At 48.1% G+C, this 233021-nt stretch overlaps 8 protein-coding genes and 1 long non-coding RNA gene across 23 annotated transcripts; 2 read left to right on the top strand and 7 right to left on the bottom strand.

Moving 5' to 3' along the window:
• The first annotated feature begins 2132 nt into the window (after positions 1-2132).
• LOC127032232 (uncharacterized) lies at positions 2133-43418 on the top strand. Of its 5 annotated transcripts, none has more exons than XM_050919358.1 (17): positions 2166-2249; positions 12593-12647; positions 15260-15367; positions 15656-15731; positions 16704-16860; positions 17287-17332; positions 17652-17710; positions 17823-17858; positions 19388-19440; positions 20335-20467; positions 20826-21022; positions 22831-22876; positions 22996-23061; positions 26703-26762; positions 28186-28268; positions 28713-28807; positions 43016-43418. In XM_050919358.1, the coding sequence occupies exons 2-17, from the start codon at positions 12593-12595 to the stop codon at positions 43135-43137; spliced, it is 1392 nt and encodes a 463-aa protein (XP_050775315.1). In that variant the 5' UTR covers positions 2166-2249; the 3' UTR covers positions 43138-43418. The 5 variants fall into 5 exon arrangements, with proteins under 5 accessions (XP_050775316.1, XP_050775319.1, XP_050775315.1 ...); XM_050919360.1 differs by lacking the exon at positions 43016-43418 and adding an exon at positions 32942-33305; XM_050919361.1 differs by lacking the exon at positions 43016-43418 and adding an exon at positions 32851-32948.
• Positions 34402-36320, bottom strand: LOC127032283 (histone H3.3A). Its single transcript, XM_050919473.1, has 4 exons — positions 36207-36320; positions 35498-35639; positions 35222-35375; positions 34402-35101 (listed from the first exon to the last, which is right to left on the bottom strand). The coding sequence occupies exons 2-4, from the start codon at positions 35623-35625 to the stop codon at positions 34973-34975; spliced, it is 411 nt and encodes a 136-aa protein (XP_050775430.1). The 5' UTR covers positions 35626-35639; positions 36207-36320; the 3' UTR covers positions 34402-34972.
• Positions 37583-46156, bottom strand: LOC127032292 (uncharacterized). Of its 2 annotated transcripts, none has more exons than XR_007768752.1 (3): positions 45710-46156; positions 42112-42177; positions 37583-40065 (listed from the first exon to the last, which is right to left on the bottom strand). It is a non-coding gene; the product is annotated as an uncharacterized LOC127032292 (long non-coding RNA). The 2 variants fall into 2 exon arrangements; XR_007768753.1 differs by having other exon boundaries at positions 37583-39273.
• On the top strand, positions 46075-106149 carry UNK (unk zinc finger). Of its 5 annotated transcripts, none has more exons than XM_050919251.1 (17): positions 46075-46226; positions 69341-69550; positions 71912-72088; positions 72539-72669; positions 72799-72934; positions 74641-74758; positions 75683-75767; positions 77849-77991; positions 79174-79221; positions 80006-80206; positions 90016-90084; positions 90687-90861; positions 92157-92258; positions 93750-93938; positions 98560-98657; positions 99425-99682; positions 100050-106149. In XM_050919251.1, the coding sequence occupies exons 1-17, from the start codon at positions 46129-46131 to the stop codon at positions 100203-100205; spliced, it is 2394 nt and encodes a 797-aa protein (XP_050775208.1). In that variant the 5' UTR covers positions 46075-46128; the 3' UTR covers positions 100206-106149. The 5 variants fall into 5 exon arrangements, with proteins under 5 accessions (XP_050775208.1, XP_050775207.1, XP_050775211.1 ...); XM_050919250.1 differs by having other exon boundaries at positions 46076-46226; positions 98476-98657; XM_050919253.1 differs by lacking the exon at positions 46075-46226 and adding an exon at positions 51584-51661 and having other exon boundaries at positions 98476-98657.
• Positions 106150-111903: 5754 nt separating this feature from the next.
• UNC13D (unc-13 homolog D) lies at positions 111904-163066 on the bottom strand. 5 transcript variants are annotated; one of them, XM_050919239.1, is made up of 34 exons: positions 162834-163066; positions 159290-159427; positions 159013-159077; positions 145028-145060; positions 144279-144386; positions 142947-143006; positions 140404-140470; positions 139872-140064; positions 138665-138709; positions 137803-137871; positions 135244-135313; positions 134512-134616; positions 133916-134008; positions 133167-133270; positions 132226-132343; positions 130645-130769; positions 129606-129696; positions 128929-128985; positions 128202-128299; positions 127722-127773; positions 126955-127085; positions 126302-126422; positions 125199-125342; positions 124763-124861; positions 123258-123464; positions 122770-122838; positions 121645-121724; positions 119925-120030; positions 119759-119830; positions 117409-117492; positions 116356-116476; positions 115355-115478; positions 114144-114349; positions 111904-113546 (listed from the first exon to the last, which is right to left on the bottom strand). In XM_050919239.1, exons 4-34 carry the CDS (start codon positions 145058-145060, stop codon positions 113440-113442), a joined length of 3159 nt encoding a protein of 1052 aa, XP_050775196.1. In that variant the 5' UTR covers positions 159013-159077; positions 159290-159427; positions 162834-163066; the 3' UTR covers positions 111904-113439. The 5 variants fall into 5 exon arrangements, with proteins under 5 accessions (XP_050775196.1, XP_050775197.1, XP_050775195.1 ...); XM_050919240.1 differs by lacking the exon at positions 162834-163066 and adding an exon at positions 161986-162035; XM_050919238.1 differs by lacking the exons at positions 159290-159427; positions 162834-163066 and having other exon boundaries at positions 159013-159175.
• Positions 163067-165912: 2846 nt separating this feature from the next.
• WBP2 (WW domain binding protein 2) lies at positions 165913-175077 on the bottom strand. Its single transcript, XM_050919436.1, has 8 exons — positions 174896-175077; positions 173550-173658; positions 172886-173021; positions 171085-171177; positions 170596-170733; positions 170220-170342; positions 168447-168523; positions 165913-168178 (listed from the first exon to the last, which is right to left on the bottom strand). The coding sequence occupies exons 1-8, from the start codon at positions 174952-174954 to the stop codon at positions 168125-168127; spliced, it is 789 nt and encodes a 262-aa protein (XP_050775393.1). The 5' UTR covers positions 174955-175077; the 3' UTR covers positions 165913-168124.
• Positions 175078-177588: 2511 nt separating this feature from the next.
• On the bottom strand, positions 177589-196434 carry TRIM47 (tripartite motif containing 47). The gene is made up of 6 exons (XM_050919290.1): positions 195336-196434; positions 191920-192015; positions 190444-190674; positions 188648-188843; positions 187203-187277; positions 177589-184436 (listed from the first exon to the last, which is right to left on the bottom strand). The coding sequence occupies exons 1-6, from the start codon at positions 196275-196277 to the stop codon at positions 183811-183813; spliced, it is 2166 nt and encodes a 721-aa protein (XP_050775247.1). The 5' UTR covers positions 196278-196434; the 3' UTR covers positions 177589-183810.
• A 5013-nt stretch (positions 196435-201447) lies between these two features.
• Positions 201448-218770, bottom strand: TRIM65 (tripartite motif containing 65). Its single transcript, XM_050919344.1, has 7 exons — positions 218550-218770; positions 213119-214311; positions 210167-210262; positions 209773-210006; positions 207331-207502; positions 207014-207097; positions 201448-203251 (listed from the first exon to the last, which is right to left on the bottom strand). The coding sequence occupies exons 2-7, from the start codon at positions 213563-213565 to the stop codon at positions 202719-202721; spliced, it is 1566 nt and encodes a 521-aa protein (XP_050775301.1). The 5' UTR covers positions 213566-214311; positions 218550-218770; the 3' UTR covers positions 201448-202718.
• Positions 218771-218876: 106 nt separating this feature from the next.
• On the bottom strand, positions 218877-226689 carry MRPL38 (mitochondrial ribosomal protein L38). 2 transcript variants are annotated; one of them, XM_050919392.1, is made up of 9 exons: positions 226597-226689; positions 224950-225129; positions 223567-223701; positions 223261-223469; positions 222749-222821; positions 221771-221816; positions 221115-221273; positions 220330-220466; positions 218877-219636 (listed from the first exon to the last, which is right to left on the bottom strand). In XM_050919392.1, the coding sequence occupies exons 1-9, from the start codon at positions 226661-226663 to the stop codon at positions 219500-219502; spliced, it is 1143 nt and encodes a 380-aa protein (XP_050775349.1). In that variant the 5' UTR covers positions 226664-226689; the 3' UTR covers positions 218877-219499. The 2 variants fall into 2 exon arrangements, with proteins under 2 accessions (XP_050775349.1, XP_050775350.1); XM_050919393.1 differs by lacking the exon at positions 223567-223701.
• Between the last annotated feature and the right edge of the window lie 6332 nt (positions 226690-233021).

Genomic DNA, 233021 nt, shown 5'->3' with positions numbered 1-233021 from the left:
ATAGTGAAGGGACAGTTTGCACTTTTTTCTAACACTAGCTTAGCTCTACTGGTGTTAGCTACCTTGGAAATCCTAGTGTAGAGGGGCCACTGGCTGCTGCTGTTTTTACAGTACTCATTAGACCTGCCCTGATCATGGGTACTTGGCACAGTGTTAAAAACCCTGGTGGTAGCTGGTGACCTGTCTACAGCGTTCCCAGTGTTGCTAACAGAGGTGAGCAATGTATGGAAAATGACCTTAGTGCAGCCAGAGCTTCAGATATGAGGGTAGAGTGCGGCTGTCTCGGGCAAAGGGGCAGGAAAGGAGAGGCAGAGGAGATGGCCTTTTTCTGGGGTGGTTCTCCAGATTCACATAGTTCCAAATGAATGTCCCAGGAGCTCCATTGGATCCAAAAATGCCCATTTGCATCACAGGCATGTTGAATTTATTTGAAAAACAAACCCCATTTTTTAGTTTTCAGCAACCTGCCCCCCCAAAAAAGTGTTTGTCAGTTGCAATAAATAAATACACAAAATATTTAAAAACCAGTTTTGTTAGTTTGATTTTTCAATGGAAACGAAAAAATAGAAGAAAAATTCTTTTTTCCCATTTTTGTTAAACATTTTTTTGCAAGTGACAAAATCATTTATTGAGGGGGGGGGGGTTTAGCCGTATGGCCTTCCCTCTCCCTGCTGGCTCAAGCTCTTCCATCCATCTTTACTGCATTTATCACAGTGGTGTCAGCCTCTCCACCTACTAGAAAGATCTGCCTTTTATATGTGCAAGTTCTAAATCATGGGGTTTGGGATTCATGTGTTACCATCCCACCTTTATTCCGCTGGAAGGAAGCATGGCATATTAACTAACAGCCTCTCAGTAACTCTTTTAAGAAGCCAGGTCATTTTATGGATGAGGGGACTGAGGTCTGGAGAAGTTTAAAAAAAATGGTATAAGGTTTTGGGATGCATTGCATGAAGGATGCTATATGAAATAAAATGTATTAATTATTGATGATGATTAATTATATGTGGCATTATGAGATTGCAGGGCTACCAGCAACATTTCCTATCTGTAACCTGTTTCAGGGTGGTACCCAGGTTAGTCTGTATCAGCAAAAACCATGAGGAGTCCTTGTGGCACCTTATAGACTAACAAATTTATTTGGGCATCAGCTTTTGTGAGCTAAAACCCACTTCTACATCTGATGAAGTGGGTTTTAACCCAGGAAAATTTATGCCCAAATACATTTGTTAGTCTCTAAGTTGCCACAAGGACTCCTCGTTGTTTTTAATCTGTAAGAGCAATGTGTCATTCAGGTGAGCTTTTTCAGTTTGCAAATGTCCAGAGAATCCTTAAGTGAGTTGCGGATCTATCTAATGTAGCAGTTGTTTTGATAGGACTCATCTTTGTAGTTTCTAAGCAATATTATAGCAGTAAAATTGAAGGCACAAATATTAATTAAAAAACCCTTTCATTTTCATGGGGAAAGGCTTTACAATGTGTGTTTCAATGAGATACTAAAATTTCATCAGGTTAGTTTTAAATCTTACTGTCATGCCTGGGACTAACGTAAGATGCAGAGTCCTATTTGTCATTGCAAATACCCCTAGTTTGGCCTTGTTAATTATTGTAGTCTGATGGAATTGTTTGTTTGTAGTGCAGACAGTAATGTGAAGAAATGTAGTTGATTGGCCGTTGTTGCATTTGGAGATCATGATGTTTGTTTAATAGGAACTAAAAGACACATTCGGGAATAATAAGTAATGATAATGAGGTCTGGATTTTCCTTGGCCCTCCACAGAGGTGTCAAGATGCAACCCAGCCACCTCAGGTCTGTTTCTCTGATAAGCGTCATCACGCCGCTGACTTGTTGCAGGATAATAAGTATCAACATTCCAAAGCCGCTGGACCAGCCTAAAATCTTTTCCGGGGGGAGGTGTCTCTATCACTTACTAATCATTCACCCCAGACCACCATCCCGAGAGCATGATTCGTCTTCCTCCAGGACAGCTGATGAGATTATTCCAGCTTTCCTAATGCACAGCCTTGTATTGGGCTCCCAGCAAAGCTCCTGAACTGGGCCCTGCCCCCTCTGCTCCCCCCTGTCTGCTGCAGAGAGAGTGGCATCTCCCAGTATGTTGCCCTGTGTTTGCGGAAGGGACTCAGAGTCGCCGCTGGGTGGAGCCCTGCAAGTGTCTGTAGGGCTGCTGCTGCGGCTGGGGAGGGTGGCAGCATGACTGGGAAAGAGCCGCTGCTGGGGACCCTGAAAGGTGAGTGGCTGGAGGAGGGGGGAGATGCAGGCACCTGGGCGTGGCTGCATGGTTGGAGGAGGGATTTACAGGGACTGGGTGAGAGGAGGAGTGTGGCTGATGGTGCTCTGAGTTGGGCAGGTGCCTGGGAGCCAGAGAGCTTGGGGGAGACTTGAGAGTCAGGCTGCTCTCGTGTTTCACAAAGTGAGGACTCCCCTGGGGAACGGATGTCTTGCAGAGGGTCTGAGTGTAAGTGCTGAGCTCAGTTCCCTGGTAAGGTTGCCATCCCCTGCCCTGGCTTTCCTGGGTCGGGCTAGCCTTTTTGTGGGGACAGTGGCCCTATGAACAATGAGCATGGGACATTGACGAGGTCCTGAAATTGATCTTGGGGCCCACCCTGATGCAGATGCAGTGAGCTAACACCATTGCTTTGTGATGTAAGCATTGCCATGTTGCACCGAGATATCATGGTGAGGGGTTTTATAGAAAACCAGCGGGGGTTGGGGTGAGAGAGACTGTTCTGCATGTGGCAGCCCTAGTTGGGAACAGTAGAGAAACAGCATGGTCAGCTTTGAGTGGGAGTTTACGTCTCCAAGAGCTCTTGAGCGTCTCCCATGTGGCTGAATGAAGAGGTGGCATTAACATGCTCTGGTGGGAGCTGTTCACAGCCTGGAGGTTGGTTTGACCAGTACAGGATATTGGAGGGAAGTAATAAAATGGGAGCAAGGGAAGATCCTTGTACACACCTCATTGTGCACACCTCACTGCCTATCTCCTCTACATGCACACTGCTGTCAGAACACCAGCTTTGTGCCTTAACACACTGGGAGTATGGAAAACCTACTGTAATTACTCACTGTGCAGTGCTGTGACCTGTGTGTGCATTCCTTGGGAGACTCTGTCTATCTTCAAGGGCCTTAGACTCTCTTATGTTTTGAGCTGCTACCTGCAAAGCTGTCCCCAGATGAGCAAATGCCACTGAAACACCTGTACAGAATCTGCCATGGAATCAACAGCCCTGCTAAAGGAGAGTCCGTTCTCCAGGCAGGCTGTAATAATCCTCAATCACTTTTATTCTGGGTTGTCATCCTTTCCAAGTAGAGACCAGTTTCTCCTCCAAAGAATGGTGACTCCACCATGCATTCTTCCTTTACATCCAGCCGTTCCCATCCCTAGAAACCAGCCAACCCTTCACTTGCATATTTTGGTACTATCTTTGCTATCTCCGATAAGCTGTCACTCCTTAATCCCTTTTGGAGACACACATTCTTCTGGTGACTGGTCCCCCCACTCTTTCCTTTATTTTGGGGATGGGTTGGAAGAGGAAACCCTGGATTCACTACTTTAATGTACATCCTGGACACCTAGAGCTCAGACCCGTGAGACTGAAGGGCAGAGCATACAGCCCAGAAAAGATGAATCAATATTTACAGAAGCCAGCCTATTGTATGCTGATACTGGCAGGTGACTCGGTTTCAGAGAGTTTAACTCTGAGATGGTTTCTCACTGTGAGTCACTTCCCTTTCTTGGGCAATTGGGAGTGACTCCAGATGCCTGTTCAGAAGGAGTCAAAGAGGGTGGGAGGAGGATTCTTAGAATCATAGAAGAATAGGACTGGAAAGGACGTCAAAAGGTCATCTAGTCTAGTCCCCCGCATTCAAGGCAGGACTACGTGATAACTAGACCATCCCTAACAGATGTTTGTCTAACCTGTTCTTAAAAACGTCCAGTGATGGGGGTTCCACATTTTGTTCCAGCTCTTAACTACCCTGACAGTTAGGAAGTTTTCCCTAATGTCCAGCCGAAACCTCCCTGGCTGCAATTTAAGCCCATTGCTTCTTGTCCTATCCTCAGAGGTTAACGAGAAAAGACGGTTACTTACCTTTGTAACTGTTGTTCTTCGAGATGTGTTGCTCATATCCATTCCAGTTAGGTGTGCGCGCGCCGCGTGCACGTTCGTCGGAGAAACTTTTACCCTAGCAACCCAGTCGGGTCGGCTGGGCGCCCCCTGGAGTGGCGCCGCCATGGCGCCCAATATATATCCCAGCCGACCCGGCCACCCTTCAGTTCCTTCTTGCCGGCTACTCCGACAGTGGGGAAGGAGGGTGGGTTTGGAATGGATATGAGCAACACATCTCGAAGAACAACAGTTACAAAGGTAAGTAACCGTCTTTTCTTCTTCGAGTGATTGCTCATATGCATTCCAGTTAGGTGATTCCCAAGCCTTACCTAGGCGGTGGGGTCGGAGCGAGATGTGGCGGTATTTAAAACTGCTACGCCAAAGGCCGCATCATCTCTAGATTGTCTGACTAATGCATAGTGATCGGTGAAAGTGTGTACCGATGACCAGGTCGCCGCACGACATATCTCCTGTATAGGCACGTGCGCCAGGAAGGCCGCCGATGTCGCCTGGGCTCTTGTGGAGTGTGCTGTGAGGTGGCCAGAGGGGACACGAGCTAAGTCGTAGCATGCGCGGATGCAAGCAGTTACCCAGGAGGAGATCCTCTGAGAGGATATAGGTTGCCCTCTCATGCGTTCTGCGATCGCCACGAACAGCTGAGGGGACTTCCGAAACCCCTTGGTCCTCTCGATGTAGAAAGCAAGCGCTCTACGTACGTCCAAGGAGTGTAGCTGTTGCTCCCGCCGAGAAGAGTGTGGTTTCGGAAAGAAGACGGGGAGGAAGATGTCCTGGTTTGTATGGAAGGCGGACACCACCTTAGGGAGGAACGTCGGGTGGGGTCGTAGATGTACTTTGTCTTTATGGAAGACGGTGTAGGGTGGGTCCACTGTGAGAGCTTTCAGCTCTGAGACCCGTCTGGCCGATGTTATGGCTACCAGGAAAACCGTCTTCCATGATAGGTGTGTGAGCGAGCACGTCGCCAGTGGCTCGAGTGGTGGGAGCATGAGCCTGTTCAGGACTACGTTGAGGTCCCAAGTAGGGGCAGGGCGGCGTACAGGGGGGTATAGTCGCTCCAGTCCTTTAAGAAATCTGGTGACTAAGGGATGAGAGAATATAGAGCGGCCATCTTCGCCTGGTCGGAAGGCTGAAATGGCCGCCAAGTGCACCTTTAAGGAGGAAGTTGCTAGGTCTTGCTGCTTAAGGTACCAGAGGTAGTCGAGGATTATGGAAACTGGGGATTGTGTAGGGTTCACCCCTTGAGAAGCGCACCAGCAAGAGAAACGCTTCCACTTGGCCCTGTACGTAGAGCGAGTGGAGGGCTTCCTGCTGTTAAGAAGTATATGTTGGACCGGTGCAGAGCAGCTGAGCTCCGCCGAGCTCAGCCATGCAGGAGCCACGCCGTGAGATGCAGGGCTCGCAGGTCCGGGTGGTGAAGCGTGCCATGATTCTGGGTAATCAGGTCTGGATGGAGAGGAAGGTGAATTGGGGGGGCCACAGATAGGTCCAGCAAGGCGGTGAACCAGTGCTGTCTGGGCCACGCAGGTGCGATCAGGATCAGGTGCGCCTTGTCTCTGCGCAGCTTCAACAGGACCTTGTGTACCAGGGGGAACGGAGGGAAGGCATACAGGAGATGGCGGGTCCACGGCAGGAGAAAAGCGTCCGTGATCGACCCCGGGGAGAGACCTTGAAAGGAGCAAAACTCCTGGCACTTCCTGTTGGACCTGGTTGCGAAGAGGTCTATGCGGGGAAATCCCCACCTCTGGAAGATGGAATGGATGACGTCCGGTCTGATCGACCATTCGTGGCAGAGGAAGGATCGGCTGAGGTTGTCCGCCAGCGTGTTCTCGACCCCTGGGAGAAAGGATGCCACTAAGTCTATCGAGTGGGCTATACAGAAGTCCCAGAGTCGAATGGCCTCTTGGCAAAGGGGAGACGACCGGGTTCCCCCCTGTTTGTTGATATAATACATGGCCGTTGTGTTGTCCGTGAGTACGGAAACACAACGGCCTTGCAGGTGACTGAGAAATGCCCGGCAGGCAAGGCGGACTGCTCTTAGCTCCCGGACATTTATGTGGAGTGTTAGCTCGTGGGACGACCATAGGCCCTGGGTGCGAAGGTTTTCTAAGTGAGCTCCCCACCCCAGGGATGACGCATCGGTTGTTAGAGTTATCGATGGCTGTTGCGGATGGAATGGCATCCCCGCGCATACCAACGATGGGGTCAGCCACCAGTCGAGGGAGCGAAGAGGGTCGGGGGGCACCGTCACTAACACATCCGGGTGGTCTCTGCTCGGTCGGTATACTGAATGAAGCCACGTTTGGAGGGGCCTCATTCTGAGTCTGGCATGCTTTGTCACGTAAGTGCAAGCGGCCATATGACCGAGGAGTGTGAGGCATACTCGAGCAGAGGTGAGAGGGGATGCTTGCAAGCTCCGGATGATCGCACCGATCGCCTGGAAGCGGGGTTGAGGTAAGAAGGCCCTGGCCTGAATCGAGTCCAGGGTCGCACCTATGAAGTCCAACCTCTGTGTTGGAACCAGGCTGGACTTCTCGGTATTGACAAGCAGTCCCAGTCGGGAAAAGAGGTCCGTGGCGGCCTCTACATGTCGTCGTACCTGCGACTGGGAGGAACCTTTCAGGAGCCAGTCGTCTAGGTACGGAAAGACATGGATTTTCCGCCGACGGAGGTAGGCAGCTACGACGGCCATGCACTTGGTGAACACCCTCGGGGCCGTCGAGAGACCGAAGGGTAGAACTGTGAATTGAAAGTGCTGATGTGCGACCGTGAAGCGGAGGTACTTCCTGTGCGGTGGGAAGATGGCAATATGGAAGTACGCGTCTTTCATGTCGAGGGCGGCGTACCAGTCTCCAGGATCCAGGGATGGGATAATGGTTCCCAGGGAGATCATACGGAACTTCAACTTGAGCATCCACTTGTTGAGGCCCCGAAGGTCTAGGATGGGTCTGAGACCTCCCTTGGATTTGGGAATCAGGAAATATCGGGAGTAGAATCCCTTGCCTCTCTCGGCTAGAGGTACTTCCTCTATGGCCCCCGCCGCCAGGAGGGAACGAACCTCCTGTAGGAGGGTTTGCTCGTGAGAGGGGTCCCTGAAGAGGGACTGGGAAGGGGGGCGGGAAGGGGGTGAAGAAGCAAATTGTAGATGGTATCCATGCTTTACTGTGCGTAGTACCCAACGGTCTGACGTTAATTGAGACCACGCCGGGAGGAAGCGGGAGAGGCGGTTGTAGAAGGTAGGGAAAGGATCCTGAATTGAGACTGATAAGCCGTCCCCGGGCGCACCTTCAAAACCCGGACTTGGGGCCCGGTTGTGACTTGGAGGGCCCTTGGTTCTGGCCTCCCTGGGAGCTGGGTTGGCGTCTGCGTCCCCCGCGTCCACGCCGTCTATTGAGGTCTTGCCTCTGACGGGGTGGGAAGTATGGGCGCCGTGTTTGGGGCCTGAAGGGTCTACGCTGGGTGGACGGGGTATGCATCCCCAGAGAGCGAATAATGACCCGATTGTCTTTTAGATTTTGCAATTTTGAGTCCGTCTTCTCCGAGAACAACCCTTTCCCGTCAAAGGGTAGGTCTTGGATAGTGTATTGTAGTTCTGGAGGTAGTGTGGAGGCTTGCAGCCATGAGATGCGCCGCATGGTTATTCCTGACGCAATGGTTCTGGCTGCCGAATCAGCTGCATCGAGGGAGGCCTGGAGGGCAGTCCTGGCCACCTTCTTACCTTCCTCCAGGAATGCGTTGAATTCTGGGCGTGAGTCCTGGGGTAGCAGTTCTGCGAACTTACCCACCTCCACCCATATGTTGTGGTTATAACGTCCTAGAAGGGCCTGCTGGTTGGCCACACGGAGTTGCAAGGCCCCCGCTGAGTAGACCTTGCGACCCATGAGGTCCATGCGCTTAGCCTCCTTGGACTTGGGGGCCGGTGCCTGTTGTCCATGTCGTTCCCTGTCGTTGACCGACTGGGCCACGAGGGAGGAGGGGGGAGGGTGTACATACAGGTACTCGTACCCTCGAGAGGGTACCATGTACTTCCTCTCCACCCCTTTAGCTGTCGGCGGGATGGAGGCTGGTGACTGCCACAGGTTTTCGGTGGTAGACTGAATAGTCCGTATAAACGGTAGAGCTACTCGGGTAGGGGCATCTGCCGATAGGATGCTCACCACCGGGTCCTGAACCTCTGAGACTTCCTCCACGGGAAGGTTGATATTAAGGGCCACCCTACGGAGGAGGTCCTGGTGGGCCCTGAGATCTATTGGTGGAGGACCCGATGTTGAAGTCCCGGCCACTGCCTCGTCCGGCGAGGAGGAGGAGGAGACTCCGGGGATGAGGTCATCCTGTGCGGCGTCTCGTTGTTCCTCTGGTTCCTGTTCGTGACAGCCTGGTGAGTCTGGACGCGGCTGTTTGTCCGACTCAATCACGGGAGGTCGGGAAACAGTGGCCTCTGGCACCCGATGCTCTGCAGTAGTGGGACGTGGCTGAGGTAGGGGGGCACCCTGGGTCTGTTGGTAAGCCCATGGTGTCCAGAAACCCCACTGTTGGGCACTCGTGTCCTGTGTGTGTGGGTCTTGAAACTCTCCCAGCGGTACTTCGGGTTCGTAATAGCTACCAGCATGGGAGGATGCCGACGTGCCTCTTGATGGCCACGGTGGTGCTGCAAAGGTCGGTGCCGAGGTGCCGACCGACCTCACACCTCTGGATACTGGCGACCGGTGCTGGTATCGGTGGGGAGAACGAGACCGGGACCTGCGACCGGCTTGGTGCCGGGAGGTCGACCGGGATCGCGAGTGCCGTTGTCTGGATCTGCTTCTATAGGCACGGTGCTCCCTGCGGTGCCGTGAGCTGGAGCGGTGCCGGGAGTACAAAGTTGACGCACGTGACGTCGACCGGTGCCGGGAGCCTGACCGGTGCCAGGAGCCTGAGCGGTACCGGGGTGATCGGTGCCGAGAGCTCGACCGGTGCCTAGGCGATCGCCGTCGAGGTGATCGGTGCCGGGAGCCCGATCGGTACCGGGATCGGGATCGGGACCGACGCCGTGAGCCTGAACGGCGTCTTGAAGCTGAGCGTCTGCCGGACCGCGACCTGGAGCGGTGCCGGTCTGTTACACTGACTGAAGTTGGTCTGGTCAGGGTCGGCTTGCCCATAGAACACAGGACCCGCACCGGCGGTGCCGGGGGTAAGGGCATGGGTGCCTCCGTAATGGCGATCAGCTCTCTCGCCGCGGCAAATGTCTCCGGGGTAGTAGGTGTGGAGAGCTCTACCACTGTGTGCACCGGGGAGCTACCAGGTGCCGGACTCGACGGACCTCGCGGGGCCGGAGTCGACGGTACCGGTTTGGGCGGTGCCGCGGTCGGTATCGGTGCCGGGCAATCCGCCTTCTGCGCAGGGTCTGGCTGCGGGGCGGCTGATGGTGAGACGATTTGTGCCTTCGCCGCCTTCGGTCTCGGGGAGGTGGAGCGGCTCTGGCCCGGTTTCGGTGCCGCCTTCTTGGAGGAGGTACTCGGTGCCGCGGTGCCCTTGCTCACCGGCTTGCTTGCGCTCTGAGCCGAGGGCGAAGGTGTCAAGGCCGCTTCCATTAGGAGCTGTCTTAATCTGATGTCCCGCTCCTTTTTGGTCCTTGGTTTAAAGGACTTGCAGATTGAGCACTTAGCAGTTAAGTGCGACTCCCCTAGGCATTTTAAGCAGGAGTCATGAGGGTCTCCCACAGGCATAGGTTTGTGACAAGCCGAACAGGGCTTGAAACCGGAGGAGCCGGGCATGGGCTCCGGCTCCCCGTGTGGGGGAGGGGGGGGGTACCCCGATCCCCTCGCTACCACTAAAAACTAAACTAACAACACTAAATTACTGACTATTGATAACTATAAACTATCTATATACAATAATTAACTATGTACAACGAAAGCTAAATGAGCTGCTAGGGAGTGTGGAGATCAGCGAAGCCGCGCTCCACAGTTCCAACGACCGACACGGGCGGTAAGAAGGAACTGAAGGGTGGCCGGGTCGGCTGGGATATATATTGGGCGCCATGGCGGCGCCACTCCAGGGGGCGCCCAGCCGACCCGACTGGGTTGCTAGGGTAAAAGTTTCTCCGACGAACGTGCACGCGGCGCGCGCACACCTAACTGGAATGCATATGAGCAATCACTCGAAGAAGAACAGTTTTTCTCCCTCCTCCTTGTAACAACCCTTTATCTACTTGAAAACTGTTATCATGTCCCCTCAGTCTTCTCTTATCCAGACTAAGCAAACCCAATTTTTTCAATCTTCCCTCATAGGCCATGTTTTCTAGACCTTTAATCATTTTTGATGCTCTTCTCTGGACTTTTCTACAATTTATCGACGTCTTTCCTGAAATGTGGTGCCCGGAACTAGACACGATACTCCAGTTGAGGCCTTATCAGCATGGAATAGAGCAGAATAATTAATTCTTGTGTCTTGCTTACAGCAGCCCTGCTAATACATCCCAGAATGATGTTTGCTTTTTTTGCAACAATGTTATACCATTGACTCATATTTAGCTTGTGATCCACTATAACCCCCAGATCCCTTTCTGCAGTTCTCCTTCCTAGGCAGTCATTTCCCATTTTGTATGTATGCAACTGAGTGTTCCTTCCTAAGTGGAGTACTTTGCAATTGTCCGTATTGAATGTCATCCTTTTTACTTCAGACTCTTTGTCCAGATAGTTCTGAATTTTAATTCAATCCTCCAAAGCACTTGCAACCCCTCCCAGCTTGGTATTGTCCACAAACTTTATAAGTCTACTCTCCATGCCATTATCTAGATCATTAATGAAGATATTGAACAGAACCGGGCCCAGGACCAATCCCTGTGGGACCTCACTTAATATGCCCTTACAGCTTGACTGTGAACCACTGATAACTAAGACTGCGAGTCTGTCATGGAGGTCACGGATTCCGAGACACCCCAGGACCTCTGTGACTTCTGCAGCTGGCAGGTGCGACTGACCCCAGGGCTGCCTGAGGTGTGGCCCCGGGGCCAGCCACACTACCCTTCCCTGCCAGCACCAGCAGCAGTCCCTGGCTGCCCTCCCTTCAGCACCAGCGGCGGCACTCCTGTGCTGCCGCCCACCCCAGCAGTGGTTTCGGCGGTCCTGGGCTGTCCCCTGCCAGCAACAGCAGCAGTCCCAGGCCACCCTCCCACCCCCAGCACCAGCAGGCACCCAGAGTCCCTCCAAGCACCAGTGGGTGCACCAGCAGGCACTCCGGAGGCCCCCCCAGCATGCACCCCAGAGCCTCCCTCCCACAGTATGAGTTGGTGCCCTGGAACCTCCAGACCCAGCGGGCACCCCAGAGCCCCCTCTCCAGAGCAGGAACTGTGCCCCCGGACCTCCTCCCGAACCCCACAGATTTAGCCAAGGGTATATAGTACAAGTCATGGACAGGTCACTGGGCCATGAATTTTTGTTTATTGCCTGTGACCTGTCCATGACTTTTATTAAAAATACCCATCTCTGCCATCTTCCATGAGTTTTCGAAAATAATCGCTAATGGCTCAAATATCTCTCTTCAGTCAGCTCCTTGAGTATTCTAGGATGTATTTCATCAGGCCCTGGTGACTTGAAGACATCTAATTTGTCTAAGTAATTCCTTACTTGTTCTTTCCCTATTTTAGTCTCAGATCCTGCCTTATTTTCATCAGAGTTCACTATGTTAGATGTCCATTACTACTAAAGTTTTTGGTGAAAACTGAAACAAAAAAGTCACTTAGCACTTCTGCCATTTCCATGTTTTCTGTTATTGTCTTTCCTCTCTCATTGAGTAACTGGCCTATCACGTCCTTGGTCTTCCTCTTGTTTCTAATGTATCTGTAGAATGTGTTCTTGTTACCCTTTATGTCTTTAGGTAGTTTAATCTCATTTTGTGCCTTGGCCTTTCTAATTTTGTCCTTACATGCTTGTGTTACCAGTTGTTTATGTTCATCCTTCGTAATTTGATCTAGTTTCCACTTTTTGTAAGACTCTTTTTTGAGTTTAGATCATTGAAGATCTCCTGGTTAAGCCAGGGTGGTCTTCTGCCATACTTCCTACCTTTCCTACACAGGGGGATCATTTGCTGTTTTGCCCTTAACATCTCTCTGAAAAACTGCCAACTTTCTTGAATTGTTTTTCCCCTTAGACTTGCTTTCCATGAGATCTTACCTACCAACTCCCTGACCTTGCTAAAGTCTGCCTTCTTGAAATCCATTATCTTTATTGTGCTCTTTTCCTTCCTACTGTTCCTTAAAATCATGATCTCTGTCATTTCATGATCACATTCACCCAAGCTGCCTTCCACTTTCAAATTCTTACCAGTTCCTCCCTATTTATCAAAATAAAATCTAGAACAGCCTCTCCCCCATTGCTTTCTCCATCTTCTGAAGTAAAAAAAATTGTCTCCAATGCTTTCCAAGAATTTGTTGGATAATTTGGGCCATTCTATATTATTTTTCCAACAGATGTCTGGGTATTTGAAGTTCCCCATCACCACCCAGTCCTGCTTTGGATGGTTTTGTCAGTTGTTTAAGAACAGCCACCTCCACCTCTTCTTCCTAGTTAGGTGGTCCGTAGTAGACCCCTACCACGACATCACCCTTGTTTTTTACCCCTTTTATCCTTACCTAGAGACTTTCAACAAGCCTGTCTCCTATTTCCATCTCAACCTCAGTCCAAGTGTATACATTTTTTATATATAGACATCTAAAATACTGATTTGATTTCTGCCCTATGTTCCCTCTCGTCTCTCCCTTGTCCCTGATATAATGGCTCATGCTCCCCCCAGATTTTGACCAGTCTTCATTTTTTTTAACTTACTTATGGGATTTTGTTTCCTGCCCCCATTGAACTGAGTTTAAAGCCCTCCTGTCTAGGTTAGCCAATCTGTATCCAAAGATACATGTCCCCTTCTTTGATAGGGAGATGCCATCTCGACTCAGTCCTTCTTCCGAGAACAGAATTCTGTGGTGAAGGAAATTGACGCCCTCCTGTCAACATCATCTGCACAGCCAGGCATTCACCTCCAGAAAGCATCTGTTTCACCTGGGCCCTTACTCTTGACTGGAAGGATCGAAGAGACCACCACCTGCACCCCCAACTCCTTGACCCTCACTTCCAGAGCCCTGCAGTCACTTCTGATCTGCTCACAGATGGGGTAGTTGTTAGAGGGCCAGCTGATCCTCAGCAGTCCCTCTGTAATGTCTCAGATATGGGCCCCTGGCAGGCAACATACCTTCTGGGATGCCATGTCAGGCCGAAAGATGGGTGCCTCTGTCACCCTAAGAAGGGAGCCACCAACCACCACTATCCTGCATTTCCTTCTGGGAGAAGTAACTGTGATCCTCCCAGGCTTGGGGGTACAGAACTTCTCCTCATCCACCTTTGGGGCAATTCCTCATTGCTTGTTGCCAGGGCAGCATAATGGTTCTTCATCACTGTGGTGGGTAGGTTGGAAGCAGGGGTGAAGCACTGCCTGCCATCAGAAATAACCAGCTGCCAGTGTCTTCCCTGTGATGGAGCCATATCTTCTTCACCTAGGGGCATGACTGCAGTCCTCTCTAGCTGGACAGCTTCCTTAGCCTTGGAGGTCTCCATATGAATACACTCAATGAATTCCTCATGGGAACGGATGTGCCTCAGCCTAGCCACCTCCTCCTATAGCTCTCCTACCTACTTCCTGAGAGATTTCACCAGCAGGCACCTCATATACTGGACAGTCTCCCCAGCCTGCTTTTCTGTGAGTGGGAAATGCAGGCCACAGTCCCTACAAATCCATCTAGACGCGATATATCGATCCCCGAGCACGCTTATATCGATTCCGGAACTCCACCAACCCCAACGGAGTTGCGGAATCGACAGGGGGAGCCGCGGACATTGATCCTGCGGGGTGAGGACGGGTGAGTAATCCGATCTTAGATATTCGACTTCAGCTACGTTATTCATGTAGCTGAAGTTGCGTATCTAAGATCGATTTCCCCCCGTAGTGTAGACCAGCCCACAGTGAAGAATGACTCAGGCGTTACAGCAGCAGGAAGGAGATCCTTCTGCCTCAGCCTGGGAGATCGCTGCTGCTGCTGAGCAGTGTTTGTAAGGAGACGAGGTTGTTAGTCCTCCTTACTTGCTCTTTATGGCAGAAGTGTAGGTTGTGGTCGAAAAGTGAGACTATCTGTCAGGCTCTAGCTGGTTTCTAGCGATGTACTAGGAAGTAGGAGAGTGCTGCTGGCTTTAGAGAAACAGGGGAGTAACGTGGCAGGAACCCAATAGAGAAAAGAAAGTAAAGCTGATCTTCAGCAGGGCAGCCTTGTCCTGTCTTAGGCAGTGATCAGAGCTTCCCCTATTCCCTGAGACAAGTTCTAAGCCTTTTCTTCTGTATGTTGTGCTCCACCTCTCCAGATGGTAACAGGGCTGATCATCAGCTGTGACTGAGCTGATAGAAAGGCAACAATTGCATTTTCCAACCAAGCTGCTGAAATGCCCACCTTCCTTGTAGGTAGAAGGGAAGGGGATGCTGGCTTTTGTACCCAGTTCTGCCAGGTGTCAAGCGCTCTCAAACACCATTGTCCGTCAAGGAGAGTTGAGAGTGCTTGACACATTTCAGTCTTGGGCCTTTTGTGCCTACTACAAAGGAAAAACTATGTGTGAATGATAGATATTGTCTAACCCTCTCTATCTCTCTCCAGAGCGGTGAAGTGGTGCTATCCCCCCTTGTATCGGTAGGGAACTCAGCCCCAGGGGTTCTGACTTGCTTAAAGTCTCAGAGTGGTCTGCTAGCAGAGCTGGCATTAGAACTCGGGCAGTCCTGATGCCCAGCCCTGTTCTCTTTCTCTAGACCAAGTTACCTCTCGTGAGCCAGGCCTGAAGCAAGGAGTGAATTTGCTTTCCTCCTGGTATTTAACATTGATTTTATATCTCTGGGAGCTGAGCAAATGGTTTGACCATGTGACTGGAACTTGCCATGGACCTTCCTGCCAAATAAATTAACCTGATGGTAACAGACTGACTGCAGAGTTATTCCTCAGGCTGTTGCTCTAGCTCTGGTTTAAAAATACCAGCTCATCGAGACCAGTCCCACGAGAAGGTGATGTGAACGGGTGCCCTCAGCATTCTGCTTGCCTCCCACTGTCTCCCAGCGTGCATCCTCGCCATCAAGGAGGGGAGCAGCCCGTGCACTGATGCCTCCCCGCACCTAGCCCCCTTCTGCGAGATCCTGGAAACGATCCTTCGAAAAGGAATTAAACGTGAGTGGCCACTACTACTCCATGCATGCTACAAGGGGTGGTGCGGGCCCGAGAGAGGGGAAGCAGCACAGACTGGTGCATGTGGTGCTTGTTAGTAAAGGACAAGCAGAGCTCAGGAACCACAGAGGCCTAGAACTCCCTGGAGAGTCGAGTGTGTTGGTTAGGAGTGACTCCATGTGGAAAGAATAGGGGGCAGCTGGCTGCCTTTGCAGAATCTCCAAGGGAAGCGCTCTCCTGGTTACCTGTCAGAGGGCCTTCCTAAAGGAGCTCCTCTTCTCTCTCCTTCAGAGCTGGTGCTGGGCTTCAAGAGACTGGATTATTGGCACTGGTTAGAGCAGCTTCCTCAGCAGGATACCTGCAGTGGGTGAGTGGCCTTTGGATGACGTTATCCCGGACAATCTTTTGGGTCCGTTGCATGAAAAAATGGGGCGGAGTATGTGTTATGAGGGAGGGGAGTGACGTTAATGCAAGTCCTCCGTTTACCGCCTCCCCCCCTCCCCCGAACAGGTGCACGTACACTAGGATTATCTGGAGCTCAATGCACGAAGGAAGGATTTTTGGACAAATAGCCTGGTTTTAAACTGGCTCAGGGCCTTCTTCCTGATACGGCCAATGGACAGGATCCCTGGTCCCTGGAGAGCCCCAATCCTTGGGGAGCGGATGGAAGGACTGGGCCTACTGAGGCCCCATAAGACTGATTGCTTGTTCCGAGCTAAAACTGTGATGAACTTGAAACCTCTTGGGTGGGGTTTTAAAGGACTGTTCCTGCTAGAGGCCCTGTTAGGGTTGAGGTGATCTCTGATAAGCTTATTAGCATGCGTGGAAGTTCTTTTATTGTTTTTTGAGATGTGTTCTCTGTAGCGCTTGTACCTTAAGAACCCAGGAGGCTTGCATAGAGAGAAATGCCTGGTAATTTAGAACTGCAGCAATTACACTCAATGCCGTCTCTGGAGGGAAAGGAAGCGAAGGCCTGTTCAGGCAGACTGACTTTGCAGGTCAATTCACAGTATGATCAGGAAGCAGTACAACTTGGAAATACACGGGAGGGAAGGGAGTGAGACACGTGTCTCCACCCAGAAGAGGTGATGACCAGGGGAGCTGGAAACTGAGATGGGGTCCCCTTGCTGGACCCTACAGGGGGAATATAGGTGTAGTTGTCCTGAACTGTGACAGGTGCCATTACAGAAACTGGCACAATTACTTACTCCTGGAAGAGAACCCCATTACAAGTGAGTGACCAAGACCCCTTTGGCAGACGACCAGAGCCTGGGAATGGGTCGTTGCCTGCCGATGCTGTAAATATTTCCTGGCACCCCTTCATATTTCTTCTTTATAGGGTGACCCCTTTGTCAATCATGGTAGAGAAAGCCAGTTCTTGTGAGAAGGTGCTGACAGCGCAGGGACGAGGGCGGTACTTCCTGCGCCTAGCTTTAAATCAGAAGTCACTAGCTACTGCCATTCAACAGCTGACTCGGAGTCCAAAACTGCTGGAGGTAGGAAGAGTTTTCAGCATGAAATATCTTTATGATGAGGGGCAGCAGGGAACTGGGTTTGGATAAACTAAGAACTGAGCCAAATCTTGGACCTAAGGAGAGAGACTTTTTTTTTTCCCCCCTCGAACCTCTGTATTTTATAATTCCAGCCTAAACAAAAATAGGAAGAATTTGAAATCTCCCCTGAGTTCTCTAGGCCAGATGAACAGGCTCCAGAGGATTCAAATAAAAATCCAGGCTTCTGGATGCCAAGCTAAAACCACCTTCCAGAACAAATTTGAGGTCATTCATTTCTGTTTGTACCATGGATGCAATTTAAAGTGTAGAATTTTAGATGGTTTTGTGGCCATGTTTTTCAGTTCATGGTGTACAACTAAATCATATGTGTATCTGTGTGTGTGTTTGTTTTAAATTTTTTAATTTCAGTGTTACGATCCTCTGGTCTCAGTGCTGGGAAATGAAGATTTCATGGGTAAGGTTGAGACTTCCTCCAGAATTCAGCAATGTCACTTAAAAAAAACCAACAACACAAATTGGTTGAGATATAAGGCACTGGAGAAGTGCAAAATATTGTTAGTATGTACAGTTGGGCAAGTATTGTTATTCTTAATACAGTATGACCCTGACGATCTAAAACTCCTTCTTGTCCAAATTGGGGGTCATGTCCTCTATTGCCTGCTACTTACATGGAAAATCTCTTCTGATCTGGACCGCTGCAGTATCCCTGGGACATGGGGATAAGCTGGTGAGGAGTCTGGCAGTAATGTTGGCTCTTGGTCCCCCCCTTACAGAGCCGTTCCTCTCACTGATGCTAGTGGTGTCAGAGATGAATTTCTCCCTGGATCTGCAGGTAAGGTAATAAGTTGGGCTGGCAGCAGCTTTGTGTGTCTAACATAACTCTGTGTGCAGAGGTCTTCTTCTCCTTACTTGACACCAGTTGCTCTGCTGTGCTTTATCTGCAGAATTCCAGTTTCTTGGATGAAAGTTGGCTGCTGCCGGTAAGACTCTGCTTCTCCCTCTGATGTGGGATCCAAGACTTTATTCTTCCTCCTTCCATCTGCTGGGTGGCCCCTTGCTGAATACCTGGATCATAAACACAGAACATTGTTAGACTTCAAGAGACGCTGCCAGGTTGAAAATCATTGGGCTAGATGGTGCAAATCGGCTTAGCTCCATTGAAGTCAATGAAGTGCCATCTGTTTATATTGGCTGAAGATCTAGCCCATTATGTGATTCCTTAACATAGGTCCTGAACCAGCAAACATTTACTCCCCTGATTCACTTTACTCCCTTGGGTCCCAGGGACCACTCCTGCTAGTAAAGTGAAGCAGGTAAATCAGTGTTTACAGGACTGAGGCTAAGTTACTAACACCGCAGGTATCTAAAATTGGAGGAATGTTTAAAATCTAGGTCCCTATTATTACTGCTGCTCTTGTACATCTTGCATTTCTGAAAATAGGCCAGTCAGTTTCACTCAGTTCCATTTTTCTGGTTTTCTTGTGCTAGGAGGTTGCAAACCTGCAGGGAAGTGTTAATTTCTTTTAAAATTATCCCCTCCCCCTTTCCACTGGATTTTCAAAATCTTAGAAATAGTTCTGTTTGTCTTCATTCATTTATTTTTATATATATATATATATATATATATATATATATATATATATATATAAACAAAGACCTGGGATGGAATTCAGATGGCACCGAAGCCAAATGCAAAACTCCCATTGACTTTCATGGGCCCAGGATTTCAACCATGGTGCCTGCCCCTTGAAGATTTACAACTGAATGGACTGCATTTCAGGTTGCCTCTGTCCCTTTAATTAACGTGGCATGATGGGAAGTGTTTCTCTGGGGGGAATACGGGGTTTGTGTGTGTGTCCGTCCTGCAGACTAATCCCTTGAGTCTTTCTTGGCCCTGCCTAAATCCCAGGTTAGAGACCTACAGTGAATGACCGTGTGTCAGTGAGGTCAGAAAGCTGCCTTCCCAGAAGGAGTTGGCTCCAAGGGTTAGTAATAGGACATGGAACCTATGACTCCACTGTCCAAAGATCATTACAACATGGCGACCTAAGACGTGTGGGGATGGGTGGCCGGCCCTGGCCTCTGTCCAGTGTCTAGCAGGCTGGAGTCTGTCTCAAAAAGCACCACCACAGTCACCCCTCTGATTGGCAGTTTCAGCAGAGAGGCTGAAGACTGAATAAACTTTGGCTGAGCACCTTAGGTCGGCATTTAGTAGTCTCTCTGGAAAGACATGGCGGTGGGGCGCAAGGTTGGTTTGGAGGCCCATGGGTGGGGCTCTAAGGGGGAACGCTCACTGCTGCTGCACGTCCTCTGTGGATAAATGGATGACCTCAGACTCCAGAGGTCTTAGGCGGGCATCTCTCAGAGCAATTCCCCCAAATGTAAATGGAGCAAACACTAATGGAGACAAAATGCCCCCCTCCTTGCCAAGGCTGAAAGGGACTGGGAGGGAATTCTTGTGCTACTGGAGCCATTGCTGGAGGCTGTACTGACAAATGCTGTGTTCTAGGTGTGCGTGACCTATGAGACTGTACCCTGCAGAGAACTGGGGATGGTGCTCAGGTAAGAGACCAGCTTTCCTCCTCCCTTCCCCTGCTGCTCAGCAGCCTCACGTCCGCATTGCAGTGGGTGCTGCTGGGATCTATGGACTTATCATAGAATCGTAGGACTGGAAGGGACCTTGAGAGGTCATCTAGTGCAGTCCCCTGCACTCATGGCAGGACTAAGTATTATCTATACCATCCCTGACAGGTGTTTGTCTAACCTGCTCTTAAAAATCTCCAATGATGGAGATTCCACAACTCCGTAGGCGATTTATTCCAGTGCTTAACCAGCCCAACAGGAAGTTTTTCCTAATGCCCAACCTAAACCTCCCTTGCTGCAATTTAGGCCCATTGCTTCTTGTCCTATCCTCAGGAGTTAATGAGAACAATTTTTTCTCCCGCCTTGTAACAACCTTTTATGTATTTGAAAACTGTTATCATTTCCCCTCTCAGTCTTCTCTTTTCCACAAACCCAATGTTTTCAATCTTCCCTCGTAGGTCATATTTTCTAGACCTTTAATCATTTTTGTTGCTCTTTTCTGGACTCTCTCCAATGGCCACGGCCTGGGCCATGTCCCTGATTAGATGCCAACCAGACCCGGGCTGAAAGTGCTCCCAAGGCAGGGTGCATGCCCCTATGTGAAAACCAGAGCAAGGGGAAGGCTGATTTGAACCGCAAGCTTGCACCCATTACACCCCAAAACCCCAAATGCCAATGGACTCTGCGAGCAGCTGCTTTGTCCTCCAGTGAGCAAAAGGGCTGTAAGTGGCTGGACCCGCCTCCTGTTTGGGCCAAGGGATGTAGAGCCACATTAGTTCTTCCTCTGGCCTGAGGAATCCTGCCTCCCCAGCTGCTTGGGGTGTTTTCATCCAGTCCGTCTGGCTGAACTCTGTGTCTCGGCTCTGCCCTCAGGTACTTGGACGGTCGGATCTTTGTCATCGAGGTGCTTCCCGAGAGCCAGGCAGAGGTGGACGAGGTGGTGCTGGTTGGAGATGTCATTGATGAGATCAGTGGCTTTTCCCTGAGAAATGCACGCAATGGACAGGTATGGGGAATTGCGCGGGGTCAAACAAATTCCTGCCTTCAGGAGCTGATGTGCTGCCCCCCTCTCCTGGGATCCTGTCTGAAGCAAAAGCCTCACTGGTGTCTGGGGAGGGAGATGCAGAGGGATGAGGTATCTGGCCGTGGGATGGATACAGAACAATTTCCCTGTGAACAGGAAGGGGGGGAACGATGTGTTGGCAGCTTGTGGCCGGATCGCAAGGGTGAGGCCGGGTTGTTCCATTGTTAACAGCTGTTGAGAGTACACACAGCTACACCACAGAAAGCAGGGAGGGGATTGGCATGGGGTGATCCAAGCCCCCTGCCCTCAATGGATGCTCTGGCTCTCTCCTCTTCTTCAGGCAGGGACTGTGCTGCAGAAGCTGAAGGGCAAGCCCCTGAGCTTCCGCATCATCCGATGGAAATGGCATGACGGAGGGATGTACAGGCCACTGCTGCCCTACCTGAAAGTGCTGAGGGAGAAGGTCCCCAGCTTCCAGCTCCAACAGGAACACAGACACAAAGAGGAGAAGGAGGAGCGGTGCCTGCAGGGGGGCAGGTAGGGCCAGCTGGAACTGAGGAACCCCCATCAGTAGGGGCGACATGATCCCACGTGCCCAGCATTGGGTTAGCCCTGAGCTTGAGAAATGAAGCCAAGCTGGGGTGGGAAAGGGGGTAGAGGTCTCTGTTACGTATGTAACCCTTCTGCCCCTCTGAGTTGGCAGCAACAAGGCCTGGGTTCAGTATCCAAGGGGTTCCATTTCAATAACCCAATGACAAGCCAGCTCGAGCCCCCACCCAGTGACCTGGGAAAATCTTACATACACCCCTAGGTGCCTCAAAGAGGCAATGCTTCCCCTCTCGCAAGCACAGAGTCTCGGTGTAGCAGAAAAGGTTTAATACATGAGATAAACAACAAACACTAAATTGGGAAAACACCTCAACTAGAGTTCATAGACCAAACCGTGAGCGAAGACCCACCCCAGGAAACTGGGCTGTGTCCTCTTTCCTGGGCTCTTGAGTCCAGCAACCCCCAAATCACCCACAGTCCCAAAAGTCCCACAATCCAAAAGTCTCTGTCCTGGGTCAGTGCAGCCCCAAAGTTTGAGAGTCTATCTGCAGAGGTCCCTCCCCCCAGCCTGGGTAGAAAGGGGCACCTTACGTGGTCTGGGGCCAACTGCCCTGCCTCTCCGTGGGTTCTGCTCCCGCCTTCTCCACGAACTGCTCCGCTTTACCAGCCGCTCCACTCTGCTCCTCCAGCCGTCCTCACAAACTGCTCCACTCCACCAGCTGCTCCGCTCCACCAGCTGTCCCATGAGCTGCTCCAGTTGTCCCTGCAAACTGCTCGGCTCCGTGGGCCGCTCCACCAGCTGCTCTGCTCCACCAGCTGTCCTGTGATCCGCTCCAGCTGTCCCCACAAACTGCTCCACTCTGCCAGCTGCTCTGTTCCACAGTATAGCTTCAGGCTCCCCCACTAGTTAGCACAGTACTCAGTGCTCTCAGCTCAGTAATTTCAGCTCTTTAGTGATTTCAGCTCATAGTAGGGGAGCCCCAGTGCTAGTGCACCATTAGCCAAAAGTGAGTTCAGCTCAGTAACCTGTATCTGGATTCTTAAGGGAATAAAAAATCAACTCTGACATTCCACAGTGGAGAGAGGAGGATGTGCAATTGGCGTTCCAGACCCTCACAAGGGGCCCATACCATCAGGTACACACCCCAGTCCCCAACCTCTCTCCCTTCATGGGGTTTTGGAACCCATGTCCCATGTTTAGCAAGTACCACCCAACTGAGGTTGAGTCATCTCTGTCACAAAGCAGTCCCACAGCTCCCCATTCACACAATCAGGGTGACAAACTTTTTTTTTTCCTGCCCCAATAACAAAGAAATTGAGGATCCCAGAGCTGTTAAAATAACCATCCCAGTCTGCTGTGGGCTTATGCTAAGTGGAGGGTGGATGCCAATGCAAATCTTTCCCCATTCTTTGAAATTCTTGGAATTCTTTCCACATTCCCTACAATTCACCACCAGATGTCAGGGTAGCGCTCATCCTGACTCTGCTTACACGTATGTGGGGCTGGGCAGCATTTCCACTGCAGCGTGTGCTCCGGAGCAGTCCTCAGCATCCAACGCACGCTAGGCAGCTGCTCTTTTGCGCTGAAATGCAAGCTCCACGCCCAGGGGTTGTAGAGATCCTTAAGGTTGGTACCAGTATTGTGATTCATCTAGAATCTCAAACGTAAAGCAGCCAGCATCATTCTGTTCTGGGGGTGAGTGAGTTTGGTGCATGCTTTAAGTTGTGCCAGAGCAAGACACCTTGGAGGAGTTATGCATGGACTCCCTGTCCTAATTCTGTTTCTTCCTCCCCAGGCTACTGTACAACTTGCGGTACCTGGGCCAGGCCAATGTAGGAAAGGTACAGTTGTGATTCTGATGGACTGTAATATGTGTGTGTGTGTGTGGGGGGGTGTCTTGTTTCCACTGACTTTCATTTAACATACTCATTTTATTTCCCCCATCCCGATCTGTTTTCAGTACGGTGGCAAGGAGGTGCTGGACGAAGGCATACCCACGGTGTTAGAGCAACACCTGTGCCCAAGGGTGAGTTCCTAGCTGTGACCTTGCAGGAAGGATGGACTGGTGGCTGGCATTGCTCCAGGGCAGAGATGAGGTTGTTGGTGGTGCCAGCGCCATTCTGGACCTCTCAGCTCTTTTGGTTTCTTTTTGGTTTAATCTTGACGCCAAATTTCTTCGCCTTCTAAGGGCTTGGGAGTGTGTTTGTTTAATAAGCTCAACTTCCCCAGCACTCTCATCCCTTCCTCCAGTCTGATTTCTTTGTTTGGGAATGTCCTTACTTTTTAATTTCCAAAAAATCCTCCCTGGGTCCTTAGTAGTGAGGGGGTGTGTGGCAGGGCAAAAACAGCTAACAGAGCTACCACTCTGAAGCCTGTGGCAGGGCAGGGCAGGCATTCTCTGCTCCCTAAGACCTCCTGCCTGGGGCCTTCAGAGTAGAAGAATGGGGCATGGGAGAACAGGGCAGGGGTTCTTTGCTGCCTGGGAACAACAACTCTTCCCTGCTGACCCCCAGCTCTTCATCTATCTGACAAACCCAGAGTCTCCTCTTCAAACTCTCTTCACCCCTGTTCAGCTGGGTTCCCCCGCTCTCGTTCCTCTATGGTAGCAAACCAGACCTGTCTAGTCTCTGGTGTTCGTATGCAAATTTTAAAGGCCCAGCGTGGTGATTCCATTGTACAGGATAATGCAACTCACTTGTCTAGCCTGTCTGTGGCTGTGGTCCATAAGGGTTAACCTCTGTTCAGGAAATCACTTATCCATGGGCTTTAAATCCCATTAAAGTTGCTAGAATTTAATCACATGCTGTTTCAGGACTTTCCTGAATTGGGGCCTGAGATTGTGATGTAATTTTCCTCCAGAAGATGCCCTCTCAATTTAAAACTTCTCGTAGATGTGCAGACTCACCGCTGTGGCGCCTCCTGCTGGTTGTCCTTGGGAATTAGCTCACTTCCAGCCAGGAGCGCCCTCTGCAGGCCGGTGATCCGCCTGTCCTCTTGGCCCCCATGTCCCTCCCTGGACCCCAATGTCCTTTTAACTGGGGTGCTGTCCCCTGGCAGTACCCCACCAATCTGGGTCTCCCCTCCCTGGGGAACACCCAACCCACTACCCCCACTTTGCCTCAGTTTTGGCTACTGCCTAGTCTCCATCTAGCCCCCATTCACTGGGGCAGACTGCAGTATCAGCCACTCATCATAGGCAAAGGGCTTTAGACGTGCTGCCTTTGCCTACCCGTTGGGCTGCCCCCTGTAACCCCCAATACCTCTTAGCCTTGTGCTAGGCTGCAGCCTGGGGCTTTCCAGGCAGGAGCTCCCTAGCTCCTCTGCCTTTCCCCAGCCCTGCTCCACTCAGGTACCCTGCGTCTAGCTCCCTGCAACCAGGCCCTTCTCCCTCTACAGGCAGAAGGAGACTGTTTGTTTGCTCCTGGCTTCCCTGGCCTTTTTATACAGGCCAGCTGTGGCCTGATTAGGGTGTTGCCCAGCTGCGGCTGCTTCCCCAATCAGCCCAGCTTTTAGAGCTGCAGCTTTCAAGCCCTCCCAGGCCGCTTTTTAAACCTCTCGGGGCAGGAGCGGGTAACCACTCTGCTACACTTGATGCCTTTGAGGAGCAGTGGGCGCTGTCCGGGGTTCTCTGCTCGGTGTCCCCGTCAGGTTCCCTTCTTATGACCCTTTGACCTCACTCCTGTCCCTGTTCTTTTATTAGTTGTCCCCCGCACTTAGTGGGTTCTGTGGTCCTGTGGGTCCTCCCTTTAGGCTGAGGGGGGATCCTTTAGCAGTGGGCGGGCTTCACCCGCCCACTTCCCAGACACCCAATAGATACACTTGATGCCTTTGAGGAGCAGTGGGCGCTGTCTGGGGTTCTCTGCTCGGTGTCCCCGTCAGGCTCCCTTCTTATGACCCTCTGACCGCACTCCTGTCCCTGTTCTTTTATTAGTTGTCCCCCGAAATCAGTTGGGTTTTTGAAGTCCTGTAGATCCTCCCCTTAGGCCAAGTGGGGGATCCGTTAGCAGTGGGCCGGCTTCCGCCTGCCCAGTTCCCAGAAACCCAATAGGTACACTTCCCCATTCACAGGAACTACAGAGCTGCAGACTTCTGTGAAGTTCAGTGTGTTTGACTTTGTTGGCCCTGCTAAGAACAGATGGACTAAAAAAAGCATTAGGCAGTGGAGAAAACTCTAAGCCACAATGAATTTTTTATTTGGTAGCATAAACACTTCCTGCACTCTCCAGATTCTAAGGAAAAATCCTTCTCCTACCTTGCTTTAAGCATTTCAGTTTGCAAACAAATGGATCACTCTGATCAAAAGTTAGAGTGAAAACAGGGCTTGGAATGGAAGTCTAGACTCAGACGTAAGTATGGAATTGCTCCCAACCCCCTCACTAATATAGCAAGGAATGTCTTTCCTCCTGGCACATTTCTTCTACCAGTGACGTGAGTCCTGCCATACCGTATGAGAAAGTCTTCCACCTTCATGCATGAATGGTGATGCTGGCATTAGCTAAGAAGCGAGTGTATGCGCGCACGTGCACAGGAGAGCTTGGGGAAGAGCTAGTGTTGAGTGGGAGGGAGGGGAATACTACCTGCCTTGCTTAAATTGTCAAACCTAGTGAGAGAGAACCACGTGGCTTGAGCATTCATAAGAGTCTGAAACATAGGGTTTGGAGTTCGGCAAATCTGTGTCTATTGCATGAGTCAAAACAAAATGGGTCGGGGAGAATGTAATTCTATGGTTACGTCAGCTGAGCAGGCACAGAACAGACGGGTTTAGGTTTGGAGCGTGTGTGGGGGAAGATGTGGCTGGCAAGAGAGAGACATAGTCTAAATGAGAATCAGCCCCAGCTGGGTTTACAATTATGCTTCAGTCATTCAAGCCTGGTGTTTGTCTACTATGAATACTGGTAGATGAATGTTGGCATTGAAGTTGGCTGAGCTAGGATTTTGATGTTGTCACCACACCTCAGTAAGATAAATGTAGGAAGGCCCATCTCTGCCAGTGCTGTTTGCCCACTCTGGTTCCAGATTCAGCTAGTTGGGCTGTATATTCAACAAGCCACTAGTGGGGATTTAATGTATAGAAGGATCTTTGCAACCAAAAGAATAGAAAACATTTAAAATACGGAATCTGAGGATTTAAATCCTCAGTTATGTACATTTCTGGGCCTGATTTACCATTGCCTGAACCTTGCGTAGATGTTTGTGAAGTAGGTTTAAAACGCTACCGTTCTACAATAGCTGTGATTGATCCCTGCTGTGCACTGGTATAAAGGACTTTACAAGATCGAGGGCAACAGTGAATCAGGTCCTGTGAGCTCCGAAGAGGAGAACACAAGTTGATTATTGCATAACTCCTCCTCCGCACACAGGTCTGCCTGTCCTTTATTCCTCCTGAGCAGAGATCTGACAAACTAAATTATGTGGCAATTTTGCGATCCTGTCAAATCACCACCAGAGGTTAGATGGAGATTATCACTGGGGTTGTTTTCACTCACGACCACACCTCACTTGCTGCACCAACCAGCCGTTGTGATCTGTGGAATTTGCCACCAGCGGAAGAAGGCTTCCTGAAAAACTGGGCTTCCGTATGATTTACATCACTCCTGGTTAAGTGCTCTCTTGCTGTTATCTTTCTCTAAAATAAATCTTAAAAGTTGGTTTTGTTTATTTATTCAGGAAGTTTTATTTGACGTGAAAGAAACTGAAGTCTTCATACAAGAGAAAACCTCTTCCAAGGTGAGAAAGGGATGTCGTCTTCAAGTTGAGTTGAAACATTCTGGCATGTTAGAATATAGATATTCAGACCTTCCTGTAAAGCCTGTACTTTAAGAACTTAGGTGTATTTTTATCACTTAGCTAGTTACAGGGGTATAAAAACAAAGAATCAAAACCACAGTCTGCCTGCGTACAGGCCTTCTCTCACTAGGATAGTCTTAGGCCTTGTTTGTAGGCTAAGGCCTTTGGCTAAGCAGCAGGGGCAGCCATAAGCTGGGAAGCGAACGGTCACATCCTCACATTCCAAACCAGTCACGCTGAAATGAGATGGTATTGGGCTGTTAGGAAGATGATCCTGTCCTGGTCGTGCCCATCACCACCAGATAAAGGAACAGATCTCAAGATGGTTAAAGAAAACTTAGTTTGACAGCATCCTGTCTGGCAAGAAATCACTTATCAATGGTTGTGAAACCCTCATTTCTGTATTGTTTTATCTTTATGGCCCCCACTTTTCTGTTGTTAACCTGTCTGGTTCTCTAATTGTTTTCTGTCTGCTGTATAATTAATTTTGCTAGGTGTAAGTTAATTAGGGTAGTGGGATATAATTGGTTAGAGAGTTATGTTACAATATGTTAGGATTGGTTAGTTAAATTTCCGGGAAATTATTGGTTAAGGTATAGCTGAGAATATTGCTATATAAACTGGGGTCAAACAGGAAGTGCGTGGAAGGGAAATTGGAATCATGCCTGCTAAGTGGGGGAACGGGAACAGGGCACTGCAGCATCAGAGCTGGGAAGGGGACAGGAGGTAAACGCTCTGCGGCATCAGAGCTGGGAACGAAACACTGGGAAACAGACACTATCAGCGTATAGAGCAGGGCGGCTCCAGTGGACCTGGCGAAAGCCACCTGACTGCCCTGCTTGGGGTGGCAAAATACATAGAGCCGCCCCTGGTATAGCGATAAGCCTGACTGGTGTGAAGGGCTTTGGAATATGCTTGTTTGGAAACTAACCCCAATAAACATCACATTGTCTGCACTTTGGACTTCTGGTCTTTTGGTGCTTGCTGTCTGTGTGGCAAGAACCAGGGAGGTGGGAGGGTGAAGTGAAAGCCCTCTAACACGGCACATTAGTAATGTTTAAATACCCTGATGTGTGGCCTCTCACTTTCCTTAGCATGATTTTGCTTTTGCATGTTTTTAGCTTGTAGAAAGTGCACTGACCTTTGTGTGTACACAGCAGTGTCAGAACGTGAAACTATTTTGTGTCTCTTATACATGGCGGCAGCAGCTCTGACTTCATTCTACATGGAAAAGAATTTCCCTTTGCAGCAATTTATTTAACGCTGGACTAATTCAGTGAACAAACGGCAGGCTCCAGCGGTTGAACCCTGAACTGTCAGCTTTGTTGCTAATCAAATCTCTCTCTTGACTGTTACACTGTAGGTTCTGTTCCATTACCCCTATCCAGAGATCTCCTGTGTGGGTCGCCGTCTGGATAGCAACAATCTTTTTGCCTTTTGTGCTGCGTAAGTGTTGATTGTGGGATAAACCTAGTCTGGTTTTGGGATCATGACTTTATCAATTACATTTTCATGCAGAGTCTTAAACCATTATCAAGTTAGAATTAGAAAACACGTGTACTCTTTTGGAGAAACTTTGAAAGATCTGGAGATTGGATTGGGCATGCTTGCCCCTCATGTGCCACTGTCAGTAAATGAAAAAGGGGGCTAACCGCACAGGGTCCCTTGTGCCACTGTCAGTAAATGAAAAAGGGGGCTAACCGCACAGGGTCCAATAGATGTTTGCCATTGCTGCACGTGTACATGGACCACCAGCCTTGCTGTTACAGATGCACCAGATGTTGAGATGAGGTCCCTCTATGGTACTTCCTGTAGCTCGACACCATTTAAAACCCCTTTATGAATTACTGGACTTATTTCTGTCTATTGATGAGGAATTTTCTTATTCAGAGTTTCACCAGGGACCCCTGAACACAGTACCTTTGACTGTCTGGTGTTTGAATCAAATTCTGAGAATGAATGTGAAGAAATTATCAAGAGAATTGGTAAGCAAACATTTTACTGTTTATTAGAGTGTAAAAGATGGAAATTCTTTGTGTTCTACCACATCCTGCCACATGGAAGTACTGACTTCCACTTTGTGTGAGGTATTAGCACATGTAGGTAAAAAGAAATGTTTTAATGTGATCTTCTAAAGGTTGTGCTTAAATCCCACTGAAGTTGATAGAACATATCTGTAAATTAAAGCTATGCGTGTACTTCAGTGCGTTCCTGAATTGAGCCCTGAGATTGTGAAGTAATTCTTCTCTGGAAAATGCCCTTTCAGTTTAACTGCCCCAATCACAAGATCTAATGAGCTGCACCCAAGTGTGAAGTTAGGTGTTCTGGAAACTGTCCCTGCTGAGAACAGGCAGGCTAAAAAAAAAAGACAGTTACTCACCTTTGTAACTGTTGTTCTTCGAGATGTTGCTCATATCCATTCCAATTAGGTGTGCGCGCTCTGCGTGCCCAGTCGTCGGAAGATTTTTACCCTAGCAACACTTGATGGGTCAGCTGAGGCACCCCCTGAAGTGGTGCCCTTATGGCCCTGGATATATGCCCCTGCCAACCTAGCGCCCCCTCAGTTCCTTCTTACCAGCTACTCCGACAGAGGGGAAGAAGGGCGGGTTTGGAATGGATATGAGCAACACATCTCGAAGAACAACAGTTACAAAGGCGAGTAACCATCTTTTCTTCTTCGAGTGCTTGCTCATATAGATTCCAATTAGGTGACTCCCAAGCCTTACCTAGGTGGGGTCAGAGTGAATTGTCACGGAGTGAAGGACCGCTGAACCAAATGCAGCATCACCCCTGGATTACTGCACTGTCACACAGTGGGAAGCGAAGGTATGAACTGATGACCAAGTTGCTGCCCTACAGATCTCCTGTATTGGCACATGAGCCAGGAAGGTGGAGGACGAACCTTGAGCCTGGGTTGAGTGGGCAGTAAGGTGTGTAGTTGGGGTGCCAGCCAAGTCCACAGCATGCCCGTATGCATGATGTAATCCAGGACAATATATGCTGCATGGAGACTGGGAGGCCCTTCATCCGGTCTGCCACCGCCACAAACAGCTGGGTCGTCTTTCTGAAAGGTTTCCTTCACTCAGTGTAAAAGGCAAGGGTCCTGCAAACGTCTAGGGAGTGCCGCTGTTGTTCCCATCGAGAAGCGTGAGGCTTTGGATAGAAGACTGGAAGGAAGATGTCTTGGTTGACATAGAAGGCAGACACCACCTTAGAAAGGATGGTTCCTGGTGCAAGTATTGCTGGAGAAGGTCCGGCTGTCCCAGGTTCTCCATACTAGGAGCACGTGCCTGAGTTGGTTGCAGGGTCATCATCTCCGCGTCCCCTGAGGGGGGGCAGCTGACTGTGGCCTCCGGGACCCGGGGTTCCGAATGAGAAGCCCTGGAGGGGATGCCTTGGGCCTGGTGGTATGCCCAAGGGGTCCAGATGGACCATTGCGGTGGTCCCTGAGCAGGATCTTGTCCCTCGTTCTGCCATTGACCCTCAGCATCCACATCCTGGTCATGGGCGGGGTAGCCACTCTCTGCCTGGGATGACCTTGAGGTAGGGCGGGAAGACCAAGGTGGGACCAACTGCTTGTGCTGTGTTGCACTATCCCACGTCGATGGACTGCGTCGTAGGGATGGAGATCAGCGCCGAGACCTGGATCAGTACCGACGATCATACCGGTACTGGGAGATCTGGACACCGATGAAGATATCTGGGCAGAACGGCTCTGGGACCTACTCTGTGGAGATCGGTGCCGAGATCTGTGCCAGGATCTTGACCGGTACTGACTGTACCAGGAAGGAGACATTCTCGAGGTGGAGCGGTGCCGCGAGTATGACCGGCACTGAGATGATGGTCGGTGCCGGGACTGCGGGTGGTGCTGTGCTCGGGTCCAGTGCCTAGATTGGGACTACGAACTGGAGCGGTGCCAAGACATCTCAGTCTGCGATGGAGGGCGCATGATAGCAGGCTTCCCTACTGATAGGACAGACTGCACCGGCCGTGCCAGAGGCTGCAACGGTCCCGACTCAGTGAGTGCGGTTAAGTTGTGGGCTATAGAGAAGGTCTCCGGGGCAGACAGCAGACCGAGCTCAACGGTGGTGCGCACCGGGGAACTTATATGCACAAGACTCAACGGCGCTTGTAGTGCCAGAATCAACGGTGCCGGAGTTGGAGCCTTCACGGGGCGGTCCAGTACGGGACGTTGCTCCCAGGGGGGCACAGGCAGTGCCTGCGACTGGGCAGGAGCAGCAGGTTGCTTGTGCTGCTTCTTAGACCCTGAAGATAGCGAGTGGTGCCGCGCAGGCTGCGATGCCAGAGACGTCCAGTGTCGGGAGCCTTTGCCAGTGCTGGGGGTGCGCTTCAGGCCGATGGCGCCGGGTCTCTGCTCAGGCCTGAGGGCACTGGGCTAAGTGCTGCTTCCATGAGGAGCTGCCTCAAACGAAAGTCCCGCTCCTTCTTTGTACGTGGCTTGAATGACTTACAGATGTGGCACTTATCTGTTTGATGGGCTTCCCCCAGGCACTTCAGGCAGGAGTCGTGGGGGTCTCCCGTAGGCATCGTCTTAAGACAGGCTGAGCAGGGCTTGAAACCCGAAGACCCAGGCATGAGCCCGGGTACCGGGAAGGAGGGAGGGGAGAAAACCCCCTTTACTCCAACTACTATATACACTAACTACAAAATTTACTATTAACTACAACTAGAAACTACTATACTACAAAACTAACTAGAGAGATAACGAGTAAAGAGGGGAGTGGAGATCAGCTATGCCGTGCTCCACAGTTCCAATGACCATCATGGGCGGTAAGAAGGAACTGAAGGGGCGCTAGGTCGGTAGGGGCATATATCCGGTGCCATAAGGGCACCACTCCAGGGGAAGCCTCAGCCAACCCTCCGAGTGGTGCTAGGGTAAAAATCTTCTGACGATCGTGCACATGGCACGCACGCACCTAATTGGAATCTAAATGAGCAAGCACTTGAAGAAGCTGCATTGGAAAAGATGTAAATAACAAGTAACTTTTTACTTCCACTCTTTTTTTGTGATGTCTAATTAGCATAGGAGTAGGTAAAATGAAATCATAGGTATTTTAATGTGATTCTTTTTTAAAAGGAAAATTCTAGTAATGCCTATAATACCGTAGCTAATTCATTTACCACGTATCCAACCAGTTTTAGGTAACTGCTGGTAGAAATACCCAAGTTTCAGTATCTCCACTCAGTGAATGGAGTTAGTTTTGTTTTAGGGGACTAATATTTAAATATACTTTTTCAAGTAGGACTGAATCAAGCTGTGGGATGGCCCATTGCTTGCAAGACTTGGGTTTTATTTACCCAGGTATCTTAAGGGTGAGTCTACACAGCAAAAAACACAACAAAAAAATGCAGCAGAGTCTCCAAGCCCAGGTCAACTGATTTGGGCTTGCAGCCTGTGGGTAAAAATAGCAGTGTAAACATTTGGGCTGGGGCTGGACCCGAACCCCTCTCTGACACCCAGCAAGAATCTCAGAGCCTGGGCTCCAGCCTGAACCTGGAGGTTTACACTATTTTTAGCTCTGTGGTGTGAGCCAAAGTCAGTTGACCAGGGCTCCAAGACTCACTACTGCAGGTCTTTTTTTTTTTTTTCCTTCCCCTGTATAAACACCCCCAAAGGTACTTATTGGGTGACAGCCCTCTGAGGTAGGGCAATGCATTTGTTGCCATTTTACAGTAGGGGAACTGAAGCAGAGGCTAAGCAACTTGCCCAAAGCCACACAGGAAGTCTGTGCTAGAGTAGGGATTGAACCTGTACCTCCCAAGTCCTAGTGCCCTAACCACTGGACCATCCTTCTTAATGAATGTGTCAAGATGGTGATATCCTGTTTGCTTAACTTTCTGCATTTAAGAGGTTTTCAAGTGATTTACATCACAAGTCAATGCTCGTTAGAATCTTGTATTATACTGTAGTATTTGGACACATCTAGGTGCTGTTGAGTATCTGAGATTTGGGGGAAAATGTTCTACGTAACTATAGAGGTATTAATGTGTTAACATTTTGTCCCAGATTAATCATTCTGTAAAGGGGAAGAGGGTGCTGGAGCCACCCTTAAAGAGTTTGCAGAAGAGTAACTGGTAATAAGTGCTTGTTCCCTCAGCTGCTGGATTTAAACACACCGAATGGTTTGTCTGATGAGAAGGGGGAGTGACGGCTCTAGCTCTGAGCATTCTCCAGGCACTCCAGTGACCCACATTTGGAGCCCTGGGGACAATTCCATCCTATTTTCAGAGGCTAAGACCTTGACAATGGATTAAGAGGCTGTCTTCACCTGTAACATGAACTGAATTTAGGATTTTATTTTTAAACTGTCCAAATTTTGGAAGGAAGTGTTTCAAATGCATCTCTGAAAGCCAAGCCTAACTTACTGCCCAGTCTCAACATCATAAACTGTTTCTTAATTCCCTATGGAGAGTTTCACTAAAAGCTTTCAAAGTTCTGTGGAATAAAACATGGGAATAACATAGCTGTTCACAGTGTCAATTTTTCCATGCTTGACTTACTCATAGTGTGGATGCAAATGTTTATATAACAACTCAGGAAAAGACAAAACCTCCATCCCCACAGCAAGTTAGACCGGACAGCAATTTCCATGTTAAGAGCAGCACTGTAACTTGTAGTTAACCTTTTCTGTATCTTTAATTAGAAGTCAAATTAAGTTAGGGCTGCTACCAGTAGCAAGTGCTCAAAGATGTATTACTTTTAAGCAGTAAAATGTTTTAGAATGTCAACTAAGTCCACCCCCTCCCCCAGTTTTATTAGCAAGGCTTTTCTTTCTTCTGCTTTCTGATGGAAAGTTGAAAGCAGGGAAGAAGTTGTTTAAGAGCAATTGTTCCAGGGAGAAGAAAAGCATTAAAAGTGAAACCAAGTTGAGATGGGGGAATTTTATTCTATCTAGAACTTGCTCACAACCTGTAACTTAAATAGGAAGAGTCAAATTTTCAAAAGCACCTAAACTTTCACTGACTGTCAAGTCAGGAGACTTGTCCAACTGAGATATCACCCATGCTTGTTCCTAAACTTAACTCTGAGGAAGATACATAAAGAAAATTCAAGTGACTTCAAAATGAAGTTAAAAACCATTCTCTTCTGAACCCCTAATATCTATAGTTTAATGGCCTTAGCTTAGTCTCAACTTATTAAAGCCTTAACTTTTTCTGGAGCTTGTTTGGTGTGCTTTGGTTTTGGGGGAGATTAATGTCTACCAATGCACCTTGAAGAGGGGGTAGCTTAACTCCCCCTCAAAAAACAAACCACACACATTTTGCTACTGTGATTTAAGGACTAGGACGAAGCTCTGCCTTCCAGCCTAGACAAGACTAATTACTAATTTAAAACATGACCTTCACAAGAGCAGCCAGAGAACAAGAGCTCAAGTTTTCCCTAGTTCAGGTCACTTGTAAAGTAAAGTAGTCATTCAAAAAATGAGTTAGGGCAAGAACATTCTCAAGTATTATACTACCTCTCCCTTGGGCAAAGACTATTAACTCACTCCCTTCAAAAATTTTATCCAGCTTGCTATTTAACTCCATGGACACACCAATGACAGGACACCTCACATGTGAATGTAAAACATTTAATTTAAAAATGTTGACACTACAATATATAAAATAGCTATTATAAATGCACATAGTGTATTCTATAGCTGCCAGGTTTACGTTTTTAGGAAACTGTAAGTTACACTGTGGTTAAGACTTGTAGTTTCACCCTCTGAAAGTCCACATTCTATCACAGTGATGTATGGTCAGACTTAACAGCCCCAATTGTTAAACACTTGGATCAAGTCATAACCAGTTTTATTGCAAAAGGACCCTGTACACATTTATATCAATTCTAGTACCTTACAATTTTAGCTACCCAACAAGTCATTAACATACAGAAACATGCATGAGAAGCAAGAAAGATCACCCATCCCTTCTGCATATTAGCAACTTGTCACTCTTGAGCAACAAGGCTCACATCACTGAGGTTTATGTGAACAGTCACTTTTAGCATTCATCCTGAGTGAAAGATGGAATGACTTAAGTACAAATGCAACATATTATAAACAATTTCTTACAAAAAAAGTCACAAATTAAAACCAAAGTATTTTACAGAATTTACTACAAAACACCATAAAAACTGCTTCCACTTAAGCTCTCTCCCCCCGTATCCTGCGAGCCAGCTGGATGTCTTTGGGCATGATAGTGACTCTCTTGGCATGGATGGCACACAGGTTTGTGTCTTCAAACAAACCCACCAGATATGCTTCACTAGCCTCCTGTTTAAAAAAAACAAAGGCAAGAGAAGAGTGTTAGAAGCCTTCAGAAAGCAACACATGCTGCCTCAGATTCCTAAGTTATCATAAGCAGCAGCAGCGAGGACACTAATAGTACAATACCTGCAGTGCACCAATGGCTGCACTCTGGAACCTCAAGTCTGTTTTGAAGTCTTGGGCAATTTCCCTTACCAACCTCTGGAAGGGAAGCTTACGGATCAACAGCTCTGTAGACTTCTGATAACGACGAATCTCACGAAGGGCCACAGTACCAGGCCTAGAAGGAACAAGAAGAGACTTCAGTCCACAAGAATAACGTGTTGTCCCAGCTCCAAGTCTAGAGCTGCAGGATATTCTCAGACAGACCTGTCACTGCCTCAGCAAGGTTCCTTTCCTTACCTGTAGCGATGAGGCTTCTTGACTCCACCAGTAGAGGGAGCGCTTTTCCTAGCCGCTTTAGTGGCCAGCTGTTTACGTGGAGCTTTGCCACCAGTGGATTTACGGGCAGTCTGCTTTGTACGGGCCATTTTTCCTCACTTACCTAGAAGAGAAATAGGCAGGTGTGACACAGGAAAGCCCCTGCCCCACGATTAAGCCTTCTCCCTTCAATACAACCCACCCCCACACGGTCCGTGCGCCTCAGCATGGAGACAACAGGAAACCATCCCCCCTCTTCCTCCCCACGCAGAGACGTGGGCAAATCGCTGCCAGCCCCAGGCAGCACATGTCCGTGGGCTGCCTCCCCTCCCCCGCGCGGCAGGCAGGCAGCCAGCGGCCTCCCCTGGGAGAAGGAGGAGTCACGGCTCCCCCGCCCCGTGGCCTTTCTTCTCGGAGGGAAGAGTGAGTCACGGCCGCCTCCCTCTGCCTGCGGCCGGCCGGCCGGCGAGTCCCAGGCGGCTGGGGCCGCGGAGCAGGGGAAGCCGGGGTGGCCGCAGGCAGGCCCGTTCCGAGCGGACAAAGGATCGCGCTTCTTCCGGGGCGAAGCCGGCCAGGCACGGTCCCGCGCGGGTCTCGTCTGACACCACCAGGGGCGGTGCTCAGAGGTGCCGGTCGGTCCATCTTGTCACCACAAGAGCCGCTCGCTGCCCGGCGCGGAACAGCCACTCACCGCCTGTCCGAGGAGCCACCGGCTGCTGCTATAATCCACTCCACGTACGAATCACCACCTAACCAACAACCCCTCTCACTGTGCCCTCCCGCTCCGAGGACCCGCTTTTTATAGCGGGGGCGGCAGGTTGCGTGATGACCTCATAATGCCTGGAAACGGCGCACCTCCCCATTGGTCGGGGCTTCCGCCGGCGCTGTGCCGTCACAGGACACAAAGGCGGTGCTCCGTTTACTCAGCGCTGATTGGATGCTAGCCTGGCTGCTGATTGGTTGTTAAAGTAGCACGCCGATTGGCTACTGGGAGGCAGGAATGAGCCAATCAGAACAACAAACCCAGAGATAGTTCTGATTGGACGAAATGGAACATGCTTTGGATCCTACACTTTGTTGCAAAGCTCCACAATGGAAAGGCAATAGGAAGGCAGCGTGTGTGAATGTCCTAAACGCAGAGGGGAGGACAGCTGTGGGACAGGGGACTCGATAGAAGCATGCTGGTAGGGGCAGAGAGCAGGTTTTATTAATGTCCCTCATAAAAATGTATGTTAACAAAAATGCAATTACTCTTACCTTTTAAATAATAACCATTATTAGTAGTGAATTAACTTCATTTTCTAAAGCATTGTTCAGGCACAAAACATTAGTTAGTAAACGTTATTTTCTATAATGTCTTTCGTATTCTATGTACCGAGATTTGCAATCTGTGACAAATTCAGGGATGTTTGTGGATTAAACTATTTTAATTTCACTGAAATACACTGAATTTGTTTTTTAAAGACAAAGCAGGGAATATTATAAATGCTTAGCTAAAAATAAGGATGGTCCTCTCTAAATGGGGACAGTCTGGGTACGTAAATTCATTAAAAATAAAGCAAAACAATTAGTAATGTAATAAATGTGATCATTACAACACATTTCATATACTAAGGCCTTGATCTTGCATACATCATGCGTAAAGTTAAAGCATTGGGCTTCATGGAGTTCACTGCAGGATCAGGGCCTTGTGTGCTAGTGATTTTCATACACAACACGCTAATGTCATTAAGATTATTTTCTGTCTTTCATCCACAAACCTATTCATAACATTTATTTTATACAATAGATACATAGCTATACATACTGAAAAATAAAGGTAAATAAGAAATATAATATCTGTATTTTTATATCTCCACAACATGGATACCCTTCATATCTAAAACCATACAAATAAAATAAACCTGCTTTATAGTTATATAATAATAATTCAGCTATATAAAGGAAGAATTTTAGGCCCCAAATCTATAAATACATGTGGACTTAACTTTAAGGACATGAGCTGTCCCACTCAAGTCAATAGGTGCAATCTAAAGCCCTGCAGATCCTGCTGAGATCCTGCTGTTCCCACAGGTAAAACGTGTAAAATGCACTTTGTTGAGGGAGGATTGAGTGGGCAAAAAAACCCCAGACTGTGGTAACTTGAAGGAAAAAACTTTAAAACTTTTTATACTTAAATTTAAGTGAGGGACAGAGCTTTGGTGTCTATTATAAAGACGTTAAAGTACTTTTTACATTGTTTAAACAAGATTTGTTTTATCCTTTTAGTGGTAAAAATTGTATGAATTCCATTTATGTACAGAATATACTAACTGACTTTTATTTTAGTAACTTGGGGGAATCTGTCTTTCTTGCGGGATTTGAAGGATCTAAAGTTTTCGTGGGAGGGCGCGAGATAAAAACACAAGAAAAAATGTGGGAGCGGTTGGAAGTGGGTATTGCGGGGTGGGAGCAGAATTTAAAAAACAGTCCCACACAGGATTCTAGTGCAATCTTGACCCTGCTGGAGCCAATAGGAGTTTAATCATTGACTTCAGTTGGACCAGGAGTTTACCAGTGAAACTGTTCATATGCTTAAAATTAAGCTTATTTATAAGTATTTGCAAGATTGATGCCCAAGCACTTACAACTCACTCATCCTCCACTTCTTACTGATGCAAAACTCCTATCGCCTTCTTATAGCACTGTCTTCGACTTCAGCATATATACAAACATTAACAAAGATATCAATATAACATCTTTGCAAAATTGGAGAGGAAAAAAAACAAAATATGAATATATCATAATTGGGAAAACTTCTGAAAAGTTCATAGAAAATAAATCAGTAATATGTAAGTCTTCACCAGCACCATATTTCAAAAATTTCAGTTTTCTTCTTGTGAGCAGCATTAACATCCCACGATCCACATCCATATAGCCTATGAAAAAAGTTACATTTTTCACCAGTTGCACCTTTGTATATTTCAAGATGCCATGTATTTTCCACATTCTCTTAAGGGAAACCATAGCTGAGTGAACCATCTTTAGTCTTCTTCAGATTTCTTTGGAACAGCCTCCTTGGTTGGATATATATGATACCAAATAATTCAATAAGCTACTGTCTCTACAGCTGGTCTATTAATTGTGATGTCTGCTTACATCCTGTTGTTTGTTGTGTCAACATATGTGCAATTTGTTTTTGTTACATTCAGGAATAGTCCATATTCCTCACAAAACTGTTTTTCCAGACTCCAGCATTTGTTGCATTGCATTGATGGTTATAGCAAAGAGAATTGTGTCATCAGCATATTTGAGTTTGGCTAAGAGATGACCTCCAATGGAAATCCCAGCTTCTTCCACTTTGTAAAAATCTTCAAGACTTGTCTCATAAAAAATTCTGCATATACGTTAAAGAGGACTGGGGACAAAATACACCCTTGTCTCTCCCCTGCTCAGGGGAAAACTGCTTACTGCTTTTCACACCATGGTCTGTTATTGGTGGTAGAGACTTGCACTGAGTTTAGTCAGATTAGAATCTGCAGGCTTGCTAATATCCTCCGAAGGCGGTCACGTCAGATAGTATCAAACACTTCGGAGAGTCAGTGAATCATATGATCAGTGGGTGCCTGTACTCTGCCTTTTTCAGTGATTTGATGGATATTTGCAATTTGGTCAGGTGTGTCTCAGCACTTTCTGAAACCAGCTTGTGGTGGTAGTTCTGCTGCTATACTTCTTTTCAGGAATCCTGGATTATGTAGAACAGAACTTTGCTGTGTACACTATCAGGGAGATGAGATGAGATCTGTTATTTTTCCCTTCTCCGTCAAGGTCAGAAAAATTCTCTTCATCCAGTTGTCCAGCCAATTTCTAGTCATCCATACATCATCACAAATTTACCACATAAAATCAGTATTGCTTTCACCAATTGCTTTTAAAAGTTCTTTGGGCACGTTATCTACCATTTCCCTGGTCCTTTTCCGGGCTTTAATTTCATAATAGCATGGACCATGTCCTCTCACAGGATTAGTGGCTCAACAGACACCAGCATGACACAAACTTATATACTTTGGTCACGTTAGGCATAGAGATGGAAGTAAACTTGAGAAAGTTATTATGGGAGGGATAGGAGAGGGTCATCGTAGTCAGGGACAACCAGTGAGGAGATGGATGGATGGTTTGTGGCAGATCACTGAAAGGTCAGTGGTTGAGTACTCAGAGTTAACAATGGACCATGAAGGTTTCTGAAAATTCTGCTATGATGTCACCAATATTCAGTCATGAATACATTTATTTATGTACTGACTTTGTATGTAAGTAAGATTGTGTCTGTTTTGAAATGTAACCGTCTCAAGGATTATGGAACCATTTCATTGCATTTTTAACAACTGATAGGCTAAGTCATGCAATCCTTACTTCAATGGGAATTTGAATAGGATAAACAGGATCAGGCCCAAAATGCCTCATGTGGACTATGGCATTGTTTTCAAATGTACTGTACATAGGGCATAAACTGAACACCTAAAACTTCCTGCTCTATATTGATTCTTGATCACATATGTATGTCCTGCAAACTGAAATAAAGAATTACATATTAAAATAGATATTGCACCAGGTTTAGCAGCCTCCCAAAAGCATGTCTCGGGATTCACAGATTAAAAACAGAAGTGAGGGTGAAAGGCAGAACCAGTACTGCACAGAAGGTTCAGAAAGAGCTCTTTCTAAACATCTAACAAAGCCCCACCACTATAGTGGTTTGAGCATTGGCCTGCTAAACCCAGGGTTGTGAGTTCAATCCTTGAAGGTGCCATTTGGGGATTGGTCCTGCTTTGAGCAGGGGGTTGGACTAGATGATCTCTTGAGGTCCCTTTCAACCCTAATAATCTATGATTCTATCCCCATACACTACAGAAGAAATAAATAAACCCCTTATGGTCACACAAAGTGGAAAAGTTGCTTGCAAGGATGGCATTTATCCCAAATTCCTCAAGGGACGAGCATGGTTGGCAGACCAATTCAAGCTCATAAATTAATGGAGAGGTGTGACAGAGTGCTGAGGCCTGACAGATGAGTCAGTACTCTGATCTCTGTAGCCTCAATTAATTTCCCCAGTGACAGCTGATTGAGAAAATAGGAATGAGTTAATCAGTTGGGAAGGAAGGGTGAGTTAAAGAATTAATTGGTCCATCAGCTGACAATACTGATAAAAGGCAGGAAAGACTTGTAAGTGGGGAGGACAGGGCTAACTGTGACCAGACTGAAGATGATCCAAAGGAAAAGAAATCTCCTGTCTTTCCAGGGCCCTTATGAAGGTCCCATAGGGATCAGGACTGTCGTGTTGCGCTATACAGGTGTTGGTGGAGGGACTTGAATAAATTATACAGAGTGAGAACTAAAAGATGAGTCTCTGAGCAGTTCTTAGGTCAGCCAAGGATGGGAAGAAGGCACACAGGCACTCCATCACAAGAGGGTATTGCTGATCTATCTTTGAGGCCATCCTGCAAAAGGAACAGGCCAGCTTCAGACTGGGACAAAGTTGCTGCGACCAGGTTCTCACCATTACTAGTTACATTGAGGCTGGTTTTCAGTGGAATCTAAAAAATGGAACTACACTGACAGGCTTATCTGCTGCATGCAACGCAATATGGAGATGTGGGCTGTTGCTCAAGGCATGAAGGATCATCAAATGCTGTAGCATTATGTGACTCCTGGCCACAACGTTGAGCAACTGTAGATAATATGTTCTCTTGAATGGGCAGATCAGCAAAGCACACACCCTCAATGATCCATGTTGACTCCTTCACTATTCAACATCTACATTAGTGACTTATGCTGAGAAGAACGCTCTTACGGTACAATACAAAGACCACATCACCATCAGTGACATCCTCAATGCCAACCTCAGGATAATGGCAGAATACTTTCAGTACTGAAAGCTCTCTCCTAATTCTTCCAAAACCTTGGTAATAGTCTTTCACCTAAACAATAAAGCTGCCAAGGAAAGACTTAATGTCATCTTTCACAGTGAATAAGTCCAAAACTAGCCCTATCCAATGTACTTTGGTGTAAATTTGGACAGAAGCTTGACTTTTCAATTTCATCTGGTAAAGACATGCAAAAAGGTAAAAAAGGAAGAACTAGCTATGTCCAAAAACCAACATGGGGTGCTGATGCACACACTTTTCAAACAGCAATGGTAGCACTGGTGTACTTGAATGCTGAATATTGTGCACCAGGCAGGGTGGGCAGCTTATGTACCAAATCTCTGGATGTGCAAGCTTAATATCACAGTAAGAATTATAACTGGAACAATTAAAATCAACACCCATTCAATGGTTTTCTACTCTGGCACATGTACCCCCACCCAAGATCCTGGAGAGACACACATACAGCTTGTGAGTACAATTGAACTATGGCCATCCTGAATTTACCAATTCATGAAGACCTCCAGAACCTCTTGTAGAAATGCCTGAAATCTCACAAGCCTTTTTATAATTTGCCTAAAGCTCTTAAAGTATCCTCATTCAATCCTGTGGCACACTGGAAAGAATTCTGGGATAATGGTAGTATCGCAAACCCGATTGACAATCAGACAAAAGAACTTCCAGGCTTCAACCTACCTCAGAAACAATCCACATTGCATCATTTCAGAACATCACATGGCAGATGCTATCATCTCTTACACTCTGGAAGATGAGAGATAACACAGTGTGACCGTGGACATCAGTTGCAAACTATTGATCACATTGTAAATCAGTATCTGCTTCAATCATTTGTTGGTGGCAACTCATAATTACAGCAAGCCACTTCCAAAGCTACCCCACCAGCCCACTAATTTAGATTTGGTTAGCTGAACATTGCTAATCATCTCTCTTGCCATATGCAATAAGAAGTTCTGCATAGATGCGGGTTATATACTACCGCAGACTTGAACTAATATGATGTGACAAGATCCATTATGTGCTGCAGAATAGGGACTGCTGTGGTTTACATATATATATATATATATATATCCTCTACACCTAATGTCTTCATTCTCTGTTAAATTTTCCTATTCTTTGGGGTTTCAACATAAAAAAGTAACTTTTTATGAAAGCAAAATAATTAGGTATAAATAAAACTGTTTTGCATTCATTTATATAATGGTGTTTTTTTATCCTTTCAACAAAGAAGGGAGCTTAGTAGCTGAAACTTTGAAACAGGGACCTACTAACACTCCATTCCTTCCAAAGCCAAGACTCAATGGCTGCAAGGAGGAGCCCATTTTAATTTGACTCATTGGGTGCTTAGAGACAATGAAGATGCTAGCCTTCCAGAAACTCTACAAGTTGGAACACTCTGTAATGGCAACTGCATGTTTTTTTACTGGATGGTACATTATTAACATTGCAGAGAAATCTGTGGTTAGTGTTTATTAACAAGAGTTATGTTCTGATTCTAGACTTTTTTTCTGTAATTCTATAATGATGATTGCCCAAGCCTCTAACTATAGAAATACTTTTATAGCTTTTTGTTCTGGTATAGGACTGAAGAGGAGCTATCCAGCGGTTACAGGAAATGAAACTAAAACTAAAACAAGCTATGATGGGAAGGCTCATATGCAAAATTCCAAAGATACACGTATCTATTCAGACACATACAGATAATAAAATACAAAGTGCATACAAAACAAACTTGCCAGGTAAAACCTAACATTTGTGCGTTGCCTTTCATTCAGAGTGTGTGTTGGGTTTTCCTGACTGGAGCATGGAAGAGAACAAGCAGCGGAAACCAGGATAGTGCCAGGACTAACTGGTCTAGAAAAAGTCAGTCTGTTTGGCTTAAACCAGTGATTTTCAAATAAGGGTGTGTGGAACCACTCCTGGTAGTCCACAGAGCTGACTGTTCACATGGTGCTGATAATTCCTTGTGTGCAGCTGCTAAATTCCTTTAAAAGACAGGTACAAAAAGATTAAATATTGACATAATATGACTTTATAAACAAATGTTGTAGCTATTACAGGGATTCTGTGCAATCACAAATGGGCGGGTAGATCGGCTATCCAATAGCACTATGAAAAGTTTGAGCTCCCCTAGGTTAAACAGTGTCACAACATGTTAGTCTTAAGTGGAGGTGAGTGTGTGTGTTTATATATATATATAAATAAAACTTTATAATCATTTGAGTATTATTTGATAATTCAACATTTCTCTTTCTACAGGCTCATCACTTACTGTGATTTATTTGTTTATATATTTGGCCTTTTCTATGTACAAAATTTGTAACTTTACTGATATAGTTAAAGTAGTACAACTTCTACAAGCGTGGATACAGTTATGCTGTATAAGATACTTATACATTTCTTATTCCTGTAAATGTAGGATAATGAGCTCTTAAACTGTGTCAACATAACTGTGTCCACTGTAGCTATTTAGGTAAAAAAAAAAAATCACACCCCAAGGCCAAATTTACATTCAAAAGTTAAGTCAACCCAACTGCATTACTCGGGTGTGTGAAAAATCTGCAACTCAGCGACCTTGTTGAACCATGCTAATCACCGGTGTAGATAGTGCTATGTCGACAGGAGAATTATTGACTGTTAGGCCACGTCCACACTACAGAGTAAAATCGAAATTAATAAAATTGATTTTATAAAACAGATTTTATAAAATCGATTTTACGCGTCCACACTAGGGCACATTACTTCGGTGCTGTGCGTCCATGGTCCCAGGCTACCATCGATTTCTGGAGCGGTGCACTCTGGGTAGCTCAGTAAAAGAATGGGACCAATAACTTCGATTTCCGTCCACACTAACCCTAAATCGATTTAGTAATATCGATTTTAGGGTTACTCCTTTCGTTTAGCTGGAGTACAGAAATCGATTTTAAGACCCCTTAAAATCGATTTTAAGTGCCTTATAGTGTGGACGGGTACAGCGTTAAATCGATTTAACGCTGTTTAAATCGATTTAACGCTGTAGTGTGGACCTGGCCTTAGGGAGGTAGATTAACTACTGCAAGGGGAATACCCCTCCCCTCTCTGTAGTGAGTGACTAGGCTGAAGTGCAGCTGTGCTGCTATAGCATTTTAAGTGTAGACATTACCTAACCAAAATAGTTATACTGATACAAAAACTGTGTAGACCATGCCTTAGAGTTTAACATTAACATTGTTCAATCTGTGCCTAGTGGCCAAGTTAAAATGAAAGGTCTTCCTCTCATCAATCCTTGTGCTCTTTCCCTCCCTTCCCCAACTCTAAAATAGCCCAGTGAGTTTAATAATTATGTGTTGAGCCTGAGATACCAAAATTCTGTATACAAAGGCTTACATCATCTCCCCATGGAGGAAGATAATTTAACGCAAAACTCCGCAAAGTTCCTGAGGTAATGTTACTTTCAGTTTTTCCTCGCTTGGAAGGCGTGAAAGGTGTCCACAATCCTGATAACCCAACATTGATACAGAATCGGGGGTTAGCTATAAAGAGGCAGCTTCTCCATACAACTCTCTCCATCCTTCTCAAATCAAGTGTGCTGTTATTTATTCATTGACTATTTTTGGACCTTTTCTGCCTTGTGGGGTAATGTGGAAATTAATACTACAGAATCAGCTTCTGCATGACATTCTGCTGGAATGTCTGCCTTTTGTTTTTAAGTAGAGGAGAGAGAGAAAATGAAGTTATACAGAAAATACCTCTCTAATCCTCTGCAAACCAACTCATCCATTATCTTCACAAAAGCCACGTGTCCCAAAACATACACTAGTCACAAAGGTCTTTTTCTCAATTTACTGTACAGAAAAAAATCAACTGTTGTCAGGAGAATACTTAAGGACCATGTTTGTTACAAAGTCTACTGTTAAAAAAAAAACAGTAGATTACAATGTATTACAGCAATGGCATGTCTCCCCACATCCTATTTAACCATAACTTGGCATAATTCTATTTTTTTTAATAATGTAGATGGATAATGTCTATTTGTAAGCATTTTTTTCAATTTGTATCTATTTAAATTTTCACAGTTGTGGGAAATCAGGGGATAAATTAAAACGAGTTGTCAACATCACATGTGAAAATATACACTGTAAATAGCCTTGAATCAATCTCTTGAGCAGCATTTTCTTACTTTGCATATCTGTAATTTTTTATTATTGATGAAAATATTTTCCCCTGGTTTGTGTGTGCACGGTGAAGTCAACATTTAACAATGATCTTTCCAAGTCTAACCATAACCCTCTGTTACCTGTGGTTACAGGTCTGAATAACTCGTGTATGCACACTGCTTAATCCGCAGTACTTCCATGTCCTCACTGAACTACTAGCTCTTTCCCCTGCCTCCAGGAGATGCATAGCTTAGCTAGGCTTCCGAAGGGCAGCTGAACTACAACTTCCAGCAGACCCCAGTCTGAAGAAAGTCCGGGGCGATGTCCGAACAGTGCCCCCGGGAGTTGTAGTTTTACAGGCCGGAAGCCCCGCCAAGCTGTGTCCCGGTTGGTGGCGTTTGCGCGAGTGCCTGGACTACAAGTCCCATCATGCTTTGCGAACCGGGGCGGTAATGGCGGCGGCGGCGCCTGCGCACTGCGGTCTCCGTGCGGACCGCGCAGAGTGAATAATAAAGTCTCCTCGGCGGTAGCGGCGGCGGAGGGACCGGAAGGCAGGAACATGTCGAAGGGCCCAGTGGCGAGCGGCCCCCCTGCGGCCGGGCCGACGGCCCCCGCCAGCGCGCTGCAGGCGCAGCCCGAGAAACCGCAGCACTACACGTACGTAGCGAGAACACCCGCTGCCGCCGCCCTCCGCCCGGCGCCCGCCCGCGCGCCACACACGCCTGACGTCAGCGGGCAGCGTGCGGCACGCGCGCACGGAGACCAACCGCCCGCCCGGCACCGGCAGAAACCGGCCGTGGCCGGCGCGGGCCGGTGGGATCCCGCCTTAGGGGAGGGGGCGGGGCAGGTACTGAAGTGACTCACCTTACCCCCACGCGCATACACCCACACGTACTGACCATGATGCACTGGGGCCTCAGCTCCCCCACCCCAGCTTTGCCTCCTGGATGCCTTTGGGGTGTCTCCTTTGTACCCCCTTATCAGGGTGTTCCCCCCCCCAGTGAGGCTGCCTGGTTCTTTTCCACATGGTGGGGATGTTGTTGCAGAGTGTGTCACCCTTAGCAGAAGGGTGGGTCACCCCCATTTTCAGTGCTTCCCTCCCCCACCCCATAGCTTCTCTTGGTTGGGTGCATCTGCCCTAACTGGAATACATTGCCCTCCCCCCCCCCCCCGTCTCAGGAGGGTGTGTGGGCCCTAGGGCCAAAGCACATCAGCCCTTCACCCCCATCCTTGTTGTGGGTGGCTGCTGTGTTGAGCATGTCCATCCATGTGTTGTGCCTCTGCTGCCTCACAAACACGTTCATGACAAATAACGCTTTGACAGGTCACATGCCCACCAACTAGGGACAAGCCCCCAGGGCAGGTCATACATGGACCTGTGAAGGAGACATCATCGCTAGGGGTTTTTTCACACACCCATGAGGAAAACATTAGGAGGTTCTAGGCTCCCACCCCCATCAGAGAACTGTCATCTCTCTATGGAAATACCGGAAGGCCATGTTGCACACACATACCCCTGAGGGAAATCTTACTAGAATGCGTCATATGGGGAATTTCTCACTAGAAGATATCTCACTAGCATGCCCCGAAGGAACTATGACTTGAATATTTTGCACGTGCACATATGGGAAATATCACTAGTGTGTCACAGCCTCAGCCATATGTGGCAAATGTTACACAAGTGTCTCCTCAAGGAGCGATTGCAGCGCATGTTACTCTTCCTCCTCTCCCCCACACTCCCATTACACTGAAGGATGACTCCTCCATAAAAGAAATATTGTTAGTGTGTGTAGCATCCCTCACTATAGCTTGCTTCTTCATGAGGGAATTATTGCTGGAGCATGTCTTCCCCAAGATGGTAAAAATATCATTAGAGTATGTTGCTCTGTGCTCCAGGCCAGTGGTGTCCCCTTGGCGGTTGAAGTATTCAGGTTGGAAGTGGTGGCAATAAAGTTCATTTTTCTTTTTTATATAGGAAGAAGATGAAAGGGTTGAGTGGTGGGAGCATCAGGGTGAGGGAAGGGTTGGTGATGGGGGCTATGATGGTAGAAATAACTGGCAGTTCTTGGACCTTCTCTAAAAATATTAGACTGGAACTGTGCCCTGAGAAGAAAATATCCCTGGATTGTGTCACCCTTTTCTTTAGGGTACATCGGACCCCGGAAGGAAAAACCAGCAGAACAAATTACCCATATCACTAGTGTGTATATTGGTGGACTTTTTCTTGCTAGAAAATAATAGTTTGCATTTCCATAGTTCCTTTCATCCAGTGAACCTAATGTGTTTTACAAGCACTGAATCACAACACTCATGCCTGTTACAGGGGAGTAAATTTAGGCATACCAGGATTAAGTAATCTGCCTGCAAGAAATCACAAAGTCAGTCTGTAGCAGATCTGGGAATACAATTTAGGAGTCCTAACTCACAGTCACCTCCAATAACCACTAATTTCAAATTTCCAACTGTAGTCTGAAGGGCACTTGCTGGTGTTTTGCAGAGAGCTGCTTATGCTGGCTCTCCATATTGCCAGCCACTTCAACAGATGTAGATCTTAGAATCCTTTGACTCTACTGCAAATGAGGAGAATCTAGCTTAGCCCTCTCTATTAGGACCACTGCTACAAAGGTGGAGGAAAGGAAACGAGCTGTCCTTGGGGACTGGAGGTCACCAGTGGGAGTGAAGCTATCAGTCGTGACTGGGTGGGGAATGTCCACATGAAAAAGAAATTAGGTAGATAGATGGTTATGTCCAATATCGCATGGGGAGAAGCAGACCACATGGTTCTTAAGCAAACCCACAAAAGTAGGGGAAAAGGGAATCAAGCAGCAAGAAATCACATGCAGTGGAAGAGAAACCCTGGCAACAGGAAAATTGTAGGGGAGAGGAGAAGGGGACCAAGAAGAATGGAGAAGGGGAATGGAAACAACAAAATAGAGCAACATTTGTATGATTTACTTTTTTCAAAGAGGACAAAAACAGTTGCATAAAAGGCAGCTAAAAATACTTCTGTCTATCCATGCTGTAGTTGACACAGGAATGTTGAGGTGACCTGCAGGATGAGAAGGGAAGTGTGTGTGAAACTACCTCTTAAAATGTGATTCTTACTATAAGAATGAAAATGTATGAACTAGAGTACATCGCATCGTAAACTCTTTTTATAATAGATGGGAAACTATTTTGGTTGCTCTTTGTTATGTGATCATGCTATAACATTTAAATCTCTTGTTTTACTTTTTTTGTTCCTTTTTGGTTTTGTTTCAGTAAAAGGATGTTATGGTCACAAAATTGTAAATTAAAATAGAATTAATTATCCACATCCTGTGCTGTCCTCTGGGAACAGGGGCGATACAGGAAATCTCTGTCTTAAAGAATTTTGGTTGCGTTTATTAGGAAATGTTCCGATTTTCTTATTGGTATTTTCTCAATTGTTGGCAATATTGATATGTCATCTAATTTACTTTGAACTGTGGTTTTATATCTGGACTGAAGGTCCTTTTTATTTGCTCTAGAACAACAGCAAAAGGAAACATGAAACAACAATTGTTGCTAATACGCACCGTTTGTTCTACTCTTTTCTTAGTTGACCAGGAGACTTATAAAATCTTAGCTTTGACATTAGTGGCAATTGTAACACATAGCTGGAATTGTTATGTGTGCCCATGTTCTTTATTTGAGTGAGAGATCTCATGTTTTTCCCCCGATTATTTTTTTATTCAAATCTCTTAATTTTGGAAATTGCAGAATTCCGATGAATAGCAATTTTATAAGTACCTCACTGGTTTTAAGTTCTCTCTGGGTTTATTTCCTTAGCTGTCACCATGTATGATGGTTCTTTGTGATGCTGCTTTAATTGCAAGAGTACAGTGATGTCATTAAGATACCTAAACCAGTCTTCAGGTTTCTGCTGGCTGGCTGGATTTGTTGTTTCAATGAAGTGTTTCATGTAACATCTTCGTTGGTCTGGCTTTAGATTCCCATTAGCAGAAGGGAAAAATACTTTTCATGTGTTCTGCCAAACCTCCTGTTTTGCATTATTTCACATTGTTTCTTGTGTTTAACTGGTATAGTTATCATCTTAGGTACCCACAATCTGCAAATCAGAATAGAGGTTGGGTTTGAAGAAACTAAAGCAAGTGATCAATTGCCTTAGAAAACCAATTGTCATGTAGTGAAGATTTTGTTTTGACTTAGTCAGCCTAGTTCATTTGGATGTTATTGAGCTCCTTTTAACTGTGTGATAAGTGTTGTGGACTTCTTTATCCCTCTTGTGAAGTCCAGAAAAGTGAAAATGGAGTGATACTTTCTTTGGCATGTGTTCTCACCCAAGTGTTAGATCTTTTGAGAACTTTGCAGAAAGCCAAACATTCAGATGATGAGACTCATGAATGTATCCGTTCTAGTGTGCTCACATTTATTTTGAACAGTAACCCCTTTTCCAAGCCTACTCCCCCAAGAGAACACCTTGGTTCAGGTCCAGATAATCTGAATATTTTCTAGCCGAGTTATGAACTCTTTGGGGCATAGATTGTGGGTATATTTTCACTGCAGAGTTAGCACACATTATCTACACTTGAGTTACTCCTTTCAAGTTAGCCTTAGGAATAATTAAAAAGGGGATAGAAAATAAGATGGAGAGTATCTTATTGCCCTTATATAAATCCATGGGACGCCCACATCTTGAATACTGTGTACAGATGTGGTCTCCTCATCTCAAAAAAGATATAATGGCAATAGAAAAGGTTCAGAGAAGGGCAACTAAAATGATTAGGGGTTTGGAACGGGTCCCATATGAGGAGAGATTAAAGAGGCTAGGACTTTTAAGCTTGAAAAAGAGGAGACTAAAGGGGGGTATGATAGAGGTATATAAAATCATGAGTGGTATAGAGAAGTAAATAAGGAAAAGTTATTTACTTGTTCCTATAATACAAGAACTAGGGGCCACCAAATGAAATTAATGGGCAGCAGATTTAAAACAAATAAAAGGAAGTTCTTCTTCACACAGTGCACAGTCAACTTGTGGAACTCCTTGCCTGAGGATGTTGTGAAGGCTAGGACTATAACAGCCTTTAAAAGAGAACTGATAAGTTCAAGGAAGTTAAGTCCATTAATGGATATTAGCCAGGATGGGTAAGGAAGAGTGTCCCTAGCCTCTATTTGTCAGAGGGTGGAGATGGATGGCAGGAGAGAGATCACTTGATCATTGCCTGTTGGGTTCACTCCCTCTGGGGTACCTGGCATTGGCTACTGTCGGTAGACAGGATACTGGGCTAGATGGACCTTTGGTCTGACCAGTACGGCCGTTCTTATGTTCTTAAGTTCTTGATCAAGTGCGACATTGTAAAGTAACACTGCTGTGTTATTTTGTGCAATGGACAAGTTGCTCTGTCTATACTGAGTCTGCTCTCATCTGACACTAAGATTTCTGGGAGCCTATCCCATGTTTCTTAGCACTAAGTAAGCTGAGTGCACTGTGAATTGTTTTGCAGTGTATTGTGGGAGAACTAGTCTGCCCTTCTTGGGCTCACAAGAGAATTGGGGGAAGGCACTGGATAACTAGCACCACTCGAGTAGTGCTAGCCTGCATCCACTGTGCATAGTGGTTGTGTGAGAAGGTGATGCCTTGTACACACACAAGCTTTATCTTATACCCGTCTCCTGGCCCAGTTCATAGTAAACTTACATTAAAAGCATCACTGCACTCGAGTTAAGGGTTTTTGTATGTGGATGGGAGTTGAGTTAGGTGCAACATTGAGTTATAACTCTAGTTAACTTTGCAGTCAAGACAGGCTATGTGCTTTCCATGTATTTGCACAGTGTCTAGCACAATGGGTTCCCAATGGGTGCTACTGCTATATAAATATTATATCATAATGAGAAATCTGATCCCACTATTTTTATGTGGGTTTGGAATTCCTTTGAACAGTTTGGCAGATAATCTTATGTTTAAATTCTTACTCATAAATAATCACATTTTCATTTTTTTACAAGCTTACCATTGAAATAAGTTTTTGAAAAAAAGTCTGAAGTGTTTGCGGTTCCTGAGTGCTTAAGATTTAAGACCACGACTCTTATCATTGGGCAGAGATGACAAGGTGAACATGCTGTGTAAATAGTTCTGACTTTATAGGCACAAACTGTCTGTTTCTGGAAATATGATTAAAAATCAGCAGTGCATTAGATTTATACTTTCAATGAAGTTATTATCTACAGTAGACTTCACACCCTTTAGTCTTATCCTATAAGTGGGTCTAGTTTTTTAAGTCATCCTTTCAGTATGACCAGAAATGTTCTTTACTTACAAGCAGTTTGTTTAAAATTGTTTAATTTTATTTTTTTCAAAAGTTACCTTTTATACTCTTAAAACAAACAGGTCTCTAAAAATAATAAAGCATTGGCCTAATTCAGATCTGTTACACTGGTTACTCCCTTTAAATCAATACAATTACTCTGGATTTACGCTTGTGTCACAGCAGAATTTGTCCATATTTAAAAAGAGACAGGTACATTTTAAAGACAGCTTCCAGCTCACTAATAACTCTTGAGATACCTGGAAGAAACCAAAATGCCTATTGTTATAAAATTTAAAACAAGGAACCATCACACTCTGCTGTATTGTGTTGTCTGTAAATGTCTATTTACATTATTGGGCAAGTACAGGCTGGTTTATTGGCTGACTGAACCTCCTTGAAAGCAATTCCGTCATGTATTGTTATTAGGATGTGTGAACAGTGACAGAGAGGTGAAAATGTGAAGTACTGGAGCTGGTGCAAGAAATGCAGCATTCACAATGTATGTTTTCTATAGAAAATGGTTACAGAGACAAGCTGGAAACCAGTAGTCTCTTCTTGACCATATACTCACAGACTTTAAATATAATTAGATGGTTTGGGTTTGTTTGTTTTTGGGGTGGGCGGATGTCTAATGTTTTAGGCCTTCTTGATCCTACGTTGGGATTGAAGTCAGTAGGGCTCCATGTAGGACAGGGGTTCCCAAACTTGGTTCGTGGCTTGATCAGGGTAAGCCCCTGGCTGTCCGTGAGATGCTTTGTTTACCTGAGCATCTGCAGGTACAGCCGCTTGCAACTCCCAATGTGTGCGGTTCGCCGTTCCCAGCCAATGGGAGCTGCGGGAAGTGGCGCCACCATTTTGGCCGAGAACGGCGAACCGCGGCCACTGGGAGCTTCAAGTGGCTGTACCTGCAGACGCTCAGGTAAACAAAGCGTCTAACGGCCCGCCAGGGGCTTGCCCTGAACAAGCTGTGACCCAAGTTTGGGAACACCTGATGCAGAGGAACTTCTGTGTCTTGCTGAGCTCCATTGATTTAAGTTGTACTTGTATGCAGCTCCATTGTCTTTAATCACAATATGTGATTGAGGCCTTTGTTTGGAAGACTGTAGTTTTCAGAAGATTGACTGTTCAGTGTTGTCCTTTTGGAAGTCATGTCAACATCTCAAAGTTGTCAGAGAGTTCACATCATGGTGACTGTTGTGTCTGATATGTACTAGTGCTGTGCAGATAATGGAAGTTCCATTTCAGGAAGGATTTCAAGATTTTTACATTTGGCTTCATCCCAAAGGAAAATTCTGGGGGAAACATTTTTTGTTTTGACAAAATTAAAATATTGTGTTTCATTTCTATTTCATTTTTTTATACTTTTCTATTACATGATGCAATAGTAAAAATTAGAAACAAAAAGTTGTTTTGAAACTCCAGAAAAAAAGTTTAATTTAAAAAATGTCAAAACAGTACGTTTTGACATTGCCAGGACTTTTGGTTTCGGTTGTCTTCCAAAATTAAATTCCAGCAAAATTAGCTTGATTTCAAGAAGCTTTTCAGTTTCAACAGAACTGTGTATTGAGATGAAAATGGTTCTATCAATGTTTTCTGACCAGCTCTAGTATTTACTCTTTTTATATACCCCTTGTGGAGTGAAGGCCAACTTTTATTATAAAGTTTTGCTCATTCTGAATTGTGTGTGTATCTCTCCAGCAAACGTTTTCCCCCCAGCATTTTAGAAAACTTGATAAATCTTCAATCTGCTTTTCGTTCTAAGTATGGCATCAACTTACTTCTCAGTGAGAATGTTTCTCTGTATAGAACTATGACTTAACCTGACCAGTTTTGAATCCTAGGCAATACAAAATCTTTTCAAGAATAGCTTCCCAAAAGCAATTTTATGTGGGCATGTAATAGTAGGTTCATAAATTACGATTTTCAAAGAAATTAGCTGGAATATGTATGCAAAAGTCATAGAAAGCCACAGGACAGATTTTTAAAGGAGTTCTTGCCAATTAGAGTAATAATGTTCAAATAATTTCTTTAATTTTCTAATGCACAGTTGTATATAAAAAGGACATATGGTCATCCAAGTCACATTGAAACCATTGGCACCCCAATCTGTAGTTCTTTAGGTGCATGTATTTACAAAATGCTCCTTGCAGTCCAGCTCCTGCTTCACATGCACAGATCCCATCAACTTGAACTCCATCCTCTAGTCCCAATCTGAATTAATGTCTGATTCCTATCCTGTGGTAGCAGGTTATGGAAGATATGGAATTTCCTAACTGCCTTGTCCTGTTCCCTTCTTAGGAACTTGTTTTTGTTTTCAGGTATCAGGAGAGGTGGGGAGCTTGCTACAGGCTGGTAGTTTCCCAAACTTTCTGTGTGTACTTTGAACAGTACTAAAATAGTTAACACTGTTGATATTTAAAGTATCACAGTCAGAGTTAACATCCCCTTGAAATGAAAAGGAGCAATTTACGCTTTTCGTAGAGCTGTGGTTTCAAGCTGTCTTCTGGCTTTTGCAGACATCACTGCCTCACTTGTACTTGGTTCACATTTCTAATTTTTGCAACAATAAGAGCTCTAGTCTTAATTTGTTTTTTTTAAAAGAAGAAATCTTAAAATCTGGACCACAATGGTGTAGGTAAAAGTATTGGTTTGCTGAGCAATAGCAAAGTGGCCTAGTTTTAATGTTTTTTTAAAAAGTCACAGACCACCAAAAAACATTGAATAGAATGTGCTTTTTACCAGTACCTGTAGGATGGGAACCTACACAAGTGTCAGGAAGGAGCTTCCTAGATTCCTGCAAAAATCTAGGGCCAGCCCTTAGAATCATGATGAACGAAACTACTAACAACATTTTGTACAGCTCACTGGTTTATTAAGATTATATTTAATGAGTTTATTTTTCAGTCCTTTTGTGCCCATAACTCCTATTAAGGTTAATAGGTTTTACACACATACAGAGGGGAGAATAGATTCCCACAGTAGCACCTGATGATTAATTACAAGACAATCTGAATTAATTATGAAGTCAAGATTATTTTAATGGTTAGGTCTTTTTCTTTTTGATCCAGTTATATTAAAGAAGGCTGTCCGTCAGTCCATAGTCATGCACTAAGAGAGCTGGCTTTTCTTGCAACATTCAAAGGACTGTGAGATATCGGTAAGAACACTTGGATTAACATCACAACAGTGAAATAAACCATGAGTGAACACTCTAGAGCAGTGGTACACAATCTTTGCAGCATAAGATACCACCCTGGCAACTTTCAGTGATCACGAGGGCCACGCCTAATTTGCATATACATTTATATACAATTTTAATCTGAAATAAAGGCACACTTTTGTTATGGAGTGCTGAAAGTGTCCACTGTGCTTTATAAAAACACAAAATATGATTTGTGGGTTGCAGGGAAAGGAATATCAATTGAAAGACTGGCACTGCTTCTCTAAAACCAGCTTATTGATGTCTGGCTTTACCTTTGTGTTGGCTGTGTGTGATACAAAATGCAGGTTCGTATCTGATAGGTAATCACAGTGTTTTGATTGAAATTCACAGTACAAAAGATCTGTTCACAACTGTATACCCGTCCAAAGAAGCTACCACAAAACTGACATTCAGCAGGCAAAGAAACAAATTAATACATTTCATTCACAAACTTTGATGTACAATCCTCCAATTCTGTCTAATCCATCACTTCTTGTGGAGTTTGTCCTCCTTTCTGGTTCAGTTGAGTATAGGTCTGCAAACAATTTACAAATCTATCTATCTATCTATCTATCTATGTATCTATCTATCTATCTATCTATCTCGGGAGAAAATCTCTGAATCACTGGCCCAAATAATCTTGAAGATTCTTTGTCTGTTCATCATTGGGATGATTATTGGTCTTGTATTTCTTAAGAATTTGTTGGTAAATTAGAGCATGAGAAAGGTTGGTCTGCTTACTGTAAATGCCTGTAAAATAGTTTGTAGCTGAATACCAGTCTGTGCTTTGCCACAACTCAGTTATAAGTATCTGAAAACAATATTTATTTGAGGTGGCCTCTGCAAATTCCCACATATAGGATCCTGAGCTTTGGAGCTTCTGGAAAACAGAAGAAGTGACGTAGTGGTTAACACACTTGTGCCTAGCCTATACCAACTATGTTGGTGCAAGATCAACAGTGGGAGAATAGCTATGTAGAAAGATATATTGGAACCAGAGATCATGATTTGCACAACAGAGACCTATATGGTCTTTTTCATCTGGTCTTTAGTAGACCTTTTTGCCTTGGGCAAATTAATTAAGCACCTGAAGTTAACTGGTAATATGTTTATAAAAGCCTGTAGGCACTCCCCACATGTTTGTTCCAGGCTACAAATATTTAGGGAAAGAACAAACATCTGTAGTCTGCATCCAATTAACTCAAGGTAAAAAATAGTCCAGCGTAAACATACCTTTAATAACCACACTAGAGAAGCATGTTAGCTGGATATTTCTGCTAAACAATCAGTAGTAAAATAGTTAATGATGTTGACATATAAACTGGTGTTCAGATATCATGATGATAAGCAAGGGATAATCTCTAGATAGATAAAATGTTCATGATTAGGTTTCAGAGTTCACCCATCAATGAAAAGAACAGGTTCCATTCAGACCTCAACTAGAGGCGATGTCTTCAGTGTTGGCCTGGTTTTCACCAAGAGCTGGTCTACACTGAAAATTTACATTGGCATAGCTACATCTCATACACCTCTGAGAGATATAGTTAAACCAATTTAAGTTCCCATATAGACAGTGCTAGGTTGACAGAAGAATTCTTCCATCAACCTAACTACCCCCCTCAGCAAGGTGGATTACCTTTGCAGGCCGGAGAACCTTTCCTGTTCCTATAGCAAGGGGTTGTCAACACTTAAAATGCTACAACAACACAGCTGTGCCGCTGCAGTTGGACTGCTGTAGCACTTCAGTGTAGCCATTACCTACACACTGGGAGGCATTCTCCCGTCTGCGTAGGTAATCCACTTCACCAAGAGGCAGTAGCTAGGTCAGTGTAAGAATTTTTCCATCCACCTGGTGCTGTGTATGTGGGGACTTAGGTTGGTTTAACTGTGCTGGACAGGAGCATGGATTTTTCAGATCCCAACAGACATAACTAAGCTGACCTAATTTTCTAGTGTAGACCAGGGCTTACTGTCCAGTTCATAGGCTCAAAAGAGACCCAAAGTATCAGGTGACATTTGGAAAGCTTTTTCAACTAAACATTCTGCAATCGAAAATGAGGGCCAACCAGCAAGCCAACAACAGGTTCCTCTAGATTGGGAAAATAAGTCATATTTGAAAACATGGTAACCAATGTTATTTTAAGCATAACTTTGCTTTTGTTGTAGATAGGTCAAGTCATGTTTAAAAACATGTTAGCTCGGGTTGGCCACAACCAACTAACTCATTTTAAAACATTTATGTGCCTTGCCTAAAGTAGGTGCCAAGTTGTACTTAAAATCATGTTAATTAATATGTATTCAGACATGTCTAGATTGTGCAAAATAAGTCAAACCCAAAGAAACCTAAAGGCAGACTACATGTGGGGTTTTGGGTTGTGCACAACTGCTTTTAAAGACTCTTCTGTTCCGAAATATAACATTGCAGCTATGGTCTAATCTATGCACAGACTTGCACTGGTTTGGTTAAATTGGTATAGTTAAAACAGGGCAAACCCTTGCAAAAACACTCTTATATCTGTATAAAAATGATTGGCTCTGTAACTTTCAAGCTTAACCAATATGTCAGATTTAAATAAATTTTAGAATGCCCACACACAAAGTTGTACCAATTTTAACTGAGTTGGTTTAAAATTGTGCAGTTAAACCAGTGCAACTTTGTAGGAAGGCCAGGCCTATAGAAAGCGTACACCGTGAACACAAATCTTCTTCCATTGGTACCCTATAGGCCCTGGCTTCAGTGCAACTTTAACCCAAGTTTAGCTAGCCACGCCTGTGTTTATGGGAAAAATGTGCGGTTTTCAACTGAGTTAGCATAGCATGATTGAAAACCACATCTTTTTGGCCAATCGATATAAAGCTTGGTAGAATGCTTGGCTGTGAACATGATTTGTGCCCCCACAAAATATGGTCAGAACTTGGCTAGTAACAATGGAAGCTAACAGTGTTTTGTCCTTGCCAATGGCTTTTGTTGACACGTGGCTGTCTTCCTGTGAGGGTTTTGGCACTTTTTTTAGGGTTTGGGTTTTTTTTTCTTTTTCAGTATAGACCAATGGTTCTCAAACTTTCCTATCCCATGCCTCCAGCAACGAACTATGATTGGATTCAGTGGGGAGACTGTTGAGCGTTTTCTGCACTGACATACAATACGCTACATTAAAAAAAAAAAGATTTATGAAGGTTATTTTTTAAATCTTTAAGATATACAGCATATTCTCAATATACTGTGGCAGCTGGCATAGGAAGTGTATGGAAATATGTGAACACTTTACAAAAAATCCACGAGCCTCTAATAAATCCCCTCAACTTTCACCCTTTTTTGTTTGCCCTTAGACTGGCAGTATTGTCAAGAGCTCGTGGAGGAGGGGAAATATAACAGCTCTGAAATCACATAGCAGCACTGTTTGCAGTGTGACCTCTTTTCAGCTGGTGGCTCAATTTATTTAGGTGATAAAGAAGATACTGAGGCATGTGAAGGCTGTCATCTTGACAGATGCAAGCTCAATAGACTCTCTTTTCTCATATTTCTTCCCCCTCCCTTCCTGCATTCACAGTTTGCCTCTTGTTTTCCTAACATGATCCATTTCATTTTCTTTTAGTTTAAATGCTGTATAATCTTTTCAAGGGTTTCAGAACTGCCTCTTTCTTTCCCTATGGGGAAGAAAATTGGATAATGCTTATATACTTCAGTGAGAAAGGAGACATTTGTATTTTGTGTAAGGCAGATGCGTGGAAGAGGGAGAATTCAAAGGCAGTTCCTGATCTCGTGCAAAATGGAAAGGTCTGGCTGGCTAACTCTGGTTGGTTGTATGGGAAAGTACCACTATATTCAGATTTAGGGGGAGTCCAAATATAGATTTTCTTGCAAGACTGTAACTGTTTTAGGAAGATTGTTGTGTGTAATGTCTCCCTGCCAACACTTTTGCACCAGTTAGAACTAACGTGCCTGTTGCACTGAGACCACAGAGGAATATGAGAAAGAAAACAGTGATGCTGTGTCTGTGAGCAGTAGAAATTGAGGGAGAATACTGGCAAAATCTGCACAGGACTTTCCTTCAAATCATGATGAAAGCTAGCAAGATTTTTCCAAAAACTTATTGTCACTTGGCTTTCAGCTCTGTTGGCCCTGTAGCCTCTATTTTAATACCAGTTTGCACTAGAAAGACACTTGGTTTCAAACTAAGGTAAATTGCATCAATGCAAGTCACTTTTTATGCTGCACTTCTCATGCTAGTCTACACTAGAGGTTTCCCCCAGTATAACCACACTGGTGCTCTGTAAATGACAACACTGTATATTTCATTCTTGTCCTAATTTTTGTAGACAGTGTCTTAGCAAGGATTAGTCAAATAATTATCTAATGGCCAGGCTTTCTCTCTGGTATCACAATATTGCAGATGACCCAGCCTCTGTTCTCTAGTGTTCTGTTCCCTAGTGTCTGCAAGTGCTGAAAGAATTTTGATTAGGAGGCGTATATGAGGACTGAGACTAGAGAAGAGCTTTTGAGGGCGGGGAGGGGCTTACTGAAAGAATTTGGAAGGTTAGGGTTGGGGTGCATGAAAGGAAGGTAGGGCTTGGGTTTTTTATGGTGTGGGAAGGAGAAGAGTTTGGAAAGGTTGTTTGCTTGTCTCCTTTGACTTCCAGATTCCTCCACCTCTTCTCACATCAGTCTTCCTGATTTCCTTGTCCCAACACAGAGGCATTTGGCACACCCTTCCTTCTTCAGGGCCTGCTCCAAAGCCCACTGAAGTTAGTGGGAGTCTTTCTGTTGATGTCAAAGGGCTTTGGATCAGGCCTTTAATGAGGAATTTAGGGATCCCCTGCCTTGATGCGCTACCAGCCCACTTCCCTGCTTTGAGATCACTCCACCAGGCTTTGGCATGCCTCATTTGTTACACTCAGTGCATACATGATATATTGAGCATTTGGCAGGCAGTGAATGGCTCGAAGACAGCTGGATCCTGTAATACTGTAAGGTAGAGAGAGGAGTATTGTATAGTGCGGAGGCACACAGCCAAAGGGCAGAAAGAGCTTGTCCAGTCAGCAGATTATAATGAAAGTGGGACAAAGCCCAGGTTTCAGTGTAATCAATCGGGGCACCGTAAACATAATCAAGTCTTTTCCTGTAAACTGAGACACAAAGTTACCCTGCAGTGTCAGGTGAAAGTCCCACATTAGGAAGGAGCAAAGGCCAGGTGTAAGCTAAAAAGGTAGGTTAACCCAGCTGTGTCACTCAGAGGAGTGTAAAATCCACACCCCTGAGCAATGTAGTTAAGCCAACCTATCCCTTGGTGTAGACAGCTCTAGGTCAATGAAAGAATTCTTCCAGCTACCCTCTTTTGGGAGGTGGATTAACTAAAGCGACGGGAGAACCCCCTCCCATTGCTGTAATATGTGTCTACACTGAAGCACTACAGTGGTGCAGCTGCAATAACAGTTTAAGTGTAGACATAGCCAAAGTCAGTTTGTCTTTTAGCCTTCTTCCTGTGGAAAGTATTTTCAAATGAATGGAGCACCCAGCCCCACTGGATGTTTCTGATAAGAACATCAGGAATGAAATAGTTAACATTGATATTTAAATTTGTCATAATTGGACTTTAGACTTAATACTATGTTGAGAGAAATGGGAGAACATCTCACTCTTCTCTGACACAATAACACTTTCTGGTTACATTTTGAAGCCAACATTACAACCAGAAAGACTAGAAATGTAATCTTGTTTCAAATGAAAGCTTATATTGTGCAGAAAACACTGGGGATATAAAAACAAAAAAAAGGTAAGAAACCCTTAACTCTTGTAAATATTCAGAAATTCAGCACATGTGGTTTTCTAGTGACCAGGGGGACCATACCAAAGGGAAATAGGATCTAGTAAAGTACAATAAAATAAAAGATTCAACCCATTCCTGTCGGATTGCCTTTACCATAATGCCACCTACCACACCACTTGGAGTATTGGAACATCATCACTTTTCTGACACTAATGTTAAATTTCTATTTAAACTTCCTTCAAAGGGCAATGGAGGAGCAGTGATGGACACCTTTCTAAAAGCAAAGGCTTTGAGTGGATGTAAGTCTTGTTATCCCCTCCCCTGGAAGATCGCTTTGCTGTTGGATGATCTAGGTACTTTTTATCTCCACCATCAGACCTATTTCATGATGTCACCATGTAGCTTTGGCCGATCAGTAAGGTCTGTCTGTTCACCCTGAGAATACGTCACATTTCTATAGTGGCTTTCATCTGAGGAACTCAGCTTGCTTTACAAACATCAAGCCTCACAACAATCTTATGAGCTAGGAAAGCAACTCCATTCACAGATGAGGAAACTGAGAAACAAAGGCTAAGGCCTAAATTAAAAAAAATGTCCATTAATCTTTGATGCCTGAATTTGTTGGTGTCCATATTAAGGCTGGTTGGGCCTGGTGTTTCACATGTGGAATTCTAGCCTTTTAAGGGCCTTTTCCTGTCTCCACAACTCAAGATTCTTCTGGGTCCCCTCTTTCCACGCTCTGCCCACTCAAATGCTTTTGGCCCAGTCCTGCAAATGCTTAAGCACATGCATAACTTTTGTTACATGTGTAGTCCCATAAACTTAATTATGTCCTTGAAATACACATGTCAAAATTCTCTCAAAAAATATATTGTTTAAGTGGAGAGGAAAAACTTACATGTATGGGGAAAAGCCATGAAGCCTGCAATTTTTTCTGTTTAAGGTTAGCATTCATTTTTGTAAATGCAGAAAATTTATATCTTTTTGAGTTGTGCAGGTGCAGGGTAAACAGATATGCTGCTGCCCGATTGATTCAGTCCTTCCAGGCCATATTGTTGACTGAGATTGAAGGTGTAATGTTATGTTAGTTAGTAGCATTCTGAATGGATATGAGCAGGGCTAGATTGTCTTTGCCATGGCCAGAGAAAAAGGTGGTGTAGTAATCGAGACATGATATGATGAGAGTCTAGATGAGGGTTTTAGCAGTGTGGACGTGTAGGAAAGACTATTTCTTTGAGCTGGCAAGATTTAGGCCTATCCTAGATGTAAGGAACTCAAGCAGCAGATGAGGCACAGTTAAAGGCCTGAGTGATGAGCAGGATGGTGGTGGTGTCCGTGGGCACCAGGTTTGTATGATTTTTGGTGGTGCCCAGAATGGGTCCAAGCAGAGCTGTCCCATCCATAGGACAGACCAGAGTAACCACCCTAGGCCCTCTGTTTTGGAGAGCCCCACTTTTCAGGGTGATGTGGGGTCCAGGGCAGCCTGGGAGGTTAGCAGGGGTCCTGGCACCAGCAGCAGCGAGCGACCCGGCCCCAGCCCACTCCACTCCACTCCATACTGCTGACTCTTGGTGTTTGTTGCTCAGGGGAGGAGGCAGAAGCCAGAAAGAGGCATGGTTTGAGGGAAGGAGTGGAGTGGGGGCGGGAGCAGAGCAGGGGCAGAAAAAGGTGGGGCAGGCTGGGGTTGGGTCACTCGCTGCTGCCAGTGCCAGGCTGCCTGCTAACCTCCCAGGCCGCCCTGGACCCCACGTCCCACTCAAGCGTGGGGCCCCCGAAAGCACGGGGCAGTTGCCCTGGTCCATCCTATGAATGGGATGGCTCGAAAATATAAGCCCAAACATTGGTGGAGCGGGCCCACAGTCCTGAATATTGGTGGCACACAAGCACCATAGGCCCATATAACTCGCCGCCTACGGTGTTGTCCACAGTGGTAGAAGAAAAGAGGCAGGGGAAAGAGCTTGAGGGGAAGATTAAGAGTTCTGTTTTAGTCATGTTAAGTTTGAGCTAATGACTAGACATCCACTAGGGGATGCTAGAGAGAGAGAGGCTGAGATTTTAGTTGGGACAGAAGGAGACAGGCCTGGAGTAAAGTGATAGATCGGAGTGCTTCTACTGAATCTGTTAACCCAAACAGTCTGTGAGATTGGACTACAAAGCTGGAGAAGTATCTAAGCCCTCCTCTATATTAGACCATGAACCATGATTGCTCAATTGTTCTTAAAGTTCTACAAAACAATTTGTGTTAAGAGATCAGTAGCCCCGACATGGTTAAAACACATCAGCCTGGCATTGTGGGTACCACTGATTTATGTCTGAAATGTGCCTCGAAGCAGGGTTAGCACAATTCAAAAATACATTTAAACATACCTAAATTTTCTTTCTATACAAATACTTTATCCCCTTAAATTCTGGGTGACTAAAAAAATCTTGCTTTTTGTTTATTTTATAATGAAGTGTGCAGTATATGCATCCCCTGATGTGATTGATCTTATAGACAAAACTGGTCAGTGCTAGTGTAACCACACATCTCCTGGGGTGTGGTGTTGTGACCCATCTAGTGGCACTGAGACTACTGAGAGAGAGAGATAAAATAAGTCTGCTATACAACCTTAGCTAACAGGCAGTTGGTTTTTAGCTCATGTGGTAGAGGCTCGTGCACTAAGTTCCAGAGGCCCCAGGTTCGATCCTGTCCCCTGATAACCGGGGTCTGTCGGTGTTACACTAGCTCAGTATAAACGTGATTTGATTTGTCTCTGGAAACTGAATGAAACAGTATTTAAACTGAGTTTAGAAAGCATGTTCTAGCCTACACAGAAAACTAAGATAGAACATGGTATCCAAGTTTATTTTAAACATAATCTGGCTTAATTTACTTTGGCCAAATTCATAGAATCGTAGGACTGGAAGGGACCTTGAGAGATCAGCTAATCCAGTCCCCTGCGCTCATGGCAGGATTTAGTATTATCTAGACCAGTGGTTCCCAAATGGGGGTTTGTTACAGGGGGTTCTCGGGAAAAAATGCTCTAATGGCAGACAGAGCTGTCCCTAGGGAGCCCAGGCACCACAGGGCCAGCAGCCCGGAGCCCTGGGGACTTCCAGGAGCTAAGCAGATCAAAGCAAGCATATCTATCACACTGAGGAGATTTAAACTTCAAGACGCCTTATAAGAAATTGAAAGGGAGGTGGATTTTTTTTGCAGTTTTTAAAATTAAATTAATAAGCTTTGTGTAATGTGCGTTGTTTGCCTGGACTGCTCAAGACCTGAGTGTTGTGTAGGAGAAACTCTTTTGAGTTGGCTTCTTAAATACCTTCCTGCTGTTTCACATCTGATACTCCTTGATGAAACCTAGGAGCCTTGTCTTATAACAGGCTTAATCAAAGTGATACAATCTGCAAAAGTGAGATCTTGAAAGAGTGTTGCCGTTTTCATAATGTAATAAAATACTGTAATGGTAAATAATAGTGTGTAATAAGCATGTCATAAAAACAAATCTTATACCTCCAAGATCACTGCTTTTATACTTTATCCTCAGGTAGAGAAGAAAATCCCTGGAAATATTCATTTTTAGGAGGGGGTTCACGAGACATGACATTTTAGTGAGAGGGGTTTGTGGGTTGTTAAAGTTTGGGAACCACTGATCTGGACCATCCCTAATTATATTAGCCTGAAATATTGCTTTCAGCTGGTTCAGCAACAGGTTCAGTTTGACCCCATGTCTTGATTTACATTTGTTCTGATGGTCTCTTCCTTGTCCTTCTGCTTGTTTAAAATGAAGGGTGGCTTTATGTGTTTGGCAGGAATGGTAAACAGTAACACCTCAATCAGCAGTCCTTTTGACTCAGTTAGCATTGTTTCTGTTTTATTTATTTTGATTGTGTAAACCCCAAAAAGCATACCGCATGCTTTCCAAACACAGAGAATAACACAGTCTGTTTCCTGAAGAGCTTACAATCTAAAAAGACATACAAAAGATGTCAGAACGGGACACCACAGATAATGCAAGCAAAGTGGATAGACACATGTCTTATTTGTTCCATGATTGTTTGTTTCATAAATGTAGGGATAGTTTATATGTAAAATGGGGCTAATAATGCTTCCCTACAACAAAGTGGTTTTGTAAAGTTTCTTGAGATCATTGGATCGGAGATGAGAAATGTGAAGTATCAGGGATTTGGGGCAAAAATCTGTCGGGGGATTGTCCTGCTTTGAGCAGGGGGTTGCACTGGATCTCTGATATTCTATGATTACTATATTTCCTCTTCCTGCCTGGGAGCATCATTTGGCTGACCCTGTACTAAATAACCATTAGTTTGACCATCTGTTCTTAAATGTAGGGGTCATTCCAGAGATTCCTTAGCTCTGCCGAGAAATTGTCTAGAGACCATTCTGATAACATGAGGGCTTGGTTTGACACTGTATTCTCTCTGCAAAGATTCTCAACAGAGACAAAGAGTGCTGTAATGACTGCTTTGTGAGCTATTCCATCCTGGCTAGTGTGGTCATGTGCATCTCTTCTGCAGCCCATGAACACATTAGAATACCTGCAATTCAGAATGTCTTTCCAAGCACCTCAAAACAAAGTGGATGTTTTCATCCAGTCTGGTTGAATGGCCTGTTTTTCATATATTACCAGTGGAACCAGATCTTGCTTCCTGGATTAAGGCTGTGCATGGCTGTAGGAAGAATTTACCTTTCATTGTGGAGAAAGTGATTTTTAATGTTCCACTGGTCTGAAAAAAACCCCCTAGCCTTTGAATTCCAAAACCAATGATTGAAAGTTTTGGAATTTCCGAGTTATTCTGACAGCCCTTATTAAGCTCTGTTGAGCTGTATTGTGGAAGTGTTTATATGCATTTGATGCATTTGGTATGGAGCTCTGTGGTACATGTTTTCAAGGCTTGCTTTGAAAGTGAGAGATCATTTATTTAATAGATAGCATTAAAGAATGAGTTTCCGATGAAGTCAGTTAGGTGTTAAACACTTTTCTTGTGAACCATTTACTTATGTAATTATCTCTCATTTACATTGTAATAAATGCATCTCCAGGGAACTTAGCCAATCATAAAATGCAATTAATTTTGAACTGTGGTTCAGAAACAACCTACACTCCGGAGACTGAACTCCCTAGTCAGCATATGCATTTTAAAACTTCCCTGCTAAGCTAAAGCTGTTTAAATTCCTCTCCTCTCCATCTGTTCCATTCTTTATTTTAAAATAATATCAGTGCTCACACACAAGCAAGCTTACATCTAGAAGGCAGGGGTCCTGGGGCCCAGTACTGCAAGGTGCTCAGCTCCCTCAACTCTCATTACTTTCAGTGGAAGTTGAGAGGGTTCAGTGCTTTTCAGAAAGGTCACCTCAGGAACACCTGATCAAAAAGGGACCCTGGTGACTCCGGTCAGCACTGCTGACCAGGCCGTTAAAAGACCAGTTGCCGCAGGGCTGGCAGGCTCCTTACCTGACTCTACGATCTCCCGGAAGCGGCCCACATGTCCCTCCAACTCCTAGGTACAGGGATAGCCACAGGGGGTCAGCACACTGCCCCTGTCCCGAGTGCTGGCTCTGCAGCTCCCATTGGCAAGGAGCCAGAGGGATGTGACACTGCTTCCCAGGAGCTCCCTGGAACCTGTACCCTGAACTCCCTCCTCGATCCTGCACCCCAACCCCTTGCCCCAGCCTTGAACCACCTCCCACACACAAACTCCCTCCCGAGCCATAACTCCCTGCTCCAGCCCTGAGCCCCCTCCTGCACTCCAAACCCCTCATCCTTGTCCCCATCCCAGAACCTGCACCCTGAGCCGGAGCCCTCACCCCCTCCTGTACCCCAGCCCTCTGCCCCAAACCAGTGAAAATGAGCAAGTGGGGGAGAGTGGGGGAGAGAAAGTGACGGAGGGGGAATGGAGTGACCGGGGGCAGGGCCTTGGGGACAGGGCAAGGGTGTTCAATTTTCTGCTATTAGAAAGTTGGCAACCCTATCGCTGACTGTCACAGGCCTGCAGTTTGATATTGGACATATTACCTAGCCTCTCTGCTGCAGTTTCCTAATCTTTAAATTGAGGATAATATTATTTCACCATTGTGAAGCACTTGGAGATCTGTGGATGAAAAGGGTTATATGCTGCTATGTATTACTATGAAAAGCATTCTAGGTATTGGCATTTAAGTGATCATGTTACGTCTCAAATTCTCATAACTAGCATAATTGATTTTCCCAACCCAGATGAGCAGGCGTCAGTGGACAGTCATTTTTCCCTAAGGCTCATTAGCATGGAACAGCAGCTGGTCCTGATAAACTAAAACTTACATGTTTGATAAGGGTCTGCCCTTAACAAAGAGTGCTTGTTCCTATGATGGCGTGAAATTGTGCTGGGAATAGCTGTGTTAGAAAACCTTTCAGGCATGGTGCAGCCTTTCTAGGCAATTGTTTTTCAACACAGTTGTCATGAACCTGGTTGAGGCAGGGATCTCCTCTCAGAGGAGCAGGCCTTTTTAAAAACAAAACAGTCGTAGTCCATAGCACAGTTTCTGAAAATGCTTTTGACTTGCTTTATAACTATATGAGGTCTATACTTATAACTCTGTTCGGTGTTACAGCCATACTAGCTTGCAAGGGTGTATAAAAATGGTTTTGGACATGATAGAAAGCCCTAGAGCCCAATTTTCAGGCGTATTGAGCACCCACAACTCTAATAAAAGGCAATGGAATATGTGGGTGCTCGGCACCTCTGAAAATCAGGTCTTAAATGTGCATAGGGCCAAAAGATTTGGAAGTGAATGGTTGGGAAAGTCTTTCACCTTTCTCAGTTGCAAAATCATTCTGTAGAAAACTTCTTGCCAGCAAGATTCTGGCCTCTGAAAATGAAAAGGCTTGGAATATGTTATACATTTCTGAGGCCTCGTCGTTGTTGCGGAAAAGGCTATTTTTGAAATGTGTCAGCCACCATATTTTAAAAACACACGTTTCTTCTTGTACAGATACAGCCTGAGATGATTTTCTTCATCTTCAAGCATGTGGTGCATTTCTGTTTATTTAAAATCAACATTAAAAAGTCAATAATAATTTAAGAGGGGAGTGAGCCCTTGACAACATTCAATACTTTTTTATTCTCCTGCCTTATAGTGTATATGTGAATAAACTTCACAATCAATAATTGTTAGATACCTGAATGAGACCTAATGTAGACACTTTCCTATGAAGCATGTGGTGCTGGCCACTGCCAGAGACAGGATACTGGGATAGACGTCCCTTGAGCCTGACCCAATAGGGTAATTCTTATGTTCCTAATAAATTTAGCACAGCTACTGAGTTTCGACTAATGTGCTATTTTGAAATAACCTGTATCCAGATCCCCGTCAGATCACTGTGTCAAAGTAAACCATTTTTTAATCCTCTGCTGGCTGTTTTTGAGATTCATTTGTTGCTACGTCACTAACAGAGGCTCAGGATCTCGTTAGTTCTGAAGATAGAGAAGACATTCAGATTTTAAAGGGACACTGTTAGGTTGTTTTGGCCTTAAAAATATGTAGGTCTTAAAAGGAAGAAAAATCCAACAAAATAGCCCTTAAAACTCCTGTAAAAATAATGTTTATACTGTTTTTAAAAAAATAATTTAAATATCATCTGGGTTTTTTATAGTCCAAATACTGCAACATTTTTCTAGCTAGGGTTTGATCCTGCTAAGTGCGGAGCAGTCATGTGTGATGCTGAGTGCCTTCAACTCCATTACACTTCAAAGTGAGGCTGCTCAGTAGAGTTACCAATTTTGGTTGGACGTATTCCTGGAGGTTTCATCACATGACATAATCTTTAATTAACGATTAATCTTTAATTCCTGGAGATTGCAGGACAATCCTGGAGGGTTGGCAACCCTAGTGCTCAGTAGCTGCCAGGATTGAGTCCTTAATGCAAAAGACCCAGATAGTGAAACTGACTAGTTTTATTTTCACTGTCCAATCTTTAGGAAAAGCAAGAAGTAACCAGTCAGGACAAATGGAGAAAAATATATCTGTTTTTAAAAACTCTTTCAGCTGTAATAATCTGAGGCATTAAACCTGTCTTTACGGTGTTTTTATTTAATGTGATTTTTAACCTGACTGTATCTCTTTAAGGGAAGAAAAATCTCTTTCCACTCATACCTTTCAGAGTTGGGGATGGAATTAGGTAGATCTGTATCTAAAAATACTGCTGCTTACTAAATATTTAACTAGTTCACTAAGCATTGAGACAGCCCTCTTTTAAATGGTACTTAAAAATATGATAGGAAATTCTTTGTTGATTGCGGCTGCTTTTAGCGCTGATGTTTGAATTCCAAGTTTGAGTTGAGCAGCCTGGAAACTAATGTCTCCCTGCTCCAGAAAACCAGCAGCTTCCAATCTATTATTGAGAATTAAAACGGGGGGAGGATGTGGGAAACACAGCATGCATCCCTGTGATGGATGCTGTGTGGTTTGGCATGGGCTCTGACCCGTCTCCTTGTTCTAACCTCCTTCTCCTTGATTTCTCCCTGCAGCTACCTGAAGGAGTTCCGCACTGAGCAGTGCCCCCTTTTTGTGCAGCACAAATGCACTCAGCACCGGCCCTATACTTGCTTCCATTGGCACTTTGTCAACCAGCGTCGTCGCAGATCTATCCGCCGTCGGGATGGCACCTTTAACTACAGCCCTGACATTTACTGTACCAAATATGATGAGACCACAGGAATCTGCCCAGAAGGAGATGAGTAAGTAAAGTCTGCTCATTCCTGCTTTCTGCCAGTCAGCTCTTGGGATCAGTCCAGGTGTTGATTCCAACCAGTGTTTATAGAGACAAGACGCTTCAGCAAAGCAGCTTTTTAAACTTAAGATCATACAGAGTAACCTAAGAACAGATGTAAAAGCTGCAGTAACAATCTCTGTATCTCAACCCTAAAGCAGAGGTACTACTACTGGGACTGAGAGAGAAATTCAGTCTCCATTACCTCTTCAATCCTTGCATCTTCAGCAGAGTTTTAAGGACAACTGGACTGAGAATGGCCACCATGCAAACATCAAACTAGCTTATGTCACTATCAACTTGAGCTGGAATTGAACTGACGGCTGACTGGTGAAAAGCTCTGTGTCCTCTTACCTGTGCCCTGAACCATCCAGCCTCTACTTTTAAAATTATATAACTTAATTACCCTTTACTGATGCCTAGTGACCATTTATATGTCACTAGAGCCATGGGAGGTACACAAGGTGGAGAAACACTCTAGAATGCCATGTTTCTCCTCATCAATTGTTTGGTAGGTTCTGTTGGAATAGAGAGATATTTTAGAAGATTATTACTGCAGTGTGCTACGGCAGGCATCAGCCATGCAGGAGTGAACATGGAGAATATAGAATCAGAGACAAGATAAACTATAGAGTAATAATAGCATATCCTGACGGCGGTCAAAATATAGACTGATGCAATTTCAGTTACGTTTCATGGTGCCAATATAAACAAAAAAGGTTAGGCATATCTGGAAAGTGGCAGATTCTGCTTAATGAATAAAGGATAAGGTAAGTGGAAGAGAGTGAAACAATCAACCAGACCTGTGGTGTCAGTTTCTATTCAGATTCTCTCTCATTAGTGGAGTGCTGGATCGGTAGGTAATAGGATATGGAGCCTTTCACCTCCAGATTACTGGTTCATATTTGGCCCAGGTTAGTAGTGGATGAAACCATCTTACTGCTGTTGGTTGGTCCGTATCTTTGGATAGGTCCCACAAGTACATCAGCTTCACCTATTTTTCTGGTTCTTTTACATTTCTTAGTGACAGATTTGTGGATTTTTTTTCCCGCTCAGGGTATGACTAAGATGTAGTAGAAAGAAAAAAATAAAGTGTCAGCTAAAATGACAGTGTTCTGTATTTCCTCCCTTGCCCCATGCTCTCCTGTGAGTGGTCTGTCTAGCTATAGATGGACTGGCACAGCCCCTGGGCCTAAAGCAGTACATTGGCAGGAAACAGTGACAGCTAGGAACCTAAATGAAAGAAGAGCTGCAAAGGAAATTTGTGTGCCATGGGATGTCCCTCATTCATCGCTGATACACCAGTAAAGCCTTGAGAGTATTCTTGCTCTTTTCCGGATCCCTGACACTCATTGGTCTATAGCAGTGGTTCCCAAACTGGGGTTTGTGAACCCTGGGGGTTTGCAAAATATTACAGGGGTTCTTGGGAAAAAATTCCCTAATGGCAGACAGAGCTGTCCTTAGGGACCCCGGGCAGCCCAGGGCCAGCAGCCCAAAGCCTCTGGACTTCCAAGAGCTAAGCAGATCAAAGCAAGCATTATCAGTCACACTGAGGAGATTTAAACTTCAGGAGTCCTTATAAGAAATAGAAAGGGAGGTGGATATTTTTTGCTGTTTTTTAAATTAAATAGGCAGCTAGTATTGTTTTAAAATTATTATGAAGAACAAGTTTAAGCTTCGTTGTAATGTGTGTTGTTTGCCTGGACTGCTCAATACCTGAATGCTTGTGTAGGAGGAACTCTTTGAGTTGGCTTCTTAAATACCTTCATTCTTTCACATCTGATACTCCTTGATGAAACACAGGAGGCTTGTCTTATAACAGATTTATTCAAAGTGATACAAGCTACGAAAGTGAGATCTTGCCTTTTTCATAATGTAATAAAAATACTGTAATGCTAAATAATAATTAATAATAAATAGTGTATAATAAACATGTCATTAAAACAAATTTTATATTTCCAAGATCACTACTTTTATAGTTTATACTGAGGTAAAGGAGAAATCCCTGGAAATATTCATTTTTAGGAGGGGGTTCGTGAGACTTGACATTTTAGTGAAAGGGGTTCACAGGTTATTAAAGTTTGGGAACCACTGGTCTATAGAATAGTGAGCCTCTGAAGGCTTAAGGATCCAGTGGTTTGTCTGTGAGAGAAGCTGTTATCTAGCATGCATTTAAGAAATGCTGTAAGGCATGATAAAAGAGAGGGGCAGGGTTAGTAAAATTGACACCACCAGCAGTCTTCATCATCAGCATGTGCTTTCATACCGGTCAGTCCACCCTGGCAACAAGAGCGTGACCAGAATTTGGCTCTTTTCCCCTATGCCTCAGGTGTCCATTCTTGCATAGAACTACTGGTGACACAGAGAGGAGATATCATCTGCGCTACTACAAAACTGGAATCTGCATCCATGAGACTGACTCCAAAGGAAATTGCACAAAGAACGGCCTCCACTGCGCATTTGCTCATGGGCCTCATGACCTACGTTCTCCTGTTTACGACATCAGGTAGCGGAGGATGGAGTTTCACATTGGGGCTGTGCATGAAGGGGTGATCACTGGACCTGAATGAAAGGTCAGCTGATCAAAGAATATACACAAATGTAACAAAATACTGCTAAATATCAGAGTGATGGAAACATTTCCCCCCATAGCAAGGCAAAACACAAAAACCTCTTCAGAGGGGTTCCCCAAAAAAGGGGTATGCACGAGGCTAGTGGCACCCTGCCTGAGAACCCTGCAGGGGGTTCAAACTTCTGAGGCTGAAATTCCCAGGGAATGAACTGCTGGCGTTTGATCACTTGTTTCTTTGTATGTTATGGCAAAAGCCAGTGGACATCATGAACATACAACTACTTCAAAGTGCTGTAGCAATTGTCTGACAAAATTGTTAGACATACGTATCTGTCTCTTCATCTGCTCTGTCTGCCTATTGTTCATTTAACTCTATTCCCGAAGGGAGCTTCAGGCTATGGAGGCTTTGCAGAATGGTCAGACCACATCAGAGGGTGGCATAGAGGGTCAATCTGCAGTCGCTGCTAGCCATGCTATGATAGAGAAAATACTCAGTGAGGAGCCAAGGTGGCAAGGTGAGTTCCTTAGGGTCTTGCATGGGGGGCAATCCAGTGTGCTTGGAGTGCCCGCTCCCATCAAGGGCTTTTGCATAGTAAGCAAAACACTTGTCATCTCCAAGTAACCAGTGGGACCTTCCTTCACAGACACAACGTACGTGCTGGGAAACTACAAGACAGAGCAATGCAAGAAACCCCCCCGTCTCTGTCGCCAGGGTTACGCCTGTCCCTACTATCACAACAGCAAAGATAGAAGAAGAAGCCCAAGAAAACACAAATACAGGTACCTTCATCCTGGGCCTTTCATTTTCCAGCTTAGGAGTTCAGGGCTGGCAGAGGTCCCCAACCAAGGACCTTAGATTTGCTTCATTTAATATTGTTAGCCCTTCCTTAAGGCCTGTTCTTACAGTTCTGCTGTGCTGAAGGACTGGGTTAACATGCTAGTCCCAGGCCTGGGAATTTGCCATATAACTAGGGTCAATAATGAATGCCTATAATAAACAAATAACTGTATTACCAAATCATGTTACAGCTCTGGTCTACTCATTGTAGACAGAACTTGCATGCGGCTTCTCCATAACAAGCATAATGAGTTAAACAAAAAACTCATTTAAAAAATGATACAGGGTGAAAAAAACCTAAAAGAGGAATTTAGTTCCATTTGTAAACTAAACCACACGCTGCGTGTAGGTCACGTTTTTACGGGCTTAACTGAGAGCAGGTAAACCTTTTCAGAATTATCAGGCCATCTCATATGTCTGATGATTGAAATTGAAAGGGTTTTGGGGAGATCACCCGTGCTGCCTGCTTTGCACTCCTCATTTGACTGTTAAAGGGTCCTGCGACTTAGTTTAGAGGTGTTCGCATCTTTTTCCTGTCTCCTGACTCGTTACCATTGAGGTGTCTTCGTCAACACAGTTTGTCCAGCTTAGTGGCTCTGATTTCCAAGAGCACAAAAGAACTTTTATTATGGCCTCAGGGAGGCTTTTCTTCAGTCCCTCTTAAAAACATCAAAACTGGCTGAAAAACATGGTGGGCAAATCATGAACAGTCTCATTTTCCTCTCAACATTTTGGTCACAAACTTTTTCCAATCAGTTCTAAAACCCCGTAAAATCAAAGGAGCATTAACCCATCACCTCCAGGACAAGCATACACACCATGAGAATCCTTGGGTGACATCCGGAGACTCTTCCTCCTGTCTCCAACAGGAGGCCCCTCCCATCTTTCTGTCCCATCTTTGTGTCTTATTAACGAGTATTGGAAGAGTTGAGGGCCCCCTACCAGTTCATGGAGAGCATCAGTATCTCTCCTACTTCTGTGCTGCCAGCCATCCTCCCCCAACAACTGATGCGGCTGTCTGCTCAATCCCCTGCTGCTGCTGCTATGTGCCTCCCCTGCAGTTTATTGAGGGAATGGATAAGACCATATAGAACAGGGAGCGGGGCACATCAAGAGTGCAGACCGGGGAAACAGAAAAGGTTCCCAGCAGAGAGAAAGGGAACAGGCCTGCATTTTCACTGGTGACCTCACACAGCCAGTCTTCTACAGGGCCACAATGTAATCCTGGAAACTGACTAGCCCACAGTGCTATGTGTTTGGGATTAGTCAATTAACTTATTAACATTATATGAAGACCCAGTTCTGAAACAGAAAACAGATCCAGTATCTTTGACACTATCATATCACCTACTAATACAGTTAAACTATTTTGGTTCAAGTCAGCATTAAGTCTCAGATGGGGAAAAAAAATCACTTTAATTGGGCAGTCTTTGCAAGCGATAGAAGCTGCAGAGGTAGCAGGGAGGAAGCTGCATAGGCACCAAGAAGTGAGTGTAGGAGAAGAAGCTGGAAGAGCAGAGTGTGTACAATGGAGGGGAGCAGTAGAGCCTGGCTCCCGGTTTGGGATGTTGGGGTGCCAGGAGGTAGGGCTGAGAGTGGCCAATACATGTTTGTGTTTGATGCATTCCACTACCCCTTCTTTATACAGATCTTCACCATGCCCCAGTGTGAAACATGGAGACGAGTGGGGTGACCCCAGTAAGTGTGAGAATGGGGACACGTGCCAGTACTGCCACACTCGCACAGAGCAGCAGTTTCACCCAGAGGTATGGTAACCCGACCTTCCCATTTGACATCTTGCTATTTGAGAGGGAGAATTCCAGGATTACAGGTGTTGAGGCAGCAGGGGCCCAGCAAACAGGCAGGGAATGACGAGCTGCTTGCAACATGGTACTTGAGTGCAGAAGCAGCACATTTGGAGTGAGCTTGGACCACAGCTACTTGACAAGGGTCCCTTTGGGTGGAAAGTAAAGAAGGAGGGGAAAAGAGTATGTGTGAGGGAGAAAGAGGTGGTAAACGCGTAGTGTGTATGTGTGTATTGTAGATGTGTTGAATGAGTACGCAGGTGAACTAATAGGGTTTATGTACTATGAAAGTGATTTGTAATTGACAATTGTCAATAACAGGTCCCCATGAACCAGTTCTGAAAATGGCTTAACTGCTAGTGGAGACTGGCCCGAAGCTTTTCCAGAATTACAGAAAGCATGTCACAGTCACACTTCACGTTATGGTGTTGAAAGTGGTTTTGTCTGGCCAACAATAGCAATGTCATTTTCCCCATCAGAGGAAGGAAGGACCCATCTGTCAGTTACTGATCATTTTCTTACTAAACAGGGGATCAGTTTTCTAGCCTGTCATTTATCAGTTGTCCCCCTAACACTATAATTTACTGTTCTTCCACACCCAGAGCTCCAACTTAAGTCATTGGAGACTGATGGCAACTGCCAACCCTTAGGTGACCTTAGCTGTGATGAGACAATTGTTGACATTACCAGAACTCCAGTGGCTTTTCTTTCTTTAAAGCAAAGCATTTAAGTGGATACTCTGACATCTTTGTTTGTGTCTGTGACTCTAGTCTGTGTTTCTGTCTCACTGTTGAATCTATTTTAGGTATTTCTCTGCCTGAGTCATGACGCTCAGTCTTTTCTTACTATGTCTCTGTGTGTTTGGTTTTTTTTTTTTCGTCTCAGATCTACAAATCCACCAAGTGCAACGACATGCAGCAATCTGGCAGCTGTCCTCGGGGACCCTTCTGTGCCTTTGCACATGTAGAACGTACGTTGGCTTCTTCTCTCATCTTTCAGTGATGCTTTAGCCGTAAATGTCTTTAGTTTGGTGCTGCAGGCCAGAATAGATAGGACCACAAAGGGGAGAGCTTACTTTGGTAGTTCATTTAAAGTCATGATGCCAATAGGAGGTGTGAGCACAGCTGAAGGCAATAGATGTTTTGTAGGGCTACAACCATGGTTACTCATTGCCTTCACTTTTGAAACATCTTTCCCTCTCTTATATCTCACTAGCTCAGCTCTCCGTATCCTCAGAATTATAAGGACTATACTATAGAGAGAGCACTGCCTTTCTTCTTCATATGTTTAAACTGGGACACAGTCAAGTTCAAAGCATATGAGTTCTTAAAAATCTTAGAATGTAGTTTCTACCATGAGATTATTAACATTTAAAAATCAAGTTTATTTTTACCATTTGTGTTTTTAATTTACATCTTGTATTTTAACTGAGATTAGACAACAAAAATAGATTTGTTTCTAATCTAATTTTGCCTCCTATAATTGGCAGCCAGGATCACCTGAGTTCTAATCCCAACTCCAACACTGACTCCCTCTGCACTTTTGGACAAGTCATAGACTTTAAAGCCCAAAGGGACCATCATGATAATTTAGAGTGACCTTCTGCACACTTCAACTTTCTGTGCATGTTTCTCCCTGTATTAAGTAATTATAGTATTTTAGTGTGAGGATTAATTAATGGTTGGTAATATGCTTTGAAGATGAAAAGTGCTATAGAAATACTAAGGAATGTTATTAGGCAGGTTCTCTTGCTAATTCTCTTATACAGTATTAAATGATGCTCCAACATTTGAGTCGCAAATACTGCACAAGATTATTTAAATCTAGATAAGAGCTGTTTTTATTAATATGTTTTTAAATGGCACTAGTAAAGTTTTTTTAACTGTTTTCTAGAAAACCTCTATACCTCCTGACAATGCCCCTTTAAACAAGAGCAGAGAGTCTGTTGTTGGCTTGTTCTTCATATTTCTCTGGATGTAACAGAGCTAGTTACAAAAGTCTGTTTGAATTTGGGACTTCCATACTGGAAGTCACTTTCATGCATAACAGATAGAAAACTTGAATTCCGGTCCCTTTTAGTTTCTTTGTCATAATTCTGGTTGATAAATTTGGTTATTACTGTCGACACTTGCATTTATAAATGAGAGTTGGCTCTTTCATATCCCATTGTTCCTATTGGATTCTACACTCAAGTTGTAATGCTGAATTTAGGTAATGGGAGCAGAGTAGTTGTGAGCCAGTAGAAATGGGCTCTAATCCTTGCTCTGAGACTGATTCACTGCATGACCTTGAGCAAATCTCTTTGTGTCTTGATTTGCCTATCTAAAAAGTGAAAATAATAATTTATGTCTTTACAGAAGTGTAATGAGGTTTAATTCATTAACATATGTGAAGTGCTTTGAGATCCACAGATGGAAGCCCCTATAAAAAGGAAAATAAGATCATATCCAAGAACATCTAAATCTCTTGGAAATCATCCTGATGAATTTCACGAGTGATAGCCATTTGTTGCTGAGGGCTGTATAATGTTTTAAATCAGTGCAGTGAAAGCCTACACTATTTTCCTGGGTATTTATGATGTTTAAAGGAAAGGGTGCAATTCCATAGCCTTGTACACACATTACTATTTTCTGTAATGATTGGTGCTGAGAACTTAGGGAAATGTATCTATCTCCCTTAGCTAATCATAACAAATCAGTCACCTATGTGCATAGCATGGATAAAACCCCTAGTTAGTTCAGGATATCCTGAATGTGTAGCATGTAATTCACTTAGTAAAAATACTATTGGAGGAAGAGGTATTACTGAGCTAGAGACCAGCAGATTGCAGAACTGGAGAAAGAGTAATAATATAAGATGAGAAATGCCCATTTTGCCTGATGGGATTTCTTGTTGCTTCTATACTGATTAAAAATAAGCATCCCTGAAACATTCTCTGTGGAGAGCTAGCAGCAGGAGATGTGCGTAGCTGCTGTTCTTCCCAAGCATTTTGTGATCCCTGGCCATTCATGTAGCTTTGAGTGATATTGCATGCCCTTCTGTTTCTCGCAGAGCCTCCACTCAATGAAGATTTACAGCCATCCTCAGCTGTATCCAGCCCAACGCAAACAGGCCCTGTGATGTATATGCCATCAGCTGCTGGTGATTCTGTTCCAGTGAGCCCTTCCAGTCCACATGCCCCGGACCTTAGCAATGTATGTGACCCTGCTGGGAAGCATTTGTCCACATATTGTGAACCTGCATTTCCCTGACCTGTTGTACCACTGTCTTCCAGAGGAGGAACATTTCCCAAAGGATTTGAATTTTGTTGGCTCTCAGCTCAGTACTTCCCTCAGAGAGCTTATTTGGGGAGGCACATAGGTTTCAATCTTACTCATAAAAACCCACTCCATGCCTATAGCACTTCTTGGCTTTTCTTCTCTCGAAAGTTTCCTTTTTAGCTCTGGGTTAAGGTATTTTTCAGGAAAGTGAAGAGTGGATTGCAGCAGTGCATCCAGCCTAACTCCTTTCTGCTTGGAGAAGAATGTAGGGCTTCTGTTTCCATGTACAAGGCATGAACCAGTATAATCCAGAGTACGAAACTGTAGTTTAGTTTGCTTATGCATTAAATCTCAAAGCGGTTTAGCCTATGCACAGTGTGTCTGGCATTATAGAATATTTGTGATTTATTGAGGAGTGGCCAAGCCCTGCGACATTTACTAGTTTATACAGTGCCCCAAGATGTGCTATGTACATTAGCTGTACATACAAGACAAGAGGTCCCTGACAAGAAAAGCTTACAATCAAAGTAGACGAACATACAGACACAGGAGTTAGTGGGGTACAAGGCATCTTCTTTTCTTTCTGATTTTTTTCCCCGTTTTTTTATCTTTGCTGATTTGCATTAAGCCACTTTGGAGCTTGCAGCATTCCCAAACTGTTGATGAAGATTTTGAAGAGCTACAATGGCATGGTCTTAAATCATGATTGCAAATTCTAAACTGGTTTAGATGAGTTGAACTCATTTATTTTCTCTTAGTAAATAAGACTGTGGAATAAAGTACAAACATTCTTTTATTTTCTGTGAAAGTGCCATCTGAATGCTGGGCAAGCCACAGGGAAACTGAACATGTGTTCCATCTGATGATCGCTGAAGTCTGTTCTCTTTCTGGAGCTCTTCAGTCTTTAAAATTGAACGCTACCTCATCCATGAACGTATACCAAAAAAGGAAACATGCCTTTTTGTCATTTCCTCAGTCATCAGGGCAGCTGCATGTAGTCTGCAAACAAATATAGCTTTGCTGATGATAATTTTACATAAGTAATTAATCAAAGGAAAATACTCAGTGAAGTAACCAACCTCACGTGGCCTGTTCTGTTTTGTATTTGTACTTTAGGTGTGGAGTAAACCAGGAACTCTGCCAACTAGCCCCACCTCCGCCACAGTAAGTAGTGACTGCAGGGGAGGGAAAACAGCAGACGGTGTAAAAATCAAAATATTATAGGATGCTCACAGCACTCCCTCTTTTGATCTCCAGCCCTCTCTATGCAGCATTTCAAACTTTGGGATCAACAGGCATGTGCAAACATAGTTCTAAGTTGCAGAAATAATCCCATTTAAATGCATGATGCATGGTTGTGTCCCAAAGGAGAGAACCTTTTGGGAAGCCTTGTTTTAACACTGGTTGTCGATACTTTGGTCTTGTCTACGCTAGGATTTTCAGACTAGCGGGGTGCAGTTCCACTGGTAGATGCTGTAGCATATACGCTGCTCCTGCAGGCTTAGGTGTTTTTACTACTGTCTAACAGGGTTAAAACACTGTTCCTCCTCAAAGTGCAGACAGGATCCTAACCTGAATCACCCTGTAGCTTAAGGAAAATGAGAAGAGCTTTGATCAGGCCTGTGAACTCCATGAGTTGCATGTGAGGCTGCAGAGGGGTTGAAGTGTCTCTAGAGCTTCAGGTTACAAATCACTGTGCTAAATCCACCACTGCGTTGCTGAGAAATTACAACAAAGTGCCATTATGTTTGTGAGATTTGCACACAAACGGTATTTTGTGCTCCCCCTACTGGCTATCTAGATTTGTCTCTTTGTGCTGACCATCAATAAAGCTAATGCACAAACAAGGAAGTAAGAGTATCAGTGTCCTTAGGAATCATTTGATTCAGTGCTACTGACTGTTTGAACTCTCCATTTTTATGACCCTTGTGTTTTCTTCTTCCATTAGATTCTTTGTAGGAACAGCAGTCTCGGAAGTCCATCTAATATATGTGGGTCCCCTCCTGGTGCCATTGGGAAACAACACAGCTTGGAGAGCATTGGTTTTCCCACAGACTCAGTAACGGCAGCGAGCAGCTACAAGAAGGCACCAGGGTTTGAGCGGGAGGATCAGGTGGGAGCTGAGTATCTGAAGAGCTTCAAATGCCAGGTAAGAAGGAAGTGTTGGGTGGTGGAGAGGAATTGCCTGACTTAGTTTTATTGATTCCTCCGTCTGTGGAACAAAAGTAACACACTATTGCCACAATGTTTGATTCCCAAATCTACTCTTTCACTCCCAACCTCCATCAATCCATTCAATCTCACATCAACTCGTGGGTGTCCTACTGCCATTGCAAACTTAGTCTGTCAAAAATTTAGCTTCTCCTCTTTACTTCAAGTCTCTGTCCACCTCTTTCCTTCTCTATTACCATTGGATAACAACTTGATGTCATTTATATATCCTCCTTCCATATCCAGGTTCTCTTCAGATGTAGAATATTCCAGAATTAATCTTTTCCTCTCTCTCTTCACTGCTAAAATCCTTGTTCACATTTTGGTCACCTTGATCACTGCACTTTGATCTCTGCTGTTGTCACCTTTCATTTCTCTAATCTGTCTAAAACACCACTGCTAGTCCTCTTCCTCTCCCACTGCTCCAACCATATCATCCTTCTGGAATCTTTTCCCTGGCTTCCACATTGAATTGAGACTCCTTGTTCTTCAAGTAGTGTCCCTAGGAGTGCTACACATCAGGATGTGCATGAGCCTGTACACTCTTGATTGGAGAATTTTGTGAGCAGTGTTCATGGGTCTGCACCTGCTCTCTAGATAGCCATGTGCTCTGACTCAAGAATATAAGGCAGAGTTGACCCACCACCATTCCACTTCTTACTGAACTGTGACTTGAGATGGAACGTCGTTTTCTCTGTTAGCTAGACACACAGCTTGCTGCCTCTCTGCACGTAATTTTTTGATATTTTATTTTTATAATTACTCATGTAAAATTATCGTCAGGATGATGAAGGTCCACCAGGAAATGGTGGCGGTAGCAGCACCAGCCCTAGTGGTGAAGTTCCTACCAGTAGCCTTTGTCTGTTTTTTTCCATCTGTTCCTTTTGTTCTTTGATACTTTCCCCACAAACTCTTTCTTTTAAGGACCCAAAAAGGAAGTGATGGGTGGAATAGCCCACTCCTCATTATTTTGTCCACCAGTTAGATTTAATTTCAGACGTACCAGTTTTGGCTTGTTAACTTCCGGCTCCATATTTCCTGTTTTTTACAAGCATAATTTCAACACAGTCATTGAATCATCTCAACTGAGCCTTTTTGTTTAGATTAATTCAATTATTCTGTCTCCCTTTCATACCTTTTCCCATCAACATTTGTTATTAAAGGTTATTTTAACATCTTACGAATTTGTACCTACTTTTTAGAGTTGAGCTCCCAATTTGGGTAAATTTGTAGGCCGATTTGTCATCACACTACTTACCCTCTGACCCTACCATCTTCAACAGTGACTTGTCCTCTAGTACTGACGTAGTCACCAGTTTCCCACAAACTTTTTGAGTGTACTGAGAGTAATTTCCTGCTGGTGCTGACACATCCTCTGGTACCATCTCATCAGCCAATCAAGTATCAGCCTCTGTTACCAGTGCAGTTACAGGACTCTTTCCAGATCCCAGTACCAACTTAGTCACTGGTAGCAGCACCACTTGCTCCTCTGATGGTCACTGAGCATGACACCTCATCAGAGGTGAAAGTAAGCCAGCAGGGCTCTGGACGTGCTTTAAAGGGCCCGGGGCTCCCCGCAGCAGCCACAGCACCAGGCCCTTTAAATCCCCACCCAAGCCCGGCTATTGGAGCCTCAGGCCCTTTAAAGAGCCTGGGTCTCCGGCCGCTGCGGGGAGCCCCGGGCCCTTTAAAGCGCTGCCTGAGCCCTGCTGCCAGAGCTCCGGCGGCGCTTTAAAGGGCCTTGGGCTCCACTCAGTGGCCAGAGCCCTGGGCCCTTTAAATCACCACCGGAGCCCTGCTGGCCCGGGGTAGCGGCGGCAGGGCTCCCATGGTGATTTAAAGGGCCCAGAGCTCTGCAGCGGCCAAAGCCTCGGGCCCTTTAATTCGCTCCTGAGCCCTGGGGCTCCCAGCTACCTCTGCAGCTGGTAGCTCTGGGGTGATTTAAAGGCCCTGGGGTTCCCAGACTCAGCCAGAGCCCCAGGGCCTTTAAATATTGAAAGGCCCCACCTCTCCCGTTTGAGGATCCGCCTCTTCCAGTTGAGGCCACGCCCCTGCTCAGGACTCTGGGGTACCGGTAAGTCCTTTAAGTTACTTTCACCCCTGCACCTCATCCTATTCTGACGTGTCTATACAAGGTTCCTCCACCTTCTCATGCCAACCTCTCTCCCTTGGGGTACACTCTAAGGAAGAAACTCCTGGCAGGATATACACCCAGCAGCCCTGGCAAAGAAAGCCACGGGGCCTTGCCCCTTTCCCTTACGTCCCACCACAGTGGGCTTATTGGAACCCAGAGGCCCCTTTTGGCAAGCAATTCTACATGGTCATATCTCATAAAAGGACACACCAGGAGCAATAACTGTCTCCCTTGGATCCTGCTCTACAGGAGACTCTTACAGAGGAGCAAGAACCAGCTGAGGAAGAGGAAACACCACCTTCCCACAAAGCCTCCTCCTCACCGCATGAGGCTGTCATGCCTCCCCCACCATCTTATACCAATGATTTATAGGCATTTCAAGACTTTATGGAATGAATATCAGGAGGAGATACAGGAACACCAACATTTCCTGTTGGACATCCTTCATACGTCTCCTCAGGACAGAATTACCTTTCCCGTCAACAATGCTTTGCTGGCCCCAGGCTGTACGGTGCGGCTACCATATTGCCTATATGTGAATGGGCTGACAAAAAATAAGATATCCCACCCAAAGGCTCAGGGTATTTTTTTTCTCCCAACCTACAACCAATTCTCTGGTTATCATGGCTGTTAACAAATGAAACAGGCAACATCAATCCCACTCAATGCCATCTGACAAGGAGCTGAAATGGCTGAACCTTCTGAACCATAAATGCTGCTACTCAGCCTCTTTGCAGCTCAGAGTAGCCAGTAACCAAGCCCTGATGGCAAATTATGATTGCACAGACTACTCAGTTTTTATCTTTTATTGAACACCTGCTTCGGGATCAGAGGGAACAATTTCAATCCTTCATAACAGGCCAGACAGTTGCTAAGGTGTCTCTCTAGGCCTTGCTCGATGCCACCAATAAAGCTGCATGTTCCATGGCTATGGTAGTAGTCTTGTACTGAGCTTCTTGGCTTAATTCCTACAGCTTTCCCCACGAGGAACAAAATACTGTCAAGAACCTTCCCATTGAGGGACCCAAGTTGTTCAGCAATGCCATGGACACGTCGCGCCATTCTTTTAAAGACCCCCTGGTGACACTGATCTCTGAGCATCTAAATGCCTGCAGCAAAAAGAAAATACAATAGATCATAAATGGGTCAACACTATCATTCCATCCACTACCTGCCCCCCAAGATTGGCTGAACCCCCACAGGAAGAAGCCCAGGTTCACTAGGAAAGGACTGTCCCCTACAGAGATGTCCCAGTCGGCAACATGCTCAAAACGACAGTTTTGACCCTTTCCCTCTCTCCACTCTTTATGGGGATTGTCTCTCCCATGTTCTACCTTTCTGGAAGCTCATCATCTCACACTGCTGGATCCTGCCTGTTCCACCCATGTCAGTTCCTTCCAGACACCCAACTTCCCGGTCCCATCCATCTTCAGGAACCCTTCTCATGAGGGTTTCATGAGGCCTCCTAATATAAGATCAAACCTGTTCTACCACACTTTATCTGGAAAGGGTTTTATTCCTGGAACTTCCTGGTCTTGAGAAAAAACAGGGGATGGAGACTAACTCTTGGCCTCAGGACTTTGAACATCTTCGTTCACTCTCAGTGTTTCAGAATGGTAACCCAAGCGGTGATAATTCCCTCTTCCTTCAGAACACTTATGTTCATATAGCCATGCACCTCTCACACAGATTTTTTTCTACATTTTCTGGTGGGCAGGGACCACTACCAGTATTGCATTCTACCCTTTGGCCTCTCCACTGCCCCAGGAGTCTTTACTAAAGTCCTCTCAGCCATCACAGCCCATCTTCGCCAGATGGGAATAATCATATTTCCCTACAGGGATGATGGTTCCTGAAAGGTTTCTCATTTCTTGAGATACAGACAGCAATCTCTGTTCCATTCACTGGACCTCCGCCTCAATTTGGAAAAGTCTATCCTCGCACCCACTCAATGGACTTCATTGGAGACACTTTGGATTTGTCCACTGCCACAGCATACTTGCCCAAGGACAGATTTGCCACAATGTCCAGCCTCGTTTCAACAATACAACAGAGCCTATAAACCACAACAAGGGATTTCCTGCAACTTCTGGGCTATATGAAAGTCTATACATTTTAGCAAGACCACGCTTTTAGTGTCTTCAAGCCTGGATGAGAACCATCTACCACACCAACAAGCACAATCTATCCAAGCATGGGTCTGTACCTTGGTGAGTCCTCACTTCTCTAAATTGGTGGACAGAGCCACAAAAGGTATATATGGGGTCAATCTACCTCTGTAGCCCTACTGAAAAAGGTCATACCTATCTCAGACATCTGCAGGGCAGCCACCTGGTCTTCAGTGCACATGTTTTCCCAGCATTACACGCTTGTGCCTGCTTCCAGAGCTGATGTGACTTTCAGTAATGCTTCCTACAAACTGAATCCACTTCCTCGGCACCCTCCTCTGTGACTGAAGTACTGCTCGGGAATTTCCTACCATGAAGTCCCAATAGGGACACTACTCAAAGAAGAAGAAGAGATTATTTGCCTTGTACAGTAACTGGAGTTCTTCAAGAAGTGTATCCCTATGGATGCCCCAGTATCCACCATCCTTCCCCTCTGCCTCAGAGTCCTTTTGCTGAGCATTCATGGCTGAGAAGGAACTGGAGTGATGGCGGGTCCATCCACTTTATGTCCTCATACTGGAGCACAAGGATATCTAGGGTGCAGGCATGGACCCACAGATACTGCTGACAAAAATTTCCCATCAAGAGTTTGGAGGCGTGCACACATCCTGATATGGAACATCCATAGGGGCACATATCTTGAAGAACACCAGTTACTGCATGAGGTAAGTAACTTCTCCTTCTCACTTGCCCCACATAATCTCATCCTGACCTATAACTCAACTGTCATTTCTCTTATTCTTGATGTGCCTCCCAATCCTCTTGCATAATTGCTCCCTTTGTCTCTTTCCATTCTCCGTTTAAAGCCTTAATAATACTGTTTCCTAAGTTTAGAACAATCTCCTGTTTCTTGTCTGCTGTGTGCCACCTTTTCCACCTTCAGGTCCAGTTCTTCCATTGATTTCCCTCCTTGGTGTTACCAGTAATTTCTCTGCATTTTCCCTTCTGAAATTGATGACTCATCTGTGTCCTGGACAGGGATGGTGGCTTCATCTTTATTCTGTAAAGTGATGTTCTGTAAATTGCTGTTGCTGATGATATTGCTAGTGTGATAAGTAGATTTTTGTTAGGGATTGAAAAAGACATTTTCACAGACATCTTTTCATTAGGGCTGATCTCTACCAAACTGAGATATGGTTGTATATTATTGAAAGCAGAGGTGCCCAGAAAATCTGCCTTTATTCTGGCCACATTTAGGCCCTGTCTACATTATGTTGAGAAAATTAGCATTAAGCCTAAAAGGCACCATCCACATTGCACTTCTGTTACAATACAAACTATTGAAATCCCCAGCTTAGACAAGGTCTTGAAAAAATGACATGATTTAGAAGTCATTAATATCATGTGTGCCCACATGATTTTTTTACAGCTGAGTGAAAGAGTCACATTTCAAGCCTGCCAGGAAGCTAGTCTTTACCACTGTTTGGTTTAGTTAAAATGATTTAGTTGTGGAATGAACAGCGTTTACGCCCTATTAATTTAAACCATTTTCAAAACCAGTTCTGGTATTTGCTTAACATGTGCATGGCTTAAGAAACCGGAATTGCAAATCTATGTCTTTGGGATCAAAGTGCAGGGCTGGCTCTGACTCCACCACATCTCCCTGCTAAGTACAGCAGCTTGTAGCCATTGTTTAAAAACAAAAGAAAAGCCACATGCTTGTTTTCCATTGCAAGTGCTGTAGGAAAGGAGTTACTGGGCAGCTCCAAGGCTGAAGGGCCAAGAGAACCCCAGTCTCCTGCTAACAGAGACCAGGCCCGAGGGAGACCTTGCTCTGGAGAAAACACGGGCAAAGAGCCCAGCCTGAGGAGGAAGGGGGAGGGAATATAAATATGACACTTAGAAGGGCCCTGTCTCCAGATGAGTGTGTGTGAGTGAGGCCCAGTCTGCACCACAAACACATTGTGTTCTGGCACTGTGCGCTGACGTAGTGGGGTGTTGCGTGTGTGCATGCAGCCAAGTTGTATCGTAACTATGCTACTGAACTGTGCTAAAGCTCTGTAATGAAAAATCTACAATATTCAAATAGAGGTGCCCAAAATTAGGCATCTAATAAATAAAAGTGGTCTGATTTTTAAGAGGTGCTGAGAGGCCACAGTTTGCATTGACTTCAATGGGTCCTGCAGGTTCTCAGCACTTTTGAAAATCAGGCCAGGAATTAGACACCCAACTTTAGGCGCTCATATTTGAACATTTTGGTCAGAAGCTTTTGCCTAGTTCTGTAACCTGGGTATGATGTAGATTTCATAGTGATAGTATTTAAATGAGCCTTCTCCTTCCTCTCTTCTTGAGATGAGTGGAGGGGAAGTTGCACCTTTGCTGTTATTGTTGTTTGGTTGAAGATTGTTTTTAGCAAGGCTGAGCTAACAGAGCAGTAATAATATAATATTAACACTTAGCACCTACATAACTCTTCATCTTTAAAGTGATTTTCAAACATCAGCTAATGTTTAGCTAACAGCAAAAGATTGAGAATGCTCTTCTCAAAGAAATGAAAGATGGATTCTTACATTTCCCCCAAAAATGAAAATTTACAGTTGGCAGAAAACTAGGCAAAGACCCAAATTTGGAGGATCTATCTTCTGCCATTTTCTGCTCTCATTGTGCTACTCTGAAGGGATCTGGGCCGTCTATATTAAAGTTCATGTTAGTGAACCAGGCTTTCTGTGTTGCTCCATAATGGTTCAGTTGAATGCATAAGTAATATATCATCCAAAACACATGCCCAGTGAAACAGGGTGGTTGCTTAGCATGCGTGCTAAAGCGACCACAGTACAAGTATAAGAATCTGAATGTAACTGGATAAATGATACTTGGTTTTAAAAAAAGAAAGACAGCAGATTTAGCCAAGAGACCTGAATATCTGGCCTGGCTTTCTAAGCAAGTAACACAAATAACTTTTCATTAAGGAGTTTTCATGCTGTGCACAAAAGAATTAGCTTTAGATCCTATCAGGTTGTGACACAAGACTGGAAAAGCTGCACCAATAAAACCCCTTTTAGTATTGATCCTCTTCCACCCCTTCATGTGCAGTGGGGACGGAGTGTGATGTACAGCACGGTCTCAGAGTCACGACTCCTGGGTTCTGTGCATGACTCTGCTGCTGAGTTTCTCTGGGACCTTTTGGCAAGTTGTTTAACTTCTTCATGCTCTAGTTTACCTAGGTGTAAGATGGGCATGATAACACTTATTGCACAGTGGGGTTGTACAGATTATTTTATTAGTGTTCGTAAAGGCTTTTAAGCACTTTGGATGAAAGGTGCCAGTAACCTGCAAACATGCTGCATTGCAGATTTCTTCTGTGCTGGATGTGGCATGTTCTGTGTTTCATCCATAATTTACATCACTCTTTCCTCCTCCACGACTCAACAGAGCAAATTATAGATTGTCATTCCATCTCCGCTTTTAATTTTTCTGCCTGTTTTGGTTAGTTATGTACTCTCTAATGTTATTCAGAAATACAAGCGTTTCTTTACTACTGTACCTGGGCATGAAGGAGAAAAATGTGGAGTTTTTAACTGGTGTTGCACCAAATTCAGGGTTGCAAACATTGGGGCTGGCCCTGAAATGTATTAAAAACCTTCAGTGAGGCTTAGTTGCAACATTGCCAAGTGTGTTGGCAAGAATCCTCTCAGCAGGAGTGGGAAAAACAATGGGCAGTGATTCTGTTTGTATGCGTGCGTCTCTCTCTCCACTCTAACTGCTGACTCCTGCTTATGTCATATTTTGCATTCAGATGAGTGTCAGCAAGGAAGAGATGCACTGGGTGATCTAGCAGGCGTGTCATCAAACATACGCAGATGTGCTGACATAACACAGCATCAATTGCACACAAAGAAAGACAAGTCTGAGATCAGTTCAGTTGTGACTGCCACATACACACAGTGTACTATTTAGGGAAAGCAGTACAGAAAGATCTTTGTGTCCATATCTCACCTGCCTGTTCACCAGACCGTGGCCCCATGGGCATAAGATGAAAGCGATAAAATGAATCAGTTAAGTAAAACAAAAGAGGAATTCTCTGCTCTTCTGCTGCCCTTTCTCCTCTTAATTCATTCAGGTGACAGGGTCCATGCTCAGCAGTCAATCATTCATCATTTTCATAGCAACTTTTTTTTGTCTAACTCTCCATCCCATCTGTCCCTCACCCCAAAAGAGTGAACCAAAAAGCTGAGGCAGATCATGGCAGGCAAGTGCTTCATTTTCTGTGATACTGTTGTGCCTCATGCCTGAACTTCCCCTTCTCCCTACTCTCTTAGATCTGTTTACTCTCTGTACTCTCAATAAAATGATGAACGGCCCTTTTTATGTCTGGAATGTGTTTCTCTGAATCACAAGGATCCTGCCCAGTAAATGAAACAAGCAGAGCAGATCCTGGGCACCTTTTCACAGCCTCAGGGAGTGTAATTGATCCCATGTTGTCTTCTGTCACAGATACAGCAGGATAACAGCAGCCATACCTCCATAATAAACCGTTATGCAATGACATGCTCATGAGGGAAGTTTCTTCCTGACCCTCTTTATTGTAGTTGGTGGTTGGCTAATAAAGTCCTGAAGCAAGAGGCTTGAAATCACTTGTAATTTTTTTATCTGAGGTAGTGGAACTGTGGATATATTTTTTTCCATATAGATATCCACTCTGTTTTGGACTCTCACTAAGCTCTTGGCTCAGTGGCATCTATAATGGCATTGAGTTCCACAGGTTAAAAAAATGATTTCCTTGAGTCTGGTTTTTTGGTTGCTTTCTAATTTCATTACATGTGTCTTTATTTGTTTTGTTAATGGGAAATGCAAGCAGGAGAGTCTGGCTCATCTCTTCCCTATCTTTCTTAATCCCTTTGTAGTAGTAATAATAATCCCTAGCTCTTTTCATCAGTAGATCTCAAAGCGTTTCACAAAGCAACTCAGTATCATTATCCCCATTTTGCAGATGGGGAAATTGATATCACTTCTTTTCCTTCTCCTTTTTACACTAGGTAATCCTGGTTGGGACCTTGTCTGGAGAAGTAGCAAAATAAACAGTAAAGCATCTTGTCAAAAATAAATAAATCTGAAAGTAAATAATGTAATGTGCTTCCTACCAGTTTATTGGAGAATGGCAGAGACTGCGGGCAATGGAAAGGAATCCATACTTGGTCTTGTATTCTTAAGAAGTTGTGAATGTTAATGAAGGGGTAATTCAGTTAAATGCAAACATAATTGCAATAGATCCATAAATAACTGAGCAGAATGTCCGTGTATCGAGAGGGCAAGTGATTCAGGGGGATTCTCCATTTGTTAAACATCCAGCTCCGCTTTTTGGATTCTAAAGCATCCAGGACAACCTAATAGAAGGGGTGGGAGCTGTGCATGTTCCTCATGGCCTCTCCAAAAGCCATCAGTCAGCCATTTCCAATTTCACTGTTAATCCCCCTGCTTATCTTTTGTTCTGTTTATTTACTGTAGCAGGCGAAAATAAAATCCCATTCACTGGAATACAGGAGCCAGGAGCAGCCTCTGTTACAGCCCAAACAGGTACGGTAATACCAACAGAGTTCTGAGACCTTGCTTGGAGCTCACCCCACCTCAAATGAGAATGCTAGCCAGATCTGCGGAGCCAAACAAATCGGAGGAAGCCAATGACAGGCCAGACAGAGTCTGGACACTAGGTCAGAAATGATCTTTTGAGAAGGGAGAGCCCTCCAGGGGTTCCTGGAGACTTGTGTGTGAAGGCCAAGGCCTGCGTGAGTTCAAGGTAGATTCACAGTTCTGGACTGTGGCAGAGAAAGGGTCCCTATAAAGAGGGTTTCCTGTCAGTTTCCAGGAAATGTGTTTGCTGAGTGAGTGTCCCAGACCCCTGATTGTATAGTACCTGTGGGTCATGTGAGTTTGTTTCAGTGAGGCCTGAAGGATCTTTGTAAGGCTGAAAGGAAACAAACCTGTAGACATGAAACACAAACAGTTAATATCCCCCTCTTTCTCCACCCCCACGCTGGTGGCAGTAACCATCTGTCTGAATGGGAGCAGCAAAGAACACATTCACTAATGTGCCTTGGCTGATGCTGTATCTCTGCACGTTATTGAAGTGATTCTTTTGTGGATATATTTAATTTCTTACCTCCCTCTTCTTGTTTCAGGACATACTGGGGATTCTTCCAGTGGGCAGCCCTTTGACTTCCAGCATCTCTTCCAGTATCACCTCCAGTCTGGCAGCAACACCACCAAGCCCTGCTGGCACCAGCAGCATCCCAGGCATGAACGCCAATGCCCTTCCCTTCTACCCTACCAGTGACACAGTGGAGTCTGTTATAGGTAACACTGCTTGTTTATTTACACAGAGCGGAGCTCTCAGGAGGGGCTCTTCAGGCATGAGAATTGGAATAACATCTTGCAGCCATGAGGCTGAGGGATGTTACAGTGTGCTCTAGTTTCTTATCCCATACGTCCCTGGTAGTGTTGGTACCTCCCTGCGATTCTAGGGTTTCTATAACTATGGCTCAGCAGATCTTTTCTGCAGATCATTATGGATGACATTCACCCCTGCACAGAGGATCAGCACCAGGGCTATGCACTCCTTAAGTGCAACTTGGGCCTTCAGAATAGTGCTTAAGTGAGGTTTGATGGTGCATAGATCATAAGCTTGCCCTCTGCACCGGGGTGTTTTTCTCTCTATATGAATAACATCTGTTCCTGAGAGAGTGCGTGGGTTTGTCAGACTTGGAGTATACACTATGTAGAGCAGAAAATCAGTGACAGTCTCCACAGCTACAACTTCTTTATTTTCCCTTTGCGGATTTTAACAGGAGGGGCTGGTCAGCTGTATGCTGATCTCACCCTATCCAGAGGTCCAAGTGTAGGACAAAGTCTTAGAAGAGTAGAGCAAGGGGCTTCCATAGTGGAGTCACTGCTGTTCTGTCAGTCAGATTCTTTGAATCCTCTTTCATGAGCCAGCATTTCTGGTGTAAATTAATTACAACAATAAAAGTAGTCAATACAAATGAACAGGCCCGGGGCTGAGGGGGATGACACATATATATATGTATGTATATAAGTATGTGTATATCTGTAGGTCTGTGATGAGGTATATTTTAATGAAATGGTTAGCTATAGCATTGGGCGGGCACTGTGTAAGCTTTCTTCGCCTTATACTGTCTTTGAACCTCAGACCTGATTTGCAATCTGCCTGCTGCTGTTGGTCCATTTCTAGGCCTCTCCTCAGTACATTGGTGACATAGGACTAGCCATAACTAGACAGAACATGGGTAGGTGTTGTCACATAGCATGGACAGAACCAGAACATCCCTGTGGGGGAGATCTGTGAGGATGGCTATTATGCCAGATTTGTCTATCTGTTTTCATGGAACTGTTGGGAACGAGCTGATATAAAATCTTGGGGAATTGGGTCAGGCAACGGAAACCAATATGAAAAACTGCCTGTTACACTCACAACGAATCATTTAATAGCAACTGCATAGGATCAAGAGAAGGGCTGAGTACACTGTCCAGTAGACAGCAATGGCTGATGCAGTATGTAGGCTCTTTGGGCCACACTATCTCTTGAAGTTGTTGGTCCTTTGTAACATAATTGGTACCTCTGTGTCCGGCAGAATCTGCCTTGGATGACCTGGACCTGAACGAATTCGGAGTGGCTGCCCTGGAGAAGACATTTGACAGCAGCACGGTGCCCCACACGAGTGGCATCATGATAGGTACATGAAAGCAACAGAGCTTTCTGTGATCGTCTGCCAAGCAGTGTTGCCAGATCAGCTAGGCTAAACCAGCCCACAAAGTTCTAAAACCAGCCTCAAAAAAGATTTATTGGTTGGAAGCAACAGTTGTAACTAACTCAGGCAACCAGTGAGAGTCCTGAGAGCAAAAGATCATTCTCCATGGCTAGCAGAGATGAGTTCTTGCCAGTGTCCCAGGAATGTTTCTGAGATGAGCATGTTTTGTTTGTCTTGGTCTGTAAACACTGACCATCTAAAATATGTCTGGTAGCTATAAAAACAACTGAAAATATAGCAACCCACATCTCCTGAGGAAAATTCCAGGAAAAGTCACAGGGAACCCAGTGACCTGGCAATACTGTTCTACTGTCACAGGATCATCTGATAGTGTATGGCCTTATATCAAAGCATACAATGTATGTCTCATCTTCTGTATGTGACATTTGAACCGAGGTCCATTTTGCCTGTCTCTAGTGGCTTGAAAGTTATAGATCTCAGGACTCTTTGCAGAGAGCGTTGGTGACTAGCTGCCACCATTCCCATACTCAGTGAAACAGGTTCTTCTGAATGACCTAATGCTCGCTCCATAATGGCTATTATTTGCCTGTGCAGCTACTGCTCAGAACCTTACCTGAGAAACCAAACTCCATTCTGTGGACGATTTTAGATCCGATCCCTCTCAAAGGATCAACATACTGATTCAACATCCAGATTCTGTGTGCTCTGAGGGCCCCATTCCTGCCACAGCTCAGCCTTGTTGGCCTAGACAGACAAGAAGCATAGAATAGAGGAAGTGTGATCTTTCTGTCACTTCCTTTGGGTCTGGGTGTTAACCATTGCCTTTTAAGCTGGGATATATCAGTACAAAATGGAAGGGAATGGGGAGAAAACTGTTTGGAGCTATCTGTGCAGTAGGAGACTGCTCTCTGATGTAGTGGAGCTCGACTCTGTTACCACTAGATGCAAACTTTCAAGTACAGCTGAAGCCAGTTGCTCATTTTAGATTGACCAAGTGGTGATGTGATACTCTTCCTGGTGACTGCCGGAAGTTTTATTGGTATTAAAAAAAGGAAGAGCAAATTTTGCAAGTGAATCTTCATTCCAAAGCTGCTCACTTGATATCTAAAACAAATGGTCTTCCGTAGGCTGGCAGGGACTGTGCACTCTGCAGGGGAAGTGCATTTAGGGTCTGGAGGGAGTGCCTCTCTCTGCTTTGGCCAGTTGACCAGCAGTCTTGATGTACTCTGAAGGGGGTCACATCTGGTCCTACTTGGCCAGAAGGATGCTGGCCGCAGTGCCCCTCTGAAGGTTGAGAGCTGTGTAATGTAGAAGGGAAATAATGGGAATTCCTAGGGCTCCCTTTTTTGATAAGGAGAGGGAAGCTAACATCTGCTGTTCTAAACTCCTGTGCTGTGCTCTGGCCCATACTTCATGATCATACATTCCCATCCTCTTTGTGTGTTCTTTGTCCAGGTGGGAGTTTGCTGCAAAGTTCTGCTCCTGTAAATATCCCTGGGTCCCTTGGAAGTTCTGCCTCTTTTCACTCTGCCTCTCCTTCTCCACCGGTCAGCCTATCATCGCATTTCCTCCATCAGCCCCAGGGACACTTAAGCCAATCAGAAAACACATTCTTGGGGACATCAGCTTCTCATGGATCATTAGGTAAATGCACAGTGTGTGTGTTACATGTACATACGTGTCTATACCATGTAAGTATTTTCTTTTAAGTTAACTTTAATTTGAATGTCTTATTTCAGTGTTGCCATTTATACCTCTCCTTCCCATAATAACAACAATACTGCAAGCTGCTTTACCAACATGTAATTAATGAATCTTCACAGCACTTCTGTGTTAGAGGGAGCAAATATCCCCATTCTACAGATAGAGAAATTGAAGAAGAAAGGTTAAATGACTTGCCCAAGTTCACATAGCGCTAATGATGACTTGCTGAGGTGAGAACTTGGGAGTTCCTGGCTCCCCACCTTGTGCTCAAACAAATAGACTGCATCTCTTTCTGCTCAGAGCTTAGGGCGAGTGATTATAGCTTAAATCCTCAGTGCAACAGAGCTGAGGTGGAGAAGGGAAGATGGTTTTAGGCCATCTTCAGTTCTTGGGAACAAACGGGGGCAGGACTGGCCCTTGGAGTAATTAAGAGCATCCTCAAGCATACTGTAGAATGTAAGAACATAAGAAGGGCCGTACTGGGTCGGACCAAAGATCCATCTAGCCCAGTATCCTGTCTACAGACAGTGGCCAATGCCAGGTGCCCCAGAGGGAGTGAACCTAACAGATAATGATCAAGTGATCTCTCTCCTGCCATCCATCACCAGCCTCTGACAAACAGAGACTAGGGACACCATTCCTTACCCATCCTGGCTAATAGCCATTGATGGACTTAACCTCCATGAATTTATCCAGTTCTCTTTTAAAACCCTGTTATAGTTCTAGCCTTTACAACCTCCTCAGGCAAGGAGTTCCACAAGTTGACTATGCGCTGTGTGAAAAACAACTTCCTTTTATTTGTTTTAAACCTGCTGCCCATTAATATGCCCAGCTGCAGTTCCCTTCATATTGCCATTCTATAACCTGGGCTCAGCAGAGTGCAGCAGTGCTCCAGCCACATTCCCTTCCATCCCCACCTCCACTCCCCAAGGGGGGCCCAGGGCCGCCCAGAGGATTCCAGGGGCCTGGGGTCTTTGGCGGCAGGGGGCCCCTGCTTCGGCGGTAATTCGGTGGCGGAGGGGCATTACATTCCGGGACCCACCGCCGAAGTGCCCCAAAGACCTGCAGCGGGGGCCCCTCGCTGCTGAATTGTCACCGAAGCGGGACCCGCCGCCAAAGTGCAGCCAGGTCTTCGGCGGTAATTCGGCGGTGGGGGGTCCCCGCCGCGGGTCTTTGGGGCACTTTGGCGGCGGGTCCTGGAACGGAAGGGCCCCCCGCTGCCAAATTACCGCTGAAGACCCGGCTGCACTTCAGCTGTGGGTCCCGCTTCCACAGTAATTCGCTGGCAGGGGGTCCTTCCGCCCTGGAGCAGAAGGATCCCCTGCCGGCGAAGATCAGGAGCGGAAGAAGCTCCAGGGGCCTGGGCCACGCAAGAGTTTTCCGGGGCCTCCGGAGCGAGTGAAGGACCCTGCCCCAGGGGCCCCGAAAAACTCTCATGGGGGCCCCTGCGGGACCCGGGGCCTGCGGCAAATTGCCCCTCTTGCCCCCCCCCGGGCAGCCCTGGGTGGGCCCCCTACACTGAGGACTGTGAGCAGCACAACACAGGCAGAATGGGGGAGCAGGATCTCTTAAGAACCCACAGATATTTCAAGAAATCAAATCATTTGATTGGCTGAATGTTACAGTGACTCTTTTGTTATCAATGTGTCAGACAGCAACAACAGACAACAGGGCTTCCTTTAGACGATAGTGAGATGCACTTATCAAACTTGGGAGATTTTTTAATTTTCAGTGCTAAATCTCAGTAAAGTAGCTAAATGCTTTGCTAATCTGTTGCTTCATGCATCTAACAACGCTGTGTCTCATGTCTTGCAATCACATTCTTTGCTTGTTCAGAACAAGCCTTTTTGGTCTTGCTTGAATGGCTTATACAATGACATTAATGAGAAAAGACCTATCAGAAGACAATGGTGTTTAATTACAGCTGGTTTTTATCATGGGAAAAGGCACAATTTCAGTAAGAAAAGGGAAACGTAACAGGAAACATTATTTTAATAAAGCTATACTTCTTATTTCAGCAGAAATGTGTTAAATAGCTTGTATGCATATAACCACACAGAGTGCACCACACAGAGTGCAGAATCCAATAAATGGAATGAAATTGCAAAATGCATTTAGTGATCTGAATGTTTTTTTAAAGCAAAATACACAATAGAGGAGTGGGGATAATTTGAATCTTTTCAGCTTTTGATAAGGTTTTCTGACGTAGTAACTTACCGGTTTAGAATGTAGGACATGTCTATACAGCTCACTGAATGCAGCAGAGCTAGAATGCCTAGTGTGAATAGTTATTGTTTGTATGTTTTTATTATTTGTATTGCTGTAGTGCCTAGGAGCCCTAGTCATGGACCCAGAGCGCTAGCTGCTGTACAAACACAGGGAGCTCACAGTCCAAGACAAGAGACAACAGATGGAGCCAGACAGGCAGGGGAGTACAAGGGAAGAATGAGACTTCATGGTCAGCATGATAGGCTGTGGTATCAGCACACCAGCAACCTAATCATTGCCAAACTCCCTTTCAAGAAATCTAGAACAGCAATAAAAATAAAACATTAAACTTCTGTAGGGCTCCCTTTCTCCCACTGTCAATCCTTTTGTTTTACCAGCAGGAGGGCAAAATGGATGGACATTCCCTCCTTAGAGGCAGGAGATGGGAGCTGTGGGAAGCCAGGGACAGTTTTTGAACCAGCATAACTATGTCGGTTGTGGGATTTTATTTATTTATTTATTTGTTTGTTTTTACAAAATAATTATACCACCTCTAGTGTGGATGCAGTTATACTGCTGTAAAAGTGCCTGACACCGGTATAGTTTATTCTCCTTCCCATACAGGAATAAGCTATACCAGTTTAAGGCACCTTTCCACTAGGGTGTTGTGTTACTTTTATAATTTAGTTAACGTGGCACGACATTCTAGTGTAGACAAGCCCTGAAAGAAGCAGTAGAGACCCCAAACTAACCAGTTTCTGCCACTGGGTTTGAGATGCCCAGCAAGGGTAACCAGCATCTTGGTTCTTGAGTGCTGCTTCTGACTGAGATGCTCTCTGCATCTGGTCTGTATGCACTGGTTTTAACTTAAATTGGGTCTTCAAATTAGTTGGAGTTAAACTGGTGCAAACCCCTGTGCGGACACTTACATTGATTTAAACCTGACATATCAATTCTGCTCAATGTAGTGAGAAACTGAATTAAGCTAAATCTATATAAGCCAGGTTTAAATTGATTTAAGAGTGTCCACACAGGGACTTGCAACTATATCACTTTTAAACAACCCTTTCATTAAATGGGTGCAAGCTGGTGAGCAGACAAGGCCTGAGTACCCAGCACTCTCTACTGTGTGTACACCAGTCATCCCTCAGCTTCTTGTTGATTCTGCCCTGGATGAGGGCTACAGAGGTTAATTCTGAGTAAAAACAGAATTTTTTATTGGCAAGACACAACTCCTGGATTCCATGACCAATGTGTGGCCTTGTTGATCATATATTTCCTTCCACTGTGTCACCCAAGGCCCTGAGTCCTACTGTGAGAGGGGAAATGGGTTTGAATATGCTAGGCTAGGAATGTGGCTATAGCTAGATCACTACCCTCTTAGTGCTTGAAGATGGCATGTGTGGCACTGATTTGCTTACTGTGGAAACCGAAGTCACACCTGGCTTTGTCTGCACAGGCAAACAAAGTGGGTGTTTGCAGTCAAGATAGCGCAGCGGTTCTCAAACTGTGGGTCGAGATGCCCAATGACCCCATTTTAATGGGGTCACCAGGGTTGGCATTAGACTTACTGGAGCCCGGGGCTCAAGTCCGAGCCCCACCATCAGGGCCCAAGCCCCACCACCCGGGGCCCAAGCCCAAACCTGATAGCTTCAGCCATGGGTGGCGGAGCTCAGGCTTCAGCTTCAGCCCTGGGTGGCGGGGCTGAGGTTACAGGCCCCCCAGCCAGGGCTGAAGGCCCAGGGCAGTGGGGCTCGAGCAGGCTCAGGCTTCAGTTCCCCCTTCTGAGGGTCATGTAGTAGTTTTTCTTGTCAGAAGGGGGTCGTGGTGCAATGAAGTTTGAGAACTGCTGAGCTAGCATAAGGCTAACTAGGCTACTGCATGACAAGCTGAAATGATCTTGGGGAAGTTAAACTGTCTGTCACAGGTGCAAACGGGGGGATTTCAGTTGGGGTAAGCTAACTTGATTGAAAACTGCCCTTTAGAGCCTGTGTAGACAGAGCCACATTCAAGGGGAGCTTCTTTCTGGCGGCAGGAGACGTCAGTTCCCAAACTACACACTCAGCTACCTAAAAGTGTGAGACCTTCAGTATGTGAGCATTGCTGTCTCCAAATGGATGACTATGTCCTGAAGGAGTGAACTGGTTCCTAAAACAATCCTCTGCCTCCGAAACCTTCACTGTGAGCCCTGAATTTCACAGGGGCAGGGAACAAGTGGGGAAACCTCCGACACCTGTGACATAACCCTCTCTGTCTCCTCGTGAAACAGGTTTAAATGGGATGAACAGCAGCATATGGGAGCACTTTGCTTCTGGGAGTTTTTCGCCCAGTACCTCACCTGCGTTTCTGTCAGGTCCAGGTGCTGCTGAGCTAACGAGACTGCGACAAGAACTGGATGAAGCCAACAGCACAATTAAGCAGTGGGAGGAGTCCTGGAAACAAGCCAAACAGGTACGGTGCAATTTGCTGGGGATGTGGCAATGGGATGTCAAGGCATAGCCAAAGAGGGTTTTCAAAAATAGAGATGATGTAAGGTGGTGTAATTCAGACCCTCTTAAGCCAGAATCCCTTAGACCTCTTTACATCCACTTACCAATGAGTAAGGGAATGAGAGCTGGTGTACTTCATGTGCTTAGGAGCTGGAATGGTTTAAGGCCTTGTCTACACACTAAAGTCGCACCAGTTTAACGAAAGGTGCCATCTTAAACCGATTTAAAGTGGCACAAAAGACTGTGTGGACACTTTTGTATTTCAATTTAAAGCAAGTTTATTTCATTTTAGTATAGTCAAATAGGAATCCGCTTAAGCTAAACTGAAAGCAATCACGTTTTAACTGAAATAAGAATCTCCATACAGAGGCTCACAGCAGTTTAATGAAATTGGTGTAAAATCACATCTTAATTAAACCAGTGTAACTCTCCCATGTAGCCAAGGCCTTAGTTACTGCAGAGAGTAGCAGTGATTTAACTTGCACTTTCTTACATCCTTCAGTTAGCCACTTTTTTTTTGTTACACCTCTCCTTTGGTCTCTTGGCATTCAAGTTATGCCAGTGCACACACCGCCTCGGAATCTGGCCCACTGACTTTAGGGGGTGTAAATTTTATGTTGGTAAATTGGTGTGAATCTAAATAGGTAGATAAGTAAAAGGGAGTCTCAGCTGGTCTCGGATGCTGGCAGAGGGTTTATACTGACTCTCTCTTTTTGCTTGGACTTGCAGGCATGTGATGCTTGGAAGAAGGAAGCAGAGGAAGCGAATGATCGTGCCAGCACAGCCAACATGGAATGCGAGCTGGCCCGGGAGCAGAGGGAAGCCCTGGAGCTGCAAGTGAAGAAACTCCAGGAGGAGCTGGAGAGGATCCATGCTGGCCAGGACCCCCAGCTCCTGCGCTCATTCTCTGATTTAGAGACCCTCTCACTCTCTACACTGTACACCCTACAAAAACAGCTGCGCGCCAACCTGGAGAGAGTCGACAAGGTGAGCATGAGGGATCTTGGGGTGGGAGCATTTCGCTTACCTCTTACTTTCCAACTGGTCTGTAGAGATCTAAGGCCTCGTCTATCCAGCCAAAACAGATGCCTGAGTGAATATAGTCAAACTGAGTTATAACCAGATTAAACAAATGCTGTAGCTGTGGTCTCTACAGCTACAGAGACCAGGGCTATAGCTAGAGTACAATTTTAAATCTAAGTAGGTCAGGGAATAGAACCTAAAAGTATCCAGGAACCCAGCTCTCAATACTCCAGCCTGTGCTGCCTCACTTTCACTGCACAAAACTGATGTGAATATACTCCACTGTGTGCAGGTTTGTGATGATTATGTTTTGGTTTGTCCTCTCTTGCAGGCAGTATTTCAGATGCAATCAGTGAAATGTCTTAAGTGTCAGGAGGAGAACCGGGTGGTGTTACAGTGCCAACATGCCGTGCTGTGTGAAATGTGTGCCGAGGAGGGCGAATGCCCCATCTGCCATCCCAACAGGCCACACACTCTCCAATCGTGACCCTTCACGGACACTTGGTTTCTCATATCACATAGAACTTTTTAACTTTATATATATATATATATATATACATATATATATATAAAAACAAAAATTAGTTGCAGAGCACTTTTTAATATTTTACATCCCCCATCTAAACTGCCCCTCTCCTACTCCCCACTAATTCTAACCGTTTAGGAACTTTGAGAGCTGTTTTTAATACAGCGCAAAGGGCCATTTGCGAAGAGTCTGTGTTTTTCCTCTTTTCTATTTAGAATATAACAAATTTTTGACTATTTTGGGGGTTTTGGAGCTGGGGAGAGGGGCCTCCAGGTGCTTTCCAGAGTGAGGGTTGGACTCATGGCAGAGGAAGGAGATGAATTCCCATTGCTCAATCATGCCTTCAAACCTTCACTCTTTTACTGGCCCAGCTTGTTAAAGCCATCCCCACTGACAGAAGCCCTGTTGGGTGTCTGCTGGGTTAGAGCTTTGCTCACTCAGATGCTTGCTGATCTCTGAATACACAAGAACTTTGCCTGTCCATTTAAACAACAAAGTTCACTTTTTAGAAGGTTTTTTTACACAATTTGTATATTTGTAAGAAAACAAGAAAAGGGAAAAAATACTGAATTTAAAGCAACTCAGGCCAGGCCAGGCCAGTGGCTAGTGTACGTTATAGGTATGTTTGGGGGTCCTGGGTTTGAGAGTCCCTAGAAATACTGCCCAGACCGCAAGGTAAGGCTAATCCATAGAAGGGAGGTGGAACCACAGGTTCTGTCTGTCCCCCTGGTGGCGTCTTGTCGAGATGTATTTCAGCTTCAGGTTGGATGGTAGTCTGGGGACTTGCTTCATAATTGCTGATGCATGTGGAAGAGATTCCAGTTGGTGAGTGAGAATGTCAGGTTGGGAGATGAGCTGTGAGGTGATGACCCTACTTGAACTGGCCAGATATTTCCTGTGTCACTGCCTCAAGGATAACAGGGTTCGCACAACTCTGTGCGTTCCATGATTTTCTGGTGGGTGAAGGTGAAGCCTGAGCTTCTCCTGGGTTCTGAGGCAGGGATCAGAACCCAGAAAGTTTGTAATTTTTCTCTGCCAGTGCATCTGGTTAATATTTAGCACTTTTCAGTAATGAATTCTCAGAAGATCTCTGTGAGGGGCTCTCCTTCCATGGGTAGAGCCGTTGCTGTGCCATGGTAAACACAGGTATCCACACCAACCCACTTATTTCTGTGTCACTCTTGGGTTGTTCAGCCCAAACAGGCAGGCAGTTCGCATGACAATGATAAATGCTCCGTCTGCTGTTCCCCAGCTGCACTCTTGCTACAGGTGCCACTAGTACTGTTGCTGTTGACGCAGCATTATGCCAGTGGCAACAAAATAATTTCCATCATGGAGCAAATCACTGCTCCATCTATTCCAGCCTTGAACAGTGGCCAATGCCAGAGGCTGCAGAGACAGGTGTAGGTTATTTCTTCCTGATCACAGCTGACCGCTTTATGCCCTGAAGCATGATATTTGATAACACTTGTGACTTTTAAACTTAGCTAGTGTAACTGCAGATACTGTTCTTATTCACATACATAACACTGATTTGAAACTTTACTAAAGCTAGTTTGCTCAGTAATGTCCAGTGGCAAAGGATTCCACGGGGTAATTATACAGTTACTGGGACAAGATACCATGTCAATTGAGAAAGGAAAAGAACTTTAATTTCAACTGGACATTGAAAATCCTCAAACCACCAACCATTGTGTACAAACATTCCTGGTGACTTGGTGGAATTAGCAATAGTGTCTAACCTGCAGGTGTCTAGCAGCCAGCAGCCGGACCTGGGGAGTGTAACAAGAAAGATGTGGTGCCACCAAACTTGATCTCCTTCTGATAATGGGGACAGAAGGGAAAGGAGGTACCCGGGTCCCATGAACACACTTCCTTTTCCAAGACATTCCTTTTCCTTGTTGCAAGGAAAATCTTCCGGTGTCCTTGGGCTCTCTCTCAGTCTCGCACTTCCTGCTGTGCAGGTTCATCTCTTGGACACACAGCTTCCTGCAAAGTCTGGCTGGATCCTTCTAGGGGATCTGACCTGCTGTGAGCACCATGGATCTTTACCTCCCAGCACCATCAGCAGGGGAGCTCATGCTACTTTCTACTTGTTCACTTGGGCTGGCATTGCAATTTACTCCTAGGTTAGTATGGTGGGGAAGGAGAGAGGGGGGAACCTCCAGATTAGCCCTACACCAGCAACAAATGTTCAAGTTCATTGTTTCCCTCCAGGAAAAACAAAATGCCACTGGTCAGGACCCTGTCTAGTAGCTGAGCTTTTCTACAACCATTTCCTAAGGGTAAATTGACTTCTAATTTCAGGGGAGGCAATAACCTGCTGGGTTCCCAACCAACTGGCCAACCAGGTCATTAATTTGTTTGTATTCTCTTTCGCCGTACGGGGCAGGCAGGTTGTGGGGCACTGGGTCTCACAGCTCTAAACCGGCACTGCAAACAGGCTGATGTTAATGGGGCAAACTCCGCTCTCAGGTACAAATGCATGGCTCACAGTATGTGCATATCTGAGGCCTGAGTTTGACACTGTTTTATTATTACCCATTTGTGGCTCAACCCTGCAGTATCTGCAGCGGCAAAACTCCCATCAGAGTCTCTCTTTCTCTCTTAAGCATTTTTTAATGCACCTACTGTAGGCAGCCTCTAGACACTATAACCCACATTGAACAGTATCTGTTCTGTCTGAAAGAACAGTAACCTCCATGTCTGGGAGTTTTACCTGCATTAAAAGCTGCAGGATTGGGCCTCCAATCCTATCAGTGACTCCTGGTTCTGGGTGTTTTGGGCTAGTTTACCCACCTTCCCCAGCCTGGAAGTGCACTGGAAACCCCAGCAGCCCATGGTTGTTAATAGGAACAATTAAACTGTTACCAGAGACTTTCAAAGTATTTCGTATTTAATGCAAGGAAATAATTAGATTTGCTTCCATGATTCCATCCTTCCTCTGCAGGGAAAGGGTTAATATGCATTCCCAGATGATCTCTAAGTGCAGCTCTGTGTAGTTGTTTCTCCTCCCCCTCCCCCCATTAACTTGTTTTTGGTAAAAATGCTTTTTTCATGTGTATTTTATTGCAACTAGCATCAATTTTTTAATTCTTTTCTGTATGGAGCGATACTGCTGGGTGACTATTGTGGCTATGTTGTTTGGTTATAGCCTTTGAATGTCTGTGCCATGAGGTGGGGCTGGTCTCAAAGGCCTGCAAACCTGCCTCAGTTTGATCTTAAGGAAAGATCATTTGTTAAAATGTATGAAAATTCTTTTTTAAAAACAAATGAAAAACCACAAAAAAAAGGGGGAAGGAAAAACCCAGTGAAAATGAAATTTACTAAACTGTTTTGGTAACTAATGGAAAAATAATAGGAAATAAACTCTTGAATCGGGTCTGTAATATTTATAAGCTCTGAAGCTGATCAGCCCACGTGGCTGCTGGATGGAAATTAGTTTGTAATGTTTGTTTTTGTTAACATTATGGTTTATTACTCTCCTTCCTTCCTTTCTGTAGGATTGTCCATTGTGACCCCATGCTCTTTGGACAAATCGGTTTGTCCAGAGAACTGGCTGCATTAATTGCAACTGATTCCCACAGGGGAAGTTCTGTGGATGTGTTCCCCTCTCCTCCCAAAGTGACATTGACCCATGATCAGCATACTCATGTCTGTCCCATTAGGATTTGGTAATTCCTCAGTAACGCAGAACTAGCTGGTCATGCTGCGGGGATCAGACTTTTCCCCATTGGCAGATTGCTTAGCCAAGTGGGGTCCAAGAGAAATTCCAACCTGGAGAACTACATCGTTTGCCTTCTGAGCAAAACACAGTTTCTCTGTATCCTGAAGGACCAAAGAATCCAAATTGGAAAGAATCTAAATCGTCCCCCTCCCTGCCCTCAAATCCTGATTCTTCTGTGCCCCACACCAATCATAGCAGAACAGGTTGATTAGCACCAGGTGTGAATTGTGATGCTCCTCCCCAACACAGTGTATTTTGACTCTCTCTTTGTACAAATACAGTGTCTTTTTCTCTCCTTCCTCTGGTCCTTCAACAAAGGCTTTTAAAATCTAGGTTTCTATGAATTTTTAATTGCTGCTCTTTCAAAACATGAACTATCTGAAATGTGAATGATTTCTTTTGCTCCAGATGGAACAGAGAAAGTGATCTTTGTGCATTTGACAAATAATGTCGGGGCCCTTTTCTTGCTAGAAATTAAAAATAAAATAAGAGTGAGTGGGGGGTGGGGGCAAAAAAAAGGGCAAAGACTCTGACTCTCTCTAGCAGCTGTTGACTTGACATTACCTGAGCCAGGTGGTACTTGCATGGAGCCACTATGCTGCTCTTAAAGCAACAGAACTCTGTGGTCAGCTTTTGTGTGTTATAAAAGGGGGCCTGCTGAAATATCGGTGCTAATGCATCCAGCCCCTCTAAGGTATTGTCACATGCTGTGTGTTTTGGAGCAGAAAAGTCCATAGTGTAATGAATGGAATAATTAAATCAGACCAAGGGGGCCCTTCTAAGGACTGAGTCACAGTAAAAGAAAAAAAGTCTTAGTCAAAGTGGACAATTTCCAGCCCTTCTGAATTAGCAGCACAGTTGGCTGATGCTAAATAGCTAGGGCATGTCTGGGAACACCCCCCATAGCTTCCACCCCTCCACACAGAATCCTTATTGGATAAGTAGCATTGGAAGCGTTCATTAGAAACGCTGCCCTCAGTGACTAATTCTGCCTGCTTGGCAGTTTCCTAGCCATGATTTGAGGGAAGGGAGTATTAATTGTATTGTGAAACCACAGTATTCTTAAAGGTCAATAAACTTGTACTTTATTATGAAAAATATACAAGTCTGTCCACTTGAAACAGATGAATTAGAGCAACAATATTCTACATACATACTTACCTATATATATATATATATATAAATGCTAGAAAATCTTCGTAGAGAATAGCTATGAGCCTGAGCATTTCTCCATGTTTGGGAGGCTACAGTGCATTTACATACCATGCTTAGCTCATCTCCTGACCATATGGATACCCAGCCAAACCCAAACTGTGGCAGAGAGGGGTATGTGACATAGTAGTCAGGTGATATGGGGAAATGGCCCAACCAGGGAGCACATTTTATCTCCCCCCAAAGGGATTTCTGCAGCTGTTCTCATACAGAAGGGGTTTATACTTTTCATACATCTCCAAAGCTTAATCTGAGCCACTAGCAAGGGCTTGCACAGTTCAGACAATGAAGAGAATTTCTCACCATGTGAGGAAGAGTTTAACGCTGAATGGATTCAGTAATTCATTGGTGTTCCACTAGACACAGTTCATCCTCTTGTTCTCTCTTCCTCCTCCCAGAAGGCAGAATATTCTTACCAGTGTTTTCCTCCAAGATTATAATAATCCCTGGAACACTGCAAACCGAAAATAGATGTTACTGGTGTCAAGAAAAGTATTGCAAAAGTGAAGTATTCCTGCGAATTAGTGACTGTGGATCAAAGATATCTATGGGGCTTCCCCACTCTGTAGCTTCCGATGTTAAAATAAATGCGTTAAACAATACACACTACAGTAGATCTGGTGGCAGTTCTTGACCAATCTCTCTCTTGGCCTTCCCGGAGAAGGAGCATTGGGAAGGAGCATCCCTCAGTCTGTGTAGGCGGTGGCAGAATGGTCATCTGTGCTGTGTACAATGTGTTGTTGAGTCCATGTATAGACTGTGATTTCAGCTGTCGTTCTTTCTCGTATTCTGTAAATACGTGTTTTGGATGTCGGAAACCTGGTTTAGACTCTTTTTCTCGGCAGAGTGAATTTGCATGTGGGGCTGGAAGGAATGCAATCTGTGTCAGAGTTTCCAAGGGCAGGATGGATTTTCTAGAGGACAATAAATTTTTATTTTTTTGCTAATAAAAAAAAAAAAACCCAAGCAGCTTGTGTGTGTATGTGCGCACAGTGCACCCGGGCAGTGGGGTGAACTTTCCGTGCACCTTGGCCCCGCTCTTGGGAGCGAAAAAGTTCCTGAAATGAAGCCAATTACAGACCCAGCTCATTAGGATACAGCGATGAGAGAGGCTGGGCACCTCCCAGACAGCTCTGTAGCTCACATTCCTCCCCCAAAGAGTTTACAATCAAGATGTATCTATACGATAATATGTAACAGGGCTGAGACAGTCCCATCAATGGAATGACTGAGCCACATGAGACTCTTGGCAGGTGCCTCCAAACTAGCCAGGTTTGTGGGCTTGGCTGAGAGATCAGGTCTCAAACTCTTTCTTCAAGAGGAATGAGACGTAGGGTCCTGTCCTGATTTTATAAAGACAGTCCCGATATCTGGAGCTTTGTCTTATATAGGCTCCTATTACCCCCCACTCCCTGTCCCGATTTTTCACACTTGCTGTCTGGTCACCCTAATGAAACGTAGCACGGATGAAGAAGTGGTCCCGTGATATAATCAGTAACAGTATCAAATGCAGTGTTAGAGCAGAATCCTGGGAGTGGGACCTTGGGTCTGTTCCCAAATTTGCCACTGACTTTCTGTGTAAAATAGCATTAAAAGCACGCTGAGATCCTTGAATGACAGGCACTATATGGGTACATTGGTGGTGTGGAAGATAGCAGCTGTCACAGAGAATGAAGATCTTTGGAAAATGCATTTTTAATACAGATGTCACTGGCCTTTGGATCAGGCCTTATGTGTGTTAGGAACTAGCTGGGGGCACTGCAGCATCTATCCTGGCTTTGTGTGGGGCTGGAGGGGCTCATGCAGAGTTCCCATCTCCACCATGGTGTGTCAGGGGTTGGAGTGGGCCCATGCAGCATTTCCATTCCCCTGCCCCCTGGTGCATTAGGGGCTGGAGTGTCTTGGGTAGCTTTCCCATACCCTCACCCAGACTCCACCTTTTTTATTATTCAAATGCCTCTTGTGCATTGAACTTTATCTTGCTGGAGCCATGCAAGAAAGCATCCCAGGACAAACAGCCTGAGCCTAGAGCCTGAGTTCCCTTCAGGTCCCAGAGTTCAAGCTAAAGCAAGTCAAAGACGTAACATTAGCTCACAAGCAGGCCACTTGGATTGGGTGTGACTCTTGGAGCTGGCTCAGCACACCCTGAGCACTGGTGCTGCCCTGGATCTGGATTTCACTGCTGCTGTAATGGGAGGGGCTGATCAAGATTTGCCAGAGTCACTCACGGTTTTTGGTCCTCAACTTGAGACACCCTAAGAAGGCTGAAATTTTCAGGAAGCCCCAGGTTGTTTAAGATGCCTCTAATTTGCATCCAAAATTGTCTGTCATCTTGGGAAGGTCTGGCCTCTATTTCAATAGCCCACATTGCCCATGAAAGATCCCAGAGAGCTTCACTCACAAGACCCGTACGGCACCCTGAAAAGGCAGCCAGGTTGTCTCTGTTCTCTCTGCTGCTCTGCTGACTAGTATCAGTCACCGGTGGTCAGTTCAGTAGCTACTCTCTCTAAGAGGCAGCCAGTCACCATGTGACCAACTGCTCCCTCATCCACCACAGCTGTGCCACAGCAATCATTAATAATATTGTTTAATTACACCTTGTGTTCATCACCTATGGCATGGGAGCTGTTACTAGATGAACCGTTTGCAGGGGTTGGTAACAAGCCTGTCTGAGTAACAGGAAGGCCAAGAGACATCCATCACCATTTCCAGAGACCAATCTCTGGTGTCATCCCAGCTCCCAACATTTTCCCTCTAGCCTTCTGAGTCACCATGGCAAAGTCCTTGCCAAAGCCATGCTCCTAGCGAGAGCTAGAGGAGGACTAAAAGTAACACTGCATGGCCTCAGCTGTAGCTCCGGGGTGGTTCACCTCTCTCCTGACCTGGAACAGCTCCAAGGGCAACGTTATTTTAAAATGGTAATAAGTAGCTAAGGTTTTCCACCTCTCAGCCACCAAATGTTGTTTGGTTCTGCACCTTGGGTGCCTCTCAGCAGCCCTGGCTCACTGTCAGGTTTCCAACAGGAAACTTGGCATGGGCTGGAGTAAGTTATTAAGCGGCCATAGCCGCCCGCTGAAATCTGGCCCCAGCCCTGAGTGATGCTGTGACTAGGGCGCTGTCAGGCACGGTCGCGCCTTGGCTGGCCCATGAACCCCTTACAGCAAGTGTCAGTGCAAAAGAGTCAGCGAGTGGCCTTTGCTTGTGCCTAGGGCTGGTAACAAACGGTGTGGTGACCTGTGGGGCTCATCGCTGCATGGAGCCCAATGTCTTTACGGTCTGCTGACCGTGGCTGGAGCAAAGGCTACTGCACAGCTGTGTCATCAGCGGCCCTTGGGTCCTGGACAATAGAAAAGGCACCGCATTTGACTTGGGCTATGGCCTGCTGAGCGGACACCTCAGGGCGCTTTGCCTACAGGCAGCCACGGGCGTGGCCTCCCCTCCTCCACAACACAAGCCCCAGTGTCCAAGCAGCGAGGGAGGCAATCCCCGAGAGGCAAGGGCTGCTTGGAGCCAGGGCCGGCTCCAGGCCCCAGCGCGTGCTTGGGGCGGCACGGCGCGGGGGGCGCTCTGTCAGTTGCCGGGAGAGCGGCAGGCGGCGCTGGTGGCCCTCCCGCAGAGGGTCCGCTGGTCCCGCGGCCCCGATGGAGCATCCCCAGGCACGCCTGCGGGAGGTCCACCGGAGCCACGGGACCGGCGAGCAGCAGAGCCCCCCCCCCCCCGCGGTGTGCCGCCGTGCTAGAGCCGGCCCTGCTTGGAGGGCAGGTCACGCCATCACTAGGGTTGCCAATTTTAAACCCTGACAACCAAACACCCCCAGCCCTGCCCCTCCCGCAGCTCGTCATTTGAGGCCCAGCCCCTGCCCCACTGATCCCGTCTTGTTTCCCCCCCTCCGCCCGCTGGCTCTGCACCCCTGTTCCTCCATCCCACCCCCCACGGGACTCACCTGCAGAGCCAGGCTGGGAGGAGCTGATGCGGCGTGTGCCCAACTGGGACCGGGGGGGGGGTGTCAGTCCCCGGAGTGAGGGGCGGGGCGGGTGGGAAAGAAGCCGGGGGGGGGGAGAGAATTGGGGCATAGCGGGGGGGGGGTAGGGTCGGGTCCGGTGGGGGGGGAATTGAGGCACAGCAGGGTGCGGGGGGGGGCGGAAGAGCTCGGGGCCAGGAACTCGGGGCACAGCGGAGTGGGGAGGGTTGGGCCCAGCCCTGGAGCCGGGGGAGGGGGGTGCGGCTAATTAGGGCACAGCAGACCATGGTGGGTGTCCGTCCCCGGCGCGAGGGACTGGGGGAGGGGGATGTCCCCAGAGTGACGGGCCGGGGAAATGAGGGCACACTTGGGGGAAGGGAAAAATCACACCGGTTACAGTGCCCTCCCCGCGCCCCAGTAAGTGGGGGGGGAGGGGGGCGGGGACAACCGCTGCGGCTACCGCCGCGTGGCAGAGGCCCGTTATTGCAGGGACCCGGACGGCCGCCTTGGACCAGACGGTCTGCGGCCAAACCGCACACCTGGGAGCCCTACCCGGGAGCGCTGGCACGGGCGGCTAAATTACAGGGCTGGGCGTGTGCCGGGGCAGGCCGAGCACCGCTAAGTGCCTTGTGCTGCACCAGCTGCCAGGCGCAGGCCGGCCTCTGCCGGGCCTCAAGCAGTGGCCCTGTGTTGGGTCAGCCCCACGTGCGCTGCATTGGCAGCTGGGGCTGATACCGCCCCGCTTTACTGACCAGGCGCAGATTCCTGGCAGGCGCGAGGAAAGTGGTTTGAACCCAGCGCTGCTGCGCTGTGAGTGTTTTCAGCTGCTTTGGCACAGGGCCGGCTCCAGGCCCGGCACGCCGCGGGGGGCGCTCTGCCGGGTGCTGGGAGGGCGGCAGGCAGCTCCGGTGGAGCATCCGCAGACTCGCCTGCGGCAGGTCCCCCAGAGGCGCGGGACCAGCTGACCCCCATCCGCAGAAACGCCTGCGGGAGGCCCATCGGAGCCGCAGGGCCGGTGAGCGGCAGAGCGCCACCCCCCCCCCTCGAAATTGCCAGAGCCGGCCCTGCTTTGGCAGCAGTGGCTGGTTAAACCCCAGGGTTCATGGGGAGCGTTCGGGGGCGGGGGGGCAGCAGAGCCAAACTGCGGGTGTCTGTTACCGTAGAAACAACAAAAGCAAAGAGTCCTGTAGCACCTCCTAGACTAACAGACATTTTGGCGCATGAGCTTTTATGGGTGAAGACCCACTTCGTCGGCTAAAACAAAGTGGGTGTTCACCCAAGAAAGCTCATGCTCCAACACACCTGTTAGGTGCCAAAAGACTCTTTTACAAATCCAGACTACCCCTCTGATACAACAAGTGTGCACCAGAGCCGAGGCCTAAGTAAGCTGCTCCCGCTGTTGACCTGTGCCTGTGTTTCAGGGCATCTACATAGGTCCGGATGCAGTAGGCTCATAGGGGGAGAGGTGGATGCTGAGGGGAGTGTGCAGGGAATGTTCTGTCCCCGCCCCACCCCACATCCCAAGCTGTGTATTTTAGCATCCCCCCACCCCCACCCCTCTGCTGTATGGGTTCCAGCCTTTCCATGCAGCACTTCAGCATCCCAGGAAGCCTGATTCTGCCCATGCCCACACTGGTGCAGAGCAGCTGTGGCCCCTGCTGGAACAATCATTGCACTGCTGCAGGTGGGCAGCCCCTCAAGCCCTGTGTTTGTGACAGGCTGACCCTGATCGAGGCATGGGGCGCTGTGCCGTGGTGGTGTAGGGGCAAGGAGCTGGCTGCCGCTGCATTTCATCTGACCTACAGGAGTGGGTTAAGGACTCAGCTCTGCTGCCCAGAGTGCAAGTAGGGTGTGGGCTCCCCCACCCCATGCAGAGCTGCCTGCAGGAGGCAGAGCAGGACTGGCACTAGTGGGGCACACCTAGTGCTTGGTGAACCAGGCAATAGCCTACCCTGCATAGGGTCAGGCTCAAGGAGCTGCTATTACAGTGCCACCTCCTCACCACAGCCATGCGCCCCACCCCAGGCCACGAGCTGCTAGGCCTCACGCCGTGCAGGGTGTGCTCATGGCTGCCTGGAGCAGGGACGGCTGGTCACTGGCTCTGTGCTGCAGCTCTTGTCGCCCAGCCTCTGGAAGCAAGTGCAGGGCAGCGGCCAGCTCCATCGCCCAAGCCAGTGGGGTGTTGGATGAGGTTGGGCTTAGGTGTCAAAGGCCTGTAACCAAACATGCTTTGCTGCAGTGGGGCAGCCCTGTGGGAAACAACCGCCTGGGCTCTGCCCCCACACACTGGTGCCTGCTGCCAAACATGTCCATACTACACAATGGAACCGTTTGGCAGGAACCCAGCAGGCCAGTCAATGTTTGAGGAAAAGTTAACAAAAGCCTGTGGCAGCATTTTGACTCTTCTGTTCTGAACTAGGTTAGAGTTTGTTTTAAATAAATGTAAATGGCAAAATACCACAACCCCAGTGAAGTGTTTGTACCATCTAGAAATGAAACATGTCCATAGGGGTGAGGTGCTGAGGTAGGTTTCTAGCTGGTTGGGGTGCTAGTTCCTAAACAGAATTTGTCAGAACTGTTGTGAGCACTTTGATTTGGGACAAAAGAAACATCAAAATGTCAGCCGAGCCCAGGGACTGAAAATTTTCCCACCCTTGACCTGGTTAGTCACTGTAGCACCCATCCCTGCTCTGCTGATGCATCATGTACTTGTGTATATAATTTTGTCCCCCCAGCAGCAGAGAGTCCCACAGGTTACCTGGAGGCAATTTCCTCTTTATTGCTTTTACTTTTGTTGAACCATTGACCCGCAATCACAAACTTACTCCTTTTCAGTACAGCAGGGGATTAGCTTTTAAAGGGCTGGAGCTTTGTTTTAAATAAGAATAGCTTATTTGTGAGAACCTTAAAGTAGGGGTAGGTGGAGCACCCCCCTTGCCTTGTGAGTACAGAATGGAGCTGCCCAAAGCCACAGTGATGCAGGGACTTACGAGTGGGCCATGTCTGGAGGGACAACAGTGAGTACGTGCAGCACCACACCCTGCCAGGTAGTGCAAGCCTCACGGTACAAAAGCGGAGCAGAAGCCCAGTGAATCTGGGCCCTTACAACAACTCCTCCACCTCCGGCACTCTGGCTTTGACCCAGTCGCATGCCGTCACAGAGCGAAGGTAGGGGTGAAAGTGCACTGGAATGGGCCGGTACGGTGTACCGGTAAAAAGTGGCCACCAGTACTGGCCCGTACGCAGCCGCCGTTAAAGAGCTGATGCAGCAAAGGACCCTGTTTAAAGCGCTGCAAAAGGAGCAGCTGCCCCAGGCCCAGCGATTTAAAAGCTCAGTGTGGTACTACCTTTCCTGGTAGCAGAGAGGGGAAGCTATCTAACGAGATGAACACTTTCCCTCTCCCCTGGTATTTCCACTATGAGAAGTTTAGTTACTTGTAGCAGTAACTAAAACATGGGAGAGAAGTAGGCATGGGCATGATCCCTTTAAGGCAAAGGGCACGCACTCTACACCTGCCTGCAGCAGCTGAGCAGACCACAGACCTCCCAGGCCCTGGCCCCAAGCCAAGAGCCCAGCCCTTGTCCAGAGCCAAATTCACGGGGCCTGGCTTTGATGAATTCAGGGTGGTGCTGCTCTGCAGCAGGAGTGCTAGTGATTTCCCCACTGTGGCTGCTGCAGTAGCTGCCCGGGGACAGAGTCCTGCGCTTACCCTTGACAGCAGCTCTCCCCTTCCCACCCTTTCAGCTCTGTTCCCTCCAGCACTAGCGAAGTCTCACATGCTCCCTGCTGCTTAGACAGCAGCTCCTGGAGCAGGAACGAACAGCTGCTGCTGCTCCAGCAGGGCCAGCTGGATAGATTTCAACCCTTACCCTACCCTCCGCCATGGCTTTGATTGCAGCTTTTTTTGGCCTCCCTCCCCATTTTCCCCTCCTGCACCACCTGGAGAGTGGAGTACAGCATGGCCTGCGGGGAACGCAGCCGGGGCACATCGCAGACCCTGCTGGCACCTGACAAGCTGCTGCCGAGTAGCCAAGGTTGCTGATGCTGGGTTGTGATGGGAAGCAGCACAGGGCTCCCCCCATCCTCAGACTGAAGCCAGGTTGATGCAACAAACAGCTGGGATGGAGACAGCTGCAGCCTAGATTCACCCCCTAGGGTCCTCCTTGGCAAGAGCCCCTTTGCTGCCAAGGGGGCTGGGATTGGATGGAGTTCTTTACAACTGGCATGGTGGTTTGGACCCTGCTTCCGTGGCTGAGGCCTGCTCCCCTCTGGCCCGGTTCCTGCCCGGCTGTCATCATACACTCTCCTTGGACTGCTTCGCCCGCTGCTTGCGCAGCTTCACAAAGGCCTGTGCCTCCTTGTCCCCTTTTCTGGACTCCAGCAGCTTCAGGAGCGGGTCCCCTGGGGTGAGGTGAGAGAGGCAGGGGTTAGAAAGAAGGGGAGCAGAGAGACTGGTGCATTAAAGCCCTTCTTCTTCCCCTTTCCAGGGAAGCCTTCCTAGGAAACCCACATTCAGCCCCCATGGCTGATTCCAAGCGACAGCAAAGCACATGGCTGAGGGGGCTACAGCTTCAGCCATAGCAGAGTTCAGGGCCAGGCCGAGAACTACAGCTGCCCCGAAGTGACCCTAGAGCACAGACTCTATGGTGTGCTCAGGGGTGGGTCCCTGCACGTGCCCCATCTGCAATGGGCCCCCACTATCAGAAAGCAGAGACGTCTAAGTCCCCCCCACCCAGGCCAGCACAGAGCTGGGTCCATCCCCCGAGGCTCAGTATAACAGGGCACTGGCAAAGAGCCAAACCAGACACCCACTGGCAAGCACTCAGAGATCACTGTGCACCCTGCCGCAGGAGAAGGGCTTGCGACTGGACTGTCTAATGGCACAGCTGGGGACGCCAGGCTAAGTCACTGGCCCAAGGCAGCACAGTGAGGAAAGCAGCTCCAGGGAGGGGAGGAAGGTGGGGGCAGGGGAGCAGCTGGAGACAAAGCCATGGCTACCGGTGGGTTTGGGGTGCATCAGTGGTAACCGGGTCTGGGACACCCGGGCTGGGTCAGCCGCTTCCTCGTCTCCGTTCAGCCCTGGCACATCGCAGAGGGGGAAAAAGGCTTCTCCTTCCAGGTCATTGGCTCCCACCTTGTCGTAGTCGAACACTGTGAGCAGCAGGCAGGCGCCATCCTGCTGGCATTTCTCGGGAGGGACCAGACTGCAGAGAAGAGACAGGCACAGGCCTTCTCAGGCACGGGGCAGCCCACCCACCAGGAGCAACAGGCGGAGACTCAGATGGGTCCAAGCGAGGGGCTCAGACCCTGTGGGGCCCAGATACTATGGTGATGGGCAGCCTGTGACTACTGAAGCAAAACCCAGCTGACAGTGAAGGGGCCAAACTTGATTGCCCTTAGCATCAGGGCAGAGGAAGCTAAACAGGAATTATTTATAGTGCCAGAGTCCAAGAGACATCCCTGCCCCAAGGGCTTCCAATTGGAGCAGTTATAGCGAGCAGGGAGGGCCCTGCTGCCCGGTCACAGCCTCAGACTTGCCTATGGCTGGAGAACCCGGAGTCCTGTGCTTTATAAACCCACCTGTGAATAAGCAGGGGCTGGCCGGTAATCAGGAGAGAACAAATGAACCCCATGCTCGGTATCGGCTCTGCTCCAGTACTCACAGCACTGGGTATTTCCCATTTGGTTCAATGTCCCCCACCCCCAACCTCACCCCTCTAATTTTTGTGCTGCTTTGGTGTAGTGCCCCCCGTCCCCTTGACCCCTCTCAGCAGGCAGCCAAGGGCTTGGAGCCGCTCAGGCAGGCAGCCCCAGCATTCCACACTGGCAGATGTTGGTCTGGCCCCACCAAGAGATGGAAAAGCACCGTGTGTACGGTTCATTTCAGCTGCCAGGGAAGGCCCAGTGCTCTGCCGCAGGTCAGGCTGGGCTCACCCTATCAGTGGGGCTTTGCACACACAAGCCTGAGTTTTAGGCCTTCTGAACCGTGACTGCATTAATCACATCTGCAGCGTATGCGGATCTCTCTTCCCAGAAGGCCCCAGTGCAGGATCTGCCCCCCGGCGAGCAGAGGAGCAAGCAGATCCTGTTGGGAAGGGACGTTCTGGCCACTGGGTGGGGACAGCATGTCTAGGGGGGGCTGTGTGCTGGGCTGGTGCTCTCTGGGGAGCAGGCAATGGGAAGCAGCCAGGATGGCTGCTCATACGTACAATTCAAAGGCCTCGTCAAACAGTGGGTGGAGCTCGTTTTTCCAGCACTGGGTCGTGCGCGCCACCACCTCGGGGAACTCGTGTCGCGGCTCCAGGGTCAGCTGGACAAAGGGATCGCTGGAGCCTAGGGGGGCGGAGGAAAGACAGAGAGAGCACAAGGCTGCTGGGGGATCCCCTCACTTCCAAGGATCAGTGCTGTGTGCGCTGCTGGGATCGTTCATTCCACACTGGCGTGGCAAAGCCATGCAATAGCTGCTTTCCGCTCTCCCTCCCCACCACACTATGGATCTAACCTCCAAGGGTGCACGGGGGCTACAAGGGGGCAGAGTGCGAGATTGGTTCTCTGGGGCTTCTGCAGCACAAGAGTTTCCGGTTTGAGGTCAGTTTCCCCTCCATGAACCCCGCTGGGGGCACATGTCCTCTTGGCGTCTGGACTCTTCCAATCAATGGACTAAACCTGGCGCTGGCTGTGTGGGATTATCAGCTAAAGGGGCTGCCACTGCGTTCAGGTGAAGTAGCAGTGACCTCTCCTGGATGGCTGCATGAATTACAGTCTGTTCCCTAGAGATCACCCCAGACTATCCAGGCCAGGGAAGAGGAGATGTGTGCATGTGGCTCTGAAGGATGCTAGTCTGATGCCACCCCCTTGCTGTGTGTGCACACCACACATTACCTGGAGTAGAGACAAACTGGGATCAGTTCTATGAAGTGAGCTAGACCCCCTGCTTAATCTGCGAGGCTCTGCGTTGAGCTCTGGGCATATGTTGCAGATAACAGAATTTCACAGGTCATGACCAAACTAACTTCCCTGGGGTATCGGGCTCATAGCTCAGTGCTGTGCATAACTGACTGCAAAGGGGCCCCTCTAGGCCATGTGCCAATGCTTTCATCATTGCTCTCCCATACCCTGGAGCCACCAGCTGCATGCATCAGCTCTGATGCTGTTCAGGACCCAAGCAGCACCTTGGCGCTGACTGTTTCTGTAGCCTGTGGGCTCTCACCGTTCGAGTCCAGCGGGATGAGGTTGACAGCGTTGAGCACTTCAACACGGAGCTTTTGTTCCGAGGGGCGGTAAAGAGCTTTAATGGTCACTGCACCGTACTTCTCAGAGCTGATCTCCAGCTGGGATGCAAGGAACAGAACAAAACAAGAGTTCGCCAGTTACGTGAACCACTGGAGCTGCCAAGGGGTGAGCACAGGGGTGCATTATCGGGGTACAGCACCCAGCACCAGCATCATCACAAGAAAGAGATCCTGACACTTCTGTACTGGGGTTAGGCATGTGAAAGGTAGACATGGGAGCGACTCTCCTCTCAATCTCATCCGCTAAACTCCAAATCACCTGTCCTTCCCTGTCACTCCACCTCATCCCTCAAGATGGCTAAGTAGCACTTTCTCCATCCCCAGTGGACCCTGCCATCCTGCACTGTGGGAGCAGAGGACAGGAAGTGGAGGATGGGAAGATCTTGTGATTTGATTAGGAAGGTTTACAATCAGGTCCTGGATTGTTGACTGTTAGCATATGTCTACATTGCAATAAAACACATGTGCTGACCCACAAATGAGGGTCCCAGAGACTGGGCTCCCCCTGCTTGGCTATACTGCAGTTTTATAGCCCCACAGCCTGGGCCCATGAGCCCGAGTCAGCTGACACTGGCCAGCCACAGGTGTTTTGTTGCAGTGTAACCGTAGAACAACATGTAACGGTCAGGCCTAGCTTACACAAGGAAATACAAACAGAAGGGTTGTGTTTTGTAAAGGGACCGTTTAATGCAACTCGCACTCACAGGACTGCATAACTTCCTGCTTTATTTAACTGGATCACAACTTGGGGTGGCGGGAGGATTCCCACTGACTAAAAAGGAAGTCAGTGGGTGGGTGGGTGTGATGCATGGCTCCAACCCATCATTCACTAGGTAGCCCAGTTAACCCTATCATGACCACTTTCCTACATATGACTATGGAGGAGTGCAGCGAGGGGACAACCCAATGGGGGTGGGCAAGGTAACGGTGCTTTATTGGGAAGGGTCAGGCCAGGCTCATCACACTCTCACCTGCTCTCGGATTCTCTCGCTGAAGTAGCTCTGGATGAGTTTTCTGCTCGTGGCAGAGCGGAGCTTCAGCCCTTTCTCCAAATCCTGAGAGAACAGGGGGTAAGAGGAGAAACACACCCAGTCAGGCACTCAGGCCAGCAGAGATCAGCACTCACATCCGCGCTCTCAGACCTGAACTCAAACCCAGAAGTCCCCAAGAGGGAGAGCAGCAGCAGCAAGAAGCCACCAGGAGGTTTAGGGTGGAAGGGCATCGAGGAGCATTCTCTTCCCATAACCGTGCCAATATCTGCAGGAGAAGACAGCCCCTGGGAGCCCAGCGGCACCTGCCCCACCACTGCCACCTTGGGAACATTTCAGTGGAAACATTCTAACATGAGAATGGCCATACTGGGTCAGACCAATGATCCATCTAGCCCAGTATCCTGTCTTCTAACGGTGGCCTGTGCCAGGTGCTTCAAAGGGAATGAACAGAACAGACAGTTGAGTGATGCATTTGCAGTCATCCAATCCCACTTCTGGCAGTTGGAGCTTTAGGGACACCCAGAGCGTGGGGTTGCATCCTTGACCATCTTGGCTAATAGCCATTGATGGACCTGTCCTCCATGAACTTATCTCATTCTCTTTTGAGCCTCATCACAGCCTTCCCGGCAAGTTCCACAGGGCGACTGTGAGTTGTGTGAAGAAGTACTTATTTTTGTTTGTTTTAAACCTACTGCATACTGATATCATAGGGTGACCCTTGGTTTTCATGTTATGTGAAGGGGTAAATAACACTTCCTTATTCACTTTCTCCACCAGTCATGATTGTATAGACCTCGAACATATCCCCCTTTGGTTGTCTCCTTTCAAAGATGAACAGTCTCAATATTTAATCTCTCCTCTTATGGAAGTTGTTTCATACTCCTAATCATTATTGTTGCACTTCTCTACACTTTTTCCAATTCTAATGCATCTTTTTGAGATAGGGAGACCAGAACTGCATGCAGTATTCAAGGTGTGGGTGTACCATGCATTTATATTGGCATTATGATATTTTCTCTTATCATCTCTCTCTTTCCTAATGGTTCCTAACATTTTGTTAGCTTTTTTGACTGCTGCTGCACACTGAGCAGATGTTTTTAAGAGATCTATCTACGATGACTCCAAGACCTTTCTTGAGTGGTAAAAGCTAATTCAGATCCCAACATTTTGTGTGTATAGTTGGGATGAAATTATTTTCCAATGTGCATTGCTTTGCATTTATCAATTTCATCTGCCAATTTTTTGCCCAGTGACTCAGTTTTCTGTGGTCCATTTTTAGTTCTTTGCAGTAAGCTTTGGACTTAACTAGCTTGAGCAATTTTATATCATCTACAAACTTTATCACCTCACTGGTTATCCCCTTTTCCAGATTGTTTATGAATATGTTGAAAAGCAGTGGTCCCAGTACAGATCCTTGGGGGACTCTGCTATTTACCTCTATCCACAGTGAAAACTGACCATTTATTCCTACCATTTGTTTCCTATCTTTTATCAAGTTACTGATCCAGGAGAGCATCTTCCCTCCTATCCCATGACTCCCTACTTTGCTTAAGAGCCTTTGGTGAGGGACCTCGTCAAAAGCTTTCTGAAAGTCCAGGTACACTGTACCCACTGGATCACCCTGTCCACATGTTCGTTGACCCCCTAAAAGAATTCTAATAGATTGGTGAGGCATGATTTCCCTTTACAAAAGCCGTGTTGACTCTTCTCCAATGTATTTCATTTATCTATGTGTGTCTGATAATTCTGTTCTTTACTGTAGTTTGAACCAATTTGCTTGATACTGAAGTTAGGCTTACCGGGCTGTAATTGCCAGGATCACCTCTGGGGTCTTTTAAAAAACATCGGCATTATATTAGCTATCCTCCAGTCATCTGGTACAGAGGCTGATTTAAGCGATAGGTTACACATATCCCAGTTAGTAGTTCTGCAATTTCATATTTGAGTTCCTTCAGAACTCTTGCGATAATACCATCCTGCCCTGGTGACTTATTACTGATCAATTTGTTCTTCTAGTGACACCTGTCTGGGACAGTTCCTCAGATGTGTGACCTAAAAGGACTGGCTCAGGTGTGGGGAATCTCCCTCACATCCTGTGCAGGAAAAACTGATGCAAAGAATTCATTTAGCTTCTCCACAATGGCCTTCAGTTCCCGCCACTCCTTTAAGACATCTCCCTGATGAGAAGGGCTAGTGATTTACTAGGGGGTGCAATAAAAGCTTAGGGCTCCAGCAGCTTTGTGCGCATGCAGGCCCCCTCCTATTGGGACCCCTTGGCTGGAAGATCACTCTGCTAGAGCCAGCTGTGACAGGTGCAGGAGCTTCTTACCGTGAATGCTGGCGTGTGCATGGCGTCCCTTGGCAGTCCGCAGCCCTCAGCGTGAAAGCAGCGCTCCAGGTTCTATGGGAACCAGAGAAGAGTGAACAGTTATTTGCTGTATGGAGACCCCCAAAGCCAGGCCTCTGCCCCATGCTTGCTGCCAGATGCTACCTACCTGCAAGGCGATCTGCAGCTTCCTGTAGTACCTGGAGGAGTTTTGCTGCTGGTTGGCTGCAGCTGTCAGTTCATTCAGGATGTGGTTCCAGAGCAGCTCCAGGAGGCTGTAGTGAGTGGGGGAAAAGCAGAGAATGGATTGCAGCACACAGCGAGTTCTAAAAAGGCCAGTGCAGCACAGCAGATACTGTCAGTCTCTGGGCGGGAAAACCTAGGACCCTACTGCCTCAGTGGAGAGATGAAGCTGTTGGTCTTAGCTAAGACATAAGTGAAGAGAAACCTGGACCAGAAAAGGAGGAGGGGAAGTGAAACGTGTCAGTTTGTTTATTGGCACATACTTCTATTGCAAGCGGAGCGCAGGCTGGTTCCGCTGCAGTAGAATAGAACAATCTATTGCAATAATAGCCCATACACTGCAGACTGGGGTGATGGCCTCAGCCCATACACTTTCAGATCAGAAGGGACCATCATGATGATCTAGTCTGACCTCCTGCACCTTGCAGGCCACAGAACCTCACTCACTCACTCCTGTGATAGACCCCTAACCTCTGGATGAGTTACGAAGTCCTCAAATCATGGTTTAAAGATGTCAAGATACAGAGAATCCACCATTTACACTAGTTTAAACTGGCAAGTGACCCATGCCCCACACTGCAGAGGAAGGTGAAACTGCCCTGGGTCTCAGCCAATCTCACCCGGGGGGAAATTCTTTCCCAACCCCAAATATGCTGATCAGTTAGACCCTGAGCATGTGGGCAAGATTCATCAGCCAAACACCTCGGAAAGAATTCTCTGTAGTAATTCAGAGCCCTCCCCATCTAGGGTCCCATCACCAGCCATTAGAGATATTTGCTACTAGCAGTTACAGATCGGCTACATGCCATTGTAGGCAGTCTCATCATACCACCCCTACCATAAATTTCTAAAGCTCCGCCTTGAAACCAGTTTGTTTTTTGCTCCCACTGCTGCCCTGGGAAGGCTGTTCCTGAACTTCACTCCTCTGATGGTTAGAAACCTTCAGCTAATTTTGAGCCTAAGCTTGTTGCCGGCCAGTTTATATCCAATGTTAGCCCCAAGGTTATGACAGCTCTCAGGTTAGCATGGCAGGTGAGAAGTGACAGTAAGTGGGGAGGTAGCACTCTATCCCTCGGCTCAGTGCTGAGCTGACGGCCCAGTACAGTAGTGGAAAGCACCATGGTGCTGGAGACGGCATCCAGGGGGTAAAGACTTAACACGAAGGCCCTGAGCACGGTGGCGATCAAAGATTCCATGGTATTCTTCACAACTGCAGGGGTGTTTCCTGGGTGGTAAGTTGTCTGGGTCATTGTGGTTAGTACAGTCCCTTTGCCTGAAATCCCCCTCAAACAGCCTGTTGTGTGCAGTGATTCTGGGCTAGAAAGGCTGCCGCATTCCACCCCAGATGTGGTTGCATTTCAGCAGTGGGTGAAGGATCTCCATATATGTGGTCTGCAGAGTGCTTTGGGATCTTCAGGGACAGAAGGGTCTATATAAGGTAGTGTAGTTCCTGAAGAAGAGAGAAATGATTGCAGTGGAGAAAGCACCCTACAGTGGGCTGCTGTGTGCAATGAGCCACGACCGCAGTGAACCCATTGGTCCAGTCCACAGCAATAGACTCTAGGCTAATGGTGCTGATAGAACACTCCCCCCTTGCCCACATCCAGCCCATGGCTGACCCATGTGGTCCCAACACCGCAGCTCACCAGTTAAAGTTCTCCTGGACCAGATGCTGGTTCATGTACTTCAGCTCCGACTCAAGGAACTTCAGTAGGGGAATAATGGACTGTGGAGAGGAGAGTCAGGAAACTCAGCGGGGAAGGGGTTTCTCAGGCCCCTGCCTCCAGCTGGAACTTCTCTGCCAAGCAGCTCCCAAGCTCTTTGGGCCCCTCTGCCATTTCCCAACCTGAGAGCTCAGCTGTGCCAGCCAGCACCTGCCTCCTACTCTGTTGTGCCCACCTGACCCTGCAGTGGAGCTGGGGCTGCTCCAGGGAGGCTTGGAGTGGCATGTGTGGCTCTTGTTTTGGAGAGAGCTTGTGCGCCTTTGGGCTGGGTCTTCCGGGAAGCAGCAGACATTGACAGGGGGCTCTGGGTATGGTAACCACTTTGACTGCTCCATCTGGCTTCCCAGCCAGTGCAGGGTGTGTGTGTGTGCGTGCACCCCTAAGATCTCTCAAAGGCATGGGGCGGGTAAGAGGGCTGGCACAGCCTGAGTGGGGAGGAGGTGGAGAGCTACAGCCAGGAGCCAGCAGGGGGTGCTGTGAGTACAGCAGAGGAGGACCCTCATGGGCCTCTTGCACTTGGTATATGATGAAGGGCTGGGACAGACCCCAGACCTTGACACAGGCTAGTTCCTGGTACTGCCTGTGCCAGGGAGCCTGACAAGGTGTCTACCAAAGAGCCAGTACAGTTCGGAGCCATGCAGCAAGCAGCGTGTGCGTCTCCCTTCCCCCAGGAGCCAGGCTGGCCCCAAGCAGGAGGGGTGAAGCACTATAGGGCATGCAAACCTCTAGCAGCAGTTCCCAACTATGGTGCAGCTTTGCTGCGGTGGGAGGGAGGGGGACTCCTCCCTGTAAACTGTCCGTGACAAATTATTATTGTAGGTTTTTATGGCACCCCTCGGCATAGCAGCCAGGCACCGAGGTGGACACGGAAGCATAGAGTCAACCCATCCAACCCACACTGAGGCAGGACTGGGTATTCCTAGGCCATCCCTCACGGCGCGTGGCACACCGCTGGGATACCGAGACATGCAGGACACTGGGCAGAGCCATGCTGTCCCTGGGCTGACTGTCTCCCACAAGCAGCACATATCAGGAGTTGGCACCTACATCTTCTGGATCATTAGAGTCACTGGAGGCCACCAGCTTCTGGATGTGCCTGGAGATCTCGGCATCCAGCTGCCAAAGAAACACACACTTAGAACTGTGGGTTTGGGCCCCCCATGCCCGAGGTTTCTGATGAAGAACCTGCCATGTCAGCTTCTTAAAGCTCAACCCCTTCATCACACAGCTGCATCTGCCTCCGGCACCAAGGGTCCCTGATCTCCCTTCCGAACGAGGCAGCCCACCCAGCTCAGCAGCTGGGAGTGGCAGACTATGCCCTGCTGCCTCCAACACGTCACTGGACTGGGTCCCTTCTGACAGCAGGGCAGTCCCAGAGAACAAGCCAGCAAGACTTAGCTCCATACTATTGGCATCTCTATTGGCCAAACCCAATGACTATTGGAGCCTATGAGCATATTTCCATCGGCTTCAATAGGCTTTGGATCTCACTCTATTTAACTGAGTCTTCACCCTTAGCCCAGGCTGGGGATTACCTTTTTTGCCAGGTTCTGCACCACATCTCTGATCTCGTGGTCGAGGCAGGTGATGGTGCCCTGCAGCTGGTTGTGCAGGGTGTGCTGGATCTGCTCCGGCTCAATGATGCGCTCCATTCGCTGCTCCAGGCGCCCCCAGTCCAGCTGCGCTGGCAGCTTCAAGATCAGGAGCCGCAGCTGCTCCACGTTGTTCACCACGATGCAGAGCTGGGGCAGGAGGGAAGAGGAAAGGCCCCACTCCGGTGAACACGCACTACCCTCGCTGCCCGCAGCCTGCTCCCCCTGTTCCAGTCCCATCCTCACCCCCACACCTGGCTCGGCCCCCTCATTCGCACAGACCCATCAGATCCACAGGGGGAACAGCACCCATAGGCCCATCGCGAAAGGCACCCAGCACCCAGCGGGACATCAATGAGCAGCCTGGTACAAACAGCTGCTGAGACACAAGCCGTGTCCAGCAGCACAGACAACTGGGGAAAGTGAAGCAGAGAACTATTAGGCTCCTGCCCAAACCAGTGCCAGATCCAGATCCCAGATATCTGACTTCCAGACCTGCACTTTAAGATCACACTATGATGAATTGTCTGAGCTAATCAGAGGGCAGGGATGGCACCCAGTTCCCATGCTCAACCATAGCTGGGCATTTATTTCCTTGCATTCTGATTGGACAAGGCTGTAACTAAATGTGTAACAGGCAAGCTCTGCAGCTCAGCCCCATCCCCTTCTTTGGGGAGGTAACAATGGTCTGATCCTGGCCAAGACCCCACAAATTGGCCCCAGCTGGCCGTGGCTATGAGCCACCGAGTGCAATCAGAGACGCACTGGGGAAATGCATGCTGAAGGTTGGGCCAGCGTAGGAGACATTGCAGGCAGGTGAAAGCTGGTGAGTGAGATTATGGTCCTCGTGGATCCTTGGAGCAGGACAGCAAACGCAGGAACCATCCAGCTCTTGTAGGTATTTATCTGGCCCCTGTTACTGTGGTATCTGAGCCCCTCATAATCTTTAATGTATGTATCCTCAGAGCACTTCTGTAAGGCAGGGCAAGGCTGTTATCCCATGGTACAGATGGCGAACTGAAGCACAGAAAAGCTAAGTGATTTGCCCAAGGTCACCCAGTAAATCCATGGCAGAACAGGGGATTGAAGCCAGGTCTCCTGAATCCCAGACTAGCACTAACCACTGAGCAATTCTTCCTCCTTGGTTCCCCCACCAAGAGATCAATGAGAGTTTCCATCCCAAAATGTCCCAGGACTTGCACAGAATCCCCCAGTTCAAATTCACTCCCTTCAGAACTTGGGCCACTCACCTGCCAATGCACCCCGCAAATAGGACTATAGGGAACAAAGGCTGGGATGTTATTACTCCCATCACCGCACTCTGGTCACAGGCAACCCCCCGTCCCTGCCCCACATGCTGTCTCTAGAGACTGCCCTAGCTCCCTGGACAGCCTCCCAATCCCTCTCCTCTCCCTGAATTTCCAGCAGAGGCCGGCACTGATACTCACCCTGTTGGCTGCATCCCCCTCGTCCTGCTGCTTCGATGACAGCTCCTCCGCCCGGGTCTTGATCAGCTTGCAGTATGTGAGAGCGATTTTACACATATCCTAGGGGATAGAGCAAGAGGCAGTGAGCTTGGGTAATGCACAGAGGACAGAACACTGCACAGGTTTGCGCTGGGGTAGATGTCAGCTTTACCACCCCAGATCATGCCAATCGGCCATTCTCTCTGCAGTCCTGTCTCTGAGACTGACCTATGTCTGATGCTTCAGAGAAAGGGATTAAAAAACACCAAAGCACTCCGCCGACGTGTATGGGGTAGGGGAGGAATTCCTTCCTGACCCCCTGCGGCTCATGCTCTGAAGCATGACATTTGATCACCACTTCTTAGCATAGTTACAACTTGCTATTACTGATCCAGCTAGACTGTCTGACTATACGCACCTCAACAAACTTCACCATGATCATGAAGGCTTCCTCTGGGTCCGGCCAGTCCAGCTGCTGCCAGGTTTTAACAATCTGAGCATAGCACGTGGACAGGTCAACAGTGGACGTGCTGTGTTTATTCAGCTCCCCCAGAGGCATCAGCTAGATGGGTGGCGACAGAAAAAACATTTTACCGAGAAGCTTGCAAATAAATCAACAAACTAGTTCCAAAGCCAGCTCTTATTGCAAAGTGGCCCCTTTTCATCTTCCCCCTGACCCTTCCCCTCCTCTGCTCCCCCCGGTCACTGGTCTGGGACCTGGCAGTTTTCTTTTGGCCACAGCATCAGCATGTCATGGTAGAGGAGGAGTTAATGGTGCTTCCTCTTGCCAGGGCATCTATCCAGTCGGGGTCACATGGGTCCCTCCATGAGGCTGAGCCCTGTTGTTTCAGGGAGCGAAGGCAGCACAGGGGAGACACCTGGACTGTGAAGCTCTCTGCCCATAAGGTAGGTGCAGCACAGGCAGAGGTGGCATTGGCTTCCCCCATATTGTCCTGCCACCCATCAGGCCTCACCCGCCCTGGCAGGACAAAACCAAGGGAGACTGGGTCTTTCCCCTTCAAGGTCCATTCCATCCTTGGCCTCCTTGCTGAGACTGCCAACAAAGGGAGCCAATTGTGGCTTGTGACAAGGAATGAAGCAGAGGCTCATCAACTCGTTTCACACAGGCTGCCACGGAGCCATGAGACTACAACAGGGTCAGCAATGACGTGATGCTGTGAGGGGACAGGGCTTCGGAGACTGTAGCGAGAAAGGGCCCTGGGGTAGGAAGGATAGCTGTTAGAGGAAAGATAGATTCCATCTGTCACCCCTGTGCCCCTCATAGGGGCTTGCCTGCCACAATGGCTCTCAACAGGGGTAGGGGATTGTTGGGGTGCAGGAGACTGATATTGTAGGGGTCCCAAAGCCTGCTGATCCTTAGGATTTCACATAGTAGCCAGTGGGGAGTCCTGGGCGAAAAGAATGGGCTGGAAGCGAAAGATGGGTCAGACAATGACAAAAGCTGGAGAGCCTCAGAAAGACTGTGGGGAGTTTTTCCCTCTGTGGCAATCTCACTGTTACCTGGTCCATCTGGATCGCTCTCTGAGTCCTCTCCAGCGCTCTCATGTAGGTCTTCTGGAGCCACTTCGGGATGGCTTCCTTAAACCACTGATGGAAGTCAGCCAGAGCAAGGGGGCCATCCCTGGGAATACAGACACACAACTGGTTTCTGTGCTGCAGCAGAACCAAGATGCGAGGCTACACATTCCACTTCCAGTAAGACCTGAAAAATACCTGAGAAGGCAGCGTTCACAGCACATACTGCACAGCTGCCCACCTGGCAACACAGGACAGAGATCCATAGGCTGGCAGAAGAGTAGCCTAAAGTAGTAGCTGAGCCATGTATGTAGCTGCCTCTGCCTCCCAGAACCCCACTTGTCTATATCTGGAGTGCTAGCTCTCTGAAGGCCTGCTCAGCATCATGCCTGAAGTGTGGCAGGTGCAAGTTACATGAAAATCCCCACGTGGTCTGGCATTTGTTTATGTTGTCACTGCACTAATCTAAAGCAACAGGTGGCTGGGCCAGCGAACCGTCCGATTCCACTCAAATCTACACCAATTAGCCCAGCAGAAAATCAGACGCTGAGGTGGTCCCAACCCCTTCCATTTCCCTGGTGCTGCTAAGGTTTATCCCGCTTCTGTGTGACTGGACTCTGGCTCGGGTGAGTCATTACCTCTTGAACAGGAAGCTCTTCATCCGATAAAGCTCCTGCAGACTTACGTAGAGCTGGAAAAGGCTCTTTGCTGTGAGCTGGGACATGCTGCTGTCAATCTCGCTCAGCTCTTCCTTGACGTGACATGACACCTGCAGGGAAAAGGAACCGCAGGGAAGGCGCTGAGGGCAGGAGGGTTAATGAGAACGGATCTATGACTGCTTGCGCTGCAATGGGATCAGGGAAAGGAAATGTGCCATCCCAATTAGATGATACAACACACTTTCCTCTTGCCTGATGTGTAAGTTGGGGACACCAGCTGTTTGAGGGCTCGAGGGGTTTGGATAATACAGTCAAAACCTGTTTATCCCCATTTCACGGGCCCAGAGAATTTCAGCAACTTGGTCAATTTACAGACTTGCAACTGACTCAGTTGCAAAGCCAGGAATCAAAGCCAGGAATCGCTACTCCTTTGCTTTAGCCACTAGGCTGCACTGCCTAAACGTGCCTTTCTTAAACTCCTGGCTAGTCCCAGTGTCTAGGCTTCTGAGGCTGGGGACAGGATTAGTCCCTCCCTCACAACCCAAGGATGCCCATGGTCCCATATCCAGGGTTTGGAATAGAAAGATTTCTCCACCACTAGTTATCACTTTCCATGAGCCCTTGAGAAGCATATGGAGTGCCGGGGGGCACCTCAGATTCTTCCCTTCCTCTGACAGCTGGCTAAGTGCCTCGGCACTGGTTTATTCTCTGCTGCTCTGACAGGAGAGCCGGGAACACGTGCTCACCAGCTCCTGTAGCTCCAGGTAGGCAATGGAGAAGAGATCCACCTTCACAGTGCTGCAGGGGAGAAACAGGAGGTCAGGAATCTGCTGGATATAACTCACTGACCAACCTGTCAAAGCCAGTGCAATTAACCCTCTCCCACCCGAGCCATTGGACATGAACTAGAGTGACAAAAAGCTACAAAACTAAAACAATCTGAAAGACTCCAGCTGGCAGAGCCAGTAATGCTGGAAAGCAAGGACATTTGTAGTTAACCTCTGCTCCCTAAACAACAGGCAACTGTAGTATGTAACAAACCCTGAGGGAACGTTTCCTGGGGCTTTCCAGTCTCATACTTGGTGTCATAATCTGTTTATATTTACAATGTTCTTTTGCAGCTGGGAAATGTGCTTTGGAGCTGTTGCCTTCAGTGCCATAAGCAAAGCTGCTGAGAGCGCACGGGGCAGATGCTGGGGAGCGGAATGGGGGAACCATCTACCTACTTGGTGAAGAATTTGTTCCAGGTTTTGTGGCATTGTTCGAGATCTCCATTCACCTCCATGAGAAGCCTGACCAGTGCTTTCCCATTCTCCTCCATGGTCTGCAAAGGGAAGGATGGAAAGTCACCCCTTGGTTTTGGTGCCAAGGGATTTTGTGATGAATCAACGCCCTCACCACTGTTGTATCTGAGCAGATCACAGATTTACCTTCTCCATGCCACAGAGAGGTAGGGATATATCATTACCCCACTGGGGAATTGATGCACAGAGAGTGGTGAAGTAACGTCCCCCAGATCACACAGTAAATATGTGGCAGGGATGGGCATTGAACCCAGATCTTTACTGTGCTAGTACAGTTCCTTAACCACAAGGCCACGCTGCCAAGCAAAGGAAAGACATTCTTTGGGAGTCTGCTCCATTCTGCGTTTTAATGGGAGACACGCCAAGCGAGCAGGAGTGACCTGCTCAGACAGACACACAAGAAGGGAGGGGACCAGAGACAAATGGCAACTGTTCATTTCTTCTTATGGGGACAGTTGGTTGCCTTCTACCCCAGCTGCAGTTGCTCAGCACTTCTGAAAATTGGGCTCAGGGTATCTTTTGGGCATCCAAAAATCACTGGCCACTTCTGAAAACGGTGGCCTGAGAAAGTGTCACTTCCCTCTTCCTACCCAAACGGCCCCTCAGCCAGGCCCAGCAAACTGGTGTATGAATGAAAGGGGGATCTGACCTTCTCCATTGGCTTCACGTACTGCTTCTGCATATAAAACCACTCAGTGGTTCCTAACTGCAAGAGAACGGGACAAAGAATGAGGGGAGAGAAGCAGGAGCTGAAGAGACTACCCAGCCGCCCCATTCACCCTGGCACAGCAGAAACACAACACAACACCTTCATTGTGATTCGAGGTGGAATGCAGGTCAGGCTGGCAGCCCAGAGACACACAGCACAGCGGAGAGCGGGACTCAGAGCTCACCATCCAGGCTCTATCTCTCACCCTGAGCAGGCACCATGCTGTCCTGGAGGGAAAGGAGCGCCTTGCACTTCTCTAGAGGGGTCACTGGGCAGTCGAAGGCGCAGTGCGAACGAGCTTTGGAAATGCCAACTCCCATCCCCTCTGCTGACATCAGGTCAGGACTCAAGACCTTTGCACATTGGCGTAGGGGAAGGACAATGCTCGCGGCTCCAGGAGGAAGTCAGAGGAACCGCTATGGCAGTGGTTCTCAACCTATTTAACAGTGTGGACCGCATATGCAGCTCTCTATGTATTATGTGGGCCACATCCACACAATATATATACTACCTGTATATTCCCAAGGATGTCACATGGGCCGTAGCTGTGTGCTGACTGGGCTGCAAACACTGCCCTATGGGTTGGGGGAGGAGAGGGCACAGAGGTGGTACTGTACCTTGAGAGCCTCCATCACCATCTGCTGAAGGTTAGGGGTCAGAGTACAAAGTTCTTGGAAGGCCTTCATTTTACACATCTGGACCAGGACCCTGTGAAGTGAGAATCAGCGCTAAGTCACGGCACAACCCAAAGAGCTTCAGAAACGAGAGCTTTGCCACCAGCAAAGCAACATCTCCCCACGCACACTTTCCTCTACAGCGCTTCTTTCAATGAGAGGCTCCCTGTAAGTTATGGCCTAGCTGCCAGGTCACAGGCAGAGGGACAGACATGTTCTTATGCTGAAAGCCTGGGAGAGGACCGAATCCTAAGGCTTCTTCATCAGGGCTCTGAGCTTGGCAGGACTTAGGGCCCAGAGCCCAAATTCACCTCCCATGAGGTGAGAAATACCTTGGGGCAGGAGAGGTTAAAGGGGATGGTTTGGAGTTAAAACAAACAAAAGCCCTCACAGTGTGACAGCTGCCTTCATGGCCAACACACCAGGGGATGAACTAGGGACCTACAGAACTAAAAGCATGAGCTGCTACAGGTTGCACTAAAGAATCAAACCTCCCTAGGGGGCTACAACAGACTCATCTCTCCCCCCACCACAGAAGGGACCTGTAACAGGAATTGACCGGGGGGTTACATAAACTCCAGAGAAAAGTGTTATCCCACAGCATAAAGGCCTCTATTTAACCCAGTCAATGCACACCCAGGAGGGAATACTCCCCAGGCATCACAGGAAGAAATGACAAGATGCCAGTTTACAATGGGGGAGGTCCCTGGATGTCTGTCTACTTCCTTAGGGGACAGACCCGCCAGGGAAAGGCAGAGGAGAGGAGACAATGAAGGGAGCTGGGAATGGAAGTGGGAGAGAGGTTTTCCTGTATAACAGTCTCCTCGGGGGAAGCAGTAGAAACTCCAGTACATGGAGTGTCAAAAGGCAGACTAGATAATGTAGCATAGGGAACAATCCCACACTAGCCCCAGGACAATGGGGGGGGTGTTTCTTTTCTGATTGATATGATTCTGTTTACGAAGCATTGCAGCTGGCTGACCTGAGCAACGACTGTAGCCTGTGCGTGGACGTAGGGGAAGAGAGCGGGAAGACACTGCGGTACTTCCGGAGGAGAGAGATTCCATAGGCCAGCAAGGACTGGAAAGATTCGGCCAGCTCTGCCTTCTGGAAAGAAGAAATGGAAGATGCATTAGCAACGACAGCGACGTTGTGATGGTCACAGCACCTCAGGTGGACACCTGTCCCCAGCCAACGTGGCCTCACTGCTGAGGGGGGCTATTTCTGGATTTTGCAACATGCATCTGTCTCCAAAACCATTTTAAGAATGATCTGCCGCACTGCAAAGGGAAGCACTAAGGAACACCAGCCCTCCTAGGGAGGCAGCAGCCTCTCGGAAGTGAGAGGGAAAAGCAAAACTGAATCACCTCGAACGGATTTCTAGACTGGTTTAGGGTCTTAAAAATCGTCTAGGTGCTTGAGGCATTGGTAGAGGCTCCCTAGTTAAGGCTGAGGTGAGTTTTGCATTTAAAGCAGAGATTTAACCCCCCCATAATGAAAAATACAGCAATGGTGAGATGTTCCCAGGCAGGGAACATGGACACAATTTAACGCCCTGAAGGTGACCTGGTAGCCAAAGGTCTGAGGGCTGTCTTAATGGGGCCAGAACTGGGTGAGTAGACAGGCAAGCTGGACACAGGGATGGTGTTATTTGTAGTTTTTGACTGGAATAGAACCACAGAATGGGTATAGCATAAGCAGCAGCAGTGCAAGCCTCCACTCCAATGGGCCTCAGCAGATCACCCCCTGGTGGGAGAAGGCTGCACAATCTCCATGGCCCATTCATGTGTCGGCCTGTAAAGAGGTGGCTGATAAGGGTGCCAGGTACCATGGTGGGGGTGGTTTCCTAGGAACACCAGTACTCTGTGAATGGAACTGGGAGCAGCCAATGAGGAGTTGCCAGATGGTAAAGATATTCAGCTACTGCCTTCCTGGGCTGGGTTTGAACCGGTGACCTCAAGGTGAAGGACTCTCATCCCATTACCAATCCCAGCTTCACCGAAGGGAAGGGAACAAAGTCTCTCACCCAGAGCAAGGGACTCCATTTGTAGAATGGCTCCCCAACATGTCTGCCACTTAACAAACCCAGCTGGTTGGGGTGAAATCCTACCCCAAAGGCTCAGACCCTACAGCTGGTTCACGGAGAACCAATAGCCATGTTTTCGAGCATGATCTGTTCCCTGCAAAGGAAACCATATAGGCATGCCATCCTCCTAGGAAGGTGCTGAAGCTACTCACAGAAGCCAAAGGGAAGAGCAACCCAGAACCACCTCAATCTGATTTCTAAATTTCGACATGATCTTAAAGATGGTCTGTATCATGAGGCGTCGGCAGTGTCTCCTTAGCCCATGGGCAGGTTTTTCACCTAGCTGGCATGCGCCATGAACTCCTGCTGCAGGGGGCTCCCACCCGAGCAGAACCAATTTGCGGCATTTTTCAACCAGCCAATGAGGAGCCAAGAGAGCTGACGTGAAGAGGGTCCCCCGGCTGTCATGGCTGATAGGAGATTGCCCCCCGCTCCCCGGATCTCTGCCCCAAGCTTGGCAGTGGTGTCCGCGTGTACCTGCTCGGGTCGCAGCCTTTCCTGGATCCACTGGTACTCGATGCTGGTGATCTGGTGGAGCAGGCAGCTGCAGTTGAACTCTAAACTCTGGTAGAGTTTGCTGTAAGCCAGCCACTGGCTGTAGTGAAATGGAAAGAGACACACTGTGAGATGGTGGGCGCGTAGGCCAGGCCCAGTACCCTCCTCAGGTAGAAACACATTCTCAGGAGGAGGGATTCAGGCTCATATGCTTCTTATTACCCCAGGAGGCCAGAGCCAGCCACTCCCCAAGACTCGCTCAGGCCCAGAGCTCCTGCCCTGCCTCATCCCTTTCCAAAGTGCAATGCTGCACCCGCAGTGTTCACGTGGAGGGAAAGAGAGGGGCAGGGGAAAGGAAAGAAGCTTGGGATAATGGTAGTGAGAGGCGAGTTCTCCCCACTGATCAGTAGCTACGGCCGCAGCTGCGTTAGCAGAAACGGGCTTCCTGGCGTGTGTTCACAGGCAAGATGGTGAGGGAGAGAATCCCAATAGTTCCGCTACCATAAACATCCAGGGAGAGCATGTCCCGGGGTGCAGTCAGTGACATTTGTCTAGAGCAATGCATGAGGCAGAAGTGACCAAACTCATGGAGAAGAGCAAGGAAGTCAGACTACTGACCCTGCCACAGGTGTAGGCATCTGCAGTTTAAAACTAATAATATTAATGCTATACTTTGTACTTCCATAGCGTTTGATATCTGGGGATCTCAAAGCACATCACTAAGCATAGTCTGGCTTCACATACCTGCAAAATAGGGCAGTGTTATTACTATTTTACAAACAAAGGCACAGAGAGGTTAAGGGACTTGCCTAAGGTCACCCAGAATCAGTGGCAGAGCTGGAAATAGAACCCAGGTCTCCTAATTCCCAGATGCCATTGCCATAATCATTACACAACACTGGCTGAGTGCATGTGGTACTTACGCCATGACCTGGTGAAAGTCAGACAGGTCTTTCTGAGCGGCGTGCAGGTACAGGATCGTGCTGGCATGTTTGCTCAGCTCCCCATCCCAGGAAGTACTCCCGGCCTGTATGGGGAAGGTAAGAGCGAGAGAGTTAATCCTGCCCCGCAGAAGAGAAGAGAGAAGAGTCTCCTAGAGCCAGCCATAGAATTTGGATCCTCCTGTAATTTGTACTTGGTTTTCATTTGCCCCATCTCCTCTCTCAAGCTCTAGAGTGGGCCCTTCACATGCCACATGGTCATTGCATCAGTCCAGGCAAATACCCACATGGTTCAGATACCCAGAGGCTCAGACTGAGGGATGAGCTTACTAGGAAGGTAACAGAAAGTTCTGGGTCAAGTAGTTGTTGCAAGAGTGAGGAATAGGGCTGCAGATCGGCTGGCACTGGTCCAGGTTTCGTGTCATCTCACACAATCGCCATAGAAACCAAGGTCATTTAATGCAGACATCAAAGGAAGGCCTCCTTCTGCCTGTCCCAGGTGGACCTTAAAGATCCCAGTGTGCTACACAGCATGTCCCTTCTCAGTAACACAGGCTGTTGTGTTGGATGCCTGCACCACTGGAAGGAACTCATCACCTTGGAAAGTCTCTTGGGTTACACCCAAAGGCTCTGAAGAGAGAGACAATCCGAGCCATCTGCACTGCAGCATGAAATTAAATCCTCCCCTGGCTCCCACCAGCTTCCCTAACCCTTGCTGGCTTCACATGTACCTGGTGCTGCAGGATCTCATAGAGCACCATCTGCTGCAACAGGTGGCGATGGACGGTGTAACTCGGCTGGGTCTTGCTCAAAGAGGTGGCCCTCTGAAAAGAGAAACAAAAGCTGGGAGACGGCTCAGAGCATGAGATGGAAGGGAGCACGTCTCCACGGAACACCCAACATCCAAGCCATCAAACAAACCTGGAGCCGGATTTAGAGGTTCCTTGTTTAATAGCAGGACTTTCGGTTCGTATCCAAGCAACCATATCCTTTGTGGGAGGTTTGACACTGCCTCCTGGAAGACTTAAACCAAGTGCCCTGGTTTTCAGGGCAATTAATCACCAGGCACCATTGATGCTGAGGCCTAGACCATTATTATGGGAGGACCCATGGAGATGCTAGAGCATTCCAAAGAGAAAATGGAACAAATAGGATACAAGAGAATGAACTCCCCACTCCTCGTCACTACAGCAACCAGTGGGCCTTCTACACCTTTGTAACCTCCAGAGCAGCAACAGGCTCGGCCCTGCTGATATACCCCTGGCAAGCAACCCACAGGCCTAGTGTTCCTGTTTAATCTCCTCCCTTCACAAAAAGCTCCTCCTACCTTCTTGTGAGTCATCAGGAACTGCAAGTGGCACTGCCCGCGGTTGGGGTAGGTTTCTGTCCGGGGCTCCAGGTTGTACCAGTGGTCATTCCTGCAGTGCAGGTCCTGTAGATAGACAGAGGGATGGATGGTTGTCAAACACCGGAGCATCAGCAATAGGGGGATGCCCATTCAGAGAATAGGATCCATCACATTAATATGGCAGGAATTCATAATATTAGACAATTAACATTTATATTTAATTTAAAAAATAACCCACGGGCTGGAGACACTTTTCCTTATTTCCTAAATTAGTCTCATTTTTCAATACAAAATCCGCCAGTAGGAAAGCTGTTGTAAATGTCAGCATTGATCAGGATCAATAAGTCTTTGCTTATTTACGATATAGCTGAGAATTACACTAGAATTACCTTGGTCTGAGAGATTGATGACTGCCTTGTGGTATGTGTGGGGTGGGAGGGTAAGTGAAGGCCAGCAGCCTCAGTCAGTCATTAGTTCCTTAAGGAAGTATGGTCTATTGGTGAGAGCATGGGCTCAGGAAACCTGGGTTCTATTACTGGCTCTGCAGTTGATTGGCTCTGCAGACCTCAGTTTACCTTTCTGTCACATGGGAATTACAGTGCTGCCCAACCCCTGTGAGATTTAATTAATGCTTGTGACATGCTTTGAGAGTCTCAGAGAAAAGATGCTATAGAACAACAGAGCATTATAAGCCTACATCCCCACGCCCACCTGCAAGCGAAGAACCACGTTCCCAAGAAAGTCATCCTGCCCTTTGTCCTTCCGAGCATCCTTAAATATCCTGGAAAGGAAAATATAAATCAGCTGGGTGAAATGAGAAAAACCTTTTCCTGGGAATGTAAAACATCTATAGGCTGTGCAATGCACTAGAGGGACTAATACTGCACTGGGCCCAGGAGACGGGTGTGACTGGAGAGAACAGAAGAATGTACGGATGGTCTGACCTGGAATAGTCAATGGTCCATCAAGCCTAGTATCCTTCCTTCTTACAGTGGCTAATGCCATGAGCTTCAGAGGGAATGAACAGAACAGGGAAGTAAACAAGTGATCCACCCCATTGTGCAGTCCCAGCTTCTGGTAGTCACAGGTTTACAGACACCCGGAGCATGGGGTCGCGTCCCTGACCATGCTGGCTAATAGCCATTGATGGACCTATTTTCTATGAAGTGATCTCATTCTTTTTTGAACCCAGTTATATTTTTGGCCTTCACAACATCCCCTGGCAAAGAGTTCCATTGATTGACCATGTTTTGTGTGAAGAAATACCTTATGTTTTCTAAACCTGCTATCAATTTCACTGGTTCTAGGGGTAAAGAACAATTCCCCGTATTCACTTTCTCCACATCGGTCATGATTTTACAGACCTCTATCACATCCCCCCTTAGTCATCTCTTTTCTAAGCTGAACAGTTCCCGGCTTTTTAATCTCTCCTCATATGGAAGCTGTTCCGTGCCAATAATCATTCTTGTTGCCCGTCTCCCTCTTGTTTCTATCATTCTGCAAAACCCTTCTCCTTCACCTGGGAGTCTCAGCACCAAAAGTTAAATGACCTACTAAACTAGGGAAGCAAATGATAAGGCACTTTCTCAGCATCTCCTTCTCAACATTGGTGGATGCAAAGTGCCTGTAGGGCCGGAAACAGCCTGGGTGCAGAGATCACAAACACTCAGGGGTGGTTGAAACTCATTTTCCATTCCAATATTAGGCACACTGCGCAATTTAATATGCAGAAGAGTTGTGGCCCAAGACATGAGCCCCTGGTCCTCCAGGTGCTCCTGGAAGTCAGGAATTTGGAGACCACTGGCTCTACGTCACTATGGGCATGCCTACACTGCATGGCTGGCTGCCTGCCTTCGTCCAACCCCCCTATAATCCACATTGAAAGCTCTCCAATATGCATATAGGGGAGCATTGTACCCATAGGTGCCGACTTTGTGGGTGGTCCGGGGCTGGAGCACCCACAGGGAAAAAATGGTGGGTGCTGAACACCCACCGGCAGACCTCCCTCCCCCGCCAGCACCTGCCACCGGCGGGCCCTGCTGATCAGCACCTCCCCTCTCTCCCCGTGCCTCCCACTCACCACGATCAGCTGTTTCACGGCAGGCAGGAGGCACTAGGGGGGAGAGGGGAGGAGCGAGGACGCAGAGCACTAGGGGGAGGGGGCAGAATGAGGCAGGGTGGGGGTGGAGCGGGGGTGGGAAGAGGTGAGGCAGCGCCTTGGGGGGAGGGGTAGGGGGAGGCAGGGCCTAGGGCAGAGCTGGGGGTCGAGCACCCCCAACACATTGGAAAGTCGGCTACTGTGATTGTAGCGCACTTGAGCGCCCATCCTTGAGGTATGGGGCAGAGTGTATGCTGAGCCCTGACCTGCCCCGACAGACCCATGGCTTGTCCCAGGATTGGAAGGGACAGAAGTGAGCAGTGTGCAGAGCCAGAAGCACCTCAGCTTAAGGTATGGGAGGGCTAAAGCCATTTCTACAAAGGGGTCCAGGGAAGACAGACAAGTTCTCCCACAACACACCACAAAACAATTCCTAGAGAGACTCCAGTTGATGAGGAGCCATGAACTCTGGGATACGCCCCCAGAAATCCTTGTCCCAGCCACAGGTAGCTGCGGCACCAGTGTGGACACAGCTAACCAGGCATGGGTTCTGTGGCCATGTGGACTCTCGGAGCAGGGTTGGCTAACACACACCCACATGCACATGAGTCAGGACACGTGGTACACGTGTCACAGAGACATGATGGCAGAACTGTGAGTGGGAAGAGGAGGCTGTGGCCCAGCAAGGAGGTGTTCATCACTGATCAGAGTCCTTGCCACATCCAAAATTCATCTCCATGTGCCCTGGTCTCTTGCAGTCTGCACACTGAGTCTTGTTAGCCCAGTACAGCAGACACCAGGATCCCAGGCTGAAGTACATCAGGCCCATCATTGTAGTGACCTATTTGGTGCTGGGCTGGGAAAGGGAACTATCTGCATCTCTCTTTAAGGACATTTCTGGTACATATCCAGTGGAGTGCCATGCTCAGAGGAGGCTGCCCATTCTAGCCCCCCAGAGGAAACATTACTGCTGCAGATAAGGATTAACTAGTGTGAAGTACAGGACCCCTGAGTCAAAGAGCAAATCTCCACAAGAGGGGACGGCTAGCGAGTGAGCTTCTCCCCCCAAATTCAGCAGGGGAGCCTTTCAGAGCAGCATTCAACCCAATGTGTGTGCACTGCTAACAAAGTGGGGTGACTGACAGCCCGTCCACCCACTCCCCAGTACCAACCTCTTCAGGCCATGAAGATCTGTCAGCTCTCCCAGCTTATGCCGCACAGATTCCTCCACATCCAAGTCCCTGCCAGGGAGGGTCAGAAACACAGCAGGTGAGGCGGAGGCACATTGAAAAATGCATCGTTAACATTAGTTTGCCAGGGATCCGTGGGGTCAAAGTCAGGACTAAGGGAGAGGCCCCCAACACACGGACTCCACCAAGCCAGAGGAAAGTCATAGAAGGGGGGAAAGAATCAGGTGTTTGGGGAGGAGAGCTGATGCCCAGATAGAGTGCAGTGCTGGGGGCGGTATAAAACCCTGCAGAGCTAGACGCGAGAGCTGCAGACTTCTTGCAGCAACTGTGTCAGGGAGCCTCAACTCCCCACGCGCGCCCCTTCTCCAAGGCCATCCTCATCTGTCATAAAGGCGGAAAAAGGACACATGCCCTAGTTTGACAACCCCGTGCATGTCACCTTTGTAGCGATTACACAGGGGCAAACGCAAACCTGGCTTAATTTTCTTGCCCCTCAGACGCCTCCCTCCTTCCTAGAACCTTGACACAGAAATTCAGGGCTGGAGTCTCTGTTGCCTTTCACCTCATGGAACTCTTTCCACCTGCGCAAAGTGACTGCAGAATGCAACTCCTCTGACCCGGTGGCACAGCGCACTCACTTTCCACAGGCGTAAAGGACAGTGTGCAGCCAATGGCAGTGGAGGACTGGGACCCATGTATATTACTGGGGGTCCACAGAGGGATCTGTGAGGCTGCAGGAGTAATGCTCTCAGAGACCTGCCTCAGAGCAGGATCTCTCCACACAGACCGGTCTTGAGTTTTCGGCCCCAAGTTGGCATGGGTGTGTACGCTCGATCACACTCACCACATGTCCAGATGGAAGCTGGAATTTGCTTCATCATCAAACTCCCTGCAGGACACAGAATCAGAAAACGTTACTGCTGGGATTTTGAGAGGATTTGCACTCAGGCCACAAATATTAGAAAGGGAGGGTGAAGGAGAGAGAGATTAAAGGCAGGCAGCACCCCCGCCCCCGCCACAAGCTAGAAACAGTCTAGGGCTGGGGTGTAGCTTTGTGTCAATGAATGAAGACGAGTCAGGCCCCTGGAAATCCTCGTTATTACAGCTGGGCTATCACAATTGCTCTCTAGTTCACTCGGGGCACTCCCAGGTTTGTGGGTGGACAATATGCTCCAGGTGCTCAGTTTGTGTTCTGATTCCTAGAGTGGTGGCAGGCCTTTGGCTGATTACCTCCAGATTTTTCTGGCTTGCCCAAGAATACTAGAAAGAGAAGCCCCCAGGCTGCCAAACAGGGAAGACACAGGGCAAAATTATTCATAGAAGATCCAAGGAAGTCTAATCCCTGCAATAGACCTGGCTTGCTGGACAAGAGCCAGATGCCCACTGAGGCGTATCAACTGCAAACATTAAAAAAACCCACATCAGCTGGTCTCAGAGCCCGGGTCTACAGAATTGGATTCATGGGGCTTGTGCTACGGTGCTAAAAATAGCCCAGCCCCTTCGCTGGGTCTCAGAGCCTGAGCTCCAGCCCGAGCAGGAATGTCTATATGGCTATTTTTAGTGCCAAGTCTGTAGACCCAGGCTCTGAGACTCATTGCCAGGGGTGTTTTGGTTTTGCAGCATAGACTCATAGATTCAGACTCTAGGACTGGAAGGGACCTCGAGAGGTCATTGAGTCCAGTCCCCTGCCCTCATGGCAGGACCAAATACTGTCTAGACCATCCCTAATAGACATGTATCTAGACATACCTTGAGAGATCATTGCACCTCACTTTTCCATTGTCTCCAATTTCTTTACCAGGCTAAAATGACAGAGGGAGCTTCTGCTCTTTCCAACAAGCAGAGGCCTGTGTTTATAGCACAGCATCCTGGTTTGTAATCCTGCTGGTCCCTCCGCCTCTCACAACCTACTAGCAACATTACCTCCCAGTTTATGTCAATCACAAAGACCAAACTTTGGACCTAGATTCCTTGACAATGGTTCTTGCAAGTGGAGAGAAGACAGCTGTGGCAGCAATGAAGGGACAGGAAGGGGCAAGGGGGAGACCTACAGTATAAATGTCTCATTCCACACAGGAGTGAGAGTTTGATTTATGACTTGGGTGCGGTGGGTCTGGTCTTCGGGGATCAGGTTTTTCACCACTGCCTTTAATGGCTTCTTGTTCTCCGGATGGGAGCTGCTGTCACTGGAAGGCTCCTGTCTCTTTGACTCTATCCCCAGCAGGCAGTACGGGTCGCTGAACCCTACAACCATAAGGCATTTTAAAAAAAAAATTCCTCCAACAGAATTATCTATTGTGACAAAATGCAACACCCAACGTCTGCCTGCCTCTTAGGGGGATGGACAATGCTAACAATATTTTGCACTGGGCATGTTCAATCTGAGAAGCTCAAAGAGCTTCACAAACATTAATTAATCCTAACATCACACCTTAAAAATAGGGAAACTGAGGCACAGATGGGCAACCAACTTGCCGATGGTCAGACAGCAAATGTGAGAACAGAACCCAGATCTTCTGGCTACTAGTCCCCTGCTCTAATCAGGTACATATATATGTGTGTCATCCATCTAATCACACTTACCACTGACATCTTTACCCAGAATGTCTTTGGCTTGCTTCACAGTCACTTTCAGACAAAAAATGGGTTTCTGGAATTAAAAAATAAACAAAAAACAGCTCATCTCACCTGAAGGAAAAATCTCCATCGTATGCAGAAGTGAATGGGTGTTTGATGTATTTGGAAACTCCATGATAAAACAAGGAAGCAGCACACACTGTTTCACTGTTGCCAACCCCACGCACTCAAATATCAGGCCCCAAAAAATCATGAGAAAGTGGCTGAGATAAGATCTTTTAAAAATAACAAATTTGGAGGTTTGTTTTTTTTAATTTGCCTTCTGGGTTTTTTTTAGCTTTTATGGAGCACTCAGGTCATATTTCTCCACTACCAGGAGGACTAGAAACTTACTATTTAAAAAAAATGAAAGCTGATTCTCACATAATCACGTGACCAGAGGCGACTCCAGGCACCAGCGCAGCAAGCACGTGCGCGGGGGGGGGCGTGCCGGTTGCCTGCAGGAGGTCCGCCAGTCCCGCGGTTTCGGCGGCAATTTGGCGGCGGGTACGCTGAAGACGCGGAACCAGTGGACCTCCTGCAGGCGCATCGCCGAAAGCCGCCTGACTGCAGTGCTTGGGGTGGTGAAATACATAGAACCGCCCCTGCACATGACTCCAGAAAGCTGGGAGTTTAAGGCAAACATCAAGCATCGCTCTCCCCTTCCTTCCTCTCTGCACACATCTGCCTGCTGCCATTTTGAGTCAGCTTTTGTGGCAATCCCTTCTCGCCAAGCCGTCCCCTTGATGCACAGCAGCCCCTTCAGAGCAGTGTAGGAAATGCAACTGACCATTCACCAACAGTGAAACTGACCATACATTGTGCTGTCAAGTGCACAAAGTACTGTAAATAAGCAGAGGCCTGTCTTTATAGCATAACCTCCTGACCTGTGACCCTGCCAGTCCCCTCCAACCACTAGCACACATTATCTCCCAGACTGCATCAATCATGAAGACCAAAGCTTGGATATAAATGAGCAGCAGGGCCACAACATGTTCAGACACTGACAGTTTCTCTTTTAAGGATACGACTGGAAAGTTGCAGACGGTCAGATCCCCTCAGCACCAGACGTGACTCTCTTTAGCTATTTTTTTTTGCTGTCAGAGGTCAGTGCTGAGAGAGGTGGCAAAGTTCTCTCGAGATACAAAAACCAAACCCAACCAACAATACTTTCAGTTGCTTCTGAGCCCTGATCCTCTCCCACCTCTGCACGGAGGGGAACAAATTAGTCACTGAACTGCCAAGGGACTAAAAAGGAAGCTGCTCAGTCACCTTTTCCACTCATGGGAGCTGTGGAAATATGCGGTAGAGTGGGCAAGGCCAAAGGAAGCATCTGAGGACAAAGGACTTATGGGAAATATTGCCCCCAAGATCTCAGCTCCAGGGCAGGTGCACAGAGGGTCTCTCTCCTCCAGCATCCACTCCCTCCCATGGGGGAAGCAGAGATGGCTCCTGACAGAGCTGCTGCTGGCCACCAGGCTGCATTCCGTAATTCCACTAAGGAGCACTGAGTGGGAGGGAACATGCCCCATGAGTATGTCAACACTGAAGCTGGAGATGTAACTTCCAGCTCAAGTCGACATACTCGTGCTAGCTTTGATCGAGCTAGCAGGCTAAAAATAGAAGTGTAGCTGCCATCTTGGATAGTGGGATGGGCCCGGGTCCCAGACAGGACTGTATGCGGTGCAGCCAGCCATGCTGCTGCCCACACTGCCACAGCTACACTTCTGCTTTTAGCACGCTAACTCATCTTCCTGAGCTGGAAATTTCACCTCCAGCTCCTGTGCAGTCGTTCCCACGGTCTGGCTACTACCTCCTTTTCATAACTGGTCTTTCAGCCCCACAGACTTTGCAGAGGGGACAAAAGCTGACAGGTAGGGGGGATCATCCCATATAAGACACCTACCTCTTTCCAAAATCTCACTCTGGCTGGTTGGTTTCCCTCCTTGCTCCCCCAAAACATAAGACTTTAATCTGGATTTGATAGCAATGACTGTCAGTATCAAAGGACAAACTTGGACTATGGATAGTCCACCCGGGCCGTAGCTAACCAGCTGCTGTCCTACCTAAACAGGGCACAGGGTTTAGGACCAATCCTTGGGGATAGTCATATTAAACATACCTCTGGCATTGACCTAGCCTCTGTGTTGTTCCACATAACTGAAGCACTGAGGTCACTAGCACGCGTGCAGGCTATAGATACACACGGCCATGTCACCTGAACATGTTACCACTCTGTAGAATGGGGAATCCCTTGAGTTCTTGCTTCAGATGCACTGCCTTGGGGTGGGCACACACTTAAGGGATGATGCCTGTATCTATCACACATTCATGTACACACATGAGCTGACCTTGCTGAGCTCAATGGGAGTTTTACCTGGCCCGGGCCCACAGAGGGAAGTGACCTGGCACAAATCCTGCTGACATTGCAGGTGACTGCGGAATAGAAATGTACGGAGCCTGCCCCTACTTATGGGTGGTGTGATCTGGGGGAGATGAGCAGACTTTACCTCCAGCTCTCTGACCCGCCGCAGTATAACGTAATGCTCCTCCGGCTCCATGCTGAAGGCCTGTTTTAAATATTACAGAAGATATAGGGTTGGCTTTATAACAATGGTACCTGGGATACATCCAGTTGTGCTTCCCATCTGAGACCACTACGCCCTTCCTCTGGGAGCCAGCTGGCACTCACAAAGGGTTTGATGGGAAAGGAGAGAACAGCTTAAATTAAGCCTAATCAGGACCCAGACTCCTGAACACTTGGGTGCAGTCCAGACAGACTTCCTAGTCTGTCCCTCCCCTACATAATGGCTTCTTCCCAGCCAGACTGCTCCTCTCAGCTGCACTTCCGCCCCCAGCCTCTGAGCAGACTCTGCTGCCCTTCCACTTCCTCTTCCCCGGGGCTATTATTTTCTTCCCACTCCCAGGTACCCGACCCTCCTGTGACCCTGCTCAGGCGGCTGGCTGGTGTGACTCAGCACTGCTCTGCGCTGCAGAAGGCTGCTCTGACTATGACTCACGCCTGTGTCCAGCAGGCCGCCTCTAACTGCAGGAGCTCGGAGAAAAGATTCATGTCTTATTCCTGCTTAGGGTGACCAGACAGCAAGTGTGAAAAATTGGGACAGAGGGTGGGGGAGGGACAGGGGGTAATAGGAGGCTATATAAGAAAAAGACCCCCAAATCTGGACTGTCCCTATAAAATTGGGATATCTGGTCACCCTATTCCTGCTCTGCAGAGCAGCCCCGGCAGCTGCAGGGATCTGAAATATGGAGAGAAGTGCTCCCGCTCAGTGTGGGACAGAGGGAACTCCAGGGTTAGGAGCATGGAGGTAGCCTCTTCCCAATGTGGGACTGAGGGAGTTTTGTGGGCTAGAGGAAGAGAGAGAGCGCCCACCCTAGGGCAGGATACAGGAGCAGCTCTAGACATTTTGCCACCCCAAGCATGGCGGCATGCCGCGGGGGGCGCTCTGCCGGTCGCCGGTCCCGTGGCTCTGGTGGACCTCCCGCAGGCGTGCCTGCGGAGGGTCTGCTAGTCCCGCGGCTCCACTGAATCCGCAGGACCAGCGGACCCTCCGCAGGCACGCCTGCAGGAGGTCCACCAGAGCCGCGGGACCAGGGGACCCTCCGCAGGCAAGCCGCCGAAGGCTGCCCACCTGCTGCCCTCCCGGCAACTGGCAGATCGCCCCCCGCGGCATGCTGCCCCAAGCACGCGCTTGGCGTGCTGGGGCCTGGAGCCGCTCCTGGCAGGATAGCAAGAGGACAGGAAAGTAGGACTGGGTTTCAAGGAGCTGCTGGACCTGCACTCTCCCTTGACCTGGATGGGGATGGACCCAGGGACTGACCTTTTGCACATATTCGTACAATTCATTGGTATCGGCAACATAAGCAGGTTCGGGCTTGCCCTGACGGTGCAGGATGATGTAGAGAACCTCCTCGTACAAGAGGTTGAGCTGCAGGGAAAGAGGGTGACAGGTCACAGTCAGCTCCTCTACTAGACATTGTGCGAGCTAGTCTCCGGCGTGCTGGATGACGTATTTTCTGGGGCAGGGTGAAGGGTGTATGGACTGTACCGTTAAATGTTTCCTCCATAAAACACAAGGGGAAACATGTTTGCTCTCCTTTCACAAACTGCATCTGCTGCCCAGAATAAACAGCAGGACATACTGTCTGGAAAGCTCCTGGCCATGTTATCCCATGCCTCAAATCAGGCCTGTTATACTCCCCCTTCAGCATTGGCCCAAGCTCAGTAGAACACACTTGCTTTTGGGCAGCTTTTACAGCACTGCACGTCCCTGCTATCAGGAACAGCTGAATCTGGAGCAGGCTAGTAGCGACTGGACATTGTTATAATGAAGCCTAGTTCTACAGGTGTTTTGTCAACATGGCAATTGCCACTAATTAGCCTCTTTGTTGGTAGTCTCCACAGAGGACTAGTTCTCGGTAAGGCTGGAACCTGTGCTGAGGCACATTGCAAGGAAGCTTGCATTGCCACTGCCGGTCCATATGGATAGAAAAAAGGATGTCCATATGCAGGGCTGCCAACCCTTTTACCAACACTCCACTGATTAAAGAAACAATGCCAGACTCATACCTCTCGCCTGGAAAATCGGTGGGACAGGTCCATCTAGAAGAAACAAGAAAGACACGTTTCCATTTAGTTTTGATGGCGTAACACAGGGGTAGGCAATGTATGACACGTGTGCCAAAGGCGGCATGCGAGCTGATTTTCAGTGGCACTCACACTGCTTGGGTCCTGGCCACCAGTCCAGGGGGGCTCTGCATTTTAATTTAATTTTAAATGCAGTGTCTTAAACATTTTAAAAACCTTATTTACTTTCTATAATATACAACTAAACTATTGTTGTATGTACTTATAGAAAGAGACCTTCTAAAAATGTTAAAATGTATTTCTGGCACACGGAACCTTAAATGAGAGTGAATAAATGAAAACTCGGCACAGCACTTCTGAAAGGTTGCCGACCCCTGGCATAATAGAACCGTTTTTTCATCAGATGCTTTTTCTGAGAATGCAACAAGGCCAGGGGTGCTTCATTCTCCACTCTGCATGTTTTAAAAAACGACATGTAGATTGTGACAGATGCATCAACTTCCTCCAATAGCTGTGTTAAGTGGATGGAGCATTGTGAGCTAGGGATTGTATGGACTTCCATGGGGGCGGGGGACCTCAGCCCTTCAGGTGCTAGGACAGCAGGGTGGTGATTAGGCAAATTCACTCAGGTTTAACACCTCTCAAGAGGTACCAACACTCAAGGAGAGGCTTGCATATACTGCTTCAAACCAGTGTCTCTAGAGAACTAATAGACAAAAAAAGGTCTTTTAGATACATAGCCTGAGTTTAAACTGACTCAGGCCCTGCTTTTGCATCCAGCAAAAGGACAGGAGCTTTTGTACAAGGGAGGCCCCATTCCTCCCTGGGACAGGTTAGAAGGACGTGACCCATTCTTGGAGGTGCTTGTTCTCAGTTGTTATGAACTTGTGACCACAGGAAACCTCCTTGGTGGCATTTGAAGGACTGATCACCTGCCAGAGCCCTTGCTGGAGCTGGAGTGATCTCTGGCAGGCTTATTACCATACATGTAGGTTCTTTGATTGTTTGTAATGTTTTCTCTAGGATGCTTTTACCTTAAAAATAAATGTGCTTGTTTAGGAAGAGCTGTGTTGTAATTTAACTGGGGGCAATTACACTGAGGAAGGGAAGCAAAGCAGACTTGCTTAGACAGTCTAACTTGCTGGGGAATTCACAGTGTAGTCAGGGAACTGTGATGCCTGAACATAACCTGGTCAGCAAGGAGAGAGAAACATGACTCCACCCAAGAGAGGCAATGGCGCGGAGTGAGAAGCCTAAGAGTGGATGCCCTCAGTGGACCCTAGAGGGGAAAATACAGGTGCAGGTGTCCTGAACTGCGACAGATTATTTTGGAGAGGTTCAAGAACATGCATAGCCTGTACTTCTAGATCAGCGGTTCTCAGCTTTCCAGACCCCTTTCAGGAGTCTGCTTTGTCTTGCATACCCCATGTTTTGCCTCACTTAAAAACTACTTGCTTCCAAAATCAGACATAAAAATACAAAAGTATCAGAGCCCACTACTGATTAAATATTGCTCGCTTTCTCATTTTATCACACAATTATAAAATAGATTAATTGGAATATACTGTACTTACGTTTCAGTGTACGGTACACAGAGCAATCCAAACAAGTCATTGTATGAAATGTTAACTTGTACTGGCTTCCTTAGTGTTTTTTATGTAGCCTGTTGTAAAACTAGGCAAATATCTAGATGAGTTGAGGTATCCCTGGAAGACCATGAGAACCACTGGTCTAGATAGTCTATTGGCATAGTTACACACCCTCTTGGAAAATCTCAACCCTCCAGGGCCTACAGGTGCTGTTCACAGACTCATTGCCTAGGGCCAGACAACTAACTGCTCCATCACAGGACAGCCACCTCACCGCACAAGGCTTTGAAGAGGTGCCTTTAGGGCTGTACTCACAACTCTCTGAGGCAGGGGTAGGCAACCTAAGGCACTTCTGAAAGGTTGCCGACCCTGGCTCTGAGGGATAGTCATGGGTCTAGACAACAGGCCCTTCACAGGGGGTTCATGTCACTGTAAATGTCAACAGAACGTCACAGGCAGATGGGCAGGGCCATACACAATGTGGTCTATGAAGTCATAGGGCCCGAGCAGTGTGCCCATCAGAGCCTCCCTGCACTAAGCACAGCCGTTCAAGCTTCAATAGTCTGGTCTGGAAAGTTTGAGCATAGCGCCTCCACCATGTCAAACATACATAGCCAACAGGGCCAGGCAGTAAATCAGAGGCATGGCAGTCGCGCCTCACTGGAACTCACAAAGACCCAGCCACTTTGCACTCAGCGTGGGCGAGTAAACAAGAGCCCTGCACCATACAACTGAAACACCTGGAGAAACAGCAAAATAGAAACTTACACCCTTCCCTTGCGGCAGCCAGAACAAACCTTTCTGAGGTTTCAGTTTAACAAGGGATTCAGGCAGATTTTGCACGCCCTAGTAGGGTTTGGTGTGGCAACGAGGCGTGGGGTGTCTAAGAAAATACTCCTACTTGGCATCTGTACTGTGCAGCACTTTCCCTAGCAGGGCAGCTCCACCCAATGGATTTATTTCAAGGGGGCAGTGGAAGCCACCTGGAGGGGAAAGGCAGGAGAGGGGGACTGGGACATACTACCCAACAAGGTCCCATGAATCCCCTAGTCAGCCCCAGCTCATCCCTCCATTCCCCGGTCAGATCTGCAAGGGGTAGAAGCAGACAGGGGACAGTGAGAGGGTGTGGAGCACATGTAGCTGGGCTCAGCAACCTAAAGCAGGTGCAACCATTGGGTATGAAAGGAGAAGGAAAGCCAGCAGCAGGCATCTGGTGGTGGAGAGATTTGAGAAAGGGAAAATACTACTTGTCTCCCAAGAAAGGAGAACATTGATTTTTAAATAATTGCAAACTTGTATTGTATCCCAGGTGAGGGAAGGACTTTCTTTCATTGCTCTACACAGAGGAAGAGTGTAGTTTGTTTTTGTTTGGGGATAGGCTGCTCACCCTCCTGGAGAGAGAAAGCCCACAGTGTGACAGGACCCAATCCCCACCCCCCCACCCCTGCCCGGAATCCTTCACCAGGAGCATAACGGACCTGATAAATTCTTGGCAGCAGCAGGTCAGAGACAAAGTCTGTATATAAATTTTTAAAAGGCTGGATAACTTTGTGACCAATAAACACTTGTAACTAGACAAGCCAAGATAAGTTGAGGAGGACCTAAGTCTCATGCTTTCAGGTGTCAGTTTGTTGGCTCAGGAAGGAATTTCCTCTCCCCCCACACTCACCATCAGAAGAGCAGAACTGACCACCTGGTTGGTGTCCCTAGCTCTGAAGCCTCAAATAGTGGCCACTGCTGAAGGACATATGGTCATTGGTATGACCAATCCTATGTGCCTAGAGAGTGCAGCACATTCTTCACTCAGGTCCCGAGTTCAATACAGTTAAAAGTGAGGCCTTTACGGAAGCACCAGATGCTTCTCTAAGGAGATCTGGGATCTCCTGGTACTTTTGAATGTTTCACATTCTAGTCTGGTGGTGCTATTGTGAACTTGTGGACACAGAAATCCATTCTAAACAGGCGGCTGTTCAACACTGGGAACAAAAAAATCCCCCATCAGGAGGAAGAGACAATTTCTTCCAATTCAATTATCCAGGCCAGTAATGATAGCCGATCAAAAGTGTCAGGAGAGCCCTTTGCTACAGACAGTTCCTTGGAATCCAGCATTCATGACGCCAGGATCTAGAGTTCAGGCTTGGAGCAAACACATCTCGACTCAGTTCAGGAATTACTGGCGAGGGACAGATACATTCAGAATAGGAGAGTTGCTAATGTGGCATTTGAGCCATGTGGTATATGAATATCTTGTTCCATTCATTATGAAGGTCAGTTGTATGCGTGATTGATCCAAAAAAGAACTAGATAAGTTCATGGAGGCTAGGTCCATCAATGGCGATGAGCGAGGAGGGGCAGGGACGGTGTCCCTAGCCTCTGTTTGCCAGAAGCTGAGAGTGGACGATGGCATGGATCCCTTGATGATTACCTGTTCTGTTCATTCCGTCTGGGGCACCTGGCACTGGCCACTGTCAGAAGACAGGATACTGGGCTAGATGGACCTTTGGTCTGACCCAGTGAGCCCGTTCTTATGGTCTTATGATGAAAGGAAGGACAGATGAGATTCTCAGTATAAAGGTTTGGGGAATTCCAGGGATTATGGTGCAACGTGACTAGAGGCTTCTTTACAAATAAATGGCTAAGATTTGTAGAAAGGAGCCACTAACCCCCACACTTTCTCTGTACAGCTTGTTTTCCTAGAAACACCATGATGTTTGCATTTTATTGTCTTGTCACACAGTCAGTGCGATTTCCCTTTGAGACAGTGTTGTTTTGGGTTTATAAAGTTAACACAGAAAAGCCAAGAGGACATATAAATCCTAAGTGTGTATTCCAGGAAGGAAATTTTGTCCAGACAGCATCATTATGTTGCTCCTTGTTGATATATGGGTGCCTCCTATTAATGGAGAAGGGATAATAATAGTATCTGATCATCTGAAGGTTACACATTTGACTTTTGCTATGAACAACAACAAAATGTTTAATCTCTAGTATCAAGCGTTGTTTCCTTTATAATACATGGGTCATGATAATGTGGTGGATCCTATATTGCAGCGGGGCAATTTTTGAAAACTTGTTTAACTTTGTGCATTATGTAAAAAGCAACTCAATCAAACCCCAAAATTAGCCATGGCTCTGGATCTAAAACACCCAAGCATGGCGCACGTTTGGATCCGATCCAAGTGGGACATCGATCTGGTCCTTTTTTGTTTAATGGGTGGGACCAGCACTTCTGATCCCAACAACCCTCAAACTTTGCAGAAGTTCAGCTCCCAGCTTTGCGGCTTAAGCTCATTTCTAAACAAAATGGGACCTTTTCAGCCAATGTCCTTTCCTCTGCCAAAGCCAAAGATACCAGGAAATCCTCATAAGCACCAAGTTATTTCTCTTCAAAAAGACTTCTCAGCCTGGTAGTAGGGGCCTGTGCAGGGATTCTCAACCTTTTTCTTTCTGAGGCCCCCACAACATGCTATAAAAACTCCACAGCTCACCTGTGCCACAATAGCTGGTTTTCTGCATATAAAAGCCAGGGTCGGCATTAGGGGGAACAAGCAGGGCAACTGCCTGGGGCCCCAGGCCACAGGGCCCCCCGTGAAGCTACATAGCATAGGCTTCAGCCCTGGGTGGTGGGGTCAGGGCCCTAGGATTCAGCCCCATGCAGTGGGGCTTTGGTTTTCTACCCTGGTCCCCAGCGAGTCTAATGCTGGCCCTGCTTGGTGGCCCCCCCTGAAACTGCTTGCGGCCCCCTAGGGGGCCACAGACACCTGGTTGAGAACCACTGGGCTAGTGCACACCCAGCTAATTCAGAAGGTGAGTGGGCCTTCATTTCACAGATATTCACGCACTCAACCCACAGCCCGAGAACTGAGCAACACATTCCTAGCACGTAGCATCACCTGATGAGCGGTGATTTCACCACCAGAAACTGGGTGATGAGGTTATGTTTTAACTGGCCATGGTATGGTTTAAATTCTCATGTGGCCTGTAGCATTAGCCTCGCGTTGCAGCACCATAATGACTAGGTACAAGAAATCAAGCGTGGGACGGTTAAAGGACAGCGTGAAAAAGCATTATCACATGGCCTTACAAGAGATCAGGTTCAAATTTTCCTTAGGCCGCAAGTGAAATGAGTGTTCCTTTTAGCTCAGGGCTCAGCACACACATACGCGCATCACAAAACCACCATTCAGTTTCACCAAAGGCAGCCCCCACAGCTCAGGAAAGGTCCAAGAGTGAACTAGCAAGTGATGGTAAACATGAGGGCTCAGTAGAACAGGAATGGCAGAGGTGTAATAGCTGCATAATTTACAGGATTGGTGTGGTAAAAAAAGAGATGGAAACAATTTTTTTAATAAAAAATTAGGGCCAAAGCAGAAGTATTTGACTGAAGTCAGTAGTTACACCCAGGATGAACTTGATCCTTAAACTATATATTTCTACCCCTATTGTTCCAGTCTGCTAGGTTATCCCTGGCAAATAGCAGGCGACAGCTGGAAACTGTATTTCGCTCTTTGGTTCCTGAATAGCTCTGCTTGCAACGATCCTCTCTAAAAGCAGCACATTCCAGCTTCTGCAGCCTCCCGGTCCTTGGAGCATCTCCAGTCTTGGAACCACTGCATTTATATTGTCCCCTACACCGTGCTTGAAACAGAGTATTGTCCTTCCCCCGGGGTCGCTGTAGCAGAGTGTAATGACCTTTCTCCCGGACCCTCTTTCTGTGGATCAAAAGCCTCCCACCCCTCCAACCATCCTTCAGGCTGAACCACTAGTGTAGCACTGTTTCAAGCACAAATGGAAAGGCCTTTGTTCTTCCTCAATACAATCACTTATCCACTGGACCCCAGATCCACTTCTTCGCCAATCATAGGCTGCAGCGGGGCTGTAAGAGGGGAGAGGAGAAGCTGCTTTTGGCTCGCTCTCTCTCTCGACACTTTCACGGCTCCCCATATAGAAACAACAAATCTCTTTCTTTCTTGCCAGTGTAACCCACACCATCTCCTGGGTGTGGTGTTCTGTCCCATCTAGTGGCACCAAGACCACTTAGAGAGTTCAAATGAGTCTGCTTTACAGCCTTAGCTAACAGCCAGTTGGCTTTTAGCTCATGTGGTAGAGGCTTATGCTTTAAGCTCCCAAGGCCCCTGGTTCGATCCTGCCGCTGCTGACCAGGGTCTGTCAGCGTTGCCACCCACCTATAGGAGAAATAACTTGATTAATTCGATAGGGTGTTTTTATCCTGGGGTTGGTTGTTTTTTTGTTCTTTTGCTCGTTTGTGTGTGTATGGAGATTATTACGGAAAAGCTAAGCTGAAGAACCAGAGTCTGCATGTAGTGCAGAACGTCCTGAGGTCTGTGGTCATTCTTGTCTCTAATGGGAGGGAGTTCCACAGTCTAGGTCCAGGTCTTCTGAAAGTCTCCTGCATTCATGAGCCTCTCTTATTAGTGGACAGTTTCATTGGTCAGGCAGAACATACATGATGTGGAAAATCAGATTTGCAGAGGGACAGGTTACCTGCCAGATAGCTATGGCCAATCCCATGGAGGGTTTTGATTATCAGGACAGATTAGCTTGGGGAGCCAGTGCAGATAGCACCTAGATGCGGTCTCAGAAACCTTTACAATGAAATATGTAGACTGCTGTGTTTTGCACTAGTGGGAGATTTTTCCAGAGCACATGGCTTTGAGCTGCAGTAAGCAAGCCTGCGTAGGATCAGCTGTTGTACAGTCTTTGGGCTTGTTGCAGATGGAAATGGGTATTTTTAGCTGCTAGTGCTACTTGGGTATACAGTAGCAGTGAGGAGCCCAAAAGGACCCTAAGACTGTGGATCAACAATTCCAGGGCAGACGCCCTCAACTGTGGAGGATGATATTCAGAGTATGTCCTTCTTCAGTGGTAGAATTGCAATGCTGGAACATCTCTGGCAAAAAAGGATAGTGCAGATGCCCTAGCGTCGACAACACCTGCCCACATCAGTCTCTCACTGGGCACTTTTGCCCTTGCTACTCAATAACCATGACTGCAATGAGGTTTCTCTTCTTAATCTCCCACCATTATCACTCCACCGGGTGCTTGGCACAGTGGCGGTGCTAATGGAGACCAGCCAGCAGTGTTTTTACCACCAGGTAATCTAGGCCTGCTTGAAGTCCACACTGGTGCACCCGATTGCCAGAATTGATGGAGCAGTAACAGTGCTACAGCAGTGAAGGATTGAGAGCGTTTAGTGTAGAGACAGATAATATAGGGCCAAGTGCCTTCCCCAAGGTTTTGAGAGCTCTCATCTCCTTCTAGGTTGGAGACCTTGGCCTTCAATTTTGGACCTCAGGGGAATCTCAGGATTTAGTAGCCCCTGACTCTCTTCCCAGTCCCTCCATGTGCCAACGATTAAACCCCAGAAGATGCTCTGTGCAGCAACATCTCAAGATGTGAGCAAAGTGGGAGCAAGAGGAAGTGAGAACAATAGGCATGAAATCAGAGACGCATAGCATGCAACATAAACACCTGTTTAAAATGAGAGTAAAGAGATCACATACGTCACTGCTGTCCTCCCCAGGGCCATTCCCTGCTGGCATCTCGCTGACGGACTCCATGCTGGGGTGGATCAGAGCAAGCCTGTGCTGGATGCCGGAGGCCAAGCCCCAGAGAACACAGCTACAGCTCTGCTTATTTAGGCTTGAACAGCCCTCCCCACCAGCATCACCTCCTCCGCCCTCCCTGTTCATATGCTCAGAGGAAACCACACTCTTTATCTCACCCTGACCATTTTAACAGCAAACGGAAATGCACAGGGGCCTCGTTCAATAGATCTTGAGCTATACTTTCTCCCCTGCTTGTGGACTCCATCTGGGGGCTAGCACTGGGGAGGGACTGAGGCTACGTTCCTCTGATCCACGGCTGGATCCTTAGTTTCTTTCACATTATTAGCTATCAAGGGTTGTAGGTGAATATGGCACTTTACAGACACTCCAGGAGGCACCTTACAGTTCAGCTCAGACCCAGGCAATGCAACTGAAACAAGAAAGGCTCTGAAGCAGAGGTGTCAGGGATAAGATGGACCAGGGAAGGCTTTGCAAAAGGAGTGGGAACCCAACAGGGCGATTGTTAATGGGTGGGAAGTAAAATGCTGTTTCAGGTGTGGGGGCTGATTGAGAAGGGAGCAGCAGGGAGAGAGGGCAGAGCACAGAGCCTGTGATGGGGAACTGAACAGACCATGTGTGAAGGTGAGGCAGAGTCGGAGCCATGCACAGTGTCGAAGGCGAGGATGTGGCGTTGAGGGCCTGGTCCAGGGTGTGAAGCCAGCTGTGAGGCTTTAGAGGGTGGAGTTCACTGTACACTCAAACACAGCACAAGAGAGAATCATCCAGACTCCATTCCCGTGAGAGTTTGTCAAAAGCAGAAGCTGTCTCCATCCGAGGGGGTGGGGAATAAGAAATGTCACTCGAGTGCAGGTGATCGTGTTTGACTGAGGTCAAGCTGGGCCTACTCCAGTCTCTGCAGCTCAGCTCTGTACTCAGGCCACTGGAAACAGCTAGTCCTCCTACTGTATTGCTGGAATGGAGAAGGGAGTTATCCTCCCTAATGCTGGAAAGGGACGTGCTTAGATGGCTGTTCTCCATCAGGGGTTTCTGAGCAGGCGGAACAGATTTCAAAGAAGCAGCTCCTCTCCAATTACGGGAAGCAGAGTTACAAGTTTTGTTTTACCATCACTCTTCATTCTCATAAACAGTTTATCTGATTGCAAATTACCAGACAGATGAGTTAACAGCAGCAACAGCCATCCCCTTCAAGAGATGCCTATCGCAAGGATGGGCAAACTTTTTGGTCTGAGGGCCACATTGGGGAACAGAAATTGTATGGAGGGCCATGAATGCTCACAAAATTGGAGTTGGGGTTTGGGAGGGGGTGAGGGCTCTGGTTGGGGTGCAGTCTCTGGGGTGGAGCTGTGGATGAGGAGTTTGGGTGTAGGAGGGTGTTCTGGGCTGGGACCGAGGGGTTGGAGGTGGATCAGGGCTGGGGCACAGGTGCGGGGAAGGAGTGAAGGTTCCGGCAGGCTCTGGGGTGGGGCTGAGAGATTTGGGGTGCAGGGTGCTCTGTGCTGGGATCAAGGGGTTGGGAGAACAGGATGGGGATCAGGGCTGAGGCAAGGGTGCGGGGAGAGGCTCAGGGGTGCAGGATCCCAGTAGCACTTACCTCAAGCGGCTCTCGGAAGCAGTGGCATGTCCCGTCTCCGGCTCCTACATGTGGAGCAGCCCCTGATCCTTGGAGCGGGGCCATGACACGGCTTCCAGGAGAGCCACATGGTGCGGCCCCGAACCTGGCACCCCAGTGGGAGCTCATGGGCCAGCTTAAAATGGGGGGACGGGATCCAACCTGTGGGCCATAGTTTGCCCACCCCTGGCCTATCGAAAGGATCTGAATTCCTGTTCACTTGATGTGTGAGAGGGAAGGATGGGAACCCAGAGAACCCCACAATCAGAAAGAAAAGCAGCCTAGGAAATCTCAAAGGAAAGGAGACAAGATGCTCTGGGTACTATATATTTAATGTATGTGTGGTGTGTATGCAGATAAGGATGGGCTTGGTCTTACATTTAAACAGTGCCTTTTAGCCAGGAGCACATCCCACGTTCACTGCCCATAAGCGTAAAAAGCACCATCTGGACTGACATTCCAGGGAGGTGTCGAGCTAAAAGCATGAGTTGCTACAGCTTGAGCTAAAGAGGACAGGCTTCATAGCTGGGGCTGTAGCAGACTCATATCCTCTGCAGATCAGGCACAGAGTGGTGTCTACACAGCAGCCATCTCTGGCATTTGAAAAGCACTGGCTGTACCAGCTGTTGGCAGCGCACAGGACGAGGGCTTTGACCCTGCTCTGCTGAAGCTCTGTAATCCACAGTGATTTCTCCATGGGGACAGGAAGCCACAAATGTTGCAGCTGCACCAGTTCAGCTGGTCCTGCTAACGCCAGCCTATAATGCAGTGGCGGGTTACGAGAGCATTTTCTATGCAGCAGTGATGTGAACTATGGGCTAGTACTTTCAGAGTCCCAAAAACACTGGTAGGGGTGTTGTGCCTGGATGATGTCAAAAACACTTATACAAGGGCAAGCGAGACTACTAGCCATTTCATCCAACTGATGTCCTTGCAACCATTTCTTAGTTCAGTGTAGGCACCTTCTGAGTTGCGACCACTTCTGGGGTGAAACTCAGCATCTGTTTAACAGCATCCAATAAACCATTAAACAGCTGGGTTTGGGTAAGACAGGGATTTCCTTTCCAGCTGAAAATGCAGGGGGGAGGCTGAAGTAGGCAGAGATAAAATTGGCCAGGATGTGGGTTAACAGCCCTCACTCTTGTGAAAAATGGCTGCCTGGATCTCTAAGGGATCTCATAGCACACATTAGTTTTACATCTCATCCTCTCTGCCCACCCCCACTGACATACAATTGGGCCAGGACCTTCTGCCTAGTGGCAGGATAAGCACATTCTCTCTCCAGTGACCTTCCAAGCGAAGCTTAATGCTAGTCCATTGATCAGAGGGTGGAGACGCAACTGGTGCACGAGGGCTGAGTTCTACCTGTTAAAAGCTGCTCATAACCATTCAGTGACCCTGCAAACCTCTCTTGCGGTTTCACAAGGGCGCCCAATAGCATCTGCTTTCAGTCCCAGCTCTGGAGAGCCAAACCTTTTCAGCTAGAGACAAGTGGTTTCCATTTGCAAGGGCCAGCAATGAACGACACGGGCACAGTGCCTGGCGAAGAGCGTGCACGCTCCCTAACAGCACAGGAGAGAAAGCCCTTCGCTCCCCTTCCTACTGCAGCACGGACCGGTCCATCTCAGTCTGCATCACTCACAGGTCTCAGTCCTTGTTTCCTATTCAGGGCTGCACAGGGGGATCATACCAATGAGAGTTTCAGTTGGGTGCACAGGTTGCAACAGCCTGGGAGGAACTGTGGTGAGGAAACCCGTCTTTTGTAATCCTCCCCTCTTGCTATGATCCCAGACATTCAGGGAGGAGATGCCTTAGCAGCGCTGTTTCCTCTCACGTTCATTACACTGCTCAGCTTTAGGGGCCACCTCTCTCCCTCTCCACTGTCACACTGACTGATCCGTTGATCTCCTGGTACAGATCACACTCTCTTAGGTGGCCAACTGGAGTCTGAGACCATGGGTTCACTATGGATTTCTGCTGGAACAGCGAGGGCAGACAGGGATGTGATGAGGTGTGATCCCTGATGGGCACAGCTGTCTCAGCAAAAACCCCTAGTGTAGACCCCAGTTATAAGCTGTGCTTTTACAGCTATAGCTTGTTTTGCTTGTGGAGGTGGTTTTGCAGTATAGCTGGATCCACACTAGAAGTACTTTGCAGGTATAGTATATTGGTATTCTTTCACCAGTTAACACTTCTAGCGTAGACACCACCTGAGTTTGCCAGCCTTCAGGAGTTTCAGACAAGTATTTGCTTCATGTTGGGCTTAGATGATGGAGGATTTCTCTCTCCTGACCCCCCATATGCTGGACTGGAATGATTGGTCAGATAGCTTTATTACTCCCTACTAGAGTGACCAGACAGCAAGTGCGAAAAATCGGGACGGGGTGGGGGGTAATAGGAGCCTATGTAAGAAAAAGACCCCAAAATTGGGACTGTCCCTATAAAATCAGGACATCTGGTCACCCTACTCCATACATAGGCAGAATCTATTGGTGTTTTGCTTTGCAATATGCCCAGAAGCCAGTGCACCATAATTGAATAATGAAGACATATAGAGGCAAAATGAGTTTGGAAACTGTTTTCATCTTCGCTTTTAGGTGCCGTGTGATAGGCAATAAAGCTTGTGATTGCAAACGCAAGATTTGATATAGCAAAGCTCACACGAGGTGCAAAACACTGTGGCATAAAACACAGACACCCATTCTCTCTCCATGAGCGGATAGCACTTTTCACTGGGTTCTGCAGACGTCAAGTAACAAAACTCACAGAAATCTCTTATCCCTGCACGGACAGAGAGGATGACGTAAGAGTTTAGTTAGCCCTTGTATCAGCTTCACCTTCCTTTGGAAGGCTCAAGAACTACAATCCATCAAAATTGGTTTGAAAAGAAACACACAATGAAACAGACATTCTTCAGTCACAGGCCAGCCACAATGCTGTGGTTTTATCATTTAAAAAGACTCCTTAAACTAGAAACATGGAAAGCAGCAGTTTAAATATGCGAGGGACGGGGTTTTTTAAACTCAAAAAGTTTGTGCATAAATGCAATGACCAGCTCAAGAGCCTGGTTTTGCAGTGCTCTTTGGAAACATGGCTCGGGCGGTGGACACAAGTACTTTAAATACAAAATTTGACCTAATTTAAAATTATGATCACAGTGGTCAATGCCCTCTAAACAGACCTGCACCTTACAGCTGACCCTGCTCAGGATTGCAAGGGAAGGTGCAGAAACCCTAGTTTGTATGCATGGAAGGGGAGAGGTCCTTGCTGGCCCTGAACTTAGGAATCAGTTGAATCTTGGGCATATGATCTCTCCATCCAGCCCGGGGTTCGTTCAGGCAGCCTTTGCTATTGCATCTGGACTCCTCCCAAAATGACAATGATATCAGACACCGTTATGATAAAGTATCTGATTTTACCGTATTTCTACCTGGAGATTGCACTGGTTACATACACGTAATTATCCTTCCCCCACTCCCAAAATCCAGTACCATGAATTTCGCATGAACTTTCTGGAGCAGTGATTTTTGAATATGGATCTTCTGCTAGGGAAGATAAAATCTCCAGCACGTTCACAGGTAGCTTGATCTCTGCCCTTCCGGATTCCTACCATGGATTTATGAGCTTCTTGATATTGTGCATCTCAGCTACCCTGTTCAAATCCTCTGAACAATGTCCACCACCAAAGCACAGATACCTAGCCAGACTAATGCAAACCACTCAAGAGACTGGCAGAGCACCCCAAAGAGAATGGCAATGGAAATTTCTGCTATAATATACTGCCCAAGATTTTCCGCACAAAGTATGAGTAACACTTTCAAGGGCCTGTTCTGCAAAGACACTCTCAGCACTTTCTGAAAATTAGACCCTCTTCCAGGCATCTCCAACTGGGATCCCAAAGTCACTTTTGAAATCTGGGCCATTTGGGTGTGCTCCAAACTAGAGTATGTTGCACCAAATAGTGGAGTCCTCTGAAAGAGTGTTTTAAAGCAGCATTGAATGCATCCAAGGTAAATGAGATGCCACAATTGAGTGACCTGGGTATATTCACTGCTATGGGAGTCTTCAGAGAAAACCGAACAGATCAACAAGTCACTTTAAAAGGGATTTTCTCCTTTAAAGAGAACCCAGTGTTAAAAGCAATTCTCAGTAAATGTAAGTTACAGCTTATCTTCCTACCTCTTGGCTTGGTTATCCTGCCGACGGGCCCACAGCCTTTCCTCACTCTTATCTTGATCACTGGGCTGGAAATACATGAAAAGTTGAAAAAATGATTTCAACACGAGTCCCACTACTTCTCCTTTTAACACCCAGGGGGCTGCTAGGGAGGAGGTTGGGTTGAATGACTATGCAAAACTCTGCCCTGCCTGTTACTGTTTGACAAGTCATAAGGAAAAACCCAAGAAGGCTACAGCATAAAAACGGAAAGAAATTTCATCATGCAATCATAGCATACCCTTCTCCTCCTCTTCAGATTCTCTGAGATAATGCTGCTCTCCTTGGGTTCAGTCAGCGCATCACCTGAGGAAGCCTCCCAACATCAGTCTCTCCAGAAGTGTATGTTCAGTGCATTCTGCTGGCTGCCACTCCTTGCCTTGAATAGAATGCAAATCAAATTCCTTTCTTTTCCACAACGCACCCTCTCTCTGTGCTGCCCTCTGTTAGCTATACACACAGTCAGGAGGAGTAGGAGGACAATGATTATTGGTATCCTGCCTAGAAATATGAGAAAGCCTTCCATCCTGAGGGGTCCCCAGACTGTTTCAACTACAGCACTGCAGAAAAGCAGCCACCTCTGGGCTGGATGACAAGAAACTGCAAGTGCACAGTATGGTTAGGGAATTTTGGACACCAGGGCAAACACCTACTCTTACAAGAAGTGCCGGGGACTTTTAATGCCAATGCAGGACAGACAGCTTTGTTTAAGCTCTGATCCTAAGAATACAATACCACACATTTTCACATATACAGGGAACCACAGTGCAGAGTGCACAGTTTTTACATTAAATGCTCCCAATCAAAAGACAACATGCGATCATGTCTCCTCCAAGCCACAGAGATGCTGGGTTCCTGAAGATATGGGAATGGTTTTTAGTGAACAAATTGTGTAACTAACAAGTTTCTCTCTTGGCCTTTTCCAATAACATTAATTTGGTTGGGCCATTTATGCTACCGTAGAGAAGTTGCATATGAGCCCCTAGTATCGCACTGGACACGGACCCACTCCATAACCTCTGTACCGGGGCCGATTTCAAGACCAGCTCAGAAATTCTTAGAGTTTATCACAATAATCTTTTTGGCATGGCACAACATGCCAGGGAACAGGCTGTTCCAGCTTGGGCTGCATTACCTGGTAGGTCAGGACAGGATGTTCCACCACTAAGTGTCCTCCTCAGGAAGTGGGTATTCACTCACGAAAGCTCATGCTCCAAAACGTCTGTTAGTCTATAAGGTGCCACAGGATTCTTTGTTGCTTTTACAGATCCAGACTAACACGGCTACCCCTCTGATACTCCTCAGGACTGCGAGTTCCAGGGGCAATGAAGGGGTAAAACCCTTCCACACTGAACATTATCCCAGCATTCCTCTGGAGAGCAAGGGGGTTGAGACAAGCCCAACACAGCAATGATTAAAGAATTAATGGAGAGCCCAGTGGTTTTGGACTCAGACCTTGGCTGATTTTTCCTTCCTCCTGCTAAATTCTCCGGTTACTGCCCTGGATAATTTAGCCATGCTTCTTTCTAATTAGATTTAATGAGCTTTCAGTGGCCTCTGGCTTATTTTGTCCAATATTTTAAAAATTGGATATTTTATTTGTTCAGTTTGCAATTCTCCTCAGAAGCTTAAAATAACATTTTCTCTCTACTAATTTAATCTTTAATACACGTGGCAAAGTTACTTTTTTCCCTCCCTGTGCATTTCCCATTAAGATGAATTCAACCTCAGTCCCCTTTGTTCATTCACTTCCATATATTTGCAGTAGCAGCACCCATAATAGCACAACTCAGGGGAACAGTCACTGTTTCTTTGCTATTGGAGGCGCAGAAAAGGAGGCTTCAGAGTTCATAGGCCATTCCCTCACCAATTTCACACCGTTCTAGAGCCTTTAGATGCTAAAACGCATCAGCGTCCCCTTGAGACCAAGTCAGATGCTTCTGAGAAAGGCAACGTCAGGTGATTTGAACTCGTATCTGGGATCCAGACTCAGCATGTTGCCTGGGCAACCAGGTATTTTATGTATGAATGTACCCAACATGCCTACTATATGTGCCCAAGCACCATACATGAGATTATTGACCAGCTTCAATATTGAGAGACTCCCACCCACAAACTACATACTCACCTCACAATCACCTCTTCCCCACACAGGAGAGAGTCTGAGAAAAGAAATGGGCCCTGAAGAGCAGCAGACTTGGGACAGTGGAGGAAGCACATTTCAGAGCTGAGAGTCCTGTATTGAGACCTTACGGGGGCACTGTGGGTGACCACCCACGGTGATGTGGTCAAGAGGCGAGGTGCAGGGCAGGCCTGGGGTTCAAAGCCATGAAAGGGAGCTCAGGTCAATGGGAGAGGGGGGAGGAGGAGTGGGACTGAGGGCAATGGGTGGACAGCCCAGGAAGGCAGCAGATGTTAGGAGTGATGGAGGGGCGGGGTTGGCCAGGGCACCATTTCCGCTAAGGCTGGCCCTGTCAGCAGTCCCTGGATATACAGATCAAGACACAGAGGGTATGTCTACGCTGCAGTAAAACACCCATGGCTGGCCCGGGTCAGATAAGTCAGGCTTGTGCGGCTTGGGCTGTGGGGTTATAAAATTGCAGTGCAGAAACCTAGACTCAGGCTGAAGCCTGGCACATTCCCCCCCGTCGTGGGGTCCCAGAGTCCAGGCTCCAGCCTGAGCCCAGACGTCTGCACTGCCAATTTTATCTCCGCAGCCCATGAGCCCGACTCAGCTAACTCAGGCTCTGAGACTTGGTGCCCCAGGTTTTTTATTGCCGTGTAGACATAACCTCAGCCAGCCAGCATCCAGGCCCTACAAGGCTAACTACACTGACCCACAGCAGAGAGCTGAAAGTTACCTTTGAACAGTGTAAAGGGAAGTTTTAGAAAGGTGGGATTTTCCATACCAAATCACAGCCCGGAAAGGCCCAATACCTGTTGCTCCAGAGTAGCAATTCCTGCTGCTGCTTCAGTGAAAGCATCTTATTGCACAAGTGGCCAATTACTCAATGCTGCCTATGGAGATGGGGGTGGGTAGGGTGGAGTTCCTTCCTGACCCCCTCCCCCAACGATTGGTTACACCCTAAAGCATGAGATTTGATCACCCCATTGGCTGGCATAACTGTACATTATTGCTCAAACAATTATCCAGCCCTTTTTCACATCCACCTATTATTATCAGCAGCAGCAGCAGCATTTAACCATATGACCTGCCACAGCAGCAAACAGATAGGATCAGAGCAAGCGGGACGCTAATACCAACTCTGAGTTTAATCCCATGATCAGCCCAACGTAACAGAAATGACTCACGAGTGAATGGAGCTGTGAGCAGTGCCCAGCAGACAGCAACAGGAGTGTTATTTGCCACCCTCCAGACTGTTCATAGGTCTACATGCTCCACTCTTTGCACCCCCCCAACTTTAAAGGATATAATATAATTACATACAATGTTCTATATGCTGACACACAATTTTTTGCCCCTGGACTGCAAGCAGGAGGACAATTCACAAAGCTCCCGCCCAAGGTTTCACATCCCCCCTTTTCCAAGCTTGTGTGCATCTCTAGCCATTTCAAATCCATCCCCAGTGTATCAGCCTCCTTCCACAGATTCAATCCAAGCCTCAAGCCTGGGAACTAGCCCTCAGTCCGTCAATTTTAATAAACACATCGACAGCCGCCCATTGTCTCAATCCCCCACATGTATGTGCATGATACCAACCTTTTCCCAGCTGCTCTCTCTCAGGAAACTCACACACGCAGCCAAACCAACCAAACCCATTTACCTGAGGGGATCAGGAGTCACTCACAGGGACACTCCCTGCAATGGCTGCCACAAATATTTCAGGCTGAACTTTGCCCCTTGCTGTCCCAATTTGCATTTGCTAACAAAGTCTGCTTCCCAGGCTGTGACTGCCTATAGATCAGACCACCTCCATCACAATCAATTGCTTTTTTCCATTAGTTACTGATTATAGGAAGGCAGGCAGCAACCCTGAAGGCACTGGAAGGAAAACTACATGCAGGATATGAATGGGGTAGCTGGCTAGCCAGGCTTGTTTCACTGCAATCCCAGAGATAGAGTTACATGACTCAGCTGCTCCAGCTGGAAGTAAATTAATGCAAAACACAGATTTTATTACGAGTTCTGCTCAGTAGGATAACAACAGTGTGTTTGTTATGATCTCAGCAGGACTGCGGGCATGCTGGGACCGGTCTGCCTCGCTTCCAGTGTTCCACTTTCCGAACAAAAACAAACACCAGCATTTCAAACTGAGGGCCTGAACCAACTCCTGCGGGCATCTGTCAGAGTTGGAATGGACCCTGAAGTAAAAGTATCGCACTTATCAGAACCATTCAAATAGCAAGTCAGAACAGAAGTTCAGCCAATTAGTTTCCCCATTCTCGATAAGTTGAAGGTTCAGCTACTCGACTAATTACTACGGGGATGGGCTCATTAGAGATACCACAGATTAGTTCCGATGTCCACAGAATTAGAACAAGAGCAGCAGGCAAAAGGTAGCAGCAGAGTTGCAGAAAGTTGTATATTTCAAGGGTGCTGGGAGAGAATTAATCAACAGTACTCAGAATTCTTGTAGCAGCTGTTTTTAATCAGAAGATTTCAAAGCATTTTAGAAACATTCATTAAGGTTCACTACACCCCAGTGAGGCAGGGAAAATATCCCCATATTAGAGATGGGGAAAAGGAGGCAAGGAGATTAAGTGATTTACCTAATCTCAAATAGAGAATAAGCAGCAGAGCCAGGTGAAGAACTACTGACTCCAGGTCCTGTGCTGTAACCACTGATGCCTCTGTTATTGCTATCTTCCCATCAGCACTTACAGACTTCAGGATCTAATAAGCTCCTAAAATCTGGGGAGGGGAGGGGGGTTAAAAACCTTTTTATTGGTTCAGTAGGGACAAAAACACCACATAAAATACAAGACTGTCCCAATGACACATTGCAATGGTATGATTTTAGGATCACATGATGTTGACTTAGCACTGGTTTAGAACTAATTAAACTCCATTTCTATGTGGCTTCCACTGCGGAATCTGATGGATTCTGATTAAATCTGACCCTAGTTAAACACAGGCAGCTCCATTGAATTGAATATCTTGGTCCAAGCCTTGATCATCTCACGGCTCATCTATTGCATCCTCTACACCTTGGGCCTTCCTCACACTTACTTCACAGCTCCCCAATCTATTCAAAACTGCTGCAAAAATCTTCTCAGCTATGACCGTGATCCACCCTGCTCCATAAATCCTTTCACTCACACCCTATTACCCCCTCAATCAGATTCACATCTGTGCCAGGACACGGTGAGAGGGAAGCGTACTTGTTCTCCAACCTATTGCAAGAGGAACTGCAACGAAAAGGGGTAGAGACTGCTGATTTAGCCAACTGATTTCAATTCTTCAGATGGAAAACATTTGTCTTGTCCCAACTCGCTCTGTCCCCCTGGAGTGCATCCAGTTGTTAGCAGCCATGACTCTCTACCTGCTTATCTCAGAACCTCCACTGGACTGGACTTGGGAGGAGACACCTTCCCCGCTCAGTTTTTAGATGCGAGCGCCTTTAGTGAGCTGGCAAAGGGCCCAAGGGAAGACTCACTTTCAGCACCGGGTCCAGTTGTCAGCAGAGCCCCGGGCCTGTGTTTCTTCTCTGGGGCACATCCAGCAGAGGCAGGATTAATCGGGGCTGTGGAGTCACACAGTACATACCAGAGCTGCAGGGAAAGGCCAGGGGGCAGGAGCACAGGCAGCACCGTACCCAACCGTAAATTCCCTGGGATTTTCTGTGCCTGGGCAAAAGGAAATCACAGAAGGGCACAAAAACCAAGTGTAGGAGCCCTGCAGTACAAAGCACTCTGCTAGAGCCACGGGAAGTGTTTTGAGGCATCTCCAAAGCTACACTCCGGGCAGATAGCAAAAGTTATTACTGGCTTTGAAATTAGACTCATGACAAACATAATCCATAAAACAGGATTTACCAGGATCTTGCTGTGTTATAAGATGCCGTTTCGTCTTGTCTCACACCCCTCCCCATCTTCATCTCATTAGGGAAAAACCCAACAGCTAAGCAAGCCTCTGGTTCAAGTCACATAAATAATATAGCCTGGTAGGTTGCCAGAGCTGAGTCTGCACCAGTGAGAAACTTGGGTTTGGAAGATGGTCATGTCAGTAAGTGGGTGAGTATCAGGTGTGTTAAAGTGGCTTGTTACAGCTCAAGGAAGGAAGGAAGGAAGGAAGGAAGAGGAGTAGGGCTGAGGCTCCTGGTTTCCTGCTATGGACCAGACCCTGAATGCCCTCAACTCCCACCCACTTCAGGGGGAACTGGAGGTGTTCACCATCTCACAGCATTTGGCCCTAAGTGAGCACACTGGTTCTTTATGCTGGAGCTGACTAAATTACTGCATCCTAGAGAACAAAGGGGTGAAAACGGTCATCCCAGGAATTCAGGGTCCCCAAAGCCTGAGGAGACCCTATGCTAATACTTCACTGGAATACTTTGTCACTCTACAGAACCTTTCATCTAAGGACCACAGAGCACTTTAATAAATGAATTTGGCTCAGGAAAGGCTAATAGCACCTAAACAATCCAGGGGAATGGGACGTAGACTCCTAAATGACTCAGGCCCTCTGGAAAATGTTACCCATCATCTCCATTTTAGAAACACGGAAGCTGAGGACAGATTAAGTGACTCACCCAATGTCACATAGGAAATGTGTGGTAGAGCCAGGAATAGGATCCAGGTCTCCTGACCGCCAGCCCTGTGCTTTAAATGCAAGACAATCCTTCCATCCCACTGCCTGTGGTGAGGCCAGTGTGACACACAAATGCACAGGCACAAAGAGCATCAAGCGAATTTATCTTTACTTCACAGTCTCAGCAAAACAAAATCTGCATTCAGAACTTTTTAAAACATTAATATATTAATTCAACTTCAAAATAAATACTTTTTTTAAAATACCCATTTCTTTACATCACTGCAATTTCAACGGCAAATCTAGGAAAGTCAGTGCACAGACCAGCAATATGACCAGTCGGCTAGAAAGCTTTCAGGAGATCAAACTAAAAGAAAACAGGAGGTGGGCCTTGTCTTTCATGCATGTTGCATGCAGTGAACTTCAGCAAGCTTCCTTACCACATGATCTTTCAGCACACTTGCTTGGAAGAGCTGTGTACTGCTCTCCCAAAGGAACTCTACAAATCTGATTCATATGCAAGTCTGCAGGATTCTCCCACAGCTGGTTACTGATCAGTCCCACAGAGGTTCCAAGTCCTGCAGTGACTGCTACTGAAATCAATATAAAAAATGACATTATAGAACAAACATGCTTGAATCTCTAATGGAGCTGAAAAGCCCAGGTGAAAGCGCAAGATTAGTGTTATTTATAAATTAAATTCATAGCTGGTCTGGGAGCACTAACCAATGGCCCAGTGATGAAAAAAAGGAATGTTCTTAAGCTGTGCTACATTGCTTTCTCCTGGATAACCAGCACTGCAGGGCTAGTTCCAAAAATTAAATCCAACTGCAAGTGAACACATTGTTCTACATACTTCTGCTTGGAGTGCCATTGCTATAGTGATGGGAGGTGATTTACAAATGCCGCTAACTCGGAAAGACAGGACTGGCATGTGAACTTTCATCACGGAGCTCAAATCAGTTGGAGTATGCTAAACAAGCCAGGATGTTCAGGAATCAAATCGGTTCTGAAGTGTTGGAGGAGGGCCTCCTGTCAGCGACTACAGAGACGCTGGCTTGGTAACTCGGCACTCCAGAGACCAGGAATCTCAGCACTTGCGTTTCCTTCTGTTGAAGGAAATCTAGGAAACGCAGCCCTCTCGGGGTCAGATTCTGATCGCCCTTTTGGAAAAGTGAGCAGTAACGAATTTGATGACATTACAATGAAGTTAAAACCAACATGAGAGAAGAATCAGGCCCTCAGTCTTTCCACGGTGCAACAATACTATCTTCAGTCTCACAAAGGGAATGAACCATAGAACAGAGTCATCAGTCTGCGACTCTTTCCCACATGCTCCCGGCTATACTAGCAGAAGAGGATGCATCTGGGAAGCATTTTGCAGTGGTGGGTGGAAGCATCAGGAAAGCAGAGTATGATGATGTTTCAGCTCCACCCCGTCAGGGGAAAAATGCACTCCCATCCAAGTCAGAACGACGCACACAATTCCCAAATCCTTCTAGGGTGGAGTTTACACAACTATCTCCACACCCACCTCAACTGAACAGTCTAATCACAGCAGCAAGATGCATCACTGGTCAGAAAATGCAGCTTGTGTTATTAGAAAGGAAAAAAAAAAACCAAGGTGCATTAATGACTAGAAAAGGAATGGTCAGGATTACTGATTTAAGACCCACATCTTACGGGGAAAGAGACAGCCGGACATTCTAATCCCCCAACAGATCCAAGGTATAGGTAGGTGTCACTACACAGCCTTGTAATGACAGTCAGACATTTCCTCAAAAGATCAAACTTGACTGCACCAAGGTAGGACGCAACAGTGCACTTTGTGGGAGTACAGCAATATTTCAGGTGTCCCTGCTGAGGGAAGTTTCCTAAGCACTGGACAGAAGTGCAATAGGTATCAGTTTCCTTCTGAAGTCCAGAGGTCCCTCCGCAGCCTCCCCCATGCAATTATGGAGGAGATGAAAGCTAGATGAGATGCATCAGGCTGAAGGGAATTCTCTAGAGTCAAGACAAGTCTTGGTTCAGTGTTAGGGATCTGTTAGCTTTAAAATTGGAACAGTCACCTCATTCAAAGGAGGACTATATTGAGTGTACTGGTGGAGAAGGGATGCAAGAGAAACTGTCATGGATATTCTAGCTATCACTGGGCACAGGAAAAGCAGGAATTTGACAGCAGGGAGTAACAAACCCTCAGGGTTGCAAGTGATAGTGCAAAACATTGTAACTCTTTCTTCACTGTGTGTGTATCTACCTGCCTCGAAGGAAGACTATGACTCCTTAAAGCTGTACACCCCACCCCAAGATTCAGCTAGATGGAAAATAAGGAAGCAATGCATCATGGAGAGATTCCTTTTCAGCTTATTGGGTCTTCTTGTCCTCTGGTGGGAAGTAAGGAGGAGGGGGAGGCTGGTCCTAAAATAAAGGGGAAAAATATGTAAGGAACATAAATCCACAGCTAGAAAATCAAACAAGCCCTGCTTCTCAAACAGGAACAATGGCTGTTAACACAATCAATATTGCTGCCTTTAACCCTCTACTATCCATACATGACCACTATCCAGACTATGAACATTTAATCTAATTTCCTGTGAAATTTACTATTCTCTCGAGTGATTCTGCCCCCCTTTACACAGTCAACATATAGTTGTTAATTACATATAGAACAACGCGTGAAACTTACTGTGGGCATGTAGACATTATGAGGGTTGACTGGACTGTAATAAGCACTGGCAGCAGCTTCTGCAGCCTTTGCTTCAGCTATTGCAAGCAAACACAGGTTAAAGATTAGGTGACACTGCAAGGAACGTCTATCAGCAAATAAAAGCCCAGCATGTTTCTGCCTACCAGGTATTAGACCAGCCCTCAGTTCTGTACCTACCTGATCTACAAAGTGGCAACAACAACACAAAGCTACGTAGTTAGTGGGACCCCTTCAAACGGCAGAGGGTGAGGAATCAAGTCATTATAGTATTGCCCAGTAAGAAGCCAGGGAGATCACCAGGTCCTGTGGGACTCAGCACTGAAGGAGCTATAATATCCTGCCACATCAGCGTGCAGTTGCCATCAGGGTTTTGCTCTGTCCATGGAACAAATGCTAACAGCTGCTTTTGAAGACCAGCCGATCACAGGCAATGTTCCCCGAAGGCAATGATCCAAAGGCTTTTTGCAATAGAAAAATGAGGCCTTAATAGCAGCTGTGGGGAACTCACTCTTTAGAAAAGGCTAATCCACAAGAGCAGCCTGGATCGTGTGGCTGCCCCTGACTCTGAAGTCTTGTGTTCAGCCCCATGGATCCACCACATTTTCCAAGTGCCAGTCCTGAGCTGAACAGCTATGGATTCAGGTTCTAGAGGTGTGCTAAACCCACCCCCTCCCTCTTCCCCCACTCCCAATTCCTTTAAAGACCAGAAATCCAGCAGTATTAAAAATGTCACTTATTTAGCATTCGCTTCCTGTGATTTTAGTGTTTGTTCTGCATGATTGTAGCTATTTCACCTGCAAGAACTTGAGAAAATGTCCCAAATCACTTTCAGAAACCTCATTTAATTGAAACTACAAGTCTGAGTTTTGTGACCGACTTCAGACTCATTTCTATTATTCTATTATATGTCACCCATCCAACTTCATCAATTAGGGAAGTATGGGCAGGTCAGATGAAAGCTGGGCAGATAAGCTTAACAAGGTTTGTTCTGCTTAGTCCTCTGGCTTTCTGATGGGATGCTCCAAACAATGGTAGAGCTGTGCCAAACAAATGCTGCTTAACTCTATGGATTTCTACCATGCTTCACTCATTGTTCCATTTCACTGAATGACAGTCATACTGATACCAATTGACCTGCTGTAGCTGAAAGCTCTTATTTATAAGAGCATTTCTATTCTGAAAAGCGTTCTGTTCTCACCGAGACCTTCTTACTCATCAAATCTACTCCTGCATCTATGAGTCAGATCTGCTGACTAATACAAGCTTTTACACTGCTGTTTTGTTTTGTAACTCCTGTAGAATGAACATCGCTATTGGAAAACAAACTGGATTTTCTGCCGGCTGACACAGAAACAGAATTGATCCAACTACAGAATAATTGTTGATGATGAACTTGTTGGAAAGACCCCAGGTTGGCCATCAGACTGAACTGAGTTTGCAAGACTGGCAATTAGGAAAAAGATATATTTTAACTTGTAAATGGAGCAGGTTGTTTCTGAAAGCACCAAAAGATGATATACATGAAACCCTGATTATGCCAATTTTAAATGTTACTTTTCAGAGGAGAATCACATTTTAAAGCTTTTGCTCATATTCATATGCTCCATAGACAACTATCTGCTGCATGTTTCTACATGGCCATCGTAGAGAGAAGAGAAATGATACTGGAATGTAGCAGATCAATTTGTTCTCAGTGACTGATGCTACTAACATTGCAGAGGTCTGAGCTAATCCACTGAACACACTTCTCACCTGCAGGAGTGGAAGGAAGGTCTGGGCCACTGACTGGTGGCTCCATGGGTCCAGGGTAAGGAGGCGGTGGAGGCTGCATGTAACCGATGGCTCCATCCATCATGGGGGGACCAGGGTAAAACTCTGCTTGGAAAGAAAGAACATGAAAATATTGTAGGAACAGCTCCTTTGGGTCAGCTATGGACCATCTACAGCCAAAACAAGGCTGAAAACTAAATACAATTAAATAAGATCAGGAGCTTAAACTGCATAAGGCGCTGAACCAAACTTGAAAATAAGCCAGACATTACCTCCAAACATACACCCACCTTCCCCTCTTCCTTAACCTGCTTTAATTTGGTCACTGGAAAGATTTCCTTATTCAATTCAAACTCACCAGGAGGTGGTGGTGGGTAGGGGTATCCTGGCGGAGGGGGACCGTACACCCCATTGGCTGCAGGTGGCGCAAAGGCGTAAGCTCCATTCGGCATGTAGGAATAACCATATGCTCCACTGGGAGCTTCCCCTCTAGAAGCTGTGAAAACAAAAGTAAGTTGATTCTACCAGATCCACAAGGACTGAATCATGGTCAGGTCAGATCCGACCTCTTCACAGCAGTAAACCAGACAAACTCGGAGATGAGTGCAATAGGTTAAGTAGATCTACAGCTGACCAGATGAGTAAAATTAATGATTTTTTTTTTTTTTAAAGCAAGTGAAATCCCATTACCGGCTGAAATTCAAAAATATTTTAACCCATCCTGCCATACCTTATTCTAAGAATGACACATGCACCCTATGCTTGTAACAAGCCGACACAAAAGAGCCACCTCCTCCTCTACCATTACCCGATTATGCCTTTTTGTTAAAACCGAAACTTTCAGTACCTTGAGATGCCACTTGCAGCATACGCTGTCCAAACTCAATCGCGCCCCCAGCAGAAAAAATCATTTTGAAGGTTACAGATCCTTCCCAGCCACCTGCAGAGGAGAAAATAAATCAACTGAAAGAGGAGAATCTTTTTCAATGTTATTTAGCCTCCCTGCTATGAGGCAATTGTTGTTGCGTGTGAGGGATCTATATAGACACACCACATTAAAGTACTTTAGCTTTGTCCCAAATATCTTAAAAGCCTGCAGTAAAAGGACAGGATGGGCATAATTATGCTCTGATTATAAAAATACACGTTGCCCATGGGTGTTTCAGGTCAAGGGGTACCTGAAGTTGGAGCATGAATCAGAGGTTGCTGAAGTTGTGCCTATTGTCATAGTCTGTCAGTGGTTGGCAATGACACCAGCAGCATGAGATTTGCTCTGGCTCAGTACAGGATTAGTGCAGAAAACAGGGATTGTGTTAATCCAGTTTGCTAAAAAGCCTTTACAGCTAATCAATCATTAGCTATAAATTAGACAGGGGTGTTGAGTACCCAATGGAGCAAAGAGCATAAATGGTATGAAAGACGTGGGCAATTTAAAGCTACTACAGAGTCCAAGAAAGATGTTCTAGGATAGGATAAAAAAATATGAGTGACGTTTCAGGCTTAAAAAAAACCAAACAAACAAGAACAGCCCAAACGTCCCAGTGCCACACCAGAGATGAATCAGTGTCAGTGGCAGAACAGGAAAATTAAATTACTTTGTGAACTAAACCTGAGATGCTTGTGTGCGTTATAGTGACATTCCTATTAAAGAAGAACTCCTCTGGGAAAGGCTCACATAGATTTTAGGTAAATCCTTTTGTCTTTGACATGGTTTTCAGGGTTTGTTCTCACTGTGTGAACCCCCTCATAGGCTGGTTTGTCCTATTTGATCCTGCACAGAAGTTATAATGCTGATTTCCAGAATCACAGATTGTGGTGTCCTAAGCACAGGATTATGACTTCAGTGCCAGAGTAAGCAAAAGAAATCGAGCTGGGGATGAGAAAGGTTACCAAATTACAGGCTTCCAGTAACAGTGAAAGAAGGAACACGAGTAGTACTGGGTAAATATGTATTTGTACAAATCTTTTCCCCATCTCTCCAGGTTCACTCAAATATGTAAGTTCCCCTTTAAAACCAGCCTCCCTAGTTTCAAGCTTGCTTCTTCCCTTTCAAGCCTGAAATAGAACATGTAATAACCATTTATTCAGTTTCCTGTTAAAATAAAGTGACATGAGATGGTTTTTACTACTAAAGTGTCTTGTGGCAATAACGCCACCTTTCCTTGAGCTACACAAGAGATTTGTGATAGACACTGTTTCTGGTTACTTGTCTGAAAGTGAACGTGGATTTAGGAAAAAGCAGAGAAGTTTAGCAAAGAATCATCTGGACAGGGATTGAACGGGTTATCTCAACAGGCCATAGCTTATCAACATCCCTTAGAACTTTGCTCCCATGACCTACTCTCTGTTATGAGCCACTTAAGGATGTTTCGTCAATGAGATCATTTGGCCAATTGAACTTTAACATTCGGAACAGAGAGTGGAAATTAGATCAGTTTCTGGAACAGACCAATTCATTGTAACTGGACAGGGAGAAATGGAAAGGAGAGACATTTTTTCTTACGGTTTTTAAAGAAATACATTTTAATACTATTGAATACTAAACCATTTGGACAACCCCCAGTTTAGCTCAATGCCTAAACTTGATATTTCTCAGAATCTGATGCTATGTTACTATCTTAGCATTACTGTAACCAAAAATTACATACCTCCTGTCTCTGCTTTCACTGTCCCCTTGATATAATTTGCTCCAAAGACAGGCTGTTTAATCTCACAATCTTTTATTAAATAAAAGGGCATCATGAAAGACTGCATAGGATCCTTTCCCTTGGACACAAAAATAACCTGCAGGGGAAAGGAGCAAACTCATAGTAAGCGACATTTGAAATAAGCATAAAGCATAGAGACAATTTACTGTGAGAAAATGGAGCTCAATGTGCTGAAACTGCTTCCCACGCCTGGAGCTTTAAATCAGCCCTGCAGGTCACAAGATCTCCAGAACAGCAGAAAGAGGCCTGAAAGCTGAGGCTATGAGGCAATAATGTGATGTGCCTTCCAGAAGCATACACTAGCTTTGATCTCTCTCCTCCTGATTTCTAGTCAGCTTGCTGCTCTCCAGATGGTTATGATTATCAGTTTAACTGATGCATTAAGCATTTGCTTTTCAGCTCCTGATGATCCTTGGCAGGCTACATAGCTGCTTGCAGGAACTAATCAGTATTTACATCTTTTGACAAAGGATTTACAATGCATTCATAATGCTGCTGAGATCCAAAGATCATCCATTTTCAATGGCTGCTGGATAACCATACTTTCAGGAACCAGGAAGGATTCTCTATTAAAGTGTCTGATCCCATTATGAAAACTACTTACTCTAAATGGAGTCAAGAAGACACTTCCTTTCTTGGTCCCTTTGAAGGCATCTGGCATGTTTTCCATATCACTGAATGCAATTTCTACGTGGTCATAGGACATCAAAATGCTACCAACAAGCAAAGGAAAGAAGAGGCACATTATTAGGACTTCATCTACAGGAGCACTTTGTGTAAATTTGATGGCCTGTATCGGGGTGGGCAAACTACAGCCCGGGGACCGCATCCGGCCCTCCAGACGTTTTAATCCGTTCCTTGAGCTCCCGTCGGGGAGCAGGGTCCGGGACTTATCCTACTCCACACAGCTCCCAGAAGTAGTGGCATGTCCCCTCTCCAACTTCTACACATAGGAGCAGCCAGGGGGGCTCCATATACTGCCCCCACAGCTCCCAGATTTAGCTATTTTGATTTAGAAACTGGTAAGTTAAATCAGTGTAACTCCTAGAGTGGACGCAGTTATACGTTCTTTATACAGGTATAACTGCGTCAATGATAGCAGGGGGTTACCTGGATTAAACTATATTGGTGTGAGATCCTACTCCTAATTGAAGTAGTGAAATCTATGTGTAGAACAGGCCTCAGCAGAAAAATTGTACAAAAACTGAATGTTGGACAGGCCCCAGAGGACAGGAGCCATGAAGAGTGAAGTACCCTGCTGTAGCAGAACAGGTTGCTCTCTATGTTAGAGAGGAACAACATCCACTAACAAAATAACAAAAGCAGAAGGAAAGAGCAACTTTCGAAGGGCACGAGATTGTTGAATGGCAGAGAGGGATACACGGATCTAATCCCCACTAGAGTCTGAGTTCTGACAGTCTGAGCAGCTGGAGAGGGGTGGGAGATGGATGCTGCCTGGGGTCCATGCCATTGGCACTAGATGATCTACCCAGGGAAAAGCACAGCTCCCAGCAGCGCCAGTACCAGCTCTGGACAGGCGAATCTGCCCAGCCAGCGCCAGCAGCACAGTACGATGGGAAGGAGCAGGCTCTGCAAGGAGCGAGTGGACCTGGGGCTCCATTCCTGCTGCTGCCCAAAGGTCACCATGGCAGCCCACGAGCTCCCAAAAGGAGGGTTGCCACCTCTGCCGCACAAGGAACAGGGCAAGCGGGGTGAGCCTGAGCCCCTAACACCGGGCAGCGGGTGAGCGGGGGCGGGAGGGGGCGTGGCGATGGGGGGGGTGCCAGCAGTGGGGGGGACGGGGCTGGGGAGCCAGGCGGCGCTTGCTAGCAGAGTGGGAGCCCTGATCTCACCCAGCCACACGGGGGGGACCACGTGACCCACCCCCACCCCCTTGGAACTGCCCACTGGTAACGGCCCCCCAGGAAAAAGGGGGCGGGGGCCTCTCACCTCTCGCTGTTATTGACAATCACGCCGCCGCCCTCCGAGTGGTTCCTGTTCAGCGCCATGGCCTCCGCCGCTCACTCCTGGGCCTCCCGCTGCGGCCGGACACGGGCCAAGGGACGAGACACTGCGCCTGCGCAGCGAGAAAGCCCTGGGGTGGGATGTGCACAGAGACCGAATCGCCCAGCATGCAAAGCGGCACGGCGCGGCACGAAGGCCGGAGCGTGGCATGCTGGGACCTTTAGTTCCCAGGGGTCCCTTAGAGGTGGAGTGTTGCATGCTGGGATCTGTAGTTCCCGTGGGCCTCTTAGGGGGTAGAGTGTTGCATGCTGGGATCTGTAGTTCTCATGGGCCTCTTAGGGGTAGAGTGTTGCATACTGGGATATGGGTACCTCAGCGATGAGCACTTGCACGTAGTCTCCATGGTCTGCTCCAAGGGGCTTGGAGTGTGGCATGCTGGTCTGTAGCAGGTGCCCTTAGGCTGGCCTTCTGCTTCCCCATCTGAGCGCGTTCCCCAAGGCTGCTGATGGGGTGGGGTTGCATGGGGTCTTTCTTGCACTCTCAGGGAGAAGATGCTTTTCAGGGGTATCAGAGGGGTAGCAGTGTTAGTCTGGATCTGTGGAAGCAGCAAAGAGGCCTGTGGCACCTTATAGACTAAGGGAGGTATTGGAGCATGAGCTTTCGTGGGTGAATACCCACTTCGTCAGATGCACGTAGTCGGGGTGTGGCCATGTTGGAGTGCCCTGTAGTTTGTAGGAGTCCTGTCCTTCCAAATGGGCTGGGATCCCCCTCTTCTGGCAGCCCCATATCTCACACCCACTGCTTATTGGCCCCAAAAACATCTCAGGTCATGGACCCACAAAAAGTCAACATGTTGCCCCATCACATTGCACAGGACCCCACATGGAGGAGTCAGCGTCTTGTGATGTGCCGACATCACCCTGCAGGCTGGTGCAAACAACTCTCTGGCCACAAACATCTCCATCATGACACCATGCTTGTCCCTTAAAATATTATTAAGGTTAATGTCTCTCTCTCTCTCTCTCTCTCTCTCTCTCTCTCTCTCACACACACACACACACACACACACACACACAAAATTTGTTTTAAAAGTCATAAGATCCATATTGTACATAATCAGCAATAAGCAAAATTTTGGTGAATAAATTTAACAATAAAATTTAGAAATTAGCATCCAAATATTCAGGTACATTTAATTAAATCAATGCCTGACCCTGGGTGTGCAGGACTCCACAAGGCTGCACCAACACCACACTGAGATACTCGAATTTGCATCATATTGGGAGCATTGCAGCCTGAAAAGTCCTGTAGGGAGCTATGGTCCTAGACTAGGGTGACCAGACAGCAAATGTGAAAAATCGGGACAGGATGGGGGATAACAGGAGCCTATATAAGAAAAAGACCCCAAAATCGGGTCTGTCCCTATGAAATCAGGACATCTGGTCACCCTATCCTAGACTTAAATAAATTGTTACTACTTTTACTAAAAACAAGTGTCACCAACGAAGAAGGAACTGGGAGGAAAGAAAACAGCCAGTGAACAACTCAGAAATAGTATTAAATATAAAAGAGAAGTTAGTTGCTTGGTTGGGTTGGATTAGATCTGTTTTGTGGATCTTGCTCTTTTGCCTTCTGCTCTCCCCAGCAACAAGTAAGTTCCTCCACTCAGAGCAGTGGAGGGACAAAAAGAATTGCTGGAGCATAACATAATTTTTAAATGAACAAGAAATTAATTTCCAAATTCCTCTTTCAGATGCTCAGCCTCAGTGTGCTTGAGACACTGTTTTGTGGAATTAATGAGTAGAGGACTGGTTAGAGCTGGGTATATTATATACTACAAATTCTCCACAGGATTAATTTGGGAACTAAGAGGCAAATTGTTAGCTTTTAACCATCACTAGCCTCAACAGAGAACTGAGCTAAAAAGGCAGTTCAGATTTTCTCTTTTCTATTAAACCCCATTGGGTCTATATTTTTCTATATTATAGTAGTAGGTATAAGAGTGTTTGGAAACATAAATATCTTCTGCTAACATTTGCTTCTGACCAGATTTGAACTGGCAAGAAATGGTTCACTTGGACACTGCACTCATCCTTGCTTAAAATGATTTGCGGTGTTGCTTGTGCCCTGCTGAGAAGCTGCACTTCGCGAGTGAGCATTTAGGTTTGTAAAGCGCTTTGGCACGATGTGAGTTACAAGTTATTTTTGAACCAATGTATTTTGTTGTAGTTCACGCCATGGTTTTTCTAAGGAAATTTCCTAGCTGGCTCAGTAGTGGCAAAAACACTCATATTTTCTGGGCTCACATCCAGTTTACAATCCCATAAGTGAGAACTGTTTGTACATCACATTGCAAAACCACCAGTGATATTTGGTGTTGTTGGCAGGATCTACCAGAAAGCAGAGCATGGACTGAGATAAAATGGAGACAGAGCTATTTCTGATTCCGAGTTGATGCCTGGATCAGAATTCAGATGACTGGTGGAGCAGGCTGAGAAAGCTCCTGTTTGCACTATGGATGTGGTCAGTCCCTATTGCTGCAAGATGATTGCTGATAACCATCATCACTTGGAAACAAATCTCCATTGTCTTATCCAGCATTAAAAAAACACTGAACAATCAATGACAAGAGGGCCAGATAATTTAGTCGTTTTGTTTTGTAAGGAAAGACAATCCAGTATGATGTTTGTACACTGTTTAATGGTAGTTAACATTCTTTAATAGCATTATATTATTGTTACAGTTTCCTCACACACTTTAATACAGTAATTGTATACCTAAAAAATTACTAAGTAAAAAGATGATCACTGTGTGAGGCGAAAATTGCTCAAGAAAAAAACAGACACTCAGAATTGCACAATGTTGTTTAAACAGCCGCTTATTGGATATATCCTGTTGCTTATGGAAAAGCAGAGGATAGATCCAGGCTTGGTTCAGTGTGAATTTCCTGATCATTCCAGTTTACACCGCATGCATGTTAGGAACACAGGGATTTCAATCCTGGATCAGGCCAGTGGTCCATCGAATTCAGTACCCTGTCTCCAAATACTATCAGATGCCCCAGAGGAATCTCGAAGAGGGAAGTTATTGAATAAACTGCTGACAGAACTTTCTTCCTATCCCTGATAGAGTTTGGTTTGTGCCCTGAACCATGAGAGTTTATCTTTCTTCCAAATGGACTGAAAAAATAGGCAGGGGATATTCATCTTAAAATGCAGCAAATTGTATAGCTGGGATAAAATGAATCAGCTCAACTGCTGCCTTTTATTAAAGCTACTTTCACAAGTTATTGCAGGCAAATGTGGAAGAACATTTACAGCAGGTTCTCTGTAAAAATCCTACTGTTTCATGTCATGGACATACCAATTACTTCTGGGGCCTAGTGGGTAGTATTAGGGTTAGGCAGGGCACTGGTTTCATGGTTGACCTTGGAACTCATCCTCTCCAACCTGCCAAAGACTGGCAAGAATAGGCCGAGTTCAGGCATGGAGGTAAGCAGGTATACCAGGTACAACAGAAGTTGCAACTGCTTATCACAGGGCTGAGAAGGGCCCGTGTCAATAGCTTCCTGCCATGCACTGCATTTCTGCACTACCCTTGTGGCTGCTTATGGAGTGGTTCTGAAGTCTTAAATCAGCATTTTCTTCCATCCGTGGGGAGGGTAATATAATAATGCTTCCCTTTTTTATAGCACCTTTCAACAGTGGTTCTCAAAGCTCTTTCCAAAGCCGAGTATTAGTATCCCCATTTCACAAATGGGAAAAAGAGGTTTGGAATGGTTAAATGATTCACCCAGTGTCAAACAGCAAGTCAGTGGAAGAACTAGGAACAGAATCCAATTCTCCCAACTCACAATTCCCTGCTCTAACTGCTAGACATCATTGCCTCTTGATTACTGACGCTGCCTTCACCGCTGAAGCCAAGGATGGGGGAAAAGTTATGCAGATACACAGGGGAAAGACAAAAGTTTAGGATCAGCCTAATTGATTAATCTCCTGAATGAGTACCACAGACAGGGGGTGTGACATACACCTTTGCTATGGGCAACTGGGAGAATGAGGAATGCCCACCTTTGCATAACGAACTCTCTGCCAAAGACACATTCATTCTAGTAAGGAATTAAGTCATCTTCTTTGATACACAAATGGAACCAGGGGCCCACTCCTGCAGCCCACACTCTGGCAAAACTCCCATTGAAGCAGATGGGAGCTTTGGCTGAGTAACACAGTCAGAATTGGGCCCATGAGAGAAGGCTATATTAGCCGATAAAGACTTAAGCAAGTGTCCTAGAGCCCTTACTGCACATATTAAGCAGAAGTACAGAGATTAATATCTTATTTTTCCCTCTCACTACGTTATGGATAGCTTCTCTGCTGTGAAGGTTGAATCTAGCGTTTTGCTTATATAGCCATTTCCAATCCTAATCACCTCTAGCTTTGCCAAAACTAAAGCAATCCACATGAAATGGCACAAATATTGTCTCATGCCACATTAGAGATTTTATGCAAAGTCAGCCACAAAAAAGACGGAGTGTTTCAGAAATAAGAGTTAAAAACATAAGAAGTGAACACTTGTCCCCATTGAATCAATAGCAAAATACCCATAGACTTAAACAAGGTCAAGATTTGATCCAAGGTGTTTGCACTCCTTGAAGAATTTGCTAATTTTTTTTTACTAGCTCATAATAGTTCAAAAAGCACCATATAATAATTCCTAGCTCTTATATATATATATCTATCTATATCTAGCACTTTTCATCAGTAGATCTCTAAAGTATTTTACAAAGGAGGTAAGGATCATTATGTCCATTTTACAGATGGGGAAGCTGCAGCATATACCTGGGAAGTGACTTGCCCAATGCCATCCAGCAGGCTTCTGGTAGAGCTTGGAACAGAACCCAGATCTCCTGAAGCTGTTGGCCTTCAGAGGACTGGAGCCTTTGACTATTTTCAGAAGGGGAGTGGGTACATTTCACCAAGCCCCCATGTTGGGAGATGTACCTGTAATTTTAACTGTGAATTTCCTGGCCTTTGGACTGCTTTTTTAATTACAGCACTTTATTAAGGTTTTTTCCATGAATATATTTCTATACATTTACAGCTTTAACTCCATTTTAGCATTTGATGGGCCAAATTCATCCCTACTGGAAGTGGGTTACATCAGTGGTGAATTTGACCCAATTATTTTCTCTCTACATAAATACAGTACACTAGGTCTCTTTTTTTTTTTTTATAATGCAAGCTATAGGAGGTAGATGTTAAACTAATATCAGAGAAAATTAACTCATAGCAATGTATATGAGACTGAGACAGGTAGGAGATGAAGCTACTGCAGTGCATAGATGTGACAGTAATTCATTCCAGCTATTGTATATCTCCAGGGCACATTTCATAAGGTGGCTTGAGAAATGGGCTCTTGAAAGTTCTCTTTTCCTTTCCACCTTTTTCAGAAGGGATTCTCCACCATCCTTTATATTAAGGATACATTTATAAATGGTTAATACATAATTAACAGATGTTTTAATATATAGCTAATGAAAGGTTACAGATTGTCAGAATCCAATAGGTCAATAGGTTGTTTCTAACCAGGGCTTACAACCATCTAGAACAGCTTCTACTGATGCGCTTATAACCATCTTCTATAACACATACTATTTCCATCTGTTACAACTTATCACATCTATTAATCATTTAAAACCCTTTATAAACTACACTGGGGTACATTAATAATTAAAAAGGATCTGCACTAACTGGAGTCTTTTAGGAGTTTGGGATTTTAATGCTACTAAAGTTCCTAGGAAAGTAGGGACGTGATTATAACAGAAAAGGAAACCTGCAGTGATGCCTTAATTAACTAAATTAATAGTTCCCGGATAAGAAACTATCTATTCAAAGTGAATTTTCATAAAACCCGCTATTGCTATTTCAGGATGTCCCAACCACTGAATGGTGCTGGAGTCTCCCACTAGCAGCTATTTCATCCCACTGGCTGGGATACTTTATAGTACTGAGAAGCAGATTGACAGCCCACAGCTGCTTCAGTGGAAATCATTCGGAATTTAGTCTAAGTAAAGGGTTCAGGACTGGCCTCATAATGCCCACAGGAATATTTTGCTTTCCCAAATGCAACAGACCAACATTCAAAGTATCTGCAGAAGATGATGTTCATGATGTATATATAAATGCTCTGCATGATCATAAAGGTCATTTGTTTCCCTTTACATGTAACATCACTTAGTTCAGGGGACTGACAATGGGATTTGGGATATTTCATCTCTGTGTCACCCGTTCAAATCCGTCCCCTATTAAAAGCTGCTACTATCTGGATGGTTATTTGGTGGACTATGTGAAAATGAGCTTGGTGGTCCCAGACCAGTTTTAGTGGAGAGGTGACATGACAACGGGGGCTGGGCTAGTTGGCAGTCTCACCGAAGAAGCCAAGAACTGAATGAACCACTCACAGAAGCTAGAGTGGGGTAAGTTCTACAGCATTCGTTCATCTACTTCATCTCCTGGCTAATGCGAGATTGTTCTGCACAGTATATTTTGTAGTCTTTTATCCAAACCATTTTTAAATAATTCAGCTGATGGGGTTGTGACGTTGCACCCTATATGATTTTATGAAAATATGCTAATGAGAGTGAATATAATGTAACTGGAATATGCTTCAGGCAAAAGGTCTCTTGTAAGGTATCATTATAAAGCTTACAATCTACTGAGTGTGTTCATCCTATTTGTATGAATATATCATTCTTGTACCTGAAACTAGAAATATGAAATATAACTCTGAGGGCCTATTGTAATTATGCAAAGTGTGGGCCATTAATGGTGGTTTGGAATCTTGATGGATCTCATCAACCAGGACAACTGACTGTGGATGGCTCTGTTTGCAGGCAGGCCTTCCTGTGAGTCAGGCTGGGAGGAATGAAGGCTTGAGGTCTTACAGTGACATGTAATCATGTCACCTGAACTGGAATCCATCTTTAACCTGGTGTTTTTCCATTGAGAAGGAGAAGGTGGGAACCCAGAGAGGAACAAAGGATTCCCACCTTATGCAAAAGATATACAAGTGGGTGAAATAGAATAAGGGGGCAGCCATCATGAGAAATCTCCTAGCTGCCACCTGAGCTGGAACAAGGGCTGTAACCAGGGAAAGGATTGTGCCCAGACTAGGAAGGTGTCCAGTCTGTTAAAGAAACGTATTGAAACATCTCTGAGGGTGAGATTTTATCTGTATTCAGTTTTTTTACTGTATTAGGCACAGACTTGCAGGTTTTATTTATTTATTTTTTTTGGTAATTCACTTTGTTCTGTCTGTTACTACTTGGAACCATTTAAATCCTACTTCCTGTATTTAATAAAATCACTTTTTACTCATTATTTAACCCAGAGTATGCATTAATACCAGGGGCGGTGGGGGTGGCAAACAGCTGTGCATATCTATCAGTGTTATAAAGGGTGAATAATTTATGAGTTTACCCTGTAAAAGCTTTGTACAGGGTAAAACGGATTTATTTGGGGTTTGGACCCCATTGGGAGTTGGGCATCTGAGTGTTAAAGACAGGAACACTACTTAAGCTGCTTTCAGTTAAATCTGCAGCTTTGGGGCATGTGGTTCAGACCCTGGGTCTGTGTTGGAGCAGGCTAGCAGGTCTGGCTCAACAAGACAGGGTGCTGGAGTCCCAAGCTGGCAGGGAAAGCAGGGGCAGAAGTAGTCTTGGCACATCAGTTGGCAGCCCCAGGGGGTTTCTGTGAGCCAACCCGTCACAGAGGTCTTCCACCATTTCCCTTGGGAGACTATTCCACAAAAGAATACGTCTCGCCATTAAGAAGTTTCCCCGATATTCAACTTTCATTCTTCTTAATTTCATCCCATTCCTCCTAGTTATAGCCCTACTTACCACCCCTAACAATTCTTACTAAAATGCGATTACATCCTTGTGCATCGGAGTCATGTCCCAGCGTCATTCTGCAGCCAATCCAGGACTTCTTTTAATCTTTCTTCAACCAACCCATCCCTCCCACACCTGTAGTCATTCTTGCTGGTTTTCCCTGAATTCCTGTCTCTCTCTTTCTGGTGTGAAGGTGTGTTGGACTCAGATGAGCATTCTAGGTGTGATCTCATTGGTGCTGGTCTATCACCTCCCTGCTTTGGGACATGAAGTGTCTTTATGCGCAGCACCCACATGGCTTGGGGAGGTAGAAGGGGACACTCTCACTCTTAGATATGGTCCCTCCAGAATAAGGTTGAGGCACGCTAGTGGATCAGTTGTACTGCTGCTGTGTAGAGCATTGTATTTGTACAGCCCATGCTGTACCTGCTGCTTTTAAAGCATTGTCTAGGAGGCGTTCGCCCAGAAAGCAGATTTTGAAGGCGTCGGGGGGGCTAACTCGTATTAAACGACCATCCCGCATTTACAGTGTGGAATAAGGCACAGAGCAGATTAACTGTGGGATCACATGGTCGGAGTGGTCACTAAGATTATATCCCCTTGGTTAGGAATGGAGGGCTGGCAGGGATAGGCCATCATCAAATGCCCGTTTTTTAAAGATAATAATAATAGCTAGCTCTTATCTATTGTTTTTCCTCAGTAGATCTCAAAGCACTTTACAAAGCAGGCTAGTATAATTACTCTCATTTTACAGATGGGAAAATGAGGCACAGAGCGGTGACGTGACTCACCCACAGTCACTCAATGGCAAAGCCAGAAACAGAACCCAGGTCTCCTGAGTCCCAGTCCAGGGCTCTATCCATTAAGAGGCGACTTCTATTTGTTAACCCCTGGATTACAAACAGCACAGGGCTAGAGAGGGTTGGCAGGGCTGTTCCAGAGAGAAGACTATATAAGCCACAGTGCTGGTAAACAATTACAAGAGAGACTCCTGGGTCTTCTCTGCAAGTTACCTCCGCTTTAACACTGAAACACAATCTTTCTTCAACGGCCCAATCTGCATATGGGCATCTACGCTTTCAAGGAAAAAAGCTGGTTTGAGGTTATAAGCAAACAGTGATGGGAACTGGTGGTTGATCTTATTCTGGAAGGGGTCAAAGTGGCCTTTTCTGAAGCGGGCAACCTTGAGCTGTTGGAGACACGTCATCTTGGCATCCCTGACCCCGTAGAAGGTCAGCGCCTTTTCCGAATACTCCAGGTACACCCCGATCGTGTGAAAGAAGGGCTGCTGGATAACAGATTCGAAGCCACCAAACCAGGCCACGTAGTTCTGTCCATTCCACTGCAGGCAGCAGGATTTCTCGTTCCTCCCCAGGCGGCCTCTGTCGTAGGACTCCCGTGGGTTGAAGTCCTCGGCGATGACACCAATGCTCACCCAGCCGTCGATGATTTCCACCTCCCAGTAGTAGTTGCCTCGGTTCATCAGGTTCTCGCCCAGCACCTGCTCACAGTTGATGAACCTGGTTGGGCTCTCGGGGTAGCCAATAGGATTCAACACTCGTTTGGCCCCTTTGGTTCCAAACAGCTGGAGGAACTTGTCCGCAGTATCGCTGTCCAAATCGATGATGAAGGCAACTGTGCAGGAGGGGACAAACAAACACAAAAGAGAATCAGAATAGAATTTAGCACAGAGCATCTCTTTCCCCTTTAGCCCCAAGTGGTGAGTTTCAGTGGCTAATGTTACCAGGTCTGTTTCTGTATTATCGCTCTCTAGTATTTGGGCAGAGGCCTTTCCCACTCCTGGCCCAATGGCAATAAACACCCACCCAGCTACGGACCCAAATCAGCAAAGCTAAAGAGATGTGTCTTGGGGTACATCTCACTACAAGCAAAGGTAGCATAAGGGAGCGGGATAACCACACTAGCTTTACTCTAGCTAGCACAGGTAACTATAGTAGCGTAGATGTGACAGCCCAGGCTTCAACACAAGCTAGCTACTAAAGCAGGAGCCTGCTGGGGAACCTGGTTGCTAGCCCATGCCGCCGTACGAGCTGGAGTAAAGCTAGTGCGGGTATGCACGCGCATGCTACAATCACACCTCCACTTGCAGCAGAGACATGCCCTTAGTACTGTGTCCTACTGGCTGCTGGATGGATCTCGCCTTTGTCTGATCATCAGGAGAATTCCAGAGCAGAGAGCCCTGCCCCGAGAACTCCCCGCCACCCCACCCCTCTAGGAATTCAACCCTGAATACAGAAAGCAAAAGCATTCCTGCTGATTGCAGCTAGGGTGACCAGATGTCCCGATTTTATAAGGACAGTCCCGATATCTGGGGCTTTGTCTTATATAGGCTCCTATTACCCCCCACCCCTATCTCCATTTTTCATACTTGCTATCTGGTCACCCTAATTGCAGCTAACATGCATTGTCTGATCTGATGGTGCGTGTTAGGGTGATTAGCCACAGCCTAAGGCAGGAGATTATTAGCAGGGCCAGAAACAACAGGAAAGACTGGCTCTTTCGGTCTAGCAGAGAGCTTAAGAGGCATATTCTGAATTTACCCCGCAGAAGATTTATCCATTAAGAGTTTCTTAATGCTGCAGAGAAATGCACAGATTCAGCCCTACCCCCAAATAAACTGACCACATGCCCATGCACTGAGTAGCTGAGCAGGTATCCACCACGGATACTGACTTTGAAAGAAGCAACTGATCTTTATGGCTGGTATTGTTCTCTAGGGCAGCAGGAGACTGGAGGGACATGGAGGCAATGGGGCTCCTACCACTGAATACTGTAGTAATTGGCCCCAGAAAGATACTAGCTAATTCCAATGAATTTCTGTCTGGTCAGAAGGAGGGTTATGGCCTGGGGCCTTGTTGATGGGTATTTACAAAACAGGAGTTCAGCTGGGATAGAGTACTGGCCACCCGCCCATGCACAAGAATAAGCCACGGTGTAGATCCACGAAGCCCAGGGGATCCAGCTTCAGATGCAGAGGAGTCAGGGGGAACAAGAGGTCCTTGAATTTCCAGCTGAATGAGGCGTTCATGGATTGGATCCATATCTGCACAGGCCCGTCTTCCATTGGGGAGCGTGACCAACAGCAGCTCCTCCAAGAAGACTGAGGAGTACTTGTGGCACTTTAGAGACTAACAAATTTATTTGGGCATAAGCTTTCGTGGGCTAAAACCCACGAAAGCTTATGCCCAAATAAATTTGTTAGTCTCTCAGGTGCCACAAGTACTCCTATTCTTTTTGCTGATACAAACTAACAGGGCTGGCTTTATTAACTGCAGGGCTCAACTCGAATACCTGGCGGTGGTCTGGGGCTTCGGCGGCACTTTGGTGGCAGGGGGTCCGCTCTGGGTCTTCTCCGGTACCAAAGGACCCATCCCCACCACCGAAATGCCACCAAAGCCCCAGATCGCTGCTGGGTAAGTAAAAAAAAATAAGGCGCAGGCCCTGACGCGGTGTCCTCTTAGGCACGGGGCCCGATTCCGGAGAATCGGGCGAATCAGCCTAAAGCCGACCCTGCAGACTAACACGGCTACCACTCTGAAACCTGTCTCCAAGAAGACTGTTGACAGGCACTAGAAAATTGCCCTTGGATTTGTGAGTAAACGCATGTCTATGTGAACATGCGAGGAGCAGAAAATAAAGCCGGGGGAAGAAAGCAGAGACCCACGGTAGTGTACAAGTGAGACGTAGCTCAAGTTCAATGTCTCTCCCCTCTCTGCGAGGTAGTGCTCCACCACGTGCTGCTGGAGCCCAGCCTGTCAGATCGAGTCTCTTTCTAGCCCTTTTGGTTCTGCAGCTGGTCTACGTGTGGCAGCTTGCCAAGCCCCGCACAGTGCTTTGAATATCAATCACAGTGTCTGAATCAGGCAACTTTTCATTGTAACCTCTTCAGTTAGCCTGGCTCTTCCGAGTCAGAATTCTGTCCGGCTTTAACAACTTATCTATTCAGCAACCGAATTATCCACCTGCCTGAAGCCATCAAACTGGTTCAAAACAGAGCGTGGAATTAGTGTTAGTTTGATTACAAGTTATTTGACTCCAGAGGGTCCGAGCTAATTAAACAAGAGGATCAAATTCATCTGTGACTGAATTAAGTGGGAAGTGCTTTATGTGCACAGCGTTTTGGCTAGATCTCCCAGAACTAGTTTGGCAGAGCTACACATAGGCTGAGTTTTTAAGACATTAGCTGGAAGGCAAATGGACTCCCTTTATTAGCTGTATGGTATTTATCCCAACAACATGCACCGGACCCTGCCAGGGAGCAGACATACAAATGCAACTGCCGGCCCAGAAAGTTTACATGTTGTCAGTGCTTTGAGCAGAAAGGGGAAATACAGTAACTGGCCTTAGCAACAGAAGCCAAAACAAAGGCCAGGGTCTTACATTTCAGGAAATAGTCTCTTGTCTCCAAGCAGGCTGGATTGTTTGATTTGTCCGAAGGCTGGGGCTCAGCGACTGCTGCAAGGAGAGGAATAAAAAGCATCACCATCGAGCTACATAAACAGCAAAGGCAACAAAGCCCCTGTGAATGGATGCTGTGTGAATCTCAGAGGGAGGTGCAAAGCCCTGGGCCTCACGTGCTACTCCTGCATTAAAAAATATAAAACCAAGAGCTTTTTTACCGCCCCAAGCACGGCAGGCAGGCTGCCTTCAGCGGCTTGCCCGCGGGAGGTCCCCGGTCGCGCGGCTTCGGCGGCTTGCCCGCGGGACGTCCCCGGTCCCGCGGATTCGGCAGCTTGCCTGCAGGAGGTCCCTGGTCCCACGGATTCAGTGGCTTGCTTGTGGGAGGTCCACCGGTCCCAGGGATTCAGTGGCTTGCTTGCGGGAGGTCCACTGGTCCCATGGCTTCAGCGTACCTGCTGCCAAATTACCGCTGAATCCGTGGGACCGGTGGATCTCCTGCAGGCAAGCTGCCGAAGGCTGCCTGACTGCTGCCCTCACAGGGACCGGCAGGGCACCCCCTGTGGCTTGCCGCCCCAGGCACACACTTGGTGCCTTGGTGCCTGGAGCTGCCAGTTCCAAGAGCAAAAAAGGAACGTCCCTGGGACTCTATAACATTCATGCAGGGTCCAACGACAGATGGTCCTGCTGCTGCACTGCCAGCCAGCCAACAGGGGGCACTAACAACCCAAGCCCGTGTTCCGAGGCTGAGGCCAGTACACAGTATACACAATACAAGGCAGATCCCTGTTGGACTGGGCTTAACGGCAGGCAATGCCCACATATGTTCCGCAGGAGCAGACGGGCGTGGCTGGGAAGGGAATGATTTTGATGGGTCTCCAGGAGAATTACAAACAACAGGGAGTTGAAGCAGTCATTAAAGACTAAAATGGAGCTGCCCGAGTCTGTCTGAAACTCAACCACTAGCTTCAGCTTCCCTGCTCCCTCCCCCTGCCAGGACAGAGAGTCCAGGAATGAAGCGGTCGTTCTGTGTTCAGAGGAGACAAGTCTCCCTTTCATGGGAAGCCTCTTGGGGGACGTACCCCAAACCGCCCAGCCACACCTAGCTCCAAGCCTGTTTGTTGCCTTCTGACTTTCTAGTTGTCATGGAAACTTCATAAACCGCCCCTAGAGCGAGGCCTGAGCCCAGATGGCAGAGGCTGACTGAGAGGCTGATTATGCAATCACACAGTTTCCAAGGCTGTCGGGACGGGTAGGGAGCTCTTCACAGCTCTGCCCTGGGGGTGCTGGCTTCTCACATTCATTTGCTAGTTATAAAAGTTAAACAGGGACTCTGAAGAGCCCCAGTGCTCCTTATGCACGCTGGGGAGCAATATAAACCTCGGCCCACACAACAAGGGACTAGCCCATGGTGGCTAAATACACACCTTCTTGCATCCCATGGAAACAAGACTCTTCATACCCCTTCCCCAGCAATTGGTCCCACTGGTTCTTGCATGCAGTCACCAGCAGCTCCTTCACGACACACACAGCCTGGCTGGACTTGGTGAAGCTCAGTTCCTTCTGGAAGCTTGGACACAGGGAACTCTTTTCCTCAGCTGCTATTTTTAACGCCTGGAACTCCTGAGCCAAGGATACAGGGATCAAAAGCCTGCAAGAATCTTGGGCTGCGTCTTGTCCCATCACCACACCCCTTCCCAAAACACTAGTGCAGTGATTGTTCCCAGGACGCAGCATGAAGACAGACATGCAACATGGAGGGAACGACTTCTCTGGCCATGTGTTCCTTAGTCAGTTTCAAATCTGACTCAAGAATGTCACATACAACAGTATCTCCTCTCACCAAGGACCATTGCCCCAGCTCCACAGCTGAGGTGCTTGAGGATTGCCCGCTCTGCAGAGATTGCCTCCTTGCCAGAGGGTGCTTTGTGCACACCCACAATAGCTGCCCATTATTTCCCCCCCTTTAACTTTCCAGTGAATGGCAGGAGGCGACTGAGTTCACATGCAACCCAAAAACCCAGTATCAAACTCACTGTAGTGACCTTTAATTACAGGCCTGAGCCGAGGGCGTCATTTGCAGTTTTTTCCCCAACTCACCCTCTTCACCTCCCATTTCCGTTCACCTGCTACCCGATTAACATGCCCTTAGGAGGCACAAGTCTACAGGCTTTGTCCCCACACTGCTGCATTGCTGATCTGAACCCGCTGTTATGCATGTGTAACACCAACAGACCCTGATTGTCAGCAGGCGAGATCGAACCTGGGACCTCCCGAGCTCAGTGCAGGGGCCTCTACTGCATGAAGTAAAAGCCACATGGCTGTTAGATAAGGCTGTAGAGCAGACTCATTAATCTCTAAGTGGTCTGGATGCCACTACATGGGACAGAGCACCACACCCAGGAGGTGTGTGGGTTACACATGCGCTGTCACATACCAGCAGGGATCGCTGGCATAGTCTAACCTCTGCCAGCTCCTGGACCCCTGTTCTTCAGAGAGTCATGCCCTCAGCTATAACGAAAGTTCAGTGTTAACAATAATTTGGTAAGTATCTATCTAGCTATGTACTTGGTGCAGGTCAAAATGCACTCCCAGCGTCTCGCTGCTCCCAGAACCCTGCAAATCCCAGCGCCCGTTGCTGACAGCGAACCTCTGCTCCATCTGCTCCCTGTGTTCGTCTGTCTTCCATTTGCAACATGAGTGTTGGTGAGTTGCTCACTAGCAGCCTGACCCAAAGCCCATGGAGGGCAATGGAAAAACACCTGTTGCTTTCAGTGGGCTTTGGGTCAGATCCTGGCTGAATCATGGATTAGCCAAGACCTGCACTGCAGTTTGGAGGGAGAGGGGCTTGGAAGTGTCACGTTCCAGCCAGGGCCGGCTCCAGCGTTTTTGCCGCCCCAAGCGGCACAAAAAAAATGCTGTGATCAGCAGCACTTTGGCAGCAGCTCAACTGCTGATGCTTCGTTCTTCAGTGGCAATTCGGCAGCAGGTCCTTCCCTCCGAGAGGGACTGAGGGACCCGCCGCCAAATTGCTGCTGAAGAGCCGTATGTGCCGCCCCTTTCCGTTGGCCGCCCCAAGCACCAGCTTGCTGCGCTGGTGCCTGGAGCCGGCCCCGGTTCCAGTTCCCCAGGAAACGCTAGCAGAGATCAGTACCTCTGGTCATTTGCGATTTTTAACCCTGCCCCAGCGCTTGCTCCACTCCTGGCATCAGTCCCTGCGCACCTGTAGGAAATAAATGGTATCCGTGCTCGGAACCCTCTCCAGGTTCTGCCTGCACTGAGCCAGCTTGGCACGCCTCTCCTCCTTCTGCCGGAGATCCTCTTCAGCCTCAAGCAGCATGGATCGCTCGCCATCCTCGATGAAGCCAGTCACCTCTTTCCGGAAGGTCACCAGAGCTCTGGATGCTTCATCGAAGAGCCTGCTGACTTCTTCCTTCTCCTTCAGGGCGGCGCTCTACGCACACAAAGATGGGCATCTGCATTATTAGCAATCAGCTTTCCCCTTTCTATGTCTCAGTTCCTGGAAGGATCTCAGAGCTCTTTACAAACAGCAGCAGTTCATTAAGATCTTGTCTGTACTGGGGTTTTTGGCACCAGTGTGGCTGCACTGAAGCAAACCACTACTAGTACTAGGGCACCGTGGTTACATGAAGGGTCTGCACGGTGCAGCTGAAGTGGTGCCAAAAAATGCACTCCATGCAGTATAGACAAGACCTATGCCACACCCCACTCCTCTGAGGTTGGCGGGTGTTACTGCCCCCATTTTATACAGGGAGAAACGGGGGCACAGAGAGGTGACGTGAACCAAGGTCAGACAAGGAGGCAGTAGCAGAGGCGGGTGTAGAACTGTGCCCCTTTGCATTTCCATGGAGCATGGCTGCCCTTGTCCAAGTTGTTTCACTTTGATCACCTTTCCCTTCACTTCCCCCACCTCTCTTCACAGGAAACGGCAGTGCAGCGCCTTCGCTCAGACTGTGCTTTACTGTCCCATGCAGAGATGCAGTTAATGCCAAATCCACAGCCTGGCATGTGGTCAAAGCAGCGAGGAGGCAGGACGCCACCCCGAATGGGAGCAGAAAGCTAGGTGAACCGTAGAGGCGAATGGGTGACAGACCCGCAACTCTGGGTATAATCAGCCTGCTGAAAGCTTAGGGATGCGGCTGCCATGGGGACTGATAGGGCTAAAGGAAATATCTCCCCAACTGAGTTCCACCAGGGGAGCAACCTCAGTCCCAGAAACGGTTTCCTCAGGGGCAGTATTTCCCATCCTGACAACATTCCAGACTGGGGGCCATGTATCGGGTCAGATGGCCACTGGGGAAGTCAGATGCCAGCAGGCCGGGTGGCCACCATGCTTTCCCAAAGCACTGAGCAGTCCCAAACTGGGAAGAGCTGCCTCTAGTAGAAGTCTCTCCGAATCACAGAATACGAGGGTTGGAAGGGACCTCAGGAGATCATCTAGTCCAATGCCCTGCTCAAAGCAGGGCAAATTCCCAGACAGTTTTTTTGGTTTTTTTTTTCTTAACCCCAGTTCCCTAAATGGCCCCCTCAACGATTGAACTCAAAGTCGCTCTCGGTTCTAGGGGGGCTCTCCAGGGCATTTGTTAGAGGACGCAGTTCAGAGGGGAGGTGGAAGGGAGTGGGAAATGCTCCAAACTCAGCTCAAGTCCTGGGCAAGGTGACGACAAAGTCATCTTACTTTGATGAGCTCCACGGTCTTTCTGGTCTGTGCGATGGTGACTCCCAGTTCGTCCAGCTGGTTCTCCACACAGCTCAGGATTTTGGGTCGCTGGGCCTTGAAAACAAAAAGGATGAAAAAAGCCTTGCTGAAAGGTGCGTTAGCTGCCATAACTGGACTGCATTCAGAACCAGAGCTCCCCAGGGTGAGCTGGGCTATGGTGGCGTATGAGGGAAAGGGGGCTGGGGGCAGGTGGGTGCCGAAGGAGCAGGAGAAAGCAAGAGGGCACTAGCACTGCCCCAACAGACCTGCTAGGACTCACCAGACGGGGGAGTCATTCTGTTCCAAGTGTCCCATTGGCCCCACCACCCTTAGACCCCACCCCCGTTCTTTCCTACCTCCCACTTTAATAACAACAGAAATTCAAATGCAAAAATCTTTGTTAAACATGAAGCAATGGCTGCAGCCTCACAGCAGTGTATTGAGCTCCCCATCCCCTTCCAGAGCAGGGATGTGACATTCCCAAGCACCCTTCCAAAGGGGAGAGGACTGCTCCCAAACCTCAAAGGTTGGATAACCAAGGAAAGCTGCATAAAGGTCCCTGCGCACCCCTTACAAGAGTGTCAGCTTCACCACAACACACATTAAAACATGTGCAGCTGTGCTGGATGTGTTGGAAGCATCACCTTAACTCTGCATTGCCTGGTGTTCTAATGGTTGAAGACTGTGTTGTGTCCTCAGGCCAATGCACTTGTAAAGGGCACGAGGGGGCGGGACCTTGACTCCACATTTCCTCGGTGTCTGAGGTCTGAGTTCTGGGCAGAAGGCTCTGCCCTTCGTGAAGGCTGCAAGGGGCACAGTATGTGCCTGCAGCCACAGATGCACACGAGCAACGTTCATGGGGTTTGGATAAACATCAGCCTGGGAGAGGCACATTGAGAGCAAGGCACACTGTGCTGTCGCCCGATGAAGGGAAAAAGCCAGCCACACACCAAACTGCACCAACAGCACGGCACACGCCAGTGGCTGAGACATAAGGAGACCAGAGCATGGGAGAGATCTTACCTGGGAAGCTGCAGAACCCCATGGGAGGGAGCCGGGAGGGCCAATGCAATTGACATTGACATGGTCCAGGCTGTTTACGGCAACTTCAGATCCCAATGCAGCTGCCTGATACCTCCTCCCCCAGAAGCTGACCCTACCCTCCTCCACTGCCAGATACCATCTTGGACTAACCTTCCTGATGCCTGGGGAGTGGTGAAGCACGATCCTTAGAATTATCGGGCTCCCCTTCCCATGCCTCAAGCCAATCCACTGTGAGTAGTTATATTAATATTAATGAGCCAATGCTGTCCAGTAGATTGTGCCTCCAATATGATCTGCCTTCAACATGCTAGATCAGGTAGGCAGTGTACTGTTTGCCTAAGGCTGGCAGCTCCTTGGAGATCCTGCCTTCCTGTGTGTTCTCCACAGTGCAGATCACACCGATGGCAGTCAATAATAAAGCAGGAGGATTTCTCTGCAGCAGGAGGGTGGCCGCAAGAACCAGATGAAATGGCATGTGTTAATTCCACCCTGGTACTCCCCACTATAAATCAGGTCTATGATCACCTAGGTTTGCCTCTAGCAGCTACACCCACTCAGCGCCTCCTAGCCCCAGCGGGAATCAGACTCAGCTCCATCTGCTGCAATAGCACAGACCTCCCCAGCCACTTGAGCTGAAGGAGAATCCCCATTAAGTGTTAGCAGTATGAGAGCCATAACACAGACACTTCAGCAACTCTGATTCTAACCAGTAGAGGGCAGTGGCCATTAGTCAGGTCATGGTAACACCTGGCAAAGCTGCCCCTCCTCTCTCGCTTTGGAAACTTCTCCCAACTACTGCAGATGAGCCAGAATGAAACTGACAGCTCAAGGAAACCTTGTGGGTGAGAATTTAGTAGATGAGTCAGGCCCATCTGGGAACGGGAGTGACGGAAAAATCCCTGCCGACAGAACACAAAAGACGAATGGAGCAAGGAATGGAATCTGGGAATGGAGCCAACAGAAATAAAGGACCTGATTTAAGATACTGTGGGAAAGAGACGCAAGTGGACAAATTGCTCCCAGGTTTAATTCAAGTGAAGGCTATGGAGTGAGGCCAGGGATGGATTTGGCCCAGTACCTCCCAAAGGAACCTGTATACCCCCAGACTTTTGTTTCTGCCTCCTCCCCAAACCCACACATAATCAGTTACATTACCAGATCTCTTGCATGTGTGTAATCTGGCAGCCCAGATGGAACCCTTTGTAGCAGTCCGGTTAAACTGTTATTTTTACTTAAAACCATCTTGTCAGTGGATTTTCCAATGCGGATTTTCCCCCGCCTGGCTGCAGCTCCAGGGAATTGCAGAGAACAGAGCACCATTTTCAAGTTAACAAGCACAGAGTGTTCTGGGATCTTGACACCTTTTTTCCCTTCCTTCTCCCTCCACTGGCAAAATCCTACCTTGACTGTTAAGCACTATACTATGAAACTGACTATGCCATAGCACTGTGATTTAACAGGGTTGGGGGCTTTGGTCCTACATGTGTAAGGGGTCAAACTGTGTTCCCAGCTTGGAAAACAGACAACCCCCTCCCCAACCCAAGCTTTAGCCAATCATTCAATTTACATTTCAGTCCTGGGCTCCCTGCATACAGATCTCCCGATGCCCTTTAATCCTGCCCTGCAACATCACTGATATTCCAGTCCTAGGATGCCTCCGCAAAAAAGCTCTGTGATGTCCTTCATTCCTGACCCCACCCCTCAATGCTGGTATCAACTAAACGGGTCTGCGGATGCCCCTCAACCCTGACCCATAGCCTCTCTGCTATTCAAACCTGCAGCTCTACCCATGCACCGGATGCACAGCATCCTGCTATCCCAGCCCTGCGCTTAACCCCAGCTCTGCCGATGTTCCTCAGTTCTGACCCACAGCCCCCTGCAATCCCACCCGTGCTTCCCCCCAGCTCTGCCGATGTTCCTCAGTTCTGACCCACAGCCCCCTGAAATCCCACCCGTGCTTCCCCCCAGCTCTGCCAGTGTTCCTCAGTTCTGACCCACAGCCCCCTGCAATCCCACCCCTGTGCTTCCCCCAGCTCTGCCGATGTTCCTCAGTTCTGACCCACAGCCCCCTGAAATCCCACCCCTGTGCTTCCCCCCAGCTCTGCCGATGTTCCTCATTTCTGACCCACAGCCCCCCTGCAATCCCACCCGTGCTTCCCCCCAGCTCTGCCGATGTTCCTCAGTTCTGACCCACAGCCCCCTGCAAATCCCAGCCCTGATGCCCCTTAGTGCAACACTCCCTGCTGTCCTGGCCCTGGGGAGCAAACCCCACTAGAATCTGGCCGCCCAGCCTGGCGAGGGCTGTTCAGAGAGGTAGAACCCCCCCAACCCCTTCTGTGCCCCCATCTTACCTCCTTGTGCTCCCGCTCCACCTCCACCGCCACCACCTCGTGGCTCCGATGCTGCTGGCCCTGGCACAGCTGGCAGATGCAGGCCTGGTCGGTGCGGCAGAAGCTCTCCAGCGGCCGGAGGTGCAGCTTGCACAGGCTGTCCTCGATGCGGCGCAGCGGGGGCACCAGGCGGTGGCCCTGGAAGGCCGGGCTCCGCAGGTGGGGCTGCAGGTGGGGCGGGCAGAAGGAGGCCAGGCACACCAGGCAGGACTGGGCCGCCGGGGCCCGCTCGCCCTCGGGGCAGACATCGCACAGCACCCCCTCCTCCTGCCGCCGGGGGGCGTCGCCGGGCTCCCCCGGGGGCGCCGGCGGGGCCATGGGGCTGCGGGCGCCGGGCGGCGGCTGGCGGAGCTGGAGCAGCTCGCACAGTGTGTGGTTCTTGCGCAGCTGCAGGTCGGCCGGGAAGGGCTCCTGGCACAGCGGGCAGCGGGGGGCGCCCTGCCCGCCGCCCGCCCCGGCCCCCGGGCGGTGTCTGTGCGCCCCCAGGCAGCCCAGGCAGAAGTTGTGGCCGCAGGGGATGGTGACCGGGTCCTTTAGGGTGTCCAGGCAGATGGGGCAGCCGAAGGGGGAGTCCTGCGGGCTGGGCAGGCTGCCGCCGGCCGAGCCGCTCTCCATGCTGCTCCGGCGGGCTGCTCCCTGCGAGTGCGAGGGACTGGGGGACTCGCCAGCCGGGAGCAGAGCGGCCAGCTCCGCCCAACAGGAACTGGTGTCAGAGCCGCAGCCCGGGGGCCGGCTCCGGGGGGCGCAGAATCTCCAAGAGAAACGGACGTGGGGGGCAGGCCCCTGCAGCGGGGATCCCCCAGAGACAGTGACTTGGGGGTGCCCCCTGTAGTGGAGATTCTCTCGGAGACAGTGACATGGGGGTACGCCCTGAAGCAGGGATCCCGCAAGAGAAGGTGACATAGGGAATAGCAATAGCCCCCTCCATTAGGGATCCTCCAGAGTAAGTGACATGCTGGTACCCTCCCACCCCCCAGCAGGGATCCCCCAAGAGAAAGTGACATGGGGAATAGCAATAGCCCCCTCCATTAGGGATCCTCCAGAGTGACATGTTGGTACCCCCCACCCCCCAGCAGGGATCCCCCAAAAGAAAGTGATATGGGGAATAGCAATAGCCTGCTCCTTTAGGGATCCTGCAGAGTGACATGCTGGTATCCCCCACCCCCCAGCAGGGATCCCCAGGAAAAAGTGACCTGTGGCACAGCCCCCTCCAGCAGAGATATCCCCACACTGCACTCACTGACAACATGGGGGGGGGGTGGAATTAAACTGACCTTTTATTTAAGTGTCAGAACAGAGAATTCTTTCCTGGGTGCTGGCTGGTAAGTCTTGCCCACATACTCAGGGTTTAGCTGATTGCCATATTTGGGGTCGGGAAGGAATTTTCCTCCAGGGCAGATTGGCAGAGGCCCTGGGGGGGTTTCACCTTCTTCTGCAGCATGGGGCACTTGCTGGAGGATTCTCTGCACCCTGAAGTCTTTCAACCACAAGTTGAGGACTTCAGTAGCTCAGACACAGGTCATGGGTTTGTTACAGGCAGGGCCGGCTTTAGCAAGCACAGGGCCCGATTCCTGGAGGGGGCTTATACTCACCGAGCTGTGCTCCCAGTCTTCGGCAGCACTTCGGATTGCCGACTGGGAGAGCGGGGCCGCGGGGTTTGCCACGCTCTGGCCAGGGTTGCGCGGCTGAGGGGCTGCCATGCTCCGGCCGAAGCTCCAGCCGGGAGACCGGGGCTGTGGGGCTGCTGTGCTCCAGCTGGGGTCACGGGGCCGTGGGGCTGCCGCACTCCAGCCGGAACTCTGGCTGGGAGAGCGGGGCCGTGGGGCTTGCCACACTGCAGCCGGCGCTCTGGCCAGGGGAGCGGGGCCGCCGAAGACCCCGACGGAGCAGACCACCACCTGGGTGAGTAAAAAGAAATTAAAAAGGCACCTAAGGCACAGGGCCCGATTCCAGGAAATCGGGTGAATTGGCCTAAAGCCGGCCCTGGTTACAGGAGGTGGGCAGGTGAGATTCCGTGACCTGCATTGTGCAGGAGATCAGACTAGAAGATCATAATGGTCCCTTCTGACCTTAAAGTCTAAGAGTCTATGAATTAAAAAAAAATCGGTGCTAGTTTCCTCCCCCCGTCACTAAAGATGAATGACTCCCCTTCCGCTAGAGAGGAGGGTTTCAGAGCAATCTGGGGCACATTGGCTTTACAGGCCCATTGTCATAGACAGAGGCTGTCTTTCTGTTCCATGCATGTACAGCTCCTAGCACAGTGGGGCTGTGAGCCATGACTGGGCTCCTAGGTGCTGCCTTAATACAAATAATAGCAGCAAGTGTCATGGTGACTCAGAGAGGCCATGCCCCTGCAAACACACATTGTGAGCAGTTCCTCTGGAGTTAATGGAACTATATGCACCTGGAAGATTTGGCCTAGGCATCAGTGTTAGTAGGATTCAGGGTTGTGTATGGGGTTTTGACACATCTGCTCACACCTGCTTGCTCAGAATCCACCATTTTCAGCCCATTAAAACAAAATCTGCATCAACCTACCTACAGCCCCGGGAGCAATGCACCGAGTCACCCATGGGATTCCTCACATGCCTCCAGTTGCTCATGTGTGTAAGAGTTTGCGAGGTTGGCTCCCAGCCCAGGGTAGTGTAGTTACACAATGCCAGTTTCTGTAATTTCTGTGTGCAGGATTCCAGTGACTAGGCCAGCCATAGATATCTGACCATTTTTATTTTTCTAGTATCAGATCAGTTGTATAAATATCTTTTGCTGGACAGTCAGTTTTATGTGTGTTTGCTTTTAAGGTTTGAAAACGCCATGCCCTTGGTTGGATTCAAAGCAAGCAGAGCAATGAGATACAGGCCTTTTCCTTCTGGTGTCGCCACAAACCCTTCCTACTAGGGGCGTGCTCTGGCCACTGGGTGAGACAGATTCCTTTCCTCCCCGCTGGCCTGCCGCCTCACATGCCCCAGGCCAAAATCACTGCCGGCAGAGGTGGGTGCTGCTCCAGTGAAGCCACTAGGCCGCCAGTGTTGAATATGGTCGTCTGCTATACATGTTCTTCAGAGCATGGGAGCTGGGCTGACAGGGGACAGTGCAGCCACAACAGGGGGCAGGAGACAAATGGCCAGCCAGTATCAGGTGCCCCCTTCCATGGCTGCTCCAGATGCAGCCCAGGTGAAGGGAGTTGGGCAGGGGCTCTGTGGAGAGCCAGAGCTATGGGGCACTACTAGGGTGACCAGATCAGAGGGATGAAATATCAGGACGCAGGGGAGGGGGGAGGAAAAAAAAAACAGCAGTTTCACAGGGGCCGCGCCACGGGATCGCACACAGCACCCCGGCAGCGCGCACTGCCCTCCCCGCGGAGCCTCCCGCCCCCCGGGCACATGTGGCACGTCCAGCTGCCGCTGGGGAACCCCGCACCTCTCCCGCTCGGCTGTGCTCCAGCGGCTCCTTCCTGGCAGCGACGGGGAGGTTTATGGGTTCGGGAGACCCCGACCAGCTCCTCGCCCCTGTCGACCGGCTGCCCCGCCTGGGACAAGTCTCGCCCTCGCAGCCCCTCTCTGCCGCGTGTCTCCAGCAGCCCAAGCCCCCGGGCCGCGCTGCCCCCGGACCCACTGCGCTGCCCCGTGGGCTACAGGGCTGGAGCAGCCTCCGCGCTGCACTGCAGTGCTCCCGGTCCCATCCAGCCATGGCCCGTGTGCCCAGACTGCTGCACGGGGGCATCTCCTCCCCAGGCCCAGCTCGGGATCCAATGGGGCAGTAAGGGGGCGAGGCTGGGGGTGGGGATTTGGGGAGGGATCTAATGGGGGAAGGAGGGGTCGGGGCAGGGGCGGTGAGAGCCCCTCCGGGCTCCACCTGGGTGCCATAGCGGAGGGCAAAATTGTTTGTTTGTCCAGTGTCCTGACTGAACATTGGTTGGGACCCAGGACAAACAAGCAAATATTGGGACAGTCCTGATAAAACCGGGATGTCTGGTCACCCTAGGCACTACCCAGGCTAAGGAGCTGGGTGATTTGTCACCTAACTTTTGTCCTCCTGAACAGGGAAGAATAAAAGCTACTGTATATGGAGACCTTGGTTCCCAAAATTCTGCCACTCCTCCCCACTTGCAGCCCAGCTTTCCCTGCAGGACAGAGCCTCCCTCTCAGCCTCCATTCTAGCTGGCTCATTTTCCTCCCACCCCTGAGTCTTTGAGCTTCCTTCCAAGTCAGGCAGCCCTGCCTCTCCAGCCTGGCAGTTGGCCAGCAGCAACCAGCTCTGCATGGGACAGTTCCTGCTACTCTTCTTTCTGCTCTGCCAAGCCCTGCCCGCCCAGCCCTGGGGCCCACCTCCCCGAGGGAGTGATCGGACATTGACATGGAAGCATGACGATGGATGGAAAGCCGGGGAGGAAAGGGTTTGCAGCGGGGGCTGCTTGACATGGGCACAGATGGGGCAGTAGGGGCCTAGTGACCATCTGACTCATCTCCCTTTTCCTGCCGATTCCCTTCCTCCCATGCCAATCCAATGGGATGCCCCAGTCTCCACAATTGGATGGGGCAGGGGTGGGGAAGAGAAAGGAGCACTAACCCAAGAGGGAAACAGGTGGGGGGAAACAGGCTGGTCAGAGAAGGAAGCTGAGACAAGGGGAGGAATCTGAATTCAGTCTCAGCTTTGTCTGAAAACCCACCTCACTGGCCCAAACCACGGGGCTGTCCAAGGAGTTGCCCTGAGGCAGAGCAACATCTTCCCCGGGCAAGCAGCAGCCCAGGGGATAGTGCCAGGGCGCAGAATGGCACTATCTGTGTTCAGCTCATGGCCTGAGTAGGACATGTTTACCAAGCGGGCTGGGTGAGGGGGTGATCAATGGCCCCAGAGCCACGGGGGGTGGGTTTGGGACAGGTGTGCATTGAATATGGACAGAGGGGGGTTATAATGGACCGTTTGGGGGCTAGGAGACAGGGTGTAGCTGCCTTGTATTTATGCACAGACATGGCATGGCTTAGGGAGCGGCAATGCAGGCTTCCCCACTCATGTGCCTCTGTCCACTGTGAGGTGGGGCAGGGGGGAGACAGTGTTCAGGCTTCAGACCTTCACCATCTCCAGTGAGGCTGCCAACACAGGCACCAAATCATGCCAGCTGCAGTGGTGGTATTTTGGGACGTGGTTGTGGATACCTGTCTGCTGGGAACTGGATCAGGGTCAAACTCATTTCGAACAGGGCAGCTAGAGAGGCAAATTACCTGTGAGAGTCCAGCAGCGACAGCAGAGTCATTGGGCAAAATCCACTCCTGGTGTAAAGTGGATGTGGGCCAGGGGACCTCCCTGGAGATTTAGTGCATCAATACTTCCACGAGCCTCTCTGCTGAGCATCACCAAGGGCCGTGGTACCAGACACCCACTAGTAGCAGGAGAGCAACAAATCTTTATCCTGGAAAAGGTACTGAGACAATGCCCCCTAGGGTCACTTCAACCACGTGGCTGGGAGGTGAAGCTGTGCAGGCTGGAAGGGAGCTGTGGAGGATGGGGATGAGGGGCAGGCACAGAGCAAAGCTTGGCAGACTGGGCTGAGCGGCAGGCAGGCTCTCAGCTAAGGACCACTGGGCATGGTCGGCCATTGCTTCCAACCTCCCTGTGGCCTGTCAAAGCAAGGTAACAGCACCGGTGCTGCCACCCAGCAAGGCACAGCTTCACCCTTCAGCACAGACTAGTCTGAGTGATAGGGAAGAGCAAAGCCCTGGCCAGTTAAAGCAACAGCCTCATGCTGCCCAGTGCAGGGGCTGCTGGAGAGGGTAGCTGGTTTGTGGGGTATAAGGTTCCTTTTTTTTTCCCCCTCAAACTCTTACATTTCCAAACCACATTGGCTGAAACGAAGAAACACATTAATCTCCGTAGGGAACTCAATCATAGGAAACCAGGACACACACAAAAGGGATGGGACGGGACCCCTGGGGAGGCACATGGCCAGGCCAGGGGGATGGAAAGTTCGCCTACTGCTGCCCACAGTGGGTCTGTTTTGTGGATAGCTAGAACTTCCTCCTGTCGATCCAGCACCTTTCACCAGACCTGAGCTCCCAGGCAAACTCTCACAGCATAAGAAAACGGAGCTTTATTCCAGAGGGGAACTTTTAAAAACAAGTAGAACCCAACCATGGGAATTGACTGTCTGCAGAGCAGAGGAAAAATCTGCTCCCCTCTCATCGCCCCATCCCCACTGTACTCTGAACGTTCTGAGGCCTGGTGCCAGAACAGCCCCACATGCTAGAAAGGGGCCACACTGGAATCTCTTCTTGGAACCATCCCGGAACATGGGTGGTTTGGGGAAAGTGGAGCTTTCCTCGATTAAGAGTTTGCAATACCAGAGTAACCACCTCCTCAGCCCTCTACAGCAGGTTGGTGAAGGGCCTGTCCCACCGGCATCTTCTCCAATAAGCTAAGAGTGTCTTAGCAAGGACACATAGGTGCCAACTTTGTGATTTTCTGGGGGTGCTGGACCCCCATTCCGCCCCTTCCCCCAAACCTCTCCCCACCCTGCCGCTTCCCACCCCATTCTACCCCCACCCCATCTCTTCCTGCCCCCACTCCTCCCCAGTGCCTCCTGCAGGCTGCTGAATAGCTGATCGAGGTGAGAAGGAAGTGCTGGGAGGGAGGGGGAGGGGAAGGAGACAGAGCTGATCAGTGAGGCTGCCAGTGGGTGCTGAGCACCCACTATTTTTTTTTCCGTGGGTGCTCCAGGGCTGGAGCACCATGGAGTCAGTGCCTATGCAAGGACACCTCTCTGATAGCAACTGCTCTTCAGAACTAAAAGCAGGAGGTGATTGTCCAAGGTTCTGGGAGGCAGAGAAAATGAGGGTTGGGACACCAAGCTGTGCTATTTCCCTTCCTGCCACCATCCCATCGGAGCCTCCCAAGCAGCAGCCCTTTCACTGGTGCCACCACAGGATCCTAACTTCTCCCTGTTACGTCATGTGGCCTGGAGACGGGCAATGACATTCCACATGCAACAAGACTGATGCCAGGTGCCTTGTGAATCCCACTAGCTTCAGCTCTTCCAGCAGGAGATCCTTGTGACAGGTAAGGAAGCAGGTCTCCTGCCACCTAACTCTAATTTACATATGGCTGAACTACGTGAGCAATTTTCATTCCAGCCACGTTTCTTTGCTTTTCAGGGTCCCCGCCTCATCTGCCTGCGTTTAACTCATTGGAGCCCCATCGCCTCGGCCCTGTCGAACCAACTGCATTGTGACCCCTCCGGTCCTCGCTACAGCTTTAGAAGTCTGCCCACTGAATAAAGCCAGGCAGCTGGCTGCAAAGTGGGATATGCCCCGCTGGCTATGGCTTGGCTTCTGCATCCCAGCCGCTGGCTCAGTTCTGTTGGCAAAGGGTGACGGCTCTGCCTTCGCAGAGCCAGAAGACTGGGTAGAGGGGCTCAGTGAAGACACAGTGGAAAGAGTGGAGGAGCCTCATCTCGTCCCCGATGCCATAGAACGACAGGATGCCTGTGCCATAGTCCAGGCTGACTCCGAGGCATTTATACAAGGGCGCCCTGATCTTATGCGACCGGCCCTCGTGCCATGCCAAGTAGCAGTCCTCCCGGATCTGCAGCCCCCAGGACAGTCCATCCAGTCCGATGCTGAAGGAGCGACCCGCTTGCTTCTTCCTCTGGATTTTCTTGTATGTTACACCTAGGATGACGGAGTGGCTGGAGATCCTGACTTCCCAGTAGTGGTGGCCTTGGCTATAGCTTTGGCTGCACAGAACCTGCCACAGCTCAAACCTGCTGGCATGATCCTGACAAAGGCCATCAGGAGAATGGGTGTGCTTGGCCTTTTGGTTCTGATTGGACAGCTGCAGGTACCTATTGGCTGTGTCCGGGTCGAAGGTCAAATTTCGATGATCTGTGGGCAACATGGACATACACAGTGTAAACCACGGGGGCAAGAACAATTTAATTTTCCTTTAACCTTCCTCCTCCCACAACTCCCACCCCCTGCCTATGTCAGGAATCCAGCCTAGGCATCACTCAGCTATGTAAAATTCTCTGAAGGTGGAAAACACAAAGGAAGTTTGGGTGACAGGGTGATTTTGAGAATAAGGCACAGGACTGGGAGTCAAGAGCTCTAGGTTGTGTTCCTGGCTTTTGCATGGGCATGTTGTGCGACTTTGGGCAGGTCATGTCCCCGCCCCAGGCCTCAGTTTCCCCAGCAGTAAAATGGGAATAGAGAGACTCATGGGGGTATCAGGAGGTTAAATTAATGAATTCTTGCAAAGTGCTTTGAGATCCTCTGAAAGGAGGAGGAGGAGGATGCCAGCGGCCTTCTGCCAGCACTGTCTTTGTTCTGGTCCTAAGAACTATTTCCCGCTCTCCTCTATCCACAGCATTTCCCAGTAGATGCATTGAGCTCTGTTGGGGTGCTACTGCTCCCCAGTCACTGGAGCCCTGCCTGGAGATAACCTTGCTCAGTTAGTGCCTATGGACCTTCGTTTATTAATAATAAATAACATGATTACAATTAATAATGTTTCAAACATTCTGTGGCACTGCTTATGAATACATCTCTTTACAGACATTAACCAATCCCCGTAACAGCCCTGCGCTGTAAGTATTAATAACTGATCTTCCAGGCACTGTGGTGATGGGTATATTAGAAATGTATGTAGTAAATACTAACACCCCTGTTTTACAGATGAGGAAGCCGGGGTGGAGAGGGTTAAAAGGATACTCTAGGAATTGGCATCAGAGCTGAGACTAGAAGCCAGAAGTTCCTGGTTCTCAGCCCCTTTCTCAAAGGGCTGGGTTTTTTTGAAAGCAAGAACTAACCAAGCCAAACTGAAGACCCGGGGACTGAAATGCAGCTGGGTGACTGCTCAGAGAGGTAGACATGGGAAAAGATGTAAAGCAATAACATCCAGGGGACACAAAGTTCTTAAAACAAGGGAGCAGAGTCCAGGAGACTGCCCGGATCAATTCAGATTTGGGGCTGGGTGGGTCAAATGTACTGGGAGGGTGCTACCTCTTTCCCCTACGTCTGGAGCAGCTCTCTGTGGACTGGCTGCCCCGTCACTTCAATTCTGCGCTGTGCCACGAGACGTGCAGTTCAGATGTGACCAGCCAAGATGAATCCCTGCTCTGTGCCAGGCAGCTGCTTGCAGTGATTAAGCTTCTCAGCATTCCCCATGGAAAGTTCTGTGCCTAAATATGGCTGGGCGGGAGCAGGCACCTGACGCTTGCCGGGCGGGGGTGGGGGAGGAGGGGAGAGAGAGAGAGAGTGAGAGTGTGTGTGTAAAAGAGAGGGACTCCCACCCACAGGCGGTATTCTGAAATTAATCTGGTTCTACAACTTACCATGGCCCCCATTCTCCCACCCTGGGGGACAAGGAATTCCTGATGATTGCAGTGGGAGAATTAGGTCCCTTGTAACTAAAAGGTCCACTAAAGGCTTGTCTCCACGTACACCCGTGCAGCTGTGCCACTGTACTGCTTAAGTGTAAACAGGGCCGGCTCTAGCCATTTTGCCTCCCCAAGCATGGCGGCATGCTGTGGGGCGCACTCTGCCGCTCGCCAGTCCCGCGGCTTCGGTGGACCTCCCGCAGGTGTCCCTGCAGAGGGTCCGCTGGTCCCGCGGCTCCGGTGGACCTCCCGCAGGCGTGCCTGTGGATGCTCCACCGGAGCCGTGGGACCACCGGATCCTCCGCAGGGACGCCTGCGGGAGGTTCACCAGAGCCGCCTGCCGCCCTCCCGGCAACAGGCAGAGTGCCCCCCGCGGCATGCCACCCCAAGCACGCGCTTGGCGCGCTGGGGCCTGGAGCCGGCCCTGAGTGTAGACACTCCTACGCTGCTCCTGTCTGCGTAGTTAATCCACCTCCCCGAGAGGCAATAGTTATGTTGACAGGAGAAGCTTTCCCGCGACAGAGCACTGGCTACACAGGGGCGTTAAGGTTGATATAACTATGTTGCTCAGGGGCATGGACTTTTCACACCCCTAGTGATGTAGTTATATTGATGTAGGTGTGTAGTGTAGACCCGGCCTAAGTAAAGGTAGCTGAGGTATTTGTGCCTTTTAAGCTACTAACAATGTTAACTTCTATCTGAAGATCTCAAAGCCCTTTGCACACACGGATGACTGAAGTCCCATGCTCCCTTGTGAGGCAACGGAGTATTCTGATCCCATATTGTTAGGGCAGTTGAGATACAGCCGTGCCCAAAGTCACCCAGGAAGCCCGTGTCAGAAGCAGGGATAAACTCCAGGTCACTTTAGTCACACTCAGGGCATGGCTACACTTGCAGATGAAGAGCGCTTTGAGTTAAACCAGCCTTTGGAGAGCGCAGTAGGGAAAGCGCTCCAATCTGTCCACTGACAGCTTCAAACACACGGGCGTGGCCACATTTGCGGCACTTGCAGCGGCACTGGGAGTGGTGCATTATGGGCAGGTATCCCAGCATGCAAGTGACTGCAATGTGCTTTTAAAATGGGAAGGGTGGGGTGGAGTATGACAGAGAGTGTTTTGTGTGCATAGGCGCCAACTTTCCCCAGTGCTGGTGGGTGCTCATGCCCCCCCATCCCCACCCCGACTCCACCCTTTCCCCATCCCTGCCCCGCCCCCATTCCAAGCCCTTCTCCAAAGTCCCTGCCCCAACTTTGCCCTCTCCCTGCCCCTATTGGACCCCTTCCCCAAATCCCTGCCCCAGTCCTGTCTCTTCCCCAAGCGTGCCATGTTTCCCCTCCTCTCCCCTCCCTCCCAGCTGCGCAAAACAGCTGTTTTGTGATGCAAGCGCTGGGAGCTAGGGGGAAAAAATGGGCCTGTGGCGTGCTCAGGGGATGGGGAGGAGGCGGGGGCGGGGCGGAGGCAGAGGTGAGCTGGGCGGGGGGGGGGGCAGGGAGCTGCTGTTGGGTGATGAGTATCTACCAATTTTTCCCCGTGGGTGCTCCAGCCCCGGAGCACCCACGGAGTCGGCGCCTATGGTTGTGTGCATGTGGGGGGAGAGAGAGTGGGTTTTGGGAGGGCTGAGAACATGTCAGCATGGTGTCTTGTAAGTTCAGACAGCAGCAGACCTCCCTCTCCCCTCCGCCTCTCTCTCTCTCACACAACATGGCTTGCATGCCGGCTGTCAGGAACAGAGCTTTGAAAGGGCATTTCCGCATTCCTCCAGGAGTTCCAAACAATGACAAAAGTGACTACTGGACTTAAGGGGATTATGGGACTTTTCCTGAGGCCGATCAGAGCGCAGTAATGCAACACTTGGTTCACACTGATGCCCGGGCGTTGTAGCCAAGGCGCAGCAAATGTTATTTCACTCACCAAGGTGGAGTCCCAGCAGCGCTGTAGCCGCGGAGTCAGAGTGCTCTACGTGCCTTGCCAGTGTGGACGGGGAGTGAGCTAGAGCACCTGGGGCTCCTTTATGGTGCTGTAACTCGCAAGTGCAGCCAAGCCCAAAACCATCCTGCCTAGGGAGTGCAGATTCTCTTCTAAAATGGTAACTCAGATCCCCCTGAGGCATGGCCTTGGCTTGCTAAATTGCTAGGTTGTTACCAGTCCAAGAAGGAACCACCAGTCCCCTTCATAGATTATAGACACACTTTCCTACTCTTCCCACCCACCCGCATAGCTGGCTCCCAGCGTATGTTATTCTGAGTTATTCAGACCCAGAACTGCCTCACCCTTCAGAAGCTCCACTCTTAATTCACACTCAGGAAGGGCTGGTCCTGCCTTCATCACAGCAAGCGCCTTTGGCTTGGTTAACTCTGCAGAGCAAAAGAGAAAGGGAAAGCTCTAGAAACAAGGAAGGAACTGTTCCCGCAGACAGGGATGTGAATGGTGAGACGTCCCCGTCCCCACCCCCACGCCCCCTTGCACGTTGGCTCAGCATATCTACAGCAGTTCCACTGCAGAGAGGTGATTTATACAGGCACGGGTGGGACAGTGACTTGGTATCCAGCTGGGCAGTGGGGGGAAGGTCCCCAAGGGAAGAGCTTACCTTTGGTTTCAGCATCAGCCGCCTTTGGGTTCAGGGAGTTGGGCAAATCCTCCAGCAAAAGTCTAGAGACCTCGGTGAGGATCTTAGCAGTGGAATCCACCGCGCTGGCCACATTGAATTCAACAGCTGGCAAAAATCCCAGGCTGCCTGGAGAAGGGTGCAGCAGGAATTCCTGCGCGGGACAGGAAGAGGAGAGGAAATGCAGCACATACTGGCATTCAGACTGGAGGCTCGGTGGTGCAACAGCTCAGAAACCCCCTTCTTTATGGAAAGGGGAAGGCACAGTCATCATGTCCCTTGTCATCTGCATCTACTTCCCCAATTCATCTGCTCCAGGGACCCTCAGTAACCCTGCTACTTCACGGTGCTGAATGGCTTGCCCTGGGCTATGCCTATAGCTCAGCTATGTTCACTGCTCCTATCACTGTCAGAATAGGTGATGTTCCTCTGTACAGGGGCCTTTACGGAGCAGCATCAGGGTAGAACACTCTAATTAGGGCTGCCAGGTGACTGGTTTTCAGTTGGAAAGTCTGGTTGGAAAGGGAACCTGGCAGTGTCCAGTCAGCAGTGCTGACTGGACACTAAAAGTCCTGTTACCCACAGTAACCAGCATCTGCCTCCACAGGGCAGGATGCACAGCAGTTGCAGCTGGAGCCAGGCAGAGTTGCTCATGGACAGAAGTGGCTGGCTGCTCTCGGCTAGCTCTAGCTCTCTGGCAGAGAGGTTGGTGTGTATGAGTGTGTGTAATCTTGTCTGCCCCGATTTCCCCACCCCGGCCCCTTGTTCTGGGGACCGACTTCCCCTCTCCGTCCCAGTTGGGCAGGTGGGAAGGCTCCATATCAGCTCTTCCCAGCCCAGCTCTGCAAGCAGGTGAGTCCCAGAACAAGGGGAGGAGTGAGCAGGGGCGAGGCCTGGGGAAGAGGTGGGGGCAGGAGTGCGGCAGGGTGTCCAGTTTTCAGCAGTTAGAAAGTTGGCAACCCTAAAATGAATCCTCTTCCTTCCCCCACAGGCCTCTAACTATTTCCATTGCCCTCATCTGGATCTTTCTGTATTGTCTGGGAAGGGAGGGAGAAACTGAACACAGCTCCCCGAGCAAGGATACGTTGTCGCCTTGTAATACGGCATTCGATATAATTAGATACATAATTTGCATGCCTCAGTGCCTCATGCAGTCCCTAGGGGGAGGTCACATGCACCATCTTCCCGCAAGAAGGTGTTTGCCAGTAATAGCTGCAGCAAAGCTCAAGAGGCACCGAGCATGCTTGGTAGCATGGGGTTGCTTCGGGTCTGCCCGCACTCCCCACTCCCCTGCACAAGAGTCCTTTACAAACCACCAGAGTACGGCAGAGAAAGGTTGGGTTCAGCTGACAATGGGCCCTTTTCAGCTGCAAACGTAGAATCTGGATCCTGATTGAAAAATGCAGGGCTGCTCTGTAACGGGATTAGACTTTCGCTCATTGGGAAAATGGGGGCTATTCATAAACCGCTGGTCCATGCCCAGGGTCACGTTTCGAGCACGCCAATGTTTCAGGGTCAGGAATTGGATTAGGCCCATCTCCAGGCACCAACATTCCAAGCTGGTGCTTGGGGCAGCAATCTGCAAGGGGTGGCAGTCCCTGTTGTTTTGCCCCCAAGCAGCGCACTGAATTGCCGCCACGGACAGCGGGGGCAGCCCGTGTGCCCTTACGGTGGCACTTGCGTTTCCGCGGCGGCGCAATTAGGCAGCACCTTCTATGTTTAGCTACACATAGAAGCTACCGCCGAATTGCCGCCGCCGCGGAAACACACCTGGCGCCCCCAGGGCACACGGACTGCCCCCCCTCCGCCCGCGGTGGCAATTCGGTGCACTGCTTGGGGTGGTGAAAACTGTAGAGCCGGCCCTGCCCATCTCTAGTCCATACTTTACAATATTAACATTGCCAGCCAGCCACTTTATAGAGTCAGACTCAGTTTCCACTGTGTGCGTGCAGGGAAGGGAGAAATGAGTGTGTGTGGGGGGAGTCGTTCCTAACATGGTTCTGGCTGGACATAGTGTAGAGAACACAAGAACAGCCTTACTGGGTCAAATGAATGGTCCATCTAGCCCACTATCCTGTCTTCTGACAGTGGCCAGTGCCAGGTGTTCAGAGGGAATGAACAGAACAGGCAATCAATGAGTGATCCAGCTTCTGGAAGTCAGACGCCAGGGACATCCAGAGCATGGGGTTGCATCTCTGCCTATCTTGGCTCATAGCCATTGATGGACCTATCCTCCATACACCGGAGGCTCTCTTCCTGAGCAGATGTTACGCACCCTCTTAGCTGGCGTTGAGACTGGTTCAGCTGCCTGCGTGGACAGGGCATTATACAGAGAGTGAAATTGCCTTTGGAGTACAGGTGACCAGGCTAATGGCCACAGGGTAGTTGCAGCTCCCCCACTCATGGCTGGGCGGGCACCAATACCTCTAGGAATTTCATGTCATCCACACAGGTGAGCAGCTCCTGGACCTTTTGCTGGTGCTGGGTGAGCATGGCCAGATGATCCTGCAGCTGGCTCCAGTTCTCCTCCACTTGCCCTAAGGCAGTGGCCTGCTCTTGCTCGATCTTGTCCACGGCCCCCCTCTGGCACTCCTCCAGTACTTTCATCAGGTGGGCAAACTTCTGCAAAATCCCTGATTTCAGCCTCTCTGAAGAATCCTGGGTAGAGAAAAAAAATCAATGGAAATGACAAGGCAAAGAATTGATGTGACTGCAGTTGGGTGGCTTCCTTCCCAAGCCCTGTCCAGAGGGAGCAGCACTCGTCGCCAGCCCCCTGCATCCCAGCTGTGGGGAGGGGTGACTGCCTTTGCCTCACTACCTTTATGGTGCCAGTTTGTTCCTCCAGTTTGTGGATCTCCTTTTCGGTCTTTACTGTTTCCTCCTGGGTTTTCACCAGAGACTCTTCTAAAAGGACCTGCGAAAGAGGCCGGATCCCAAAGTGTGATGTGAGACAAATATTCAGTGTCACAATACTGGGCAAACTGCCCCTCTGATCTCTCCACGTGCCCATCACCTGGGATCATGTGATTCTCCCACTCTCAGACCAGGCCTTTCACCCCCAGACCCTTCCCGCTTCCTGCCACTCTCTGCTGAAGCTCTTCCATCCCCTGTGGCCGGGGCCCCGTGCTAGTGCTAGTGGGGGATGGCCTGTGGCTAGGGCCAGGGGATGGCTCGTGTCGCCTGCCTGGTGCTCCAGTGCTTGGGGCTGTGCCGCCTGCACAGTGCTCAGGCTGGGGGCAGGGTTGTCAACTTTCTAATTGCACAAAACCAAACACTCTTACCCTGCCACCTGCCCACCCCTTCTCCGAGGCTCCGCCCCATCTCACCCCTTTCCTGAGGCCCCACCCCCACTCACTCCATCCCCCCTCCCTCTGTCGCTCACTCTCCCCCACCCTCACTCACTTGCTCATTTTCACCAGGCTGGGACAGGGGGTTGGGATGCAGGAGTTGGTGAGGGCTCCAGGATGGGGCCAGAAACGAGGGGTTCAGGGTACAGAAGGGGCCGGGGTATGGGACAGGGCTTTGGCTGGGGGTGCGTGATCTGGGGTGGGGCCGGGGATGAGGGGTTTGGAGTGTGGGAGGGGGTTCTGAGCTGGGCATGAGGGGTTAGGGTGCAATAGGGGGATTGGGCTCTGGGAGGGAGTTTGGGTGCAGGAGGGAGCTCAGGGCTGGGACAGGGGTGTGTGGCATGGGAGGGGGTGTGGGTTCCAGGAGGGGGCCAGAAATGAGGGATTCAGGGTGTGGGAGTAGGCTGCAGACTGGGGTAGGCGTTTGGGGTGTGGCAGGGGATACCAGTTCTGGGCTCAGGATGTGGGCTCCAGGGTGAGGCCAGAAATGAGGGTGTGGGAGGGGGTGCAGGGAGCGGGCTTCGGACAGTCCTTACCTCGGGTGGCTCCCTGGAAGCAGCAACATGTCCCTCAGCTCCGATGCAGAGGCATGGCCGGGTGGCTGTGCGCACTACCTTCGCCTGCAGGCACTGTCCCCGCAGCTTGCATTGGCCGCAGTTCCCAGCCAAAGGGAGCTGCATGGCTGGCACTTGGGGTGGGGGCAGCACCTCTGCCTAGGAGCTAAGGGACATGTTACCACTTCCGGGTAGCCACGTGGAGCCAGGTAGGGAGTCTGCCTTAGCCCTGCTGTGCCACCAGCCAGACTTTTAACAGTCTGGTCAGCGGCGCTGACCTGAGCCACCAGGGTCCCTTTTTGACTGGGTGTTCTGGTCAAAAACCGGACACCTGGCAACTTTAGCTGGGGGTGGGGGGCGTGCTGCCTGCCTGGCACTCTGGGCCAGGGGAGGGCGGGGGGCTAACCTCCTCAAGCCTGTGGTTCACCTGCCACCCATGGACAGGATCCATGAAGCTAACAGCTTACCATGGTGTCTTCCAAGCATGTGCCCAGGGCTGCTCACAGGCTCTGTTGTGTGTCTTTCCTGTGTGCCCTGTCCACAGCCCCCCATTAAGTTACACTGATACAGTCAAACAGGACTTTCTAATAACCCACCACAGCAGTACAGTAACCTTACCTCACTGACCAGCTCACTTTCAATAACCACCCATTACTATCCATCAGTGTGCACAGAGTAATACGTGTCCCTGCCACCCTGGGCACCCTCAGCACCTAGTCAACATTTATCCCCTCTACAAATATCCATATATCCTCCACAGATCCCCCAACAAACCCCACTCCCCAGCAAAAGCTCCCACAGCCTTTCTCATCCTCCTTTATTCCACCGTCCTGAGCAATGTGGATAATTAGCTCTTATACGGCACTTTGGGTGCACAGGTCTGAAAGCACCTCACAAAGGAAGGTAAGTATCAGCATCCTACTTTTACAGCAGGGGAAACTGAGGCACAGAAGGGGACAGCATTGTCCTGGGTCACATGGGTACAGAATGCAGGTCTCTGGAGAGGGCTACCTGACCTGGAAACCCTTTTATTTCCCTTCTGCAAATCCTCCTAGCTCCACCGTACACACGCGCTCAGAGGAAACCACTCAGCTTTGATGCTACGTGATGGCTACAGCACTAGGCTGCTGAAAGGCAGCACCAGGCGATACGAATTTGGACGCAGTCCTTCCACCTCTGCAAGGCTGGGTCTCTCCCCTGACATTCCGGGCAGCAGGTGCAGCCAACCAGCAGAGGACTGTGATTTCTAAATACAATTCATTCCTTTGGCCATGACTTCACATCTCGTCATAATCCAACCTTCTCAGCTACCTCATCAGAGGAAGGACATTTGTCGCCTTTTGCCCCTCTTGCTGCCGTGGGGGAGCAGATGCTGCATATGTTCTAAGGTCTGTTGGGTCTCCCTGTGCAGCTCAGGACTGGCTGCACGCACGCGCACGCACACAGGAAGGCTGGGAGGAACTCCAGGAACTGGTCACCAGACAGCAGTATGACACTATTAACTATTTAGTGTCCAAATATGCTGCAACATCTGCCAGTTCTGCTGAGCCTTGGTCTAGTTAAACACGTGAATACTTTGTACTCGTATTTCTCCTTTCGTCCAGGGGTCACTAGAGAGGGCATGGATGTATTGCCTCTTTCACAGACAGGGAACCTGAGGCATGCAGAGGGTAAACAACTTAGCCAGGCCACACAGCAAGCCACGGGCAGGAATAGTGCCCCGGGTGCCAAACTTCTGCTTCAACGAGGAGAGCACACTCACCCACCCACCCGCAGGACTGATACAGAGCCAGGCAGGAGAGCTGATCTCTCTCGCCATGGCCCTGCAGACTGGGAGCAGATTACAGGGGAGACACAGCCCAGACCTACCTCCTTTCTCTTGCGCTCCTCCTCGAACAGGACCCTGTGGTGGTCCCGGCACTCCTTTACTGTGCACACGCAGCAGATGCACATCTTGTCCTCTTGGCAGTACAGCTCCAGGGGCCTCCCATGCCTGGAGCACCTCCTTCCATTGGCGGGGGTTTTCCTCTCGGCGCTGAAGGCCTGTACTTCCCCAGACCTGACCAGCTCCACCACGCTGCAAAGGGCGACATTCTTCCTGAGTTCCAGCCGCTTCTCGAAGCGTTTCCTGCAGTCGGGACAGGTGTAGTCCTTCTCACCTGGTGGCGCCTCCTGCTCTTCCTTGTCCCAGTGGTTGTTGATACACTTCATGCAGAAGTTGTGCCCACAGGGCATGGTCACTGCTGTCCCAAACATCTCCAGGCAGATGGAGCAGACCAGCTTCTCCTCCAGCTTCAGGGGGCCTTGAGAGGCCATCCTGCCTGGGATGGTAGCAGCTGAGGCAGAGAAGGAAATCACAGACGGCAGCGTGCGAGGAGACTAGGCAAGAGCTACGTATCACAGAGAGGCGGGATGGGCACAGAGATGGCACAGAGCCAACCAAGCTCTTAAAGGGACACGCAGGCCAGCTGCATCATGGTTTATCAACGCATGTTCTCGGCTCTCTCAAGGGAGTGCTGTGGTTTTCATTTCCCCCAACTCCACAGCCCCTCAGTCTGCCGGCTGCCTGGGTGACTTAAAAGGCTGCCTTCACTCAGCATCGTGCTGCTGCCTACTTTTTTGGAGTCACTTGTTTTCTGTTTAGCCCTTGATGGAATTCTCAGCTTTCAACCTGAATGTCTATTTTCTCCAGGGACAGGGATGTCCTTTACAAACCAAGCAGAGTCCTGCATCTCCTCACCACCCAATTTTCTGTTACAGGGACCACAATCTGGGATGGAATATCCCAGCCAGAGCCCTTGGCAAACCAGAGAGAACCTACCCAAGGCCACTCTCCACGGGTTTTTGATGCAACACTCCTGCCACCTGCTGGTGTGAGGAAGCTGAGCCTGGCAAAACCAAGTTTCCTGTGCAAAGCAGCTCTAGTCATAGCCCTGGTCAGGTGTCTTGACCCCTGGGGAGGGACTGCTAGCAAAGCTGAAATGTAACATGTTTCAATGCAGCTTCATAACAGAATGTTGCATTTTCCTCCTGTGTTCCATCAGTATGGGAAGGCGGAGCGCCTGAAAAAGGTTGCGTCATGCATTTAGGAGGTCATTGCAAAGCCTAACCTCAGGGGCAACACCCCCCAATAATAACAGCCATGCCATGCAGATCACTAACCCAGAGGCCACTGCCACGACTGAAGGTGGGCCCCAAATTCACTAATGTGGAATTACTGATCCTAGGTAACCAAACAGCCTGTATTCTCCAAGAGAACCTACCAGGGGAAGGCAATACAGTAACACATTAAACACCCAATGAAGGATGTAGATTCACAGCTAGGGTTACCAGATGTCCCGATTTTTGGGTCTTTTTCTTATATAGGCTTCTATTACCCCCCACCCCATCCTGATTTTTCACACTTGTCTGGTCACCCTATTCACAGCTGAGAACGAAATTTCCAATATTTGAGTCCCAGGACTGCAGTCTAAGGCTGGTGTGCTGGGAGTTCAAAGCTCATCTGTGGAATCAAATCACCACCTAAGGTTTCTTTAAGGTTTTGTCCATTTCTTGCCCTTTTGTGACCCCATCAGGGGAGATCAAGCAGGGTCCCACCCACCCCTACTGGGACCCAATGATCTTTCTGCTGTTAACACTTTAGTTGTGTCTAGGGAGTGGGTGGCTCAGAGGGGGCTGCTGTTATAAAATCCTCATACACCTCTACCCCGATATAACATGACCCGATATAACACAAATTTGAATATAACGTGGTAAAGCAGCGCTCCACAGGGCTGGGCTGCGCGCGTCGGCAGATCAAAGCAAGTTCGATATAATGCGGTTTCACCTATAACACGGTAAGATTTTTTGGCTCCCAAGGACAGTGTTATATCAGGGTAGAGGTGTATTTGCACACAGTGCTCTGGAAATAATAAAAAGCCAGTTACCTCTGCATGGTACTCAGAGGCTAGCTGCTTTGTCCTTTACCCTCCACATAACCATTAACTTGCCCCCATACCCTTTTCATTTGGCTCAGGAGTTTACACTCCACCCCATCAGAATCCCACCCCCACCCGAGCTGTGGCTGGGAATCACTGCCCGCCCCCTACACCCAGGTGTTTCTCCTTCCACAGTCAGTATTTGCAGAGGCTGAGCTGAAAAACCCAGGGCTCCTTACACCAACCTCAGGACATCAAAAAACATGAGATTTTTTAAAGAAGATTTTACGGTATTGTGAATTTTTTGTCCCATGTTTTGACTTGAACTCCCCCTGTCCAGCGTGTGTGCGTGTGTAGTTAGTGCCGCCCACCTCCCAAATGTATGGGGACAGGCGATTTTGGCCCTTGTGCAAGAGTTCCTCCTGCCCATCTAACCCACCTCCTGCTCGGCAATTAATTCGGTCCCTATCAGTTCACACCCCTGTGTCCCCAGCCTCATCTCTGCTCTGCTCCTCCTGAGGTTCTTCACTCCTCCCTCCCAGGCCTGGGGTGCTTGCAGGGGGGATGGGGCATATCCAGGGGCTCATCACCTGCCTTTGCCCAAGGGAGTGTTAGGCCTGAATAAAGATATAGCAGACAAAACCAGGTATGCCAACCTGACCAAAGTCAGGCTAACAGAGGTTTGTGGGTAATCCCTGAGTGGAAAACACTGAGAAGCAGCAGCATGTCTCACAAGCGCTGGGAAAAAGTGAGATAAGAGAGAAGCTGCATTCCTGGCATAGTACCAGATGTGCTGTGTTGGGAGCAGCTTGTTCGAAGAACTGATAAGAGCCCTAGTTTCCCAGCCTCCTTGTCTTCACTCCCTGGTTTTGTTCGTTTGTTTGTTTTTAACTGCCCTACATTTCTAACTTTAGGCATGCATGTATACTAAAGGTGTCTAGTTTCTAGTTGTTAGAAGGGGTGGGTTGCTCCAGTGAATAATTTATGACACGACGGAACTGTCTATATAGGCTTATACTAAGATGTAAAGAGCGGGCTGGTTCTCTCGGGAGACGAGCTGCTCTCTATTGATGCGTGCACTTGTCAATAAAGAGCTTTTGATCGGACCTTGCTGGTGTTGCCTGTCTCTCTCGCGGTCAGACAACGAACTTTGCCATCTGGGTTAGAGACCCTGACAGGAGGCTGATAGCAGGGAGGTACCAGAGGAGCTGTCCCCATTGCTCAAAGGAGGGGAAGGGGGGACCTGACCTGCCAGTCTCTTTCTGCTCCCTCTTCCCAGAATGTTGGGGTTGCTGGAGGAGGGGGAAAGAGCTTGGCCTGCAGCGGTTCTGACTGGCTGCTCAGCTCCAGGTTGGGCAATGGGGACAGGCAGCCAATCCGAAGTCTCAAATGCACAACTGAGCTCGAGAATCTGACATCTATGGTGACTGGCTCCAGCCCTAGCCAGAATTCTGCTGCTTGCAAAAACAGTGGCAGCACCGTGGATAGAGACCCCCAGTCCTTCTCCTTCCGGGGTCAGTATTTGCAGAGGTTGAGCTGAAAAACTCAGAGTTTGTTATAAACAAACCCTGATTTCCTCTCTTCCCCCACAACACCTCACTCTAGGAGGCTGCTTCCCTCCCCACCTCCTCCCTCTGTGTCTCTGCTCCCCACTCTTCCCCGCAGGCCTCCACTCTCCCCCCTAAAGACCTCCCTCTAAGGCTCTTATTTCTGCAAGACTCCAGGCTACACAGACTCCCCACAGATCAAGTAAGTTGCTGTCATAAACAGATAAGTAAGAGTTAATAGAACAGAAGTACTTCATATCTCTTTTGCCTGTAAAGGGTTAACAAGATCAGTGAGCCTGGCTGTCACCTGACTGTCACCTGACCAGAGGACCAATCAGGGGACAGGATACTTACAAATCTTGAGGGAGGGAAGTTTTTGTGTGTGCTGTTAGAATTTGGTTGTTGTTCACTCTGGGGGCTCAGAGGGACCAGATGTGCAACCAGATTTCTCTCCAATCTCTCTGATACAGGCTCTTATGTGCTCAGAATAGTAAGTACTAGATAGATAAGGCGAGTTAGGCTTACGTTTGTTTTCTTTATTTGCAAATGTGTATTTGGCTGGAAGGAGTTCAAATTTGTATTTTGCTGAAAGGATTTTAATTTGTACTTGTATACTTAGGCTGGGAGGGTATTCCCAGTGTCTATAGCTGAAAGACCCTGTAACATATTCCATCTTAAATTTACAAAGATAATTTTTACTGTTTTTCTCTCTTTAATTAAAAGTTTTTCTTGTTTAAGAACCTGATTGTTTTTTTATTCTGGTGAGACCCCAGGGGACTGGGTCTGGATCCACGAGGGAATTGGTGGGGAGAAAGGAGGGAAGGGGGAGAGAAAGGTTAATTTTCTCTCTGTGTTAGGATTACTTTCTCTCTCAGGGAGAGTATGGGAGGAGGAGAGAGAAGGAGGGGGGATGGTGAATTTTCCTCTCTCTTTTAAGATTCAAGGAGTTTGAATCACAGTAATCTTCCAGGGTAACCCAGGGAGGGGAAGCCTGGGAGAGGCAAGCGTGAGGGAAAGGGTTTACTTTCCTTGTGTTAAGATGCAGAGGGTCTGGGTCTTGGGAGTCCCCGGGCAAGGTTTTGGGGGGACCAGTGTACCAGGCACTAGAATTCCTGGTTGGTGGCAGCGCTACAGGTTCTAAGCTGGTAATTGAGCTTAGAGGAATTCATGCTGGTACCCCATCTTTTGGACGCTAAGGTTCAGAGTGGGGATTATACCATGACAGTTGCTACCTGTACTCTCCCTGCAGTACCAGGTGGTTGATTTAGAGGAAAAAGTTAGGCCAACTGTTATCCCATTACAGACAGAGAGTGACCACCAAACTCCCTGTTCTCCCTTAGCAGAGGTGTCCCACCCTCAGAGAGGTATAGCACTCTGAGCAGAGAGTTGTAGGCTGCCTGGGGCAGCAGAAAGAAGAAATCCCACGAAGTTGGTGCATCCATTGTTGTGGCACAGAAGGAGTCAAGTAGAAGGGCGGATACTGACCCACTAAATGTCTTTTGTTGGTACTCTTACTCCTTTAACAAGAGGGACACCTCAGAGACAGTGACAGGAGCTACTGCAGGGAATACACAGCTGGAGTGCTGGAGAGTTGAAGCAGGGATACTGATATTATGTGGGGGTTAATTTAAGGCTGGGGATAGGTGCTGAATCAGAGCATTGGTAATTGGAAGGCACCGTGTATCTACACCGCAGATGAGTGCTGCCTGTGCTGTATGTTGCCGTGCCAACATGTCTCAACCCAGTCCCAGGCAGATTGGAGTTCTAGTTTTGATCCACAACAACATACAGACCTTGTCCATGGCCTACGGCGAAGGAGGTGAGTTTGGACCATACCTGGAGTTTGTGTTCTCTTAATTTTGGGGTAGGACCCATCCCTTCACACCCATTCTCAAACTAGAGGCAACCTGGTCATCCTAATGTGACTTCTATTTCAAGCCTCTGCTGTGCCAGCATTTCCACCCACATGGCAGTGAGCAGCAGGGGTGGGGGAGTGAAGGTCCAGAGCAGCAGGAAGCTGCCCTTCAGCATAAAGCATTGATCCCATCAGTCCTGAAATGCCCAAAGAGCCCGATACATTTCAAACTGCTGCATTAGCTGCTGGCAGGATCCCTGTGGGTTCCCCAAAGCTCTCAGCGACTCACACCCAGTCATGTCCCCAGCTTCGCTTGGAAAGTGTTTATTCAGATTTTTGAAATATCTGTACAAAAATATGAAGGATGCCGCTCAGGATCCCATCACTGGGAAGTTCATGGCAGGGGAAGGAGATGACGCACCGGATGGAGACTTCTGCCTCTGCCAGGCTGCACAGATCACTGGGTTGGATTTAGAGGAGGGTATTTTTCTGTTACTGCACAGATACATGATCTGAACTGGCTAATCCGATCGAGTCAGCCTTGGCCCACCTATGCTTAGAGCTCTGGCTCCTGCAGTGAAGTGAGACATGGTGCCTTTGGAGGACACTGGGCCATTCAGCTACCACTAGCATCTGGCTCCTTCAGAGCAGAGATGGATACGCTCTCATGGCCATAAATGCCTTCTATTAACAAGGCTTTTGACCAGGTAACTGCCAATAGCAGAAATATCTGCGAACCTCAGTTACACCCTTTCCAGTATTGTCCATGAAACAGAGCTCGGATCACATCATGCTGTGATTCCGAAAGTCCACACTCCCCTTCTCCCAGAGACATGGAGCATCCCAGACAGCACAGTCATTTGACGCATCTAGAGAAGGTAGAGTATTCCTGCCACAATGGCCTGGAGCTCCTGGAGAGGTGGCAAATTCCTTAGTAAATGCCATACGTGGGCTCGTGGCTGTCCCTATACCTATCCAGGTACCTCAGAGGCTGCAGGTGTGGAAACTTCTTCTGAGGGGGGTGATACACAGGGGGCCGCACAAACTCAAACACTGGCTCCTTCATGTCTGCAAAGGGACAATGCTGAACGTTAGCCAAGAGACAGCTCAAAACCTAACCCTGCACACCAACCCACCAGGCCCCGCCCACTCTCCGTCGTTCCAAAGATACCACGTCTCCCTCCTCGGGCAGAACGGGATATTAACAATAGATCAAACACACACGTAGTTCTCTCCACCACGTACTCTCCCATTGTTATTTTAAAGCGTCCAGTCGAAATGGGATTCAAAGCCCACCGGAGAAAGGCTGTTCCCTTAGACTGCCAGGACACGCTGAAGCCTTTGAAGGCGAAGGCGACTGCTTCTAATTCTCAACTGTAAATGTTCCCAGAGTCAGACTAATGTGCCAGTGATACGTGGCTAACTAAGAACCAGTTAGAGCAACTGTCCCAAAGGGGACATTCAGAACTGGCCTTTGCATTCACCCCGCACTCAGACACGTCGATGCCTCCAGGAACCCTCATCTGCTCCACCACAGAGAGCCCGCGTGGCCACAGTTGATTTAAGTCAGGTGTGTCTGACATCTGAGCAAACCGCTTTCATCCCTTTGTCCCTTCCCAACTCAGGCCCTACCAAATGACTTTGTCTTCTTCAGAATACATTCAGTTATGCTTGACTACTGGATGGCGTGGTCAGAAGAGAAAGACCCCCCACCTCACGCAACAGGCACTGCCCCATACCCCTATAAAGTGAGTTTCTTACTGAGATGGTTGTGAAAGACGTGAGTAACGGAATCATCCCATTGGCACTGGAAAAATGCCAGCCCAGCTGGGGTCATATCGTTCTGGTGCTTCTTGTAGAAGTCAAATGTCTTGAAGGTTCTCATCTTGAGACTGTGGCTGAAAACAAGACAGAAATAAAAGGACGGGTCTCTCTTTTCCATGGCTAACAATCCTGCATCACCATAGATTCTGCAGAGATGGAGAAGAAACAGACTCCAGGACAGAAACCTACATGGCTATTTAAAGTCAAACGCCCCAGGCAGCCTGAGGAGGACGCATGCCAGCCATACATAAGTTGGCCTTGTCACATCAATCTGGCAAGTTATTTTCTTAACATCCTGTTCTACTGGCGAAGTCAATGGGACGCCATGGAGGTGCAAGCGTCTTCCATACTGATCCCACTGCAGGCCTGGAGCCTTCACTTAAGAAAAGGTATAACAGGTGGGTGAAACAAACGGGGCAGGCTGTGGTAGCAGTAATACCAGCATGTGTCTTCACTGACCAGCTGCGCATACAACCCACAGAGGGTTTGTTTTGTTAGTGAAAACAAATAAGCAAGGGAAACAGCAAAAGTGATGATGCCCAAAGTGCAAAGGAAACAAGCTGAAACAGAGGAAAAAATCACCTTTCAGTTACGGTCAGTTACTGTTACAATAATCTCAGTGGGTAAAAATTTTTCAGAGAGCAGCAGGATTTTTTCAGCTTTGTCCGCTCTGATCATACAGGGCCATAAGAACCTGGCAGGGTCTCAAGATTCAACGTTACCATGGGGTCGGCCGAACATCTTCAGTGAAATCGATCGGTCGGTCCTGCTTGAAGAGGAGGAAGACGAAACGGTGGTAGCCAGTTCCCTTGGCAGGGAATGGGGGGAAGTAATGGCAAATCTCTGTCCCTGAATCTACATTGTTGCCTGGAATGTTGGTCCTGTGAAGTGCAAGACATTTTTCAGTCATTATCCAAGTGGTTGGCTTTATTTTCTTTTTGACATCTCTGATCCAAATCATAGCACTGAAGTCGTGTGTGGGAAGATCTGTGGCATGCTCTCCCCTTGTGTAGCTGTGGGCTATTCCCTGCCATAGCAAGCATGCAGCTACTAGAGACAGACCTAGTCAGGGGAAGCAGCAAATCACATCCAGAGAGCTAAACAGAAAACAGTAGCAATTCCTGGAACTACTCTAGCTTTAGTGATAACAGTGCTCCAGGACTGATGTCTGATCAGCACTACGCAGGCCAGATGATCAGGGAAAAGCCAAGTCGATGTTTGCCAGATTTTGTCTTTGTGGCAACTACGTTTCAAAGCTGTGTTGGGAAGCTCATTCCCCATTCCTTTGACCATTTTTCCTCTCACAGGGCTTGGGAGGCTGGGGCTGCCGTCCCTAAAGCATATGCATTACACAGATGTATTGGTTTGCAATACTCACACCAGCCAGTGAATGTACTCAGAATCAGCATCTCTCAGGTGTCCATCTGTGCACACACAGAGAAAATCACATCTTAATGACAAGTACTGTGTGTTTGCCTGCTGCCTTATTGATAGGATCTAGTCCAAAGTCAGAATTCCCTAAGTTCAACAGGAAAAGGGGATGATGCCTCCAGACCTCTCAGCTGCTCTCTACCAAGCCTTCATTGTGTCAGAAAAACAATTGGAACAAGTCCCAAGAGGATGGAGTTCAAGGGTGCGAGCCAGCAACCCCCGAGTTCCAACTTCTGTGTCGATACCGACCCACTGCGTGACCTAGGGTGAGTCACTCAACTTTGCTGCATCTTGATTCCCTAATCTACAAAACGGGGACAGAGATATTGACCTACCTACTTCACAAGAATGCTGTGGAAATCAGTTAATGTTTGTAAGAACACTTTGGAAATATAAAGCTTTGTGTATGAGATGTGCAGAGGAGGACAGTCTTGCGGTTATGCACAAGATTGGAGTCAGAAAACCAGCTTTCTTTTCCCGGCTTCCCTTGCAGCGTGTCAGACACTAGGCAAATCGTTTCACCGCTCTATTTCTCTGCCTGCAAAATGGGCATAGTACTGCCACCCTCAGAGAAATTTTGCAAGGCTGAACTCTCCAGTGTATGTAAAGAATATTGTGACACTATTTAGCATTCACATTGCACTTTGCAAAATAACTAATCCCTCTAATTAAAGGTTGGTCAGAGAAGCAGAGTATTGGTATTCCTTCATCCAGCTCCACCACCTTTTGCCAAGCAGATCTTTCCATTCTAACCCTTCTATGCACAGTTTCTGGTGTGATTCTGCAGGTGTGGCTGAACAATCCCTATGGAATGACCACCCCACTGCACCACTCAGGTTATGCAGCCCAAGGTAATATGATTTTCAAAACAAAAGAGGGTAGAAACAGCCAGTTTAAGGCAGTTCCTGAAAGTCTTGATACATACCCAGATTAGTGAGCAGCAGAGTCCACAGGGAGCCTTCATCTGCCTCATATATTACTTCTGGGGAACTGGAAGCCTAAATACGCAATGTAAAGAGACAGTCGTGAACGTGAACACTCCCAAGGATTGTTTGCATTAAAATTATCTATTTTTTGAAAAACAGAGAAATTGAATTAGTCACTCAGACATAACCTGGCTGTACAATTAAAAACAGCCCCAACAGAACAAATCAAATTTGGCTTTGCCACAGAGTGAACCAATTTCCATCAGGAAAGGTAGAGGAGCTTTATTAAAAGCAAGTTCACCATTTCATTTAAAAATGAATCCACTGTAATACTGTTTCCTTATCTTAACTAGAAGTATCTCCAAAGCATATGATTTTCCACTGGATTTCTTTGAAAAGCACATTCCTCTTACAGTAAGTGTCTGTGCTGTTAGGCCAGTTAAACCTTGTGTGGCTTCTGATTAACTTGGGCACATTTTAATATTCTTCCTCGTGATCAATTATAAGATACCTCGGTGGGTGTCACAAAGTTCCCATGACATACTGGCATGACATGCTCGTCATCTAGGTTGTATTCTATCCGCAGAACCACTCTGGGGACGAACGTGGCTTCATCAAACATATCGCGGTATATCCCGTAGTGCTCGGCGACACGCTGCTTATGCAACAGGCCATTGGTTTTCTCCCACTCTGCCTTGACTTCGTCAAGTGGAATCACCACTGCAATTGCAAATAAGGAGTTATGAGACACGTGGAGGGGTTGTCTAGGCCACCACAGATACTGAAGAAGAGGAAACCAAAACTGCAGGGTACATACACGTCTTGAGGCGGGATGCTCTTTCCATTTCCATGCTCTGGCGGTTCTGTTTCAATATCTCTTTTCTCTCCTTCAGTTGCTTTGCCCGTGATGGTCTGTAGTAAGGCAGGCCAATGTCTATCTTTGCCTCTTCATCTAAGGTCAAAATCATGTAAGTGAGAAACCTTAAATAAATCCTGTTCTGTTCTCTCTGTCCAGCAGTCATGGGCAACTGTGACAGACAAACCAAAAATGCATGAGGGATACAAATAATCAGATGAATTACAGGCATAAGCCCTGATCCTGCAATGAGCTCGGTGCAGACAGACCCCTGTGCCCGCATGGAATGCATAACAAGACTGGGACAGTATTTTGTCCACACCATATAATCTAGCTGCCTGGCAAGTGAGAAACTCTGATACCACTGAAACGTTTAGTGTTGTCAGTGGTACTACTACAGCATAATCCTGTTACAGGGGCCCTCCTTCAAGTGGAATATGGAACACGCTCCCTTCTGCCAGTCTCTCGTACAAGATAAAAATCACAAAGCACTTTCCCAGAAAACACATAGGGAATAACTCAAGTGGAACGTTAGCCACGACTTCTCAGTACAACTGATTCTGATGTTCTTGTCTATAGCGGAGCTAGTGCATGCATGTTGGCTATTCTGTCTATGCAGCCATTACAACCCCAGCATCTAACAATGCTTTGTAAAAGATTTGGAGACATCTAAGGATAAAAAGTACTTCACACTCTCGCTGAAGCTCATTTGAGACTGAGTTTTGCTTAAGTATCAAGCCTGTTAAACAGGTCCACAGATACACCCATGGATATTTCCACTCCCTGCTTTACAATCACCCAAACTATCGTGAAACACAGCTCAGCTGGCTTGGTTAACTGAAAACTAAGTGGTGCAAAGGCACTCAGACCCAAGGGAATTTCGGCTCCTATCTTTGAGGATCTGGGCCTGTAAATATAGGGTGGGTGCTCACTAGCCATTTTATGAATTAAAATAAATATAATACATCATTAGAAACTAAACCCCTGCATACTTCAAAAGGAGAGCTTGGAGACCTTATGGTTTATTTTCCTTTGTATTACAGGAGCCCCAGGAAACAGCTTCCTTACTCTCCTCCCTAATCTTTGAGTCAAGGGAAGCCAAAGATTTAGTTGCATCTGGCAAGCCCTTTTCTTTAAGAGGAAGATTCTAATCAGTTTCCCTGAAGGGAGCATAGCCTTTGCAAATTTCTACAGCAGCAAGGGGTCTACTACCCACACAAGTATTTGATCAATCCCTTGTGGAGCACATTTTGGTGCTACATGCATAACTACTGGCCTACAAATAGCTCCCCCTTCCCTCGAGCAACAGAAGTCAAAAGGAACTCATCTCCCTCCCTTGGGTACCTTGCTCTGGTGTGACATGCTTCCTGTATGTTTGCCACCAGGGAGTCTTCTTACTCTCCTTTTCAGCCACTTTGAAATACCGAGTGAAGCTGCGGTATTTCTCCAATGTCTCCAAGTTGCTGACATCTATGTCTTCATTAGGCATTGGCCCTAGAGGGGCTGCCCGCTTGCAGAGAGCAGCTGAAAACACAGGAGGTTTTCATTTTACAAAGACACTGACAATCACATGCTACATAGACAAGATCAGAGGGGGCTTAGACTAGACGAAGAGTATAAGGATGATTTTGTGACTACAGCATAGACCTGAAAGTTAGGAGACCTGGGTTCTATTCCCAGCTGTACCCCCAGCCTGCTGTAGCCTCAGGACCAGCAGTTTAACTTCTGTTCTCTCAGCTTCCCTAACCGCAGGATGAAGATGATGATATACAGCAGCGCATGCGAGGCTCAATCCATTAATCTTTGTACAGCACTTAAACATCCTCAAAGGAAGGGTGCTAATAAAAGCAAACTGTTTGATATCAAGGACAAATTTCTGCCATTTCCAACACACTCTACTGAGGTTTATATACTCTGCTCACCACCATGGTACCTGGGCAGTTTAAATTTTGGGGGAAGAGTAGGTTAAGTTTTTCTCCTTGGTGTGTTTTTAAGTTACCCCTCTTCCATTTTAAAAAATTGTTTTCAAGGCAGTGAAATATATGAACACTCCGATGGGTCCAGGACTGAATTCCACCATCCCGGGCCAGCAGCTGAGAAAGCACCGCTCCTCATGCTTGCAAGTGGACCTTTCCATTACGTAACTATTGAGAATAGCCATGGCCACACAGAAAGGGATTGTTTCTTCAGTAACCTGAGTCAGTTCTGTGGAGGGCTTTGAATTTATGTTAAGACCAAAATACAATGTTGCTTATTCTCAGCCCCTAGTAATTTCTGGGGTGATCCAGCACACCAGGGGATCAATGCGGTAAGTTTGGTATTACCCCCCAAATTCAGGGCAAGTGGGAACGCTTCTAATAGCAGCACAAGCCGGTGTTCATTATGCATGTTTTACAAATGGGTAAGGAAGGAAGTGAGCCCCCAACGGCCAGCACAGCAACAGGGTGACCATGTGTTGAGAGGCTTCATCAGTTCCCCATCCCACCGCACAACTGCTGTCACTTGCAGTCACTGCAGCAGGCAGAGAGAGGTCACCACCCCACTGAGCAAGCATCCTGATGCCCCATGGCCCTAAAGGGGGTTACAGGCCCCAGAAGACCCAGCAAGCCGCATGTCTATCATTCGTAGGGACTGGGGCAGCTCAGGATAGGCAGCTGCCCCACACAGCAAGCTGCCCTTTCTCTGAAACCCTGGGACAGATGGTTGCCCTGTATTGCGAGTGACAGCTGGGAAGGGAACCCAGGCGTCCGAGACGCTGCCCCTCTCTGAAACCCTGGGACACAAGGCTGCCCCACACAGCGGGGGAGAAGGGAACCCAGGCGTCCGAGAGCCCACCCACCCCGGAATCCCCGCACAGACGGCTGCCCCCGCTATGCATCTGGGGAGCCAGGCAGGGAACCGGGGCACCAGCCCCCGTGCTCCCGCTGCGCCCGGCGAGTCAGCCCCAGGGGCCCGAGCCGAGAGGCTCCGGGGCTAGGAGCGGTCACTCACCAGCGGTACCGAACGCCCGCCCGGCCCGTGTTCCGTACAGCGCCGCGCGCAGTATGGGCGCCGCCATTTTGCCAGCGCTGCGACGCCGATCACTGAAAGCCCCGCCCGGCTCACAGCATGTCCCACATTGGGTTTGTCGGAGACGGGCTGTCCAAGCTAGTGCCTGAAGGAAAAGGTTACAAAATATACCTCAAAAGGAGGCACATCCTCATCCTGGGGTGAAGGACTAGAGACTCCAGCCCCAGGCAGCGAGCGGCCATATATTTATTTTACCAAGGCAAATATGATTGTCAGCTACAAAATGGGGTCCTGACTAACAGCTGTAGTCTGGTGTGTCACTCACAGAGGAGTTTGGCTGGTGGGTTGCAGGCTGCGAAGGGCAGTGGGCTTGCTGGTAGTGACCACTGCAGGTCCCTGGAGCCATTCTCATTGCTATATTATAAAGGGAATTGCTGGGCAATCTTACGTACAAGCAGGGCTACTAGCTGCTGCCTGTAGTACTAAAGATGATGGTGCCTTTTCCAGCATTGCTGGCTCTTATGGTTGTATCGCCAATCCCACCATTTTAAATATATTTTGTAAAGTTCTAACTGCTGGAGTCAGGTGATCAGTAAGAATCTTTGCTTTTTTTAAAAAAAGTAAGTTTCTAGTCGTTGTGATTTTTTTTTCCAAAAGAAAAACTTGAAAATGTGAAGTGAGTGCAACCATTGAGCCAGAGGAGTGCTGTTGACAACCATGGTCTTCAGGCTGGAGCTTTCCCATCTTTTGGATGCCCTGGGCCCAGGTCATTGAGTGCCTCAAAGACAAACATGATTGTAATTACTTGACAAATTGTCTAAATTAGAAATAAAAAGAGCTAGGAAGGGATGCAATTAAATGAAGATTTAGTCAATTGAGATGAAGGGAGCAATGTGAGGAACTACTAAGAGCAAAACCATCTCCCTTGAGGCCAGTTACAGAAATAAATAAGGGGGACACAGGTCCCCTCCATGCATCAAAGTTTAACTGCTGTGTGGTTATATTTGTAGTTCTGTGCACTAAGGCTCCTGAAATGGGACCCATGCACCTGCAGAGAGCCCCTTTGATTATAGTGGAGCTCTGTGCTGTGGTCCACACCCATGGATCGGGGCCAGAATTAGTAAAACGACATCCTGTGCTGGCGAGCTTCCACTCACACAAGAACATCAATCTGTGCAAGGTGCCGAGGGGAATTATCACAGCCTGGCTCCTGAACTGGGCAGAAGCTTATGTGTGAATCAGAGTTGAGGAATATTTTGAAAGGGATACGGGCTAGCTGTCCTTTCCAATTCTTCCCAAGCCACCAGAGGTCAGTGCAACAGCAGGAATGGAACCAGAACTTTGGTAGCTGAGAAACTGAAGAAAAGACTTTTCAACTAGCACTTTTCATCAGTAAATCTCAAAGGGCTTTGCAAAGGAGGCCAGGCTCAGTACAGTAACAGCGAGAGGTATAGATTGCAAACAGAACATTCCAAAGAACTGAATGAGAGGGCACGCTTACAGCATTTATAGTCAGAGACCAATGTTATAGCCGTTCTCCACTCCAGCCTAATTATCTGTTCCAACCTTCTACTAAAAGGCAGAAGTACAGTTGCTTCACTGGACAGGGGGAGTTGAGTGAAACCAGCCACCTTCCCCTGAATTTATGAAAGTGGATTGTTTGTAATGTGATTGGTCAATCTAGGGGGCCCATCAGCAAGTCGTGCCTAGCAGTGAGAAGGTGGATTAGTTTCCCCTGGGAAGAGGTGGGATCCCTAGCACTTTAAAATGAACGCTGAACCCGGGGAGGCTGCACTAGATGAGGGAAGAGAAGGCGAGCCAGTCCAGACAGCAGGATTGGAAAGATGTATCCAGCATGCTTTTTCATGGTCAACGCTGATCTTCCCAAGGCTAGAATGTCAAGGTACGGTGTAGTTCTTCATACAGAGCTACACACTGAAACAGCTGAGATGCTTGTGTCGTCTTTGCACCCGTTTCCTTCTTGTTTTACAGTTGGACTGGCGTATGATTACATTAGCCTATATAACCGCTGTAGATGGCTATTGTGTCTCCTGGCAGCAACAGGAAGGGAATTCAGGCCAGCCTGCTGTCTGCTTTGAGGAGGTGCCATTGATTCTCAATGTAATAGCCCATAGAGGGTTATTGGGGATCAGCTCAGCTCCTTCCATGGAAAAACTAGAGCAGGGGATTAGGGTTTTCCCACAACCAGCTCAGCTCTGTGTAAAGAGCAGAAACATAATGAGAACAATCCCCATCTAAGCTCAGGTAACACTGAGTGGGTTAGGCCTCACCAAAAAGCCCGTAAGTCGTGGGTTCAAGTGTCACGCTGCAAGACCACCTCCAGTTCACCCACTTGCAAAATGGGTACTCGACTCATTGATTTAGGGCAGGTGGGCGTGATGCTGACCACATCACTTCCTTGTGCAGCGGTGGCTTTGAAACTGATGTGCCTTAACCGCATCAGCCTGATGTGCCATTGGTTCAGGGGGTCTTTGACCTGACTGGGACACTCTTGCATGTAAGGGGAGCCAAGTCACATTGTGAATCAGTCGCAGAGCTGGGACTAGAACCCAGGAGTGCTGCCTCCCTCACTGTCCAGTACTGTAACCCCTAGGCAACACAGCCTCCTTCAGCTGTGAGCATGCAGTAGCAGACAAGATGCAGCACCTGAGCACAAGGGGGTGGGGGCAGAATGCGAAAAGTAGCATCTGGATTTTTAATGTGTTGGTGCACACGGATTCTTTTCTCAGCTCCACCACTGACTCCACCTCTCTCAGTCTTCAGTGGCATTGCATAGACGTCACCGAGCGCAGCACCTGACATCCTCTCTGGCTCGTCTCTGCAAGAAAGGCCACAAATAGCTCAATTACAGGAGGAGGCACGGAAACAATTTAGACCCTGAATTAAACCAGCCTTGTCTCCAAAAAGATCAATCCTCCTCTCCCCCACCCCTCAAGGTCTCCTTCTTTGTCTCCAACAGAACAATGCCAGTGCCACCACTGTGCTCGAAGACTGGGATCGATAACAACACACAGGCACAGAAGTTGATCATGGCGCTGTCCAAGCCCTCTTAGTCCCCTGCTGCACCTTAATTCAGTCCCTGACAGAAGCACAGGGTTAGATTCTGATCTGACACCAATGTAAATCTGCAGTTACCCTGCTGAAGTCAATTTGAATTACTCCAGATTTACACTGGTGTAATGAGATAAGAATCCAATCTCTGGTATTTGGCGCTGTCTGTCCCCATTATCTTCAGCTTCTCTTTCCTTCCAATCTCTCAGCACATAAATGGCAGCCCAGATAAGCAGCATTTCTCTCCTTGATGGGTTGGCAAATGGATGATAATGGAGCATGACAAGGGCGGTTAAATGCACAGCCCTCTGTAAATTACTCATAGGGCAGCCAAGAAAAAGAAACGGTGCTGTTCTTTCACTAGATTCTGTTCAGTGGCGAGGGCTTTTGTTCTTCTTATAAGGCGTTCCGATTTTACTGTATTATTTAAAATATAAAAGCAAATGCTGGGAGTGGTGTTGGAGCAGATGCAAAGAGACCAATTCTCCCTTTGGGTACATGCTGCATTTGAGAGTAATGAAAATTGAAGCTTGTCTTAAGACTAGCAGAAAACATTTGGCACTGCTAGCGCCCTTCCCCTCCGTCAGCAGCTGAGAGGCTCTTGTGTTCTTTATCCAAGGTCATCATGTTCTTACAGCAGAGTGGGAGAATGGCTCTGGGATCTGGGCCGGTGCAACCATTTAGGCAAATGAGGCGGCTGCCTAGGGCGCCTAGTGGTTGGGGGCACCTAAAAGTCCCCTCAGGCGAGGAGGTGGAGTGGAGATGAGCTGGGTGGGGGGGCGCGCAGGAAGGACATGCGGGGAGGGCTGCCCGCAGTAACGGGGGGGGGGGCGCACAGGGGAACAGCTCCGTGCCTCAGCTTACCTCCACTCTGCCTCCTCCGCTGAGCACACAGCCCCGCTCTAAGTCTCCTCCAATCAGCGCCGCAAGCCTGGGCAGGGAGGAGAATTAGAGCAGCGCCGGCGTGCTCAGTGGAGGAGGCAGAGCCGAGCTGAGCTGGGGCGGGCCACCCAGGCAGGGTTAGCTGCAATGGCTGTGGGGGGGGAGTCTCCCCAGGCAGGGTTAGCTGCCATGGCCTGGGGGGGAAGTTTCCCCAGGCAGGGTTAGCTGCCATGGTGGGGGGGAAGTTTCCCCAGGCAGGGTTAGCTGCCATGGCCTGGGGGGAGAGGGGGGAAGTCTCCCTGGGTGGGGTTAGCTGCCATGGCCTGGGGGGAGAGGGGGAAAATCTCCCCAGGCAGGGTTAGCTGCTGTGGTGGTGGGGAGTCTCTCCAGGCAGGGTTAGCTGCCATGGTGGGGGGGAAGTTTCCCCAGGCAGGGTTAGCTGCCATGGTGGTGGGGGGAAGTCTCCCTGGGTGGGGTTAGCTGCTGTGGCGGGGTGGGAGAGGGAGGAAGTCTCCCTAGGCAGGGTTAGCTGCCGTGGTGGTGGTGGGGGGGAGGGGGGAAGTCTCCCCAGGCAGGGTTAGCTGCCATGGCCTGGGGGGAGAGGGGGAAAGTCTCCCCAGGCAGGGTTAGCTGCTGTGGCGGGGGGGGGGGTCTCCCCAGGCAGGGTTAGCTGCCGTGGTGGTGGGGGGAAGTCTCCCTGGGTGGGGTTAGCTGCTGTGGCGGAGTGGGAGAGGGGGGAAGTCTCCCCAGGCAGGGTTAGCTGCCGTGGCGGTGGGGAGGGGGAGAGGGGGTAAGTCTCCCCAGGCAGGGTTAGCTGCCGTGGCGGGGTGGGAGAGGGGGGAAGTCTCCCCAGGCAGGGTTAGCTGCCGTGGCGGGACAGGGGGAGTCTCCCTCGGCAGGGTTAGTTGCCGTGGGGGACGGGGGGTGGAGAGGGGTTAGCTGTCACGGTGGGGGCGGTTGCTGCAGGGGGGCTCCCTGGGTGGGGGGCTGAGTTAGCTGCTGTGGGGGGGGCGGGGTTAGCTGGGTGAGGGGATGCAAGGTGGCAGTTTCACCTAGGGCGCGAAACTTCCTTGCACCGGCCCTGTCTGGTATTAATGTGAGAGCTGCACCACGGCTCTTTGACTAAATCACTCACAACAGCAACAAAGACACAAACCTCCCACACTGCATCAGCAGCCAGTGAACAAGGCTAATCGGAACCTGCATGGCCGAGACTCCACAACATTCTGCAGACGCTAGGATCCTAGGCTGGATTTTAACCAGTGACCCAACATTGGAAGGCTCTATGCACCTTTAGCAACCCCAATAATGTAATTCCCCTTCCCAATTGAACTAGCTTCTTCTCCAAAGGTACGGAACCTGCTAGCGCCCCACAGCATCTCTGCTCGCCTGCTCAGGCCTAAAGCCTGACATGAACCCGACTAGACCACAGTTACCCCTCATCCCTTTTACATTTTTACCCAAACCTGACCCAACCCTGAGTCATTTGAAACCAACCCTTCCCATGAACCTCCGTCAGCACTGCTGCTGCCTCACCCTTGGGGCTCAGTCTGAGGGGGCTTCCTACTCCCCACACCTGGGGCCAGTGATCTGTCTTCAGCTGCCTCCTGTCGTGAAAGGGAACGCAGCAGCAGCCGTACGTGCCATGCCTTCTGGCTACCACTGCCTTGCTGTGCTGGGACTCATCAACACGCTCTGCAGCAGGCATAACACAGCCAGGTGGTGGTGGCCAGCAGCAAAGGGTCATACAGTCACTGCTGCACTGACCCCCCGGGGCAGAAGGGGATCAGATACGCCCTGACCCAAGCCCAAGAGTGTCAGGTTGTGTTTCAGACTCCACCCAAACGTGACTGTGACCTATGGACCTCTTGATGCTAACTGGCAGTGCGTGTAAGAGATAACACAGTTACATAGTTTTACAGGGATCCCCAGTGTCAGGTACATGCATAACTGTTTGCCAAAGGGTGGTATGTAAGGTCTCTACTGAGAGCCAGTAGCCCACTGGGAACCATAATCATTTCAACTGTACGTACGGAGGATAGTTAAGAGGTATTTGTACTGAAAACTATATTCTTACGATATGTAAGTTAAAACAGGCCACCAGAAGGTGAGAAGCAGATTTTGGACCAGCAGAGGGGAGTAAATGTTTGTCTCTCTGGCTGGTCATTGTGTATTGCAGTACAGACTGTAAGTCTATTTGCTTGACTGAGCCTGATGCTACTAAAGAGACTGTCAAGTCGACAAGAAAGGAGCACACAGGAAAAACAGCAGGGAGGATCCTCTTAACAAGTAAAGCCAATAGATCAGTGGTTCCAAACGGGCCAGGGCACCACTTCCCACAACTCCCATTGGCCGGGAATGGCAAACCACAGCTACACCTGTGGACGCTCATGTAAACAAAGTGTCTCAGAGCTTGCCCTGAACAAGCCACAAACCAAGTTTGGGAACCACTG

The sequence above is a fragment of the Gopherus flavomarginatus genome, chromosome 12, assembly GCF_025201925.1.
Source record: "Gopherus flavomarginatus isolate rGopFla2 chromosome 12, rGopFla2.mat.asm, whole genome shotgun sequence".
In the NCBI taxonomy this organism is placed as follows: Eukaryota; Metazoa; Chordata; order Testudines; family Testudinidae; genus Gopherus; species Gopherus flavomarginatus.
Note: the sequence above shows the minus strand (reverse complement) of the source record. Positions and strands in the feature narration are given on the sequence as shown.

Bases quoted from the DNA above. Each gene is read 5' to 3' on its own strand.
- LOC127032232 (XM_050919358.1), top strand. From the start codon at position 12,593: ATGTCTGGGTATTTGAAGTTCCCCATCACCACCCAGTCCTGCTTTGGA. The intron at 12,648-15,259 runs GTCAGTTGTTTA...ACTGTCTCCCAG, and splicing joins GTCCTGCTTTGGATGGTTTT to CGTGCATCCTCGCCATCAAG. The intron at 22,877-22,995 runs GTACAGTTGTGA...ATCTGTTTTCAG, and splicing joins GCCAGGCCAATGTAGGAAAG to TACGGTGGCAAGGAGGTGCT.
- LOC127032283 (XM_050919473.1), bottom strand. From the start codon at position 35,625: ATGGCCCGTACAAAGCAGACTGCCCGTAAATCCACTGGTGGCAAAGCT. The intron at 35,376-35,497 runs GTAAGGAAAGGA...TGTTCCTTCTAG, and splicing joins AAGAAGCCTCATCGCTACAG to GCCTGGTACTGTGGCCCTTC. The intron at 35,102-35,221 runs GTATTGTACTAT...TTTTTTAAACAG, and splicing joins CAGCCATTGGTGCACTGCAG to GAGGCTAGTGAAGCATATCT.
- UNK (XM_050919250.1), top strand. From the start codon at position 46,129: ATGTCGAAGGGCCCAGTGGCGAGCGGCCCCCCTGCGGCCGGGCCGACG. The intron at 46,227-69,340 runs GTACGTAGCGAG...TTCTCCCTGCAG, and splicing joins GAGAAACCGCAGCACTACAC to CTACCTGAAGGAGTTCCGCA. The intron at 80,207-90,015 runs GTAAGAAGGAAG...TATTTACTGTAG, and splicing joins TGAAGAGCTTCAAATGCCAG to CAGGCGAAAATAAAATCCCA.
- UNC13D (XM_050919236.1), bottom strand. From the start codon at position 153,215: ATGGAGTCCGTCAGCGAGATGCCAGCAGGGAATGGCCCTGGGGAGGAC. The intron at 135,314-137,802 runs GTTGGTACTGGG...TTTCCTTTCCAG, and splicing joins GATCTTCATGGCCTGAAGAG to GATATTTAAGGATGCTCGGA. The intron at 128,300-128,928 runs GTCAGATCCCCC...TTCCCTTTGCAG, and splicing joins ACGTGAAGCCAATGGAGAAG to ACCATGGAGGAGAATGGGAA.
- WBP2 (XM_050919436.1), bottom strand. From the start codon at position 174,954: ATGGCGCTGAACAGGAACCACTCGGAGGGCGGCGGCGTGATTGTCAAT. The intron at 173,659-174,895 runs GTGAGAGGCCCC...GCTTGTTGGTAG, and splicing joins ATTGTCAATAACAGCGAGAG to CATTTTGATGTCCTATGACC. The intron at 170,734-171,084 runs GTACTGAAAGTT...TTGTTTTCACAG, and splicing joins GCTGCAAGTGGCATCTCAAG to CTTCTAGAGGGGAAGCTCCC.
- TRIM47 (XM_050919290.1), bottom strand. From the start codon at position 196,277: ATGTCACCTTCTCTTGCGGGATCCCTGCTTCAGGGCGTACCCCCATGT. The intron at 188,844-190,443 runs GTGCGCAGGGAC...TCCTTGGCTCAG, and splicing joins ATACCATTTATTTCCTACAG to GAGTTCCAGGCGTTAAAAAT. The intron at 187,278-188,647 runs GTGTGTATTTAG...CTCTCCTTGCAG, and splicing joins TTTCCATGGGATGCAAGAAG to CAGTCGCTGAGCCCCAGCCT.
- TRIM65 (XM_050919344.1), bottom strand. From the start codon at position 213,565: ATGGCCTCTCAAGGCCCCCTGAAGCTGGAGGAGAAGCTGGTCTGCTCC. The intron at 210,007-210,166 runs GTAGTGAGGCAA...TTCTCTACCCAG, and splicing joins AACAAACTGGCACCATAAAG to GATTCTTCAGAGAGGCTGAA. The intron at 207,503-209,772 runs GTATTGGTGCCC...TGTCCCGCGCAG, and splicing joins ATGACATGAAATTCCTAGAG to GAATTCCTGCTGCACCCTTC.
- MRPL38 (XM_050919392.1), bottom strand. From the start codon at position 226,663: ATGGCGGCGCCCATACTGCGCGCGGCGCTGTACGGAACACGGGCCGGG. The intron at 221,274-221,770 runs GTGAGTATTGCA...TGCACTTCACAG, and splicing joins GAGTACATTCACTGGCTGGT to GACCAACATTCCAGGCAACA. The intron at 220,467-221,114 runs GTAACGTTGAAT...TCTTGTTTTCAG, and splicing joins GATGTTCGGCCGACCCCATG to CCACAGTCTCAAGATGAGAA.